We start from the raw sequence: 288,358 nt of genomic DNA, 5'->3' as shown, positions 1-288,358 counted from the left end.
TATCTAACTTGTTAGTAAACAAATAAATCAATAACCTATCCCACATGTTTACATTCTCTCCTAAAACTTGCAATGCTCGCAAATTCTTAGTGAAGCTATCATAAAATGATCTCAAACTTACATGACTTTCTTTTTGTATAACAGGATATTCAAATAATTCTTTTATATGACTATGGATTAATAAACTCGTTTGATCATACCTATCTTTTAACAAATCCCAGGCTATTATATAATTATTCTCGGAAACTGAAATTGATTCTATAAGCCCTAATGCTTCATCACTCAAACATGATCGTAAATAATTTTTGAATATTAGACAATGTACTTACTGTTATCGTCAACTAAGGCTTTAAATGAATCTCTGAACTCTATCCATTGTCGAAAACTGTCACTGAATTTTGGCAATTTTATCGCGGGCAAATCGACAGCTCTTGAGCGATTTTGTTGAATCGGAGCATCGCATAAATTATAACCTAAAGAGACTGCACTATTGCTAGTATAAAATTTATCCAGTTTTGACTTCATATTACTTATTAGTGAAAAGTATAATTTTTCGAAGCTTTCTCTCTCGTCCTCGTGCTCTTGTAATTCAGATTCCGCCGTCTCAGTTAATTCTATTGCTTCTTGCTTAATATTAAATTCTGCGTATAAACCTTCGACTTTGTCTAACCTTACTTCTAATTCTTTGGCGGTTCTATCGTATAAATTCGCCGAAAGATTCTCGAAAAACTTACTCTGCTTAGACAGTTGACCTTTTAATATGCCCCTTTCTTTTATTAATCTGTTAATTTCGGAATTCATCTTAGTACTAGTTCAACCCAAATAAAACTCAATTCGAAATATATGAAATGTATGGTAACAGTAAATTAAATGGAAATTATAAGGAAAAACTCACCTTTGTTGAGGTTAACTTACACGTGTTTTTAATCGCTTGCACTGGTTTTTCTCACTATTCGTCTCGTTGGACCAAAAAATGTTGGGGTAAATCGCTTGTTTGATAAATCGCTTGCGTAAAACCGATACACTAGTAGACTTTATTTTTATTAAAAGAAACTTACAAAAATCTCATTACACACATTATTTTTTACGCTCAAAATTAAATCTGTTTCTAACTTCAATGTCTTCTTCTTTTTTCATCTGCTGTCACTTCTCAACTAAAGGTGTGGACAACTGCACCCACTCTCCCCGCAACTGCACTTATGTTTTAATTCTTCGTAACAATATATATATATATATATATATATATATATATATATATATATATATATATATATACATCGGTTTAGAAGTTGTCCGATACCTAAACACCATCTCTTCCTATCTTCGCAGTCGTTTGTTGTTAAATTTCTTTCGCTCATGGACTTGTTTACGCCGTGTTGCCATTCTAATCTGGGTCTTCCTCTTTTCCGTCGACCTATCGGTTGCCATTCTATTACTTTTTTGGGGAGTCTTGATGCTGGCATCCGTTGAACATGCCCATACCACCTTAATTGTTTCTTCTCTATATCTTGAGTTATATTTCCTTCTATTCCCATACGTTGTTTTATTACATCATTTCTGATTCGGTCTCGTCTGGAAATACCTAAAGATCTTCTCATTGCATCCATCTCTACTGCTTCTATTCACTTTTTGTTCTTTTTACTAATTCTCCATGTTTCAGTGCCATAAAGAAGAGTAGTTTTAATCATGGTCTCATATATATTAAATTTCCTTCCTTTCGTTATCTCTTTACTCCACAGTATACCATTGAGACATCCTAAGACTTTCTTTGCTTGAGTGATTCGTTTTTCTATTTCCCGTGTATCAGTTCTTGTATTGTCAAAGGCAACACCCAAGTAGCCATAGCTCTGACAGCAGGAAATATGTTGTCCATTTTCGAGGTCTATGTTATCTGACTCGTTTCCAATACAAAGATATTTGGTTTTTGTTGTATTGACATTCATTCCCCAGTCGTTATATTCTTCTATCAGTTTTCTTAGCATGTACTGCATGTCTTCCCCGTCGGTCGCTAGCACTACCTGGTCATCAGCAAACTGGAGTGTATATATACATTCATTGCTAAGCTCTATACCCATCCTATGTACCTTTCTTTTCCATCTTTCCAATGCCGCTGCAACATATATCTTGAATAAGGTTGGTGAGATACAGCATCCCTGTCGCAAGCCTTTTGTAACCAGGAATTCTTCCGTTAGATATTTTCCTGTTTTTATCTGTGCCTTAGAGTCTCTATATAGTTCTTGTACAGCATTTATCAATGTGTGGTTGATGTTAGATCTTTTCAACGTTGTCCACAGTTTTGTTAAGGGGATGTTGTCATATGCTTTTTGCAGGTCTACAAAAGTAATATGAGTTTCTAGATTCTTAGCCGATCTTTTTTCTATTATTTGTTTAAGACAAAATACGTTATCGGTGCATGATCTTCCTGCACGGAACCCGCTTTGTTCTTCCTCTTCATTGTGCTTATATTCTTCCTCGATCATATTTCTCAAAATTCGTCCATACAGTCTGCTCAGGGTGCTGGTTACCGATATGCCTCTATTATTATTACAATTCCTTTTGTCCCCCTTTTTGTGTATTGAGGACATGTATGCCGTTCTCCATTGTTCTGATACTGGGTGTCCATTTAGACACTGATTGATCACTTAAGTTAATATTTCAAATAGTTTATGAGTTCCATTCTTAAGCATTTCAGCATAGATTCCCTAAGGTCCAGCGGATTTACCATTCTTTAGGGTCATTACAGCCTTCCTTACTGTTTCGATGTCTACCCTCGCTTCCTCTCCTTGTATATGTACTGACTGTGTTGGGGAGTTCGCTAGGTATTCTTGTCTTGTCTCTGTCAGCAAGCTTTCATAGTGATCTTTCCATTGTCTTGGTTTTATGGTGTGTATGTGTGCTTTGTCTTTTCCTGTATTTTTTACTGATTGTATAAAATTCCATACCTCTGTACATTGCTTCCCTCCGATGTATGTATTGATTTCTTGACATTTCTGATCCCATGTTTTATTCTTTTCTTGTTTTATCATTTTTCGTAGTTGTCTATCGGCTTCTTTGTAATCTTGATGGTCTTCAGTATTTTTTGTATTTAGCCATTTTAGATGCTGTTCTTTTTTCTGTTTTACCATATATTCGATTTCTTCGTTCCACCATATTTTGTTACTAATACTAGCAATAATATTCTCGTAAATATCTGAAAATGTTTGTCTCTCTATTTCTCGTAGTTTTTCATCCAGTCGTCGTTGGTATAGCTGTTTAGTACTATCATTTATAAAACTATTGAAGTTGTACTTCGGAGTATCTACTGTCTGCAAGTCTTGCTTGTCTTCTAGGTTTTGGTCTCCGTGTATTATCTTAAGTGGGAACAAAATTTTCGCTCTTACTAAGTAGTGATCGGATCCACATGTTATTCCTCGGAGAACTCTTACATCATTCCACTGCAATACAGATTTTTGTTTACTAATAATATAATCGATGACTGATTTTAGATTGCGTGTTTGTTGAATCCAGGTATATCTATGTATGTCCTTATGTTTGTAGAATCCATTGCTAATTTTTAACTCATAGCTCTCACATAAGTGTATAAGTCTAATGCCATTATCATTAGTTGCCATTTCTCCAAAAGGTCCTACTACTCTACTGTTTTTCTGATATCCCGTTCTACTATTGAAGTCCCCAAGCATAATTATTTCTCTGTTTTTTCCTATGTTGTTAAGTATTTCCTCGATTTTTTGAAAGAAATCTTCTTTCACGTTGATTGTTGCATCGTCAGAGGGGGCATAAGCGGCTATCATGGTAATCTTGTGCCCATATATGTCTATATTTACTCTTAGGATATTCTCATCAATTGTTTCCCAGTCTGTGATATTATTCTTAAGTTTTTTCCTTATTAGTATTGATACTCCCCTAGCGGCTCTTTTATCTTTCGGGACTCCAGTGAATATATGTATATAATTTCCTACCATATCAGTGCCAGTTCCTTTTTTTTTGTTTCAGTTAGTGCTATAATATCCATTTTCATTTGTTCTAGATCAGGCACAATGATATCAATCTTTTGTTTTATCCCCTGTATATTCCATGTACCAATATTCATAATCCGTTTTCTTAGCTTTGGTCGTTTCCTTGAAAACCCATCTAAAGTTCCGAGGCTTTGTTTAGGCTTTTTGGTATGTTGAAATTTTGACAAGTATTGGAGAACCAGTCCAATGCCACAACCCCCAACCTGGAAGACCGGGTAATTTGTGATCAAGGTTTTCTTCCTCTAGCCTTTGACGATCCAACGACTATAACTACAAGGCAGCAGCTTGATTCTATACAAACCCTAAAATCAAAGGTTGCCACTTCCGCCCTCCATGCCGTAGTGAAGATATTCTTCCCCGCCACGAATGCCGTTGTGGACTTCATCCGTAACCCTGGACAAGGGACCCTAAACAGGTACTAGTTTCCCGGGCCAGGAAACACCTGGAATCTGCGGAAGGCAGGGATTGATTCATTTTCCCTGATAGGACTATCCAATGGACTATATATATATATATATATATATATATATATATATATATATATATATATATATATATATATATATATATATATATATATATATATATATATATATATATATATATATATAAAATAATATGCAAGAAGCAATATTGAGCCACATTAATTAGTTTCTGTTGTACCAAAAAATGTTTTTGAATTCAAAACTAAAATATATCAAAAAATTATTGTTTCTCCAATATTCGAATTCTCAGACTCCATCCTCTCTTCCCATTTAGAAATTAGTTTCAAATTCGCATTTTTCCTTTTAGCCGATTTTAAGAAAAGCCTATGTGGGTCCTGAGTTATCAAAAACATTTAAACAAGAACAGTAAATTAACGTTTGAGATGGAGGTAGCAAATATAATAAATTGGATAAGATAAAACAGTAGATGGTAAACATATGTAATACGTAATCGGATTTTCAAAAATATAATCAGGTCGGTCAATTATCTAGAGCGTCTTAAATTATTTTTGGCAGTATAAGTAGGGTTTTCAGGTAAATCTTTTTTTATTATATAATAAAAATATATATAATATATAATAAAAAAAGATTTACCTGAAAACCCTACTTATACTGCCAAAAATAATTTAAGACGCTCTAGATAATTGACCGACCTGATTATATTTTTGAAAATCCGATTACGTATTACATATGTTTATTATCCAGATTTAGCTATACGGCTTTCACTACCTTCAAGGGGAAAATTCACTCATCTCAGATACCTACATATCAAAAGAATTGAACTCTGGTGAGGCTCTGGTTACTTGGTATGCTGGAGTATCTTCCAAAAATGTTCGCATACATCTGGACGTTGAGAGTAGTACAGCTTTCTGCATGGTCTTATAGCCATGTTCATTTAGAACCAGCTTCTCTATGTTTTTTAGGAGGTTCTTCGGAAGTAGTAGAAAAAATAATAGGTATCGTCTGGGTATTTTTCATTCTCCATCGTCTCGTTATTTGTATTTCCAGATCTCTGTACTTGACGATATTCTCGTTATATTTAACACGCAAACTATTGTTGTTAGATATCGGCACTATCGTCAGATCTGCCACATCAACAGCGTAAGACTGGCTAGTACGCATCCAGATCTGCACATTTCTCACCTCTTAGCCTTCTAATTGGTCCCTGACGTTATCCTATTTTCTAATTGGTAAGTTAGTGGTCACGCCCACTTTTCACACTCACCAAGGTTACGAAAATGGGATAAACGGTGCACTTTTTCAGAAGGCCTGTTCGGTTTCGAGTCTGATCTAGATAAGACCTCTGGTTGGGGAATACCCACTTATGTTAAATCACTAGTTCTTTATATTCGAAACCTTGGAAGAGAATTAGACTTCTCTTCCGCTTCTCATCGTTCCAGCTTGGTATTTTTCTAATATTCTTTTAGAATATTATTTTTGGTACTATTTATTTTATTGTTTTCAGGAATATTTCCATTTTAGAGTGTTATATTTTTCTGACCATTTATATTTACCTATTTTACCATTAGCTGTGTTTACTTTGATGCTATTTTGTTGATGCTATTTGTATTGATATTTTACTGCATTTTAACTTCGACTTTTTAATATTTACTTTGCATATTTTATGTGTTCAATATTTCTGTCGCAACCTTGTCGCTCCAGAACAGTTTATTTGCTACTGATCTCCAGCGTACACTATTTTAACCTTATTTTCTGTTACGGCCATTTTACCTTCATTTATATCATAACCTTACCTTATACCTGTGATTATATATATATATATATATATATATATATATATATATATATATATATATATATATATATATATATATACATCTAGCGGTTAATGTAAGCTCCGTTCTAAAACGGTATTATACTAACTCCAGGCGAATATACACCGTGTATATTATTATCTGGGTAGCGCTTTATGTGGACTCCGACCAACACGTCGGATTAAGTGGACTCCGTAATAGGTTAAAACACTTTTGGGATCCGTATACATTTCTTTGCGTATACAACTAAACTCCTCCGATGTTGCCAATAATTTGATTAGTCGTAGATTTTTAAATTTTACAGCAGGTACGTTTTGGATCTTCAAATTTATTTAAATATCAATTAATTTAGTCATCGAGAAATTTCACAAATACGTACTTGGTTATTGTAGTTAAATATTTTATGGTGGTAATTTATATTACTTGCTTTAATTATAGATAAACTGAAATTAGTGTCTATTATAAACTTTGAAAAGGCAAGGGTCCATTTTTATGTACTAGTATGTTTTTTAATGCATTGGCACTGAAACATTTATTATATTATAAATGTACGTTCCGATGTTTCGATTGCTACAGTTTATGACGAATAAAATATTTGTTTCATGAAGTGGTAAAATTTGAATTATAACAATTTATAAATCATTCTTAAAATTCCAATTTTTTACTGTCTAATTTCAGTATTTCGATTTTTAAATGTAGGGAATTCAATATCCTATATACTATATTTTAGATACACATAAACACATAGATACACTTATGGCAGATACTAAAAGAAGAAATATTTCGGTACCTTAGTGTAACTTGATTCTCGGCAACATATCTATTACAATTACATATAATATGTTCGGTCTTATTGTTTTAAATGCTTTGTGCTTGTACAAGCTATCATTATTTCAACTTTAAATAATTGTGCTTTTGTATCTTTCACTGTCAGGCATATCAAAATTTAATATTTAATTTAGAAGTAGATGTATATATAATATTCTTTTTTTTTGTCATTTGGTTTAAATATAGATCACTTATATTCTTCTTGCTTATTTATTTTTATTCGTAATACTTATTAACGTACTTAATAACGTACCCGTTTTTCAAAAAGCAACAACGGGTACAAAAGATATCGAATATCAGGGGTGGTATTTGTCAATCTAAATGCAACTTACGACATATTAAATTAGAGCACATTTCTCCAAAACTGTATGACATCGCCTTAGATAAAAACATCACGTGTTTTATCCGCGTATATCTACAGAACAGAAAATTTTTCGTATCATTCAATGGTAAGATGAAGAACGCAGATGAATGGTCTCGCTTGGGGTAGCGTAATGGCACCTACACTGTATTACATTTACACAAATGATTAACTGATACCAGTAGATACTAGGACTTTCATGTAGACGATACATTGCACAACCAAAACTTTTGTTGCTGAAGTGAAAAAAAATCTAAATGATGCCTTAAATATAATAAAAATAAACTACGAATTAATTTTAAGCCAAACCCCGAAAAATCTTAGGAGCGCTCCTTTAATTTGTCTAAGACAGGCGCTTTCACAAAACTGAATATCTAATCTAATATAAATCTAATATAATCTATAATCAAATAAAAATACTTTTAAAAAATTTATTAAAAATCCTTTGTAAAAGGTATATATTTTTAAAAACCCAAACGGGCTGTTTTAGACAAAACGTTTTCGGAATCCATTATTCCATCATCAGTGTCTAGGAGTACATGAATGTAGCCACTAAATACATGGGTAAAAACCCGTTAACAAAAATTTAGTTACATTTGTTTTACATTATATTATATAAATTACTAGGATGTTAAAGTTACCATGTTACCTAATCCAACGGTAACTTTAACATCCTAGTAATTTATATAATATAATGTAAAACAAATGTAACTAAATTTTTGTTAACGGGTTTTTACCCATGTATTTAGTGGCTACATTCATGTACTCCTAGACACTGATGATGGAATAATGGATTCCGAAAACGTTTTGTCTAAAACAGCCCGTTTGGGGTTTTTAAAAATATATACCTTTTACAAAGGATTTTTAATAAATTTTTTATTATATGGTATACAGCCAAATACAGGAACGTAGATTCCTTGTGGAAATAAAAATACCTTTTTTTTTAAACGCATCTACCACGCAGAGGCATTAGCGTATTTAGATTAATGTTACACTTGATACAAATAGTGTATATACAGTGATGAGTGCCTTACCACCCGGCAAAATAGCGGAAAGGATAGAAGACAGATTAAGTTGTGAGATAGTACGAGATAAGGCTAGTTATTGACGTGGCTATTTCACTTCAGTCATAATTATACGGATGACCTCGAAAATATTTTATTTTAATAATTTCTGATGTTAGAATAAATGATTGAATAAATTAAGATATATTATAGTAAAAAACATTAATTATTAGCGATTTTAAATTATAAATCTTTAAGTTTATTTAATAATAAAAATATTTTAACTGAAATATTTGATGAAACTAAAGCTAGGTATGTTCAATCCAAAACAATGATTGTGTGTAGAATTGGCGTAATAGGTAGAGACGGGGTCTACTAACAAGAAGATTGGAGGTTCAATTCACACCAAGGATAAAATTTTTGTTTTATTCAATCAAAAAATAATAGAAAATATGATACATATTGGGTAAAAAGTTTTCGAAAAACTCATTATTTACAGTTTATTCTTATTCCAATGTTAAAAAATAGTAATACAAAATAATTCAAATTCAATTTCAGTTTTACAGTCTTCAGTTGTGATTGCAAAATAATCCGGTTAAGACTGTTTAACGCCAAATCCATCACTAAATTCTCAGTGTTAATATTAATTCCTCTGTACAGGTAATGATTTTTAAAACAATTAACAACATTGTAATGGATGCGCGCGAACAGCTGCCTGCTTTACAGCTAACCAAATCATCAAGCCATCAAAAATAATATCATACTGAGAAGTGTTTTTGCACGGTAAACAGAAACTTTTTATTAAAAAAACAATTCGTGAAAATGGTTTTAATGGTCGAGGAAAAAGTGCAAATTGTTGTCTGGCATGTGAATGGATTATCAGACAACATGATTAGACAACAATTTGTAAATATGTTTCCAAATAGGCCGGCTCCAGCACGATCAACAATTCAGTCTATTATACGTAATTTTTTTACTTATGGATCAGTGTTCGCTCCAAGAGGAGTTCGTAGACGAAAGGAGGTAAATCCAGCTTTGGAACTAAGGAACACTTTGATTTGTGCAAGTATTGAGCAAAATCCTACCCATCAACATCTCGTCTCGGAGAACAATATGGAATTTCAAGATTTAGAGTAGGTAAAATTTTGAAAAGACATGGATACCGTCCCTATAAACTTCATAAATCCAACGAACAATTCCCTGGGGATCAATATAGACGTTTAGAATTTTGTCAAACTGCAATGGAAATGTCACATCAAGATGAACATTTTTTAGAGAACGTTTTGTTCACCGATGAATGTACGTTTTCATTGCAGGGCCGTCACAATTCAATGAATGCTCGGTATTGGTCTCGAGGAAATCCTGGTCAGATTTATGTCGCTCGTACCCAGCGTCCTCGAAAAGTAAATGTTTGGGGAGGCATAATAGGGAATCATGTCATTGGTCCATTTTTTATAGACGGTATGTTGACTGGGCGGAAATACTTGGAACTTCTGCAAAATCAAATTGTCCCAGCCCTTCGTAATTTACCAATACCTTTCAATTCCATATGGTTTCAACACGATGGTTGTCCCGCACATAATTCTCGCATCGTCAGTGAATATCTCAGTGCGACCTTTCCTAATCGATTGATTAGTGGCCACGGAGATATTTTTTGGCCTGCAAGATCACCTGATCTTGCACCTTGTGATTTTTTTATGTGGGGATATATCAAGTCCAAGCTATATGGAATTAAAGACGATAGGCCTAATTCTCTCCAAGAATTAAGAGAAAAGATCTCTGATTCAATGAGAGGTATTAGTCCAGAAACATTAACTAATGTTAGACGAAACTTTTATAATAGATTGGGTTATTGTTCTGCTGCTAATGGAGGCTTATTCGAACATTTATTGTAAATACATTTCACTGGAATAATTTTTTTTATTTTTATAGAATTTCTACCTATTTAAATATTTTTGGAAGTACATTTATTTAGAACGTTCTTTTATGTTTGAAGAATTATTACTTTATTTTCGATAGTACGACATTGTTTTTTTAATAAGATTTTCATGTTTTACTATAAACACTTCTAATAAAAACTGAAATAAATGTCTAGTGATTTAAAGCAAAACGATATAATATCTGCATAATTTCAAATTTTTAAAAAAGTAAAACCTTCTTGTGGGATTTGAACCCTGAGCGCCTGCATGAGAACATCGTGACTTGAACTCTGATCTATCAAACTTTTATATTTCTTTAGTGACAGTTTGGGTTATTGTTCTGCTGCTAATGAAGACTTATTTGAACATATTGTAAATACGTTTATTTACCATTTTTTTTTAATTTTGTAGAATTTTTACTTAAGCAAAACGATCTCTGCATAATTTCAAATTATTAAAAAAAAAAAAAAAAAAAAAAAAAAAGAAAACCACATGTGGGTTTTGAACTCTAAACGTCTGCGACGTCTGTGTCGAGTTCTTACCACTAATCCACGAAGGGTACAGGTTACTCCGTGACAAGAGTGTAATAAATCGTCACATCATAGTAGAAATTATTCTAATTATTCTTGATTAATAATTTAAAACTTTAGATTAAATAATTACTATTAATTAAATTATTCTATTCACATTTTTGCTTTATTGTGGTCAATCAGTTTTTACTTTATGTGAAATTAAAAAATGGAAATACGTCACACATACGTCACACATAATAATTATGACCGAGGTGATTTAGCTCGAAGCTAACGTCTAAAGGTGTGAGACTATCGATTTATAATGCTAATTATAGGTTTCTACCGATTATTTCCCACCTCTACTATTTTCATCTCTTTTTATTTCACAACGTATTATATTTTCTATCTTTTGCGTTATTTTGCCGGTTCTTAAGGCACTCATCACTGTATATTAGTTTACAATTAATAATAATAATATGTATGTGTATTACAAGGTATGTTTTAAATCTTATGAAGAAGTTGACAGTCTTTAAGATAAGAAATTATTCTTTGGGTATCTGTATTTTCTTGTAGGGCAGTTGGGTATGCTATATTTGAGTCGTTCACTGTTATATTTAGGACACTGTATTAAAAAATGTTTTACCGTTAGAACATGGTTGCACACTTCACAAACTGGTTTATTTTTGCGCTGTAGTAAATAGCCATGAGTAAGTCGTGTCTGGCCAATACGGAGACGGGTGTCATCAGGTGCCACCAATCACGCACCTCGATGTGCATCGCCCTTCCTTCCGGAACTTATAATTAAATTTAATTGGTTGAGAAATGAAAAAGTTTCATATAAAAGTTAATTTATCTTTAAATATGGGACATTTTCGGATCTCAAGTCAGTATGGTTTTACCCGTCTAGGGTAGCTCCCTAGAGCACTTTGCTCGAAGGGCTCTGCGAATTTTCTAAGACTCTGAAGCTGAGTTTTTTTCTTCTTAGAAAACCTGTGTTTTATTTCTACAAAAGTAAATAAACCATAAAGGCATTGTCTTTTTCAAGACAATGCCACAATAAGGGCGTACCGGTTAACTACGCAATATTGCAACATATTGCGCAATAGTTTGAGACATTAATAAACATGGAAACTTGCACTGAGATGCTATCGACTTTTCATACGTTTATTAATTACACCGGAGACGACACGGGTAAGCATCACATGCTCTCTTCTGTCTTTTACTTTTGGTTTCCAAAGATATGGATGTTTGTTAACTTCGTATAGCCTTAATGGAGTGTTGTTCCAAGTTTGTTGCCATTTTTGAATTATTTTTTGTTTTAAGTATGGTTTTAAATCGTTTTGTACCATTATGTTACTTTCTTCGGACATCAGGTTAGTTGGTGCGTTTTTAGCTAGTTTATCTACAACTTCGTTACCTTCAATTCTGACATGAGAAGGCACCCATAAAAAATGAACTTGGATGTTCTTATTTGAAATGTTTTTAAGTTCTTATTTAATAAGAAGTAGAAGGGGGTTGTCTTTTTAGAATTGCGAATAATTCAGCCGAAAAGATGGTTGTAATTGACGACAATTTGAAACTAACTGAGATAGGTTTGTTAGACTGATGTCGATAGCCGGAATAGATATTGTCCGTGGCGCAGGGTTGCGGATTGAGGAGGTATCATAAGTTTTTGGAAATTGAAAATTTAATTTGGATAAGTATGAGCGTATACGAAAGAAAAAAGGATGATCAATTTGATGTGTTTGAAAATTTATTTGTAAATCGATCAGCAAAAACGTTATGCAGAACTGGATTATTTCGGTTTCATGACACCGCTGCTGCATATGTTAGGCTTATTGGAAAATATGAATTTTACTACAACGAAATATAAACAATTTATGAAAATTTAATGATTTGAAGGAAAAAAATGTCAAATTAGGCTAGAGCAATAACTGAAACAAAAGAATCAAGTGGGAATAATGTCGAATTAGTTTGAAAAATTATAATACCAACATAAAAACAAAAATAAAAGAGGCTCTTTAAAAAAGAAAAATAGACACACTTTATTAAAAGAGGTAAAAGTAAAATGCTAAGAAAAAAAATGCTTATATAAATCGAAGACCTAAAAGTCCGCCGGAGGGTTTGAAACAGATGTGAAAGAGGGCAAAAACCAAATCAAAGAATTGATTGAGATTAAGTACATCCCTAGAGAAGAATGAATAACATATCTCAGATAAATAAACGGAACAACAGAAACTGAGTATACACTTGTAACTCCAGAAATATCATTAAATTAATTAACGCAAATCGTACGAACTGAAATACAAGAATCCATCACACATTTAAAAAATAGAAACCCCACGAAAAAAATACAGTATGTAGCAAAATACTGGGGTGTGTAGGAGGAGAGCGGTATAAGAAGAGTGGTCTATATATAGGGGATAAAATAGATAACAATTAAGTAAAGAAGTATGAAAAAAAAAATATTGAACGGAATGTGGCTAGGCTAGCAATGTAGGCAAGAGAATGACCACTAGAAACTCAAGGATGGATACGACCAATTTGCATGCCTTTTAAAGACAGTAAATCAGGAAAATATGTATGATGGATAGAAAAGAAGATAAGAAAAATGAATAGATATAATGAAAATTAACAAAGAAAACAAATTGAGGGCGCCAGAAGATTGATAATACTCTAAAAAGAGTAACAGTCACTCTTCCAGGTATCGTATACTGCTAATATTAATTAAAGTTGACTTAATAAACAAAAATGCTGTAAATGTAAAAAGGTAAGGAAATATTAATAAAAAAATTATATGCAAAACAAATTCAAGTTTATTAAATATAACTTCTTAGATTCTGACAATCTCTAAGTTACCAAAAAGTATATGAAAATTTCACAATATAATATTTAAAAAAAAATGTTGAAAACAACTATAATAAAAAGTGGAAAATTACACAGAATAACTCTGATATAGAGTGTACAACCTACATCTAGGTTAAAACAACCTTAAACAAAATAATGCTAACGTTGGAAGAACGTATAGCCAAGTAAATATATCAAACTTACCTACAATATGACCAACAATATTGTTAAACAACTCTAAATTCACATACAAACAAAATAATATATATAAATGGGAACAAGCCAAGTTAAACAATTGAAACGGTCTATTATCCTGAAGGGATAATAACCGGAGTTAATAACACAAGATGAAATATAAAAAAAATTAGTTAAGTAAACAAATAATGAAATAATTAAAGTTAATAATGAAATAAATGGTTAATACAAAAAAACAATGGAAGATAATCTCTGGGTAGAATTTGAGCTCAAACTTACCGATATCTTACACCAAGGGGAGTTATATTAATTAATATATATATATATATATATATATATTGTTATGATGTGTTGTTTGTTTGAATGATGAGCAATGAGTATTTTTAATAATATAGGGTTTTTATCGCGGTTCTCAAAGAATTAGCTTGTAAGTACTTTTTTAAATTACTTATCTTTATTATAACTATTATGAAACACACACATATATATCTAACTTAGCCAATGTAAATTTAAAATAAACTATCTTTAAATTGATATTCTTATAAAACTAATTAAATTCTATAGACAATGTAAAATTTAAACAAACTATCTTCAAAATTGAAATTGTTATGACACTAACTAAATTATATTAACAAAATTTTGTACCTTTCTTTCACTGAATGCCTAAATGAACTGTTTTCCACTATATAGATTCTAATCACCACTGAATGTCTTCGTACTTCAGTTATCCTTGTTTTTTGTGAAATTACTTTTTCCAATTATCAGCTTCTACCAATTTAAGATATAGTTTTCTTCACCAGCATTTATACACCTCCAGCAAACACCATTTATATTTATTCTTCTTTTCAATATACCAATATCCAATTATTATAAGTTGATTTATACTAATCTCCAATCATAATATAATTTTAATTCCTTCCAATGTCCATCCAATATTCTTCTAATATACTTTTATAATCTTCAATAATTATTTGTGTATAATTATAACTGTGCATTAAATATATGCATAATTTTTAATCTTCATTTAACTCACTATATTAAACAATTGGACTATCTCCAACTAACTTTCATATTTCTTATTAAACTGCTTGACTGACTTACTAAAACTGTGAACAATTGACTTCACTAACTAATCTACTAACTTTCATAATAAACTGCTTGACTTCTGACTAAAAACTCTGAACAATTCACTTCACTAACTAATTGTGTCTATCTTCTACTAACTTTCATAATAAACTGGCCTGACTTCTGACTAAAAACTTCTAAAAACTGCCATCTTGAATCCAAATCACGGGTATTTATATCTTTTGGATATTCTAGAACCATCTCGTAAGATATCATGTTCTATTTAGTTCTATTTAATACATGTCTGAATTTTCTGGAACAAACCATTTCGCAAACATGGCCATCTCCGGTGCTCCAGAGAATTCCATTCTTTTCTATTAATAATTTTGTTGACATTTAGGCTTTTCAGATCAGAATAAACATTCAAATTAGTAACTAACACTCTAATTTAATAAAATACACATTTCAAACAATATAACCCCACTTATATTCGTAAAATTCTTAAAATGACACTTAGGAATGGAGGGTATAGTGTGTTGCCTAGTCACATGGCTCACTTAAAAATATCTACAAAATCATAACTACTAAAATACAACTTTTTACAATTATTATATGCTAATTTCTTAAAATGCCCTCACATAAATATATTTTTATAAAATTCTCTAGTATATAACTTATTTAAAATAATCAAATACTTTTTTATATCTAATATTATGTAGTATATAACTTATAAATTATTTTCTATAAACCCTAATCGTCACAATACCCCAAAAATAATATTTAAAATAAATAATTTACTTATTATTTTTTTAAATATTAATTTTCTCATACCTTATTAAATTTAATAAATCAAAATTTTTTTTAATTTAAAATGTGTTAAATACATCCCTGTTCGCTGTCTATATCAAAGCAGAGAACAACGGATCACAGTTCGGCTATTCTATGGTCAAACTGTCATGTCAAATGGAACAATGGATGCTATACCAGAGAATAAAATATAACCTTAATTAAAAATATAATGGATATTGTGTTCTGTTTATTTATAGACAAAATCTAGGAATTATTTCCATTCAAAATAACTTTCATCAATATAAATTGGTAAGTTTTTCCACTTTATTATATTAGAAAGACATTTTTATAGCAATTATAGTATCAATTTTGTGTCTAACCCCAAATTATGATTTTTAGGGTACAAATTAATTTCCATATATACAAATTTCAACAAGTATGATGTCAAATTGATTCAAAATAATGAAATCTACCATCTACCATTTAACAAATCAAGTCTATTGAATAAAATGGATATATCAGTAAGTTATTAGTATTAAGTTTATAACCTAGATATATCACTACTTTTTGAAAAATTGTACATTTTTCTTGATTTATTTTAAGTCCAACTTTATCTAATCTATTTATTATAATTTTTAGGTGTTTCTCATGATCTTCAGCCGTTTTAGAAAAAATTAATATATCATCAATGTAGTGAATTACAAAATGTTCATATTGATCCAAAATATCATGAAGACATCTACATAGAGCACTGCAAGATGATTGAAGTCCAAATGGTACTACTTTGAATTGATATACTACTCCATCTATCTGAAATCCTGTATACTGTCTACTTTTTCTTTCTAGAGGTATTAACCAAAAGCTATGCTGTAAATCAATTTTAGTGAAAAATGACATTCCTGTAATTCTTCCTAATATTCCATCTATACTCATTGGTGCTTCAAATTGCTTTTCAGTAATCTTGTTAATATTCCTTGCATCCAAACATAACCTGATTTCACCTGATCTTTTTCGTACTACTACTATGGGGTTAATAAAACGTGTGTCTGCCTTCTCAATGATCCCATCTTCTAACATATTATTAATTGTTTTGTTTACTTCTTCTCTGTATTTATATGGTATTGGGTATGATTTTGTTTTAAAATCTTTTTCTTCTTTAACTTTTATACTATGGATATAATTTTGTGCAATTCTATTTTCTTTATTGACAAGTCCCTTGTGTTGCTGCAATATGGAAATGACTATTGATTTATATTCTTCAGGGCAATTTAAAACTTTCATCATATCTTCTTCTTTACAAATCACATTATTCTTCAATATGTACTCATTATTCCTTGCTTCCAATTTTACGCACTCCGCCTCGTAGGCATCCATCTGCTTAAAATTTCCATTCCTTAAATATTCACTACCATTATTCTTTACATTCTTTTGGGACATTTCCCTATCATCAAAATACATTTCTTCTTCATAAACATCATTATTTTCTTTTAATAATATCCTATCAACTCTTATTCCTTCTTCCACCTCATCTTTCTGCATAAATTTAATTATTTGCCCTTCCAAAGTTACCATTTTTTTTTCAAAATCTATCTTTACTTTCTTCTTTTCCAATTCATCATTTCCCATTAATATATCAACACATAAATCCTTGACAATAAATCCTTGCATATTAATTTCTTTATTAAGAATATTAATTTTAAAATTGGCTAGTTTATCAATTTCACCCAACTTCTTATTATTTGCACCAACAATTTTAATTTTTGGAATCTTTATTATATCTGATAATTTTAATGTATTAAAAATAAAATTCTCCGAGACTAAAGTACTTTCTGAACCAGTATCTATCATAATCTTAATCATTTTATTTTTGGCCAAAGCATTTATATAAATTAAATTAATAGATTCAATAATTTTATCTTCATCTAAAGAAATAAATTCAGAAGGTTTTTCATAATAGCAATGGCCTAACTTGTAATTCAGAAAGTTTACTGCACAAAATTTTGATTATTAGAATTATCAGATTGTATCTGACCACTTGGATCTGATGTCCTATGTCTTTCCCTACTATGACTTCTACTCACATTTTCTTGCCTTGTACTATTTCGTTCCCTGTCTTCGCAGCTTCTATTCCTTCGAACACAATTTACCTGTCTGTTATAGTTAGGTCGCTCTGTATTTCTTCTATTGTTAAAATCTTGTCTATTATTATTAGTACTGTTATTAAAATGTTGTCTATTATAACTAGTATTGTTATTACAATTTTGTCTAATTTGATTACTGTTATTATTATTAAAATTTTGTAAATTATTACCATACCTAGTATTATTGTTATATGATTGTCTATATTGTTGATTATCATTTTTATTATATTGAAAGTTATTGTTGTTTTTTCTGTTGTTATTATTACTTGTCATATTGCCTCTTTGTATTCTTTGAATAAAATTAATAAAACTATCTATTGTTTGAATATTTTGTACAGTTACGGTTTGCACAACATCAGCATCAAAATGTCTAGATACATTTAAGACTGTTTCATCCTCTCTAAGTGGTGGTTCTAAATATTTTGCAACTGTTATCAATTTCAATGCATAATCTACCATATTTGATTTTAAATTTTGATTATACTTTCCAAAATATAGAATTTCTCTAAACTTGGCTTGCTCTAATTCACCCCAATAATAATTTAAAAATTTATTTTCAAATGTTTGAAAATTATCTAAATCATTCTCAATACTAGCAAACCAAGTTGCTGCATTGTCATTTAATGTCATTCTAATATAATCTTTAATATCATTAATATTATTCATAAATCTTAATTTATGTTTTAAACTATTTATGTATACTCTAGGATGCAAATTTTTTATATTACCAGAGAATTTAATCCCAGTCTCATTTGTTAAATTTAAGTAAGGTCTCCCTATGTCTCTCATTTGTGAAATATCATCTATTCTCTGTTCCACATTTCTTATTTGATTACAATTTATTTGGATATTTTGTTGTATATCGTCTAATTTTTCTTCTGTGTTTCTCCTGTCTTCGTTAATTTTTACTTCTAAGTTACATTTCTGTAACTCTATTTTCTGTTCTATATCTATCTTATTATCTTGAATAATCCTCTTTACTTCTGTCCTCTCATTGTCTATCCTTTTCTTGTAGTCATTCCGTATACTTTTTATTTCATTTGCTACTTTTTTCTCTGCAGCTTCAAGTTTTTTATCCATTTGTTTTACAATTTTATTATTATTATCTTCTATTTTCTTTTCTAATTTTCTATAATTCTCTTCCAATTTCTGTTCCATTTTTTTCATGTCTTCTTTGACTTCTTTTGAATTCTCTTCCAATTTTTTTATGTCTTCTTTGATTTCTTTTGAATTCTCTTCCATTTTTTTCGTATTCTCTTCCATTTTCTGTTCCATTTTTTTCATGTCTTCTTTGATTTCTTTTGAATTCTCTTCCATTGTCTTGTTCATCTGCATCATTAATGACATCAAAGCTGCCATATTGACATTTTCCTCTCTTTCTGGATTCATTTCTGCAGTATCTTGTGGAACTTGAACTAAACTCTCCTCTTGTATAGGTTGTGTTTCTACTTCCACATCTTCTTCATTCTTTTTGCTTCTTGTACCTTTCTTTCCTTGAGACATTTTGAGACTTTACTTGTTCAAATATAATTAAAAATAAAATCTATATTTTTTTTTTTACTGATAATTAATTTAATTATATGAGAGCACTTATCTTCCCAAACTAATTCTTTTAAATAGAGAGCCACCGCGTTGGGTGCCAAATTGTTATGATGTGTTATTTGTTTGAATGATGAGCAATGAGTATTTTTAATAATATAGGGTTTTTATCGCGGTTCTCAAAGAATTAGCTTGTAAGTACTTTTTTAAATTATCTTTATTATAACTATTATGAAACACACACATATATATCTAACTTAGCCAATGTAAATTTAAAATAAACTATCTTTAAATTGATATTCTTATAAAACTAATTAAATTCTATAGACAATGTAAAATTTAAACAAACTATCTTCAAAATTGAAATTGTTATGACACTAACTAAATTATATTAACAAAATTTTGTACCTTTCTTTCACTGAATGCCTAAATGAACTGTTTTCCACTATATAGATTCTAATCACCACTGAATGTCTTCGAACTTCAGTTATCCTTGTTTTTTGTGAAATTACTTTTTCCAATTATCAGCTTCTACCAATTTAAGATATAGTTTTCTTCACCAGCATTTATACACCTCCAGCAAACACCATTTATATTTATTCTTCTTTTCAATATACCAATATCCAATTATTATAAGTTGATTTATACTAATCTCCAATCATAATATAATTTTAATTCCTTCCAATGTCCATCCAATATTCTTCTAATATACTTTTATAATCTTCAATAATTATTTGTGTATAATTATAACTGTGCATTAAATATATGCATAATTTTTAATCTTCATTTAACTCACTATATTAAACAATTGGACTATCTCCAACTAACTTTCATATTTCTTATTAAACTGCTTGACTGACTTACTAAAACTGTGAACAATTGACTTCACTAACTAATCTACTAACTTTCATAATAAACTGCTTGACTTCTGACTAAAAACTCTGAACAATTCACTTCACTAACTAATTGTGTCTATCTTCTACTAACTTTCATAATAAACTGGCCTGACTTCTGACTAAAAACTTCTAAAAACTGCCATCTTGAATCCAAATCACGGGTATTTATATCTTTTGGATATTCTAGAACCATCTCGTAAGATATCATGTTCTATTTAGTTCTATTTAATACATGTCTGAATTTTCTGGAACAAACCATTTCGCAAACATGGCCATCTCCGGTGCTCCAGAGAATTCCATTCTTTTCTATTAATAATTTTGTTGACATTTAGGCTTTTCAGATCAGAATAAACATTCAAATTAGTAACTAACACTCTAATTTAATAAAATACACATTTCAAACAATATAACCCCACTTATATTCGTAAAATTCTTAAAATGACACTTAGGAATGGAGGGTATAGTGTGTTGCCTAGTCACATGGCTCACTTAAAAATATCTACAAAATCATAACTACTAAAATACAACTTTTTACAATTATTATATGCTAATTTCTTAAAATGCCCTCACATAAATATATTTTTATAAAATTCTCTAGTATATAACTTATTTAAAATAATCAAATACTTTTTTATATCTAATATTATGTAGTATATAACTTATAAATTATTTTCTATAAACCCTAATCGTCACAATACCCCAAAAATAATATTTAAAATAAATAATTTACTTATTATTTTTTTAAATATTAATTTTCTCATACCTTATTAAATTTAATAAATCAAAATTTTTTTTTTATTTAAAATGTGTTAAATACATCCCTGTTCGCTGTCTATATCAAAGCAGAGAACAACGGATCACAGTTCGGCTATTCTATGGTCAAACTGTCATGTCAAATGGAACAATGGATGCTATACCAGAGAATAAAATATAACCTTAATTAAAAATATAATGGATATTGTGTTCTGTTTATTTATAGACAAAATCTAGGAATTATTTCCATTCAAAATAACTTTCATCAATATAAATTGGTAAGTTTTTCCACTTTATTATATTAGAAAGACATTTTTATAGCAATTATAGTATCAATTTTGTGTCTAACCCCAAATTATGATTTTTAGGGTACAAATTAATTTCCATATATACAAATTTCAACAAGTATGATGTCAAATTGATTCAAAATAATGAAATCTACCATCTACCATTTAACAAATCAAGTCTATTGAATAAAATGGATATATCAGTAAGTTATTAGTATTAAGTTTATAACCTAGATATATCACTACTTTTTGAAAAATTGTACATTTTTCTTGATTTATTTTAAGTCCAACTTTATCTAATCTATTTATTATAATTTTTAGGTGTTTCTCATGATCTTCAGCCGTTTTAGAAAAAATTAATATATCATCAATGTAGTGAATTACAAAATGTTCATATTGATCCAAAATATCATGAAGACATCTACATAGAGCACTGCAAGATGATTGAAGGCCAAATGGTACTACTTTGAATTGATATACTACTCCATCTATCTGAAATCCTGTATACTGTCTACTTTTTCTTTCTAGAGGTATTAACCAAAAGCTATGCTGTAAATGAATTTTAGTGAAAAATGACATTCCTGTAATTCTTCCTAATATTCCATCTATACTCATTGGTGCTTCAAATTGCTTTTCAGTAATCTTGTTAATATTCCTTGCATCCAAACATAACCTGATTTCACCTGATCTTTTTCGTACTACTACTATGGGGTTAATAAAACGTGTGTCTGCCTTCTCAATGATCCCATCTTCTAACATATTATTAATTGTTTTGTTTACTTCTTCTCTGTATTTATATGGTATTGGGTATGATTTTGTTTTAAAATCTTTTTCTTCTTTAACTTTTATACTATGGATATAATTTTGTGCAATTCTATTTTCTTTATTGACAAGTCCCTTGTGTTGCTGCAATATGGAAATGACTATTGATTTATATTCTTCAGGGCAATTTAAAACTTTCATCATATCTTCTTCTTTACAAATCACATTATTCTTCAATATGTACTCATTATTCCTTGCTTCCAATTTTACGCACTCCGCCTCGTAGGCATCCATCTGCTTAAAATTTCCATTCCTTAAATATTCACTACCATTATTCTTTACATTCTTTTGGGACATTTCCCTATCATCAAAATACATTTCTTCTTCATAAACATCATTATTTTCTTTTAATAATATCCTATCAACTCTTATTCCTTCTTCCACCTCATCTTTCTGCATAAATTTAATTATTTGCCCTTCCAAAGTTACCATTTTTTTTTCAAAATCTATCTTTACTTTCTTCTTTTCCAATTCATCATTTCCCATTAATATATCAACACATAAATCCTTGACAATAAATCCTTGCATATTAATTTCTTTATTAAGAATATTAATTTTAAAATTGGCTAGTTTATCAATTTCACCCAACTTCTTATTATTTGCACCAACAATTTTAATTTTTGGAATCCTTATTATATCTGATAATTTTAATGTATTAAAAATAAAATTCTCCGAGACTAAAGTACTTTCTGAACCAGTATCTATCATAATCTTAATCATTTTATTTTTGGCCAAAGCATTTATATAAATTAAATTAATAGATTCAATAATTTTATCTTCATCTAAAGAAATAAATTCAGAAGGTTTTTCATAATAGCAATGGCCTAACTTGTAATTCAGAAAGTTTACTGCACAAAATTTTGATTATTAGAATTATCAGATTGTATCTGACCACTTGGATCTGATGTCCTATGTCTTTCCCTACTATGACTTCTACTCACATTTTCTTGCCTTGTACTATTTCGTTCCCTGTCTTCGCAGCTTCTATTCCTTCGAACACAATTTACCTGTCTGTTATAGTTAGGTCGCTCTGTATTTCTTCTATTGTTAAAATCTTGTCTATTATTATTAGTACTGTTATTAAAATGTTGTCTATTATAACTAGTATTGTTATTACAATTTTGTCTAATTTGATTACTGTTATTATTATTAAAATTTTGTAAATTATTACCATACCTAGTATTATTGTTATATGATTGTCTATATTGTTGATTATCATTTTTATTATATTGAAAGTTATTGTTGTTTTTTCTGTTGTTATTATTACTTGTCATATTGCCTCTTTGTATTCTTTGAATAAAATTAATAAAACTATCTATTGTTTGAATATTTTGTACAGTTACGGTTTGCACAACATCAGCATCAAAATGTCTAGATACATTTAAGACTGTTTCATCCTCTCTAAGTGGTGGTTCTAAATATTTTGCAACTGTTATCAATTTCAATGCATAATCTACCATATTTGATTTTAAATTTTGATTATACTTTCCAAAATATAGAATTTCTCTAAACTTGGCTTGCTCTAATTCACCCCAATAATAATTTAAAAATTTATTTTCAAATGTTTGAAAATTATCTAAATCATTCTCAATACTAGCAAACCAAGTTGCTGCATTGTCATTTAATGTCATTCTAATATAATCTTTAATATCATTAATATTATTCATAAATCTTAATTTATGTTTTAAACTATTTATGTATACTCTAGGATGCAAATTTTTTATATTACCAGAGAATTTAATCCCAGTCTCATTTGTTAAATTTAAGTAAGGTCTCCCTATGTCTCTCATTTGTGAAATATCATCTATTCTCTGTTCCACATTTCTTATTTGATTACAATTTATTTGGATATTTTGTTGTATATCGTCTAATTTTTCTTCTGTGTTTCTCCTGTCTTCGTTAATTTTTACTTCTAAGTTACATTTCTGTAACTCTATTTTCTGTTCTATATCTATCTTATTATCTTGAATAATCCTCTTTACTTCTGTCCTCTCATTGTCTATCCTTTTCTTGTAGTCATTCCGTATACTTTTTATTTCATTTGCTACTTTTTTCTCTGCAGCTTCAAGTTTTTTATCCATTTGTTTTACAATTTTATTATTATTATCTTCTATTTTCTTTTCTAATTTTCTATAATTCTCTTCCAATTTCTGTTCCATTTTTTTCATGTCTTCTTTGACTTCTTTTGAATTCTCTTCCAATTTTTTTATGTCTTCTTTGATTTCTTTTGAATTCTCTTCCATTTTTTTCGTATTCTCTTCCATTTTCTGTTCCATTTTTTTCATGTCTTCTTTGATTTCTTTTGAATTCTCTTCCATTGTCTTGTTCATCTGCATCATTAATGACATCAAAGCTGCCATATTGACATTTTCCTCTCTTTCTGGATTCATTTCTGCAGTATCTTGTGGAACTTGAACTAAACTCTCCTCTTGTATAGGTTGTGTTTCTACTTCCACATCTTCTTCATTCTTTTTGCTTCTTGTACCTTTCTTTCCTTGAGACATTTTGAGACTTTACTTGTTCAAATATAATTAAAAATAAAATCTATAATTTTTTTTTTACTGATAATTAATTTAATTATATGAGAGCACTTATCTTCCAAAAATAATTCTTTTAAATAGAGAGCCACCGCGTTGGGTGCCAAATTGTTATGATGTGTTGTTTGTTTGAATGATGAGCAATGAGTATTTTTAATAATATAGGGTTTTTATCGCGGTTCTCAAAGAATTAGCTTGTAAGTACTTTTTTAAATTATCTTTATTATAACTATTATGAAACACACACATATATATCTAACTTAGCCAATGTAAATTTAAAATAAACCATCTTTAAATTGATATTCTTATAAAACTAATTAAATTCTATAGACAATGTAAAATTTAAACAAACTATCTTCAAAATTGAAATTGTTATGACACTAACTAAATTATATTAACAAAATTTTGTACCTTTCTTTCACTGAATGCCTAAATGAACTGTTTTCCACTATATAGATTCTAATCACCACTGAATGTCTTCGTACTTCAGTTATCCTTGTTTTTTGTGAAATTACTTTTTCCAATTATCAGCTTCTACCAATTTAAGATATAGTTTTCTTCACCAGCATTTATACACCTCCAGCAAACACCATTTATATTTATTCTTCTTTTCAATATACCAATATCCAATTATTATAAGTTGATTTATACTAATCTCCAATCATAATATAATTTTAATTCCTTCCAATGTCCATCCAATATTCTTCTAATATACTTTTATAATCTTCAATAATTATTTGTGTATAATTATAACTGTGCATTAAATATATGCATAATTTTTAATCTTCATTTAACTCACTATATTAAACAATTGGACTATCTCCAACTAACTTTCATATTTCTTATTAAACTGCTTGACTGACTTACTAAAACTGTGAACAATTGACTTCACTAACTAATCTACTAACTTTCATAATAAACTGCTTGACTTCTGACTAAAAACTCTGAACAATTCACTTCACTAACTAATTGTGTCTATCTTCTACTAACTTTCATAATAAACTGGCCTGACTTCTGACTAAAAACTTCTAAAAACTGCCATCTTGAATCCAAATTACGGGTATTTATATCTTTTGGATATTCTAGAACCATCTCGTAAGATATCATGTTCTATTTAGTTCTATTTAATACATGTCTGAATTTTCTGGAACAAACCATTTCGCAAACATGGCCATCTCCGGTGCTCCAGAGAATTCCATTCTTTTCTATTAATAATTTTGTTGACATTTAGGCTTTTCAGATCAGAATAAACATTCAAATTAGTAACTAACACTCTAATTTAATAAAATACACATTTCAAACAATATAACCCCACTTATATTCGTAAAATTCTTAAAATGACACTTAGGAATGGAGGGTATAGTGTGTTGCCTAGTCACATGGCTCACTTAAAAATATCTACAAAATCATAACTACTAAAATACAACTTTTTACAATTATTATATGCTAATTTCTTAAAATGCCCTCACATAAATATATTTTTATAAAATTCTCTAGTATATAACTTATTTAAAATAATCAAATACTTTTTTATATCTAATATTATGTAGTAGGTATATAACTTATAAATTATTTTCTATAAACCCTAATCGTCACAATATATATATATATATATATATATATATATATATATATATATATATATATATATAATGTTATAAAACAAAACCTATAACTGGTGAAACAAGATATATATATATAGTTCTGAAGTAAAAACCAACTGTCCTCCTAGGTGAAACAGTTGTCTGGAAGGATACTCCCGAATGGCTTCGGTGTCCCAGCGAAGTCCTCCTTGAGGTCCGAAACTAGCACGGAGCTGCTGCTAATTGGCTCAGTTCCGATGATGACTGTCCTGCCCTACCTCTAGGTGCAGGCTAGAGAAAAAAAATGAGGGTGGAGTAGACAATACCCCCTGGCTTGTCCCAATGACCCTGATTCTAATAGAGTTGAAGTGGTACTCTCCCTCGGATGTTCTGAGGGAAATTTATAATTCCATGGTAGGTGGCTGAAAACAATTCCCCGGTACTTCTAATCTCAACATTGATAAAAAGAAATCAAAGAAGAAGTGAGGAAAGTTTCTTTCAGCATAAGAAACCGGAGCAAAAAGATAATTATAGTAGATAAAAAAAACCCATCCAATCGGATGTAGCGTGACCTTGCTTCACATAGAGTAAAAATATAATGGCCTTGAACAAAATACTATAATAAAATATGAAATAATAAATCTGAATAATAGGATATGGATAAAATACTCTAATGTTCATTAAAATATCTGTGGAAATTGTAATAGATGTTAGAGATTTACGAAAAATTCAAAATTTTAATCAGATTCATGCCAGAATGATTGTAAGCGGCCATACTATGCTTGAATTCGTGACCCAAAGTCATTCTGAATACCTTAAGGATGTGGAAGGTGAGAACAAAAGTTAGTTTTTATAATATAAAAAAAATTATTATTTACCAGATAGCTACTTAATTCCGTGCTAGAAATCTCACTTCAACTCCCCGAGTTTCCGAAAACACCGTCAATTAAATTGTTATGGCTATACTTAGAATATTTAACTTCTTGAAGCGAAGGAAATTCTATGCATTAATTTGATTTTCTTTCGCTAACTGCCACCTGTGTACCACTTCAAACTCCCGATCAAAAGTGAATTGTAATTCCTAGTTTGTTAACCAAGTTAACCTAAAGCCAGTTTCCACTCCCCCTAATCTCCTGTCATCTCTCTGGTTCGCAATGGTACCAAATTAGATCAGAGTGACAACTTAAATTATTAAAAATACACACTTAATGGGCAAATGAACACTTAAAGTTAGGCAAACCATACTACATCTCTGAAATTATTTTAATATAAATTGTTTATTATTTTAATATAAATTGTAATAAAAGTAACGACTGTTACATTCCCCTACTAGTCGGGAAAAAAAAAATTTAATAAAATTTTTTTTTTTTTTCCTAAAATTAAAAGTATCAATAACTAAGTGTACTGGCCTAACATTCCACGTTGATCTGCAAGTTTACACAAAAAAGTAACCACGAACTAAAGATCACGGAAAAAAAAAAAGAATGGTCATGGCGCCAGACACCACAAACTCAGATGACTCAAAGTCGAATCAAAATCTCAATCGACAATATGCTTAAAAGCCAAATATTAACTAAATATACCAACTAAATTCTTGCTGACAAATAAATGTCGAATTGGGCACTAAATCCAAAATTGAACTATCCATGGACATCAGATCTATAAGACTAAGTATATCCAAGGACGAACAACCAGGCAAATGTATGAGCCAATTCAAACAATATCTCACCCGGAGATATACTAAACTAAGATCAAAGAAATCATAAACTAAATAGGTTAAAAACTGAACACTTAATCCAAAATTGAACTAACAATGGACACCAGATTCATAGTAATATATCCAGAGAAGAACAATCAGGAAGATTTATGGAGCAATTCTCACCAAACCAAATAACACAAATAGTAATCTAAATCGTAAACATACCAAAGTATATCAAAGACGTAATAACCAAAATAAATGTGAAATAGGACGCTTAATCCAAAGTCAGACTATCAATGGACACCAGATTCATAAAAGCATATCCAAAGAAGAACGACCAGGAAGATTTATGGACCCATTCACACCAATACTAAATCTCAAAACTAAATGAGGTCTACGTACACCCACATATGGTGATACGAACCTACATAACCAAATAAACCAAATAAGTGAGGAATCAGACACTGAATCCAAAATCGGACTATCGATGGACACCAGATTTATAAATATAGCATATCCAAAGAAGAACGATCAGGAAAGGACCAATTCTCACTAATGCTAATAACTAAATTAGCTCTTACCCTCATCCGGTAATATGAGCCAATACCAACTAAGTAATTACAATAAAGCAAAATTTCCTAAAGTGTGAAGCAGCATCGTCACACTTATTCAGACTAAGTAATGTAATATGTAACTGAACTAAACCAAAGATAAAGATAAATACCTAAAGTCTAAAATCTAAAATGGACTAAAGGAATTCAGAGGCTAAATAAATTTTGAGTGTGCTGGTATTCGCTAACTATAGCATGTGGCTACAACAGATGTATGAGAATAACCAGACACCGATAAAATCCCAATAGAAATCCTAAGAAAATATAAGTGGTGGACTTTTCCTATAATACCATTACTAACGAAAGAAAAAAAAATATATGTCGAGAACAAGCAACTAATTTTTGAACAAAACTGTAGATTTATAACAAGTTCTCGCAGCATGGAATTATCCGGGAATAGTCCTAAATCTAAACAGCAATTTATGCCTAAGGAAAGAAGTGGGAATACATTAGGAGGACAACTCATTTGTCTAAACTCTTAAATAATGAAAATGACTAACTTGACATGTGTAGGGATAGTTAAAGGAAAAAACATAACCTGAAGTAAGATAGCTAATATGAACTAATTAAACTTCCCTATCAAGTTGTGAAAAGGTAACTGGAATATTTGGACAATCACACAAGAATGGTTAGGACATGTCGCGAGCATTTCCTGACCAGAAATATTATGAGGCATAAACATCTGCCTACTCTGCAATAAACACATATAGTACGAACCTAATTGAGCAGCAGTGATCAGTTGCTGAGCAACAATCTCGAACCCACGTATTCACTAAAGCTGAGTATTGACAGATTCATTGACAAAAAATTCAGAAGAATAAATAAGAAGAAATAAGAAGGACACCGGTCATCCTTACCTACTTCAAAATTCCAAACTAATTCCAGAACCATCCTGTATATGGAATCAGGACATAAATTATTGTAGAGTATTTAAGATTTTCGTGACAAGTGAGAATAAAGCAGACCAAAGATAAAAAAAAAATCACAACATCTTTCCAAATTGGCAAATATTGAACAAATATCAAAACAAATACTAAGGAATCAAATATCAAAGATATAACACACAATATATGATCCAGTAGTGTAACAACATAGTTCCATAGTTCCTTATCAGTAATAGGATTAACTATAAGTATAAATCTAAATATGTAAATATATACTAAACAACCCTCGTATTATATGAGGTTAAAAGGAGTAATTCTCCTGGGAAGATTAGTACTTAAGAATATTAATTCATTATAAAGTGCATCATTTATAATACAAAAAAAAAATGGATAAGTCATACATACTAATTATCTAATAAGTTATAGAAGTCATTAACCAATGCCAAAAGATACAAAAAATAGCGGTCTACCTACGTTATCTGGTGATTAAGAAAATCTTAGACTAAAATGCGAAATATAATCAAAATAAGCTAAAGACAAACAGAGAAAGAGATTAGCTTAAACGAAAGTGTTAAGTTAGTCTTCTTCTGAGGATGAAGAACTAACCTCGTCGATGGTGTTATCAGGCAGTAAATCCTTTACATGAAATTGACCAATTCGTTTGTTAGACGAATTGTCCCTTAATTCATATACCAAAGGAGATATTACCCTTACAACCGTACACGGAATGTATTTCTGGCAAAATTTTGCCGAAATAGCATCACCTTTACTTGATTTTACAAAGTTTCTCTTTAAAACTCTATCGCCAACAAAGAATCGCAAATCTCTCTTCCTCAAATTGTATTGACTTTTGTTCCGGAGGTAAGAAGTTTTTAACTTCTTCCTGATATCAGCAAAAATTGGAGGTAGAGTCTGAAGGTCATCTAGACGATGAAGTCTCTCGGATATTTGAGGGAGATTTGCGGAATTTTCAGAAATTAACCCAAAATAGTCACCAGATAAAGCAATGTTTCTGCCAAAATTCAAGTATGATGGGGAGCACTGTGTCACTTCATGGACAGAAGTCCTTATGGCTTGAGCTATGGAGTGAATATATTGATCCCAAGCTCTGTGATCTGGGAAAGTGTATGATCTCAAGGCTGTGACAATACTTCGATTCACTCTCTCAGTATGGTTTGCTTGCGGATGGTACGCAGCATTATAAAAGATCTTCTGAACCTTGTATTTGGTTAGAAGGTCTTTAAAAGCCTTAGACACGAACTGTGGACCATTGTCACAGGAAACAATTTGAGGAACACCAAACAACAAAAAGACTTGTTCCTCCAAATATTTCACGATTGCTGGAGTTGTGGCCTGACGAAGAGGAAAAACTAAAGGAAATTTAGTGAAATAATCCACAACTACTAAACAATAGGTATTTCCTTTGTAGCTACGAGGATATGGTCCAATGAGATCCAACGAGATCATTTGCCAAGGAAAATTAATGTTCCTGAAGGAACCCATGAGTCCAGCTTGTGGTAAATTACTTGGTTTACAAGTAGCACAAACCATGCACTTAGCAATATGCTTTTTTACAGATTTGCGCAAGCCGGGCCAATAATATAACTCTGCAATACGGTGATACGTTTTATAAAAGCCAAAATGACCAGCAGTAACCTCATCGTGAAACATATGCAAAATGTTTTCCCGATTTGGCGTAGGTACGACTATTTTCCAGTCGGACATATTAGATAATGTCTCTACCGGACCTAAAATGTGTTTGTACAGCACATTGTTCTCTACCTTAAAATCAGGATACTTTTGTGGGTCTTGAGTAACCCTATCAATCATATTCTGATACCACGCGTCAGGAGTTAAAGAGGACAGATCTAAGACGTTAATGTCATGAACACGGGAAAGAGCATCTGCAACTACTACCCCGTTTGCCTTTCTATGGATAATCTTATAGGAATAAGCAGCCAGTTTACAGATCCATCGGGAAAGTCTCTGTGAAGGGTTTTTCATGCTATGAAGCCATACTAAAGAACTGTGGTCTGTAATGATAGTGAAATTTCGACCTTCCAAATAATAACGAAATGCTTCTAACCCATGGATAATAGCTAAGAGTTCTTTCTCCGTAGTGGAATAGTTCTTCTGTGCCTTATTCAACTTCTTGCTCGTATAAGCGATGGGGTGTTCAGAGCCATCTTTCAACTGAAATAACACGCCACCAGAAGCAGTATTAGAGCAATCAGTCATTAAATAAAAATGCTCATTAAAATTAGGTGACATCATGACTGGAGCGCTCGTTAAAGCATCTTTAACGCGCCTAAAAGCTTCATCTGCCTCAGGAGTCCAAGTAATAGTTTGTCCCTTTTTCCTGTTCTTCAGAAGATCAGTAAGAGGTGACAACAAGGTAGAGTAAGATGGTACAAACCGACGATAATAACCACACATTCCCAATATCCTACGGACTTGGGTTGTGGTCTTAGGTATAGGAAAATTCTTAATGGCAACAATTTTATCAGGATCAGTCCTTAGACCCTGATTATCAACAACATAACCCAAAAACTTAAGACTAGGACGGCAAAACTGACATTTATCTAAATTAATCGTTAGATTAGCTTCCTTAAAGCGTAAAAACAACTTATCTAAAATTTCCATATGAAGGGAAAAATCAGGAGTAAAATATCATCCAGATAATAGAAAACATAGGGCTCTAACTGAGGACCAATGACTAAATCCATCAGACGACACATTGTCTGGGGAGCAGAAACAAGACCAAAAGGCATAGTGACAAATTGAAATAGTCCTTTGCCACTGACGGCAAAAGCAGTATACTTCTTGCTCTCTTCACTCAATGGGATCTGTAAGAAGGCCTTAGACAAATCAATAGAAGAGATGTATTTGGCATTCTGAAGTTTGCTCAAAATCACATCTATTCTGGGGATAGGATAAGCATCCCGGTTAGTGGTAATACTGTTCAATTTCCGACCATCAAAGCAGATCCTAAAGGATCCATCCTTCTTTTTCGTTAACCATAGAGGGCTACAGTAAGACGAGGTAGAAGGTTCTATGATGTTTAACGAGAGCATCGAATCGACTCCTGTTTCTAAATCAGCCTGCCATGCTTGAGGTATGGGATACTGATAAAGTCTAAAAGGAGTGGGATTTCCCACCTCAATAGTGTGAGATATTAAAGACGTGCGACCTAGTTTGTCTTTGGAAGAAAGAGTAGTAAATTTAGAGATCATGTTCTCTAATTGCCTTTGTTCAGAACTAGATAGACTAGAAAAATCATGAATAGCACCCAGAGTAGCTAAATTAAATTTAGAAATTGAAAACGAAAAATCAGAACAACTTAACGTGCTATTGAAAGCATTGAAAAAGTCCATGCCTAAAATTATAGAATTCTGTACAGAAGGAATAACATAAAATGTGATTTCTCTACATATATTTGCAACAGTGATTTCAGTTTGAAGTTTGCCTGTAATAGACTGAACTGTACCATCTGCAGTAGATACCTGCAAAGATGAAATGGGCATAATGGAAGAAGTTGCATTTTTCAAAAGATGTAACGAATGTGCACCTATCAATGAAATATTAGAGCCACCATCTAACAACGCTAAGCATGCTTGTCCTAAAATCTTAATGGGTAAATAAGGTCTATTATCATTAACCTTCCTAACTAGTAAAGAATTTAAATCTAAATCTAAAGTATTTGATTGGGTATAAATATTATATGGTACAACCATAGACATATCATCATCATCAACAAACCTAGAAGTTGATACTGATAATGGAACTATTTCACTACTGTAATCATTAGAATTGTGTTTAACGCTACTGGGTAAAGAAGAATTGGTAGTTGACCATCTGTGATCACTTAAAACAGGCGGATTCAACGTTTCATGATTAGTAGCTAATTTCGGGACTGATTTTGTCCTGTGGTGTGCTTTGCTTTTTTGAAAGTTACCCCTTTCCCTTTCCGACTCGGAGATGGGTTTGGGTTGCTGGATGTGCTTGGACCAGCGGTCTCGTTTGAAGTTTGGGTTTGATTCCCTGATTGTATGGTGGACGGAGAAACGCTCAGGGGACGGACCTCCGACAATTCGTTTCCCGAACACTTAAAACAATTTCTCTTTAGAGTGTTTTCCCTACCACAACCATGGCAGAAAATACGAGTGGGAGGGATCGAACATTCAACAAACGAATGACCAGACTGACGACAATTCCAGCAGACGATAGAGCTTACAACTGACACATTACGTTCAGGGCCCTTATTTTGCCAAGAACGATGACTAAAAGAGTTTGGCTGAGAAGAAAATTTAGAAGAAGTTCGAGATGTGGATGAAGACTGAGAGGACCAGGATAACGTTTCCTCTAAACGTTTACACTTTACAGTAAGGTCATCAATAGTTTGGATGTCCATAAGAGCTAGCTGTTGATGATAAAAAGGTAACAGACATTTAAGAATAATTTTTATCTTAGCAGAATCTGATAAAGAAGTCTCCAAACGGCTACACATGCCCAAAATAGTGTTAATGAACATGGTGACAGATTCTCCAGGTTTCTGCTTATGGTTTTTGATTTGGTCCAATAGATCATCCTGGAATGAGTAAGGAAGAAAATCTGACTTCAACTTGTGTACCAGATCATACCAACAAAAAAAAGTACCTCTATTATTCATGAACCATGTAAAAGCTGTACCGGTGAACAGTTCAGCAGAAGCAGCAAACAAATCCTCTTCAGAGACACCTCTAGAAACACGAAGACATTCAACCCTTTCTATAAATGACATCACATCAGTGTGCTGTTTTTCACCAGAAAATGAAACACCCCATTTGTGTACTTGCACAGGTTTGGAGTATGCGAAGCTAGGAACTACATTGACTGGAGCATTAGGAGTAGATGTAACAATGTAATTAACTCTAGAATCAAGTTCATCCTCCAATGTAAGTATTCTCAGAGAAAAAGTCTTTTTAAAAGATTCCTGCTCTTTAGTAGTGCAATGTAACAAATGTACGCGGCCAGAAATGTGAGCTAAACGAGAAGTTAGTCGCGCATACAAGTTATCTTGTACAGTTCCCCTGAAATCTCCTATTCTCGTCGACAAATCATCTAAGGTTTCGGATATTCCTTTCTGTTGGTCATCGAAAGGGATGTGTGTAGCAGAAATCTGAGTAAAACTCCTATTGTCCTGTTTCTGCTTTAAATCTCCACGCAAAAGCTTGCGTTTGTCTTCAACCTTTGCCGACTCTGCAGGCGTTATACCCCTAACATTCAATTCGTAATCCAATTCGTTTACCAAAAGATGCTCAACTTTGAAAGCACACATGATGAGAGGAAAAATATGGACAAAGTGATACCAAGATCAGAAATATGAAATACTAATTATTAATTATACCTAAGTTGCAAAAAAAATGTGGACAAATTATTAGCAACACACCACCAAGATCAAAATAGCCAGCAAAAATAATATATATATATATATATATATATATATATATATATATATATATATTATTTATATATATATATATAATCAAATAAATACCTTAGTTATCTTACTAAAATACTCACAATAATTTCTAGTTATATGTAAATTATAATTATTCTAAACCAAATATTAATATATATGCAACAATTAATAGTACCTATAAGTATAATACTGTTGGCTGTAGGAATAAAAGTTTATATAATATACGATATAAGTATGTGTAGGTAAGTAAGTAAATATAAGTTCTCAATAAAAATACAAAATTCAACCTAGAATGTAAGTTGTACTACTATAACCTATCACTGAGGTCTCAAAATATTAATAACTAATAAATCTAATAAATAAAACTAATAAATCAATACAGCAGTATAAGTATACCTGTTTAGTATTAATAAAAAATTTAAAGATAGAATAAATCAGCAATAATATGAGTAAAAAAAAAAGGAAAAGCAAAAATACAAAAACTCAAGTAAGAAAAAAAAAGAAATCAGCTAAAAGCTACTGTCTTAAAACCAAAAACTTGGAAAAGGCACCGCGTTGGGACGCCGATGTAGCAAAATACTGGGGTGTGTAGGAGGAGAGCGGTATAAGAAGAGTGGTCTATATATAGGGGATAAAATAGATAACAATTAAGTAAAGAAGTATGAAAAAAAAATATTGAACGGAATGTGGCTAGGCTAGCAATGTAGGCAAGAGAATGACCACTAGAAACTCAAGGATGGATACGGCCAATTTGCATGCCTTTTAAAGACAGTAAATCAGGAAAATATGTATGATGGATAGAAAAGAAGATAAGAAAAATGAATAGATATAATGAAAATTAACAAAGAAAACAAATTGAGGGCGCCAGAAGAGGGATAATACTCTAAAAAGAGTAACAGTCACTCTTCCAGGTATCGTATACTGCTAATATTAATTAAAGTTGACTTAATAAACAAAAATGCTGTAAATGTAAAAAGGTAAGGAAATATTAATAAAAAAATTATATGCAAAACAAATTCAAGTTTATTAAATATAACTTCTTAGATTCTGACAATCTCTAAGTTACCAAAAAGTATATGAAAATTTCACAATATAATATTTAAAAAAAAATGTTGAAAACAACTATAATAAAAAGTGGAAAATTACACAGAATAACTCTGATATAGAGTGTACAACCTACATCTAGGTTAAAACAACCTTAAACAAAATAATGCTAACGTTGGAAGAACGTATAGCCAAGTAAATATATCAAACTTACCTACAATATGACCAATATTGTTAAACAACTCTAAATTCACATACAAACAAAATAATATATATAAATGGGAACAAGCCAAGTTAAACAATTGAAACGGTCTATTATCCTGAAGGGATAATAACCGGAGTTAATAACACAAGATGAAATATAAAAAAAATTAGTTAAGTAAACAAATAATGAAATAATTAAAGTTAATAATGAAATAAATGGTTAATACAAAAAAACAATGGAATTTGAGCTCAAACTTACCGATACCTTACACCAAGGGGAGTTATATTAATTAATATATATATATATATATATATATATATATATATATATATATATATATATATATATATATATATATATGTTATAAAACAAAACCTATAACTGGTGAAACAAGATATATATATAGTTCTGAAGTAAAAACCAACTGTCCTCCTAGGTGAAACAGTTGTCTGGAAGGATACTCCCGAATGGCTTCGGTGTCCCAGCGAAGTCCTCCTTGAGGTCCGAAATTAGCACGGAGCTGGTGCTAATTGGCTCAGTTCCGATGATGACTGTCCTGCCCTACCTCTAGGTGCAGGCTAGAGAAAAAAAATGAGGGTGGAGTAGACAATACCCCCTGGCTTGTCCCAATGACCCTGATTCTAATAGAGTTGAAGTGGTACTCTCTTTCGGATGTTCTGAGGGAAATTTATAATTCCATGGTAGGTGGCTGAAAACAATTCCCCGTTACTTCTAATCTCAACATTGATAAAAAGAAATCAAAGAAGAAGTGAGGAAAGTTTCTTTCAGCATAAGAAACCGGAGCAAAAAGATAATTATAGTAGATAAAAAAAACCCATCCAATCGGATGTAGCGTGACCTTGCTTCACATAGAGTAAAAATATAATGGCCTTGAACAAAATACTATATTAAAATATGAAATAATAAATCTGAATAATAGGATATGGATAAAATACTCTAATGTTCATTAAAATATCTGTGGAAATTGTAATAGATGTTAGAGATTTACGAAAAATTCAAAATTTTAATCAGATTCATGCCAGAATGATTGTAAGCGGCCATACTATGCTTGAATTCGTGACCCAAAGTCATTCTGAATACCTTAAGGATGTGGAAGGTGAGAACAAAAGTTAGTTTTTATAATATAAAAAAAATTATTATTTACCAGATAGCTACTTAATTCCGTGCTAGAAATCTCACTTCAACTCCCCGAGTTTCCGAAAACACCGTCAATTAAATTGTTATGGCTATACTTAGAATATTTAACTTCTTGAAGTGAAGGAAATTCTATGCATTAATTTGATTTTCTTTCGCTAACTGCCACCTGTGTACCACTTCAAACTCCCGATCAAAAGTGAATTGTAATTCCTAGTTTGTTAACCAAGTTAACCTAAAGCCAGTTTCCACTCCCCCTAATCTCCTGTCATCTCTCTGGTTCGCAATGGTACCAAATTAGATCAGAGTGACAACTTAAATTATTAAAAATACACACTTAATGGGCAAATGAACACTTAAAGTTAGGCAACCCATACTACATCTCTGAAATTATTTTAATATAAATTGTTTATTATTTTAATATAAATTGTAATAAAAGTAACGACTGTTACAAGTAGAGTATAACTACTTTTGTACTCTAGCATTATGGTAAGAAGTTAAAAATATAAATACCTACATAATTATATTACCGAAAAGTTAATAAAAACTTCTGTTCGTTAGCGGCAAGAGAAAGCGTACCTATATCAGAATGTATTATGAAAAATTTTGTTAATTATACAGTATGCAATATAATATGACAAGAATACTTTTATATCTTTCCTTATGGCATATTTTTAAAACAAAGCTTCTATACTGGCATTGTATTACTTTTTCTCTCTACAGTAAAATGCTGAGGTGAGCGTCACGGAACTAGCGCCACAAGATGGCGTCGTGAAGGGTAGCTTCATAGAATAGCGGCTCTTGGCATCGATTCACTACTCTTGATCAATTCGTTTTTAGTCATCATATATTTACTCTAAAAATAACTAACAAAATATAGACATTAAATGAGAAGTAAAAATTAAAAGAATAATATGTCACTAAAAGACTTGATTTGTAACGATTATCAAAATTTAACAAAAGTCATAAATGTCATCCGGTTAATAACAACATTAAATCGTCTGTCAATAAAAAATGTGAAGAGCAATTGGACAACACATAGTTTGGATTTAGAGGTGGATTGGGAACAAAAGAGGAATTGTGCGCAATGGTGGTACTATTACAAAAATGCAGAGATTATAATGAAAGCGTATTCTTATCTAATATAGATTTTCAAAAGTATTTGACACAGTTGAACCTGGTAAGCCCATACATGCATTAAAACACATAAACCTAGATACCAAGATATTAATTTAATAAAAAATCTACTTAAATCAAACAGAGGTCATGCGGGTGAAAGATGAGACAAATCAAGCAGAAATTCAAAAAGGAGTCAGCCAGAGATGTGTGTTGTGATGTGATATGTCACCACAATTATTTAATGTGTACTCCCAACTAATATTTTAGGAGACACTATGGGAAAGAAGTGAGGAATGGAGTGAGCATCATTAATAACAAAAAATTTGCATACTAAACCCCAATTATGGCAGAAAATATAGATGATTTACAAATTCTTATATAAATCATTAACAGATAAAGCAAAAAAATAGGACTAAACTAAACAGATAAAAGTCAATGTTTACAAATAAGAAATTGAGTATGGTTATTAGATTGAGATCGTCGAATGTTATGTATGGTCGCAACTGCTCTATGGGGTAGAAGCTTGGACCCTGAAAGCCAAATCTGTAAACAAATTAAAGGCATTCGAAATGTGGCTATATAGGCGTATTCTTAAAATTCCTTGGACTGTAAAAGTCTCAAACGAAAAAGCTTTAAGACGAATTGTCTATCTGGACATCGTATCTGGGCCATATAGTTCGAAACGATAAATACTCTCTTCTACGCGTCATCATGCAAGGCAGAGTAGAGGGAAGAAAAGTCTTGGGAAGAAAGACAAAATCTTTAAATCTGAAAAAGAATATCTAAAGTCAAATTTAACACGCTTTCATGCCTTGTAGTGAAATTTTGTTTCTTATTACAATACCGGATCCTGGAAAATTTTAAATACATTAAATTAAATCTCTCGTAAATTATAAAGTCTATTCTTAGATTAAAATAACAGACTTCTTTGTATTATGATATGTAGTATTGTGATAATGTATAGGTGTCAGTATTCTTTTAAAAGAGATTTATAGATTGGTATATAAATTTCACGGTCATGTTTCATACGGTTTTATCTTTCATACAAACATTAAAAACCTTAAAAAGTTTCATTTTACATACAATTAGCACGTTGGCTCTGAAAATGACCTATAAATATGCATTGTTAAAAATGATATAGATTTATCAATTTAAAATGTTCTTTGTCGTCTTGATTATTTATCTCAATTCGTTCCTAATTAAGCACATGTTGTCCACAAGGTACCTCTCTCATTTTTTAATTACTACTTTTTTTTACCTTTTTTCTTTTATTTCTTATCAAGATTTTGAAGCAGCTGTGCTCCATTAGTCCATTTTTGTTGCTTTTTGTCACTGTTTCTTTTTTTTTCTTTATTGTCATCATTACGTAGCGCTACAACACTGGGTGGGTCTTCGCTAACTACAACTTTTTTCCAAGTTGATCGATTTTCCAGGAATCTTCAATGAAATGTTAATTTTCTAAGATATGATTGGATGTTTTCTCTCCATTGTATACTGAGACACCCAAGTGGCATTCTTCTGTGCTAAGTTTCTTCCATACCAGTTTTACAAGTTTGACATCTTGGCGTCTATGCATGTGTCCGATCTACCTTAAGCGATTTATTTTCCTGAACAATATCGTTATAAGAGCTTTCTTTATTCAGTATATATTCTTATTCTATACGGATTTGTAGTGATACAATAATGAGGTTAAAAAATTTTAGAAGAATTATGCTCTGTATTTCTTTAGTGACATTATTATTAATCGTGATTATTGATCTAAGATATTTAAAGTATTCCATACTTTCGAAATTGAAGTTGTTGACTTTATTATTTTATCTAGATGTATTGAATTGCTCTCTTCTTTTGATTCGCTTGTATTTGGTTTTCATTTTGTTGATTTTAAGTGAAACATTTTTCGTACTCTCTTCACTTTGTTAATGTCGTTTGCGGACGGGAGAGAGTTTCTTATGAAATCAATATCATTAGCATATGCTAGGAGTGCTTTGTACCTTGGTCCATTAATGGATTGCATCTTAAATATGCGTTATTTCTATTTTAGTAAGCTGTTCATAAATTTTTTGAATATTTAAATCGAGAATCTGTATTTATTCGACTGTTTTATAACACAGTTTCTTGGCGCCTATTTTAATCTCTGTTTTTTTGGTACGGTTATCATTATTACAAAGATTTTGCGGGATATCGACATAGGGAACTCGGTGGTATGTCCTTAACGTTTCCATAACCAACGTTCGAATATTTGTCTTACTGTAAAGTCATGACGATTTTACTAGGAAATATAGTGCTATTTAATAATATTAAAGTTCAAGCAACAATTCCTATATGCCTTAACTTGGTACTGATATCTCTGCTCCCCGATCCCAGGTAGCAGTCTAGAAAACATTAAAACTGCTACACTCATCGTTTCCTATTATCCAACGATTAGCCAGTCCAAGACTATACGCCTTATTATAGTACTTCTTCTGCCCCTCATAAGTGAATCCCCCTCATCCATTGTATTTCTTATACTTTCATTTCAATCCCTTCCAATCAAGATTTTGAAGCAGCTTTGCTCCATTAGTCCATTTTTGTTGCTTTTTGTCACTGTTTCTCCTTTCTCTTTATCATCATCATTACGTAGCGCTATAACATTGGGTGAGTCTTCGCTAACTTTTCTCCAAGTTGGTCGATTTTCCACGAATCTGTAATCAAACGAAATGTTAATTTTTTGAGATATGATTGGAAGTTTTCTCTCCATTGCATACTGAGACGCCCAAGTGGCATTCTTCTGTGCTAACTTCCTTCCATACCAGTTTTACAAGTTTGACATCTTGACGTCTATGCATGTGTCCGATCTACCTTAAGCGATTTATTTTCCTGAACAATATCGGTATAAGAGCTTTCTTTATTCAGTATATGTTCTTATTCTATACGGATTGGTAAGCGATATGATAATGAGGTTAAAACATTTTTTTTATTATTTTTCTTTGATATATTCGTAGTTCTTTCCTATTTTGTCCATGATTCGCATCCATGTATTAAAATAGGTCTAAAGTTTGAATTATGCTCTGTGATTCTTTAGTGGCATTATTGAAGTTATACTTCTATACGCACGGTCGGCGTTGGAAATTTGCACGGGAGTGAATCTGTGAAATCATTACATATGTAAGATAATGAGTAAGAGAGAGACATAAGATATATTTTCTCTCTCTTCCTAGCTCGGGAATAAAAATGTTCCTTTTGTATATATATTTAATATTATAAATATATTATATTATATTATATAATGTTATATACTTATATAATATAATATATAATAATATTATTATTTATGTGATATGTTTTGTATTATTTATTAACTGTTCATAATTATTTTAGGCTTTTGCATTTCAAAATAATCACTGCATGACAGACAACTGTCAATTTTGAAATCCGTTAGTATCATGTCTAATTGGCAAATCTTTTACGTGTTTGGTTCATACGCTGGTGTACGTGAGTTCGAATTGCAATATGAATTTCCTATTTTTATTTTTGAAATATTTAAAAACCTCACGTTAATGTTATTAAATATATGTAATATACGCAAAAATGCTAAATTTTAAAATTAAATGAAAATTTACAACATAATCCGAGTTGTTGGTTTTTTATTTTTATCTTCGTAAAGTAAGTTATGTATATTGGCAGTTTTAAATACTTATGAATATTGCATTTTAATTTGTATTGTATTATTATATTGAATTATGTTGCAGTGTATTGTATTGTAATTTTTATATTAATAACAAAATAAACAATGCATTTTACTGCAGAGTATGCGTAAAAATTTTTTTTGCATTCAACTCCTTTTATACATATATGAAAATAAAAATATATATTTTCATTAAAATATTGATACAATCCTTCATTTACTATACTCCTATTACAGGTCAAATGTTTATATACAGCAAACGATGCACCATATACCTATATACCTAATTATTTTTCTCTTTCTGCTCTCTCTTACCTATAGTATTAAATATGTAATGATTGTGCAGATTGACTCCCATATAAATTTGTAACGGCGAACGCGTGTATAGAAGTATAACTTCTACCGGCAGTCCCACTGGACTGCCACACCCGTTTTTATTAACCACGATTATTTATCTAAGATATTTAAAGTGTTCCATATTTTCAAAATTGTAGTTGTTAACTTTAATATTTTATTGAGATTTATTGAATTGGTCTCTTTTGTTGATTCGCTTGTATTTGGTTTTCATTTCGTTGATTTTAAGTGAAACATTTTTTCGTGATGTCTTCACTTTATTGAAGTTTTTGGACGGGAGAGTTTCTTATTAGAGTTATGAGATATATATCATTAGCATATGCTAGGAGTGCTTTGTCCCTTGGGCCGTTAATGGAGTACTTCTTAAATAGGCGTTATTTCTATTTTAGTAAGCTGTTCATTAATTTTTTGACTATTTGAATTGAGAATCTGTATTTTATTCGACTGTTTTATAACACAGAGTTTCTTGGAGCATATTTTCATCTTTGGTTTCCCGTATCATTATTACAGGGATTTTGCTGGATATCGACATAGTGAATCCGGTGGTATGTACATGATGTTTTCATAACCAACGTTCAAACATTTTTCTTACTGTAAATTCATGATTAGTTTACTAGGGAATATATTGTTGTTTAATAATAATAAAGTTCAGACAATAATTCCTATATTCTCGATATATAACTCGGTAATGATAATTCTGCTCCCCGATACCAGGTAGCAGTCCCGAAAACATTAAAACTGCTACACTCATGCTTCTCATTATCCAACAATTAGCCAGTCCAGAACTATACGCATTATTATGGTACTGATATTGCTGCTGCTCCTCATAAGTGAATAGAATATGCAAGGAAGGTTTTGACAATTTAATAGGATTTTGTATGTTAGAATATTATTTCTCTGAGAAAGTGAAGAATATCTATTTGCTATCCGGATTTAATCCATAAATTAAATAATAGAATGCTATAAAATAATACTAGTAGCAGCAAAAAAAGCGGTCTAATAGTCACTAATGAGAAAATCAAATAAATGTTTTTTAACATACAAAAGAGAGGATCTAGATTAGGGCATAACGGAACAATAAAGCCATATAATTTTAAAAGATTGCAGCGTCTTAGATATCGTAGGTAACGTTGTTACATAAAAAATAAAAGGAAATATTCAGGTAGCTAACTGATGTATATGTATATATTATTACCCTCTTTTAAATCCAGAAGTCTAATTCGAATCCCTAAAATTAGGGTATATAAAATAGTGAGCAAACCAGTGCTAATATGTGGAGACGTGACGAGAACGTATTAATTAGACCAGGATTGCTAGAAAAGCCATCAGAGGTATTTTCCGACTTACAGAGGTCCGAGTACTAACCAATACCGAACAGAACTAATTCCAAGATTAAACACATAAATAAAGATAGCAACGTCGTACAAGAAACTAAATCTCAATGCTAAAGTTGCGCTGGCTTTATCCAAAGACTCTATAATAACTGCATTGCCAAGTTAAATTGGGAGAATGCCCCAAGAGAAAAAATGTCCTTAGGACTTCCACAAATGAAGGGGGAGGTAACATATGGTCAGATTTAGGAATAATGAGACTATCTACCGACCCATCATATTTATCAACACCTGCTATCCTACCTACAATCAATACTTATCTGTTGTGGACTATCAAATCAATTACATATAATCAAACGAACTAGGCTTAAAAAAATTATCCTAGAAAAGGCACTTCAGAAATATTGACATAAATTTTAAAAACGCCATTTACGTGGCTGTATTTTCAAAAAGGCAATAGAATCTTGTTGCGTTGACTTTTACAGCTGATTGCCACATAAATATCAATGTAAATATGATAATTGAAACATGAAACCCAAATATGATGATTTTGCCACAGCATATGAATATTGTCTCGTACTGTTATATAGCAATTTGTTGTCACATTTTAACCTGTTTATTTCCTTATTATCCATATATGAGTTGTAAACCGATATTACAAGCTCATTTACTTTTCACAAAGAGACTATATAAGTACAGTTATTACTAAACAAATCTGACTCGAAATATCATCTATAAGTAACAGTATGTAAAATTTAAATTTTTATGGAGTTCAAAGTAGAAACCTTCACGAAATTTGAAGTTACAATAAGACCACCGCAATCGAGCGTACTCTTACTCTGGATAAGGAATAATTATTTAATCGGTTAATTCTTCAATCACCCGTTCAATATGATGTTTGTCAAATCGGTCCTTTTTAGGACCAACTATTCTACTTATGTCTATAAATATTAAGGACATATCTACAGATACACACACTCTACTTTACTTAAGCTTATCAGACATATACGCTTAACACAAATGTGACGTATTTCTACTGCAGGAAGCAAATAGAGGGCCAAACCTAGGGTATTTGGTATTAAGCTAATCGCTGAAAATAAAGAAATAAACATAATAAATGCCGGCAAAGAAGCAAAGAAAAACTTAAAATAAGAGAGGACAAAACCAGTCAGCTGAGGAAACCTTTCAACGATGTTGAGTTTGGATCCACTATTCACGTATATTATGAACAATATTACGGCTCCTGACTGAGGATCTAAACACAAAACTAAGTATAAAATTTGGACTAAAAATACAACAGTGGCTAATATCCAAAGTCTGTAGACAAGCAAAGTAAAGACAAAGTTGTTGCCTTGCTTAATCCTGACAAAAACCCCAACGACCACAAAAGCTATCGGCCAATATATCTATTTATTTTTTCAGCTATACACAATACTTCTGCATATGATCCTTAATATAAACCGATAATAGAAGGAAAACTTAAATTTAAAGATAAAAGTGGCTATATATGACAGGGTAGATCATGTTCGTCACACATACTAAATCTTGCCCAACACACCGAAGACGGATATAAAAAAAATCAGACATGAGGAGTGGTATTTGTCAATCTAAATTCTGCTTACGACACCTTAAATTAAAGGACATTTCTCCAAAATCTATGTGATATCCCCTTAGGTAATAGAACAACAGAAGATTTTCCGTATCACTCAATGGTAAGAAAAGATGAAGATTGAGAACGTAGAAGAACGGTCTCCTTTTGGGTACCGTAATGGCACCTACACTGTATAACATTTACACAACCCATTCCAGTAAATACTAGGACTTTTATTATGTAGACGATACATCTATTGTTGCAGAACCACAAACTTTTGTTGCTGAAGTGGAGAAAAATCTAAATCATATCTTAAACACAATAAAAATAGATTATAAATCAATTTTAAGCCAAACCCTGGAAAAATTCAGGTGTGCTCCTTCAATGTCCCTAACAGAGACGCTTTCACAAATTTGAACATATACCTGAACTAATAGTGTCATAAAATCATTAAACACACTTTGTAATTTACAGAACTTTGTTTAAAACTAAATGGCAAACTAGAACCAGAAAAATAGTATTTTCTCCGCAAACTTGTCAGCTAAAAACGGGAAGCACATCCTTCCACTCTTAAAATGTAGACGCTTAAACTCTATGCTTCTGCTGCCAAATATAACTAGCTTTTATGGGTGACATCAATACATACTTGACACGTAGATTTAGCTATAAATTAGTCAGCCAAATTAAGCGGATATTAAGACTCTCATCCATACATAAGCTCTACAATATCGTAGTTATCAATCCACCTAATATCCGAAGATAAGTAGCTAGAGAACAAAAGAAACAAAGTCTAGATTCGTAACATTCACTCCACAAATAACAACCCATTTTATGACTAGAATCAAGGAAAAACTGGCTAGATCAACACATCTGCAAGATATACAAAAAAAATAAGCTGCTTCTCGCCATCTGAACCCTCAAAAGGAACTTCCTTATGGTAGTTATCTTCCTTAAATCTGTCAGGAAGATTCTTGCCTGCAAACAGCGGTTAACCTGTGTGAATCTGGGGTGATAAAAGATTCATTACACTTTCTTCGTTGACTTTGCCATTTAAATCGCTCTTTTCTGAAGGGACAAGGTTTATTTATTTGAACTCAACATGTAAAGTACAGTCAGTAAGCTATTACTTATAAAGATCATTGCAAATTTGACACTAGCTACACTTATATTGACTACATATTACCCCTAAATAGGAGATAAAACATTCAGAAGTATGTAATATGGGTGAAGTGGTATAATTCTTGTTAGATAAATTAAGCATTCTTCCCTTTTTTGTGCACTACTATCCATTTTTACACAAAAATATCTATTTAAGCAAATAAATATTTATTTTGAGATAACCTTCTATCCAGAATTATATGTAGTACACAGATAAAACCAGAAATAAAATAATAAAAATCTGTATACAAGATATCATAAAACATTGGACGAAATAAAAAAAGTTCTTATTTATCGAATTCTTAAATAAAACGTATGAAGACATACTCACGTTAACAAAATACATTAGGAAATTTCCGCATATGAAAAAAATCCAATTTGGTAACGAAATCCTTTTGTATCTATAAAGCTATTTTTAGAAAAGCACGTACCTACCAAAAACAGGTAGTTAATAGTATACATATCTGTTACACACTGTAATGCGTATGAACGATAACAAAAATAAGGAGTCCATATCAACCGTTCAGACTATACGCGAGAAGTATACAGCTTAATGGCAGAGTTGCCAAACTATCAGAGCTTACTTAAACCGATATACCTATGGTTCCAATATACAGTGAAAAAGATCTGAACGACCCCTATAAGATATACACGTGAACTATGCAATATACATTCATGATACAGGGGTACTTAAGGGCTCCACAAAATTTTTAAAAATTATGAAACTATACATATTGACGAATCGACAGAGCCAATATTATGGAATGGTCAAGTGAGCTCCGTATATCGGTGTCCAGTTGACCACTGAGCTCACTTGAACCTGAATTTTAACATGGGCGGAGTCCACTTTATGCCGTAGATGTAGATATATATATATATATATATATATATATATATATATATATATATATATATATATATATATATATATATATATATATTTGTGTGTGTATTTTTGATAACCATCTGTTATTCTTCTCTTACAGGACATTTATACATAAACACTTTCAATTTTACTTATTTATTATTTTATATCAACTTCGGTTATTTTCCATATTCTTTCCCCTCTGTTTTAGGTACCTCTCAGGTCTTCCCACGCGGCGTGTTTGAGGTTAATTTGCGCTTCTGCTTCGCCTTATCGGCCCAGCAACAAAGCACGCTCTCTAAAGCTTGACCAGTGAGTTGTTATACCATTCTATACGGTTACTAAAGACAGTCTCCGAGATAAGCTTATCTCGGAGACCGTTATTAGTAAGTTATTCAAACTTACGTAACTCGTATTGTGAGTGGACAACTCGGAACAAGCAAGAGGCGTGTGTCCAATTACACTCGCCTGGTCACACACGTCATCCAGTGAGGAACCCTCGATATACTCTCAGAGTGGGAGAATCCTTGGCGAACTGACCCCGACGTGCCGGTTTTTTAATAAATAAAGAAACTTGTCTTCGTGTTTCTTATTTTCTTTCTGTTCCTTTTGTCTCTTTGTTTTAGTGTACTATGGAGTCACAAAGGCTATTAAGATCATCCACCTTAGCGGATAGAGCAACTGACGGTGATCCACAACCTTCCGTAGATCCACCTCAGCGACAGCACATCGATTAGTGTTTGTCTCGTTAGTTTATTAACTAGTACGAGATCTGGTCTATTGTGTGCTACTGTTTGGTCTGTGAGCACAGGGCGGTCCCAATATAGCTTGAAGTTGTCTTTTCCAGCATGCTCTCTGGGACGTATTTGGGAAACGGTTTGCTTGGAGAAGTCATAGTTTGATAGGTATTCCTTACTGAAGGATTTTTAGTCAGTTTAGTTGCAGCAAATGTCTGGCAGCTCCCGGTAAGATGTTGGATGGTTTCTTGTGCTTGACATCCATATCGGCATTTCTCGTTTTGGACGTGAGGGTCTTTGACAATATATTTGAGGTAATTTTTTGTTGGTATAATCTGATCCTAAATAGCAAGTAATGAACCTTCTGTTTCAGGTAACATCTTTCCTGGTATCAGCCAAGAGTTCGACGCTATATTGTCGACATATTCTTGACTTCATTGGGATGTCGACCGTGCAAAGGTTTACCCATCCAGGTAAGCATTTTTTCATCCTTAGTAAAATGGTTTATGCGCATTTTTGGTTCCCACAGTTTGATCGGTGTTGTGTCATCTACTACGCAAATCGCCCGGTGTATAGTAGATGTCTCAGCCTGCATCTGAAAATAAGTTGTTAAATTGGAAATCTGTTTTTCTAATTGCTCACTTATATCCATAAGTCCTCGTCCTCCTAAATACCGCGATAATGTAGTTCTTTCTACTCCACTTCGAGGATGGTGTTTTTGTGCCTTCGTAATGTGTGTTCATACTTTTCGCTGAAGATTTTCTATCAGTTTTTGTCCACTTAACAATATCAAATGAATAGCTAAGCGCGGAACGTGCGTAGATGTTTAGTTCCTTAAACAAATTTTTACTGTTAAGGTGTGAAAACGAAGCAGCTGTTTTACTCTTCATATAAACTCCGTAGTTATCTCAATTTTCATTTGAACTGAACCATTTCTTTGATTACATTTAAGACACGGCACATGTCAAGACCAAAGTGTATACTAATATCATTAGAGAAGTTCTCTACAGTATTTAGCATCTGGTCCAGGTGGCTTTCAAGTGGAAGCCAATAGATTTAAACCATCCATATATAATAGATGACAAAGCTCTGCCACTACAGTAATGTTATTTTTGATGCTAAAACGGTGATGGAGGTTCATCGCCAGACAGAACCACAGATAACTCAACGAGTCTTCTTGAAATAGTCTCTGTTTGATTGCAATTGATTATTATCCAGATTTAGCCATACGGCTCACATGCACACTAAGGGAAAAATTCACTCATCCCAGATATCTACGGTATCAAAAGAATTGAGCTTTGGTGGGACTCTTTCCATGTTATTGAGCCCTAATTGACTTGCTACGTCGGAGTATCTCCTAAAAATTTTCATACGCATCTGGACATCGAGAAAAAGCACAGCTTTCTGCATGATCTTATGGTGTTCACAGGATATTATCGAGATTTAGCCATACGGTTCACATTCCCTCTAAGGGGAAAATTCACTCATCCCAGATACTTACGATATCAAAATTATTATTATTATTATTAGGTATTTTATTTTTTGTAATGTTTTGTAAGGCGTGGTAAACTGGACTATTGCCGTTACTAATTATTAAAATTTACTCAAACGTATATGTACATCAAACTATCTTAACAAAAGTTTCTCTTAAGGGGACTTATAGAAACTCTTCAAGAAAGACTTCTACTCCTAAAATTGTATTAAAAAATTCGACACAGAAACGAAGTTATAGCTGTATTTATGTGGATACGCACCTGAGCTAAAACTCGTTTTTTTACAACATCGCGCGTTCAGTTTCACCTTTGTTTTATATTATTGAAATTTATCGAAAATTATAATTGTTTTGGAAATCGGAAAAAAAGCCTGGTTCTGGTGGTCATTTAAAAGTCGGTCGAAATAAGGGGACGCATTGAAATAAGCATAACATGAAAAGAAAATTTAAAGGTAATCAGCTTACTGCAGAAAACAATTCTGAACTACTAAGTTCCTCGGCAAAATTGGATAAAATAAAAATTGGAATAAAAAGAAATAGTAACGAGTTGGTCTGAAAATATCGACAAATCTCGTATTGCTCAAGGCAATAGAAGGAACAGCGAGACATCAAAAGGGGGCAAAGTTATGAAAAGAAAAAAGGTTTGGCCGACCATTTACAGCTTTCACCGACAGTAAGTTCAACCAATACGCACCAGAAATCGCTGATTAGAGGTAAAAAAATAAAGATGGCTATTTTATTTCATAAAATTACAGTAAAAATATTTCAAACGCTTTTTCATTACATCACATATTTCAAAACTGGGAGCCGTTTTTTTTTTCAAAATCAACGATACAATTTCAGTAAACCAAATACTTTTTAATGCTTTATATATACGACTACTAGATAAACCTCTAAAAAGTTAAAAAAAACACCCTACCTGTTTATTACAGGGGTAAATTTACATAAAATCGCATATAAAGGCCTTAAAAATATAAGGTATATTTATTAGTTTTAAGTCTCAAGAATCCAATCCTGTTAGAATTAAAAAAAGTTGTTACAAAGGGTCTCCCAAATTAAAATGCATCTTTTAAAAGACGCCCTCTACAGTGGTGAAAAACAAATAAGTGCCAAAAAAAAAATTTTATTCCTCAAATCCTTCTTAACAATGAATAGAAAAAAAATTATGATCATAAATATAATAGTTTTTTGTTTAATATTTCAAAATTGTGTTTTATTCCAATTTAGAAAGTAAAAGTCCCCTTAATATTCATTTATTATAAATGTGTCTTCTCAGAATTAATCCAAGTCTTTTAAGATTTCTGCTACACTTTTAGCTTTCGTTTCTACAACAATAAATAAACAAAATGGTACCGCTAAGATACAAACTCCAGAAAAAATAAAAAAAGCTGGACCAATTCCTATTAGCAGTACCAAAGGTTCAAAATACTTGCCTATAATAAACCCAGCTGTCCAACAAATAGCTGCAGTGATCGAAGAAGCATACGACTTTACATTTGGTGGGAACGTTTCTCCCATAATAACCCAAGGTAACGGACCGTATCCAAAGTTATACATAAATATATAACCAATAAGGCAAATAATAGGTAAAAATGTTATTGACGAAACGTCGTAATGGTGAGAGTTTAATAAACAGTAAATACCTAAGAGAATTTCTGATAAAGCCATACCAGCTGCTGATATGAGTAATAATAATTTTCGACCCCAACGGTCCACTAAAAACGGAGTAAGAAAACTAGTAAGAAATTGCACAGATCCAATAACGATGGAGCAAATCTCTGGTCGTAAAGAACTGCCAGCTTGTTCAAATATAGATTGAGCATAAAAAAATACTGCGATTACTCCAGAAAATTGTTGAATCACTCCCAATGTAACAGTAATACCAAGAGCTTTTGTTAGTGGTTTAGATTTAAAGATATCTACTATTGAACCTTTTCCGTCTTCTTCAATTTTATTCTGAATCATATCAAGTTCTTGATTGATATCTACATTGTAACCTCTCACTTTTTGAAGACAGATCTTTGCTCCTCGTATATTATTTTTGCTTAGCAAATACAGTGGAGATTCTGGTGCAATAAGTGTAAATATGACCAAAAATATGATTGGAAATGTTCCTAAAATTATATTAAATGTCATCAGATTTACAAAGGGGCCTAAACAGTACGAAAAATATAATCCAAAACATAAATAGACATTCATCATTGAACCCAAAGTTCCTCTATTTGAACTATCAGCGATTTCTCCAGCGTACATTGGTATGACAGTATAAACGCCACCTAAAGCTATACCCAAAAAGAATCTAGCAACATAATATACAGCAACATGTTTACTAAATGCAAGAAGATAGTAGCATACTACAAATGGTATTCCGCTTATAATTAAAGTCTTCTTTCTTCCTATCTTATCTGCTAAAAATCCGAAAATAAAAGGTCCAAATATAGCGCCTAATGGAAAAAAAGACGATATCCATGACCTTTCTTCTAAAGACACTGGATGATCAAAAGGAGTTGTTATTTTATTTCCTAATCTATCTAGCACAGGAGAGGTCCATGTTAGGACGGTACCAGCTACAAAGCTGACGATGTTTGCTAAAAAGAAAAAAAATATTTATTTTATTTTTAATAAATTTCAAAATAGTTAATAAATTGCTAAAAAGAGATATATTTTGTAGACACATTAACAAATGATTAAATTAAAAAGAAAAGTATTTTAAAAGTGTAAAGCATTAATTCCTAGTTAAGCGCTTTCTTCAATACAATAACCTAATATTGTTCTGAAGCTATTTTCTTGTGGCATTTTAAAGTAATTACTATTTAATTGGGAATAAGCCACAATTAAAGGTTAAATTACGTTTATTCACGTTTTAATTTCCACTTCGGAAGTCGTTCTCAAAATACAAACATTAGTAAATTAAACAATTTAATTAAATTGCTCGGCAGAATGTAGTAGGATCTGGTTACCCATATAGAAAGAGGAATTAAAAGGAAAATACCGTTATTAGTAAGTCAGTAACATATAGAGCATACATCATTTATGTTTTTTAAATAACAAACATATAAAATCAGAATTTGGTGTTTATTGAAGATAAACTAAATGCACGACCAAATACTTACCATGTCGGGATAGTATTATGAGGTTTTTTTCCTGGTTTTTCCCTCATAATTTACTATGGAAACACTAACAGGAGAATTTTACTGTCATCATGGCATGTATTTGTCTTTTTAAAGACGAATTACATGCTATGACCTTTTCTGATGGATATTCTCAAGTTAAAGTTGATTTCATGTAATCGAATGAACTATCTTATAAGTAAAGTCGTCCCAGGAGCGCAACTCAACAATATTGGCAATATCATTTTAAAGTCGTCTACTTTAATATGTATAATGTATGTCTGAATTTTCAATATAAATGAGTCAGATAAAATTAAATTATTAGAAGAATTTTTCACTAAATAACAGAAAAACAAAAATTTGTTTAATTTACTAATGTTTGTATTTTAAGAACTATTTCCGAAGTGGAAATTGAAACGTCAATAAACGTAATTTAACCTTTAATTATGGCTTATTCCCATTTAAATAGTAATTAATAATTTAAAGTAAGTAATTTTTAAAAAATATTATTCTGAAGCTTTTTTCTTGTGATATCTTAATACAATTTACTGTTTTCATTGGGAAATAAGCCACAATTTTACTTTAAAATAAGTTTATTTTGACGTTTCTATTTCCACTTCGGAAATCATTCTCAAAATACAAAACATTAATAAATTAAAAAAAAATTATTTTTTTTTATCTGATTCATTCATATTGACAATTTGGACATATATTATAAATTTTAAAGTAGATGACGGTCAAATGATACTGTCCATATTTTTGAGTTGCGTTCCTGGGACGACTTTATTGGAAGATAGTTCATTCGATTAGATGAAATCAACTTTAACCTAAGAATACCGTCAGAAAAATAATAGCGTTTGGGACGACTTTATTGGAAGATAGTTCATTCGATTAGATGAAATCAACTTTAATCTAAGAATACCGTCAGAAAAATAATAGCATTTGATTTGCCTTTAAAATACAACCACAAGCAATGATGACAGTAAAATTCTCCTGTTAGTGATTCTATATTAAATCAAGAGGAAAAAACCAGGAAAAACCCTCATAATACTATCCCGACATGCTAAATATTTGATCTTGCTCAATTAAATATAAGCTTGCTCACCTATTTTAACCGTTTAAAAAGTTAATAATAATCCAATACTTCAAACAACTAAAAGAAGTGACAGTGGTATTTCTAGGAAGTTTGATAGTGTGGACGAAGACATAATTCACCGTAAAGTGTACGCTATGTATAATAAAGAAAAATTGGTGCCGATATTATGACAATATTTTTAAAAAATTCAATACATATGACATTAGAATTAAGTGCGGAAGAGCAAGTATGTGGAAGTTTTAGTCGCATAGGATTTAAGGTTTAAGAAAATTAACAAAATAGAGGTAATTATGGAATTCTATCGTCTAGGCATATAGCAAACGGAATATTTAACGAAAATAAAACAGTATCGGAGGGAAAATAAATCAATTATTTATACAGATGAGGCATGGTTTGATACACACGACTCTCCATCAAGAGGTTGGTTTGACAACAACGAACACTCTGCAACAAAAACTACTTCCAATAGTTCCAATAAAGAAAAACGCGTAACGTTATTCCATGCCGGATTAGTAGACGAATGGGTTCCAAACACTGTCTTAATCTGCCAAAAATATTAGTGGATCTTGCATCGATTATCACCAAAACACAACCGCGAATGTATTTGAAGACTGATTTTAAAATAAATTAATATCAAATGTATCACCAAACACTGTAATTGTTATGGAAAATGCGTCTTATCATATTAGACAATTTAATAAAGCTCCTTGTGCCAATGATACTAAAATTACTATTCAAATTTAATAATAATAATTCAATAATGATATTGATTTTGAAGAAACATATAGGAAAAATGGTTTATTGCCCATTTTAAAGACATTATTTATAAAAAAGGATATGTATGTGATAAGTATGCATAAAGTATGAGTCATACAATTTGAAGACTGCCACAATATGGTTAAAAATGGTTATAATGCACAAAATGCACAAAAATTATTGTGCATTTGTACAATGTTAAAAATGGTTAAAATGGGTTTCATTGTATTTTTAATCCTATATAACACATGTGGCACCAATCAAAGTTTGGCATTAAGAGAAAATATGGTACACCCATCGAGTTAGAATCTATAGAGAGGGCATCACGTGACTAAAAACGACCTCGCTTCGGCCATATTGTGTTGCCACTTTTGACAGATCGTATATGTTTATTTACGTTGGTTGTTTTTCGAATATTTTTAGTTTTATAATACTTTTATAGAAACTGTAATAGTATATTGTGATAGTGCATAATAATGGTTTCTTGTTCTCAACGTAGTTGCAGTAGCAGAAGCGGTATTAATAAAAAATCTTCAGGAATATCGTTCCACAGGTTAGTATACAAACATGTAAACAAAGGAATGGCCCGTACTTCAGAGAATAAATTAATAGTATTTGACTATTAATTTATCTTTATGTATAATATATCGTGTTTTTAGTGTTTACCGAGGGATAAATAAATCATAGTTTATTAAAAATGTATTGCACTTTTTTAGATTATGATTAAATCTTCTGAATAACTAGTCATATTTTTATAGTAGTTTTAATATTATTGAGTCCGGCCATGATCCCACCGCCATATTGGTTTCACAGTTAGCCACGCCTACCTACGCCGTTTTTAGTACATACGTTAATATGCTCATAGCTTCTCCATAGATTCTAACTCGATGGGTACACCTTTAGGCGCTTCAAATTTAACATATTAATAGTGAAGTTAAGTTAGTGATAATAATATTATCAGCTGGCAAAATGCAATTGCACATATAGAAAAAATTCTAGATAATTTTCAAATGATTGTAATTAATTTAGCAGATGATACTGATAGTGACACTGACCTGAGACATTAACATTTTTGATTAGCTGAATTATAATTTTGTAAATAATATTTATTAAATATTTCATATGCTTTTATTTCTTTCATTTTGCCTAACTATTTTATAAAAATTGGTACCTAATGATTTTATAACTCTAATTTTCTATGTAATCCGGGATATTTCGTATAAAATTAGTACGGTCCTTGGGCTTAGCACGTCCCTTTTAAAAGTTCCTCTTAAACCTCCGCTATGTTTACTACTTAGTTTACCGCTTACCAAAATTATACATAAGTCAAGGTACCTACTACATTTGTTAATGTACCTTACCTACTAAATTCACGCCTAGTAAAGCCTAACTAAAATTTAGTATGATATATAAGTTTTAATAGTAATTATAGATAGGTACAGTCCATCTTATTTAAATACCGTTGCACGTCATTATCATTGACAGAGATCCAAGTTGACATAGTTGTCAAAGTATAAAAAAATCCTGAATCCATTTTAAATCAAATAGGTCACAATTATTGCAAAAGTGGATTATACAACAAAACAAATTAATATTTAATGTAAATAAATAGAAACTAAACAAAAGTTAAAAAATAATCTTGTTAAAAACAATTTGAGCAGCTTGTATGCATCGAATAAAGATGTAAAATGGAATACTTAAACAAAACAACACTTTTTTCGTTACTTATTAATTTCTTGCCAACACCGCAACTGTCAAATAAGTGTTACCAATTTATGCCAAAATATCACCTTCGTTCGATTACAGTTACAGTGTGTTCCAAACAAATGTTCTTCATAAAAACGCTTTATAAAAATTAAACGAAACAAATTATTGTGCATTTCTTTAAGTTACCGTTAATAGAAATCTTTAAATATTATTTCTACGCGTATATAATAAAATATGTATAGTGGCTGTAATGCCAGTGTACTCGACAAAGTAATTCAAAAAAGGAACACACCTACCGCCTAAATATTTCGTGTTGGTATCATGTAACATCACGAACTATGACGCGGATGACTTATGGGCGTGCATGATTTGGACGCTAAATTTAAAATTCGACACTGAAAAATAAAATTATCTGTTTCTGTATACATGATTTGGACGCTGGGTGTAATTGAAATGTAAATGGAAAGTCAGGTAATAAAATTCTAGAGATTAAGCTTCATAAGGTTTATTTGTCACTTTGAAATAAATACGACATACATTTTACGAAATGGAATCGATCGATACAGTTAAGGTCGATTCAAACACATCAGTCCCGTCACAGTCCCGGCACCGAACCGGTCCCGTCTGGTCACAGAACTATTCGTTTGTCTATTCGCACACACCCGAAATGCATCAGTCTTCGGCGACCAATCTGTTGAAAAGATGAAAAGTTTCTCGGATGAAGAATTAACAAATATTATTATTTCCTGCCAAATATTATTTTTAAAATTATTGTCCATGTATTTTGCATGCGACAAATCATATAAAACATTATATTTTCTCAAACATTCTATTAATTGTTCGTCAATAATTTTATTTTGTTCACTTGTACCGCCCGTCATGTTCCCGGCAAAACCAAAAATTCGTCGTTGAGATTATAAAATCGGCCGGGCGATAGACGTGTCGAAACCTGACTGCTGGGAAACTGTTCGTCAACTGATGAATGTAAATGCCGGCGACATATTTCTAATAAAGAATATTTTGTATGACGATTGTTCGGTTCGGCGCCGGGACTGTGACGAGACGTGACTGATGTGTTTGAATCGACCTTTAGTTTGATACTCATGTATCCTATTTCTAACGAACATAATTTTTTTTTCTACTCTTTGGATCTTTAAGTCTATTACTTTCACTATTACAGACACTATTAATTTTAATGAAAGTTTCAGTTTGAAAATTTTTTAAAACATCAATAAAATGGAAAATATTTGGATGAGCATGGTAAAAATTATCATTAAAACGCGAGTGAAACGATTCACAAGCATTAGTTGTTAATTGTAAACTCTCACTCATCGCAGCCCTTTGAGCAAAATTTTACCACGATTACTTACTAACGTTGAAATTTCCATGTTCACTTTTCACTATTCTCTGACAAACTAATAACTAGTAACTAAGTAAATTTCAATGACCATCATTAAACCCTAATTATATCTAATATCTGGTACCTGCGATAATCCTTCTGGCAGCGTCCAAAACAAGGGTACTTTTAAGACCCTCAGGTACTTCAGCGTCGAAAACATGCCCGCCCGTATATATAGGTAAGTTTTGATGGTAATCTTCTTCCGCTCACTGATAAGTTTACACTCCTTAATAAGCTGTGGCTGTTTTCTGCAGAACTTTGATTTATTTATGTGCTATGTTGCCCTTCTAAAAAGTTAAGTGCAATTCTGTTCTATATTTAAAAAATTCAAGATTTCGGTTCTGAGTGACTGTTTAAACAGTTTTTTTTTTCAAAAGTAAAATAATCTATGTATCTACATATTAGTATTATAGGATTTTTGTATATATTTAGATAAAATTACATAATCGGTATTGTTTTGTATTTGTACAGTTCGATTTGTCTGTTTTGTTATTATGTTTAACTGACATTAAAACATTTTATTATTACTGACATTAAAAGGTTATCAAGTTAAGAAGTGATATTTACAGTTACGATTTTATTAAATTCGAAATCTTCAAATTCCAACAAAACCTAAATTATATTAAACAAGAGAATAATACCTAGAATTAACTTTGAAACCAGATTCCTACAACCAACTTCTTTTTCTTGACGCCAACAAAAAAAAACTACAATAATTAAGTCAACAGTATTTGTTTTACATATTACGTTAACCATAAACATGTTCCATTAAAAAATCAGGAAGTGGAACTCATGACCAAAAAAATAAAAAAAAAACAAACTTAACTAAGGAAATTAATTACGTAATTTTTTGAGATTTGTGTGTGCCACCATAACTTTTGACTTCTGTTTCCATATGTTTGATTATAGTGAAATTAACTTTGTTGTATTTTCATCACAATATTTGCTTACAATGCCAGAACATAGATAATTATACATTAGATAGTACTAATTCGAGTAATTATTTTTTTTTGTCATTTTTGTTTTATTCTAATAAGCAACACCCAGTATATAAAATGGATTTCAATCATCAAGATTCGGCAGGGGTAGACAACCAAAAGACTGTAAGGATTCTCCGGTCGTTAACCTGCGAAAACAAAGGTTCCTGGTTTCCTGGAAAACAAAACAAAAAATCACTACCTGGAATATTAAAACAATTTATGAAGCCGGAAAGATACACAACGTCGTACAAAAAATTCAAAGCATCTCCATCAAAATATTGGGAACAAGTGAAACCACATGGCCAGACTCGGGTGAATAATAGATTTCAACTATCAAAATATACTATTCGGGAAATAATGATCCAAACCATCTGGTGGAGAGGGTAAACTTTATTACCAAACTTTCCACATTTAAGAGAGGCTAGTTGAACACCTAATTGCTTCAAAATATTTATTAAGGACCACTGAAGCAATAAAACAATTAAAATGTATTTTTCCTTCAATTTATTTATAGTGAACTTAAGAGCTAATTCAACATTGATAATTATCGCAATTCTGATAATACTAATAAGAGTTATACAAATATCATTAGCTTTACAGTGCTGGGAGGCAGTAACAGAGATACATAGAATTGAGAGAAAAAAACTGATATACGTTTAACACAAAACACCGGGTTTACAAGCGCATTTATCACTTACGCACCACGCACTTTTCGGGATCGACAACACACCTCAGCCCGTCTTTACTTGCCGAGAGGCAAATTAGCACTGAGACTAGTGAGACTGACCTAAGTTATATAACGCGGGAAGGAGGAAGGTTTATGATGTAGGGAATCAGTCGCACACACGTTTCCACGATAGCTGACGATATGAGCGTACAATTTGATAAAATAACTATACTACGATTACAATAATATACAGGTTGTTTTTACAACATACTGCCCCCCGTTGAAGCACTAGCTTTAACATTATAAAAAGCATTAAAAGGAAAAGAGTACATAAAAAAACAATATGAGTACCTAATAGTATACAAATTCATACAAACAACATATGAGTAAAAGTACTAAACCTAATAACATTAACATAATCCTTCACTAGGAAGGGGACACAATGTTGTTATAGTGCGTTTGAAAATCCGATCCTTAGTTTTAACAGATGCAATTCTCACTCGGACATCTTTACCCGGAAAGACTTCCATCACTCGTGCCAATGACCAGTAGAGAGGAGGGAGATTGTCTTCTTTAACTAGTACAAGGTCATTGGGTTGTAAATTTTTGAATGGGAGAAACCATTTTGGACGATTTTGAAGTCGATTCAGATAATTAGTCGACCACCTTTTCCAAAAAAAGTTGCTGGAGCTTAGAGAGATTTGCCAGATGCTAAGTGTATTTTCCGGGATATATGTATACTCCTGGTCGGGTAGCGAGGTGAGAGACCTTCCAATTAGGAAGTGACCAGGGGTAAGATATGTGAAATCGGAGGGATCAATAGAGAGAGCACAAATGGGCCGAGAATTAAGTACGGCTTCAATTTGGGTAAGCACGGTACTGAATTCCTCGAATGTAATTTTGAGATTGGCCAATAATCTATAGATATGATGTTTAGCGCTCTCTCAGAGTCCTCCACGATGAGGAGATCGAGGTGGTATTGTTTTCCACCGATTTTGAGAGAAGGCTAAAAATTTCTGAATAAAAGAGTTAGTTTCCTTATTTTTCAAGAAATTATAGAGTTCGAATAACTGATTTTTAGCCCCAAGAAAGTTTGTCGCATTATCAGAGAATATAGTCTGAGGGAGACCTCTTCGACTGATAAAGCGCTTGAGAGTAAACAGAAACGCTTCTGTTGTAAGCCCACTGACTAATTCTATATGAACCACACGTGTGGACATACAGACAAACAGAGCTATGCATGACTTCATCGAGGGACTTTTACGAAGTTTAGAGGCCTTTATTAGAAAGGGACCACCAAAATCCAAACCTACATGAGCAAAAACTTGAGCAGAGCATAAGCGTTCTTTAGGTAAATCAGACATGATTTAAGAAACATATTCGTTGATGAATGCTTTATATTGAGAGTATACATTTTCGTGTTTTAAGAGTTTATTTTCTAAACTAATAAACCTTTTCCTAGCCATATTGTAAGAATTGCCCAGCATTTTATGTGCTGTTTTAGAAATGAGAGGAAGCTTTACCTGAAACCGACCAGAAGGTAGAATTTGAGTTGTTCCAGTGAATATTTGTTCAGCCAGATCCTCAGAGGAGGAGATTTTAACAGAGAGGGTCACTTCTTCGATTTTGAAGAATTGTCGAATTATATTATAGAGCTTATCCTCAGATGTGGACTGGACAAATAAAGAGACATTTGACTGTGTAGGGGACAACTGTGAGCGATAAATTCCTTTGTAAAGTGCGTAAGGAGGTAAAGAACCAAACATAATGTACCCTAAGGGTGTGTTCTGGAGAACAGGGAGTCCTTTACCTAAACGTATTAAACCATCCGATAACAACTCGCTATATATGTCACTGGCAAGAAGAAGATCTATATTTCCAGGGAGAGAGTAGGTGGGATCTGCGATAGTGACCGTAGAGGGGATATTAAATTTACTTCTGTTTATGGATACCTGAGGGAGTCTACAAGTTATGTTGTCTAAAATAGCACAGGAGATTTTGAAACCATTACCATTTCTTTTGTATGGAAAAATTTCTAGATCGACCATTTGGTTCGAGTATGAACTATGTTCAGAGATAGTAGACATTTGTAACCTTTTGCTGTAAGGAGAGAGATTTAATTTTTGAACCAAATTTTTAAAGATAAATGACGACTGAGATCCACTATATAAAATACATATAGCGTGTATGGGTACGCCATGCTTTGAATAAATAGTGACTCGAGCGGTTGCCAGCAGAACATCCTGCTTTATTGACAGAGCAGAGAGAGGAGTCATCACATTTGAGACCTGAGAGGTTTGAGATTCAGAGATAGAGACATAATTACTTGGACCGGCTTCACCATCAGACCAAGTGTTTTGTACATTGCGAGAGGTTGCGTGATTTTGTCGTTGAAAAGATCTACTAGAAGAAGAGCTATTTTCATGGTCATTGTGCAAGAGTGTATGATGCCTTTTCTTGTATATACCACATAAACGTTGAGACGAACAATTTTGAGAAAAGTGTTTAGTTCCTAAACAGTTGCGACATGGTTTGTTTTCATTAACAAATTTATACTTATCCTGTAAGAGAAGATTAGTAAATTTTGTGCATGCATAAATAGTGTGTGTAGCATTATTACAAAATACGCATGTTTTGGAGTACGAGTTATTTTTATTATTTGCTGAAGAGAAGAGAACCGTTTGAGAGTGAGTTTTAATAACTTTTTTATCGTTATTATCTGAGGAGTTTGACTTTTCCATGTCGCACTTTTTTTCTAAAAAATCAAAGAATTGATTTAGCGTGGGAATATCTTTTGACCCTAACTCGTATTCGAAAGACCGGTGAGTGGTAAAGTCCACTTTTGTAAAAATATTTCTATTAATAAGAGATCCCAATGCTCGATGGGTACATTCATATTTTTTAGCGCGAGTAAGGTCTGTTTTGCGGTGACCAAAAATTCGCGTAATGCCTTTGCATTAGTTTTGACTAAAGATAGAACTTTCAAAAGGACGCTGTATATGCAAACTAATTAGGCGCGATTTGTTTTCGTAACGATTTCGAAGAGTCTCTAACGCGATTTGGAAGTTTTCTTCTAAGGCCCATATTTATAGTCGGTACTCAAGTATTGGTCGATGCTTGAGGTCGACCTTGAGTCGTTTTTGTGTTTTATAAACGGATCTCGAGCACGAAATCGAGCTTGAGTACACAAAAATGACAGCTCGTGCTCAAGCATCGGATCGACCTGCCTTGAGCACGGGTTCCTAACCTAACTTGTCTGTTTATATTTATATTTTTTTCCAATTCGCTTCAATACAATATATTTTTTTTTTGTTTTTTGAGATTATGGATATTTTTGTTCAACATCCAGGATTAAGTCATGGCAGCTTAATATTTGATCAAAGTTGATTAAGAGTTAGAAAGGAAAAATGACAAATTCCAGAATTATTAATAGGTGAATTATTATGAATAGTGAATATGCATGCAGCACAGGCACTATCTACTTACTCCAGCATTAAAGCAAGGTATTTATTGATAATGGGCTAAACAAAAAATAGGTATATGATAGATATATCTTTTTAGGTAATGATCAACAAAATAGATATAATAGTGCACATGTAAGAAATGTTGCCAAAAGGCTATTTAGAACCTGGAAAATATGGTTTCCCTGTCTGCAATGAAGCCTACAAATCAAATTAAATACATATCTTGCAATAATAAGTGCTACAGCAGTACTCTGTAATATGTGTTTACAGGAAAATAATTATAAATGGTGATGATGATTTTCTAGAAAATACTGATGTGCCAGAAAATAGAAATGTTAATGATGTGGAACAAGGTTTAAATTTTAGGAGACATTTTATTCAACAATGCTATGCATGAGAATGTGAATATATTATTGAATACCCATGTTAAATATATTCTTTTTTATTTTATATGTCGAAATGTATTTTTTATATTTTAATTTAAAATAAATGAGGGTTATACTATACTCAGACAACTTAAGCAAGTATATCTTTATTGAGTTCGAGTTGTCTCTCTCCTTTTAAATAAGTGTTTATTCCTTTCACAAAACCTTTCCTTATCAAATATAAAATTAATTACATGTTTAAAATATTAGTATTCTTTATTTAAAAATATATTTATAAACCTTCACGATAAGTAAATTTGAAAGTAACAATTTATAAAACTAAAAAATGGAATAATATCAGGCTTGTTAAATATAAAATAATATAATAATCGCTTTACAACCACCATTAAAAACAAAATCACCAAAAAAAAAAAAATAACCAAAACTAGTATTTACATTTACAATTTTTAACAGTTTTCAATATAATACATTAAGTACAAAATACTACATACTAGTACTAGTATTTACATTTAGAATTTTTAACAGTTTTTAATATAATACATTAAGTACAAAATAAGAATAGTTATTATATAAATGATTGTTTTAAAAATCCATAACTATAGATTAGGTATTATTAAACTTTGGAATAATTCAAACCTTTTTTTGGCGAATGTTTTTTATTTGCAATTATAATAGCTACTACTCCATTAGTAGTAGTGTTTGTTATTACTGTTACATATTGCCATAAGTATATTTAAGATTACTTACCATTTGAAGCACATTGACATATTCTATAGGAACAACAGGTGTCATATTACAAGTATTACTTGAAATTCTTATTATATGTACAGGTAAGATTTCTCAAAATTATCATACATAACAACTCTTTATTTTGAACTGGAAAAGCAATGGATGGAGTCAGATAATTCTCATGTTACAGTAATTAAACTTATATGTCCTTCTATCTGGTGGGCCTCCTTTTGTTCTACAATTATCTAAGTATGAAAATAAAGTAAATTTACCTCTTCCAAATACTTCTGTGTTGTCCCAAGGACAGACGATGCTTACATATATGTCGGGAACAGCAACTTTTACAAACTCCATACCTACATCAGGCTTTGGCTTTTTTAAAGGGCCATCACCTATAGCCAGCACGCTGTTGTTTCTCTGCATTTTCTACTATAAAAATTTTGCTTGAATAAATAAAAATATTTTACCTCTGTTTCAATTTGTTTTACAATTTTCGTAGCTGTTCTGAAGTCCTTAATATATCTACCTCAGGCTGGCAGTTATATAATACGCTGTATTGTACTCCCAACCCTTCTTTTTTCATTAAGGAAGCACCGTTTGTCCTTTTATTCTCTACAGTATTATTTTCCTTTACCAGCTGGATTAAAAACACCTTTCCTTTTGTTGAATACACTGCATATTTAGTACAATGTCCGCTCATCTAAAAATCGACATAATTGAAATTTATTCCCTCGAATGCATATTTTTTTATAATATATTACATACCTTAAAATGATTTATTAAAAATTAATTTTTTTAATACACAACATGCCTCTTCTTCAATGAAACTAAATTTGGCGCTAAAAATATTTAAATAAAGTTTGGTGACAATGATAATAATTGACAGAATCTTCTTTTTATTGGATGCCATCTATCAAATTTACTTAAAATCCCTAATTTTCGTGCTTGAGATCAATATTGTACGAGAATACCCGAAGTATCGTTTATAGAACACAACAAATACTGAGCATGACTTTGACGTAAGTTCGACTTGGCGGAGCACGTGCTCAAGCACGAGCTTGAGTACTGACTATAAATACGGGGCTTAAACTTGGTTGTTTTCTACCAACTGGAGGGGTTGGTTGCGTAGAAAGGATTTGAGATAAACAAAACGCTGGACGTTGTTGAGTTCCTGGTTATTGATAATTAAAGTCTCGAAGAGCTGATAGAATGCACTCCATTCTGAGAAGCATCCTGAGAAAGTTTGAGTTTTAATTTCGGGAAGAGTCACTTTAGCACTAGCTAAACGTGGAGAAGTGGAACTGGACTGGTGTGAAAGAGGTTGGAGCATCTCCATTCTATGTTGAAGACCTGCTAAAGTTGAGAAGTATTTTTCTTCAATTTCTTCCCTATCGCGATCTTCAGTGTTTGCTTCGTCCAGTTCCTCAATCTGATCCATGAGGAACTGGATCATATTTGGCGTAGCAATTCGTTAGTTCAGTACGACGGAGGTGGAACTGCAAGGGATCCGTTTCTTGTTTAGAGTTATCCCTTAACCAATTAGAGATACGAGAGATTTTTGATTTCAGCGGTTTGCGTTGTTTCTTTAATTGATCCATTGCGGATAGAGAGGTATCGTAAGCTTTGCGAGATATTTAGCTATCAGAGATACACGAGAAATAAAAAATTTAAGTCTAAAACACAGCTTAGTCCACCCCGAATAATAAATAAGAGTATCATATAATATATGTATCATATAAACTCGTCCCGTATACCAATAATATGCGTTCGAACTTTTGAAGGTCCCTGTACGCGTGATTCTAAAAATATATCTTGGAACGAACTCACCAAATAGAAATGAATCGTAAAAAATCCATAGCACATCACATGTTTCTTGTCAGCAATTTCACTTGATGTCGCGATATCGATTATGTCTAAGAGTGTTGAGATAAGCGATTAACACTTGCGTGGTCACGTAATGTTCCATGTACCGTGAGATTGTTTATCTTATACAAGGTTTTATTTTGTGAAGAGCACTTAGTAATGTGTTTATTTTAATTATTACGGGAAGAGAATTAAATAAGAGAAAATTAATTTGATTTATGAAGATAAATCAGAACAGGAATTGCGATATTACAATATTCGGATCGAAGAGACCAAAAATGGTGGAGAGGGTAAACTTTATTACCAAACTTTCCACATTTAAGAGAGGCTAGTTGAACACCTAATTGCTTCAAAATATTTATTAAGGACCACTGAAGCAATAAAACAATTGAAATGTATTTTTCCTTTGATTTATTTATAGTGAACTTAAGAGCTAATTAAACATTGATAATTATCGACATTCTGATAATACTAAAAAGAGTTATACAAATATCATTAGCTTTACAGTGCTGGGAGGCAGTAACAGACATACATAGAATTGAGAGAAACAAACTGATATACGTTTCACACAAAACACCGGGTTTACAAGCGCATTTATCACTTACGCAGTCCGTCTTTACTTGCCGAGAGGCAAATTAGCACTGAGACTAGTGAGACTGACCTAAGTTATATAACGCGGGAAGAAGGGAGGTTTATGATGTAGGGAATCAGTCGCACACACGTTAACACGATAGCTGACGATATGAGCGTACAATTTGATAAAATAACTATACTACGATTACAATATTATACAGGTTGTTTTTACAACATCATCGAAATGGAGTAGCAATAAAATTGTTGTTGATAAGAACTTATGTTAGTCAGTGACCTCTTTCATTCCTATCTCCGATAGAGTAGTTATGATTACTCTAACAATGATCTAACTAAAGTTAAATATATTCCAAGTATATGCTCCGACTTCCGACAAGACACGACGAAATAGAACAGTTAGGTATATAAAGACGTACAACAAACCCTGCATAATACAAAGCCTGTAGATATCACGATTATTATGGGTGATTTTAACTCAAAAGTAGAAAAAGAAGAAGTATTGTAGGGAAATATGGATTGGGTTTAGGAAATAACAGATTGGTGGAGTTTTGCCAAGAGAACTATTTAATAGTTACAAATACTTACTTTAAATGACCTAATCGTAGACATGTCACCTGGAAATCGCCTGCAGATAATGATAGTGATAGCAAAGTTATTAGAAACCAGATATATTATGTTTTAATAAAAAAAGGTTTCGGAACATAAAAAAGGTTTTGAAACTCCATTAAATCAGCAAAAAATACCCTGGAGTAGATACAGCCACACCACAGTCCGGTTGTTGTAATATTCGATCTCCGATTAGAAAAACTAACTACACGTTGCAATTAGAATCAAACACAACGTCCATTTTTAAAAGATTCATTTATAAGAGATAGGCTGTCTAAAGAAATTAACGAGGAAACAAAGAAAAATATTATAGATCCAAGAAGATGAATGATGAGATACTGCAACTGATGGAGAAGAGAAGATTATACAAAAGCGTAGACATCGAAAAGTATAAATGCATATATAGTGTAATTATAAAGAAAATAAGAAAAACCAAAAAAAATAGTACTCAAGCAACTGTGAGAAAATAGAAGTACTATTGGAAAGGCATGATGACAAACCACAATAAAAAACAAACAACAAGAAAATAGAAAGATAAAAACAATACATACAGGAATTATTCAAAGAAGAAAGGCAAACAGGAAACATGATACTATGCAACAGTAGATAAACTGGGCCCAGTATAACAACAGAAGAAGTCATGCATGCAGTAAAATTGGCAAAAGAAAAAAAGCTACAGGTCCTGACGAGGTACCAGCAGAAATTATTAAATTAATCGCAGAAGATCAAATAGAAACACCTTCTTAAAGATGCGACAGATACTCAACACCCGTAATCTTGATTTGTCCCTACGATACCGCATGATAAAGTGTTATGTATATAATGTACTATTACACGGCGTGGAAGCTTGGACGTTAACTGTCAGCTCGTTACGACGTTAAGAGAGCTTTGAGATGTGGGTATTTCGTCGTATGCTGAAAAGTCCATGGACCGACCGCGTTAGAAATGAAGAAGTTTTTAGGCGTATGAATAGAGAACGTGAACTCACAGAGATTGTCAAGAAGCGTAAACCGTCTTATCTTGGACACATATTTAGACACGGCAGGTATAACTTCCTTCAGCTTATTATAGAAGGGAAAATAGAAGGCCGACGCGGCCCGGGTAGACGACAAATGACCTGGCTGCGCAACATCAAAGATTGGACAGGATTAGACTTTCAAAGTTTAATAAGGAAAGCCCAAAATAGGGAAGACTTTTCAGAGGTCATCGCCAACCTTCGCTAAGAAGACGGCACCTAAAGAAGAAGAAGAAGATCAAATAGAGATACTAAAAAACTACAACGTCATATATGATACAGGCGTCATTCGAAAAGAATGGCAAATCGACGTTTGTAATTTTACCGAAAAAAGTTATCGCTAGAGAATGCTGTGACCACCGAACCATTAGCTTAATGATCCACACTCTAAAGATATTCTTGAAAATTATACATCAAAGGATTTTCAGAAAACTGAAGCAAGATATTAGTAACACTCGGTTTTGCTTCAGAAATGCAATGAATACAAGAGAGGCCTTGTTTGCCCTTAATTATTTTCGCAAAGATGTATGGATGTTAATCAACCTCTTTATATCTGTTTCCTTGATTACAACAAGGCATTTGACAAAGTCCTACTTAATCGCCTCCTACAGTTACTTCAAGATAAAAATCTGGATATGAAAGATATTAGAATAATATCAAATCTTTACTTTAATCAAGTTACATCTGTACAAGTTGGGAACAAACTACCAGAAGAAATAAAAATATATCGAGGGGTAAGGCAGCGATGCATGCTTTCTCCGCTGCTCTTTAACCTATATTCAGAAAAGATGGTTCAGAAAGCACTAAAGGAAACATCAAATGGAATTAAAGTTAACCTATAAATAACAGCAGATGCGATGATATGATACGTTAGTAATCGCAGAGTCGGTTGAAGAATTGTAGGTTCTGATAAATAAGATTGTAAATAGTAGCGAAGAGGCCGGACTTATCTAAATATCAAAAAGACGAAATTAATGACCATTGCAAGCACATAACAACAAAAAACGTTATTTATTAGGGACGAACTCGGTTAAAAGGTGAACAGATATACATACTTAGAAACAATCGTAACCGAAAACAATGATTATAAACAGGAGATCAAATCACGTATAGAAAAAGTCCGATGAACATTCAATAATATGAGAAAAGTACTTTGTAGCAATGATCTGAGTCTGCAATTTAGAGTTCGAATACTGAGGTTGTATGTATTTTATGTGTTATTATCTGGAATGGAGGCTTGGACGCAAAAATATGATCTCCAGATTTTATTTATATCTTAATTATATTATTAATTATTCTATTTGTGTATCTCAAATCTCGAAAGAACCAAAAGTTGAAAGTACAGAAAATAATATTGAGAAACCTTATATAAATATACCTACATGTTAATTTAGTCAACAAATATTATTATCATAAAATATTATGGCTAATTTAGTATCATCAAAAATATCCATTTAATTACACTTCTCGAAGCGTAGTAGAATGTAAATTATAAGTCGTCCTTACTTCTACAGGTAACAGAGTCGGCCTAACTCATTGTTATCATTGGTATATAACGAAAATTCTACTAAGGAATAATCAATTAGGGATTCTAGAGTGGAAGTATTAAAAACGTAGTGAAACTATTGTAGCGATTTATATAAAAATAACAAAAATCCAGCAGAAAATCTATGGCCCTCCGACTAGCCTAGGGAACCTGCCGCCTTGCTACAATACAATACAATACCAAGAAAAATGCTGCAGCCACTAGGAGACATTTTATCTGTGTCGCTGTTTAGAATTATATAAACTGTCCATCTGATTGGTGTACCGCAATTTCTATTCCACTACCCATAAAAGGAGCCACTAGAGAGTTCAAGTGAAAGGAGCGCGGTGGAGTGACTCCTGTTTTTACTCGAGTTAATACACCTCGTTCTAATGAATTGTTACACCCGAACGTAATTCTTAGGGGTGAACATGTCTCACAGGCTGAGTTTAATTAAATTGCTTGCTGCTTGCATCAAGTGAAAGAGTGAGAATACGGTAACGTTATTTTAGCAATAGAACATGCGCAGTATGAAAATTGAATAACGTAAATAATTTTAACGTTTACGGGCTCCGTTACCGTATGTCGAATAGCAGGTTCTGTTTTTCCAACCGAAAATACGGTTTGGCTTATTCAGTCTCTAAGCTATCAAAATTGAACACAGAATGTACATTTTGTATGTTATCATTTAAAATATGATTTAGTATTAAATCTTCTATAACTTCGTCATTTGCTTTAACTAATATTGCTTGTTCTTAAATGTCTTCCATATTTCTGTAGAAAAAAATTGAAACCCAAAATATACAAAACCAGACAAAATATATACCTTGGGTGAAAGAAAACAAAAAAAAAGTAATTATTTTACTGTCACATACGACATTTGACTGACAGCTGCCAACTTTTTTGATAACATTTTTGATAACTCTAAAATTACATATCCCTTAAAACTTACACCGTAAAAAAATAGCGTTTACGTGTCAAAATAACGGAAGGATAAAATTTTACTTGATAGCTCTCTACTATTAGATGTGAAAAGTACCGTAAACTGTCACTAATAACACATGCCAGAAAAATATTGTTACATATCAAAATCAAATTAAAAACTTACCTACAACATCAAATACGGCTGAATAAAGCGGGGTTTGTAAAGGGAAAAGATACACGTGAGTAATACTGAACCTGAGACAATTCATTGAAAAGTCTAGAGAATTTCAAGTACCTATAATATGCTTTGTTTACTACCAGAAAGCATTCGATTGTATCTTCTTGTAGTGCCTATCCGTCAGTGGCGGATCCAGAAATTTTTTTGGGGAGGGTCATGAGTCTTGAAGGTGATTTTGATATAGGATTTAGATGATTTTTGCACCTTTCAGTGGCTGAATTTTTGTCGGGGGGGGGGGGGGGTTAATAGGTCCTGAGGGTGATTTTCATATAGGATTTTGATTTTTGCACCTGTACGATTGATAAGATCTGGACACCACTACAGTTGTATCCAGAAGTGAATATATCAAATAAATTGTGAAAATGACTACGATTTATGATCCCACAGTTACGAATTTAAGAAGACATCTCGAGGATAGAGAATTAGCTTCTACCGGAAAAAAGGCTGAGTTATCCCAACGACTAAAGAACGCTTTGGAGGAAGAGGGTTTAAACCCGGAAACTTATATTTGAAGATGCTGTCATCTCGTCGATTTCGAAATTAGAAAACAAAGTTTCTGGTGACATCGCATCATTAGAGAACAAAGTTTCTGACGATATTTCGAAGGTTTCTTCTGATGTAGCCAAAGTTTCTGGTGACATCGCATCATTAGAAGACAAAGTTTCTAACGAGATTTCTTCTCTGGAAAGCAAAGTTTCTGCTAACATCTCCTTTGGAAATCTCTAAAGTCACTTCTGAGATATCTGCCCTCGACGATAGAATATCGTCGTTAAAAGACCAAGTTGCTGCCGATATGTTGGCATTCGAACAAAAGATATGGAAAGAGATGGAAAGGAAGATGGAGGAAACAGGGATAGCAGAGAGAGGAAACAATCCAATTACAGTAGAGACAAAAGAAGAAGAGACGAAATGTAAGTTGGAAACACGGCCGAAATTTGAAGGAAGCGGAGGTTCTGTCCATGTTAAAGTCCCAACTTTCGACGGACAATCATCATGGAACAACTACATGAAACAGTTCGAATCAGCCGCGAAGAGCGAATTGTTGGTCTGAAAAAGAAAAGGCTGTAAACCTGACCATCGCTCTTCGAGGAGATGCCTTAGATGTGCTTCAGACCATAGCCGTAGAGGAGACGAATGATTTCGAACAGCTGAAGAAGAGGTTAAATATGCCATTTGGCCAAGAACATTTGGAGCATGTATATAAGACGCAGCTTAAAAATCGAAGACAGAAGAAAGATGAGGCTCTTCAAGAATATGAGGTAGATATTGCCAGATTAGTACGATATGCTTATCCAACAGCTCCCGAAGACATGATGGAACAATTGGCCGTTCAAACATTTATTAATGGTCTTCGTGATCATGAAATGCAGAGAACACTGCGATTAGCTCGTCACAAGACGCTGGTTGATGTCTTATCTGCCGCCCTCGAATACGAGTCAGCTACGCAGGCCTCTGGCGGGTACAGTAAAGTTAGGACTGTAAAAGAAGAAGGAGATGAAGATAAACTTGACCAGCTCGTTAATATGATTAAAAGTGCGACATACAAGAAAACGAAGACCATAAGATGCTGGAATTAAATAAAAACCTAAAAAACCATAAAATGGCAAAATAGGACACGTACGAAGTTTATGTAAGCACCCTAGGTACGACGCAAATCAAGAAACTCACTATCAGGAAAACTAGAACGGATCGGCCTTAGGGGGTGTAACGATAAGATCACTTTATCGTTACTGAGAAATTTAAAATAACTTAATTCTGCCTGTAAGGTATGCAACCAACTATACATGTAATCGTATTATCAATTGTTTATCAATTGGTCAAACTGCTTACCTGCCGCTTCCGCTTAGCTTGGAACTGACGGAAGCCGACGATTTTAAAAGTGCAAGAACTCACTTTATATCTAACCTTCGAACGGGTCAGAAGAGTGATCCTTCTGGTGAATTTAAGTTAAAGAAGGCGTTTTTTTTTTAAAATTAGAAGTTTTGGGAAAAGAAGATTTTGGTTTAATTGTTGAAATATTGTTGCGTTGGGTGAGTTTCATTTTAATTAATCGAAATCACCCACTCAAGAAAGGAAAAACACTCACCAACCAAAGCACAACAAACAAAAAACCAAAGCAAGCAAAAAAGTAACTGTCAACCTCACTGCGGTTAACTCGAGCTGTTTGCTTGACCTTAGATTATCTCCACCAGTCGTAAGTCATAATTTTAGTAATGAACATAATCAGCACAGGGAAACAGTTCCATTTTCTACACCAGTTTGTAAATTTGTTGGCAATGATAATATGTCTAAGTTAGTACCATTTTATAATTTGGATGGCCAATATAATATTTTAGATTTTGATATTAATTCTTTATTAGTCAGAAAACATAATGATAACCGACCTTATCTTGAAATTGAGATATTAGGACATTCTTGTTTGGCTCTATTAGATAGTGGCTCTAACATTTCCTTAATAGGTTGCTATTCATTACAATTGTTAGAAAACACTAATATTAATATTATACCTATTTCTTCTCTGCAAGTCTCTACTGCAGATGGTACCATTCAGTCGATTACAGGTAAATTTGAAACTGAAATTTTAGTTGCAAATATTCGCAAAACTATTACCTTTTATATTATACCTTCCGTACAAAATTCTATAATTCTTGGCATGGATTTTTTAAATGCATTTAATAGCACATTAAATTGTTCGGACTTTTCGTTCTCTATTTCTTCCTTTAATTTATCAACTGTAAGTGTTATTCGTGAATTTTCTAGTTTGTCTGGAATGGAACAAAAACAGTTAGAGGATATTATCTCTAAATTTTCATCTATTTCGTCTAAAGATAAATTAGGCCGTACACATTTAATGTCTCATACTATTGAAGTGAAAACTTCAACTCCTTTCAGACAGTATCAATATCCCATACCTCAAGCATGGCAAGCAGATTTAGGTAAAGAAATCGATTCAATGCTCTCCTTAAACATTATCGAACCTTCTACCTCTTCATATTGTAGTCCTCTGTGGCTTACAAAGAAGAAGGATGGATCATTCAGAATTTGTTTTGATGGTCGTAAATTAAACAGTATCACATCGAATAGGGACGCTTATCCTATCCCTCGAATAGATGTTATATTAAGCAAACTCCAGAATGCGAAATACATCTCTTCCATTGAATTATCCAAGGCCTTCTTACTAATTCCTTTGAGTGAAGAGAGTAAGAAATATACTGCTTTCGCTGTTAGTGGTAAAGGATTATTTCAATTTGTCACGATGCCTTTTGGTCTAGTTTCAGCTCCTCAGACGATGTGTCGTTTAATGGACTTAGTTATTGGTCCACAACTTGAACCATTTGTATTTTATTATTTAGATGATATTTTAGTTGTTACTCCTGATTTTACTTCGCATATTAAAATATTAGAGAAGTTATTTTCACGCCTTAAAGAGGCTAATCTCACTGTCAATTTGGATAAATGTAATTTTTGTCGTCCTAATCTCAAATTCCTGGGATATGTTGTTGATAGTCAAGGTTTGAGGACAGATCCTGACAAGGTAACCGCTATCAAGGACTTCCCCATACCTAAAACAACTACTCAGTTACGTAGGATCTTGGGTATGTGTGGGTACTATCGAAGGTTTGTACGTTCTTATTCCACTTTATTATCACCTCTTACTGACCTCCTTAAGAATAGGAAAAAGGGTCAGACTATTACCTGGAATCCTGAGGCTGATGATGCTTTTCATCGTATTAAAGAAGCTCTTACCAGTGCTCCTGTCATGACTTCTCCTGATTTCAGTAAACACTTTTACCTTATGACAGATTGTTCTAATACTGCTTCAGGTGGTGTCCTCTTTCAGATGAAAGATGGTTCTGAGCACCCCATAGCGTACACTAGTAAGAAGCTCAATAAGGCCCAGAAAAATTACTCCACTACTGAGCGGGAACTCCTTGCTATAATTCATGGCTTAGAGGCCTTCAGGTATTATTTAGAAGGTCGTAAGTGTACTTTTATCACTGACCATAGTTCGTTGTTGTGGATGCATTCTATGCGTAACCCATCCTAACGGTTGTCCCGCTGGATTTGTAAGTTATCAGCGTTTGACTATAACATTGTCCACCGTAAGGCAAATGGTGTTGTAGTAGCTGATGCTTTGTCTCGAACATTTGATGTCAATCTTCTTGACATATCCACTTTAGTTCCGGATGCGTGGTACCATAAAATGTTGGAGAATGTTACTCAGAATCCTGGTCAGTACCCTGATTTTAAAGTAGAACATAATATCCTTTATAAACATGTTGTTAGTCCAATTGAAGCCTTGACTAATATGTCGGATTGGAAAATTGTCGTCCCAACCGCAAATAGGGATGAAATTCTTCGTACTTTTCATGATAATGTGTCATCTGGTCACTTTGGTTCCTTTAAAACATTTAGTAGGATAGCGGAGCTATATTATTGGCCTGGTATGCGCAACTGTATTTAGAAATATATTTCTAGATGCAAAGTTTGCGCTACATGCAAGCCAAGTAATAAACCACAAGCTGGATTAATGGGTTCTTTTAGGAACATTGACTTCCCATGGCAGATGGTATCTATAGATTTGATTGGACCATACCCTCGTAGTTATAAGGGCAATACCTATTGTTTGGTGGTCGTGGATTACTTCACTAAATTTCCATTCGTTTTTCCTCTTCGTAATGCCACCGTTCCTGCCATTGTGAAATATTTGGAGGAGCAAGTCTTTTTGTTATTTGGTGTTCCCCAAATTGTCTCTTGTGACAATGGTCCTCAATTTGTAGCTAAGGCTTTTAAAGACCTTCTAACTAAATACAAAGTTCAGAAGATCTTTTATAACGCTACGTACCATTCGCAAGCTAATCATAGTGAGCGTGTAAACCGCAGTATTGTTACAGCCCTAAGATCATATACATACCAAGACCACAGAGCTTGGGATCAATATATTCACTCCATAGCTCAAGCCATAAGAACTTCTGTCCATGAAGTTACGCAGTGTTTCCCAGCTTATTTAAATTTTGGTCGAAATGTTGCCTTATCTGGTGATTATTTTGGTTTAGTTTCAGGCAATTCCACAAATCTACCTCAAATATCAGATAAACTTCATCGTTTAGATGATCTACAGACTCTACCTCTAATATTTGCAGACATCAGGAAGAAATTAAAAACTTCTTACCTTAAGTCACAGGGTCAGTATAACTTGAGGAAAAGAGATTTGCTATTCTTTGTTGGTGATCGGCTATTAAAACGTAATTTTGTTAAGTCTAGTAAAGGTGATGCTGTTTCTGCCAAATTTTGTCAAAAATACGTGCCATGTATTGTCAGTAAAGTAATATCTCCTTTAATATATGAATTGAAAGATAGTTTGTCCAACAAACGTCTTGGTCGATTTCATATAAAGGACTTATTACTAGATAATACTGTCAATGACTTAGACTCTTTATCGTCAGAAGAAGATTACCCTGACAGGACTGATTAGGTTAATTCCTCTTTCTAAATTTTGGTAATACTTGATTTGTTAATAAATAGGTAAATGATTGGATTTTGATTTTAGTCACCAGATAGACAATATGGTTTATCTATTATATAATAGTTTTAGCTTCCCATACTAAATTTAGCTTTGTTGTTATTAGTTATAATATTGAAGTAGGTATAGCAAATTTTTTTTGGTAAATCAAACTGGTATAGAACTGTCAACTCTTCGTACCTTATTATGTTTATATGTGTCATTGCTGTATATTGGTATACATAAATACATGTATATGTTTAGATTTGGTTTATTTGATCCTGAGGTTGTTTTTGGTAGTTCCTACAGGAAAATTATTAAAATACTTAGTAATATTTTTTGATACATTAGTTACCATTTGGTCTAAAGAAGTTATCGCGTCATTTGTTTTAGATAATACAATTTTAGTATACAGTGTGATTCCTAAGTTAGACTTCATTCGTTAAAAATTCAATGAAGTTAGTTGAGATAAAAGTTACGCCGAATTATTATGTAACCTTTTGTTATTTTTTTTTGTATCTAACATTTCTTATGAAATTGGTTTGCCTCGCATGGCTATGCAAATACGTGGGTTCGAAACTTGTGCTACTATTAATAGTGCGCACCTGATAGGAAGCAGATTTCATGGCTCACAATTGCCTAGTTATATATATCAGACCTTAATTAATTTAAATGCTGAATCTCTATGATAGAATGTTAAATCATCATCATCATTATTGAAGGATGTACTAAACATTCTAGTATTACAATTCAGAAATATTATTCTGTTGAAACATAGTCTTAATTTTATTCTCACTTCTATTATACATTTATTGTCTACCCTTTTTAGCTTTATTATCTAGTTGTGCTGATACAAATGGTAACCTCTTAGATCTCAGCCTTATTAGAATCTATCTTTTGTATTCAACAATTGAATATTATGTTTAGCATCAGCTTTCCTGGGAACTCATTTTGTTTTTATATGTAATTATTAGTCAGGATCAATGTTCTGTTATATAGATACAAGTAACTAGTGAACATACCCTAATCTGCAGTTTCTTAAGAAATTGACTTCCTTGTTCTCTAGTACTTCTTTGATTGAATATTTATAAGAGTTATCTATTTATGATGTCTTGAGGTATTGTATGAGCAATGATTTCGTGATATTTGGTTGGCTTTTTCTGGCTATTCTTATAAATCTGTTGTAGTTACAGCTATAGTTAGAGAATTCCAGAATTAGTTAACTCCATTTCGTTATGTCAGTTCTTTAATTTGGTACACTTTCTTCCTGATGTATTACTCTTATATGTGAAACTCAACTGTTCATCTATTAGTTCATATATTACTAATATTTGTGTTGGAATACCTTACTCCAATAAGTTTGTCATTCTGGTGTAGATCTTATCTTGAATCCGATGCATAACAGATGATGAGCTTAATTTGGGTTGTAATCCATCGTAGGTTGTGGAACTTGATATTGATACAATGTGGTCTGGAATTTGGTAACCTTCAATGACACGAAAGGGAGTCCTAGGAAGATGATTTGGGATTCTTCCGGATGTTCGGCCTAGTCAGGTTGAGTCGTTAGTAGATTCTTGATTATGTTGTATACTGACTAAGTATCCATTATTATACCTATCTACTCATGAATGGAATCAGATCAATTCACATATGCTGCAGACACTTAGTCTGTTATTCCGTTCCAATGGTTCAGTTTCATGGTACCAAATATTTAGCATCTATGGAGTATAATAATTATTAGGTTGTGGTGATGACCCATGAATTTGCCTGATTGTTTCACATTGGATATGCCAATATAAATCTGTTGTCCATTGTCGGATCAATTTAGGATAAAATGCATGCTATGATCATTTTTTCTCAGTAACTCTTATATCTAGTGTGGTTTTATATTACGGTCCATATTTTGGTTTATTGCGAATTGGTTACGAAATCTACTGATTGCTTCACCTTGGATATGCTCTAAAATAAATCTGTTGTCCATGGTTGGATCAATTTTGTATCGTTCATCCCATTCGTCATTATTTTAAAGATTTATATTTTTATTAGTTATTCAGTATAAGGTTTTAATAAACCTACTATAACTTGTGGGCATGAGTGCCTATGTCATATTTAGTATATTGTATATTAGAACTACCCCTCTTGCATGACTCATAATCTTTGGTTAAGTATAATCGGTCGAGTTAAATGCAAATGTGTGGAAGTTATTTGGTATATTCGGTTATATATTAGCAAGTTTTGTAAGCATATTATATGATTGGTATAGTGTTCTTGTTGACAATAATTTGGGGTTTATTTAAATCTACTTAATCAACTTAAACACAATTTTGGTTTTTAGAATGTCAGTCACGGATGGAAGATTCTGTGCATTTAATATGTTAGCTAGTGTGGTGTCCTGGATACGCTATATTATTGGCTATTTGGTTCACGTCTGTGATGGATCCCACAGTGTATGATTGGTTATTGATTTGTCTTAAATATCTATAGTTACACAAAAAAAAATTGTTCTTAGGTCAATTTTTTTTCTCCAAGTAAAGGGGGAATGTAACAATAAGATTAGTTTATCGTTACTGAGAAATTTAAAATAACTTAATTCTGCCTGTAAGGTATGCAACCAACTATACATGTAATCGTATTATCAATTGTTTATCAATTGGTCAAACTTCTTACCTGCTGCTTCCGCTTAGCTTGGAACTGACGGAAGCCGACGATTTTAAAAGTGTAAGAACTCACTTTATATCGAACCTTCGAACGGGTCAGAAGAGTGATCCTTCAACGACCAACGCCACGAGGTTCAAGTTATCAGAAAAAATTTTAAGTTATTCAGAGGTAAATTTAAGTTAAAGAAGGCGTTTTTTTTTTAAATATCAGAAGTTTTGGGAAAAGAAGATTTTGGTTTAATTGTTGAAATATTGTTGCGTTGGGTGAGTTTCATTTTAATTAAAGTACATCATTATTTTTTTTAACCATTATTAGTTTCATATTAATATCATTTATTCAATAATTTTACCTTAATTATATCAGTCAAATCACGTTCAGAATTCTTTCTGTTAGAAATTCTCCTAAGTACACGTTCTCATCAATATCCAAGCAATTCGGTAATGTAAGGAGATCCTTCATTACTATTTGCCTATAATATATTCGTGATAAGTTAAATTTTAGTTCTTCAGTGAAATATTCATAGTAAAATCCCAACATTTTTTTTATAAATACATAGTTTTCGATTAATTTTCCAAGGTCACAAAAAGTGTACGAAACCTTCACTAATTATCATCATTCGTACTAGTTTTCCTTGTCCTAACCGCCTTTTTGTTTATCAACTCTGAATAAAGCTAATGAGAGCTTCTTTGATTTTATTTTAGTCGCTGGAGGAAGAAGGAATATAAAGTCAATACAATAAAGATTATTTTGGATTTGGGGTAATGGCTTTCAGTTTAGTTTAGTTTGGAGTTTTTTTTTGTTTTTCCCGGGTATTGGAGTAGCGGTTCAGTTTGGTGCTAGAACAGTGGGCTTACAGCTTTCACCCGAACGAGTCCCAGCGGCGTAAGGCGTCCGGAAGAAGAACCTTTTCGGCTTGAGAGTAGTCAGGTTCTTTTTTTTTATTGTTTTTGTACTATTTTAAAAATAAGTTACTTAAATATTGTTTAAACTTTTAGTGAGTGAACGAACCAAAACTTAATAATAATTCTAGTCAATTTTCATAATTCATATTTGCGTATCATTATCTATATAACATTCAATTTTTTCTTAACATCATTTGCCTTTTTTTTTGTCATTAAATATTTTAAATATATATATATATATATATATATATATATATATATATATATATATATATATATATATATATATATATATATATATATATATATGTATTAGTCATAACAGGGTAGGGGTGGATTTTAATACACTTTGTAAGGTCATTTGTGCACAAAGGTCCATTTTATATTTTTACAGCCCTACTGGTAACGTCACTGATTCATCTTGGATCTGTTCCTTTCTGAACAGACCAATTGAAATATATCTACAGGTTATCTGATTGGAATCAACTTAGAAATTGTCAAACTGATACATTGTGTTAAATATAGGGAGGGGTAATAATTGTTTGAATATATAAATAGGTTGGTTGTCAGTAAATTTTTTTTTAATTAATGAATAAAACTTCATAATAAAAGTTCATACTTTTCTAGCACATTAGGGGGTGTAAATATATTGTAAAAAAAAAGGGATCAATAGGTTTTTGTATGATAGGGTATTTAAGTTAAATTTTACAGGTTTTTCTATTTTATTATTATTAAATTGGGTTATAAGTAATAATCTGTTTTATTAAACAACCTTCTTTTTTTTTAATAAGGTTATATCTAGTTACAGAAAACATAGTTATCAGCAGCAATAAAGTCACTAGGTGAAGTGTTTGTTAGACTAAGAGTCTAGTAAACATCTTCCCTAGCGCCCAAATCATTCTTCTCTCCTATATTCCTGTTGTCAGTACTTACTCTTAGTTCGTTTTGGTTATTCTTATATTGCCTTAGTTATTATACATCTGTTCTATTCTTTACTGTTTTCTCAGAGCATGCAAATAGGCCTAACCCTACCTTGAGTATCAACTGGCCAGTCTCAAGCATACCCAGCTAGCCGAACTGCATTCAGTTTCAACTTTTATTTTAATTTAGTTTCAAACTTATCTTCACACTACTCTACAGATCTTATAACATCAGTGACATTGTCCCAAGGGATCTGCCTACTATATTTGTTACAGCAGCGCCCAAAGTGGTGCAATATAAATTTGTTACAGGGGCAGCTTCGACCCGGAACTTTTCCAAAGACCCTCTCATACTAATAGCTTCTTTGAAATGTCGTGAAGATAGTGTATATGTAGATGGAGAAATAAATGGTAAAAGGCATACGTTGTTAGTGGATAACGGAGCGACCAGAACCATTATACGCCCGATAGTTATATGTCACCTCGGGGAAACAAATAAGGGTCTAACCACCTTCTGTTGTCTCCGGGTGCTCTGTAGAGGGCTTCGAATATACTGTCGAGAGCTCCCCTACTTAAGTCCATTTTCGGGTTATGGACTTGGAAAATATTTATGTTCGGTGTCTTGCCTTGAAAAAGGCAGGATATTTCTTACATGACAATTTCTTCGTCGAAATAAAACACCAAGTTAAGTTGAAACAATTCTCAGTCACAGAGTATGGTAAATAAATGCAGGAAGCAGAGCCCCGAGAGCACTAAGCTCTCGGAGAGCCCGTGAGGGACTGACTTGGCTGACCTGAAAATCGCCAATATTTATATGCGCTGTTCGAGCGATAAATAGGGATTTCCAGGTCAAGAGCCAATGGGAAAATTCGAGGCGGGGCGATGCGCATCGAAATGCGTACTAGTCCACAGACTATCGCATTCGATAACATATAAACAGCTGTAAGAAACTGTTACCAACGAGGTTGCGACTTCCGGCCGCTACAGGTGAAAATGCCAACATTCATGGAGAAATCCAGGTACAATTGGGAATTGGAGCAGAAAATTTCGTCCATACTGTTATAGTTGCTGACATCGAAGAGGATGTTATATTAGGAATGGACGTAATGAATATTCTTGAATTCCAATTGGATTTTAAGAATAAGGTAATAAGGTAAGGTAATAATAAATAAGTTGGCAACGAGGAGGTATTTCTTCATCCAATGATGACAACATTGTGCAAGCAGCCATTAAAGAAGATACAGTCGTGCCTGCGAGAAGCGAAACGATCATAGTAGCGCAACTACAGGGAATTGTGGATGAAGGGACACTTGTTATGATGGAGCCTTATAACCATGACGACGAGGAATCCATAATCCATCAGGCGACAACATCTGATAATTCCAACGACAAATTCGACCAAATGGTTGCAGTTACTGGACAGTCTCTAAATCAGATGGAGAAAAGGAAATTAAGAGAATTTCTTAGGCAGTATCGCGATATTTTCGTACCGAAAGGAGGAAAGGCGGGAAGCACTACCGTTGTTAAGCATAAAATTGATACTGGTAATGCTAATCCAATTCGTCAAACAGCTCGACGATTATCACATGCGAAAAGAGAGAAAGCTGAAACAATTGTTCAGGAAATGAAGAAAGACGTGGTGATAGAACCTTCTACGAGTTTATGGGTCTCTCCGGTGGTTCTGGTTAAAAAGAAAGACGGAACGACGAGGTTCTGTGTGGATTACTGTTTGCTGAACAACGTTACCAAGAAAGATCCTCTGCCTCGGATCGACGATACATTGGACACATTGGCTGAAAGTAAATTGTTTTGTACTTTGGATTTGAAGTCTGGATACTGGCAGGTAGAAATAGACCCAGTAGATAAAGAGAAGACAGCCTTCACCACAGCATCTGGATTGTGGCAATTCAACGTTATGCCATTTGGACTCTGTAATGCCCCTGCAATATTTGAGAGGCGTATGGAAAATGTGTAGAGAGGGTTATCTCTTGGAAAACATGCCTGGTTTATCTAGATGACATAATCGTCTTGGAGGAGACCTTTGAAGATCATCTGAAGAATTTAGAAAACGTTTTTAATCGACTTAAAACTGCCCAATTGATGTTAAATCCCAAGAAGTGTCAGCTATTTTAAGATAAAGTCAATTATCTTTGTCATATAGTCAGTAAAGAAGGAGTAGCCGTGGATAAGGAAAAAATCGATTCCATTAAAGAATGGCCAGAACCAACGGACAAACATCAAGTAAGAAGTTTTCTTGGACTATACCGGAGGTTTAATAATAAGTTTGCAGATATCGCTAAGCCATTAACGCGACTTACAGAGGAAGCAAGATATTACCGCTGGGATACAGACTGTCAAAATGCCTTTGAGACCTTAAATAAGCATTTAACCACAACACCAATTTTAGGATATCCACTGCCAGAAGGAGAGTACATCTTAGATACAGATACAAGTAATGTGGGAATTGGAGGAGTGTTATCTCAGATTCAAGGAGGACAGGAAAGAGTCATTGGATACTTTAGTAAAGTTCTCTTACAACCTAAGCGGAATTATTGCGTCACGAGAAGAGAACTTCTAGCAGTAGTGAAATCAGTAGAGGACTTTTATCGATACCTCTACGAAAGGAAGTTTTTAATCCGAACCGACCATGCCCCCCTTAAGTGGTTGATGCAGTTTAAGAATCCAGAGAGTCAGATAGCCAGATGAACCGAACGACTCCAAGAATACGATTTCAAGATTAAGCACCGAGCCGGAGTTAGCCACAGAAACGCTGATTCTCTTTCCAGAAGGCCATGCCCAGCAGAGTGTTCCCACTGCAACAAAACGGAATCCAAGGAAGCAGCAGTGCTAAGAACTACTAAGTGATACTAAGATAAGGGAAGAACAAGAGAGATACAGTTATACAAAAAATTCGAAAATGGAAAGAGGAAAACCGTCGACCACCTTGGCAAGAAATATCAAACCTATGCTCAGTAGTTAAGACGTATTGGGCCCAGTGGGACTTATTTATCATGGAAGATAGCTTACTCAAACGAGTACTGGAAAATGATGACGGTTCAGAGAAGAGAAGACAGTTGATGATCCCAAAGAGCAGAATAGCCGAAGTACTTCGTCAGTTACACGACAGTCCATCAGGAGGGCATTTCGGTGTAAAGAAAACCATTCAGCGAATTTGAGAATGGTTTTATTGGATGAACAGTTCCGACGACGTAGAGGAGTGGTGTAAGAAATGTACTATTTTTGCTACGAGTAACAGGCCTCATCGAAAAAGGAGAGCTCCTATAAGACAATATAATGTTGGAAGCCCGTTTGAAAGAATAGCTTTGGACGTCGACGGGCCATTTCCAGAAAGTAAAAATGGAGGCAAGTACATGTTGGTAGTAATGGATTACTTCACTGAGTGGGTCGAGATTTACGCACTTCCAGATCAGAAGGCCGCCACCGTTGCAGATAAGTTGATCCAAGAATATATTAGCCGATTTAGAGTGCCTTTGGAAATCCATAGTGACCAAGGAAGGAACTTCGAAAGCGATCTATTCCAAGGAATATTTGATGGACTAGGCATGAATAAAAGAAGAACTACCGCGTATCATCCGCAATCCGACGGTATGGTTGAACGAATAAATAGGACAGTTGGCAAGTATTTGACAAAGATGGTGTCCGATCATCAGCGAGACTGGGACCAATATCTTCCGTTCTTCACAATGGCCTACAGATCTGCTGTTAACGAATCAACAGGCCAGACACCAGCCAGACTCCTATTCGGACGCGAGATGCGACTACCTTGTGATTCGTTGGTTCGTTCCCACCTTCAGATCGCTAGCGACCGAATGAAATAACGGTACGATACACAAGCCGAAAAGGGTTGCTTTAGGAAGAACGACAAAGTCTGGCTCTATAATCCCAATAAGCGAAAAGGTTGTTCTCCAAAGTTGCTGCAGTTTTGGGAAGCTCCATACCTCATTATGGAGAAGATCAACGATGTCATCTACCGAATAAGCAAGATTCCAAGGGGAAAGCCGATGATAGTACATCATAACCGGCTGGCGTCTTTCGAAGGTGACCATGACGTAGATGACAAAGTGGAAGTAAACCAAGTGCAAAATCTGTCTGACCTCACGTTTGAGGAATTCATGGGTGCCTAGGGAGGTACTGGTAAAGCAAGACATGGTGTTACCACTGAAGAAAAGCAAGATCTACTCGCGCTTCCCGATGACTACTCACTGGACCTTACCATCCCGACCAGTATCAAAGACGCATGGGTTAGCATCCGTTTGTCGAAGGAAGTTCGGTCGGGTTGCAGAACTTCATGCCAAGTGCCAGCTCCCGGGAAAGTCTTGAAACTCCAAGATGCATCACGTTACCTTATCTACCTGGTAACAAAAGACACTGCCCGTGACCAACCTACCTACCGAGATGTATGGGAAACCTTACTTTAATTAAGAGAGCACGTACTAGAGTCCGACATGCAAAAGTTAGCCATGCCAAAGTTAAAGTGCCGCCAATTAGATTGGAGGGTTATCCGAAGTATGGTGGAGAAGATCTTTAAAGACACCGAAGTCCAGGTGTTAGTCTGTTGCAATCCACGTAGTTGTTGGTGCGGAGAGAAAACCGTCCCTTGTCATTTTTATACAACTGGAAGTTGAAAAAGAGGGTCCAGTTGCCGATACCAGCATACCGTTCCAATTCCAGTCGCGAGAAGTTTCCAGGAGTAACCATCTTTTAAGAGGGGGGCAATGTTACGATAAATATTATGACGCATAAAACTGTAAATATATTATTTCTAATTCTATTCTATTCTAGTAATTTCGCCGCTCAGCTGAAAGACCGGTTTGCCAACCTAAATTTTTGAGAGGGTCGCTGTCCGAATTCGAAGGGATTCTCGAATAACTGTATTTTATATTTAAGGAGGGAATTTTGTTGGAAACAGTTAGTCTAAAAATAATATCGCGCCGAGTTTCGAATTGTAACGCGTATTGGAATAAATGTAAATAAATTATACAATTATTAGTGTGAAATAAATTAGTTATATTGTACAAATAAAGACTTTAAATAAACTTGTAAGTGTTATAAATGTAGAACCTTTAACAATAAATAAAAGACAATAAATTAGATTAATAAAAATACTACAATATATATATATATATATATATATATATATATATATATATATATATATATATATATATATATATATATATGTATATATAATATATAATATATATATATATATATATATATATATATATATATATATATATATATCAGACAAGTATATTTTAAGCAACGTTGATTCGCGTTTTAGCATTTTTCTGCTTAATTTACCAGAGTTTACTTAGCAGGAGATTGTTGATCTTTTTTTTTTAGGTTTGTTTTAATATCTTGCCAAATATTACGATAAAATATACTACATTAAGCAATTATTTATAAATAAATTCAGGGCATAATTCAGTCTAAATACAACAATACTACAATTTTTCTATTCTTACTCGTGATTTTCATTACAATATATGTAGTTTTATTGGTATTTAAAATTGTTTATAATTAGAGAGATACTTAGCTGTAGAGAAAAGGTTATAACCTTGGAAAAAGTATTTAAAATAATACAAATATCAACGCACGTATTATCTATATATAGGAATTTTATAGCTTTATATTGAAATGTTTGATAAGAAATTGTATAATTTCAACATAAACAGTATTTTTTGACTATTAATATTATGTAACTATAATCAATAACTTATGACGTCTGTTGTATGTCGTCCAAATGGTAAAATGTAATATTTGCTTAGATATATCTTAGTAGATGTGTAATGATTAAGACTGTTAGAGGGTTTTCAGACGAGGATACTGTATGCGAGATACTGTATGCGAGATACAGAATTTGTGATGGCTGCTGTATCGGATTCACGGGCATGCTCGTCAGTATGAAAATAGTAGCAGTGCAGTGCGGTTATATTTTTGGATTATGGATGTAAAAGAGTGTGTTATGCTGTGGTACATATTAAATAAAAAGAAAAAGAAACTGAAAAGACGACGTAATTTGTGGGTTCATCCTATTGTAGAATTAAGAGAAACCAAGGGAACGTATAGTTTGCTGTATCAAGATTTATTGCAAGATCCATCAAAGTTTTTTAACTATTTTCGAATGTCTGTGAAGTCGTTTGAAGAACTTTATAAAATTTTGGAAATTCAATTGAGTAAAAAAGACACAACTATGCGTAGAAATATTTCATCAAAAGAACGGCTTTCTATGACTTTAAATTAATTAATTTAGCAAACTTTTAAAACTAAACTGTATACGTATGAAATAAAATACTTATATATTTATAATAAACACATGTTTATTTCTTACCATATTCATTTTGCTGTACTGCAGTCATGGCCTCAAAATTTTCGCTTAGAATTTTCGACCCAGCACTGCTGCTTTTTATTTCTATTGCAGTAATCTGGCGACGCTGTATCCCATAGACAGGGATTTGATTATACCAAACAAATAAATTTGTCATTATCAAATACAGCACGCTCCATTATTTAACTATATTCAGAAAACACCTTTCTTTCGTTGCTCATTCACAATTATTCGACAGAAAATCGCGCGTCTATGGAATGTGGTGCAAAAGTATGCGTGTCTGAAAGCGTCATTTAATATAATGGTTCTTCTGTATCTGGCATACGCATTCAGTCGTCGGCGACAGGAAGGTTCGAGATACTGCACGGGACACGCGCGTCCCGTGTGAAAAGCTCCAATTGAGTCTATGTAATATCTGCGTCTCGGATACGCGTATCTCGGATACAGTATCCTCGTCTGAAAGGGGGCTTAAGACTCTTCCAAAGATCGAGACTTCTGTAGCGCGTAGTTTGTTTTAGTAGTTGATCATCATCCACAACTTTTCACACCAGTTTTACCTGAGCCTTTATCTTCTTTTGTTGGTATAAAAATGACCAAAGAAGATTAATATCCTTGTAAATGAGAAACTGAGAGGCTGATTTTGGAAGCATAAGCGAATATTTGTAAAACTAAGTTTGTGGGGCCTAGAAAGGCAATATTTAAGAATAAAATACATAAGACAAAACAGGAGTTTATGACCAATTAATCTCATGTTTATGATCATTATTATCATCATCATTCTGGCTTTACAACAGTACGTGGGCCCTAGCCTCCTCAAGAATTTCTCTCCATCGCCTATCCATCCCTATCCATCGCCTTTCTCCGCCAAGCACGTATTCCCATATATCTCATGTCTTCATCGATGTTATCAAGGAACCTTGTTCTAGGTCTTTCTTTTCTTCTCTACCCAATGGGTCTATCAAGGAGCGTTTTTCTAGCTGGGTCATTTTGTTCCATCTGCATTACATGCCCTACTCACCTCAGACGTTCTATCTTAATATGTTTCAGGATATCAGTTTCCTGGTATATTCTATAAAGTTCAAAGTTGTATCGTCTTCTCCATACTTCATTGTTATTCACTGCTCCATAAATTCGCCTTAGTACTTTTCTTTCGAAACATTCTAACATGTGATCATTATTTTTTGTAAGAGTCCAGGTCTCTGAACCATATGTTAGTACTGGGCGTATTATTGTTTTGTAGAGTTTTATTTTTGTATTTCTCGATATAATTGTGGATTTAAGGAGGAGATTGAGCCCAAAATAGCATCTGTTGGCCGTGCAAATTCTGCGGTTTAATGAATCTATCATCCTATAGATAAAAAAAAGAGAGACAAAGGTTTTAAAAAATCTTCTCTTACAATCTGCAAGATTACATAAATCTATGCTTGGAATAAAGAAGTTTAATCTCCTAGCGGAATAAAGATAATTACATTTCCATCACCCCTGACCAAAGGAAGAAGTATAAACTAGATAATTTTCGGATTAGCATATATTTCACATGATGATTCCGAAAAACCCCCACCAAGGAACTGCTAGTGAAAGACTGCAGAAAAAATGGACTACAATTAATCATCGTCTGTGATGCGAATAAGCACCATCTAAATGATAGGATCATTACTACAACTTGTGATGTAACATCAATTAGACATAATAAACGTAGGAAACAAACCAACTTTCGTGATTTCACAACGAAATGAGGTAATTCATATAACAGTAGCTACGACTAACTTGGCTAGAACTGAAAAAAAAATTGCATGTCTCACACGTGAAAGTTCTTTCAAATGGCCCTCAAATAAGCAGTTACTCTTTCCAAAAGGTTAGGTGAATACACTCTCAGAATGGTGACTAGAGTCTGAAACAACTGTTAAGAGTTCACTTTCCTAAGTCTAAAACAAAACTGACACAACTAGCCACATGGTAGTAGACTAAACTGAATTCGTACTGAAGACTCTATAAAACTACTCAATAGGGATATTAGTGATTGTGTAATTGTTAAAAGTCCGATACATCAGGGACAGTATGCATATCGAGCAGAAAATGACACAGTATATCTTTAAAGTTATTTACCCTGGTGCTAGAAAATGTCTTCAAATCATTATTGTGGAAATTAGAGGCATATATCGTCCTAATAAGTGGCATTTTAAATTAAGAAACGTGTTAAAACAACTAAATGTCGCTTCGGAATATGTTAGCCTGTCAAGGATAAAAGTGATGAATAACGACGATGAACACATATACATAGACAACACAAAATTAAAAAACATAGAAAAATGTGTACATTTAGAACACACAAAATAGGGGATGCCAAATGAATTGTTAGAATATGGGGGGCGGCGATGACGGATCAACTGACAACATTTAATTACATTTAATTAGATTGTAAGATACAATACCAGAAGAATGAAGGATAAGCGAACTAACTTATTATTAAAAATGGGTGATGAAAAACAAACAGAAAACTACAGAGGCCTTAATTTGATAATACTACACTGAAACACATAACCAACATTACGCACGAAAGGAGTACGACCGTCTAAATTTAAAATACACAATGTAAGTGAGATTAAAATATCACTGTAAATGAGGATATCGGTCAAGGAGAAAAAAAAATTAAAAAACTATTTCAATCTTTTAATAGAAAACGTTTTGTGCAGTATTTCTGTACTTCTTCAGTTCTAATGATTGTAAAGCCATATAAAGATGTCAAACAATGTCAAATGCATAGGTTTAGGTCTTTTTTAGGTTTAGGAAAATACACTTAATAACTACAATAAAATTACAGTAAAAAACATATTCAGCGTTTTTTTAATTTTATACAAACTTTAAAAAGTCACAAAAATGTCACAGTATGTTAACAAGAAAACAATACAATATATATATATATATATATATATATATATATATATATATATATATATATATATATATATATTGTGACGATTGGGGTTTATAGAAAATAATTTATAAGTTATATACTACATAATATTAGATATAAAAAAGTATTTGATTATTTTAAGAACTTATATACTAGAGAATTTAATAAAAATATATTTATGTGAGGGCATTTTTAATAAATTAGCATATAATAATTGTAAAAAGTTGTATTTTAGTAATTGTAATGTGGTAGATATGTTTAAGTGAGCCATGTGCATAGGCAACCAAAAATACTCTCGGAGTGATTGACAGATAGAAATTAATCATAATTGGGAATATAAAGTGGGGTTATAATAATATATTGTTTGAAATGTGTATTTTATTAAATTAGAATGTTAAGTTACTAATTTAATTATATATTCTGATCTGAAAAGCCTAAATGTCAACAAAATTATCAATGGAACATTAACGAATTCTCCAGAGTGCAAAATTTGACCATTGTTTACGGTTGAACATTCTGGAATAATGATTATGGCGGTGGATCGAACAAATATTTTTTTCGAGAACATCTATATAGAAGTTAATAGAACGAATGGAACATGATCTCTTACCAGATGGTTCTGGAATATCAAAAAGGATATAAATACCCGTGATTTGGATTCAAGATGAAGTTTTTAGTCAGAAGTCAGGCCAGTTTATTATGAAAGTTAGTTAGTGAAGTCAATTGTTCACAGTTTTAGTAAGTCAGTCAAGCAGTTTTATAAGAAATATGAAAGTTAGTTGGAGATAGTCCAATTGTTTAATATAGTGAGTTAAAAGAAGATTAAAAATTATGCATATATTTAATGCACATTTATAATTATACACAAATAATTATTGAAGATAAAAAAAGGTATATTGGAAGAAATTAAATTATATTATGGTTGGAGATTAGTATAAATCAACTTATAATAATTGGATATTGGTATATTGAAAAGAAGAATAAATATAAATGCTGTTTGCTGGTTTGGTTGGTGGTGTATAAATGCTGGTGAAGAAAACTATATCTTAAATTGGTAGAAGCTGATAATTGGAAAAAGTAATTTCACAAAAAACAAGGATAACTGAAGTACGAAGACATTCAGTGGTGATTAGAATCTATATAGTGGAAAACAGTTCATTTAGGCATTCAGTGAAAGAAAGGTACAAAATTTTGTTAATATAATTTAGTTAGTGTCATAACAATTTCAATTTTGAAGATAGTTTGTTTAAATTTTACATTGTCTATAGAATTTAATTAGTTTTATAAGAATATCAATTTAAAGATAGTTTATTTTAAATTTACATTGGCTAGGTTAGATATATATGTGTGTTTCATAATAGTTATAATAAAGATAATTTAAAAAAGTACTTACAAACTAATTCTTTGAGAACCGCGATAAAAACCCTATATATTATATTATTAATAATACTCATTGCTCATCATTCAAACAAAAAACACATCATAACAATATATATATATATATATATATATATATATATATATATATATATATATACAGGGTGGTCCTTAAGTAATTGTACAAACAGAAACCGTAGATTCTGCACTTTAAAATATTACGATTTAAGCCAACTTGCTTTAATAAAATGTTGATATTAAGAAAGACACAGGGTGTTAAAGTGGAAATTTAAAATTTTATTTTTCGCTATAACGTTTACGTTTGTAAATATTTTTGAACAAAAATTTACAATTGGATGCTTTTGAGTAGAATAAATTAAAATTTTATACATACTTTAATGTAACTGATAGAGGGCGCCACATATGCCACATGTGTGGCATAAATTTGCGCTTAACTTTTTTGTTCTTGAAAGATAGCTCTATATGTGTTAAAGATATTAAAGATACATTATTTTTACAAAGAAAAAGTATACTTGTTAGTAATCTCAAAATTCAACCGTTTTCGAGATAATCGAATTTTATAAGTCAGCTGCATAATAATTCTTAGTTTGGTATTTGTGCGGTAAAGCACTAAATACCTCTAGATAAGCATCATTCATAGTTTATTCTTATTAAAACAACTTAAAAATGATAATGTAACATCACAAAATGATTTGTTATACATTTTCTTCTTTAGGTGCCGTGTCCGTATTCAGACGTTGGCCGTCATCATGTTTACAATTTCCCTTTTCTATCGCTTCTTAAGTTTTTATACTGGCGTTGTATTACTTTTCCTCTATTGTAAAATGCTGAAAACCCAAAATATGTGGTTTATGCAAAATGGTACATCACCACATTCGAGGAGGCAGTTAGAACATACTTAAATACAACTTTTCTGAACGTTGGATTGGTCGTGGTAGTCATATTCCTTGGCAATGTGGTGAAATATTGATATAATTATTTAATTCATAAAAAATACGAAAAGAATATTTATTATTCATTACGTAAATTGTTTACCCATTTTTATTGGGACAAATAATAGAAACTAGAGCACAGGTATTGAATAACACATATGTGTCTTGTTTCATAATACTTTTGCTACAAATCTAGCCTAAAGACTCAGCATTGTTACAAAAACATCATCGTTGGCCTAATGATCGATATTTTTATAAATATAGTAAACACACGGGCAATTTAGTTTAGCATAATATTAGTTCGTTAGTAAATAATAATAGTCCATTTGTTCGAGATGTAATTATAGTTACTCGTAAGCTGTAACATAATCATATAAATAAGTAATGTCATCGATAGGTTATTCCGTGTGTATATAAGTAACCAATGGACGAGATACATCACAGTTTAATACATTATTTAACCTCTGCGACAAATAAGATGTAGTTCCATAATATACCATAAGATTTGGATATGTATCCAAAAGAATATATTCATACATTATACATTATAGCCACCAAGTAGCCCAGAACTTAATCCGATTGATTTGGGTGTATGGGGCGTATTAAAACAACGTGTCTAAGAATCCCATAAATATTCGCAACCAACTATGGGAAGAAATAAATACTGCAGCAGTTTCTTTAGAACCAATGATGCTATTTAATATGAGAGGATCTTTTATGGAATATATCGACAAATGAATTAAATAAAATGGTGGACATATCGAACACTTACTTTGACAAAAAGTTATGTTATTTAGTTTAACCATTTCTTAATTTGGTTTGTAAACAAAATGTTTTGATTATGACTTTAATTTAACATAAAACGTAAAATGTTTGATGTAAAATTCTATTATTCTGTTATTTTGTCAAATCAGATTATTAATTATCCCACTGATATATTTATTTTATTTAATATTTCGTTAACTATTAACTTTAGTTTAAGGTATTTTATACCAAAATTCAGAAGTATTAATGTTTTTGTCTATTTTTCCTTCGTTGCCTGTAGTAATTGCTTTAAATCAGAATTATGCAGCTGATTTGTAAAATGCGATTATCTCGAAAACTGTTGAGTTTTGAAGTTATTAACAAGTATACCTTTTTTTTGTTAAAATAATGTATCTTTAATATTTTTTGTCCCAAATATAGGTAACTTAAAGAGCAAAAAAGTTAAGTGCAAATTTATGCCACATATGTGGCGTATGTGGCGCCCTCTGTCAGTTACATTAAAGTGTGCATCAAATTATAATTTCTCATATATAAAAGTACCCAGTTGTAAATTTTTATACATAAATGTTTACAAACATGAAAGTTATAGCGAAAAATAAAATTTTAAATTTGCACTTTAACACCCTGTATCTTTCTTAATATCAACATTTTATTAGAGCAATTTGGCTTAAATCGTAATATTTTAAAGTGTAGAATCTACTATTTCTTTTTGTACAATTACTTAAGGACCACCCTGTATATATATACAAATATGTAGTTTTCCGGGTTTGACTCCGCGTTGAATAATTTTGATAAAAACCATTATTTTGACGACGTTTCGGTAAGGTCGCACTTTCCATTGTTAAGTCACGTAGTAGCGCTTCTCGCTGATGCTTGAAAACTAACACATATAACTCCCGCGGAAATTTCAAGTGTAACATGTATATGTATATATATACATATATATATATATATATATATATATATATATATATATATATATATATATATATATATATATTTATATGTATATATATATATATCTATATATATATATATATATATATATATATATATATATATATATATATATATATATATATATATATATACAAACAACACAGTTTATTAGGGCTGCAGTCAGTAGGTTTGGCCGGGATGTTATAGAAACACTCTTTTGACTTTTGGTCGAGCTTTCGGAATTCTTTTATTCCTTCTTCAAGACATAGTCGTTGAGATTATTTTTCTAAAGCTACGACACTCAACATTAAAAACACACATATAAAATATAACATTTAAAATAATGGACAATATACATTTTAAAATTTAGTTGGAAAGTTAAAATTTTGTTAGTGACATCTTTTATGGTGTGTTTTGACTGTCAAACCTACTAACTGCAGCCCTAATAAACTGTGTTGTTGTTTGTTTATATCGACAGTCAATAATATCCAGTATTTTTTGTATATATAATATATATATATATATATATATATATATATATATATATATATATATATATTATAGAAGACAAAACAAGCTACAGACAGTGGTTCCAACCACAAAATATTACAACTATTAAGCTGCACAGTAGGGCAATCATGAATAAAAGACAAAAATTAGTTCTAAAACGCCCAGAAAATTTTAGAGAAGCATTATACAAAAGTTAATCTACCAATTACTCCCTAATACTGTCAAAATAAAACACTAACGTGGGATGATCACTAAATACATCAACACACTAAAGAAAAAATTGATAGGAAAAATATTGGATGCCTAAAGAGACTATCAAAATGAAATATAGATAGGCACCATAAATACAACTATAAAACACTTGTGCATATGGGACAAAAATAATTATATTAAAACATATGTGCAACTAAAAGAACATGTTGACCGCCAAGTATCTAGAGAACTTTGATTAAAAGTCAAATATCTAGCGACAGAATTCAAGCCGCAGACACAGATCATCAAAGAAAATAGTGGAAGTATCATAACAAACCCAAAATATATTGCAGCGATATTGAAAAAATATTACGAAATACACATACTCTAACAACGAACCAGACAATAAGACAGAGAAAAGAAGTTATGAAAAAGAACCACAAATACTAAAACAGAAATTGGTATAGTAAAAAGCTAAAATGAAGAAAAGTATAAGGAGAAAATGGAATAACAGCTTACAAACAAAGAAATGATAGAGGTAGAGATTGAAATAATGATTAGAATCTGCATTGAAATCTGACATACAAGAAATTGGCCAATAACTGTGGTAAGCTCACTTTTATTCCCATATATATAAATAAAGTTCACCGACAGATTGTAACAATTACCGTACAGTAGCATTAATATCCCATGCGAGCAAAGTATTTCTCACCATAACCAATAAAAGACTAAAATCAATTCTCTTGCCCCAGATTCCCCAAGATGAAAGGATAAAAGGAACATATTAAACATAATATTGAGAGGATAGAGGGAATGGGGAGAAGTATACTGTCTAATCTCTGGGGTGATGAAGAAGAAGGAGCAGGAGGGCAGAAGAGGAAATTGAACCAGGGATCTGAAATCTTTTTTCTTTTTTCTCGAGAGCCAAGAACCGGTTAGTATCAAAATTAGTTTATGGCCTCACAGAAATATTTTCGTTTTTTAATACATAGATGGATTTTAGTTTTGTATCATGATTACTTGAATTTGGTTCACTGCTACTCTAAAAAGCTGGTTAGACGAGCAATTAAACCACTCTTTGAGACTGTGCATCCATAAAATTCGTCGTCTTTCAACGCTACGCTTTCATAAAATCTTTTCCTATATGATATTTTGCAGAAGTTGGTATTTGTTTCCCTCATCACGAGGCCAAGGTATTGCAGTTTTCGAATCTGTATTTTATTATTCAGTTCTGGCTCTTTTGAAAGTCTTCGCAACACATTTTCATTCGTGACTATGTCTACGTAAGATATTCTCAGGATTTTTCTGTAAAACCACATCTCAAAAACTTCCATATTCTGATCATTACTTTAGTCAGAGTTTCTATACCGTATAATTGTAAAAATATGGAAGAATACTGACATTAAAAAAACACAAAATTATGCTTTGTTCGAGGATTAATATTTCCTATTACCACCTACTCTTCAGAAAAATGGGCCATCAAAGAAGCCGATTCGAAGCGTATAATGGCATTTGAAATGTGAGTTTACCGTAGAACGTTGCATATATAATTGACCGCAAATCGCATAAATAATTCAATAATAGAAGAACTGAATATAAAAACTAGACTCGCCACATGTATCAACCAAAATATAATAAGAAATTTTGGACATATAATTAGAAAAGGATAAGACATGCATGGAACGATAGTTGAAGTTAACGGACAAAACATTCAGAGGAAGATGTCAATAAAAAAACACAAAATTATGCTTTGTTCGAGGATTAATATTTCCTATTACTACCTACGCTTCAGAAAAATGGGCTATCAAAGAAGCCGATTCGAAGCGTATAATGGCATTTGAAATGTGGGTTTACCGTAGAACATTGCGTATACAATTGACCGCAAATCGCAGAAACAATTCAATAATAGAAGAACTGATTATAAAAACTAGACTCGCCACAAGTATCAACCAAAATATAATAAGAAATTTTGGACATATAATTAGAAAAGGAGAAAGCATGCATGGAACGATAGTTGAAGTTAACGTAACGGACAAAACATTCAGAGGAAGATGTCCCTCACGATGGTCGGACCAAATAAAAGACATAACCGGTTACTCATTCTCCGAAGCAAAAAACAACACGCACAGGAGAGAGATAATTGGATAGAACTAGCCCAAGAAATAATATTGAGGACATTATCTGTATATAAACAACCCTTACATTGACAATATTAATGACATAAGTATTATGCACTGAGCTGTATGATTTCTGAAACGGCTGAATTTCCAATAAGCGTCATTTAACTGTAAAATATATCTGTGACTGAGGTGAGTAAGCACATGCCACATCGGCTCTAAGCACTTTAGTCTACTATGCTACTTATGCAACTCATCTCTGACACCATTGCCCAGATATAATATTTATGCAAGAAACTAACCTTAGTCCAAACAAAAATTACAATCCTAAGCAGTTCAATTGTTTTAGAAATGACAGAATAAGCAATTGTAATTATTCTTTTGGTGGGGTTGCCACTTTGGTCAAAAAACCTATCTTCTGTAGCAAGCCTATTTCCTGTAAACACCACACTTGAAACAGTAGTAATTAAACTTGTAGTACCTTCAACTCTCTACATCTGTAATATTTATTTACCATCGAGTGCAGTATTTACTTTTGATGACATAAATAGTCTTATCGAACAAATACCATCTCCTCGTATTATAGTCGGTGATTTTAATGGTCACAATAACATATGGGAGTCAGTACGTACAAATAGTAGAGGTAAATTACTGGAAAAATTAATGTCTAAGTTACACTTTAACTTACTTAATGATGGAACTCCTACATGTTTTAACATGCAGACGGGAGATTCATCTGCAATTGACTTAAGTTTTTGCGATCCAGTTTTGTCTCCTCAGCTCTTGTGGAAAGTCCTACCATATACATATAGTAGCGATCATCATCCCATTATTATCCGCAATTTTACTAGACAACAATCTACTCACGAGTTTTTACCCAAATGGAAAACTGAATCAGCAAACTGGACAGAATTTAAATACTTCATCGATAAATCTATGGAAAACTTTATTGCAAAAAATAACATCAATGATACTCTAGAAGACTTCAATATCATCATTATACAGAGTGCAAAACAGTTTATAGGTAAAACAAAATCGCCAAAAAATCTTACACCCGTACCATGGTGGAATCCTGACTGCAGTGAAGCGATTAGGGCAAGTAATAAAGCTTTTAATAGGTATAAAAAACATAAAAATCTAGAGAATAAGATTGCATATAAAAGACTTAAGTCTAAAACTCAACTAATTAATTAAACAAGCAAAAAAATCCAGTTGGATGAAATATGTTTCTAATATAAACAGCTCCACGTCAATAAGTGAAGTTTGGAAAAAAATTCGCAAAATTTCCGGTTTTCAACAGCCACCCACAGTATCGAGCCTAAAAGTAAATAATCAAATAACTACATCACCAAAAGAAATTGCCAACACATTGGCACAAAATTATACAAAAATATCTTCTAATGAAAACTATGACCCTGTTTTTCTTGAAAACAAAATACAATCCGAAAATTATAGCACACTTTCATATTAAATTACCAATAATCCTCTAAATCTTCCTTTAACGCTTCATAAATTGAATGATTCACTTCTGGTCCAGGACTAGTATCCTTTGAAGGATACTAGTCCTGGACCAGATGATATACCATCTATTTTTTTAAAACAACTTCCTAATTCAGCCATAAAAGTTATGCTACAGATATTTAATTTCATATGGCAGCAACACCAGTACCTCACAATTTGGATTAAGGCTATTGTTCTCCCATTTCTTAAACCTCAATGTCCCTGTCTAGACCCTGAATCTTAGAGACCCATAAGTTTGACGTGCTCCATGGGAAAATTACTAGAAAAAATTATCAATACAAGGCTCACCTGGACACTTGAAAGTTCAAATCTACTAACGAAGGAGCAAAATGGTTTTAGACAAAAGCGATATTCAGGAAGCACTAGCGATGCGACAACACTGTATAGCAATATTTTTCGATATAAAGAAAGCATTCAACACGTGCTGGAGATAAAATATTTTAAAAAAGCTGCACTCATGGAATATCAGGGGAAACTCTCTAGAATTTATTAAGAACTTTTTACGACAAAGAGCATTTCAAGTCAGAGTTCAAAGTTCATATTCCGAAGAACATATTGAGAAAAACAGAACCCCTCAATGTTCTGTAATTACCCCGACATTATTCCTAATCGCCATAAATGATATAATTAAAAATTTACAAAAACCTTTGAAAGCTCGTCTTTACGCAGACGAATTGGTGGTTTATATCAAGGGCAAAGATTCTTCACTTATGTCGAAACACTTACAAAATTTTTCTTTAACAACTGGAAGAATGGTCCTGCCACACAGGATTTAGATTTTCCGTATCTAAAACAGTGGGAATGGTATTCACTAATAAACACGCTTTCAGTAAACCAATATTAAAGTTTTTTAATTCAGAGCTCATGTTTAAAACAGACATAAAATTCATGGGAATGTAGTTGGACAAAAAACTATCCTGGAAAAAACACATAGATCAACTTGTCGCATCGTGCAATAAAAGATTAAATATATTAAGAACTTTATCTAACCAGGATTGGGGCTCTAATTACGATACATTAATAATTAGTCTATATAAAGCATTAATTAGATCTAAAATAGATTTTGGCTCCATTGCGTATATTTCTCCATTCGACACAACACTAAAACCATTAGATAGTATACACAATACCGCATTAAAAATTGCTCTGGGAGCATTTAGAACAATACCGGTAGAAAGTTTATATAGTGAAACTCGAGAACCATCTTTACTACACCGTAGCATTTATTTAACCTTAACACATGCAACTTCTATAGCATCTAATCGAAATAGACCTATTTTTGATAATACATTCAATAATAAACATACACTTCAAAATAGATCTAATTCACACAAACCTTTCTATGAGAGAATTCGATTCTATCTAAGATATTTAAACCTAGATTTTCCAGATATATTTCAAATAAATTTGGACCATCCTCCACCTTGGTGTACCAATATCCCCGAAATAAATTATAATCTTACTGAATTTAATAAGCATTCTACAAATCCGGCTGTTATTAAAGATAACCTCAATTTAATCATAAACAAACATGGAGAAAATTGCTACAGGATATTTACAGATGCAACCAAATGCAACACAGGAGTTGATGCTGCATATGTAACGCCTAACAATCAATTTCAATTCAGACTGCCCAAATATTTCAGCATCTTCTCTGATGAATTTAATGCAATAATCAAAGCTCTTGAACATATCAACAATCTTAAAATACCTAATTGCTTGATTCTAAGTGATTCCCTTGGTGTTTTACAAACCTTAAACCATATGTATCCTAAAAGCCCCCTAGAAAAAATGGTAAAATCTGAACTAAAGCAAAAGCTGAAGAAAATTGCAGACGCATTACCTTCATATGGATCCCATCTCATATTGGTATTGATGGAAACGAAGCTGCAAACCAGTGCGCGAGTAAAGTGTCGGAAAGTGTCGAAACAGATGTAACGGACTGTCGAAATCCCGCGGGTGATATAAAAACGTCTATAAAAAATTTAATTAAGTGGAATCAAGAATGAAATTATTCACAGACAACACTACGGAAAATTAAAGACAATGTTTATCCATGGCTACCTAGAACTCGAAACCGAAAACTGCACACCATCATTACTCATCTACGTTTAGGCCACACAAGATATACGCATTCGTACCTTTTTACCAGAGATAATCCCCCTAAATGTGACATTTGTGACGAAACAAACAGTGTTAAACATTTTTTAATTGACTGTCCACTTTTTGTAAATGAATGCAACAGGTTCAATATTCCAAACAATTTTCAGTATTCCAAACTGATTTGGGAAAATATTTAAAATGTATAGGATTATATTATAAAATTTAAACTGCATATTAGAATTGTACACCTACACTGTATTCCCACTAATCACCTTATGGTGTATGCGGTAAACTTTTTCAATAAAAAAAAATTTCAGGTAATTTTTTACACATTATATTGTTATATTCCTTATATTAATTATAATTGTTTGTATTTCTATAATTTACAATATTGATTTTTATTCTATTTTTCGTACAAATATGATATACAATATTAATCAAATCTGCGTTACTGCTTTGATAAAATAAGTCGTTTTTTTCATCACCTGTTTTATTAAATTTTGCAATGTTTATTGAACTTTACGTTTTTTATTTTTTTTACATACATTGGTTTAAAAGTTAAAATTTGGTTAATTCATTCGACTTCACAGTCAGCTCTGAACTTGTTTGTTGCAGGTTGTTTGTCTTCACTTATTAAATCAGTCTCTATCACTATTTTCACAATCACTGTCGTCGTCAAACGTAACTGTACCGAGGTTGCAGCATATTTTCTCCTTTACTTCTTCCTCACTATAATTTATGCACAAGTTCGTACAATTCAAACCACGTTTTCTGCACCCACATCTAGTAGTTTTGCAAACTGTGGTGCATTTGCAAGTAATGTGATTTAATGTCTCTTCGGGAGTTAAATTATCTAGAGTATAAATTAGTTCAAAACCAGTGGCACTTCGTCTCCAACCATAGGCACAAGCATCTAACTTACTACCTAACCACCAGTGGCGAATCCAAGGGGAGGGTCATGGGGGTCATGATCACCCCCAAAACAAAATTAAATATCAATCAAATAATCCTAAAACAATAATTTAAAACCCATCAAACCTATAAGCAGGAAGTCAAGAGTTGAAATGATTCAAACTCATTTATTCAAGGGCTAAGACAATTCTAAATACCGTAATACCTCGACTAAGACTTCCACGAATTAAGAGTTACGCGATTTTCAAATTTTGTCAATTCGTCATTTGAGTGCCAGAGAATCGTTCGACTATCGATGAGATATAATTATTATACCGCCCACACATTATTGCTCATTCAATGTACATGACATTACTTTTCGCACGAAATCAGCACATTTTTATTTTGCATTAGGTATTTCTTATCTTCAGTTTTGTGTACGAATTGGTTATTTGTAATTTGAATAACTGTGTGTTAATGACTGTGTGCTACATTTTATAATTTATCTATAATAAATATCAAAGTGAATATTATTGTTGCATTAGCTCTGTCTGATATGTTAGTAAATACAAATAAAGGAATTAGGGGCTGCTGTCCAAGGTATTTGTGAAACTCGTTGGGTTGAAAGGCATGAAGGTCATCTTCAGATCCAGGGCGAATCAATCATCAAAATATACAACGCTTTTGAAACAATTTCTACGCGAAAGGACAGTAAAATGTCAGCTGATGCATTTTCATTAATGCAAACTGTTAGGAGCCTAGAATTTCTCATTTCAGTAGTTTGTCTTAGTGATGTTTTAGGTAGAACTGTATCACTTATTCGTCTTCTTCAGTCACCAAAATTAGATTTGAAGTAGGCTATTGAGGCCATAGAGGACACTAAATATCTTCAAAATAAAAGATCAAATGCTGAATCTGTTTTTAGCAAACTTTATTATGAAGTAAACAAAATAGCTGAACAACTAGACATGAATTGAAGATGCCTCGTATAGTTTCTCGTCAAAACCAATCTCCTAACTCTTGCGAAGAATATTTCCGAATATCTATTTATTTACCCCTTTTAGACAATATCTTAACTGATTTAGAAGAACGAATTTCACCGAAAGTTATGAATCTATTTAGTATTCGAGTTGTTTTACCTAAAACTTATAACACACCAGAAGATAAAGTTGCATTAAAAAAAATTGTTGATACCTTCTAAGATATTATTGGACCAACTACTTACTGCATATCCCACAGTAGAACAAGAGTTTTCACTGTGGATTCAAAAGTGGAAAAGAGTCGTGCAAAATAATGGAAAACTTCCTGATTGTATTTTAGAAGTATTAGAAAACGGCGATATTCATTAGTATCCAAATATCAGAATATTTCTGCAAATATTAATTACACTGCCAGTCAGTGCAGCAATAGCAGAGCATTCTACGTTTAGGCGTCTAAAGACTTGGCTTAGAAATGGAACTTCTGAAGAAAGTTTAACTGGTTTAGCACTCATCAATGTGCATCTTAAAATTTCTCTAGATGTTGATGCAATCAAAGAGCAATTTGCTAAATCGGATAGGCGAAAAGAATATATTTTATAAAATTATATAATATTTACTTATCTTATTCTTATAGCATTTTTATTCACTGAACTTTTATTTACCGCTCATTACCGGCTGTTATTGACAATTGGTGAGAAAAATTTCAATACCAAGTAAAAAAATATTTCACTCACTTATGCCTAATATGCCTAATTATAGAAATAACTATTCTTAAATTATATTATGTTTTTTGTTGAATAAATTAATTTAAATAAAATGCTGTTTACACTCCTTCTTAAGGTTCCTTCTTCATAATGGAAGGGTGGCTATCACTACAGCAAATTGCTCTCTATCTTGAGCTGTTCTCAGTATCAAATGTGTGTCCATGCCTGTCCAGTCTCTTACATTCTTCAGCCAGGAGCATTTTCTTCTTCCTAGACCTCTTTTTCCTTCTACTTTCCCTTCCATTATGAGTCGTAGAAAGTTATATTTTTCTCATCTGTAAATATGTCCTAGATCACTCGTTTTTCTGTTGTTTACAATATTTAAGAATTCTCTCAGTCTTCATTATTCTCAGCACCTCGTTGTTGGCAACGTGCTCTGTCCACGAAATCTTCAGCATCCTTCGAAAAACACACATTTCAAAGGCTTCTATACGCCTCATACTTGTAATTCCGAGAGTCCACATTTTCACTCCGTATAGCAATAAGGAATAAATGAATGTTTTTACAAATTGATATCGGATATCCAACGATCAGATAGAGTTTATTAGGAATGATTAATACATTCATTAATGTTTACACTTACATGAAGTTATTGCATTTAAATTACTTAACACTGGTTTATACTTATTTATACTTGGTTTGTCCTTGATTTTGTAACCATAGGGTAGGTGGGTTTAAATTATTTTTTTTCTGGTTTAAGTTTAAGACTCTTTAATGTTGTACCCTTTTTTGCATCCGTAGGGTATTTGGGTTTTAATAACTTCTTATTGGTTTAATATATCGATTAAAATAATTATTGAGAAAATGGTTCCCTTACATGAGGCACAAATCATATCTATCGTAAAGGTGCAAAAATATACCAGACCAGATATACTAGATCAGATGACCCCAAAACAAATTTCTGGGGATCAGCCACTGAAGGGTGCAAAAATCTAAATAAATCCTGTATCAAAATCACCCTCAAGACCCATGACCCCCCTGACAAAAATTTCTGGATCCGCCACTGCTAACCACATTTGTAATTAATAGTAAAGTAAACCCGAAGAACATGCTATTTGGCTGCACCTTCAGTTGGTGGCAGAATTTCTAGTTTAAAAAATAATTTACCGATATTTCTGCTGAATTGTAAGTATCTTAAATCATTTGAAGAAAGTGTTTCGTTGTGTTTTTTTTATAATTATTTATTATAATTAATTATTCATTCAATAGTTTTAAATATTACTTAAAATTTTCAATCAAAAAGTAATTAAATACGTTTAGTTAAAACATTTTTGTTCAAAATACACAAAATATTTTACTCAAAGAAGTGTAAGTATATTGCTTTCTAAAGCCACTACACTGAGACTAACGAAATTTTGGAGCGTGGAGCCAGGTGGAGCTGAAACAGTTTCCCCTCCACTTTCCTATGTCGATCTTTCGAAAGTACCTTCGTTTCGAAAGGCTGTAAGTTTCTAAAAATTGGATTAATTTTATAGATATAAGTTTTAATATAAAGTTTAGATTTTCATTCAAAATTTGTGAAAATTTTACTTCTTAATGTTGTAATAACAATGGAGATATGATTTTTTTTTTTAAATAGTCGCTAACTTCGTTCCTATTGGTCATAGAAGGGTTTTTTTAAATGTGAGTTTTTTTAGCAGCTATCCAATGGTTGTACGTACAAGTATGTAGCTTGAAAAATATATATGTTATTACAATTGTTTATAAGTAAAAAATATATCCCTTTTTCAAACGTTTATTTTGTAAATAATTTCGATGAAAACGCAATATGCATTTAACTTTTGAGATAGTTTAAGTCTTAAAGAATCCTATGAAATTTACTAAATGTGTCTAGCATCATTCATAGCGCAAGTTCAATAGTTTAAATAATTAGCCTCAGGGATAAATAAATTAAATAACTTTTAAACTATTTGACCGATCGGGGGGAAATTTAGCAAAAATTTAAAAGACGGTAATTCCTCGATGAAAAAAATTAATAAAATTTATAAATTAGTGCAAAAAAAACTTGCTTTTTTGAAAATATCTCCGATATTGAATATATATTGAATATTATTTATCAATTTTAATTGAAAAAACGGGAAAATAAAGATATTCTTGATATAAAAAAAATGATATAAATATTGTTTATTTAAAATATAAGGAAAAAAACTTATAGACAAAAAATCAAATTGTGACCATAAATGATTGTGTAAAAAAAACGCAAGGTAAAAATACGAGTACCTTTTCATATATTCGTCATCTAGTAACCCCCACCTATGTCTTAAAAGCTTCAGATATCTGCGAAATATTTTTCGACCTTTTTTTTAACCAGACTGGGCTAATCTGCTAAACTACGAAATCAATGGTACTAGGTACAATAGTTGAAGTTCAGCGTCACAGTAAGAGGCCAGAAGAAAGTTAAACGGAATAAATTGACCTAATCCTATTAAAAGGGAAACAACACGACGCAACGTTTTAAAAATATAGTATTAATTATTTTTAATGTTGGTGATTTAACTGCATCTACGGTAAATGATTCGTAATACATCGGTTTGTCTTGTCAATCAAGACAAATTATTATGCTGCTGTTGTGATTGATGAATGACCGACATTACTGTTGTAGAATAAGGTGTGATGTTACTTGCGAATTCCAGTTAATTGGGATATATTTCATCTATTCGTCATCTAGTAACCCCTACAGTCTTAAAAGCTTCAGATATCTGCGAAAATTTCTATTTTTTTTCCCGTAATGTTTTTTACTAAGTTTTTATAATAACTTTTTAATACATGTATTTTTATCACATGTTCTTTTGCTGTGCTAATTTTGTTAAATTGCAAACTATACCTAGTTTCAATTAATTATTTTATACAACGTTAACTCTGAATGTCCAGTTTCGTAAGTTTTTTCATATTTTTAACATCATTGACTGCTACATGTCTTTGTAAGGGAACACACTTTTGTTGTAACTTCTCTATGGATGTTTGGTTTCATATTGTTCTTTTTAGATGAACTGATGATGCTTTCTGAAACGTCTTCAATAAATAAATGAAGTAGCCACCTTCTTTGTCTTTTATTTCTCTACTTTGACCGAAAAACCCACCACTCTTCGAGTGTACCTTAGTTTATATATATATATATATATATATATATATATATATATATATATATATATATATATATATATATATATATATATATATATAATATGTTTTAGCAGTAAGTTCTTCTAGTTTTTAAGTTTATTTTGCGATGAATCCCTTTCAAATTTCCGTTCTCTAGTTTACATTGATTCTTGTGATAAAAATTTTGCGGTTTTTTAGTTTTTTATTTATTGTTTCCTACTGTTACTAATTGCAATTGGTAAATAATTCCTCATACATCTAATATTACGTTTAGGACCATATTTTATAGAAATCTTACTTCATCCATATTCCATATTTTTATACACACCTGTCACTTATCTTCTAGATATTTAAACACACATATATGTATAAATTTAAATCACAGAATGAATGTTAAAAAGCGGGCTAAAAAGAGAAAATTTGCTAATAATATTTATCAAAGAAATGTTCCGAGTTAACTTAATTAACTTAGGTAAGTTAAAAATTCAGCCTTTGATGTTTATTTACCGATCCCGTCCACTGAGCTAGTAAAGAAATCTATATTATATTCAGCAAAAAAGCTATCCGAAAAGCTTTCCGAAGACATCCTGTTTCGTTCAGCCATTGAATTATTTGAAGGTAATGCTGCTATTTGGTATAGGAGTGTTAGAGATAAAATTAGTAGTTGCGATGAGTTGGTAGCCCTACTCAAATCTGCTTTTTTGCACCCAGATTATAATGATAATCTCTTAGATGAAATTAAAAGTAGAAAGCAAAAAAGAAATAAATCCATAACCATTTATTTAGCAGTGATGGAAAACCTTTTTAAACGTTTGGAAACATACCCTAGTGAAGCCCAAAAGGTGAAAATAATGAGAAAAAATATTTTAGTGGACTACATTCCACTGATAGCCCTACAAGATTTTGCTACAGTAGAAATGTTAGTAGCAACTATAAAACGTTTAGAGCAGAATGTCTTGCCCTTGTTGCAGACTACTAAAAGTCTTGCAGGTATTGCAATTGATGATTCAGAAAAGCCCAAAGAACAAGTTCATGGAGTGAATAATCAAAATAAGCAAGATAGAAGTGGAGTAGGTAACAAACAGGACAGAGAAAATTCTTCTAGGAGACCCAACCCCAAATATAAGTATGAGAATAATAGACCCAGTCCACCAGAAAATACTGAAATAAGAAATCAGTCCTTTTCGTCCCCACCCCCAATGATGCAATCTTTTTCGTCCCCACCTCCATTAATGCAGTCTCCCCGTTATCAAGCTCCCAGAAATCCGAAAAAGATTATTTGTTTTAATTGTAATAGACCAGGTCATATTTCCCGTAACTGTAGAAGCAAGTCAGTATCTTGTTATCGTCGTGGTTATAAAGGTGTGACCATATCTTCTTGTCCTAAGTGTTGTATTTCAAATAGATCTAAGACCAATAGACCTTACAGGCCATCGTTAAACCCAATTTTTGAAAAGAAAGATTTTGATAGTCGTCCTCATGTTAGTATTTCCATTTTCTCTAGAAATTTTGTAGTTCTTTTTGACAGTGGTTGCTCTACATCCGTTGTAGGTGCCGCTGGAGTTGAATTTCTAAATTCTCAAGAAATTAAATATAATCCCATATCTACTAAGCATGTCCGCTTAGCAGATGGTTCCAATAAATCAGTTGTTGGTACCATTGATCTTCCAGTAGAGGCTGATGGTGTGTGTCATATGGTAAAAATTTTTGTTGTACCTTCTGTCCCTTACAGTTTCATTTTGGGAAATGATTTTATGCGTCAATTCTCACTGTTATTAAACTTTGAGGATAGGACATGGCATTCTACCCGAAGGAAAAATAAAACAGAAACTACCCAAGAGATTAATTATTTAGAGGTTGATGTAGATAGAATAGACCCTTGGTTTAATAATTTGAGATCAAAGATTCTTCACAGTGGAAGGTGGAGAATGATTTTGTTTAGAAGTTTGCCCCTACCAACAATTCTATTAAGACTAATGAAGTAGAGTGAAAAATTCTTGTGCCCAAACCACAAAGGTTTGAAGTTATGAAGTATTGTCATGAGCCACCTACGTGTGCTCGCTTTGGATTTTCCAAAACTTTGTCCCGTATTCAAGAAAGATATTATTGGCCCCAAATGCGTGTTGATGTGCTTAAGTTTGTCAGGTCATGTAAAGTTTGTGGTGCTCAGAAGACACCAAATTATGCTACATTAGGTAAAATGGGTAAGCAGAGAGAGGCCAAGTTTCCTTGGCAAATAGTTGCTATAGATCTGATAGGTCCCTTTGTTCTTTAAAAGAAAGGTTATAAGTGGTTATTAGTAGTTGCTGATTGGTTTAGTAAATATACGTTAGTCCAACCTTTGAGAAAGGCCACGGCTAAGAATATTGTTGAGTTTTTGGAAAATGATATTTTTCTAATGTTTGGTGTTCCTCAATATGTGATTTGTGATAATGCCTCAAATCTGAACAATCCTCTCTTAATTGAGCTCTGTAATAGGTATAACGTTCAGAAAGTATGGTTTAGCCCAGTGTAATTTTGTGGAGAGGAACAATAGATTGGGACAAGAATTTAGCAAAGATCAAACAAGCTATTAACACTGCAAAGCATGAAGTGACTGGATATACTCCAGCTATTATGGTGTTGATCATAAGGATCAACAAAATCAAGATATAGAGATAATTCCAGGTGACCGTAACATGTATGCTTCAGAAGTCAAAGGTTTAGATAAAGCTTTTGAAAAGGTTAAGGCTAATCTTCGAAAAGGATATGAACGTAACGCTAGAAGTTACAACTTACGTAGAAGAGAAGTCCAATTTCAAGTGGGTGATAGAGTTTGGAAAAGAAACAAGGTTTTGTCTTGTGCTGTCAACAAGTTTATGTCCAAACTAGCACCAAAGTATATTAAAGCAACTATCAAAGAAAAATTGTCACCAGTGGTTTATCGTTTGTCAGATTTAAATGATTCTGATCTTGGTAAGTGGCATATTAAAGATTTAAAGCCTTTTGTGTCAGATGAGGACAATATGTCATCCTTAACTAATTAGTTCATCCTATCCCCTGTCTTTGATTTTAAGTTTGTATGTTGATTTGATTTCACCCCTTTGGAATATTGTTTCACTTTTGATAATTTTAGTACAGGTAACCTATTTTGATTGGAGACACATGTGAGAATCACATTTTGTCGTATTTAGGTATATAGATTTAGGGTCTATATCCTAATTTTTTTTGTGGAACCGTTGCCGAATTCCCTGTCTCGCTAGGCGTATAGTAGAGATTAGTAGACGCCTACCTACTGAATAGAGCATTTCTTTATTTTTGTGTACCACATTTGGTTTAGGCAACGAGGTGACATGGCTATGCCTGTCCGACCAATCACTTGTGTTAATGCTATGAATGTCAGCGAGTTTCACTGCAGGGCATAAGGTTAGCTTCCCCTAAGGCATAGAAACTCGTGTCACCTACAGTTCATAGTAGAGTCATAAATTTCAGTCTACTCGACTTTAAAGAGTCTGGCGATCGATGGCACGCTAGCCCATTCTTTATAACTAATTTTGTTGTTGTTGTTTAATCCCATGCTAGCCATCACCTTAAAGATATTATTGAGAAGTTTCGACTCAGTTAAGAGGTCATCTTCTGATTTTGTTTCTGTTGTTTTGCCTTAATCAAAAACTAAATAAGATTATCCGAGTTTTTTCTTTTAAGAAGGGGCATTGTAGCGTTTTAAATTTTTCTTTTAGCTACGAGGTATTAATATGTTAAAAATTTCTAAAGACTCCCCTGTTTGTTTGTTTGCAACGAAGTTAAAATTCCCCATTTCGTACATATTATTTCTAACTATAATATTTTTCAAGATTTTTTTGTCGCTGAACAACGATTTGTTTACATTCAAATCCCCCAAACCTCTGAATACATTGTGAGGTAGAAAAATCAATATAATACGTGTTAATTTTTCATATTGGGAAGTAGTTTGTTTGAGGGTCGCTTAGTAAAATAGTTGAGGCCTGTTTTAAAAACAAGAAATTTAAGTTATGGAAGTTAGAAGATTTGTGTAGTATACCAGAACACGGTACAATTTTAAAACAGTACATAGGGTGTGCCACCAGCTTCGTTTGTCGTCTGTTTGCCCCAACCTCGTTCCAGTCCAGGATTCCAGGCTATATCGTCTTCCTTCTTTCCCGTTCAGAGTTTTGTCCTTTGCAGCTCCAATCCCAGAGATAGTAGCAAGTTTTTTCTTTGAAGTTAAGTGAAACAAGTGAAATTAAGGTAACAATTAACATTTTAAATTTTAAAGTAAAGACAGACAACTTTTTTTGATAATTATTAATAATTGCTTTTATTAAAATTTAAAAGGATTTGTAATATTTAATAAATTATAAATTTTATGGTTTAACTTGGCTGTCATTTTAATTGTTTTTTTTTATTTAATGTTAACATATGACAGCTGGCTTTATTATTTTCGATATTTATTTGTTTTAAAAAAAGGTTAATCTCTGTGCGGTAACATTTGTAAGTTTTTATAGTATCTCCAACCCCTTTGTAAACGGACACATGTAAGTTTTTTTATTCTGTATTTGGTAACTATTTATATAGCATATTTTTTGTGCCATTTATATGTTTGATAACTGTTTGTTAGAGACATATATAAATGTTTAATTTATTGCTCCAACCATTTTGTTTATTTTAGTTTAGAAAAATCTCCTAACCTTTTTTTTGTGTGTTTACTTTTTAGGAAGGAAGAGCCCTTTTCTTCTTTCCTCCAGCAAGTTTAGGATCCTTCAAAGCGGCGCCCTTATTCTAAATTGCTAGAAGCCTTTCCTTGTTGTTTTATTTGCACAGTTGCCCAGGAGATTTGAGTAAGTACCCCTTTATTTCATTCATTGTGTAGATACCCCAATCTGACCCATTTATTTCAACTTATCCACGACCCCAGCTCTCCAGCAACCCCCTGAGTGCCGTTCGCATACGTAACGATTCTGTTGCTTGTCCTATTTTGCCCTCATAGTTTCTGTCCTCAATTTTCTACCCCCATGATCTTACCCCGAGGTAGGCAAAATATATTTCGTTACAATGTTTATATTTATGAAATTTATTAAAAAGATAACTATTTCCAAAATAGCTTTTGGGCCATCAACATTTGTATGGTGTGTAGTAAAATTAATTACCGCATATCAAAATTTATTTATTTATTTACAACATATAATATATTGATCAAATGAACAAATAATAAATTCACAAAATAGTGTGGCTCAATTTTCAAGAAACAATGAAATTCAATTCGAAACATTATTTTGAAACTTGAGATGTTAATATTGAATAATACTGAGTTTTATTCGCAACTCAACGACAGTAAATTATTATTATCATTTCAGTAGACTTTGATATTTTTAATTTTTAATTTTAATATTAAATTAACGCACAAACTTAATAATTATATATATATATATATATATATATATATATATATATATATATATATATATATATATATATGCAGTATATATATATATATATATATATATATATATATATATATATATATATAATTAATATATATATATATATATATATATATATATATATATATATAGAGTTTATTTATAACAAAAAAATGTGTTACAATATAAATTTACATATTTTATACGATATATAAATAAACCCTGTTTCTCACAGAATTTGTGTGTCACATGGACTACAACTTGTACGTGAGGGATGAATTTTTTTTAACATATTCGCACAAATTACAATTATAAAATTTTTATAGTAGTATCAGTTGTTGTTGACAACTGTTGATCAACTGTTGACAAATTATAATTAGAAAAACATAAAATTTAACAATATAACATTTATTTGAAATTTAAGCTCATTAATAGCTGTTTATTAATTAATGCAATTTATATCTATTACCATGGATCCATTTTTTAATTTTTTATAGTTGTGTATTATTTTGATGGTAGATGGTAAGCAATTAAACATTTTTGTTCCCAAAAAATCAATTTAACGTTGGCCAATGGTCTTTCCTTTTTTTGGTATTAATATCGTTCAATTCCTATTTCTAGTTTGTTATGTATGGTGGGTACAATTCAGAAATTATTTCTCACTGTGTAAAAATAATAATGATTTGTAGGATTACAACTTGTTTAAATCCATGAAATGACTGTCTGTACATAATTGGTCCACTGAAGATCTTATACCCCTTCTATATATTATTCTAATTATCAAATTTTCACACACACACACACACATGTGATCAACCCTGCATCTAAAGAACATGTGTATACCATTAAAAAGTGGGATTCCCATGTCCGAAAATAAAACCGGTCACACTTCGCTATTGAAGTGGTACCTATCTGACCCCCAGGCTTTTCCTCCACCCCTCCTCTACGTGTGACTTACGTGAGGAGGCTTATGATCTGAAAGTTACTTTGGGTGCCCTGGGTAATGGGACACCCTCTGTTGTTATTGACTGTGGTTGAGCCACCTAACTGTAGGGGTAGCACACATGTCGGCTTTTCTCCCTATTTACTTTACTGACTCTATAGAAGTTACTCTAACTTGACATCGGGACTGGTGTCCCTAAAAACAAAAAGTGTGTGTTTCGAACAGAGAGCCACCAGCCTGGGCTAAATGACTCTCTGTCCGAAAAAGAGTGTGTGCTCGTACACTCAGCAGCTGAATTGGCAAAATAAATTTTGTTCTCCTCGCCGGCTGAGCACCCGAGTAGGGTCCGGCCACCGAGCCCATGTATGTCGCACATGACATCGATGCTCGGAATTCGCGATAGGATCAGCATAGTCTGCCCGAGGGGCCTATGCCTGAAGGCTGGTATAAAAGGCCTGATGGGCCTGCTTTTTCCATTTTTTCGTTGTTCTCCTTCTCAATTTCTTTAATTCTTTTTGCTTCCTCCTCCTCGGATTCCGAATCGGAGTGATTTCCTCTGTGTCCTAATCTCCATGTTTCATCACGTTGTCGGTTATAATACTGATAACGGTTTGATCGGTATTATTGGTTATGTCAATTAGGTTATTAGAATTAGCGACCTAGGGGGTGGATGACGGGATGTCGTCTTCTGCTTCTTGTTCCGGCACCTGCTCGTCGGTGCTTGCGGGGAAGGGAATTTCACCCATAGATGCCTTACGGCCGTGAACAGTAATTGTTCGAGAAATTTTGGTATCTTTACTGGGACGACTCTGTTTTTTTACCACCGAGCTGGCCGCTGCCAGATCGGATTCTGGGTGCCGTCCCAGGGACCTACGCGGTTGTTTACTCCCTGATTTCTCAGGGAGGGATCCACTTGCAGTTTCTTTAACCACAGGATCAGGGAAATTTCCCAAGTTTTTCACCTCAAATGAGTGCTCGTATTTTGTGGCCACTCGGTTTTCCTCATTTATCAGCGTTTCATAGTCTCTTAAAATTATACGCAAATCATTTTCTTTGCCTTCTCCACATATCAATTTTTTGTCTCTCCCATCAAATTTTTTGCACATATTCACCGTGTACTCCGTGTCTTCTTCAAACACCACTGTCTCCATTGTGTCCTCTTCATTTTCCTTTGTTTTTTTTTTGTTGGGCTCGTCTCTTCTTTTGAGAAATCCCAAGTTTTGCTTTCATTTCTTGTCAAAATTTTTCCACCTTCTTCTCCTGAGCTCGTCTCATCTTTTGAGGAATCCCAGGTTTTTTTTTCTTTGATCTTTTTCAGACCTTTTCCCCTCTTTCTTCCTTTTCCTTTCTTCGTCGCCAGGTTCATTTCCACCGTTTGTTCTTTCTCTGATTCGTCCGTAATTTGTTTCTCTTGTTCCTTATCCTGTTCTTCTTTTTCCTTTGTTATTTTCATCGTATTGGTTTTGAAGTCGATCACTACATGTTTTTCCGTTAATTCGTCAACGCCTACAATCATGTCATGTGACATATTCGGCATTATTACACATTGAAGTGCATACATATTTTTTTTCAATCGTACCATTACTCGTATACCTTCATTTATTGTTGCCAATGTCCGTTTATTTGCGCCCACTAAATTCACCCTAGGTATTTTATAAATTAGACTTGTTAAATTTACTTCTTCGATTAATTTTCTGTTGACCAGTGTTATTTCAGAGCATGTGTCTATCATAATTTTAATTGGTTTCTCATTTATAAATCCATCCACAAATTTTAAATTAACTCCATTTCTCTTTTCATTATTTCCTGCCAGTTTAATAAATTCCTTGGGGTGACAAAAAATTCCTGTTTGTTTCTTCGTTTTTAGTGAGCACCTTCTTGAAAACACGCCTGTTGTTCTTCTGTGTTTTCTCTCCCGTCATCTTCTCTCTCATGTTCATTTTCTTCTCTTTGCATATTATTTATTTCTCTTCTGTTCTCTTTTGGTCTATCATTCCCGTATCGGTTACCGCGAGATTCCTGTTCATTCCGTGGGTTATTGTATCTGTTTCCTTGGTATGGGCGGTTATTTCTACTCTTTCTTTCTTCATTTTCCCGATCCCTGTTTTCATTCCATCTCTGGGTTCTGGGTTCATAATTCTCTCTTCCGTTCGGTCTATTTTCATATCCCCGTCTAGGTATGAATTCTCGTCTTGTATAATCTCTTCTAAAATTTTGACCTCTATCTCTATATTTTTGGTTTTCTCTTTGTCTATAATTTTTTTGCGGTCTTCTTTCTCTTCTTTCATGCCTACGTGATTCTCTCATTTGCAAAAATTGACATAAGCTGTCAATGTCCTTGTAATTTTGGAGATTTATGTGGTCTTCCAAGGTATCTTCAAAATGTCGCGATATCAACTCTACCAATTGTTCTGATGAATAATTATATTGCAAATGTTTTGCATTATTATAGAGTTGTAATGCGTACATCTTTTCTGATACGCCCATCCTCTCATGGTATTTTCCATTTTGTAACTCTTTATTTACTTGTAGTTGCTGGATTTTTTCCCAGAAATAATTTAAGAATCTTCTCTCAAAATCTTGCCAATTGTCCAATTCTTCTTCCTTGCTGACAAACCAAAGATTTGCCTCTTCTTTAAGATGGTTTCTGATGGTTTCCTTTGCTGTTGCAAACGGTCCTATGTATTTGACTTTTTCCTTTAGGTTATTTATAAAAGGTACTGGGTGTATTTTCCTTATATCCCCGCCAAATCGTACTTTTACGTCTTCTGTGTTATGTACGATGACTTCCTTTCTTTCTACTCCTCTTATCTCCATCTCTGCAATTTGTTTAAATCTCCTTTCCGTTTCTTTCCGGTCTTCTTGTAGCGCATTTTCAAATTTTATTTCTAATTCCTCCAAATTATCTTTAATTCTCATTTCTTGTTCTTTCATATTATTTTTAATTTCATTAATCTCTTCTATTTGTTGTATCAGTTCTTTCTTTATCCCCTCAACACATCTTTTAATTTCCTGTTCATAGTTTTCCAGACGCTGCTCTATATTGCTCATTGTTTGTTTTGTTTCCCGTTGGTTTTCTTCCATTGTTTGTTTTGTTTCATCCATTATGTGTTTTGTTTCCAGTTGATTTTTATCCATTTTTTGTGACGATTCTTGTATTTGTTGTGTCTGTATTTGCATCATAGCTAATAATTTTTCTAACATCCCTGTTTCTTTTCTTTCCTCCATTATTGTAGCATTTTCTTCATTATCCGATCCTTCATCAATAATTGTTTCCTCGTCTATCTTATCCTCTTTCCTTTCTTGCGTTTTGCTTTGACTCCTTGTGGTCGACATGTTCGTTAGATTATTTATCCCCGCCAAATATGAAACTTTGAAATTTGTGCAATAATATCCCCGCCAAATATAAAATTCTACTGGTCTGTTGCAACAAACGGGACTTTTCCTGTTCAAATGTAATAACTCTTGAGTACGAGTATCAAATTTCAATATCCCACAAATAAATCAAATGGTAAAATATCAAATGTCAAAATCAATCAAATAATTCAAGTATGGTAAAATTATCAAATGTAAATATCACACAAATAAATCAATTATGGTAACCTATAAATTGTCAATATCACGAATAAATCAATTATGGTAAATTGTATCTTAAAAAAAATATATAAATCTTTATGTCCTCAATTTTTACATAATATTTCACTTTATCCCCGGCATATAAACTTTCAAATATCTGCTCGTCTACTCCTATCCTTTCAAATTTGCCAACTAGAAATATTTTTCAAAGCTTTACACGTTGGGGGCCATTTTGTTATGCTATTTAAATTGTATTATATTGCTTATTTAGGAAAAATCCTGTCTATATTTATTAAATGATCTAATCTCCAATTAATCACAATAAATCAGCATTAATTAATTACAATCTCAGGCTATTTAAATTGTACTATTTACCTTTGATCGTGGATTCAAAATATTTTCCAATTGGCTTCCTAATCGGGATAGGTAATATGACCTGAATAAAATACATAGAATTTCAACTGAACTATATGTGAGATGTCCTTTATTTTAATGAAATTTTATATAACAATCAATCCTGTAATATTTGCAATATACTAACTTTAAATATATGAGAAGTTGTTTTCTATCATGGACCCAAATGTTATTTTACATTGATTTTTAATATGTGTTATAACTAAGCTCTTTTTATAATTCTTTTTTTTAAGTGATCGCAAAATTAACTGTCTCTATTATTTATTCAATTTATTTAATTAATAAATGAAAATCACACTCCGGCTCTAATGAAAATTGACTGACCTTTCCTTCTCTGCCGTTGCAATTCTATGGCCACGCCACAACAAAAAAATCCTTTCTCTGCTTCTTTTTTTATTCTAACTAAATCTATCTGCTTTACAAATATTTCTTACTAATAGCTACAAACGATACCTGTTTCTCAATTCAATGTCTTTTGTTAATAAACTTTTACCGATATAATCTTTCCGGGAGAAAAACCACCGCAAATCCCGGTCTATTGTTTCAACACTTTCTATATACACTTTTATTCCGGGTAAATCCATTCCACAATAACCGACTTATTTAAATTTCTTATCGATAATATTTGAAAGTCTTGTCTCTGAGGCCTAATGAACAATTCTTCGAACAACTTAAAATACATATTTTGTCTTATACAGGATGTTTGAAAATTTATATGCCCGTGTCTTTATGAAATATCAATAATTTTAATTTTTATTTAAGTAATAAAATTTGTATATCGGTTTTTTATTGCTTATGGACATTCAAAAGTACAACAATATATATATATATATATATATATATATATATATATATATATATATATATATATATATATATATATATATATATATATATATATATATATATATATATATATATAATGTGCTTTACGAAGTCAATATATAGCAACAAGATTTTGCAGTTGCGAAATTAAAAGATTAGATGCTTTTTGCAAGCATCAAGATGCGATTGCGCACTTTTTTATAACTCTTAATTTTTACTTTTCCATCACCAACTCCTATTTTAATAGTCATATTAGTAGTTTAATCATTTTAACCCTGGTCAAAAACAGATCAATTAGTGGTCACTTCTAATCCAGTAATCACCACATAGTAGGCATAAGAACAAAGCTGGTCCCTGTCTTTCTCACACAATAAGTCTACTCTCACTCTGAAAACTCTACACAGTTTTCGGCCATTATTATTATTTGTGCATCGGACGTAGTAGCAACGTTTACAATTATTATTTTACCTTCTCAGTGTAATTCTCAGTAAATTTATTAATAATATGCTGGGCCGAGCTTATTCAGCGTGTCTTTCCAGGCATAGCTCGCCAGTTCAAAAACCATAATTGCACACAAGTAATATTGGCGGCAAAAAATACAGATGTCGATGATCTAAATGAGACAATAATTTTGAATTTTCTTTCAGGAAAGATGTTCTCGTTTAAGGTTGATCTTCACACTCGATTAATTTGTTTCTAATCCTAGAGATGGCTCTACTGCGGCATACTACTGTGGTAATTTTTTTAACTTAATCGTAGATTTCTACATGACGAATCTGTAATATTTTCAAACCCTAACATAAATTGCAGTTTTCTATCATTATATCAATTAGCTGAGTTGCCAAGTTGTGTAAACAGTAATTTTATCAAATACCTACGCTATAACTTATAATACTAGTAGACCAAGTAAGCAAAGATATCTTTAACACCATCTTTATGTATAGTACTTTACTGCTCTGCTATGTCAGTCGGAATATAATAATTATCTAAACAATTTTATCGAGAAAGAAATTATGTAGGTACTTGCGGCTATATCTGTGAATATCATATTACCATTAAATTGGTACATCATATTATATTACATATTTGTTGATAGTTAAAAATTAAATGATCTGGTATTATGTAATATTTATACGATCTCAGTCTTTATGGATTAATATATTTTACTATGTCTTCCTCTTCGTTTATATTTCTTTTTCTTATTTCATGCTTCATTACTCTTTTATATTCTCCTTGTTCTGGCTTTATTGGTCTGTTTATTCTTATAATTTTTCTTTTAATAATACTTACTTTTTCTTCATATTTTTTCGTAAGACACATTACTTCCGCTCTGTACGCTATCATCGGTCTAATTGCTGCTCTATATATTTTTGTCTTTGTTTTTTTTACTGTTTTTTTTTATTTTTAAGTAGTGTATATTTCCAAAATACCCCGTTCTTCTCCCGCCTTCTGTGCGTGGTAGTCGTATGTTGGATGTATGATTTGGAGTGGTTAATACGTCTTTAGTTATCACGGTTCTATTTGGTCTATTTAGTTCTTCTGTCTCCGTATTCGACGATTTTATAACGCCAAATGAGTATTATGTAAATGGTGGTATTGCGTATGTGATTATTGCTTTTACTGTGTGCTTGGAATTAAGTTTATACGGCCATTTTATACAAAATATTCGCATATATATTTTTATTTCTTAATCAAAAAGGATGTATTACGGAATATGTTCATTTTGCTTTATGATATTCTCGGAGCACTATATTATTTAAAATAAAAAAAGGGCCATATATTGGGATACAACTCTTTTGCATTTTTTATGAGAGTAAAATGTTATTATAAAGTAAAATGCAGTTTTTTTCATTTACTTGTATATTGTCTTTATTGTGATCTTGTTTTAATATAATTTAGAAGTTTGAATATCATATTACACAACGTGTTTATTTCCAATTTTAAGTGAGAGTGTACCGCCTACCGCATTTTTTTGACCTTTATTTGGACATTGTCTGAATATGTGTACTCCGCAAATTAGTTCAGAATAGAAATAGCAAGCAATTTTATTTGAATTTTACAATGAATCATTTACTTGAATTTACAGTCCGTAAACAAAAAAACCTTTTTGATTCGCTTTCCGTATCAGTTATTTTTAATGGGACTGATTGTATTTTTATTTTAACTTTGTTTAGGCCTCTTAATACCATAGTAAAAAGTAATCACATTTTTATCTCGAAAAAAAAATATAACGATCACATCACAGCTACAGAGGGAAATTAATTACATTTACTTTTAAGTAAAGTGCATACTCAAATTTTAATTGTAATTAATTTGTTCCCAGCTCTGGTATCTAATAAAAAGTATGTATTGTACCAAAGTATCGTTATATTATACCCGTTGACAGTACAAGCAAAAATTTTAACAACGCATACATTTGCCTTTAGGTACTGAACGTAAGAGATTATGCAAAATATTCTTTATGAATACCCTAGATATTTCTGAGAAAACCATCAGAACTGTTGTAAAAAAGAACAACAACTGTACTGTCAAAGGCATTAAGGTTGATCTGCACCCCCAAAAGACAAACTAAAAATTCAAAAAATTTGAAAAAATTTGAGAAGGTATATGTAATGACTAGAAATATTTTGACAACTTTTAAGCAAACTTCATGTTTTCGTTTTTGAAAAAACTTAAAAAAAAACTACTTTTTTCCAAGTATAAAGCGGGAAAACCAAACATAGGATTTTGTTAATTTTTTTACAGCATCAAGATATAATTATGAGAAATACATATGAATTTTTTGAAAATTTTTGAATTTACAGTTTTGTCCCAATAGGAAAAAATATTATGTTTCGGCTTATAATAAAGTTACCGGTAAGAAACCGAGAATTTTTTTAATAACAACATATATAAAACTGTAAAAGTGGAAAATATTTGCAATAAAACGTTAAATATTTTTTCCTAAATATATGAAAAATCTCGTTAAACAAGAATTATGTCTTGAACTGCCGCCTTCAAATTGTAATATAGGGAGATGGCTCCATCTGAAACAATGGTAGTCTTTATCATCGATAGATAGCATTACGTTCGGCTTCGAAACGCTTCAAACGAAACGTCATACTAACAGGGTTGCCATATCAATTACTTTGTACAACACTTTGGCAGATTATAACAAAATTGAATATAAATGTTATCGGTTTGAATTTTGAACCGGTCATGCTGAAACTTACAGAGTTACACAATAGTAGATACTGCAATTTTTATTTTGAAAATACGATATTATAACATTTACACCCTCTAAGTAATATATCTATAAAAAACCTATTTAGTTTTACAAAACTATTTAGGCTTTTTTAGTTAATTATTTTAGTATTTATAAACAATAGTGCTCCTTGTATAACCAGTGGCGTACTCACAATTTTTCTGAGGGTTGGGTTTTGAAATTTTTTTAAGCTACCTCCATTGTGAGTCCCTAAAATTTGGGCTTTAGTTTAATTTAAAGTACTAAAGATAGCAGTGCCAAAGATTCAGGTATTTATTATCCTGCCTACCAACTAAAACCACCCTCTCTTACTTGTGTGCATTTGACTGTCGCACGTATCGTACTCCGAAAGGGGTGTTAAGGCACGCACCGTACTCCGAAAGAGGTGGGGAGGTCACTGTAAGACTGACGACACTCACTTTTTGGAACACTCCCTTCTCTTATCTAAATCTTATCTATTGTTCTGAAGCTATTTTCTTGTGGCATTTTAAAGTAATTACTATTTTAATGGGAATAAGCCATAATTGAAGGTTAAAATAAGTTTATTAACGTTTGAAATTAATCCAACTTGTAAATACAATACATTTTGGAGACGGCTATCGCCGTATTCCCGTTCTTCTCCGCCAATCCTGTCGGTTTAAGGCATGCTCCTCCTCCAAACCTTTTGATTCCATCGCTCTTCTAATTCCTTCATTCCATGAGCGTCAAGTTCTATCTCTTTTTCTTCTTCCAGGGGGCTTCAATTTGTGAAGTTTTTGGGACCAACGTTTGTCAGGCATTCTCAATAGGTGTCCAAACCATTTTTAACCTTATCTTTCTATTCTGTCAATGACCGTTTCTGTAGCATTCATCTTATTTCTTATATATTCGTTGGTCTTCCTTTCCTGCCTTGATGTTCTAGCACTTCTTCTCAAATAATCCATTTCAACTGATAACAATCTTCTGTTTAGGTCTGCATTAATTGTCCATACTTCAGAGCCATAACAAAGAACTGATTCAACCATGGTTTCCCCTATTCTTTTTTTGTTCCATTTGGAAATGTTGCGATCCCACCATAAGGAGTTCAGACATTATAAAATTTTACGTCCCTGATAAATTCGGTGTTTAATTTCGGTTTGTCCCAAGCCGTTCTTAGCAATGAGTACACTTAAATATTTAAATTTTTCCACTTGTTTGATTTCCACGTCCTCATCGATCAACACTTCGAACCTTGCATCTGAATTGATAACTAAATATTCTGTTTTCTTCATGCTGACTTGTAACTCCCATTTTACATATTCTCCGTATAGACGCTTCATCATAAATTGTAGATCATAAGAAACTTGAGCTAGGACGACTAGTAACAATGTCGGAATATTTGCAGTATAGGCATTTATCTGTATCTGTCTTTCTGAATCTGTGAAGATACGCCCTAAAACAGACAATCTAACCAGTCTCCTTAGGCTCGAAATCAGCATCTTAGTCCACTGGGCAACATCTGCCTTGTTGTTCTCCTCTTCTTGCCATATTTCCATTGATCTTTCCCTTTCTTCTTTTTTTATAGCTGTTGTCAAATGCTCTCTTTTCTCATAGAGATGTGTCTTTTCTACTGCTAGCACATGCAGAGAAACACAACCCGTGATAGTCCACAATGTCTACCACCTGTCTACTTTTGTCATAACCCTAATATTGGGTATCTATATCTAAATATAACAAAAAATATTATTAATTATCGCGTATTTATACAATAATTATTATGTTCTACATATTTAACGTGGTAATTTAATTATTCAATTAGCGTTTTGGATTTTTTGTAGTGTGTGTGAAAGACAAGTTACATTTTCGTACTATTCTTTATATATTTTTTACTTTATATGCCCTGGGGAAGGGGGGTGTAACCCCCAAAACCCCTCTGGGTACGCCACAGTGCATAACGTATTAGTGGTAATTTTTATATTAGTATTAGAATTAGTTTTAGTATACAGACAATATGCCTTTTAAAAAGAATAGTAGGAGAGGATTACATTTAGTTAAACGGTAAGTAAATCTATTAATATTTTGTTTATTCCTTACCGACCGTCTAATAGTTGATCTACCACGTAAAACCAAAATCTTGAAAATTTAAAACTTGATATTTTGTATATTTTGTATTGTGTTGTATGTATTGTATATTAAAATATACTCGCTATATATCGCTACTTCAATACAAAAGAGCTACAAACCGGTAATTGTAAAATTAAGTACATTTACTTTCGAAATATAATAAACACTAGAGACCTCGCCCTGTGGACAAGGTATTACAGCCTGTAAGTCATATACTGCAACTATAAATATCTCTAACTTTTTGTTTGTCTTTTTCTTTTTCTGATCTTGAAAGAATTTTCTCTTTCATCTGGTTTTTGTTTCGCTTGTAAACTGGGTTTATCGTCAGCATTATTAGAGAATGTACATTCTTCACACTGGTCTTTCTTGGGCTGACAGGAGATATTAAAGTCTATCACAAAAATGTGATCATGCATTTGCTGTGGAATATATTGTTAATCCTCAGTAAACATTTATTAAGATAATTTCGGTGTAAAGCAGCAATAGTAAGACCGCCTTCTATATATTCGCGTTTAGAACGAGATCTACAATAATGGCTCTCGATTCTCGGAATGGAGTTAATATGATCCCTGACGTCGTCGTAGAGATGGATTAATCTGGTGATGATTATTGTGTATTCCTCTAAGATCTTCATCCTGAATGCCTTTGACAGTACAGTTGTTGTTCTTTTTCACAACAGTTCTGATAGTTTTCTCGGAAATATCTAGGGTATTCATAAAGAATATTTTGCATACTTTCTTACGTTCAGTACCTAAAGGCAAATGTATGCGTTGTTAAAATTTTTGCGTGTACTGTCAACGCGTATAATATAACGATGCTTTGGTACAATATAGACTTTTTATTAGATATAAGAGCTGGGAATAAAATAATTACAATTAACCCTGCGGTGCAGGTGCAGTTATGTGTAAACTCCAAGTAGCCTGTTCACACAGACTGCTACTGCGTCCGGAGGCAACCGTGACAAAAGCCTAGAGGAGTCAACCTCAATAAAAGATCCCCATTATCACGGTGGAGGGCATCGTGCTAAAGATATGAGAGATGTGAGGGTTAGAGCATCATAAACGATCCCTTCGAGATACCTGGCGACCTCCCGAAGTAATCCAGCCTTAACGCGGTAAGGGCGCACTGCCGCGTCGGACGAATAGCACTTCCCGACTCGTGGGAATTCATATGAGTCCAAATCAATCAAAAAATGTGAAGATGAAAGACGAAGACGACACAATGCAAACGAATAAGGACAACCCTACAGATAAAAACGTGAATGGGAAAGAACAGACGCAAGACGGCAAAGTAGACGAAGAAGAGCAGAGAAAATTTGAATTGGAACTATTGAATTGGCATAGCAAGCAGCCAAAAATGAACATGTCGGGTGCCCAAAAACCCTCAACACTGGTAGGGGAAGAGATTCTTGGAGAAACAAATAGGGAAGAAGAAGAAAAAGAGGAGGAAGACAAAGGAGATGAAGGTTCCTCCGCAGGAATAGTAGAGAATGCGAAGGCAGAATCCGAAAGAAAAAAAGAAAGCCAAGGGAAAGCAGGATGGCAGGACATAGAAGAGAGCATCCTGGCAACTTTTCTGTTCGATGAGGAGGAGAGAATTGAAATGCAACAAGTAAAAAAAAGGAAGGGGGATAGTTTGGAGATTAACGAGAAATTTAAAAAGGAGAAATTAGAGGAGAGTAAGAAATTCCTCGAAGAAACTGACAAAGAAAGGGTCCAGAGGAAGATAAGGGAGATGCTCGATATCCTGAATATGGATGGATCCATAAAAGAAGAAAGGATTAGAATGAAGAAGCTATTGGGGGAAATAAACACGATCCAAAATAAAACCAGCCAAATCCAAGTGTTACAAGAGGAGGAAGAGGAGGAAAAATGCGAGCAATGTCAATTAAAGATAGAACAGGAAAGGCAGAGGAAGGAAACAGAAAAAATAATTGGGGTCCTAAACAAAGGAGGAGACTCGAACGCCTTTAGCCAAATCTATAAAAAGAAATGGGAAGAAAGGGTCTTTAAAAAAACGAAGTGGGATGAACAGGGGGGCCTACAAGAAACCGTAGAAAAAAAGGAATGTCTAATAATAACGAAAAAAGAAGTAAAAGAGGGGGGTATAGAAAGTTTAATAAGAACTTATAGGGAAGAAGTCTTTGAACTCATAGAGGGATGCAAAGAGGGGAGCATAGAGTACATCGAGAATGCTAAGAGAAGCTCTATGGCTAGGCAAAAAAACCAGTGGTACACATACGTCACAAAAATAAAAAGACACGGGATGTATGAGATAGCCGAGAAGGTCATCAAGCAGATAAAATAAAGGAAGAAACAACCAGAAACGGTGAAAGTAATCGTCAACAACGAGATCAACAAAGACGACGTGCGGAAGTTACTCGAATTCGTGGGTCGGGGGGAAAATATTACTTGGGAAATTATAGTAAGAGGAAAGGAAATGGATAAAGGGGTGAGAAATGAACAAGAGGAAGCCCTCCTAATTAAAACGGGAGAAGAGCACTAGAAAACGCTGCAAAGTTGGCCACCGTGAAGAGAAAAGAAAATAAAAAATCCCCCTACTGGTGGACGGATGAGATAGAAGGTCTACGGGAGAGATGCCTCAGAGCTCGAAGGAATTACACGAGAAGCCAGGGCAACCTCGAGCTTAAAGAAATATATAAAGATCTAAAGAGAACCCTAAATAAAAAAATAAGAGAGGAAAAAAAGAAAAGTGGCAGACCCTGATAAAAGCATTGGAAGAGGATATATGGGGCATATATACGCATATAAAATTACCATGAAGACGTTGAAAGTCATGGCCCTATATAAACTCGACGAGGATCAGCGGATGAAATCAGCTGAACTCCTCTTCCCCACCAAAGAAATCCAAAATCTTATACAAATCTTTCCAACAATGGTAGAGGAGTTCACAGAAGAAGAAATACGAACCGCTGGTCAGGAAATGAAGACGGGGAAAGCTCCCGGCCCCGACGGGCTGCCACCAGAGGCAATTAAAATTGTAGCAACTGAGAAACCAGGTTTGATTAGAAGAATATGTAACGACCTACTGCAGAAACAAGAGTTTCCCAGGGACTTAAAGAAAGCGCACCTAGTTCTACTCCTAAAGCTTGGGAAACCCCCTGATTCAGCATCCTCTTATCGGCCAATATGCTTCCTGGACTGCCTTGGTAAGTTGAAAGACTTATCAAGAAGAGGCTGGAAGGCGTGTTGGAAGATATGGGAGTGTTATCAAATCAACAGTATGGGTTTCGTAAAGGTAGATCGACAATCGATGCCGCGACCTGGATAAGGGACGCGGCAAAAACAAGCAAGAAAAGATGGGTGGTCCTTGTTTTGTTGGACATAAAAAATGCATTTAATTCAGCAAATTGGGGCCTTATAGTAGACAAAATCGTCGAATGGGGCCCAGAATATATGTCCAATATAATAAAGGACTACCTATCTGACAAAACCGTATGCATATCGAAAAAAAGAAGAAAGAGATGACCGCGGGAGTACCCAGGGGTCAGTCCTGGGACCTTTACTATGGAATATATTATATAACGGGGTACTAGAAGTAAACAAGGAGAGTGGAGTGAGAGAGATTGCATACGCGGACGATCTAGCTTTACTAGTCGAAGACGATACGAATTGGGAAATAATAGCAAAAGTAAATAGAGCAATACGAAAGACCGCGGCCTGGATAGAAAGAAATGACCTAAAGCTAGCAGTAGAGAAGACGGAAGCCATAATCTTGAGGGGACCGAGAAAAAGAAATGATATTTTATTTGAATACAAAGGCTCCGCAATAAGACCCCAGAAGACAGTGAAATACTTAGGTATAATATTTGACGACAAGATTACATTCGGACAACACGTACAACAAGCATGTCGGAAGGCAGAAAAAAAGACCTTCACACTAAATAAACTGATGCCAAATATAGGGGGTCCGGTCCCAGAAAAGGACAGTGATTCTGCAATCAATCCTGTCCATAGTGTTGTACGAGGCCCCAGTGTGGCACGAGGTACTTCGAATGACAAAGTACAAAGACATGCTTCTTAGGGCTCAGAGAAAACCTCTGATCAGGTTGTGCAGCGCGTATAGAACCGTATCAACCATAGCCTTACAGGTGGTGGCTGGCTCTGTACCGGTGCATATTCTGGCCAGAGAAAGAGTCCGAATGTACCGAAGGGGCAATGGGGCAATAGGTTCAGGACCACAGGAAAGGACGAGAAGTCTACAGACGTGGCAGAGAGAATGGACAGCCGAAGTCGGAAAGGCGGCGTGGACGAGATCCCTGATTCCGAATGTGGTGAGGTGGTTTGAATGCCGGCATCGGCGCGTCAACTACTACTTCACACAGTTCTTGACGGGACATGGATCGTTTAGGAAATTTACCCACCATATAGGGAAGACCGCGGACGATCTATGTCCCGAGTGTGGAGCGGTGGATGACGCGCAGCATGTTGTGTTCAAGTGCCCTGCATATCATGCAGGGCGTACCGAGCTACAGCTGGGTCTTGGATCCCCTCTAGGCGAGCCTCACGAGTTAATCGATAAAGCTGTCGATAGCAAGAGAGACTTTGACCTGGTCATTGCTTTTGTTACCAAGACAATCAAACACAAAGAGGAAAAAGAGAGGCGTCTGCAAGCGGGATGACCGATCGCCACTATTTATTTTTTAACGTGTTTGTGTCATGTAAGGCAGTCAGCGGGGGACGACCCTTTACATCCAAACTACGTTGACTGCCCTTATTTTATTTTATTTATTCTGTTTTATCTATTTATTTATTTATTTACCAATTTTATTTATACAACATTTTACCGTTTTTACTCTAATTTTATTTAACTGTGGTGAATGTCTTAAGAGAACTTCACCATTCAGCAAGGGAAGGACTTTTACATCCGACTCAGACTGAGTGCCTCTTGTGTTTCTTGTTTTGTTTCTGTTTTGATTTATGTTTTCCTTGTTCTACCCGTGTCCGTCCTGGGGCAGTTAGCAGGGGAGGACCTTTTACATCCAACCTATGCCGACTGCCTCCGTGTTTTAAATCTTGAGTTTTAAATGAATGTGTGTATTGAATGAATGAATTGATGAAAATAAGAATGTTTGGCGTTGCTCGTAATTACCAACTGGTTCTGTCTCGCTAGTTCCATCATGGAGGGAGGGCAGCCCGGTCGCCCGACCCGCGAATGACTTGCGCCAGACGGTCACTTCACCGACCAGTCTGCCACGAGGCTTTTGCGGTGGGGGGAGGATAGGTGGCCGTCAAACCAATGGAATGCACGCGAAAAGTGCCAGAGGGAATTAGGAGTAGGTCGGCGGGTCAGAGATACAGGCTAAGTGCGGTTCCAGACCCCTTCGGCTGGAGGAAGAGGGGGTGAGTTTAGTCGTCGACAGGCGGCCTTGCCACGCGGTGAAGCGTGCCGGACTGAATCCGACACACCTGGGAAACCTTCGGTCTTTTTGAAGATTCTTACCTTTCAAAAAAAAAACCTTGCGGTGCACGGGTTGGGTCTGTCAAGCCCATTCAGTTCTTCTAATATCTCTATTCGGTCAGCGAGTCTAAGTACGGTCCTGACAGTCTAGATACCTTTCGTCGGCATAGCTAGCTATAATCCCTCAGTTACGAATGTGCATTGAAGCAATAGTGTCGATGATATATCTGTTTTCGTTCTCTCAGACCCAACCCGTTCCTTAATGTAAGTTTTTTTTTTATGAAAGTACAAAACAAAATTTGCAGTGTATTGTTTTAAGAGCTTAGCAAAACAATGTATTCTTACGAGAGAGAGGCAAAACATTTGCAACGTCTCTACGAGGAAGTTGCAACCGACGAGGAATAAAATTATGAAGATTCAGATTCTGATGAGTCTATAGTTGGCAACTTAGAACATGAAGATGCTAATCATAACTCATTGGATTTATCAGACACCGAATTAAACGTACAAGAATGTATTCCACAAGGTAAGTCAAACCAACATTTGCTTATTATTTAAGTTCCATATTAACATATCAGAACTGGAATAAATATTTAAAAATATTTATACACACCATGACAGATAACTCACACCGACAATTATTTCAAAGAAAGTTGGTAATTTTGTTATACATTTTGATTACAAATGTACATATTTAATTTAATTTAATTACCAGATAATCACTTAAGTTTGTTCTGTAACTTTGACTAAGCTGAGTTAGTTATCGTAGAAGATGTATTACAATTATTTATATTGTTACATTGAACTCTAATTATTTAAAGTTTGTTAAAGTATGCCAATATTAACACATCAAATAACTTTGATATCTAAATTTAAAATTAAAAAAATTTCCAGACATTTATTAATATCAGCTTATTTCATAAAACTAGATAACTTAACTTACAGCCTAACTCACACCATTTAAAATAGAAGAAGAACTGTCACACGTTAACCTACATTTGTCAAGTTTACCTCTAAAATCTGATATATAACACATAAAAAACTCATTGTCTCCAAGTAAGAGATGTAGTTCTTTTAAAATCCTCCCTTTTTAAATTTAATGTCTGTTTTGTCCCCCCGTTTTTAAGTGTTTTCTGTGTGTCTTAAAGTGTCTCAATTTTAATTTTTAACTTTATATATTGGACTTTACAACAATTTGCCACATATTGTAACATAACTTTATCAAAGAAATTTGATAATTACAAGCTGATATAATTGCACACCCACACAATTTGTACATCTATTCTTATTCATTGTCTCACAACTGTCACCTTCCAAAACAAAAATAAAAATCTCAATAAATAACACACATTTCATAAATATATCTCCAGAATAAATATAAATAACTTTAAAGAACTTAATGGTATAGAACATTACTTTCATCAAACAAACAATTACATTTACCTATCTCTACTTCATTGGATAAAATCTGTCTCCTCAAGAACTTCCCCGTTTACTGTTAAACAATTACAATAGTTGACTTGAGTTCTCCAATCAACAATACAAGATAGTTTGAACCATGATCTTTCAACCATCAATTAATAGAGTACCGGCATGTAAGTAATGTTTTATTTATTTGTTTATTTATTATTTCACTACAGTTTATTAGACTATTTTACCAATTTGTGGGTCTTACCTTGTCTGCTTAAGCATTTTATTCGTATTTAAAAACCACAGACATGTAATATTGGCATAATTACTGTAATTTATATAATTTATATCACCTATCTTTGTTTTACCTTTATTAGACAACACCCTAATATGGGTTTATTATTTTCAGCATTAATTTAACTTTGTATCGTGACCTGAAGATGCTTTGCATATTGTAGAAAGCGAAACCGGTCGTCTGATAGTTAAATTAAATTGATTGTGAGTAAGTCTAATTTATTATTTCTTTTACCTTTTGAAATGGACTCACACAAGCAACACATTCATGATTCAAACCAACACCTTTATTACAATACCAAAGATGCAATGAAATGGAATAAGATATGCGGATCACGAAATGTTAAAACTAGACGAGAAAATATCATAACAAAACTTCCTGGAGTTATTCGTAAAGCGAAAGGTTGCAAAACTGAAAAAGAATGCTGGGAACTATTTTTAATGACAAAATTATAAAACATATTGTTGAATGTACTAATGTATATATCGAGCGTGTGTCCGTGAGATATAAAGACAGTTCAGATGCGAAGCTAACAAATATATGTGAACTAAAAGCTCTGATTGGTGGGCTTTACTTAGCTGGAGTTTACCGTGGAGGTAGAACTTCAATTTTTGAGTTTTGGGAAAGAAATGGTACGGGCATTGACATATTTCCGGAAACGATGGCTCTTCGCATATTTCGATTTCTTATGAAGTGCTTACGCCTAGATGATATTCGTACAAGGGACGAACGGATACAAGTAGACAAACTTGCAGCTGTTAGAGTCGTATTCGAGGATGTAGTTGAAAATTTTCAAAAATATTATACCATTGGCCAATATGTCACTATCGATGAGATGCTTTTAGGCTTTAGAGGTCGCTGTAGTTTTAGAATGTACCTTCCAAAAAAACCGGCCCGATACGGTCTAAAGGTATTTTCCTTGGTGGATTGTGGCACGTTCTATTCTTATCAATTAGAAATATATGCCGGTACACAACCACCAGCTCTATATTCTATCAGTTCTGCAGTCAACGATGTGGTTGAGCGGCTTTGCAAGCCAATCTCCAGACCCAACCGGAATGTCACAATGGACAATTGCTTTACATCAATTGAACTCGCACAAAACTTACTGACAAATCATTAAAATCAAATCCCATTAAAAATAACTGATACGGAAAGCGAATCAAAAAGGATTTTTTGTTTACGGACTGTAAATTCAAGTAAATGATTCATTGTAAAATTCAAGTAAAATTGCTTGCTATTTCTATTATGAACTAATTTGATGAAGAGGAAGACATAGTAAAATGTATTAATCCATAAAGACTGAGATAGTATAAATATTACATAATACCAGATCATTTAATTTTTAACTATCAACAAAAATGTAATATAATATGATGTACCAATTTAATGGTAATATGATATTCACAGATAGCCGCAGTAATTTCTTTGTCGATAAAATTGTTTAGATGATTATTATATTCCGACTGACACAGCAGAGCAGTAAAGTATTATACATAAAGATGGTGTTAAAGATATCTTTGCTTACTTGGTCTACTAGTATTATAAGTTATAGCGTAGATATTTGATAAAATTACTGTTTACACAGCTTGGCAACTCAGCCAATTGATATAATGATAGAAAACTGCAATTTATGTTAGAGTTTGAAAATATTACAGACTCATCATGTAGAAATCTACGATTAAGTTAAAAAAATTACCACAGTAGTATGCCGCAGTAGACCCATCTCTAGGATCAGAAACAAATTAATCGAGGGTAAAGATCAACCTTAAGGATGAAGATCTTGGAGGAAGACGCAATAATCATCACCAGATTAATCCATCTCTACGACGACGTCAGGGATCATATTAACTCCATTCCGAGAATCGAGAGCCATTATTGTAGGTTTGGAGGAGGAGCATGCCTTAAACCGGCAGGATTGGCGGAGAAGAACGGGAATACGACGATAGCCGTCTCCAAAATGTATTGTATTTACAAGTTGGATTAATGTCAAACGTCAATAAACTTATTTTAACCTTCAATTGTGGCTTATTCCCATTAAAATAGTAATTACTTTAAAATGCCACAAGAAAATAGCTTCAGAACAATAGATAAGATTTAGATAAGAGAAGGGAGTGTCCAAAAAGTGAGTGTCGTCAGTCTTACAGTGACCTCCCCACCTCTTTCGGAGTACAGTGCGTGCCTCCACACCCCTTTCAGAGTACGATACGTGCGACAGTCAAATGCACACAAGTAAGAGAGAGTGGTTTTAGTTGGTAGGTAGGATAATAAATACCTGAATCTTTAGCACTGCTATCTTTAGTACTTTAGTACACAATGGAGGTAGCATAAACAAATTTCAAAACTCAACCTTCAGAAAAATTGTGAGTACGCCACTGGTTATGCAAGGAGCACTATTGTTTATAAATACTAAAATAATTAACCAAAAAACGCCTAAATAGGTTTTTTTAAACTAAATAGGTTTTTTATAGATATATTAATTATAGAGTGTAAATTTTATTGTATCGTACTTTCAAAATAAAAGTTGCAGTATCTACTATTCTGTAACGCTGTAAGTTTCAGCATGACCGGTTCAAAATTCAAACCGATAACATTTATATTAAATTTTGTTATAATCTGCCAAAGTGTTGTACAAAGTAATTGATATGGCAACCCTGTTAGTATGACGTTTCGCTTGAAGCGTTTCGAACCCTAACGTAATGCTATATCGATGATAAATACTACCATTGTTTCTACTACATTGCAATTTGAAGGCGGCAGTTCAAGACATAATTTTAGTTAAACGAGATTTTTCATATGTTTAGAAAAAAATATTTAACGTTTTATTGCAAATATTTTCCACTTTTACAGTTTTATATATGTTGTTATTAAAAAAAATTTCGGTTTCTTACCGGTAACTTTATTATAAACCGAAACATATTATTTTTTCCTATTGGGACAAAACTGTAAATTCAAAAATTTTCAAAAAATTCATAAGTACTTCTCATAATTATATCTTGATGCTGTAAAAAAAAATAACAAAATCCTATGTTTGGTTTTCCCGCTTTGTACTTGGAAAAAAGTAGTTTTTTTGAGTTTTTTTTCAAAAACGAAAACATAAAGTTTGCTTAAAAGTTGTCATAATACTTCAAGTCATCACATATACCTTCTCAAATTTTTTAAAATTTTTTGAATTTGGAGTTTGTCTTTTGGGGGGTGCAGATCAACCTTAAATCAGCTTCTACAGAGTTTTGAAATTCACTGGAATTGAATGGACTCCCACCTAACAATGTATAATTAAAAGTAGGATCAGTTATTCTACATCTAGTTTAGCTAGTCATTATGCTGCGTAACATTAATCAGCTTCGACTGTGCATTGAAACGAGACTGTCTGTAAAAAGGCTTAATAAATAATGTGATTGAAAAATCATCAATGAAAAATACAAAGGATAGGATGTCTTGACCTTGCATATACCGATGATTCCAACGAATATACTATTTGATTTTAAACGTTTACAATTTCCCGTGATTTTGCAATATATATAAATGGGTATATATATACAGGGTGGTCTTTAAGTAATTGTACAAACGAAAACCGTAAAGAAGAAGATCTTTTCGAAATTGAATAATTTCATCATCAGTTTAATAAAAAGTTGTTAAAAACATTGTATGGCCACATAAAAGCATTGGAAGGACATCCGTATTAAAAAACAATCCTTATGGTATTTATAAAGGTAAATGCAATAGACTGTTAACTTTTTGATTAATAAAAACTGAAAATGGGGGCATCTTACATGACCCCCTGTAGCTGGTGAGGTTTTATCGACTTACAATACCTCTGATCTGTGCTGGAGTCTAGGGCTAACTCAGTTAGCCCCCAGTCCATGGAATTCTCAACATTCTCCGGTATATCCAAAGTTCAAGCTTCTTGAAGCTTCTTAACTATTTGTGCTTTTAACGTCCATATTTCTACTCCGTACAAAAGTTGAGACCAGAAGTAACATTTAACAAACCTCAGTCTTAGCGCAGTATTCAGATTTTTATCACACAACAATTGCTTGAATTTTAAGAACGCTACCCTTGCCATTTCTATTCGTATCCTGATCTCTTGGTCTGGATCTAATTCTTTGTTGATGTAAGCTCCCAGATATTTATATTTTTACTCCCGTATCATTATTAGAAGGATTTTGCTGAATGTCGACATAGGGAACCCGATGGTATGTACATGATGTTTCCATAACCAACGTTCGAAAATTTGTCTTACTGTAAAGTCATGACGATTTTACTAGGAAATATAGTGCTGCTTAATAATAATAAAGTTCATGCAACAATTCCTATATGCATTAACTTGGTACTGATATTTCTGCTCCCCGATAACAGGTAGCAGTCCCGAAAACATTAAAACTGCTACACCCATGCTTCCAATTATCCAACGATTAGCCAGTCCAGTTTGCTGCTGTCCTTCGTAAGTAAATACAATATGCAAGGAAGGTTTTGGCAATTTAATAGGATTTTGTACGTTAGAATATTATTTATCCGAGAAAGCGAAAAATATCTATTTGCTATCCGGATTTAATCCATAGATTAAATATTAGAATGCTATAAAATAATGCTATTAGCAGCAAAGAAAACGGTCTGATAGTACGTAATGACAAAACTAAATAAATTTTCTTTAACATACAAGAGAGAGGATGTAGTAGGGCATAACGTAACAATAAACCCATATAATTTTGAAAGATTGCAGCATTTTAGGTATCGTAGATAACATTATCACATAACTGATGTATATATAACCCACGTAACACTTTAAATCCAGAAATCTAATACAAATCCCTAAAATCAGGATATATAAAACAGTGATTAAACCAGTGCTATTGACTGAAAATGTGACGAGAACGCTGACAAAACAATGTAAGTAAAACTTAGTTATTAATTAGATCAGGATTACTAGAAAAGTCATCAGAATTATTTTCCAACTTACAAAGGTCCGAATACTAACCAATACCGAACCGGAACTAATGCCAAGGTCTAACAGATATATAAAGATAGCAACGTCATACAAGAAACTAAATCTCAACGCCAAAGTTACGTTACGGCTAAATCCAAAGGCTCTCTAATAACTGCATTGCCAAGTTAAACTGGGAGAATGCTCCGAGAGAAAAAATGCTTTTAGGGCGTCCACGAATCAACGGAGGAGGTAACATATGGTCAGATTTAGGAATAATGAGACTACCTACTGACTCATCATATTTAGCAACACATGCCTGTACAACCACCTGCTATCCAACCTACAATCAATACTTATCTATTGGGAACTATCAAATCCATTATATGTAGTCAAACGAACTAGGCTTAAAAAAAGTTATCTCAGGAAAGGCACTTCAGAAATATTGACATAATATTTTTAAAACGTTATTTGCGTGGCTAAGTTTTTAATAGGAATGAGGAGACAAAAAGCAGAAAAGCCAATAGAACCTTGTTGCGTTCTGACTATACTATGACGTTGACCTTTACAATATATACAATACTTGAGACAACTGTTTGTCTCAAGTTGGTCATTCAGAATTACGTCTGTATTTTTTAATTTGCTAATTTCCATAGATTCCAATTTCCATATTACCTAAAGGTACCTTAAGGCCTTTATTTTAAATATACTTTTTTAGTAAAGAAAATACGTAAATAGAACCTGGAATATATATGTAATCTTTGATCTCTGGAATAAATCCATCTCCTGAACAACGGCGCCGATATATTTAGTTACAATTTTGTACACTTATTTTAACCGTTTATGTCCTTATTATCCATATATGAGTTGTGACTGATATTACAAACTCATTTACTTTTCACAAAAAGACTCTATATTAACTATAGTTATTACTATACAAAACCTATTCGAAATATCGTCGAAAAGTAACAGTACGTAAAATTTAAATTTTTAATGAAAAGTTAAAGATAAGCCATTGCTTATGGGGTTCAAAAGAGAAGCCTTTACGAAAATTTGAGTACAAATAAGACCACCGTAATCAGGCGTACCCTGGGTAATGAATAATTAATTAATCGGCTAATTAGAATCACCCGTTCAATATGATTTTCGTCAAATCGGTCCTTTTTAGGACCAATTATTCTAATTATGTCTATAAGTATTAAGGGCATATCTAGAGATAAAGACACTTTACTTTACTTAACCTTATCAGGCATATGCGCTTAGCACAAATGTAACGTAATTTTAGTGCAGAAAATACATAGAGGGTAAAACCTAGGGTATTTGATATTAAGCTGATCGCTGAAAATCGCATAATAAATGTGAAAGTGCTATCTTTGCCGGCAAAGAAGCAAAGAAAAACTAAAAATGAGAGAGGACAAAACCAGTCAGCTGAAGGAACCTTTCAACGATGTTGAGCTTGGATCCACTATCTACGTATATAAAGAACAATAGTATGGTACTGACTAAAGATCTGAGCACAAAGCTTATTATAAAATTTGGACCAAAAATACAACAATTACTGATATCCACAGTCTGCGGACAAACAAAGTACAAAGAAAGTTGTTGCCATGCTTAAACCTGGCAAAAACTCCAGTAGTTTGTATCACACTTAGTCATTCACATAACTTTGTTTAAAACTAAAAGGCACACTGAGGACCAGAAATAATATTCTCCGCAAACTTGTCAGCTAAAAATGAGAAGCACATCCTTCCACTCTTAAAACGTAAACGCTTGCATTCTATGCTTCTGCTGTCGAATATACCTGGCCAGTATGAATGACACCAACACATACCTAAAACGTAGATTTAGCTATAAATTAGTCATCCAAATTCAGCGGATATTAAGACTCACATCCATACATAAACTCTACAATATCGTAGCTACCAAGACACCTAATATCCGAAGATAAGTAACTAAAGAACGAAAGAAACAAAATCTAGATTCGCAACATGCACTCCACCATATAATACCAGCCCATTTTATGACTAAAATCGAGAAAAAAACTGGTCAGATCAACACATCTGCAAGATATACCAAAAAAATAAGCTCCTCCTCACCATCTGAACCATCGAGAGGACTCTTGCCTGCAAACACCGGTTAACTTGTGTGAATGTGGGGTGGTAGAAGATTCTTCACACCTTCTTAGTTGACTTTGCCATTTAAATCGCTCTTTTCTGAAGGGACAAGGTTTAATTAGCTAAACTGAACATGTAAAGTAGAGTCAGTAAGCTATTGCTTATAAAGATCATTGCAAATTTGACACTAACTCCACTTATATTGATTATATATTACCCCCAAAATTACCTTACCATTAAGAAGTATGTAATATCGGTAAAGTGGTATATTCTTTCTAGATAAATTAAGCATTCTTCCTTTTTTTGCGGACTACTACCCATTTTTACACAAAAATATCTATTTTAGCACTTAAATATTTATTTCAAGATAACCTATCCAGAATTATATGTAGTACACAAATAAAACCAGAAATAAAATAATAGAGAAGCTACAAGATATCGTAAAACAATAGATGGATGAAATAAAACAAGTTCATATTAATAGGATTCTTAAATAAAACGTATAAAGACATACTAACGTTAACAAAATGCATTAGGAAATTTCCGCATATGAAAAAAAAAACATCCAACTTGGTAATGAAATCCTTTTGTATCTATAAAGCTGTTTTTAGAAAAGCACGTACCTACCAAAAACAGGTAATTGGTAGTATACATATCTATTACATACTGTAATGCATATGAATGATAACGGAAATAAGAAATCCGTATGAACCGTTTAGGGTAGACACTTTTCTACGATCCTGGTAGAAAATAGGTCTACTTCAGGGAAGCATCCCTGCCCACGCGAGCCATGCTTTGCTCTCAATTCCTTACTGAGAGAAATCATGTCCCATTCCTTTATCCTTCCAAAATCTAGTTACCTACTTCCTATCCCTCCCTGGTGAAGGGCAGCAGCGATCATCAGTACCAGTTCAAGGCGTAAAGGAAATGATCCTGGACCGGCTTGAAACTGGATTACCACAAGCATGACTGGAGCAGTTTAAATGGTTGTAGTACTGCAATGGGGAAGGCAACGGGAAAACCACCCCATTATATTTTCCACAATTCTAAATGGCAGACGATAAAAAGAAAATGGCCCTCAGTCCGGGGCACCCCTTAAATGGGGTACGAAGAATCCCCCCGTCAACTACCCAAGAAAGTGCACAGAGAATACAAATATACGGCCGAATAGTACGCATTGCCACCTGGAACGTACGCAGCTTATTTATGTCCAGGAAACTGGCAAACACTGGAGCCGAGATGGTAAGACTGAAAATAGACATCTTGGGGATGAGTGAAGTAAGATGGCCTGGATCAGGAATACAAAAAACAAAACATGGATACATATACTATTCAGGTGGAACTGTTATATTAGTGTCGAACAAAATTGCTCAATCAGTCATAGACTTCATCCCTCTAAATGATAGAGTAGCAATGTTGAAATTACAAACAACTCACAGAAAACTAAATATTATTCAGGTCTATGCTCCAACAAGTGACAAGTCAGACGAAGAAATCGAAAAATTTTATAACAACATAGATGAAATAATGAGACTGACAAAAAGAGGTGAGATAACGATGATCATGGGTGACTTTAACGCTAAAATTGGTCGTGGTGCTGAAAGAGACCACATAGGAGCATACGGTCTAGGTACCAGAAATAATAGAGGAGATAGACTTGTACAATTTTGCGTAGAAAACAATCTGTTAATTGCCAATACCTTCTTCAAACAACATCCTAGAAGGCTATACAGATGGAAATCACCTGCAGACAGAAAAGACAGAATTGTTAGAAATCAAATTGACTTCATTTTGCTTAATAACACCTTTAAGAAGTACATACAATCTACGAAAACATACCCTGGAGCTGATATACATAGCGATCACAATCCAGTTATAATGGATTTTAGATTAAAAAGATTTCTCAAAGTCAAAAAGAAAACAGTGGCAAGAAAAATAGACATCTCACAACTGAAGAACCCTGAACAGAAAAAAGAAATAAGTATCAAGCTTGAGGAAGAAATAAAAACTATCGAAAACTTGGTACAGACAGACATTGAAGTAACATGGACTGCTCTAAAAGCAAAAATAACAAAGATACAAGAAGAAGACATCGGGTTCATAAAACACAACAAAAAACAAGAATGGATAACGCAAGAGATCATGGATCTCATGGACGTAAGACGAAAACATAAAACAAGCCCAATAGAATACAAGCGAATCAACAAAATCATTAGAAAAAAGTGCAGGGAGGCGAAAGAAAACTGGATGTCAACAAAATGCCTAGAAATCGAACAACTTCAGGAAAAATACGACACCTTGAATATTCATAAAAAAGTAAAAGAAATGACAGGTAGACACAAAAAGAGACAAGCAACAATATTAAAAAATGATAATAACGAAATAATTATGGGTACAGAAGACAAACTAGAGAGATGGAAATAATACATACAAACTCTTTTTGACGACGATAGACCTTGTTCTCCACCATCCACAGATAATCGAATAAATGAAAAAGGCCCAGAAATAACCAAAGAAGAAGTGATTCATGCAGTAAAATCTCAGAAAGATGGAAAAGCCACCGGTCCAGACAATATCAATGTCGAAATACTTAAACTAATTGCAGATAACGAAAGAAAAGCCTAGATTTAATAACAGCACTATTCAATAAGATATATGACACAGGTAAAATACCAACAGACTGGCTAAAATCAACATTCGAAGCATTACCAAAAAAATCGAATTCCTCACAGTGCGATGATTATCGAATATTAAGCTTGATGTCTCATGTCCTTAAAACTTTTCTCAGAATTATCCATACGCGAATTTACAAGAAGTGCGAGTTCCAGATGAGCGACACTCAGTTCGGATTTCGAAACGGATTGGGAACACGAGAGGCTCTTTTTGCTTTAAATGTGTTAACGCAACGATGCAGAGACATGAATGTAGATGTATATGCATGTTTTATTGACTATCGAAAAGCATTTGACTGCGTTAACCATCAAAAGATGATCGAAATTCTGAGAACAACTGGAGTTGACGAACAAGACTTGCGAATTATCTCAGAACTATACTGGCACCAAACGGCAACAATTGTAATAGAGCACACAACATCCGAAGACATACAAATCCGACGAGGAGTGAGACAGGGTTGCGTCTTATCACCGCTACTCTTTAATTTGTATTTGGAGTCTATATTCAGAGAAGCATTAGACGAGGTCCAAGGCGGAAATAAAGATTAACGGAATCAGCATAGACAACATCAGATATGCTGATGATACCGTCTTAATAGCAAGCAACGCACAAGAACTACAAAATATAATAAATGCGGTAGTTCACCACAGCGAAATGTTCGGTTTACATCTAAACGTTTCCAAAACTAAAACTTTAGTTTTTTCAAAGACACCAATAAACGTACAGGTGTATGCCAAGGGTCAAATAATAGAACAGGTAAATTCCATAAAATATTTGGGAACAAATATCAATAGTCAGTGTAATCCAAAAAAAGAAATCCTATCAAGAATCGAACAAGCAAGGAAAACATTCATGAGCATTAAAACATTTTTTACAAGATCGAACCTTAGTCTACAGCTTAGAATCCGAATGATCAGATGTTACGTTTTTTCTGTCATACTGTATGGCTGTAAAAGTTGGACAATGGACTCCGAAATGGAAAAAAGAATAGATGCCTTTGAGATGTATATATATATATATATATATATATATATATATATATATATATATATATATATATATATATATATATATATATATATATATACAGACGAATGTTGAGTATTCCATGGGTACAAAGAGTTACTAATGTTGAGGTACTTCGTCGCATGTGTAAACAAAAAGAATTACTAAGAATAATCAAAGAGAGGAAAATGCAATACTTGGGTCATGTGCTGAGAGGCGAAAGATATGAATTACTTTAAGCTATACTGGAAGGAAAAGTACAGGGCAAAAGATCAGTAGGAAGACGCCAGAACTCGTGGCTGAAAGACCTGAGGAGATGGTTCGACCGCTCATCCGCAGAGATCTTTCGCGCAGTAGTTTCCAAAACTACAATTGCCATTTGGATCGCCAACCTTCGAAAGGAGACGGCGCAATGAAAAGAAGAATGAACCGTTTAGAATATACGCTGAAAATATACGACTTAATCGCATAGTTGCCAAACTATCAAAGCTTACTTAAACCCATATACTTATGGTTCCAATATACAGTGAAAAAGATCTGAACGACCCCTATAATATATACACGTGAACTAAGCGATATACATTCATGATACAGGGGTACTTATGGGCTCTACAAAATTTTTAAAAATTATGAAACTATACATGTTAACGAATCGACAGAGCCAATATTATGGAATGGTCAAGTGAGCTCCGAATATCGGTGTCCACTTGACCACGGAGCTCACTTGAACCTTAATTTTAACATGGGCGGAGTCCACTTTATGCCGTAGATATATATATATATATATATATATATATATATATATATATATATATATATATATATATATATATATATATATATATATATATATATAGATCTAGCGGTTAATGGGGGCTCCGTACTAAAACGGTATTATACTAACTCCAGGCGAATATACATCGTGTATATTATTATCTGGGTAGCGCTTTATGTGGACTCCGACCAACACGTCGGATTAAGTGGACTCCGTAATAGGTTAAAACACTTTTGGGATCCGTATACATTTCTTTGCGTATACAACTAAACTCCTCCGATGTTGCCAATAATTTGATTAGTCGTAGATTTTTAAATTTTACAGCAGGTACGTTTTGGAACTTCAAATTTATTTAAATATAAATCAATTTAGTCATCGAGAAATTTCACAAATAGGTACTCGGTTAATGTAGTTAAATATTTTATGGTGGTTATTTATATTACTTGCTTTAATTATTTTCACACTTAAAAAAGTATTTATTATAAGCTTGGAAATGGCTAGTTTTCGTTTTATTTATTATTATTTTTTGTTAAAATGAATATGCACTTAAACATTTAGTCTCTAAATGTACTAACATCGAGTAGAGTAGTCGTGTAACAGTTTAAGAAAGTAGAAGCCCTTCGGTAGGATTATAATAAACTACATAAAATTAAAAGAAACTCTGTAAACAGGAGATCTTTGTAATTTTTCAATTCCTGCAATTTATGACGTGCAATATTTGTTTCATAAAGTAGTTAAATTTAAACTATAATAATTTATGGGAAGCGTTTAAAGAAGTAATCGCTAACCTTAATTAGAATACGGCACAATAAGAAGATGAAACTTACTGTATTTTTACTTATTATATTCACAAAAAGAATATCCAAAGTAAAATTTAACACGTTTTTATGGAGTTGTAGTGAAATTTGACTTCTTATTACGATACCGGATCCTGTAAAATTTTAAATACATTAAATCTCCCGTAAATTATTAAACTTATTCTTAGAATAAAATAACAAACTTCTTAGTAATTAGGTACAATATACCGTTCACAATTATGTGATAATGTGTAGGTGTCAAGATTGCACGGTCATGTGCCATAAGGTTTCATCTTTCATATAAACATCGATAGTTTTTAACTTTGGGTGTATTTGATTCCACCGTGCTGTAACCGATCCGACTTGAAAAGTGTTATTTTACATAAAATTAGCACGTTGGCCCTAATAATGACCTATAAATATACATTGTTAAAAATTGTACACATTTATCAATTTAAAACATTCTTTGTCATCTTCTGATCTTCATCTCCATTCGTTCCTAATTAAGCACATGTTATCCACAGGATACCTCTCTCATTTTTAAATCATTACTCTTTTTGCCTTTTGCCATGGATTTCTTTATTTTGTTTATTCATATCGTTTTTACTCATAACAAATATTGGGTAGATTATTGTATCATTAAACTTTCTCCTTATATGTCCGTATCATATAAGTTGTCTAGTTATTTTAGCGTATATAATGTCGTATGTTAATTCCATTTTGTTTAACAATAAAACAGTAAAACTTCTACAAAATTATTTCTATCTTATCACTACAGCTGTTTCGGAGAGTGCCTTTCTCAAGTCTCAAGTTTCTCGAATCCATCAATCATCCATTGTATTTCTTATATTTTCATTTAAATCCTCTCCAATCAAAGATTTTGAAGTAGCTTTGCTCCATAGTCCATTTTTGTTGCTTTTTGTCACTGTTTCTCCTTTCTCTTTATCATTATCAATACGTAGCGCTACAACACTGGGTAGGTCTTCGCTGACTACAACTTATCTCCAAGTTGATCGATTTTCCACGAATCTGCAATCAAATGAAATGTTCATTTTTTGAGATATGATTGGATGTTTTCTCTCCATTGTATACTGACATGCCCAAGTGGCATTCTTCTGTGCTAACTTCCTTCCACACCAGTTCTACAAGTTTGACATTTTGGCGTCTATGCACGTGTCCGATATACCTTAAGGGATTTATTTTCCTGAACAATATCGTTATGCGAGATTTCTTTATTCAGTATGTTTTCTTATTGTATACGGATTTGTAGCGATATGATAATGAGTTCTGAAGCTATTTTCTCGTGGCATTTTAAAGTAATTACTATTTAAATGGGAATAAGCCACAATTAAAGCTTAAAGTTAGTTTATTGACGTTTCAATTTCCACTTCGGAAATCGTTCTCAAAATACAAACATTAGTGAGAATGATTTCCGAAGTGGAAATTGAAACGTCAATAAACTAACTTTAACTTCTAATTGTGGCTTATTCCCATTTAAATAGTAGTTATGATAATGGGGTTAAATAAAAATTTCTGATTATTTTCTTTTCAAATATTCGGAGTGCTTCCTTATTTGTTTTAGTCATTCTCCATGACTCACATCCATGTATTAAAATAGGTCTGAAGTTTGAATTATGCTCTGTATTTCTTTAGTGGCATTATTACTAACCGTGATTAGTGATCTAAGATATTTAAAGTGTTCCATACTTTCGAAATTGTAGTTGTTGACTTTAATGTTTTTTCTAAATTGATTGAATTGATTGATTGGTTTTCTGTTGATTCGCTTGTATTTGGTTTTCATTTCGTTGATTTTAAGTCAAACATTTTTTGTGCTCTCTTCACTTTATTGAAGTTTGTGGACGGAAGAGTTTCTCATTAGAGTTATGAGTTCTATATCATTAGCATATGCTAGGAGTGCTTTGTACCTTGGCCCGTTAATGGATTACATCTTAAATAGGCGTTATTTCTATTTTAGTAAGCTGTTCATTAATTTTTTGATTATTGGAATCGAGAATCTGTATTTTATTCGACTGTTTTATAACACAAAGTTTCTTGGAGCATATTTTCATCTTTGGTTTCCAGTATCATTATTACAAGGATTTTGCTGGATATGGACATAGTGAACCCGGTGGTATGTACATGATGTTTTCATAACCAACGTTCAAAAATTTTTCTTACTGTAAATTTTTGATTATTTTACTAGGAAATATAGTGTTGTTTAATAATAATAAAGTTCAAGCAACAATTCCTATATGCATTAACTCGGTAATGATAATTCTGCTCCCCGATACCAGGTAGCAGTCCCGAAAACATTAAAACTGCTACACTCATGCTTCTCATTATCCAACAATTAGCCAGTCCAGAACTATACGCCTTATGATAGTACTGATATTGCTGCTGCTCCTCATAAGTGCATAGAATATGCAAGGAAGGTTTTGACAATTTAATAGGATTTTGTGTGTTAGAATATTATTTCTCCGAGAAAGTGAAGAATATCTATTTGCTATCCGGATTTAATCCATAAATTAAATAATAGAATGCTCTAAAATAATGCTAGTAGCAGCAAAAAAAAGCGGTCTAATAGTCATCATCATCATCATCAATCAGCCCTGAGTTGTGCATTGTTGAACATAGGCCTCCTCTAGACTTTTCCATCTGCTTCTGTTCTGCGCCTCTGGTATCCAATTGGTCACGATTCTTTTGAGGTCGTTGGTCCATCGCTTTGGGGGTCTTCCTCGGCTTCGCTTTTCAGCCCGTGGTCTCCACTCAAGCAATTTTTTTGTCCAACTGTTGTCTTTCATTCTTGCAACATGTCCTGTCCATCTCCTTTTTTGTTTTTTGTAATATGTTCGATAATGTCTTCCACTCCGGTTCTTCTACGAACTTCCTCGTTTCTTATTCTATTGCTTAAGTTTATTCCAAGCATTTATCTCTCCATCTTTCCTTGTGTTGTGTCCTTCTCAATTTTTCGGTTGATGTTTTTGTGAGAGTTAAGGTTTCTGCTCCGTATGTGAGGACTGGTAGAACGCACTGGTTAAAAGCTTTTCTTTTTAAATGGATCGGTATATTTGTTTTAAATACGTCTCTCATTTTTCCGAATGCAGCCCAACCCAGACTTATTCTTTTGAGTAGCTCGCATGTTTGGTTTCGCGTTAACCTTATTTTTTGACCCAAATACACATATTTTTCTACAAGTTCTATGGGCGACTTTTTGATTTCTATGAGCTCATTGGGGACGATATTGGTCATCACATTTGTTTTTCCATAGTTTATTTTTAAACCGACTTTCTGGGTTACTTGCTGTAGTTGTTGTAGCATAACTCTGGCTTCTCCTAAGTTGTCTGTTATGAGAACAATATCATCGGCATATCTGAGATGATTGAATATCTTTCCATCGATTCTAATACCCTTTGATTCCCACTCTAGCCTTTTAAATGCGTACTCCATAACTGTTATAAATAGTTTTGGCGACAAGGTATCTCCCTGCCGCACCCTTCTGCCAATTTTTATCTTCTCAGTGCAATGGAGGTTAACGGTTGTTGTCGCATTTGTCGCATGTCGTATATATTTCGAATAATATTTGCATACCTTTGATATATTCTGCATTCTGATAGTGCTTTTAAGATAGCAACTGTTTCGACTGTGTCAAATGCTTTGTGGAAGTCGACAAAGATAAGAGCAAGGGGTCTGTTATATTCGATAGACTTTTCAACTAGAGTTTTAAGGCATTGCAAATGGTCGTTTGTTCCGTGTCCCGCTCGAAATCCTGCCTGTTCTTCTGATTGATAGAAATCGAGTTTTGCTTCTAATCTGTTTGTCAGTATTCGAGTAAAGAGCTTGTATAGGTAGTTAAGCAAACTAATTGGCCTATAGTTTTCGAGATCTGCTTTATCCCCTTTTTTGTGGAGGATTATTGTAACCGAATTTTTCCATTTACTTGGAATGTTTTCACTATGCAGACATAGATTAAAAAGTGTTTGGATTCGGGACATCAAAAGTGGACCTCCTAGTTTAATTGTTTCAATGACTACACCATCTTCCCCCGGACCTCTATTATTTTTTATATTTTTGAGGGCATGTTGAATTTCCTCTCGTGATATATCTGGTATATCCTCCGATCCTACATTATGTACCTTTTGTATTGGTTGTTCGATGAGCTCTGGAATAAGTTGACTTTTATATAATGTTTCATAGAAACTTTCCACTATATGTAATATGCTTGGTCTATCTGAGAGAATATTTCCATTTTTGTCTTTAAGTTGGAAGATTTCTTTTTTGCATTTTCTATTTTTCTCCTCAATGCTCTCATGCTTTTGTTGTCTTCTATAGTTTTTATAATTTTCTCGTTGTTGTATTATCTAATATCCCGTCTGATGGCTTTAGAGATTTCTTTATTTATGTTGTTTATATCTTGTGGAATGTTGGCAACAGCGCGTTGTGCGAAATAAAAGTGTTAAACATTTTTACCAGTGTTTATTCCGATTTTTGAGGTAATAGTGAGAAATAAAATCCAAACTATACGTGAAAAATTGTATGAGGACATAAACTCTCTGCAGTGCAAAGAAAATTGGCAAAAAGTGACCTGTAAGTAAGTTTTAAAACATTTTATTGTATTCAAAACAAAACGACATTTAGAAATTCCAGTTCTTTTAATAACAGATAAGAAGACAAGTCTTGATCAAATTGAATGCGACGTTGCCGGTTATCCAAAAAGTTTCAAAAATCCAAGAAAGGAAATCCGCTAATTAATAATATTAACTAAATAAACAAAATTTAGAAGAAATAAAATATTTAATAAATTTAAATTTCATACTCAATTATTGCTTGAGAAGTTCTAGAGCTTCTGACGGGTTGACCGGAGAACTAGAACTTACCGCTTGCTATAATATAGAGTAAAAAATACATAAAAAAGAAATAAAAATGGATAGCGATGATGACTACACCTCAGAAGACAATAAAAAAAGAAGTCGAAAGGAAGATGATGAAGATATTTTCAACAAGAGCAAGAAACTTACCAGAACACCAACCAAACAACAGAAAGATGAAAACAAAATAGATCAGCTTTTAAAAATGATGCAAAATTTAACAGATCAAACAAAACATCTAACAACGGAGGTAAAAGGAATAAAAGAAGAACAACGAGAATATAGAAATGACCTCAGAGAATTAAAAAAAGAAATAAATGAATTCAAACAAAGTAACCAACAACTAAAAAAGGAAAATGATGAAATGAAGCAGGAACTAAAGATAGTGAAAATGAAGGTAGAACAGCTCGAGAAAGAGAGAAAGGCTAACAATGTTATTGTCCAGGGTCTACCGATGGATACAAATAACCCAAATGTAGTCAACGAGATTATGGCAAATTTCGTGGAAAAAGAATTAGGCATTAAAGTAGAAATAGAAGATGCTTATAAAATAGGCGACAAAACATGTCTTGTAAAACTAAAAAACAGAAATGAAAAAATTAAAATCATGAAGAACAAAAACAAACTAAGGGCATCAAAGCCAGAAATATACATCAATAACGATCTAACGCAAGAAGAGATGAAGATCCAACAAGAAATACGGAAAATTGCAAAATTTCAACAAGAAAAAGGTATGAACACCAGAGTAGGTTATCAAAAATTAAATATTGACGGGGCTATATGGAAATGGAACAAAGAGAAGAATGAACTGGAAAAGGCAAACCAAGACACGCCAAAAAACCGATAAAACAACAAATATCGTACACACAACAAAAAACGGAAACGAAAATGACAAAGGAAAAGGACATGAATAGATTAGATAAGATAAAACAGACGAGCAGGAAAAAATATAATAGAAAAATGAAAAAACGCGATGAACTAAAAATAAGTACGTGGAACATCAGAACAATGCTTGAACCAGGAAAAATGCAGGAGATTGTCTCAGAACTAGAAAGATACCAAATTGATATTGCAGTGATTCAAGAAATTAGATGGGCAGGTCAAGGAGAAATAAATAAAAAAAACTACACACTACAGTATTCGGGACATGGAAAACAAGGTCAATATGGAGTTGCTTTCATAATTATGGGAAAAATAAAAAATAACATTATGCAATTTAAACCAATAAATGAACGTATGGCTTACCTGAGAATTAACGCCAAACCATTTAATATATCAATCATAAACGTATATGCTCCAACTGAAAGTGCTGCTGCGGAGGAAAAAGACAAAATGTATGAGGAACTTGAACGAGAAATGGAGAATTTACCTAGAGAAGACACAATACTGGTAATGGGAGATTTTAACGCCCAAGTAGGTAAGGAAGACTACATTAACCAAGTAGCAGGTAAACACACATTACACGAAAAAACAAATGACAATGGTCAAAGATTATGTAACCTAGCAGCTAGTACCAATATGATTATCATTAGTACAAATTTCGAACATCCTAAATACCATAAAGTAACATGGATTTCCCCAGACCAAAAAACATGGTCCCAAATAGACCATATTCTGATTACAAGAAGGAAACAAACATCGGTTACGGACGTGAGAACTTACAGAGGTGCGCATGCAGACACAGATCATTTTATGGTGACTGCAAAGGTAAAACAAAAAGTCAAAAGAACTCTAAAAAACACGACAATGAAAGACAAATGGTACGTAGAAAAACTGAATGCTCCAGACATAAGGATTAAGTATGCTGATGACATGAACAAAAAACTAAAGGAACAGTGTAAATATACAAAGGATATAGAAACAGAATGGAGAAATTTAAAAAAATGTATAAATGAAACAGCGGATGTACACATAGGAATAAAAAGAAACAAAAAAAAACAAGAATGGTATAATGAAGAATGCCATAACATGCTAAAAAAGAAGATAGAAATTAGACAAATGTGGATAAGAACAAATAGACAGGATTATAGGGAAGAATACAATAGAATAAGGAATGAATGTAAGAAAAAAATAAGGAAAATTAAACGTGCCTGGTTAGATGATAAGATAAAAGAAATAGAAAAAGAAAGTAAGAACAGAAACACAAAAGCATTTTATAAGAAAATTAGCGAGCAAAACAAAACTTTTAAAGGAAAGATAAAAGGCATAAAAGATAAAAATGGAAAAGTATCAGAAAATGATGAAGAGTATAAAGAAATTTGGACTCACTATTTTAAAGAATTATTAACAGAGCAAGAAGATCAAGACCTAAATGAAAACGTAGAAGAAGAGACAATGATGTTAGGAAACCAGCTAGAAAGACCAACAAAAGAGGAAGTTGAGGAAATTATAAATAGCAGCCGTAATGGTAAATCTTCAGGATCAGACGGGATCAATATGGAACTTATAAAATATGGTGGTGAAGAATTAAAAGAAAAACTGTACAATTTAATAAAAGACATATGGGACGAAGAAAAAATGCCGGAAGAATGGAACAAAGGACAAATTATCACGATTCATAAAAAAGGAGACCAACAAATGTGTAATAACTACAGAGGACTGACGCTATTAAACACAGCATATAAAATTATGTCGACCTTAATACATCGAAGACTGACCAACGCTATGACGAATATCATAGGACACTATCAATGCGGATTTATTAAGGGAAAGTCTACAACAGATGCCATACATACAGTTAAACAAATTATGGAAAAAGCTCATGGATATAAAATAGAAATTGAACTGCTTTTTATAGATTTTCAGCAAGCATTTGATACAATAAAAAGATCAAAATTAATGGTAGCTCTGAAAGAAATGGGAATACAAAACAAATTAAGACGATTAATAAAAATGACAATGAGTAGAACTGTAGTGAGTATAAAAACTCAAGTAGGAGACACAGAAGAATTTGTCATAAATAAAGGGGTTAGACAAGGAGATTCGTTATCAGCAACCCTGTTTAATCTTGCCCTGGAATACATCGTCAGGAAAATAAACAAAGGTACCCTTAGAACTAGAGAAGGACAAATAATAGCATACGCTGACGATATTGTGCTAATAACAAAAAATAGAAAAACAATGGAAAAAATGTTAAATGAAATGGTAACAGAAGGAAAAGTAATGGGATTAAAAATAAACCAAGAAAAAACAAAAATAATGAGATTTGATAAAAACTTCGAAAACAAAAAGGTTAGACTAGGCGAATACATTTTTGAAGAAGTCGAAAAATTTAAGTACTTGGGAATATTAATAACAAACAATGGAGAAAGAGAAACAGAAATCAAAGAAAGGATTATTACAGCAAATAAGACCTTCCATGCAAATAAGAAATTACTAAAAAATAAACTATTGAGTAAGAAATCGAAAATGAAGGTATACAAAACAATAATTCGACCGACGATGATGTATGCAGCCGAAACCCTCAGCATGACAAAAAAACAAGAGGAAAACCTTAGAATACAAGAAAGAAAAATACTAAGAGCAATACTGGGACCAATAAAAATAAATGAAAATGAATTTAGACAAAGAACGAACCTTGAGCTACTGGAAGAAATTAAGGAAGATATAGTGTGTAAAATAAAACAACAAAGAGCAAAATGGCTAGGACACGTATGGAGATCAGGATCAACTACGACGATATTCTCAATATTGGAATGGACACCAGCTGGCAAAAGAAGACGTGGAAGACCAAGATCTACATGGTTACAAGAAGTTGTAAATGATCTCAACAAGGCGGGCATACGACAGTGGAAAGGAAAAACCAGAGATAGGACACAATGGAGAAAAATAACTGAGAAAATTAAATAAGGAACATGAGGACTGATCTACCTCAAAACATAGATCTAGAGAGCGTAAGCGGCGTAACCCCTAAAGGGGTGTTTAGCCACATATATATATATATATATATATATATATATATATATATATATATATATATATATATATATATATATATATATCTTGTGAGTCAACATTTCCTTCACTTCTCAGTATTCTACGAGCTTCCATTTTTTGTTTCGTTTCATTACTATTTTTTTGTTCTTTTCCATGTTTAGGGCCAAATTTTTCCTGAGCTTGTGTTAATGTATCTACTATTTCTTCGTTTAGGTTATTTATGTCTTCTCTTGTTGTATTTCTGAGTAAGTTACTGGTGATATATTTTTCAAACTCAAGTTCATTCGTTGGGCTCATCCAAGGTTTGAATTTTTACTTTTTATCATCTTTAGTCTTTCTTGCTTAATATTGACTTCTACAGTTGCTCGGACCATTCTATGATCGCTTGCAACCGAAAATTGATTTAAGACTGTAACATCTTTGACTATATGTTTTTTGTCAGTGATGATGAAGTCGATCTCATTTTTTGTCTTACCATAGGGGCTCTTCCAAGTCCATCTTCTATGGATCTTCTTATAGAAGAAGCTATTCATTAAATATAGATTGTTTTCTTATAGGAAATTTAAGAGTATTTCGCCCCTTTCGTTTCTACCTGGTGTGCCAAAATTTCCGAGGGCATTTTCAGCTGGGTCAGTGCTTATTCCTATTTTGTCATTAAAGTCGCCACATATTACCGTAAAATGTTCTTGGTCTTCTGAAACAGCTGTGTACAAGTCATCATAGAACTGTTCTATTTCTTCGTCAGCGTGACTCGATGTTGGTGCATAGACTTGAATGATCTTTATGGAGTAACGGGTGTTTAGTTGTAATTTTGCAAGTATAACTCTTGTGGAAACTGCTTTTACTGATATGATATTCTCAGTTAGTTTTTTATTAATAAAGAGCCCAATGCCTCCATTCCCATAGTTTTCTCCGACATGATAGAAAATGTGACCGGATTTTAAAGTGGTTAGGCTTTCTTCTTTCCTTCTGACCTCAGCGACTCCAACAATGTCCCAATTGATTTTATCAAGTTCAGATTCCATTTCTATGAATTTTTCTTCTGATAGCAAGGTTCTTGCATTGAAAGTTGCAATTTTTAGAGATATATATCTGTTAGATGGTTTTCTAAAATATGTCAGAATTTTGCCCCCCCAGAATCCGTGGACTGACTGATAGTCTGACTGATAGTCTGACTGATGGTCTAATAGTCACTAATGAGAAAACCAAATAAATGTTCTTTAACATACAAAAGAGAGGATCGAGAGTAGGGCATAACGGAACAATAAAGCCATATAATTTTGAAAGATTGCAGCGTCTTAGATGCCGTAGGTAATGTTGTTACATAAAAAATAAAAGGGAATATTTAGGTAGCTAACTGATGTTTATGTATATATAACCCTCTTTATTAGACCAGGATTGCTAGAAAAGCCATCAGAGGTATTTTCCGACTTACAGAGGTCCGAGTACTAACCAATACCGAACAGAGCTAATTCCAAGATCAAACACATATATAAAGATAGCAACGTCGTACAAGAAACTAAATCTTAGTGCTAAAGTTGCGCTGGCTTTATCCAAAGACTCTATAATAACTGCATTGCCAAGTTAAATTGGGAGGATGCCCCAAGAGAAAAAATGCCTTTAAGACTTCCACAAATGAAGGAGGAGGTAACATATGGTCAGATTTAGGAATAATGAGACCTACAATCAATACTTATCTGTTGTGGAATATCAAATCAATTACATGTAATTAAACGAACTGGGCTTAAAAAAAATATCCAAGGAAAGGCACTTCAGAAATATTGACATAAATTTTAAAAACGTCATTTACCTGGCTGTATTTTCAATAGGAAAGGGAAGACAAAAAGAAGAAAAGGCAATAGAATCTTGTTCCGTTCTGACTATACGATGACGATGATCTTTATATAACATATAAGGAGAAAGAGAGAATAATGTTTATGTTTAATTTAGAACTCTCAGGTTTTCTCCCTTTTGAATTGGGTATGTATATGTATTACCATAGAAAATAAAAGCAAGAGAACTATAATTATAAAACGAAAAGATTACGAAATGAAAAGATTATATAAATCCCTTATATTTACACAGACTGTTTTACAAAAGGTGAACAAATGAGCATAAACGGACAGCTGTTTTACAAACTTAATATTATTAGACGCATTTAGGATCAATTTCACTCAAAATATGATATGCTAAAATACGATACGACACGAAAAAGGCAATGACTTTTACAGCTGATTGCCACATAAATATCAATGTATTGTAGTTGTTGACTTTAATGTTTGTTCTAAATTTATTAAATTGGTCTCTTCTGTTGATTCGCTTGTATTCGGTTTTCATTTCGTTGATTTTAAGTGAAACATTTTTCGTGCACTTTGTTAAAGATGTTTGCGGACCGGAGAGAGTTTCTTATGAGATCCATATCATTAGCATATGCCAGGAGTGCTTTGTACCTTGGCCCGTTAATGGATTACATCTTAAATATGCGTTATTTCTATTTTACTAAGCTGTTTATTGATTTTTTGACTATTTGAATCAAGAATCTGTAGTTTATTCGACTGTTGAATAAAACAGACTTTCTTGGTGCATATTTTTATCTCTGGATTTTTGTTTGCCGTCTCCTTATTACAACGATTTTGCTGGATATCGACATAGGGAACCTGGTGGTATGTACATGATGTTTCCATAACCAACGTTCGAAAATTTGTCTTACTGTAAAGTCATGATGATTTTACTAGAAAATATAGTGTTGTTTAATAATAATAAAGTTCCAGCAACGATTACTATATGCATTAACTTGGTACTAATATCTCTGCTCTCCGCTAACAGATGTAAGTCCCGAAAACATTAAAACTCATGCTTCCCATTTTCCAACTATTAGCCAGTCCAGTACTATACGCCTTATTATGGTACTGATATTGCTGGTGCCCCTCATGAGTAAATAGAATATGCAAGGAAGGTTTTGGCAATTTAATAGGATTTTGTGTGTTAGAATATTATTTTTCCGAGAAAGTGAAGAATATCAATTTGCTATCCGGATTTAATCCATAAATTATTAGAATACTATAAAATAATGATATTAGCATAAAAAAAACGGTCTAATTGTCAGTAATAAAGCATATAAATGTTCTTTAACATACAAAAGAGGTGACGTAGAGTAGGGCATAACGTAACAATAGACCCATATAATTTTAAAGGATTGCAACATTTTAGATATCGTAGATAACGTTGTAACATAAGAAATAAAAGGGAATATTCAGGTAGCTAACTGATGTATATATAACTCTTATAATACTTTTAAATTCAGAGGTCTAATACGACTTTCTTAAATCAGAATATATAAAACAGTGATTAAACCAGTGCTAATGTGTGGATATGTGGCCAGAACGCTAACAAAACAATGTACGTAAAACTCAGGTATTAATTAGATCAGGATCGCTAGAAAAGCCATCAGAAGTATTTTCCGACTTACAAAGGTCCGCGTACTAACCAATACCGAACGGAACTAATGCCAAGGCCAAACACATATATAAAGACAACAACGTCGTGTAAGAAGCTAAATCTCAATGCTAAAGTTGCGCTGGCTATATCCAAAGGCTCTATAATAACTACATTGCCAAGTTAAATTGGGAGGATGACCCAAGAGAAAAAATGCCTTTAGGACTTCCACACATGAAGGGGGAAGGTAACATGAGGTCAGATTTAGGAATAATGAGACTATCTACCGACCCATCATATTTATCAACACATGCCTGTTCAACTACCTGCTATCCTACCTATAGTCAATACTCATCTGTTGGGGACTATCAAATCAATTACATGTAATCAAACAAACCAGGCTTAAAAAAAGTTATCTCAGGAAAGGCACTTTTAAAACGTTATTTACGTGACTTATTAAAATTTAAATTTTTAATGAAAAGTAAAAGATTAGCCATCTGTTATGGGGTTCAGAGAAGAACCTTCACGATGTTAATTTTTTGAGATATGATTGGATGTTTTCTCTTCATTGCATACTGAGACGCCCAAGTGGTATTCTTCTGTGCTAACTTCCTTCCATAACAGTTTTACAAGTTTGACATCTTGGCGTCTATGCATGTGTACGATCTACCTTAAGCAATTTATTTGCCTAAACAATATCGTTATAAGAGCTTTCTTTATTAAGTATGTGTTCTTCTTCTATACGGATTTGTAGCGATATGATAATGAGGTTAAAACAATTTTCCTATTATTTTCCTTTCAAATATTCGTAGTTCTTCCTTATCCGTTTTAGTCATTGTCCATGATTAGCATCTATGTATTAAAATAGGTAAAAAGTTTAAATTATGATCTGTATTTCTTTAGTGGCATTATTATTAACCGTGATTATTTATCTTAGATATTTAAAGTGTTCCATATTTACGAAATTGTAGTTGTTAACTTTAATATTTTATCAAGATCTATTTAATTGGTCTCTTCTGTTGATTCGCTTGTATTTCTTCTTAGCTTGACGAATTCTTCTTTTTTCATTCTGTGAACTACTAGTGGGTTCTTTTTACGGAATTTTTTCATCACGTTTAGGTAATCATCAACGGTATATAAACGTTGTTGAAATTTTAGGGCATTTTCAAAATCTTCAAAATCACTACCATTGGGTAAAAGCTATGACTAGGAAAGAAATAGCGTAATGTAATTTTTTCAATGGTAGGATGAGTTTCCAAAATCATTTTTAGAATCAACTATTTTAATGCTGCGGTTTTGGCCGTCACAAGAGTCTGACCACAAAATTACATGTTTTGCAGAAGTAACATTTTCTTCAATGTGTTTCTTAAGACCAATGCCTACGTCCTGGGCTCCCCGACCAGCTTCACCTTCTATCCAAATATAACAATGACCTTTTTTATCCTTGGCGCTATGGATACCAAGGTTGTAAATACATAATTGACGCTTATAATATACAATATTTATTAGAATTCTCGAAAGGGGAAGAGTTTTTCTTTAAATCAAAACAAAAGGTTTCCACTTCTGGTTGATCGTTGCTTATCTTCATGTCTAGCTTTCTTTCTTCTAAGTGCACATTTTTTCTTTTTTTAACGCTTAATTGTTCGTTATCTGCGCAATTTTTAATTTCTAATTCGAAACAATCACATCTACTACAAGTATCTTTTTTCAACTTTTTTCTTTGAAGATTAAATCGTGTTAAAAACATTTTTTTGTAAAACGAAAATTTAACAAGGTCATTGTCTGCTTCTTCAATATACAATTCATACATTTTACTTAATGTTATGTCTTTTGTTAAGTATTCTCTTTCTGTGTTAGCTCTTCTGTAATGTGAGTATTATAGAAAAATTTAAGCAATAACTGCCACTACTTCTTAACCTAAACGCCTCAACAAGTTGCCAACGTCACCATTGTTAACCACGTTTATGTACATATGTTGCCAAATATTCGATTTACAATCATTAAAACGCTCGCAAGAGGCGCTTGGTCCAAAACTAATACACAAAAATTAGTCGCTTGCTCTAGTTATGTAAAATTCAAAATCCAAAATAAAAAGAAAGGTACTTAATCTTTTTAAATATATCTGGTTATCCGTTACTAACAGGTTAATGGGATTTATTACGTAGATAGTTTATGCCTTTTTCTATCTTCTTCTTTAAGTTCCATCTTCTATCGAAGGTTGGAAATCATCATGGCTATACGGACTCTGTTGACTGCCGCTCTATAAAGTTCTACACTACTGCATTCAAACCATTCATTTAAGTTTTTAAGCCAGAATATTCTTCGTCTTCCCACGTAAAATTCTTCTGTAACACCAAAATTCAAAGGCGGCCAACTTATTCAGATGGACTTGTTTTAGTGTTCACGCTTCCAAGCCATAAAGAAAAGTAGGGAACACGTAATATCGAAGCATTCTCAGGCTCTAACTTTATATCCCGAAAACAAAGAAACTTTTAAAGTTTAAAAAATAATGCACGTGCTATTTCAATGCGTGTCCTAATTTCTTTTGTTTGGTCTACATCTGATGTTATCCTGTTGTTCCTCTTTTCCACCAGAAAGCGCCATAATCCACAATTTAAGAAATTGGGACTGGGTCTAGTGATGCATAACGCCGTTCATATAGCAATTTGTTGTCACATGTTTATAGTTTTTCAAAAAATGAACTCCGATTTAAAGATTAAAACGTAAAACAAAATATAAAAACCTATTGAACCTTATTCAGAAAATTTCAGAAAAGAATAACTTTTGTGAAAGATTGTGGGACACAGTCATATTTTAAGATAAAAACTTCAATTCAGAGAGTGGACATTCTTAATAAATGTATAATCTAATATGGAAGCATGTTTATGTTTTACAGACTTAGAAAGCACTGAGCACACAAGTATTTATTTTTTTATGTACTAGGTCGTAAAATAAGTATACTCAAAACAAATAAATATTATCTACCAAGTATTCTACTCCACTTTAATATCAATGCATCAGATATATTATAAAGATTTCGTCGTAGTTGTAAATTAATAGGAGATAAAGCCAAATGTAGAGCATATAGTGAAATCTGAATATCTTAGAATAACTATATCGAGCGGGAACATTATTGATGAGCAAAAGGGAGACCCATCGCTGAGAAAGTGACAAAGCAATTGGCAAAAGCAAAGGGTACTTTGTACTAAGGTACCCATACTCTAAAGCATAAGCAGGTCTTTTCGTACTCTTTTAGTAAGTGATAGATTCGACCGTTACTTGATGGAAATTCATTTTATCTAACAATTAAACAGGTATGCGTTTACACGTCATATTTTGTAACTGAATAAGTTGAGGAGGGGATAACTGTTTGTCTCAAGTTGGTCATTCAGAATTATGTCTGTATTTTTTAATTTGCTAATTTCCATAGATTCTAATATTCATGGAATCTACAGATAGCTTAAGGCCTTTATTATAAATACACTTTTTTAGTAATAAAAATATATAAATAGAACCTAGAATACGCCTGTAAAAGTATGTAACCATCTTTGATAAGATGGATAAACCCATCTCCTGAACAATGGTGCCGATATATGTAGGTAAAATTTTCTACACCTATTTTAACCTGTTTATTTCCTCATTATCAATATATATGAGTTGTAACCGATACCACAAACTCATTTACTTATAGAGACTATATATTGACTATAGTTATTACTATACAAATCTGACTCGAAATATCGTCTTAAAATAACAGTAACAGCAAAGTGAAAGATTAGTCATTTTTTATGAAGTTTAAAGTAGAAGCGTTCACGAAAATTGAAGTACTAATAAGACTACCGCAATCGGGCGTACCCTGGGTAATGAATAATTAAGTAATCGTTAATTCTTAAATCACCCGTTCAATATGTTTTTTGTTAAATCGGTGCTTTTTAGGACCAACTATTCTAATTATGTGTATAAATATTAAGAGTATATCTAGAGATAAAGACACTCCACTTTACATAAAAACTTATAATGAGAGAAAACAAAACCAGTCAGCTGAGAGAACCTTTTAACGATGTTGAGCTTGGATCCGCTATCCACGTATATAATGAACAATATTACGGCTCCTGGCTGAGGATCTGAGCACAAAACTATAAAATTTAAACTAAAAATACAACAATGGCTAATATCCAAAGTCTTTAGACAAGCAAAGCAAAGACAAAGTTGTTGCCTTGCTTAAACCTGGCAAAAACTCCAACGACCACAAAAGCTATCGGCCAATATATCTATTTATTTTGTCAGCTATACAGAATACTTCTGTACATGATCCTTAATATAAACCGATAATAGAAGAAAAACTCAAATTAAAAGACAAAAGTGGCTATATATGACAGGTTAGATCATATATGTCACAAATACTAAATCTTGCCCAACACAGCGAAGATAAGTACGAAAAATATCAGGTATGAGGAGTGGTATTTGTTAATCTAAATGCCGTTTATAAATAGTTATTTAAATAACTTATAAAATATTTAGTTATAAATTAGTCAGCCAAATTCAGGGAATATTAAGACTCACATCCATACATAAGCTCTACAATATCGTAGCTATCAATCCACCTAATATCCGAAGATAAGTAGCTACAGAGCAAAAAAAACAAAGTCCAGATTCGTGACATCCACTCCACGAATACCAGCCTATTTTATGACTAGAATCAAGGAAAAACTGGCTATATCAACACATCTGCAAGATATACAAACAAAAATAAGCTGCTCCTCTCCATCTGATCCCTCGAACGGAACTTCCTTATGGTAGTTATCTTCCTTAAATCTGCCAGGAGGACTCTTGCCTGCAAACACCGGTTAACTTATGTGCATGTGGGGTGGTACAAGACTTATCACACTTTCTTAGTTAACTTTACCGTTCAAATCGCTCTTTTTGAAGGGACAAGGTTTATTTATGTGAACTGAACATGTAAAGTACAGTCAGTAAGCTATTACTTATAAAGATTATTGCTAATTTGACACTAACTCCACTTATATTGATTACATATTACTCCTAAATACGAGATAAAACATTCAGAAATATGTAATATTGGTGAAGTGGTATAATTCATGTTAGAAAAATTAATCATTCTTCCCTTTTTTGTGCACTACTACCCATTTTAACAAAAAAATATCTATTTTAGCACTTAAATATTTATTTTGAGATAACCTTCTATCCAGAATTAAAAAATAGAATAATAAGAAATAGAATCCAGAAAAAAATAAAATAATAAAATAGAAGAAATAAAATAATAAAAAAGCTGTATATAAGATATGATGAAACAATAAAAGAAGTTCTTATTAACCGGATTCTTAAATAAAACGTATAAAGACATACTCACGTTAACAAAATACATTAGGAAATTTTCGCATATGAAAAAACACATCCAACTTGGTAATGAAATCCTTTTGTATCTATAAATCTATTTTTAGAAAAGCACGTACCTACCAAAAACAGGTATTTGGTAGTACACATATCTGTTACATACTGTAATGCGTATGAATGATAACAAAAGTAAGGAGTCTATATGAACCGTTTAGAATATACGCTGGAAATAAACGGCTTAATCCCATAGTTGCCAAACTATCAGAGCTTACTTAAACCGATATACGTATGGTTCCAATATACACGGAACAAGATCTGAACGACCCCTATAATATATACACGTGAACTAAGCGATATACATTCATGATACAGGGGTACTTAGGGGCTCCACAAAATTTTTAAAAATTGTGAAACTATACATGTTGACGAATTGACAGAGCCAATATTATGGAATGGTCAAGTGAGCTCCGTATATCGGTGGCCACTTGACCACGGAGCTCACTTGAACCTGAATTTTAACATGGGCGGAGTCCACTTTATGCCGTAGATATATATATATATATATATATATATATATATATATATATATATATATATATATATATATATATATACATATATATATATATATATATATATATATATATATATATATTATGTATATATATATATATATATATATATATATATATATATATTCTCCCAGCGTATGAAGTGAGCCACATATCAAAAGAAACTGCGGTTGAAGTGAGGTCCTGTACAAAGTGAGGTCCAGTATATGGACCTCACTTGGTCAATCAATGTAAGACTTTTTCGTAGACATGTACTGATGGCAAAAACTGTTTTTTTACAAAAAAAAGTGGGACCTCATTTTGTATGGTCCACATCAATTTTTAGTTCAGAGATTTTCCGCATAGAGGCGCTGACTTTGGCGTATATTTTCTAACCATGTATATTCTATGCCCTGTTGAATAACATACGATACACATAGTGAGGACCATACAGCTGGCAACATCTGTTCAACCTATTTTAAAACAGTGGACCGTCGAATAAATTCAAATAGTACAAAAATGTATAATACTTTAATCCTTTTTGAGAGCGTAGGCGCAAAATTTCGGTCGAATTATTTTTAACCGCATTTATTTTTTTCGAATCGTGAGAAAACTAATAAGTAGATATTTTAAAAAAATTTAAACTCAGAATAAAAGACTACAGTATTGCCGAGGGCAGAAAGTCCCTTATAATAAACAAAAAGTTTCTTTTGAATGATATATTTAAAATAAAAAATCAGACTAAAATTTTTTTCACCTCTGTGACTTATTAAAATAAATATTATAGAAGTTCTCAGGGACTTTCGATCATAGATAATACAGTAATATTTCATTCTGCGTTTAAATTTTTCAAAAATATTTAATAGTTTCCTCAGGATTCGAAAAAAATGAACGCATTTAAAAACATTTCGAGCGAAATTTTGCGCCTGTGTTCTCAGAAAGGCTTAAAATAATATACATTCTTGTAATCAGTATTTCAAAAGCTTTTAAATAAGGTGTCACATGATGTACTTTCCTATTTAGAAAATCAAAGTTATGGCTGTCACCTGAAATTTTCTTTTATAGAAACCTTTACAAAATTTGCAAGGTAAATAGGATGATATTGTTGCTGGTTCTAGTTCTCCCAATAAAGGTTTTCGCACAGGGACAACACGATCATTGGTACAACTTTTTAGAAAATTTCCCTTGCTTCTGAGTTTATTAAAAAGTATTTTTCTTTTTTTATTACCAACTGAACATGACAAAATTTCTTGAACTTCAATCTCGGCTTCATGATGTCTGGTAATATGTCGAGAAAATTTAAGAACTTCTGTATCGCAAAAAAATCAATAGTCTTTTTTATTACATAATCTTTTTTCTTTTGATCTCATTACCTAAAAAAATGGTAAAAACAGAAAATGTTTTTGATAAATAATAAACATTAAGCATTTCAGAAACTTTAAAATATTTATGCAAAAAGTTAATTGTATTGTACAGGGTGAGTCAAATTAGATGCAAAGTATGGGGATCTCGTAAACGGTAAAACATAGGGAGAAGGGTAAACTGGGGCAAAGTTGCGTAATCAAAAGCGCAATAATTTGACACTAAAAAATCAAGGATATCTTAAGCCGTTTTGAAAAAATTCGCAAAAAACCAAAATTTTGCAATTCGGTTTTTATTTATTTTTGGAGTTATTAACAGACTAAGAACAAAACACTTTTTCATTGTCGCTTCTAATGCTCTATTAAACCGTTATAAAAATTTTTATATTCGACGTTTCGTCTTTTTGGAACCATCATCAACTTCATTTTTTCCCTTAGTACTAAATTCAGTTTTCTGCAGATTTGATATTATCTTTTTATTAGAAATTCAACGATATATAAAACTTTATTGATAGAAAACGTTTCGATGCCATAACACTTTATGGCTATAAGGACTTTATAGTAGACCTTATTTAGTGAAAAAAAGTTTATATAAACATAGGTTGTATAATGCTTTTTTTCTGAGATACAGGGTCATAAAGTATAAATATTTTTTTAGTTTTTTGCATATATCTCAAAAATGGTATCTACAATTGACCAATTTTACAATTAATAAATATAAGGTTGAATGCTCGAATAAATGAACTTTGATCAGATAAAAGGCATATATCGAGCACAGTTTAATTAAATCTTGCCCAAGTACTTTCGATCCCTAGATCATCTTCAGGGGCATTTCGTCAATTGTGGCCTATCCGGCAAAAACAGGATGTCATAAACATATTATGTTTATGACATCCTGTTTTTGCCGGATAGGCCACAATTGACGAAATGACCCTGAAGATGATCTAGGGATCGAAAGTACTTGGGCAAGATTTAATTAAACTGTGCTCGATATATGCCTTTTATCTGATCAAAGTAAATTTTACAATTATTAAAACGGCATCCAAACTTGTCTAAAATACAAATAAACTCATCTTATTATCAATCAGTGGTGTACATTGGGGTTACTAGTTGCACAATTTTAAATAGAACTTCTACGCCACTGCATATTTGGCAACATTTCTAAATTTTATTAAATTCTCAATCAATTTTACATAAAAAATGCCTGTTGTAAACATGTCGTATCTCTTTTAGTTTTTGAGAAAAACAGCAGTTAATCGTTCTTTGCAGATATTTTTTTAAATGTAAAAATTTATCTTTTTTAATATTTGCTGTTGGTAAAAGTTCATAGTAAAAATAATATTAAAAATATTAAATTTTGTACAAAATGTTATTATTCATCAATAAGAATATTATGATTTTTACTATTAACTTCTATGAACAGCCAATATTAAAAACGATAAATTTTAGCATTAAAAAAAACACTGCAAAGAATGATTAACTGCTGTTTTTCTCAAAAACTAAAAAGATACGATATTTAAACAACAGGAACTTTTCATGGAGATTTATAGAAATGTTGCCAAATATGCAGTGGCCTAGGAGTTCTATTTAAAATAGTGCAACTATTAACCTCAGTGCACGTCACTGATTGATAATGTTATGAGTTTATTTATGTTTTCGATAAGTTTGAATGGCCCTTTAATAACTGTAAAATTAGAAGTCAATTGTAAATACTATTTTTGAGATATTTGCGAACAACTAAAAAATGATTTAGATGTTATCACCCCGTATCTCAGAAACAAAGCATTATACGACCTTTGTTTATATGAAATTTTTTTCACTAAATGAGGTCTAGTGTAAAATCATACTTCAAAAAAACAGACTCACCCTGTGTATTATTTTTCCATTTAATTTCACTGAAGATGGTTTTATGAAGTCGAAACGTTGTCTAACAATAAAGTTGATGATGGGTTCAAAAAGACGAAAGGTCGAATATAAAATTTTTTATAACGGTTTAATAGAGCATTAAAAGCGACAATGAAAAAGTGTACAAAAGCAAATGCAGACAACCCCTATTCCCTATTTAAAAATAAGAGGAGAGGGAAGTGGAACGGTGGGGTTTCGTTATTTCCTTAAAATATAATAATACTGCCAAATATCGAAGTGGACTGTTTTCCTTGGCCCACATTGTAACACATAATATTGCAATATAAATTTCGCATTCCTGAACTATCACTGTATCCTCCATTTTGATTATTATTTTTCTCAACTAATGCCATTTTCAAAATTCTTGATTTCCTATCCATCTTTAATGTAAATTATTGAAAAATATAAAACTATTTCTTTGAGCTAGTCTCCGACAAGTCTACCGTGATTTGATGCTTAGGTACTAAAATATAAAATTAACAAACAGTACGAGCAAGAACAAAGCGAAATCCTCCTTATAACTACAAGTTATACTGAAACATCTAAACAATAATTATTACTGTGTTATACAGAAAAAGGCGGTAGAAACCACTAATCTCATATTTATCGACAACACTGTAGGGTCCTCACTTGATGAGCTGTAAGGAAATATACACGTAAAGTTGTCCTCTCTTTGTGTGCATAACTAAAAAATATATACAGTCTCACTTTAACAGCTGCATATAATGGCCTCACTTGGGTGGCAATATACTTGAACAATACGGGACACATACACGTAATTTTTTTTGTGTATATTGCTCATTTTTTAATTGCTATTTACTTGTCAAGGTCACTATGAAGAGTTGAATCGATTATGTCTACGTTTTCTACCGGTCCTCACTAAGTGCGTGTATTGTCAGGACCTCACTTTGATATCTGTGCATAATTATATATTTATATTTATATTTATATATATATATATATATATATATATATATATATATATATATATATATATATATATATATATTTATGTAGATTCCGACCAACACATAGGATTAAATGGACTCCGTAATAGGTTAAAACACTTTTGGGATCCGTATGTACTTTTTCGCGTACAAAACTAAACTCCTACGATGTTGCGAATAATTTTATTAGTCGTAGATTTTTAAATTTTACAGCAGGTACGTCTTGGAACTTGAGATTTATTTAAATATCAATCAATTTAGTCATCCCGAAATTTCACAAATACTTGGTTAATGTAGTTAAATATTTTATGGTGGTAATTTATATTACTTGCTTTAATTATTTTTAAACTTAAGTTAGTGTCTGTTATAAGCTTGGAAAAGGCAAGTGTCCATTTTTATTTATTATTTTTTTTTAATGCATTGACACTGAAAAATTTATTATATAAATGTACGTTCCGATGTTTCGATTGCTACGTTTTATGATGTACAATATTTGTTTCATAAAGTAGTAAAATCTAAATTATAATAATTTATAAATCAATCTTAAAATTATAATTTTTTACTGTCTAATTTCTATATATCGATTTTTAAATGTAGGGAATTCAATATCTTACTATAATACTTTAGATACACATATATTATACATTGATACACTTGTAACAGATACTAAAATAATAAGGAGGCATAACACCTAATTTCGCTTTTAACTATAAATGTATCGTATAACGTAACGTAGCAATCAGTAGTGAGTCATTACTCAGATAAAATATTTCGGTAACTTTATGGTAATTTGATTCTAGCCAACATATCTATTACAATTATTACATATAATATGTTCGGTCTTATTGTTTTAAAAAATACTTTGTCGCTTGTACAAGCTATTTTTGTTTTCTTTAATCATCAATCTGGCTAATTAATAAAATAAACTGCTGTCATATTTAAACTTTATTTCCTCCGATTATATTAGATTACTACAAAAGTACAAATTCAAATACTATCTCTTAACATTAAAATCCTATCTATCAATCTATCATCTGTCAGTTCTCTTCTTATTAGAAAGAGGACAGAAAGGAGGTTTTTAGCGATTCACAATAGCTATCATTATTTTCAACTTTAAAATATTTATTTTGTTTTTGTATCTTTCGTTGTCAGGCATACGAGTAATTTATTTTTAATTTAGAAGTAAATGTATATATAATATTCTTTTTTCTGTGACTTATTTTAAATATGTTTCACTTCATTACGATATTATTCTTCTTGCTTATTTATTTTTATTCGTAATACTTATAACGTACGTAATAACGTACCCTTTGTTGCAAAAAAAGCAACAACGGGTACTAAAGATATCAGGTATCAGGGGTGGTATTTGTCAATCTAAATTCCGCCTACGACACATAAAATTACAGGACATTTCTCCAAAAACTATATGACAAACTGTAAACATCGTTTTATCCGCGTATATCTACAGAACAGAAGATTTTTCGTATCATTCAATGGTAATATGGAGAACGCAGACAAACGGTCTCGCTTGGGGTAGCGTAATGGCACCTACACTGTATTATATTTACACAAATGATCAACAGATACCAGTAAATACTAGGATTTTCATGTAGACGATACATTGCACAACCAAAAAATTTTGTTGCTGCAGTGGAAAAAAATCTAATAGATGCCTTAAATATAATAAAAATAAACTACGATTTAATTTTAAGCCTAACCCCGAAAATCTTGGTAGCGCTCCTTCAATTTTCACAACACAGGCGCTTTCACAAATCTGAAGATCCAATAGTGTGATGAAATCTTTGAACTCTGAATTTCCTATAAATACCTTGTAGATAGTTTATATCGCACGTTGTCAATCACAGAATCTTGTTTAAAACTAAAAGGCAAACTAAGGGCCAGAAATAGTATGCTCCGCAAGCTTGTCAGCTAAAAATGGGGCGCACATCCTTTCACCCTTAAAACATAAATGCTTGCACTCTTCTTCTTGCTTAACTGTCTTTTTCCTTTTATTCCGATATACTCTGTACGAGTACTAGAAACCAATTCGTTAAGGATTTTTGCTTAGTTGAGGAGATATGTTGTGGAATGCAATTTTTAGATTCCCCATGTCTCTAATAACATCTTTATCAACGTTTGTTTTTCCTTGCAATTCTTAGAAGGCACAGATTAAAGCAAAATACTGAATTTGGTTTCAAAAATTAGTTTACGTTTTTTAACCAAGTTTGACATTTTGGCGTCTATGCATGTGTCCGATCTACCTTAAGCGATTTATTTTCCTGAACAATATATTTATAAGAGCTTTCTTTATTTAGTATGTGTTCTTATTCTATACGGATTTGTAGCAATATGATAATGAGGTTAAAAAAGTTTTCTTATTATTTTTCTTTCAAATATTCGGAGTCTTCCTTATTTGTTTTAGTCATTGTCCATGATCCGCATTCATGTATTAAAATAGGTCTGAAGTGAATTATGCTTTGTATTTCTTTAGTGACATTATTATTAACCGTGAGTATTAATGTAAGATATTTAAAGTGTTTCATACTTTCGAAATTATAGTTGTTGACTTTAAGATTTTATCTAGATCTATTGAATTGCTTTCTTCTGTTGATTCGCTTGTGTTTGGTTTTTATTTTGTTGATTTTAAGTGAAACATTTTTCGTGCTCTCTTCACTTTGTTGAAGATGTCGTTTGCGGACGGGAGAGAGTTTCTTATAAGATCAATATCATTAGCAGATGTTAGGACTGCTTTGTACCTTGAGCCATTAATGGATTGCATTTTAAATAGAAGTTATTTCTATTTTAGTAAGCTGTTCATTAAATTTTTGAATATTTAAATCGATAATCTGTATTTTATTCAATTTTAAGTTTCATGTTATTCAGTTTTAATAACAGTTGCCAACGCCTCCCATTCAAATGAAAAAATTTTACCTAAAAGTAAATGGAATATTAAAAAAGCAAACTGGAAACTGTATACAGATGTTGTAGACTCTCTCTTTGAGAATAATATGGAATTTGAAAACACTGGCGAAAAGTATTGCTTTCTTATTAATAGCATAAATGAGGCTGCAGAAAAGGCAATACCTGCTTTTAAACCTTTCACTAGCAAAAATCATCTTCCGCCTCCTTGGTGGGATAATGAATGTAGTAATGTTGTGAATAACAGAAGATAAGCTATTAAATTATATAAGAAATCTCCTACAATGGCCAATTACATACAATGCCAAAAACTTGTATCAGAAGCCAAAATATTTCTAAAAAATAAAGCCAAAAAGAGCTGTATTGATTGGTGCTAAAAGTTGAATAAAAATATACCATCAGCAAGCTTATGGAATCAAGCTAGAAAATTAAACAGAAAACCAATTTCTTCTATAAAATGTTTTGACGATTCCTTAGAAGAACAATTTTTCGATCAAATTGCTCCACCGTCTGTAAAAAATTGCAAAACTTTTGACTATTCTTTCAATAAGCAATATCATTTTTTGTTAGAATCTTTTAATACATTAGAATTGGAATTTGCCTTAAAAAATCGAAATAGTACTAGTCTAGGTTTAGATAATATTAAATATCCAATGTTACTATATCTTCCCAAAAGTGCCAAAATTTTACTATTGGAAATATTTAATGATATAATCATGAATAATTCAGTAATAGCTCAATTTCAAGATGTAATCATTATCCCCATACTCAAACAAGGGAAAGATCCTAATTCCGTTCACTCATATAGACCTATCTCACTTATGTCTTGTGTACTGAAAACTTTGGAACAAATGATTAAACATAGATTGGAATAGTGGTTGGATAAAAAGAAGTTACTTCCAGATTTGCAGTTTGGGTACAGAAAGGGCTATGGTACCATAGATGCACTTGCCACATTGGTAACGGACATTCAGAACTCCTTCTCAAGTAATATTTATTTACCGACAATAGTATTAGATATAGAAGGAGCATATGATAGTGTTTGTCTCGATATTTTAATGGAAAAATTAATAAAAAATTTTCGTATACCACCACAATTGGTAAACACTATTCTTAACTTTTATTCGTGCAGAAAAATTTACCTGAGAACAAACAATAATAAACTTATAGGTCCTCGTTATAATAAACAGGGACTACCGCAGGGATCAGTTTTAAACCCTCTATTGTTTAATATCTATACTGCAGATTTGCATAACATTTCCATTAAAAATCTCAGCTTTAAAATAATACAGTATGCTGATGACTTTCTTATGTATTCCTCTACCAAAAAATACGATAACTGCATTCAAACTTTAGAAAAAATACATGATAGATCCAAAAATTGGTTCAAACACAATGGGTTTGAAATTGCATCAAGTAAATCAAGTATTACTATTTTCACTCGACACAATATCCCAAAACTAAATCAGATAAAATTGAATGGGTATGATTTTAATTTCAGTTCTTCAATTAAATATTTGAGAATGATTCTCGATCGCAAGTTAACTTGGAAACTTCACGTTGAGTTTATGTTGGATAGATGTAAGAAGGGTCTAAATTTCATCAAATCAATTACAAAAACATGGTGGGGTGCAGATGTGGAAACTTCTTTGCTTTTCTTCCGATCTTATATTAGATCAATTATCGATTATGGATGCATATTATATGGTTCAGCAAGTAAACATATTCTGAAAACAATAGATGTGTTTCAAAACGCAGCATTGCGTATTTGTTTGGGTGCCATGAAATCGACGCCTATTAATGCTCTACATGTGGAAGCTCTAGAAAATCCCTTGGGCTATAGAAGAGAATACCTTAGTCAAAAGTTTGTTATTAATATACAAAATCGAAACACTACAAATATCAGAAAACTGAACGAAGAAGATTTAACTAATCGATATTGGAGACTTAAGAACTCACCTCCACTTTGTGAGGCTTTTAGAAGCCTGACAAATTTTGTTTATGACTTCAAATCAGAGGATAATCTTCACATCAAACATTTTTATTCATGCTTGCAACCCATTACTGTAATACAACCGAATTACCATGTAAATTCTTCTGTTAGCTCGAATATTTTGAGGTCCTGTTTATCTAGTCTGTCAGACACTTTAGTTATTTATACGGATGCCTCAAAGTCTATGTTTGGTACTGGGTGTGCTTTCTACATTCCATCAACTAATACAGAAAAACTTTGTCGACTAAATCCTAGTTTTTCAATCTTTAGTGCTGAAGCTGTAGCAATATACGAAGCATTAAGATACTTTAAAAACACTCAGAATACATCTGTTAGAATAGTATCTGACTCATTGTCTGTTATGTTAGCCATTGAAACTTTAAGTTTTCCTAGTAACAACTCAAATATATATATATGTCTTTCAAATTAAAAAACTTGTTTATGACCTTCATAAAAACCGAAGAGTTGTTCATTTTTTGTGGGTTAAAGCACATATAGGTCTTAAATACAACGAACATGTTGACCTATTAGCTAAAAAGGCCATTGATACCGGAACGCAAGCTGATCACTAAATCTGTAGACAAGACGCCTTAACAATAATTAAAAATAATATCAATAGTAAATGGAAACAATCTTGGCATATATATAGTACGCAGTCTTCCTCGCAATATGCTTCTATACAGCCTTTAATCCCAAGTGATTATTGGTTTAAAAATTATTCCGTTCCACGAAGGTATATAACATCTATAATTAGAATAAAATTTGGACACGCCTGCTATCCTAGTCATCTGTCCAAACTAAAAATTGTAAATTCAAATTTATGTCCAGACTGTCAAAAAGAAGGTGATCTAGATCACATTTTCTTCGAATGTAAAAAATACACAAAACAAACTGAAGATTTAATAAAAAATTTAGTCAACATCAAAATTTTTCCTCCGTACAATATGTGCTATCTGCTATCTCTAAATATAAGAGCTGTAAATGAATGTTTGATGAAATTTATTTGCAAAAGTAAGCTTAATATTTAACTGTAATTAGAATCTTAACCTCTGTTTTACCCCATTTGTTATTACCTTTTATCCGTGATCCAATCTAGTTTGTCTTAAAAGCAATGTCTTGATGGGTCCCTAGACGAGAAACGAGTGTCCATGTTTTATCTCTATCCCATCCTTAATAATAATTTTAATGCTTAAAATTTGTAATGCTACTTAAGTTTGAAATTTATATTAGCTTTTTATTCTTTCTGGGTAGAAAATTTTCATGTTGTGACTGGCTGTATGGCACTTGCCTATGCCATTAAAACAAAAAAAAATAAATAAAACTGGTATTGACTGAAAATGTGACGAGAACGCTGACAAAACAATCTAAGTAAAACTTAGGTATTAATTAGATCAGGATTACTAGAAAAGCCATCAGAATTATTTTCCAACTTACAAAGGGGTTCGAATACTAATCAAAACTGAACCAGAACTAAAGCTGAGGTCTAACAGATATATAAAGATAGCAACGTCATACAAGAGACTAAATCTCAACGCCAAAGTTACGCTGGCTATATCCAAAGGCTTTCTAATAACTGCATTGCCAAGTTAAACTGGGAGAATGCCCCGAGAGAAAAAATGCCTTAGGACGTCCACGAATCAACAGGGGAGGTAACATATGGTCAGATTTAGGAATAATGGGACTACCTACCGACCTATCATATTTATCAACACATGCCTGTACAACCAACTGCTATCCAACCTACAATCAATACTTATCTGTTGGGAACTATCAACTCCATTACATGTAGTCAAACGAACTAGGCTTAAAAAAAGTAATCTTAGGAAAGGCACTTCAGAAATAATGACATATATATTTAAAACGTTATTTACGTGGCTACGTTTTCAATAGGAATGAGGAGACAAAAATCAGAAAAGCCAATAGAACCTTGTTGCGGTCTGACTATACTATGACGATGACCTTTACAATATAAACAATACTTGAGACAACTGTTTGTCTCAATTTGGTCATTCAGAATTATGTCTGTATTTTTTAATTTGCTAATTTCCATAGATTCTAATTTCCATAGAATCTAAAGATATCTTAAGGCCTCTATTTTAAATATACTTTTTTAGTAATGAAAATACGTAAATAGAACCTGGGATATACATGTAACCTTTAATCTCTGGGATAAATCCATCTCCTGAACAATGGCGCCGATATATTTAGTTAAAATTCTGTGCACTTATTTTAACCGTTTATGTCCTTATCATTCATATATGAGTTGTGACCGATATTACAAACTCATTTACTTTTCACAAAGAGACTCCATATTAACTATAGTTATTACTATACAAATCTGATTCGAAATATCGTCGAAAAGTAACAGTATGTAAAATTATTTTTAATGACAAGTTAATTAGCCATTTCTTATGGGGTTCAAAAGAGAAGCCTTTACAAAAATTTGAGTACAAATAAGACCACCGTAATCAGTTGTACCCTGGGAAATGAATAATGCATTAATCGGCTAATCAGAATCACCCGTTCAATATGATTTTTGTCAAATCGGTCCTTTTTAGGATCAATTATTCTAATTATGTCAATAAATATTAAGGACATATCTAGAGATAAAGACACTTTACTTTACTTAACCTTATCAGACATATGCGCTTAGCACAAATGTGACGTATTTCTAGTGCAGAAAATACATAGAGGGCAAAAAATAGTGTATTTGGTATTAAGCTGATCGCTGAAAATCACATAATAAATGTGAAAGTGCTATCTCTGCCGGCAAAGAAGCAAAGAAAAACTTAAAATGAGAGAGGACAAAACCAGTCAGCTAAAGGAACCTTTTAACGATGTTGAGCTTGGATCCACTATCTACGTATATAATAAAGAATAGTACGGCACTGACTGAAGATCTGAGCTCAAAGCTTATTATAAAATTTGGACCAAAAATACAACAGTTACTGATATCCAAAGTCTGTAGACAAACAAAGCAAAGACAAAGTTGTTGCCTTGCTTAAACCTGGCAAAAATTCTAACGACCACAAAAGCTATCGGTCAATATATTTATTTTGTCAGCTTTACAAAATACTTCTCAAGAGGTAAAACAGAAGAAAAACTCAAATTAAAAGACAAAAAGTGCTATAGACAGGGAAGATCATGTACGTCACAAATACTAAATCTTGCCCAACACAGCAAAGATGGGTACGAAAGATATCAGGTATGAGGAGTGGTATTTGTCAATCTAAGCAGCAATTTGCAGCTTACGACACCTTAAATAAGAGGGCATTTTTTCAAAATCTATATGATATCTGCTTAGGTAATAAACTTATTTGTTTTACTAGCGTATGCCTACACAACAGAAGATTTTTGGTATTTCTCAATGGTAAGAATAGCAGATGGAGAACGCAGAAGAACGGTCTTCTTTGGGGTAGCGTAATGGCACCTACTCTGTATAACATGTACACAAACCATCAACCCATACCAGTAAATACTAGGACTTTTATTATGTATACGACACATCTATTATTGCACAACCAAAAACTTTTGTTGCTGAAGTGGAGAAAAATCTACATCATGCGTTAAACGCAATAAAAATAGACTATAAATCATTTTTAAGCCAAACCCCGGAAAAACTCAGGTGTGCTACTTTAATGTCCCCAACACAGACGTTTTCACAAATCTGAACATCCAATAGTGTCATGAAATCCTTATACTCTGGACTTGCTGTAAATACCTTGAAGATAGTTTGTATTACACTTAGTCATTCACAGAACTTTGTTTAAAACTAAAAGGCACACTGAGGACCAGAAGTAATATTCTGCGCAAACTTGTCAGCTAAAAATGAGAAGCACATTCTTCCACCCTTAAAACGTAAACGCTTGCATTCTATGCTTCTTGCCAGTATGTAACCAGAATGCAACTTGCAACAGCCAGAATGTAACTTGCCAGTATGAATGACACCAACACATACTTAACACGTAGATTTAGCTATAAATTAGTCATCCAAATTCAGCGGATATTAAGACTCACATCCATACATAAGCTCTACAATAGCTCGTAGCTGTTCGTAGCTACCAAGACACCTAATATCCGAAGATAAGTAGCTAAAGAACGAAAGAAACAAAATCTAGATTCGCAACATGTACTCCACGAATACAAGTCCATTTTATGACTAAAATCGAGAAAAAACTGACCAGATCAACACATGTACAAGATATACCAAAAAAAAATAAGCTAATCCTCGCCATCTGAACCCTCGGGAGGAGTCTTGCCTACAAACACCGGTTAACTTGTGTGAATGTGGGGTGGTAAAAGATTCTTCACACATTCTTAGTTGACTTTGCTATTTAAATTGCTCTTTTCTGAAGGGACAAGGTTTAATTATTTAAACTAAACATGTAATGTACAGTCACTAAGCTATTGCTTATAAATATCATTGCAAATTTGACACTAACTCCACTTATATTGATTACATATTACCCCTAAATTACCTTACCATTCAGAAGTATGTAATATTGGTAAAGTAATATATTCTGGCTAGATAAATTAAACATTCTTCCATTTTTTGCGGACTACTATCCATTTTTACACAAAAATATCTATTTTAGCACTTAATATTTATTTTAATATCTATACCTATCCAGAATTACATGTAGTATACAAACAAAACCAGAAATAAAATAATAAAGAAGCTACAAGATATTGTAAAACAATAGATGAATGAAATAAAACAAGTTCATATTAATCGGATTCTTAAATAAAACGTATAAAGACATACTAACGTTAACAAAATGCATTAGGAAATTTCCGCATATGAAAAAAACATCCAACTTGGTAACGAAATCCTTTTGTATCTATAAAGCTATTTTTAGAAAAGCACGTACCTACCAAAAATAGGTATTTGGTAGTATACATATCTATTACATACTGTAATGCGTATGAATGATAACAAAAATAAGGACTAAGGAGTCCGTATGAACCGTTTAGAATATACGCTGAAAATATACGGCTTAATCGCATAGTGGCCAAACTATCAGAGCTTACTTAAACCGATATACTTATGGTTCCAATATACAGTGAAAAAGATCTGAACGACCCCTATAATATATACACGTGAACTAAGCGATATACATTTATGATACAGGGGTACTTATGGACCCTACAAAATTTTTAAAAATTATGAAACTATACATGTTAACGAATCGACACAGCCAATATTATGGAATGGTCAAGTGAGCTCCGTATATCGGTGTCCACTTCACCACGGAGCTCACTTGAACCTTAATTTTAACATGGGCGGAGTTTACTTTATGCCGTAGATATATATATATATATATATATATATATATATATATATATATATATATATATATATATATATATATATATATATATATATATATATCTACGGCATAAAGTGGACTCCGCCCATGTTAAAATTCAGGTTCAAGTGAGCTCCGTGGTCAAGTGGCGACCGATATACGGAGCTCACTTGACCATTCCATAATATTGGCTCTGTCGATTCGTCAACATGTATAGTTTCACAATTTTTAAAAATTTTGTGGAGCCCCTAAATACCCCTGTATCATGAATGTATATCGCTTAGTTTACGTGTATATATTATAGGGGTCGTTCAGATCTTGTTCCGTGTATATTGGAACCATACGTATATCGGTTTAAGTAAGCTCTGATAGTTTGGCAACTATGGTATTAAGCCGTTTATTTCCAGCGTATATTCTAAACGGTTCATATAGACTTCTTACTTTTGTTATCATTCATACGCATTACAGTATGTAACAGATATGTGTACTACCAAATACCTGTTTTTGGTAGGTACGTGCTTTTCTAAAAATAGATTTATAGATACAAAAGGATTTCATTACCAAGTTGGATGTGTTTTTTCATATGCGAAAATTTCCTAATGTATTTTGTTAACGTGAGTATGTCTTTATACGTTTTATTTAAGAATCCGGTTAATAAGAACTTCTTTTATTTCATCCATTGTTTCATGATATCTTATATACAGCTTTTTTATTATTTTATTTCTTCTATTTTATTATTTTATATTTTTCTGGATTCTATTTCTTATTATTCTATTTTTTAATTTTGGATAGAAGGTTATCTCAAAATAAATATTTAAGTGCTAAAATACGAGTAGATATTTTTTTGTTAAAATGGGTAGTAGTGCACAAAAAAGGGAAGAATGATTAATTTTTCTAACATGAATTATACCACTTCACCAATATTACATATTTCTGAATGTTTTATCTCGTATTGAGGGGTAATATGGGGGTAATATGTATTCAATATAAGTGGAGTTAGTGTCAAATTTGCAATGATCTTTATAAGTAATAGCTTACTGACTGTACTTTACGTGTTCAGTTCACATAAATAAACCTTGTCCCTTCAAAAAGAGCGATTTGAACGGTAAAGTTAACTAAGAAAGTGTGATAAGTCTTGTACCACCCCACATGCACACAAGTTAACCGGTGTTTGCAGGCAAGAGTCCTCCTGGCAGATTTAAGGAAGATAACTACCATAAGGAAGTTCCGTTCGAGGGATCAGATGGCGAGGAGCAGCTTATTTTTGTTTGTATATCGGGACGAATCTGGACTTTGTTTTTTTTGCTCTCTAGCTACTTATCTTCGGATATTAGGTGGATTGATAGCTACAATATTGTAGAGCTTATGTATGGATGTGAGTCTTAATATTCCCTGAATTTGGCTGACTAATTTATAACTAAATATTTTATAAGTTATTTAAATAACTATTTATAAGCGGCATTTAGATTAACAAATACCACTCCTCATACCTGATATTTTTCGTACTTCTCTTCGCTGTGTTGGGCAAGATTTAGTATTTGTGACATATAGGATCTAACCTGTCATATATAGCCACTTTTGTCTTTTAATTTGAGTTTTTCTTCTATTATCGGTTTATATTAAGGATCATGTACAGAAGTATTCTGTATAGCTGACAAAATAAATAGATATATTGGCCGATAGCTTTTGTGGTCGTTGAATTTTTTGCCAGGTTTAAGCAAGGCAAACAACTTTGTCTTTGCTTTGCTTGTCTAAAGACTTTGGATATTAGCCATTGTTGTATTTTTAGTTCAAATTTTATAGTTAGTTTTGTGCTCAGATCCTCAGCCAGGAGCCGTATATTGTTCATTATATACGTGGATAGCGGATCCAAGCTCAACATCGTTGAAAGGTTCTCTCAGCTGACTGGTTTTGTTTTCTCTCATTATAAGTTTTTCTTTGCTTCTTTGCCTGCATTTAATATGTAATTTTCAGCGATTAGCTTAATACCAAATACCATAGGATTGGCCATCTATGTGCTTCCTGCATTTTGTTAAGCGCATATGTAAAGTGGAGTGTCTTTATCTCTAGATATACTCTTAATATTTTTACACATAATTAGAATAGTTGGTCCTAAAAAGGACCGATTTGACAAAAAACATATTGAACGGGTGATTTAAGAATTAACGATTACTTAATTATTCATTACCCAGGGTACGCCCGATTGCGGTGGTCTTATTAGTACTTCAATTTTCGTGAACGCTTCTACTTTAAACTTCATAAAAAATGACTAATCTTTCACTTTTCTGTTACTGTTATTTTAAGACGATCTTTCGAGTCAGATTTGTATAGTAATAACTATAGTCAATATATAGTCTCTATAAGTAAATGAGTTTGTGGTATCGGTTACAACTCATATATATTGATATTGAGGAAAATAAACAGGTTAAAATAGGTGTAGAAAATTTTACCTACATATATCGGCACCATTGTTCAGGAGATGGGTTTATCCCAGAGATCAAAGGTTACATACTTTTACAGGCGTATTCTAGGTTCTATTTGTATATTTTTATTACTAAAAAAGTGTATTTATAATAAAGGCCTTAAGATATCTGTAGATTCCATGAATATTAGAATCTATGGAAATTAGCAACTTAAAAAATACAGACATAATTCTGAATGACCAACTTGAGACAAACAGTTATCCCCTCCTCAACTTATTCAGTTACAAAATATGACGTGTAAACGCATACCTGTTTAATTGTTAGATAAAATGAATTTCCATCAAGTAACGGTCGAATCTATCACTTACTAAAAGAGTACGAAAAGACCTGCTTATGCTTTAGAGTATGGGTACTTTAGTACAAAGTACCCTTTGCTTTTGCCAATTGCTTTGTCACTTTCTCAGCGATGGGTCTCCCTTTTGCTCATCAATAATGTTCCCGCTCGATATAGTTATTCTAAGATATTCAGATTTCACTATATGCTCTACATTTGGTTTTATCTCCTATTAATTTACAACTACGACGAAATCTTTATAATATATCTGATGCATTGATAATAAAGTGGAGTAGAATACTTGGTAGATAATATTTATTTGTTTTGAGTATACTTATTTTACGACCTAGTACATAAAAAAATTAATACTTGTGTGCTCAGTGCTTTCTAAGTCTGTAAAACATAAATATGCTTCCATATTAGATTATACATTTATTAAGAATGTCCACTCTCTGAATTGAAGTTTTTATCTTAAAATATGACTGTGTCCCACAATCTTTCACAAAAGTTATTCTTTTCTGAAATTTTCTGAATAAGGTTCAGTAGGTTTTTATATTTTGTTTTACGTTTTAATCTTTAAATCGGAGTTCATTTTTTGAAAAACTATAAACATGTGACAACAAATTGCTATATGAACGGCGTTATGCATCACTAGACCCAGCCCCATTTCCTTAAATTGTGGATTATGGCGCTTTCTGGTGGAAAAGAGGAACAACAGGATAACATCAGATGTAGACCAAACAAAAGAAATTAGGACACGCATTGAAATAGCACGTGCATTATTTTTTAAACTTAAAAAGTTTCTTTGTTTTCGGGATATAAAGTTAGAGCCTGAGAATGCTTCGATGTTACGTGTTCTCTACTTTTCTTTATGGCTTGGAAGCGTGAACACTAAAACAAGTCCATCTGAATAAGTTGGCCGCCTTTGAAATTTGGTGTTACAGAAGAATCCTACGAATATCATGGATTCAAAGAATGTCAAACGTGGAAGTAACTAGAATGATAGGAAATGGAGCGGAAATATTATTCATTGAAATAGCACGTGCATTATTTTTTAAACTTAAAAAGTTTCTTTGTTTTCGGGATATAAAGTTAGAGCCTGAGAATGCTTCGATGTTACGTGTTCTCTACTTTTCTTTATGGCTTGGAAGCGTGAACACTAAAACAAGTCCATCTGAATAAGTTGGCCGCCTTTGAAATTTGGTGTTACAGAAGAATCCTACGAATATCATGGATTCAAAGAATGTCAAACGTGGAAGTAACTAGAATGATAGGAAATGGAGCGGAAATATTATTAACTATCAAAAGCCGAAAACTTGAGTAATTAGGACATGTGATGAGAGGGCAAAAATACGCATTATTACAACTTATTATGCAAGGCAAAATCCGAGGAAAGCGAAATGTGGGAAGACAAAGAATAGTCTGGCTTAAAAACTTAAGGGAATGGTTTGAATGCAGTAGTGTAGAACTTTATAGAGCGGCAGTCAACAGAGTCCGTATAGCCATGATGATTTCCAACCTTCGATAGAAGATGGAACTTAAAGAAGAAGATAGAAAAAAGCATAAACTATCTTTTTAGTAACCTTTACCTAGTAATGGATAACCAGATATATTTAAAAAGATTAAGTACCTTTCTTTTTATTTTGGATTTTGAATTTTGCATAATTAGAGCAAGCGACTAATTTTTGTGTATTAGTTTTGGACCAAGCGCCTCTTGCGAGCATTTTAATGATTGTAAATCGAATATTTGGCAACATATGTACATAAACGTGGTTAACAATGGTGACGTTGGCAACTTGTTGAGGCGTTTAGGTTAAGAAGTAGTTTCAGTTATTGCTTAAATTTTTCTATAATAGTCACATTACAGAAGAGCTAACACAGAAAGAGAATACTTAACAAAAGACATAACATTAAGTAAAATGTATGAATTGTATATTAAAGAAGCAGACAATGACCTTGTTAAATTTTCGTTTTACAAAAAAATGTTTTTAACACGATTTAATCTTCAAAGAAAAAAGTTGAAAAAAGATACTTGTAGTAGATGTGATTGTTTCGAATTAGAAATTAAAAATTGCGCAGATAACGAACAATTAAGCATTAAAAAAAGAAAAAATGTGCACTTAGAAGAAAGAAAGATAGACATGAAGATAAGCAACGATCAACCAGAAGTGGAAACCTTTTCTTTTGATTTAAAGAAAAACTCTTCCCCTTTCGAGAATTCTAATAAATATTGTATATTATAAGCGTCAATTATGTATTTACAACCTTGGTATCCATAGCGCCAAGGATAAAAAAGTCATTGTTATATTTGGATAGAAGGTGAAGCTGGTCGGGGAGCCCAGGACGTAGGCATTTGTCTTAAGAAACACATTGAAGAAAATGTTACTTCTGCAAAACATGTAATTTTGTGGTCAGACTCTTGTGGCGGCCAAAACCGCAGCATTAAAATAGTTTTGATTCTGAAAATGATTTTGGAAACTCATCCTACCATTGAAAAAATTACATTACGCTATTACTTTCCTAGTCATAGCTTTTACCCAATGGTAGTGATTTTGGAGATTTTGAAAATGCCCTAAAATTTCAACAACGTTTATATACCGTTGATGATTACCTAAACGTGATGAAAAAATTCCGTAAAAAGAACCCACTAGTAGTTCACAGAATGAAAAAAGAAGAATTCGTCAATCTAAGAAGAAATACAAGCGAATCAACAGAAGAGACCAATTTAATAGATCTTGATAAAATATTAAAGTTAACAACTACAATTTCGTAAATATGGAACACTTTAAATATCTTAGATAAATAATCACGGTTAATAATAATGCCACTAAAGAAATACAGATCATAATTTAAACTTTTTACCTATTTTAATACATAGATGCTAATCATGGACAATGACTAAAACGGATAAGGAAGAACTACGAATATTTGAAAGGAAAATAATAGGAAAATTGTTTTAACCTCATTATCATATCGCTACAAATCCGTATAGAAGAAGAACACATACTGAATAAAGAAAGCTCTTATAACGATATTGTTTAGGAAAATAAATTGCTTAAGGTAGATGCAAAACATCCAAATCATATCTCAAAAAATTAACATCGTGAAGGTTCTTCTCTGAACCCCATAACAAATGGCTAATCTTTTACTTTTCATTAAAAATTTAAATTTTAATAAGTCACGTAAATAACGTTTTAAAAGTGCCTTTCCTGAGATAACTTTTTTTAAGCCTGGTTTGTTTGATTACATGTAATTGATTTGATAGTCCCCAACAGATGAGTATTGACTATAGGTAGGATAGCAGGTAGTTGAACAGGCATATGTTGATAAATATGATGGGTCGGTAGATAGTCTCATTATTCCTAAATCTGACCTCATGTTACCTTCCCCCTTCATTTGTGGAAGTCCTAAAGGAATTTTTTCTCTTGGGGCATCCTCCCAATTTAACTTGGCAATGTAGTTATTATAGAGCCTTTGGATATAGCCAGCGCAACTTTAGCATTGAGATTTAGCTTCTTACACGACGTTGTTGTCTTTATATATGTGTTTGGCCTTGGCATTAGTTCCGTTTGGTATTGGTTAGTACGCGGACCTTTGTAAGTCGGAAAATACTTCTGATGGCTTTTCTAGCAATCCTGATCTAATTAATACCTGAGTTTTACGTACATTGTTTTGTTAGCGTTCTGGCCACATATCCACACATTAGCACTGGTTTAATCACTGTTTTATATATCCTGATTTAAGAAAGTCGTATTAGACCTCTGAATTTAAAAGTAATAAGAGTTATATATACATCAGTTAGCTACCTGAATAGTCCCTTTTATTTCTTATGTTACAACGTTATCTACGATATCTAAAATGTTGCAATCCTTTAAAATTATATGGGTCTATTGTTACGTTGTTTTCGGGACTGCTACCTGGTATCGGGGAGCAGAATTATCATTACCGAGTTAATGCATATAGGAATTGTTGCTTGAACTTTATTATTATTAAACACTATATTTTCTAGTAAAATCATCATGACTTTACAGTAAGACAAATTTTCGAACGTTGCTTATGGAAACATCATGTACATACCACCAGGTTCCCTATGTCGAAATCCAGCAAAATCGTTGTAATAAGAAGACGGCAAACAAAAATCCAGAGATAAAAATATGCACCAAGAAAGTCTGTTTTATTCAACAGTCGAATAAACTACAGATTCTTGATTCAAATAGTTAAAAAATAAATAAACAGCTTAGTAAAATAGAAATAACGCCTATTTAAGATGTAATCCATTAACGGGCCAAGGTACAAAGCACTCCCGGCATATGCTAATGATATGGATCTCATAAGAAACTCTCTCCGGTCCGCAAACATCTTTAACAAAGTGCACGAAAAATGTTTCACTTAAAATCAACGAAATGAAAACCGAATACAAGCGAATCAACAGAAGAGACCAATTTAATAAATTTAGAAGAAACATTTGAGTCAACAACTACAATTTCGAAAGTATGGAACACTTTAAATTTGCTGTGGCAAAAATCATCATACTTGGGTTACATTGATATATTTATGTGGCAATCAGCTGTAAAAGTCATTGCCTTTTTCCTGTCGGATCATATTTTAGCATATCATATTTTGAGTGAAATTGATCCTAAATGCGTCTAATAATATTAAGTTTGTAAAACAGCTGTCCTTCACCTTTTGTAAAACAGTCTGTGTAAATATAAGGGATTTATATAATCTTTTCATTTCGTAATCTTTTCGTTTTATAATTATAGTTCTCTTGCTTTTATTTTCTATGGTAATACATATACATACCCAATTCAAAAGGGAGAAAACCAGCGACTTCTAAATTAAACATAAACATTATTCTCTCTTTCTCCCTATATGTTATATAAAGATCATCGTCATCGTATAGTCAGAACGGAACAAGATTCTATTGCCTTTTCTTCTTTTTGTCTTCTCTTTCCTATTGAAAATACAGCCAGGTAAATGACGTTTTTAAAATTTATGTCAATATTTCTGAAGTGCCTTTCCTTCGATAATTTTTTTAAGCCTAGTTCGTTTGATTACATTTAATTGATTTGATATTCCACAACAGATAAGTATTGATTGTAGGTAGGATAGCAGGTGTTGATAAATATAATGGGTCGGTAGATAGTATCATTATTCCTAAATCTGACCATATGTTACCTCCTCCTTCATTTGTGGAAGTCTTAAAGGCATTTTTTCTCTTGGGGTATCCTCCCAATTTAACTTGGCAATGCAGTTATTATAGAGTCTTTGGATAAAGCCAGCGCAACTTTAGCACTGAGATTTAGTTTCTTGTACGACGTTGCTATCTTTACATATGTGTTTGACCTTGGAATTAGCTCTGTTCGGTATTGGTTAGTACTCGGACCTCTGTAAGTCGGAAAATACCTCTGATGGCTTTTCTAGCAATCCTGGTCTAATTAATACGTTCTCGTCACGTATCCACACATTAGCACTGGTTTGATCACTATTTTATACATCCTGATTTTAGAGATTCGAATTAGACTTCTGGATTTAAAAGAGGATTATATATACATAAACATCAGTTAGCTACCTAAATATTCCCTTTTATTTTTTATGTAACAACATTACCTACGGCATCTAAGACGCTGAAATCTTTCAAAATTATATGGCTTTATTGTTCCGTTATGCCCTACTTTCGATCCTCTCTTTTGTATGTTAAAGAACATTTATTTGATTTTCTCATTAGTGACTATTAGACTATCAGTCAGACTATCAGTCAGACTATCAGTCAGTCCCACGGATTCTGGGGGGGCAAAATTCTGACATATTTTAGAAAACCATCTAACAGATATATATCTCTAAAAATTGCAACTTTCAATGCAAGAACCCTGCTATCAGAAGAAAAATTCATAGAAATGGAATCTGAACTTAATAAAATCAATTGGGACATTGTTGGAGTCGCTGAGGTTAGGTTCAACATGCCCTCAAAAATATGAAAAATAATAGAGCTCCATGGGAAGATGGTGTAGTCATTGAGACAATTAAACTAGGAGGTCCACTTTTGATGTCCCGAATCCAAACACTTTTTAATCTATGTCTGCATAGTGAAAACATTCCAAGTAAATGGAAAAATTCGGTTACAATCCTCCTCCACAAAAAAGGGGATAAATCAGATCTCGAAAACTATAGGCCAATTAGTTTGCTTAACTACCTATACAAGCTCTTTACTCGAATACTGACAAGCAGATTACAAGCAAAACTCGATTTCTATCAATCAGAAGAACATGCAGGATTTCGAGCAGGACACGGAACAAACGACCATTTGCAATGCCTTAAAACTCTAGTTGAAAAATCTATCGAATATAACAAACCCCTTGCTCTTATCTTTGTCGACTTTCACAAAGCATTTGACACAGTCGAAACAGTTGCTATCTTAAAAGCACTATCAGAATGCAGAATAGATCACAGGTATGCAAATATTATTCGAAATATATACGAAAATGCGACAACAACCGTTAACCTCCATTGCACTGAGAAGATAAAAATTGGCAGAGGGGTGCAGCAGGGAGATACCTTGTCGCCAAAACTATTTATAACAGTTATGGAGTACGCATTTAAAAGGCTAGAGTTTGAATCAAAGGGTATTAGAATCGATGGAACGATATTCAATCATCTCAGATATGCCGATGATATTGTTCTCATAACAGACAACTTAGGAGAAGCCAGAGTTATGCTACAACAACTACAGCAAGTAACCCAGAAAGTCGGTTTAAAAATAAACTATGGAAAAACAAAAATGATGACCAATCTCGTCCCCAATGAGCTAATAGAAATCGAAAAGTAGCCCATAGAACTTGTGGAAAAATATGTGTATTTGGGTCACGAAATAAGGTTAACGCGAGATAACCAAACATGCGAGCTAGTCAGAAGAATAAGTCTGGGTTGGGTTGCATTCGGAAAAATGAGAGACGTATTTAAAACAAATATACCGATCCATTTAAAAAGAAAAGCTTTTAACCAGTGCGTTCTACCAGTCCTCACATACGGAGCAGAAACCTTAACTCTCACAAAAACATCAGCCGAAAAATTGAGAAGGACACAACGAAAGATGGAGAGATCAATGCTTGGAATAAACTTAAGCAATAGAATAAGAAACGGGACAGTTCGTAGACGAACCGGAGTGGAAGACATTATCGAACATATTACAAAAAAAAATGGAGATGGGCAGGACATGTTGCAAGAATGAAAGACAACAGTTGGACAAAAAAATTGCTTGAGTGGAGACCACGGGCTGACAAGCGAAGCCGAGGAAGACCCCCAAAGCGATGGACCGACGACCTCAAAAGAATCGTGACCAATTGGATAGCAGAGGCGCAGAACAGAAGCAGATGAAAAAGTCTAGAGGAGGCCTATGTTCAACAATGGACAACTCAGGGCTGATTGATGATGATGATGATGACTATTAGACCGCTTTTTTTGCTGCTACTAGCATTATTTTAGAGCATTCTATTATTTAATTTATGGATTAAATCCGGATAGCAAATAGATATTCTTCACTTTCTCGGAGAAATAATATTCTAACACACAAAATCCTATTAAATTGTCAAAACCTTCCTTGCATATTCTATTCACTTATGAGGAGCAGCAACAATATCAGTGTCATAATAAGGCTTATAGTTCTGGACTGGCTAATTGTTGGATAATGAGAAGCATGAGTGTAGCAGTTTTAATGTTTTCGGGACTGCTACCTGGTATCGGGGAGCAGAATTATCATTACCGAGTTAATGCATATAGGAATTGTTGCTTGAACTTTATTATTATTAAACAACACTATATTTCCTAGTAAAATAATCATAAATTTACAGTAAGAAAAATTTTTGAACGTTGGTTATGAAAACATCATGTACATACCACCGGGTTCACTATGTCCATATTCAGCAAAATCCTTGTAATAATGATACTGGAAACCAAAGATGAAAATATGTTCCAAGAAACTCTGTGTTATAAAACAGTCGAATAAAATACAGATTCTCGATTCCAATAATCAAAAAATTAATGAACAGCTTACTAAAATAGAAATAATGCCTATTTAAGATGTAATCCATTAACGGCCCAAGGGACAAAGCACTCCTAGCATATGCTAATGATATAGAACTCATAACTCTAATGAGAAACTCTTCCGTCCACAAACTTCAATAAAGTGAAGAGAGCACAAAAAATGTTTGACTTAAAATCAACGAAATGAAAACCAAATACAAGCGAATCAACAGAAAACCAATCAACCAATTCAATAAATTTAGAAAAAACATTAAAGTCAACAACTATAATTTCGAAAGTATGGAACACTTTAAATATCTTATATCACTAATCACGGTTACCTAATAATAATGCCACTAAAGAAATACAGAGCATAATTCAAACTTCAGACCTATTTTAATACATGGATGTGAGTCATGGAGAATGACTAAAACAAATAAGGAAGCACTCCGAATATTTGAAAGGAAAATAATGAGAAATTTTTATTTAACTCCATTATCATAACTACTATTTAAATGGGAATAAGCAACAATTAGAGGTTAAAGTTAGTTTATTGACGTTTCAATTTCCACTTCGGAAATCATTCTCACTAATGTGTGTATTTTGAGAACGATTTCCGAAGTGGAAATTGAAACGTCAATAAACTAACTTTAAGCTTTAATTGTGGCTTATTCCCATTTAAATAGTAATTACTTTAAAATGCCACAAAAAAATAGCTTAAGAACTCATTATCATATCGCTACAAATCCGTATAGAATAAGAAAACATACTGAATAAAGAAAGCTCGCATAAAGATATTGTTCAGGAAAATAAATCCCTTAAGGTATATCGGACACGTGCATAGACGCCAAGATGTCAAACTTGTAGAACTGGTGTGGAAGGAAGTTAGCACAGAAGAATGCCACTTGGGCATGTCAGTATACAATGGAGAGAAAACATCCAATCATATCTCAAAAAATGAACATTTCATTTGATTGCAGATTCGTGGAAAATCGATCAACTTGGAGATAAGTTGTAATCAGCGAAGACCTACCCAGTGTTGTAGCGCTACGTATTGATAATGATAAAGAGAAAGGAGAAACAGTGACAAAAAGTATCAAAAATGGACTATGGAGCAAAGCTGCTTCAAAATCTTTGATTGGAGAGGATTTAAATGAAAGTATAAGAAATACAATGGATGATTGATGGATTCGAGAAACTTGAGACTTGAGAAAGGCACTCTCCCAAACAGCTGTAGTGATAAGATAGAAATAATTTTGTAGAAGTTTTGCTGTTTTATTGTTAAACAAAATGGAATTAACATACGTCATTATATACGCTAAAATATCTAGACAACTTATATGATACGGACATATAAGGAGAAAGTTTAATGATACAATAATCTACCCAATATTTGTTATGAGTAAAAACGATATGAATAAACAAAATAAAGAAAACCATGGCAAAAGGCAAAAAGAGTAATGATTTAAAAATGAGAGAGGTATCCTGTGGATAACATGTGCTTAATTAGGAACGAATGGAGATGAAGATCAGAAGACGACAAAGAACGTTTTAAATTGATAAACGTATACAATTTTTAACAATGTATATTTATAGGTCATTATTAGGGCCAACGTTCTAATTTTATGTAAAATAACACTTTTCAAGTTGGATCGGTTACAGCACGGTGGAATCAAATACAACCAAAGTTAAAAACTATCGATGTTTATATGAAAGATGAAACCTTATGGCACATGACCGTGCAATCTTGACACCTACACATTATCACATAATTGTGAACGGTATATTGTACCGAATTACTAAGAAGTTTGTTATTTTATTCTAAGAATAAGTTTAATAATTTACGGGAGATTTAATGTATTTAAAATTTTACAGGATCCGGTATCGTAATAAGAAGTCAAATTTCACTACAACTACATTAAAACTTGTTAAATTCTACGTTGGATATTCTTTTTGTGAATATAATAAGTAAAAATACAGTAAGTTTCATCTTCTTATTGTGCCGTATTCTAATTAAGGTTAGCGATTACTTCTTTAAACGCTTCCCATAAATTATTATAGTTTAAATTTAACTATTTTATGAAACAAATATTGCACGTCATAAATTTCAGGAATTGAAAAATTACAAAGACAAAATTACAATTTTATGTAGTTTATTATAATCCTACCGAAGGGCTTCTACTTTCTTAAACTGTTCACGACTACTCTACTCGATGTTAGTACATTTAGAGAAAGGAGAAACAGTGACAAAAAGTATCAAAAATGGACTATGGAGCAAAGCTGCTTCAAAATCTTTGATTGGAGAGGATTTAAATGAAAGTATAAGAAATACAATGGATGATTGATGGATTCGAGAAACTTGAGACTTGAGAAAGGCACTCTCCCAAACAGCTGTAGTGATAAGATAGAAATAATTTTGTAGAAGTTTTGCTGTTTTATTGTTAAACAAAATGGAATTAACATACGTCATTATATACGCTAAAATATCTAGACAACTTATATGATACGGACATATAAGGAGAAAGTTTAATGATACAATAATCTACCCAATATTTGTTATGAGTAAAAACGATATGAATAAACAAAATAAAGAAAACCATGGCAAAAGGCAAAAAGAGTAATGATTTAAAAATGAGAGAGGTATCCTGTGGATAACATGTGCTTAATTAGGAACGAATGGAGATGAAGATCAGAAGACGACAAAGAACGTTTTAAATTGATAAACGTATACAATTTTTAACAATGTATATTTATAGGTCATTATTAGGGCCAACGTTCTAATTTTATGTAAAATAACACTTTTCAAGTTGGATCGGTTACAGCACGGTGGAATCAAATACAACCAAAGTTAAAAACTATCGATGTTTATATGAAAGATGAAACCTTATGGCACATGACCGTGCAATCTTGACACCTACACATTATCACATAATTGTGAACGGTATATTGTACCGAATTACTAAGAAGTTTGTTATTTTATTCTAAGAATAAGTTTAATAATTTACGGGAGATTTAATGTATTTAAAATTTTACAGGATCCGGTATCGTAATAAGAAGTCAAATTTCACTACAACTACATTAAAACTTGTTAAATTCTACGTTGGATATTCTTTTTGTGAATATAATAAGTAAAAATACAGTAAGTTTCATCTTCTTATTGTGCCGTATTCTAATTAAGGTTAGCGATTACTTCTTTAAACGCTTCCCATAAATTATTATAGTTTAAATTTAACTATTTTATGAAACAAATATTGCACGTCATAAATTTCAGGAATTGAAAAATTACAAAGACAAAATTACAATTTTATGTAGTTTATTATAATCCTACCGAAGGGCTTCTACTTTCTTAAACTGTTCACGACTACTCTACTCGATGTTAGTACATTTAGAGACTAAATGTTTAAGTGCATATACATTTTAACAAAAAATAATAATAAATAAAACGAAAACTAGCCATTTCCAAGTTTATAATAAATACTTTTTTAAGTTTGAAAATAATTAAAGCAAGTAATATAAATAACCACCATAAAATATTTAACTACATTAACCAAGTACCTATTTGTGAAATTTCTCGATGACTAAATTGATTGATATTAAAATAAATTTGAAGTTCCAAAACGTACCTGCTGAAAAATTTAAAAATCTACGACTAATCAAATTATTGGCAACATCGGAGGAGTTTAGTTGTGTACGCAAAGAAATGTTTACGGATCCCAAAAGTGTTTTAACCTATTACGGAGTCCACTTAATCCGACGTGTTGGTCGGAGTCCACATAAAGCGCTACCCAGATAATAATATACACGATGTATATTCGCCTGGAGTTAGTATAATACCGTTTTAGTACGGAGCCCCCATTAACCGCTAGATCTATATATATATATATATATATATATATATATATATATATATATATATATATATATATATATATATATATATATATATATATTTATATTTATATATATATATATATATATATATACATATATATATATATATATATATATATATATATATATATATATATATATATATATATATATATATATATATATATATATATATATATATATATATATATGCAGGGTGTTTGGTAGGTCGATGGAAATTTTTTAAGGGATAATAGGGGACGCCATTTGCAAAATTTTTTGCTAATAATGTATCGCTCAAACTGTTAAGGTTTCCGAAATAAAGTTAAATTTGTCAATATTCGAAAATAAAGCTGCTCATCCATTTTATTTTTAAAAATAATTATCCAAGCGAGAGACTTCCCTGACATACAAAATACCTTACGTATTACTTGCTCAGATTGCAAAAACCCTTCGTTGAATATCAATGCATTGTTAAAGTAACCTTCATTAATGAAACGGGTAAGAAAGGTAAAACATAACAACGATACATCATGCTTTTTGTAACATTTATTATGCCTTATTAAGTATGTACATAAACTTCAGAAAACAGTCATTGTTGTTCAAAATGAGAACCACCTGTTGCCCTGCGTCGTATTTCTGATGTGGTTAGCGGAAGAAATCTTTCCAATCGCATTATTTCACAAAAGTTATTGCAGAATTAAAAAACCATCTTGTGCTTTGGCGGAGCATGTAATCGATAAAGACCATTATGGATTTTGATAACATTAAAATTTTATGTAGTGAAAGTAATAAATTTAAAATGACTTTTTTGGAAATGGTTTGTATTAGCAAAATTGATAATAATTTAAACAAAAGATCAAAAATTCAAAATCTAAGCAAAATTTATAATTATATTATTTCTTTATAATTTATGTATAAAATTTATGTAAAATATCACATTTTGATTTAATTTTCCATATATCTGTTACATTTTTTCAGACATCTGTCAATGGTGAATAAATCTTCTTCTTTTTTGTTACTAAACAAAAAAGAGTTTTTAAACAAAATTTTATTTTTTGCAATATAATTGTCATAAATAAAAATTTTAAGTTGGAATTTATGACATTGAAGCTTATTTGTAATTGGTCGCTATTTTAACTTATTTATAAATTCTTGTTTTTGTGTTAAGAAAATGTTTTCAAAATTATATTCAAATTTCAAAAAAGCATTTATTAGATTAGGACATTTTTGTATTAATTCTTTTTGAGATGTATTAGCAGCAATTTTTATTTACCAAACTAATTTTATTTGGTAAGTTAACAAAAATTTTTTCTTTCTAGTTCAACTTTGTAAGATATTTTGTCTTTTTTAGCAGCTCTTGATAATAATTGTAAAAACAATTGAAAGCTCGAGATAATAAATAGTTAACCAATAGCCTCTTTTATTGACTCCAACCCATCCAAAACATTATATATTTTTGCCAAACGAGTCACAAATACTTCTTTATATATATATATATATATATATATATATATATATATATATATATATATATACATATATATGTGTATATATAAATATATATATATATATATATATATATATATATATATATATATATATATATATATATATATATATTATATTTATATATATATATATATATATATATATATATATATATATATATTAAAATGATATTGGACGTAGGAGGAGGAAAAATAGTGTTTAAAAAATTAATTTATATGTTATATCCTAGATAATATTAGATATTAAAAGTATTCGGTTATTTTAAGAAGTTATATACTAGAAAATTTTATAAAAATTTTTATGTGAGGGCATTTTTAAGAAATTAGCATGTAATAAGTGTAAAAAAAGTTTTATTTTAGTAATTATAATGTTGTAGATATATTTAAGTGAGCCATGTAAGTGACGTTTAAATAATAATTACGAATATAAAGTGGGGTTATAATAATATGTTGTTTAAAATGTGTAGTTTATTAAATTAGAGTGTTAAGTTACTGATTTAAGTGTATATTCTGATCTGAAAAGCCTAAATGTCAACAAAATTCTCCATAGAAAAGAAAGGAATTCTCTAGAATACAGAATTTAACCTTTGTTCACGGAAGAACTTTCTCGAATATGATTATGTCTGTGGATCGAACATATACTTTTTCCAGAACATTCATATAGGTAGGGAATAGAACAAATCGAACAGGATTTCTTACCAGATGGTTCTGGAAGATTAAAAAGGTATAAATACTAGGTGATTTGGATTCAAGATGGCCAGTTTTAGTATGAAAGTTAGTTAGAGTCAGTCAATCAGTTACAGTTCAGTAAGTTCAAGATAGTCAGAAGGTCCAATTGTTCAATATAGTGAGTTAAATGAAGATTAAGAAACAGTATAAAGAAAATATTATTGAAGATTAAAAATTATGTTATGTATAAATGGTGATTGGATAATGGAAGAAGTATTAATTGAATATTAAAATTATATAATATATTTGGTGATTGGATATTGGTATATTAAAAAGAAGAATAAATATAAATATATAATATATTTGGTGATTGGATATTGGTATATTGAAAAGAAGAATAAATATAAATGCTGTTTGTTGGTTTGCTTGGTGGTTTATAAATGCTTAAGAAAAAATATATTTTAAATTGGTGGAAGCTGATAATTGGAAAAAGTAATTTCACAAAAACAAGGATAACCGAATCACGAAGACATTGAGTGGTGATTAGAATCTATATAGTGGAAAACAGTTCATTTAGGCATTCAGTGACAGAAAGGTACAAAATTTTGTTAATATAATTTAGTTAGTGTCATAACAATTTCAATTTTGAAGATAGTTTGTTTAAATTTTACATTGTCTATAGAATTTAATTAGTTTCATAAGAATTTCAATTTAAAGATAGTTTATTTTAAATGTACATTGGCTAGGTTAGATATATATGTGTGTTTCATAATAGATATAATAAAGATAATTTAAAAAAGTACTTACAAACTAATTCTTTTTGAACCGCGATAAAAACCCTATATATTATATTATTAAAAATACTCATTGCTCATCATTCACAAATAATACATCATAACAATATATATATATATATATATATATATATATATATATATATATATATATATATATATATATATATATATATATGTTATTTAAAAACACTCATTGCTCATAAAACTATTCACAAACAAAACATCATAACAATATATATATATATATATATATATATATATATATATATATATATATATATATATATATATATATATATATATATATATATATAATATATATATATAATATATATATATATATATATATATATATATATATATATATATATATATATATATATAATATATATATATATATATATAATATATATATATATACATATATATATAATATATATATATATATATATATATATATATATATATATATATATATATATAAAATGGTGGTATTCTTAACTGTTGATTTAAATATCAAGTGTTGATTCTTGAGGATGCAGTCAGCCTAATTGGCCCACAAGATAAAGAAAACTCTTTGACTTACTGTCAAGCTTTCGAATTTATTTTATATAATTCTTTTTCAAAACATCTGTGAACAAATCCATATAAACATTATCTAGTTATAATTATTAATTGTCTTACTTATTAGATTAGTCGTGAGATTACAGTTTATGTTGTACTTTATTAAATATATATATATATATATATATATATATATATATATATATATATATATATTTCTCTTGGAAAGAGCTTAAGTTACTAGGTGAGTATTAATACATATGGATACTGGCCTTTAAGTAAAACTCTTTAGGGTTTGTTAAGCTTTCGAGTTTATTTAACTTTTTATCCATATATTGAAGGAACAAGGGAACACTCAGTATGTTAAGTGGCTAAGAATTGTATTCATTATCTTATTACCTACTTTACATTTTTCGAGTAATTATACTGTAAATTTTAATAAATAGCTCAAAATTTTACATATTAATTAAAAAAGAATTTTTCCAATTCCAGTTTCCAATTCCATTTTCCAGTTTTTTTCGTTTTTTTTTAATTTTCTTAAAAAATTTGCCATTGTAATATATTTCTACAGGATAAGGAAGTAGAGGTTTCAACGAACACAAGGTATATCGCTTTTTTTAAAAAGCACTTATTTTGAGGCGAGAAATTTCGATTGAAAATTAGGGTGCTTTTTCGATATTAAATCAAAATAAGGAAAAAAATAAATATTTTAATTAAAAAAACACAGTTGGGGACATGAAAAGGTAAGTTTTTATTAAATGTTGCGAAAAAAAATTGTGGAAGATAAAAATAAAAAATCACAAACTCGGTTATCTGAATTTTTCACATAAAATTTGAGGTTATATAAAAAAAGTGTAAAAAGCTCTAGATCTGTATTTTATCTACTACTTTGGCATTTACCTTTTTCCCTAGGAATATTTCATAGTTTTGACAAAAATCGTAATAACTCATTTTTACCTTTAAAAATTCACCCTTCTACTTCTCGACCTCAGATCACACTTAAATTATTTTTCCTTTTATTTTTGTTATATTATTTTCCATCCTGTTGGATATTCAATGGGTTCCATTCTATTACTGTTTTTTTTTTGTCTCGAAAATTATCGGCTTGGCCCAAAGGCTTATCCATCTATTTAGGTAGGTACTTAGGTACAGTAAGAATAGGTAATTTATTTTACAAACTTTTAAGTTATCATTATTCAAATTTTATGAAAAGGTATTTGTGGAAAATATATGTGTTAAATGTTAAAAAAAAATGTTGTATATGTGTTAAATGTTGTTAAAAAAAATGAACTATGTTTAGATGAGACTTAACTGCTATTGTGTGGCTAAGTTTGAATATTGTTGTTAAAATAATATATAAGTAACAAGTGTTTCTCCTTTGCACTCCAATTACTCCACGCTTGTTTCTTGGAATTTTATTAATTAAAGTTTGAACGTATTTTTGCATAAAATTAAACAAAATATGAACAGAGTTCTATTCTATTGTGTTGCAACGTAAACAACCTTCTTTTGATTTGGATAATTTTTTTCTGACGCGACTGGTTACATATGTACTCTATCGGATTTAACTCCGGGCTATATAGTTGCCCGTCCAAAAATTAAATATAATCTGAATATCCAGCATAACCACTATATAACAAAATTTCTGGGTTTTTGCAGGTACCTTTATCAGGGACAGAGGAATGCTGTTAATCAAGATAAATCTAGTACCTAAAGTACCTACCTAGAGGAGAAGTAATTTATGCACAGTGATTCAAATACTCGTATTTACTTTATGTTAGGCTCATTATGTTATCGGTTTTTCAGCTCTATGCATTTTCTAATATTGTTGAAGTTTAATATCTATATACTGTAGTTTTCCAAAAACAGACATGTAACGTTCCAGTTTTATAAGACTAGCATCCCGTTTTTTTTTTGTATAAATACATATACATAATTACAGGACCAATGCACTCTTTGTTAACACAGCATCTCCAGAATTGAAAAAATATTACAAAATTATTTCCCTCGTGGTGTACGAAATAGGGAAAAATTTTTGCCAACAACCTTTATACTCAGATAGCATGCAACTTGGGGCAAGTTTGCATGCTACCTGAGCACTAGGTATAAGCCAAAAATTATTTTTTTCCATTCAAATATATAAAAGTTGTAGATTTTTATTTATGCCTTTTAGAGAAAAAAAGTGAAAAATGTGTTTTTGCATTTTTCTTTAAAATTTTGAAGTTATGTAAAAAAATAGATATAAAAGTTGTAGATTTTTTATTTTCTACACTTTTCTTTTCTACACATTTAACTTTTGAATTTAACATTTTTCTTTCATACCATAAGTTACTACGTTATACATAAAAATTTTTTTTCGCCCCTAAAATCCACCACCAATATTACTTCCCCGGGACCCAGATGGTGGAAAATTGAACAATTAACGTCATATTTACTATTGTTTTAGATCCTCCATAATATCTTGATGGTTCATTTTTTCGTTTCAAAACCGGACCGAAACTGGTCTAATAAGTTTATAACAATTTCACTTTTTTAGTTCAGTGCCGAAAGACAACGTAAAGGCAAAGAAGCCCTAGCTACGATTTTAGATTAAATTAAGTGACGTGTATATATAGTACCTAAATAATAAATAGTTATTAATAAAAATTGTATTTTAATTATTATTTACATGTTGTATTCATGAATAAGTCACGTGACAATTTACATATATTCTTCTCTTCACTATCTACATTTACGGTTATAGATACGGATAAACACCCTTACAAAATTATGGAGAAAAATTATCAGATTGTCAATGTATTTTCTGTAATAAAACTGTAGCTACTATGTCAAACAAATCTTATGTAAGTTTGTTATATCAACTTTGTATATTCTTTATAAAAACAAACTTCAAGAAAGTTTGTCGCATTGTAAAAAGCAAGTTTGATTTAAACTTGCTGTAAATGTGTACAGTTGGCATGGCAAACTTGAAGTAAACCTTCTTTTTTGACATATCAAACATGTTGCAAATCTAAATCAAGTTTATACTGTTATCTGAGTAGTGCGTCGTTGGTTAAATTCTTGATAAGTAGTTGATGTCAAAGTATTCTTAAATCTTCATTGGTATTTTAAACTTTTAACTTCTTCTGTTCAAGCAACAAAGCTTTGTGTTATGTTTGTATATCAAAACAGTAGCGCACCTAGAATTTGCCTCTGGGGGGGGGGGGGTTTGGTTGGTCACCGAAATTTTTTTTATGATGTTACCTCCATTTTAAGTCCTTAAAATGTGTGAGTAACAGTGTCGGGATAGGGTCCTGGGGGGGTAACTCCCAAACCCCCCTGGGTGCGCCACTGTGTCAAAATGTATGGAGAGGTGTCCGCAGTAGAGCATTGTACAAATCATCGTACATTACATATGTCCATGTGATTACTTGCGTTTTATAATGTTGAATGTAGGGTACGTACAAATCAATAACCTTTAACCATTAATCTTTAAATTAAAAGTCTTTATTTGCATTTCATTTGTTATGCAAATAAAAACCGTATCGCACCACAAAGTAAAAAGTAAAAAGAATTACGAAAAACTGGGCACAAAAACAGAGTTTCAAACGCAATCTTGACATGTACGACTACAAAAATATATATCCAATTTAATTATGAATTGGAAATATTTAGGACCAGCAATAAACTATCTAGACCTGCTGATTCATAAAGATAAAAAAAGTACATAATCAGATGTCCAAATATTTATATATATCAAATTTATAGCCCTTGTTATACATAACATTGAATCAAAAACAAAAATGGAGGTTTCAATAACTAGAAGATAAAAACAATTTAAATAAAACAAAACCTTGAACACTATAATTATAATCTCAAATAAATGATTTTCGCGTTTCTCTTATGTACGTCAATACTATGTATATATATTTACTCACTGACATTAGATGTGTTACACCTAGAACTAGAAGGAATAAATTCTTAAACTTAATTTTTTGGCAACAGAATGACAACATTTAAAACATGCTATGATAACAATATCAATGTTTTATCTTTTCTACTTTTTGTAAAAATAGAGTTTTACCTTTAAATTTTTTTGTGAAGATACCGATTTGTAAAAACCGGTTTGTATAGAAATTTTTAGTTATTATTCCTTAGTCTAATTGTATTCAGTGTAAGAAAATGCCTCGAGTTCGAAGACATCAAAATTACCACCATGTAAGCGATTTTGACAGGGGCAGAATTATTGCGTATAGAGATATATACATTGTAGGTTTGTCGTATCGCGAAATAGGCCGTCGCGTTAATTGTACGGCAATGACGGTTATGCGTGTCTGTCGTGTGTGAACAAACGAAGGTAGAGGAACACGAAGAAGACCTACTGGTCAACCGAGGCGCACAACCGAGCATCAAGATAGGCGCTTTAGATTACTTGTTTTGCGAGACCGTTTTGCTACTACGCGTCAAATTGCTGACCAATGGTTTGGAGTAGTAGGTAGACCTGTTAGTATGCGTACACTATATCGTCGCATTCGAGCCTTTGGACTGGTTTCATTCCGCCCACGACTAGTGGTTCCTTTGACTGGGGATCACTGTCATCAACGTTTGAATTGGTGCTGAGAACGGCAGCATTGGGTGACAGAATGGCGTAATGTAGCATTCAGCGATGAATAAAGATTCTGTTTAGGAATGCATGATGGTCGTAGGATGGTAAGACGCCACCGTGGAGAGCGACGAGATATCGGGTTTGCTGTTGAGAGACATGTACACAGGACAGTTGGTGTAATAGTTTGGGGGGCTATTGCCTATGGTAGCCGATCACCACTTGTGTTTATTCGAGGCAATATGATAGCTGCAGGTTATGTTGATGACATTTTACGAACCACTTTACTGCCTTATCTTGACGGCCGTCGAGACGTCCTTTTTCAGCAAGACAACGCGCGTCCCCATATTGCTCGTCAAACTATGGACTTTCTCCAAGAAGCTGGCGTTAATGTTTTGCCGTGGCCACCCCGTGCTCCGGATTTAAATCCTATCGAACATGTATGGGATATGATGGGAAGGAGACTGTCTACTTTGCACCATCCTCTACAGACTCTGGCACAGTTAATACATGAAGTTCAAGTTGTTTGGAACGAGGTGCCACAAGCAGACATCGATCATCTCATTTTGTCAATGCCTAGACGTATACAGGAGTGTATTCAGCTACGGGGTCGCCAAACGCATTATTAATTTTTTTTGATTACTTGTTAATAAAAATTCTTGAAAACGTTATCGTTGCATTCTTGATATAAATCTACCATGTTGCCAAAAAATTAAGTTCAAGAAATTATTCCTTCTGGGTGTAACACTTCTAATGTCACTGAGTATATATATATATATATATATATATATATATATATTATGCATATATATATTATGCATATATATATTATGCATATATAGATATAATGTTTTATTTTTTATGATCTGGATTAAAAAATACATACAACCCTTAATTTTCACTGTTCTATCACCAACTATATTTCTTTTTAATAGCCATATTAGTATCACAGAGTAAGGTGAAGTATGTTAAGTAATTAAATTTTGAACAGGGCACAGTGAAATACAGAGTCTTAATTGCAGATATTTCCGACGAGTTCGTATCGGGGATGAATTTACTAAGAAAAGTTGGAACAGTATTTAATATCAAAAATGGAGTTCTCGAGATCAATGGTGCAGAGTTGCCATTTCATGAAGACAAAGAAGACGTTATCAGTTTACTAACTACTTGTGATTTATTACCCGGTAATAGTGAGAAAATTCTGATGACTAGACTTGATGGTCACTGCCGAGAGGGGAGTTTAAGGATGGTCGAAGATATGGACAATGCCGAGTTCCTAACGGCAAAAGCTTTGGAGAGAATTCAACATGTCGTTTCTGTAAGAGTTATGAATTTAAAGCGAACTTCTATTAAGATAAGTAGAAGAACTTGGATCGAACAGTGTGTTCCCGTGGCTTGGATGTGTTCTACCAATACCAACGATAAATCATCGACATCTAAGTATCCAAAAGGAGCTTGCTGAGATGGTGATTAAAACGTGCCAAGATCTTGATGATGAACGAACAAAAAAAGTTAAGTCTATTTGAATAGAATTTCAAGATATTTTTGCCCTTGATAAGAAGGATAAGGGCAAAACAAGCAATTAACATTAACATTAAGATGGCAAACCTATGTAAACATCCAAGGGATAGAGATAGAATACGTAGATAAATATGCATACCTGTGTCAAAATGTCAAGGTAAGCAAAGAAAATTAGACTACCGAAATAAGCAGACGTGTAAAAATGGGACGGGCAGCATTCGGAAAGCTCTCATACGTATTTAAAAATAAAAACATACTTCAAAGACTGCGAACCAAAGTGTTTAATTCCTGTATTCTACCTGTACTTACATATAGAGCTTAAACCTGGACATTCACTAAAATAAACATGGAGAAGATCAGAAAAACTCAGAGAGCTATGGAACGACAGATGCTGGGTATCTCACTCAAAGACCATAAAACCAATGAAGACATTCGTAATAGAACAAAGGTAAAAGATGCTGTCGAACAGGCAGCTAAACTGAAATGGAAATAGACTGGACATAACGGACGTCTTAAGGATGGCCGATGGAATAAAAAAATCGGGAATTGCCGGCCATATGAAGCCAAAATACCAAGAGGAAGACCGCAAATGCGCTGAAGCGACGATATTTAAAGAACTGCAGGACTAATGTGGAAACGTTTTACAAACAACAGAGATGCTCAGCCAATCAGACAATAATCTAGACGACTTCCATTTGCGAAAAGAGATGAAGCCGAAGACATCATCAAACATGAACAAACAAGTGGTAATTGAACCATAAAACAGTCCGTGGACATCACCAGTAGTTCTAGTAAAGAAGAAAGATGGTTCAACGCGTTTTGTATTAACTACCACCAGCTCAATGCGGTAACTAAGAAATATAGTTATCCTTTACTCAGAATAGAAGATACATTGGATATTCTCTCCGGTTCTCGTTGGTTCTCCACACTTGATTAAAAAGTGGATATTGGCAAGTAGACATGGGGCCAGCGGATCGGGAAAAACCGCATCCTCGAAAGGATCAGAACTTCGGCAGCTCACGGTTATGCCTTTTGGTTTATCTAATACCCCTGCCACATTCGAAAGATTAATGGAGGCAGTTTTAAGAGCTCTAACATGGAAAACATGCCTGATTTATTTGAATGATGTAATTGTGGTTGGAAGATCCTTCGAAGAACATGCCAATAATCTGACAGAAGTCTTTCAATGATTGCGGGCAGCGAATTTGAAGTTAAGTTTTATTAAGATTTCACCCCGTGATTTACCCCGATTGAACCACTGTCATTAATGACCAATCCTAGCCTTAACAACTACAAGACGCCCAAGCAGATGATCCATATACAAAAAGAGTATTGGATTGGATGCGTCGAAGTGAAAGACCTTCTTGGTAAGACATTAGTGCAAGTAGTCCAGAAGTCAAATCCTTTTGAAGTAAATGGAATTGCCTAGTACTAAAGATGATCTTCTGTATCGAACCTTTGAGAACGATGATGGTACAAGATCTAAGCTTCAGTTGATTGTACCTAAAAGTAAAGTGTCGGAATTATTGCGTCAGTCGCATAACGGTGCATCAGGTGGACACTTTGCTATGACGAAGACTCTGCAAAAGATTCGAGAACGGTTCTATTGGGTGAACTTTAAAAATGATGTAAGAAGATGGTGCCGGAAATGTGAACTGTGTGCAACCAGTAATGATCCAGTAGGTAAAAAGAGGGCACCCATGAAGCAGTACAATGTTGGTAGTCCAATGGAAAGAGTAGCAATCGACATTGCAAGTTCATTTCCAAATACGAATGATGGAAATAAATATATCCTGGTAGTGTCGTCTCGGGGGGGGGGGGGGGATAACATGAAGGTAAAACCGTCTCCCACCGTACGCTCTGCTCTAGGATATTTCGTGAATCTGATATCTGCGAAATACCCTAGGCACTTATCCCTTTTACAAGTTGGGACGTTGAATCGTTCCCAAAGGATAATGGTTAAAATAAAACTATTTTTTTAGAAGGCGAAGACAAAGCCTCAGAGTCTAAGGTAGGTGGAGCAGAGCCCCGCTAGTCGGCTCCCTAGAGTTTAGCGCTCTAGGGTCTAGGTCTTTAGAGACCGAGGTAGACTGTTCTATGGTTTGGAAATCAACTAATATTTATACATAATATTTTACAAGATTCCAAACCAAAAAGACCAATAATAAAATAGGAAAAGGAAGGAAGGCGGGGCGATGCGCGCCAAGAGTGCTCATTGATCACTCTGACCGAGAACTTGGCGACAGTAGCCATGGATTATTTTACGAAATGGGCTGAGGCCTATACGATACCAAATCCTTGGGCCGATTTGGTGTTCCCTTGGAGATCCACTCCGACCAAGGGCGAAACTTTGGATCAAACCTTTTCCAAAACGTTTGTGAATTGATAGGTGTCAATAAGACCAGAACGATACCCCTGTATCCTCAATCAGATGAAATGATCGAGGGGATGAATCGAACGATGGGTAAACACATGTCCAAAGTTGTATCCGAACATCAACGAGATTGGGATCGATGGCCTACCGCTTGGCCGTGAATGAAACTACAGGCCAAACTCCAACCTGCCTGATGTTAGGTCGCGAAGTTCGTTTGCCTTGCGACCTAGAGTTTGGCTGCAGACCTTCCGAAAAACATGTTGCAGGAGAATATATAGACCACCTAAAGTTAAGAATGAACAACATTCATGAACTTGCCCGACAACATCCAGTTAGCCAGTGACAGAATGAAACATCAATATGATTCTTGATGCAAGAATGAAAGCTATGAAGTAGGTGATCTTGTTTGGCTTTATAATCCACAACGTCATCGAGGCTTGTCTCTTAAACTGAAAAGACAATGGTAATGTCCGTATAAAATTAAAAAGAGAATAAATGACGTAATATACCGAATTAAGAAGTTGCCGAAAGGTACACCAAAAGTAGTTCACATAAATCGTCTTGCACCTTATGCTGGTTCAAATTATATAGAAGAAGCACGAGACCATCAACATGAGATTAAAGATGAGCGGCGACCAAGCTTTAATGAACTTGTGTCAAATTACGCATTAAGAGAAAGAGTGTTAGATTCGGCGTGACCACAGAAGTTCAGCAGGATCTTTAGTGTTCCACATAACGTCTCTCTAGTTCACTGTGTTGCCAAAAACCTTGACTTGACTAAAGGAATATCGTCCGTATTCTATAAGAAGTTCGGTAGTTTAAACGAGTTAAAAAATAAGCAGCCTAAAGTTGGAAGAGTACTGAGATTAGAAGATGGTCCTCGATCTTTGTTGTATATGGTGATCGGGAAGTCGTATGCAGACAAGGGATTGATAGAATATATACATTAGAGAAATGCTGCAGTCACTAGATGACAAAGGATTACATATTATCCACTCTATGTTGTGTTTGGAATTCGGAAAAATGACCACCTGATTGGTGTACTGAATTTATACTCCACTACACAAATAAGGAGCTACTATGATATAGTGCTAGTTAGAAATAGTGAAAGCGATGAAATAATAGAGACAAGCTCTTGAGGAAAAAGGTTTAAAACTTAGTAGAAAAAAAACAGAGTATTTGGAATGTTCATTTAAAGATGGAGTTAGTACAAATAGACTGATATCTTTGGATGGTGAAATGATTGTGAAAAGTAATAGTTTAAAGTACCTAGGATCGGTGTTACAGTTGAAAGATGGGCAGAATGATGGGCAGTTAAAAGAAAGAGAAACAACGAATGCATGTGGCGGAAATAATAATGCTTAGATGGATAAGTGAAGTGAAAAAAAGGATACAATTAGAAATGAGTATATTAGGGGAAGTCTAGGGGTGGCACCAATTGTTGCCAAGATGAGAGAGCATAGGTTAAGATGGTTTGGTCATAATCAACGTCGAAACGTTAACCACTCAATACGGAGAATTGCTGATTTGCGGGTTCATGGAAGGAGTAGTAGAAGAAGACCAAAATCGCACCCCTTTAAATGAGGATTTAAATATTTGGAGATTCATTTACTATATGAAATAATAAAACCTCTTTAACGTTGTAGTTCATTTCTAAAGTACATACTCAAGAGCCTAACATGTCGGTAAAGGGGATTGATATTGATATGACCCAAGATAAAAACTTGTGGAGAAATCTAATTAGGCAAGCCGACCCCGCATAGGGATAAAAGCAAAGAGAATTATGATGATGATGAAAAAAGGAGCTACTATTAGATGAGAAAACTACCGTACTTACATTGTGACTAATAACACATACCAGTAAAATCTTGTAAAATCTGTTAATCATCAGAAACAAATTAAAAACGTGAAAAGGTATACGTGAGCCAATCCTGAACCAAGACAAGTTATTGAAAAGTCGACAGAATTTTAAGTACCCATAATAATATGCTTCTTTGACTACCAGAAGACATTCGATTGTGTAATATGAATAAATCGTTCAGTTTGTACCAGTCCAATACGATAACAGTACAAGTAGATTAGAAGTTCTCAAGCCAATTCAGAGTAGAAAGAGAGAGAGAGCTTAGACAAGGATTCGTTTTGTCAACTGACTTATTCAATATTAATGGTGAACATGAGGATGGTTTTAGCAGGATGGGTCGATCAAGTAACGTTGGCTGGTATAAATATCTTAAACTTAAGATTTGCTTATGACACTACACTTAGAGCAGCAAATAAGCAAGCAATGCTAGATCTTCTGCGAAGAGTTGAGTTGGAAAGCATTAAAGTTGGTCTTAAAATTAATAGAGACAAGACAAAATATTGCTGATAGATAGATTTAACACTATTTAGCTGAGTAATCACTTGCAGGAATACTAGATAGTAGATAGCTTCAACTATCTCGGATCTAGGATAGCTAACGATAACAACTGCGAAGCAGAAGTTCGGAGACGCATTGGTGGTGCAAAAGATGCTATGAGTCGCTAAACCAAAGTTTAAAAATATAGATATATCTGCCAAAAATCAAGAGAAGATTGGTGAATCCACATGTATTCTCAATAATTCTATACGGGGCACAAACTTGGACTCTTCGCACACAAGGACACCAAAAAATGTATGCCTTTGAGATATGGTGTTCGAAAAGAATGCTTTGCGTACCTTGAAAAAGTCATCGAACAAACGTTTCCATTCTTAACTAAATTGACATTAAAAAAAGACTGTCCACAACATTTTTTCAGCGAATTCTACAGTTCTTAGGTCATGTGATTCGCAGAGCTGACGATAATTTGGAGAGATTAAATGTTTCTGGAACCGTTCCCGGAAGAAGACCGAAAGGATGGTCGCCAACTAGACGGTCCGACCAAAATCAGAATTCTGTGGGCCATACGTTCTGCGAAACCGTTAAAGTAGACGAAGATAGAGACCAATGGAAAAATTTGTTAGGAGTATTGGAGGAAATCACGATCCTCAGTAATGTGGAATCGAGAAGAAAGAGATACAATAAATTAATACCTTTTTGAGATTTGGTATTTCGTCCATTTTGTATACAAAGGGAATAGTTATATTTTTTAAAGTTTCATTTTAAAAAATACAGTGTTTGGTACGTAAACATGTTTTTCGATAACGCGTAGATACCTATATTATTTGAGAGGTGATAGACTCAATTCAATTTAAGTAAAGTTTTATGTCATTTTCTACAACTATTAACACGTTTATTTTACACGTACATTTCACTTTCATTCATAAAAAAAAACAAAAAAAACATCAATAATGTATTTTTGTACACAATAAATAAATTAACTAGCAACTGAGTACATATCTGGTGAAATTAAAATGTAAATATATATATATATATATATATATATATATATATATATATATATGTATAAATATATGACATATATATATATATATTTAAATATATATATATATATATATATATATATATATATATATATATATATATATATATATTAATATATATATATATATATATATATATATATATGTATAAATATATGACATATATATATATATATATATATATATATATATATATATATATATATATATATATATATATATATATATATATATATATATATATATATATATAAGGCAACGGACAATAAAACCTAAAATGAAGTGAATACGGAATACTTTAATGGGAAAAATAAAAATTAAATATTTAAATACATTTTACTTTTTGAAATACTCAATTTAAGTTCCAATTAAAACAAATAAAAATTAAAAAAATAACTTACCGGTCAATACAACAACATAGGCAAAATTTAAGGATTTTGGCTTCATGTTCATCTAGTTCATTGCCCTACTATGACTAGGCAAAACTTACAAAACGATTATATAGATCGTAGAATTTCTTGTATTAAAATAAATCTAGTTTGACCTTAGTCAGTCAACTTCACACAAGTTTTCCAACGGGTTACGTTCAGTTATATCACCTCCTTGACTTTATTTTTAAAACTGTTCAAATCAAGTAGGCGGCAGATAGTAATATAACCGCAGATATATTTTAATCTAAAACAAATCAGGAAATGTTAATTTTCTCGCCAAAGAATTGTACAACCAAATAGTTATCAATGAATTTATTGAATAAATATATATATATATATATATATATATATATATACATATATATATATATATATATATATATATATATATATATATATATATATATATATATATATATATATATATATATATATATATATATACCTACTTTCAGTTACTAGTATTTGTATCAAATACTGACATGTTATAATGTATAGGTTAACAACCGAGACCACGCGCTTATAGTTCTGGTTGTAGATTGCGTTTAATAAACGCCGTTTATGGACTTAAACGCACGTGGCCAGGAGCGGTTTCTGTCGAAAATAAAACATGTATTTGTATTATAAACACAAACAAGACTCTGCAACATCTGATATTTTTATTTTGGCCGTGATAGCAGCACGGGCACACTGCCGACATTTTTAACTTGTATCTTCATATTGGCCTTTATGAGATGTTTGGATGTTTCTAAAAATAAAAAAGTAGCTGCATCGTTTATTGCTATACTCACTATGAGCAGATGCTCTTTGAGCGGCCAGTTTTAAAAAATGGAAAGATTTTATAGGAGCATTTGGAGAGGATAAAATCAATAACAATGGAAAACTATTATTTGAATTATGTTTGGACAACATGATGATCGCGAATACACATTTCCAACATAAAAAATACATAATATCACAAGAATCATATCAAGTCATATCAAGAAACGAACAATCAATTATTGACTATAGGTACTATAGTGAAAAAAACAGAGAAGCTGGATACAGGTGATAAGGGTAAGAAAAAGCTGTAAAATAGGCAGTTGCCACTACCTACTGGAAACTACATTTAACAGTAAAGGAATAAAAATAAAAAGCATAGAAGACAAGAATAAAAATTACAAGAAAATAATTTAAATACATAAACTAAGGAAAGAAACAACAAAAATCAGATATAAGAAGAAGATAAAGAAAGAAATGGATAGACAAGCAGAAAGGACAGAAATAGTAGAAGAAGAATGGAAAAAATTGAGAAATGCTATGATAGCTATAAATGCAACTAGTATGTAGTAATCACAAGAAATAATAGGAAAGAGAAACGGACACCATGGTGGAATAAGGAGCTAAAAGTCGTAATAAACAAAAAGAAGAAATTATTGAAAGACAAAAACAAGTCAAAACGCAACAAAAATATAAAAGATACAATATCCAAAGTTACAGAAATAATCAAAACCGAGAAAAAAAACTCTGGGACAAGTTCGGAGAAAAAATGGAAGAAAACAGTAAAGAAAATGTAAAATTGTTTTATAGAACACTGAAGAACCTACGAAGCAACAAAACAATTTTTTTATTGTCTCCACTTTAGGTACAATATGTTCTTAGCATAGAAGCAATAAGTAAAATTGTTTGGCAAATATTGTTAAGGACATTTTTCTCCAGCGAGAACATACCTTTAATATTAGTTTACTATACTACTATTGAACATATTATTACTATCTAACTAAATCTATTACTCAAGTCTATTGGTTTGAATCGTTTTAAGCGACGCACTTCACATGCGGTATCGTGTAACTTACGCACTAGCACTTACCATGATCACTGGCTTTATGTTTGTGTTTATCACTGTAACGTGTTATTTCTGTTTTCACGGATGAAATTTTTTAAGTCACTCTTGATCAGATGATTGGGCACATACCACGGAGCTTCTACTTCTAAAGTCTTTGCAGAATTTCAATTTTTGAGATACTAGCAGCACCCCAGAGTTCTATTCCGTATGTTCATGCCAGTTTTAGGATTGATTTGTGGATTAGGAGCTTTTTTTATATTTTTAGTCTGGATTTTATGCCAATCAGCAGGTACATTTGATGCAGATTTAATCCCAATTGTTTATGTTTAGTAAAGATATAATATTCTTCACGACACACATTGATCTAAATGCATACCGAGGTACTTTACATCATTGGTTTGTTGAAGCTGTAGCAAGCAAGCAAGCAAGCAATTTAATTAAACCCAGCCTGTGAGACATGTTTACCCTGTGAAGAATTACGTTCGGGTATAACAATTCATTGGAACTAGGTGTATTAACTCGAGTAAAAATAGGAGTCACTCCACCTCGCTCCAATGCTCCAGACCATCCCTTTCCCCCCTATAGCACTCTGATGCGCGATAGGGGCACAGATATCAGCCAAATGCTCTTCATGTGGGAGTTCTGGGTAATAGAACTCCAACATGGTTTAGTAACTGAATTTAAAACTCAAGACAGCGCATTGTCGCTATAATCCTGTTATTTTACTGTGGCTTATCCGCGAACTAAAATTGCTTACTTGGGCCTCAAGTCTCCGCTCTGAGCTAGGCTCAGTTCGGCGACTTGGTGCTCAAGGGGTTGGGCCCTAGGTGCCCGGATTTTTAATGGTTTTTGTTATTTTTTTTTGTAGCTTGCGCCGGTTTTTGTTACTAGTTTTTTGATTTTTTTGTTGGCCGAAGCCGTTTTTTGTGTGTTTTTTGGATTTGTTTTGTAGGATGCCTGAAACATAAAATCAGAATTAGTGCATATTAGTATAATAATTATCTACTAAAAATTAACTGGGTCCACGCTGTACGTTGCGATTTTCCACGAGTTTTTTGAGCTACGAACTATCTTCTTGGTTCGTCGTTTTTGTTGTTTTTTGTAGTGTTTTCTCTCTGGTGTTTTGTTTTCTCTCTGATGTATTTACTGATTTTCTCTCTAGTACGTTTGGTTTTATTCTACTATTTGTTGTTTGGGTCTCTTCTGCTTCTATCTGTGGAAAGCGTCGTACCTCATGATCTCTCGCAATATGTGACTAGCATGGTTCTTTATCTGCGCGAACTTTGTCCTTGCCTTTTTCTTTATTATATTAGTCACTCTAATTTGTTGTAATTCTATGAAGAGGAATCTTTCTGCAACGTATCTCGGTACATTGACTACTTCTCTTAGGCTGCTGTTATGTGCCGCTTGTATTTTTGTTTTTGTTGTGTTTCATATGTGTCTCCATGCGATACATGCATATGTTAGTATAGGAAGAATTATACTATTTATTAATCTTATTTTGGTTTTTATTCTGAGTTTGCTTTTTCTTCCTGCTAGGCCTCTTATTCATGCTCTTGCCATGTTGGCTTTTTGTATTGTAGCGTCTACGTTTTTACTAAACGTTAAACCTTTGTCCATGATTACTCCGAGGTATTTTGCTTCGCTTTTCCACTCGATGGGATTGTCTTGCACAGTCACCTATTCTTCTGGTTATTGGTGCCTCTTTTTGAAAAGTACAGCCTGTGTCTTTTCGGAATTTATAGGGATTTTCAATTTTAAACTCTTCCATACATTCATTCATACACTCATACATTCTTCTACGTCATCTAGCGCTGTTTGTAAGTTGTTTACCGCTAATGAAATCGTAAGCTTCCACGGCCAGAGTCAGAATTATAGTTTATTCGTCTTCCGGGTTTGGACCGTGTCATTTGTGAGTGACCCAAAAGTGGGTTCATCTCAGATGAACCCACTTTTGGGTCACTCACAAATGACACGGTCCAAACCCGGAAGACGAATAAACTATAATGTTTACCGCTATGTCTACATTTCTGTATTTGGCCGCTATCGCTGTGCGTCGGCATAGATGCTTAGTAATGTATCTGGTATTCTAGGTATATCTGCTGTGTATATCGTGTACAGTAGAGGTGACAGTACCGCTTCCTGTGGCACTCCAGCCTCCGGGTTCCCGAGTTCAGATAGGACTTGTTCTATTCGAACTCTGAAACTACGATTGCTCAAGTACGAAGAGATTAGTCTTATCATTACTCCACTGTAGCCGTATCTTCCCATTTTGTAGATTAGTCCTTTATGCCAGACTTTGTCGAAAACTTTGCTTACATCTAGGAAGGCAGCTCCTGTGTATTGTTTATCATTAAATCCAGCTGCTATGTACTCTGTTAATCTGAGTACTTGTAGCTCACCGGAGTGTTCTGATCTACAACCGAATTCGGCTTCGAGTATTATATCTAGTCTGTCTGTTTCAGCTTGGAGTCTGCTGAGATTATTCTCTCTACAATCTTGCTGATTGCTGGTAGCAAGCGCTTATTGGCCTGTAGTTTTGCGGGAATGTGCTGTTTTTTCCGGGCTTTGGTAATATTATGACATGGGCCTCTTTCCATCTGTTTGGGAATTTCTTGAATCTTAGCATCGCATTGATTATATTTGTTAAATATACTATGGCTCTCGCTGGTAAGTATTTTAGAGCCCTGTTCGTTATTTTATCTGGACCAGGTGCCTGTTCGGCGAGCTGTTTTTAATTAGCTTGTTTAACTCGATTTTCGGGTCTTTCTCTTTGTCTTTCGACTTCTTCTATGAAGTCCTCGTCTGGGTGGTAATTTAACGTACACTCTCTCGAGAGAGAGTACTCCTCATTACCTCTGCTTTTTCCACTGTAGTGTAGACTATTCCGTTTTCTCCATGTAATGGAGGGATTGGCTTTCTGTTATTTCTCAGTGTTCTCTGAAGCCTCCAAATATTTTGCATATTTGCTCCTTGTTGCTCCATATCTCTTATATGGTTTTCCCAGCTTTCACTACGGTGTTGTTGTAGTGCTGTTTTGACCTCTCTGTTTAACCTATTTGCTCTATTTTTGTCCGCCTGGTCCCTTGTCCTTCTTGCTGTCTGCTTTGCTCTGTTCTTTTCCCTTATCAAATCTTTTATTTCTTGCGGTATATTCTTAAATCTTTCCGTGTGCATTTCTACTTCCTCTTCTGTAGTGCTGTTACTGAGTGCTTGTTGGATGATGTTTTCCAACTCTAGGACTCTGTCTTCTATTTCTCGTGGGTTGTCTATCACTGGAAATATATTTATTTCAGTACTCATGAGTCTTTTGAAGTTCGTCCGCTTTGTTTTCTTTTTAACTCTTTTGATTGTACTTTCCTCTTCCCACGTTCCTAGTTCTAATGGAATGAGGTTGTGGTCCATTGTGCCTTCGTTTAATGTTTGTAATTCTGTTGGTAGTTCTAGGTTTCTTGCTACTACAATGTCTATGTGTGTAGGAAGTCCGTTTTCTGGGTAGTGTGTTGGGTCTGTAGGGCCCATTCCCATAACGTCGTCATTGTTTTCTAAGTATGTGTTTAGTAGTCTTTCATTTCTGTTCATAGCTCTGTCGTTCCAGTTTGGGGATCTTGCATTTAGATCTCCTATTATAATTGAGGGTTCGTCGTTTAAGAACGTATTTAGGTCATCTTCGATCAGTAGATCTTGTGGTCTTACGTAGGCAGAGGTAATTCTGACTTCTCCTTGCCTCACTTGTATTCTTACTGTTGTTGCTTGCATAGTATTTAGTTGTAGTGTTAGAATTCTGATATGACCTATTCCTTTTTTCACTAATATCGCTGTGCCACCTGATCTTGCTGTGTTATTGTTCCTGTATATGTCGTAGCCCAAAAACTTGATGTTGTTCGTGAGCTTTGTTTCCTATATTTCCACGACATCCATTTCAAATCTATTGACCAGTTCGTCCAGTATATTCTGGTTGGTCGTTATGCCTCCTGGGTTCCAGGAGCCTTTCCTCAAGTATCCCTTATTTGCTTGCACTAGTTCAGTGCTAGCTTTATGTCTGCGATCGCCTCGTGGACAATTCTAGTGACTAGTTCCTTAACTGAGTTCACTAGTCCTTCTTGCTGTTGTTTCGAGATCAAGATGGTGTTCTTGGTATTTTGCGCTTTCACTGCCTGTGCGTAAGAAGGTCCGCTTGATGTTTGTTGCGGCCTTTTTTGCGGGGCTTGTTGTCTTTGTGGTTGTTTTCTTCCCCAGGTTGGATATCTGGGGCATCCTCTGAAGTTTGCACATTTTGAATTCTGTTCTCGGGGCATTTGGCAATTTCTTGTGGAGTGATTTTCTCCGCATCGTACGCATCGAGGTGTCTTAAAGCATGCTCTCTGTGCGTGGTGGTACCCCTGGCAGTTGAAACACTGCGTGGGCCCAGTTGCTTTTCTGAGGTCCTCGATGTGGACCTTAATATGTATCAGATTAGTGATGCGCCTTGCTTTTTCCACGTCCTCTTTCTCCAGTATCAGCACAAACATTGGTAGATTTCTTTTGTCTCTCTTTCTGGAAATCATGTTCTTTATCGATTCACATTCAATATCATACTCTTCTTTGAGAGTATTGAACATTTCTGTAACGTCTGTGTTTGGAGGTAGTCCTCTTAAAACCATTCTTGGTTTTATGTCTTCCTCTAGTGGGAAGGCAATCCACTGTATAGGTGTTTTTTGACTATACTCCTTTATGATTTTCACCATAGACCTGTAATCTTCAGGACTTTTCGCTTGTATTGAGGTTTCTCGTCCGCTTCTCGATAGTCTATTCGACGTTATCACCTTCTTTTTCTGAGCAATGTCTAGTATTGCTCCTGTCTGGCTGACGCTCTGTAATTTAATTACAGGCGGCTTTGGTATCCACGTTGGTTTATCTTGTTTCGTGGTGGGTTCTCCGTCGGTTTCCATTGCTTGTGCTTGACATGGAGTCGGAGGGCGTGGTGTAGCGCGCGCATCTCTTCTCTCATGACTCTCTGGTGCTTTTGCACTAGGGGTCGCTAGTGGAGGGAAGTCTTCCTCCATGGCCTTCTTCTTGCTGTTTTTGGGTTCTTCTTCTTGTGTTCTCTTTTTTGTCTTCTCTGTGGTCGTTTTTGACTTCGGGATTGTTCACGTAGACTTTTATGTGGTTGTTTTTGTCTTTGGGATTGTTCCCGTAGACTTTTCAGATTTTGACGCCTTTTTGGCCTGGGTTTCCCAGGTATCTTCTTTAGTGCTCTTTTTTGGGGCCGTTTCTGTTGCCTTCTTAGGTTTTGTGTTTTCTTTTCCATTGCTAAGTTCTTGGAACTTTAAGTCAATGTGGCCAATTATTGTTCTTTGCGAGGCTACTATCGTATCCTGCAGTTCTTCTATTTTTTGTTTTAGTGCTGTTATTTCGGCATCATGTTCTTTCAATAGCGACTTCATCTTTGCCAGTTTGGACTTTTCGTCCTCACTGCTTCTTTGTCTCATCCTTTTTTTTATGGCTCGTTTATCGAGGGGTACGTCGTCGTCCGTGGTGTACATTTCTTTTTAGCGGTTTCCCTCCGCGCGGTCTTTTGTCCCCTTTTTCTTAGTCATGTGGCGTTTGAAGTCCCTTTGGTCTATGTTCTCGGTGAGGAGATCTTCGAAGATCTCGTAATTCGTGTCTTGGCCTTCTAGGAGGGCATCATAGATGTTATAGTTGAGTTTATAGCGTGAACTATAACCATTGGGGCTTGGAGTGGCCTTTTGGATAGGTGGGGATCATGAGCGATCCATTTTCGCGTGGAGGCGGAAGTCCTAACCTTTGGAGGAAAGCTTATTTTTTGAACGTCTGACCCGTTGTCAGCACGGCTTCTGGGTGCCACCCAGTACCTTTGCTCGGAAGTTCACGCTCTAGGCAGAACTAGAGTGAGATCCGCTTAAATTTCTCACCTCCCTGACCTTGGTGTCCGCCAGGTGTAATTTCTAAAATATTACACCTCACAGTGTCCCAATCGTAGCACAGGGAGTATCCCGACCGGCTAAGCCCGTTTACTTTTTCACTTCTATGCCTCGATTTTGACCTCTGTGAAGATTCGATTAATACAAATCTCCCCGGTTCAGCTTTGTCTCGGCATAGGCTTTTGCCTTTAGTCGCCTCGGCCGCTGCTTACGTTTTTCTCCGACTGATAAGTCCGGCTTCGACTCAACGCTGCAGCTTCTCGACGGTCTTCAGGTGTCGCTTCTACTCCACGTCCGTACTGTTCAGCGGCTGACGCTGAACTGAACTGTTGAAGCTGTATATCATTCATTGTGACCGTTGTCAGATATCCCTTTTCATTGTGAAGTTTACATGTTTAGATTTGGCTTCATTTGTTTTCATTTTCCATTTGTTCAGCCAAAGTTCGATCTTATTTATAGTATTTTTCATATAAAAATGCGTGTACGTCACAATTTATATAAGGTGACGTCACTTTATATTACTTTATATTACTTTATATTTAAACGTCACTTTATACTTAAAATTTCCAGAACGTTAACGTTAGAGTTCAAATTTTCTTAACAGCTAATAATACGAAACCCATACGGAACTGCTCGATCTTTCATAGGCGTCAACATGGTATAATAATCAGAAAAATGTAATCATCATTATATCAGGAATTTTAGAATTATATTGATTAAATAACCAAAAACATTCGTTATTATTAATAATACAAATTTTATTAAATAACTCTTTAAGTCTAATATTCCACAAAATAATAATTTTAATTAGATATATTAGATAATTGTACGCAACTAGTACGAAAATACTTCAAATTGTTTGACAGTTCAGCGTAAGATAAAATTGTTTAAAGTGTTGCCGCTTTTTTAGAGTAAGAATTTTGTTTATGTTTTGATTTCTTACACAATTTGATCATAATATATTATATATTAATAAATTGTATTTATGAATACATATCAAATTTAGATTAATAGCGTTAAAAACTAATTATTGTTGTGTATTTTGATTGTGCTATGCCAAAACAACTAAATAGTCTGTAGAAAGCTAATAGACTTTCATATAAGATAGATTATTTTGAACAAGAAATAATGGCGGGACGTTTTTATTAATGCTCTAAAAGTGGTAAGTTTAAAATTTAGGATATATAATTTTGTATTAAAATGTTTTCTTATGTATTTAAGTGTGTTGCAGTAATCTTAAAACTAAGTGTATTTACTGTTAATTTAATAGTTTGACAAATAGTTGACATTTTAAAAATTCCTCACTTACTAACTATTCTGATGTTTTGGCAACGCTGTGGGGTTCTGACGTCGTAAATCTTGAATGAAGTGCACGCATTTTTATATGAAAAATACTATATACAATGTTATAGGTATTTCGTATCAGTGTCTACATTTTAATATGATGCTAATATTACAAAATCATCTGTGATCTGTGAATGTAACTACCTACTGTCGTTGAGTGTATTTCTGGTAAATCGATTGTGTATATTAGGTAAAGCACAGGTCCAAGAACACTGCCTTGGTTACAACTGATTAAATTCGGTACGTCGTTGTATTCCTCTTGGTGCCTATCTAGAAAGTATATGTTAATTAGATAAGATTTCAGCACACCATAGAATCTATGCGGTAGATGCTTTTTGATTTTATAGAATAGGCCAGCGTGCCAGACCTTACCATTAGAATGACTTATATACAGAAAGGTTGCGGAACAGTATCGTCTATTTTCTAGATCGTTGTCGATTTGTTTTACAATCCTGTGTACCAAAAATAGAAGTTTTTCTTTTTATTGAATCAGTAGTGCTTTTTCCATCTCTATAAAACTTAAGTATACTTCTTTATTTTTCTTTAAGCCTTTCTGTATTACTTGTTGCATAGTGAATATTTGGTCTTGTGTGTTATGTCCTTTTCTGAATCTGTTTTGTACGTTCTCTAATTTATGTTCAATTTCCATTCTGATTTTTCTTTCTCATTATCATTGCGTAAAATTTTGCTGCTACATATAATAGCCTCTATAGTTCTGACAGTCTCTTGTATTTCCCTTCTTGCGCACTGGTACAATTATTGCATTTGACCATTTTCTACTCTAGGTAATATTTTTTTCCATATTAGATTTAGGATATATAATAATCTTTTTTTGCTTTTTCTCCTATAATATTTCAACATTTCTGGACTAACTTCATCGCTCTCATGAGCTTTCTCAGTCTTTATCATTCCTACTGCTTGCTCTGGTTCTTCTTCCTATATAGCTTCTGTTTCCTAACTGTTTTCCTCTGCTCCGTCGATTACATTGTTTTTATTTCATTATATTTCACATTATATGCTTGTCATCGTTTAATTCTTCCGTTTTTGGTCATTATTTGTACATTTATTGACGCATCTTTCCATTGTACTCTGTGTTCATTGTGACACAAACTTTTAAGCACATACAAATAATGCAGAAACATACATAATAGTAAGAGTTTTGAAGTTTCATAAAACATAAAATCATAAACAAATAAAACATAACCATCGTAATGGGAGATTTAAGGATATAATTTGCCTTTCCTCCAAAATAGGAAAAGGCGAAGTCAGTGACATTGATGGTGAGTATTGTAACGAAATTATTTTGCCTACTACAGGGTAAGATTATATGGAGTAGAAAATTGGGGACAGAAATTATTGGGGGTGGAGATAAAGCAAGCAAAATAAACGATACTGTGCGGACGGCACTCAGGGGTTAACTGGAGAGCTGGGGTCGTGGATAAGTGAATGACAATGGGGTCGGATTGGGGCAACTAAAAAATGAAACAAAGGGGTACTTACATAAATCTCTTTGACAACTGGGCCAATAAGACAACAAGGAAGGGCTTCTAGCAATTTTAAAATAAGGACGCCGCTTCGAAGGATCCTAGTCTTGCTGGAGGAAAAAAAAGCTCTTCCTTCCTAAAAAAGTAAGCACAAAAAGGAGATTTTTCTAAAATAAAGACAAACAAAATGATCAAAGGAATGAAATAAACATTTATTTTTGTCTCAAACAAACAGTTACAAAAATACAGATGGCACAAAAAACTATACTATATTAATAGTTGCAAAATACAAAATTTCAAAAAAAAAAAACTTACATGTCCTATCTGCATACAATGGGGATTGCTACAAAATCTTTCAAAATTGAAAAAAAAATACGAAAATATCGTAACGATTAACCTTTTCTACAAACAAACAAAAATATGTCACAACAAATCAAATTAAAGCTAGCTGTCATATGTCAACATTTACAGCATAACCACGCCTTGATTTACAATATATAATACATATTACCTTATTTAAATTGTTATGAAAGCAATTATTGTTATTTAAAAAAAAGTCTATTTTACTATGAAAATTAAACACAAAATGTTATCTTTAATTCACATAAAATTTAGCACTGAAACTTCTGAGGATTAAACGGGAATTTACTGGAACCTCTGTTATACTAAAGGACTGCTTCAAACTGGACTGGAAAGACGACCAGAGACAAAATAAAAATGAGGTCGAAAGTTTTGAACACAAACTTTGGGCTGGGCTTCTTAAAAAACAGGACACAATGGCAACATGTGGTTAACTTTTGGAATTATTGCAGGCAACACAAATCCCTTAGGTACAAAAAAAATTGGAAATAGTGATCGCTCTTTTCTTAAATGACATATTACATAGAGTATATTACACTATTTACGACAATTTTTTGCCGGTAAATTTACTGATACACTCCTACGTCTGCCCACCCCAGTTAAATATTTCAACCTGACTTCCTCTCAAAAACCTCCACGCAGATACCGGCTTACCTCTCCTCTCGCGTCCCCTCATAGCCGTATACCCCACCGAACTGGCTAAAATTCGTTAGACTTCGAATCGTGAAATTAACCTTGTATTTATTTCCGGCGTTAATGCGTCTTAGAGAAAAGAACACATGACTTTACAAATCTTTATGTATACAATTAAATGCAATATATCGTACATTTAAACTTCCGTTGCAAACAGATAAATACACACATTCCATCTCGACAGATGCGTCTTTAGAAATTTTTAAACTAAAAAATTTATTATGCAAATTTTTTAACCAAAAAAATTTATTATGCTACAGTGCCCCTTCTTAAAAGAAAAAACTCGGATAATTTTATTTAGTTTTTAATAAAAGCAAAACAACAGAAACAAAATCAGAAGATGACCTCTTAAATGGGTCGAGACTTCTTAATAATGTATTTTAGATGATGGCTAGCGTGGGATTAAACAACAAAAACAACATTAGATATAAAGAATGGGCTAGCGTGCCATCGATCGCCAGTCTCTTTAAAGTCGAGTAGACTGAAATTTTTTACTCTACTTGAACTGTAGGTGACATGAGTTTCTATGCCTTAGGGGAAGCTAACCTTATGCCCTGCAGTGAAACTCGCTGACATTCACAGCAGTAACACACGTGATTTGTTGGACAGGCATAGCCATGTCACCTCGTTACCTGAACCAAATGTGGTATACAAAAACAAAGAAATGCTCTACTCAGTAAGTAGGCGTCTACTAATCTCTACTATATGCCTAGCGAGACAGGGAAATCGGCAACGGTTCTACAAAACAAATTAGGATATAGACCCTAAATCTGATTCTGACAAAATGTGATTCTCACATGTGTCTCCAATCAAAATAGGTAACCTGTACTAAAATTATCAAAAGTGAAACAATATTCCAAAGGGATGAAATCAAATCAACCTACAAACTCGAAAACAAAGACATGGGATAGGATAAACTTAAGGATGACATATTGTCCTCATCTGACACAAAAGGCTTTAAATCTTTAACATGCCACTTACCAAGATCAGAATCATTTAATTCTGACAAACGATAAACCACTGGTGATAATTGATGATTTTCCATGATGGTTGCTTCAATATACTTCGGTGCTAGTTTGAACATAAACTTGTTGACAGCACAAGACAAAACCTTATTTCTTTTCCAAACTCTATCACCCACTTGAAATTGGACTTCTCTTCTACGTAAGTTGTAACTTCTAGCGTTACGTTCATATCCTTTTCGAAGATTAGCCTTAACCTTTTTTAAAACTTTATCTAGACCTTTAACTTCTGAGGCATACATGTTACGGTCACCTGGAATTATCTCAATATCTTGATTCTGTTGATCCTTGTGATCAACACCATAATAGTTTCCCACTTAAAGGACTTAAAACACTTAAAGGAACATGACGGCCATAATTCAGGAAAGCAGGAGTATATCCAGTCACTTCATGCTTTGCTGTGTTAATAGCTTGTCTGATCTTTGCTAAATTCTTGTCCCAATCTACGTGGTCTTTCACATAATATGTACGTATTGCTGTACCAATGGTTCTATTGTTCCTCTCTACAAAATTACACTGTGGTGCATATACTAGGCTAAACCATACTTTCTGAACGTTATACCTATTACAGAACTCAATTAAGAGAGGATTGTTCAGATTTGAGGCATTATCACAAATCACATAATAAGGAACACCAAACATCAGGAAAACATAATTTTCCAAAAACTCAACAATATTCTTAGCCGTGGCCTTTCTTAAAGGTTGGACTAACGTATATTTACTAAACCAATCAGCAACTACTAATAACCATGTATAACCTTTCTTTGAACGAACAAAGGGACCTATCAGATCTATAGCAACTATCTGCCAAGGAAACTTGGCCTCTCTGCTTACCCATTTTACCTAATGTGGTGTCTTCTGAGCACCACAAACTTTACATAACCTGACAAACTTAAGCACATCAACACGCATCTGGGGCCAATAATATCTTTCTTGAATACGGGACAAAGTTTTGTAAAATCAAAAGTGAGCACACGTAGGTGGCTCATGACAAGACTGCATAACTGCAAACCTTTGTGGTTTGGGCACAAGAATTTTCCACTCTACATCATTAGTCTTAAAAGAATTAGTGGTAGGGACAAACTTATAAACAAAATCATTCTCCACCTTCCACGTGGAAAATCAAGGGGGGATCGGAGTATCTTGGATCTCAAATTATCGAATCAAGGGTCTATTCTATCTACATCAACCTGTAAATAACAAATCTCTTGGGTTGTTTTGACTGGATCATAGGTGTGAGCTCGAGATAAAGCATCAGAGACTAAATGGGATTTTCCTTTTCTATGAATTAAATCAAAAGTATGCTGTCTTAGGCGCATGGCCCATCTGGCTAATTTACCAGTAGGATTGGACAATTTATTCAACCAAAGAAGTAAAGGATGGTCAGTAATGACCGAAAACTTGACTTCCTATATGTAACCTCAAAATTTCTCGATAGCGAAGATCACAGCAAGACATTCTCTCTGTAACTGAATAATTTCTTTCAGCTCTGGGAAGAGATCTACTAACATATGCCAACCAAGACCGGTGTCAGATGCATCACATTGCACAACAAAAGAAAGATCAACATTGGGCTGGGCTAAAATTGGGGCAGAAATTAGAAGTTCTTTAATTTTTAAAAAAGCTTATTTAGCTTCACTTGTCCATACTACAGGCTGTTTCTTTCTGCAATGACCTTTAAGAAGATAATTTATAGTGGAGGCTAAACTGGTAAATTCTTTAATAAAACGACGGTACCAAGAACACATACCGATAAATCTTTTAATTTCAGTGTAATTGGTTCCTTTTAACCTTGCTTGCTCATATGTGTCTATCTTTAGGCCGTACATAACTATGTTATTTATTCGTCGGTGTTTTTCCATAACTTCCATGTTTTTTGTTATTTCTCTGAGTTCCTCCTTGATCTCTATATTTTCTTATTTTAGTTCTGAATTTTCTTTTCTCAGCTCTCTGTTTTCCATTATGAGCTTTTCTATCGTTTCCTTGCATTCTTGTTGATTTCTTTTTATTTCCTTAATATCATCGGTGAGGTGGCTCACCATTATTAGTAATTGATCAATTTTTGTTGCCTCATTTTTTTTCTCTGGAGTTTTTGTTGGTGTTCTCGAAAACTTCTTGCTCTTTCTGAAAATGTTATCTTCTTCCTCGCTGTCTTTATATCTGTCCTTCCTTTTTGCCCCTCCTTCTGAAAGTGTATCATCACTGTCTAAATTTTTCATATATTTTTCCATTTTCCGGCGCCAAACACTGTCTTCCACCTCAACAGTTCAGAGAAGACAGCGTTTACCGTATTTATTTTATGTTTATTAACCGTTGTTATTTTTCTGTGTCTACCCCGAAAGTCTACTCACAACGGCAACGTCGCAATTTCAAAGGTCAGAGTTTCGTTTCTATGCTTTGATGTTAATTAGGCTTATCAATTACAGCGATCTTACTTTTTATAGGGCCTTGGTGTTTTCGGATGTAATTTCACCGATTTTAAAGTTTTTTCTTAGCACTCTCCTTCACTTAATGTCTTATATTGTTCACTGGATATTTTCAATAATTTATTTCCCGTTACAACTCTAGGAAATTGAGTTTATTGCAGACGACAAATAAAATATTTGTTTACGTTTTGGTTACCGTGTTGCCAATATATATATATATAAATTGTTATGATGTATTGTTTGTGAATGATGAGCAATGAGTATTTTTAATAATATAATATATAGGGTTTTTATCGCGGTTCTCAAAGAATTAGTTTGTAAGTACTTTTTAAATTATCTTTATTATATCTATTATGAAACACACATATACATCTAACCTAGCCAATGTAAATTTAAAATAAACTATCTTTAAATTGAAATTCTTATGAAACTAATTAAATTCTATAGACAATGTAAAAGTTAAACAAACTATCTTCAAAATTGAAATTGTTATGACACTAACTAAATTATATTAACAAAATTTTGTACCTTTCTTTCACTGAATACCTAAATGAACTGTTTTCCACTATATAGATTTTAATCACCACTCAATATCTTCGTTCTCAGCTTCGGTTATCCTTGTTTTTGTGAAATTACTTTCTCCAATTATCAGCTTCCACCAATTTAAAATATTTTTCTTCACCAACATTTATAAACCACCAAGCAATCCAGCAAACAGCATTTATATTTATTCTTCTTTTCAATATACCAATATCTAATCACCAAATATATTATATATTTATATTAATTCTTCTTTTCAATATACCAATATCCAATCACCATATAATTATCATAAGTTGATTTATACTAATCTCCAATCATAATATAATTTTTAATTTCTTCCAATATCCAACCAATATTCTTCTAATATACTTTCCAATATTATCAAATTTTAATACTAAATCACCGATTATTACATACTTATACTTTCTTCATAATTCTGACTAAACTGTAACTGATCTGACTTCTTCTTACTAACTGAATGGCTTCTCTAACTAACTTTCATACTAAAACTGGCCATCTTGAATCCAAATCACCGAGTATTTATACCTTTTCAATCTTCCAGAACCATATGGTAAGAAATCCTGTTCGATTTGTTCTATTCCCTACCTATATGACTGTTCTGGAAAAAGTATATGTTCGATCCACAGACATAATCATATTCGAGAAAGTTCTTCCGTGAACAAAGGTTAAATTCTGTATTCTGGAGAATTCTTTAATTTTCTATTGATAATTTTGTCGACATTTAGGCTTTTCGGATCAGAATATACACTTAAATCAGTAACTAACACTCTAATTTAATAAACTACACATTTTAAACAACATATCATTATAACCCCCCTTTATATTCATAATTATTACTTAAACGTTACTTCATAGTATCTATATCTGGTTGCCTACGCACATGGCTCACTTAAATATATTTACAATATTATAATTATATAAAAAAAAACTTCCCACACCTATTACATGCTAATTTCTGAAAAATCTCCTCACATAAATAATTTTTATTAAATTCTCTAGTATATATCATCATCATTTTGGCTTTACAACCCTGTGTGGGTCCTAGCCTTTTTTATCCAGTCGTCCCTATCCATCGCCTTCCTCCGCCAAGCACGTATTTCCATATTTCTCATGTCTTCATCGATGTTATCTAGGAATCTTGTTCTGGGTCTTCCTCTTCTTCTTTGACCAATAGGTCTATCAAGGAGCGTTTTTCTAGCTGGGTCGGTTTGCTCCATCCGCATTACATGGCCTACCCACCTCAGACGTCCTATCTTTATGTGTTTTACGATATCTGGTTCCTGGTATATCCTATAGAGTTCGAAGTTGTATCGTCTTCTCCAGACACCGTTTTCATTTACCGCTCCATAGATGCGCCTTAGTATTTTTCTTTCGAAACATCCTAACATGCTTTCATTGCTTTTTGTTAAAGTCCAGGTTTCTGAACCATGTGTTAGGACTGGGCGTATTATTGTTTTGTAGAGTTTTACTTTTGTATTTCTTGATATAACTGTAGATTTAAAAAGGAGATTAAGCCCAAAATAGCATCTATTAGCCGTGCAAATTCTGCGGTTTATCTCTGCGGTAGTGTCATTTTCAGTATTGACGAGCGTTCCCAGGTATACAAATTCGTTAACTGCTTCGATGACGTCATTTTCTATAACAAGTGGCCGTAGTGTTTGTGGTTGCGTACCTATTTTCATGTATTTTGTTTTATTGGTGTTTATTATTAAACCCATTTTTGTAGCCTCTTCCTTTAATGCTACGTACGCATCTCGTGCTGCGTTTTCCGTTCTCCCAACAATATTGATATCATCAGCATATGCTAAAATTTGCACAGATTTGTTATATATTGAACCGGTAGTTGTGATTTGTGACGTACGTATTACTTTTTCCAGAGCTAGATTGAATAGTATACAGGAGAGTGGGTCTCCCTGACGTAGCCCGTTATTTGTTTTAAAAGATTTCCCCTGGATTTCCCCTGGATTCGTACTTTGCATTCAACTTTTTCAAGGGTTAGTTTGGTTAAACTTACCAACTGATTTGGTACTCCTAGGTCTATCATTGCTCTAAACAATTCTCTTCTATTTACAGAGTCGTAGGCTGCCTTGTAGTCTATAAATATGTGGTGCGTGTCTACACCGTATTCCAGTGTTTTCTCTAGAATTTGTCTTAGGGTTGAAATCTGATGAATTGTTGATTTACCACCTCTGAAACCAGCCTGGTATTGTCCTATTATTCGCTCTGCATATGGTGCCATACGATGGCATAGTATATTGGAGAATATTTTATACGCTGCATTTAGGAGCGTAATTCCTCGATGGTTAGAGCATTCAAAGATATCTCCCTTTTTGTGTATGGTGCAAAGTATTCCAATATTCCAATCATTGGGAAGGGACTTCTGTATCCATATTTCTTTTATAAGCTGCTGTAGCGCTATTATGATATCGTGGCCACCTTCTTTATATAATTCCGCTGGGAGATTATCTGTTCCGGGTGATTTGTTTCTGGCTAGTTTGTTTACAGCGTCTTTAACTTCCAGGATCGTTGGTGGATCCTCCTCCCTCTCGTCTGCTCCGCTTACCTCGCAGCTTTCGTCTTCCGGGTTTTCTTCTTCCTCTATATTAAGTATCTGGTTAAAATATTCCGTCCATCGGTTTAGTACGTCTGTTCTTGTTGTTAAGAGATCGCCATTTAAACTTCTACATTGATTTGTGTTTGCCTTAAATTCTTTTCTGTTGATGTTAACTTTCTTATAGAATGTTCTGAATTCTTTCTCTCTGTTGAGGTTTTCTATATTTTGAAGTTCCTTTTTTAAGTGGTTTCGTTTCTTCATTCTGTGTATTTTCTTTTCTTCTCTTCTCTTTGTCTGGTAATTCTCTATACTTGTTCTAGTTCATCGGGTAAGCATTTTTGCATAGGCTTCATTTTTTCTCTAGTATATAACTTCTTAAAATAACCAAATACTTTTTATATCTAATATTATCTAGTATATAATTTATAAATTATTTTCTTTAAACACCAATCATCTCAATATATATATATATATATATATATATATATATACCTATCTTATGGCAAAGACGGAGCTCTATTATGAAAAATATCATACCTATTTTACAGAATTAAGTTAATGTTTGGATATACAGAATTAAAAATATTATAGGGAAGTGTTTGTAACATAACCATTAATACGAGTACTATAAAAAAACTTCTTAAAAAGTCGAAATAAAAAAACAGAAATGGTTGTAACGCAACTGTATTGTTATTAAGTAAAAAAAATTAACAGTAACTTTTTAAAGTATAGAAAAAATAATAATTAAAAACTAAACAAATGCAGGCTACTGCCGCTAATTATCAGTAATCTGAATTGTGTCTTTATGCACTAGAGTCTGCAAAAGATGGTGATACCTCGCTGGAACCCACTTTAGCAGCTTTTAAAGATCATTGAATTTTTTAATACTTATCAGATTTAAGGTATATCTCAAATAAACCAGAGAATTTTCTATAGATTGATTATTTCTTCTACCTTTAACTTCGGTTAAAGTCTACACCCTAAAATTTCAAATCAAAGTCTGTTTTAAATTACATAATACCATGATTTTCTTGTCTGAATTGCATACAGACTGTTTGTGAAATTAAAAATTTTTCGTTATTCTCAGTATTCTTTTTATTTCGAAACGGTGAATCGCAAGAATTGTACAGTTTATTAGAGTCTTTAAAATTAGAAGTTGTCATTTTATACACTTAGAAATCTTTGTTTTTTCCGGAAATTCTAACCAACTGTAACCAATCCCATGGATTAATAATTTGAAAATTAGAACATTTTTTAGACTCTCGTTCTATAACTGAGAGTATATTGTCTACCTCCATGTGCTTATACCCTCGCGAAAGGAAGTTGTGAGTGATTTCTTTTACATGTAGTCGAAAGTAGATAAAAGTAGCACATAATTATTTGTAGGTTTCGGTTTTTGGATGGGCAATTATCGGTCCAAATAATAACCGAAGTTGTGATTTGAGGTAATGAATGAATGTATTGGACCAAGCACGAGGCATTTCGGTCCCACCTCGGCCAGCAATTGATTTATCCCACATTAGACAGTTCGCCTGTTTTTCCGTTGAATCATAAATTGTATAATTAAAACAACAGAGTTTTAGACTGTAAACACTTTGAGAATTAGTTAGCTTTGGGCAAGGAAGACATTTTTGTAAATCTATCATTAAAACTTTTTGTCCAGGGTTATTGATGGACATCTCCTTGCCTATCTGTTTCAAGTTGTACCGTCTATCGGCCTGTAACAAATGAGCATTATACTGTCATGTTTCTCGCTTAGCTTGAGACTTTCACTGTCTTAGATTTATTAGAAGTTCATCACATTTATCACAAGTATCTTTTGCAAGAACAGCAAATGATAAATTAAATTCTGTAATAAAAATATGATTGAAAAGCCATTCTTTGCCTACTTTGTCCGAAGGAATGTTTTTCAAATCACATTCTTTCTTAAACATCCTAAACATTGTAGAAATATTTAAGTAGCTTCCTAGATAATAAATGTTCGTTGTCTTTCTTAGACTATAATGTGATTCTTCACGTGGATAGGCTCACGAATCCTATCGTTTACATCATTCTTTACTTTATTTATAGATGGCTGCTTTCCTCTTTTGTCACATTCTATAACTCTACTTGTTTGCATTTTTTAAGTGCACAACAAAAGATTGAGAAATATTTAGAGTACACAAAAAGAACTTAACTTACTGTCGACTTGAAACCTCTTTCTTTCAATAGTAAAAAATATTTCCATGGTGTTTTCCAGCTCGAGCATCTGTTCGTTCTCTTTTTCTTTTGATACACGTTTTTTTAAGACAAGAACAAAATTGTTGGTGAATTTGTACTCTCTGAGGACCTAAGATGTTTTCATTACATTTTAAACGGCAGTTTCTACAAGGTTCTCGCACGTTGCTTTCCTTTATAGTCTTTTAAGTCTTGGAAGATTTATATTGTTGGCCTGCCATCCTCTTCTTTTTTCGTTCGTTTCGTTTCCACATAGTTTCGTTTCTTAAACGTTCCTTTTCTTTGCTTTGATGATCGGCTGTCATGAACTCTTTTTCATTTTAATCTTTAATCTTATTTTTGATTTAAAAATCATTGTCAGTACTCAAGTTAATGTTAGAAACAAATAAACTTTCCGAATATTCAAATCGATTTTCCTCGTCTTGGTCTATGGTACTTATAGACGGATTGAGTTCCAGTGGTGGTTGCTTAATCTCGATAATAAGCACACTGCTACTTAAAGAAGGGATGCCTTTAGGTAGATCTAAAACAACAACAGAATCATTTAGCTGAATTTCAGTTGTATCCTCCTGCAGGTTAACAAAGTTAAAAGATATATCTAACAAAGACGGTGATGTACTCCTTACAGCCATAGCCTCGTCCGAATTCTGCTTCTCAAGATAGTCTAGAACAATAAAAATAAAGATGTACAAGTGAAAAAGAGAAATACATTGGCAAGAGCTTTGAGATTTATTTCTTTTACTTTTCTAAGATAATAATATCAGTTGTTATAAATGACTGCGTATCTTATATAACAAGAAAAAAAAATTCAGATTTTTTATATTTTAAATTTGTTAGGTATATCTTTTCTATTAAATGGCGTACGAATGTTAAAGATTATCACAGTAAATGTGAAACATTTAAAATGTAGTTAAACTTATTATTTACCATAAGAAATACTTACATTTACTAGAAATATTTTCCACTAATGAGGATCCATTATTCACGCTTTCTTTACTGTTCAGCGCAAGCTAAAGAATTCTGCACGACTTACACAAAAAAATGTGACAGCAGTGTTTAAAAGCGACAACATGCGCTTTAATATACTGCAAACAGCGAACTGTATTGTACTATGTAATTTACATCTCGACAATCATATATTTGCCAAATTTTAAAAGATTGTGCACTTAATGCTTTGCCTGAATTGCATTATGTGTTTTACCCTGTAAAATGTATACACCATTTTGGATCTAATAAATTTGAAATGTAGAAGATACTGTTTTGCTCTAAGCGCAATATGGACTTAATACTGTTCATAAAAAGTTATTTTGGCTAATTTCAGTCGAAACAGCCTATAATAATGTAACCTCGGAAACCTTTTTTGCAAGACGACTATGTCATCTAGATAAACCAGGCATGTTTTCCAAGATAACCCTCTCAACACATTTTCCATAAGCCTCTCAAATGTCTCAGGGGCATTACAGAGTCCAAATGGCATAACGTTAAATTACCATAATCCAGATCCTGTGGTGAAGGCTGTCTTCTCTTTATCTATTGGGTCCATTTCTACCTGCCAGTATCCAGACTTCAAATCCAAAGTAGAAAACAATTTACTTCCAGCCAATGTGTCCAATGTATCGTCGATCCGAGGCAGAGGATAACTATCTTTCTTGGTAACGTTGTTCAGCAAACGGTAATCCACACAGAACCTCGTCGTTCCGTCTTTCTTCTTAACCAAAACCACCGGAGAGGCCCATGGACTCGTAGAAGGTTCTATCACCCCGTCTTTCTTTATTTCCTGAACAATTGTTTTAGCTTCCTCTCTTTTCGCCTGTGGTAATCGTCGAGCTGTTTCACGAATTGGATTAGCATTACCAGTCTCAATTTTATGCTTAACAACAGTAGTTCTTCCCGTCTTTTCTCCTTTCGGTACGAAAATATCACGATACTGCCGAAAAAATCACTTTAATTTCCTTTTCTCCATCTGATTTAGAGACTGTCCAGTAACTGCAACCATTTGGTCGTTGGAATTATCAGATGTTGTCGCCTGACGGATTATGGATGTCACAGGTATACAAGTTCCTACTTTTGTCTCTTTCTTGATGGTCACTTCGTAGTCATTTACATTGATAAGTCTCACAGGAATTTCTTTAGCCGAAGTCCAATTCATTTCCAATGACCAATTCCTTTTCAATTATGATTCCACGGCCAACCTCGTCGTCATGGTTCCAAGGCTCCATCATAACAGGTGTCCCTTCGTCCACAATTCCCTGTAGCCGCGCTACTATGATCGTTTCGTTTCTCTCAGGCACGACTGTATCTTCTGTAATGGCTGCTTGCACAGTGTTGTCATCATGTGGATGAAGAAATCCCCCTCGTTGCCAAATTTGATTACCTTATTCTTAAAATCCAATTGGAATCCATATTCATTACGTCCATTCCTAATATAACATCCTCTTCGATGTCAGCCACTATAACAGTATGGACGAACTTTTCTGCTCCAATTCCCAATTGTACCTGGATTTCTCCATGAATGTTAGCATTTTCACCTGTAGCGGTCGGAAGTCGCAACCTCGTTGGTAACAGTTTCTTACGGCTGTTTATAACTGTCCTGGTCGCTCCGGTATCCACCAACAACGTATGCCTTTTACCATTTATTTCTCCATCTACATATACACTATCTTCACGACATTTCAAAGAAGCTATTAGTATGAGAGGGTCTTTGGAAAAGTTCCGTATGGGTTTCGTATTATTAGCTGTGTTAGGAAAATTTAAACTCTAACTTTGACGTTCTGGAAATTTTAAATATAAATGACGTCAATTTATATAAATTGTGACATGCATGCATTTTTATATGAAAAATGCTATAAAAAAGATCGACCTTTGGCTGAACAAATGGAAAGTGAAAACAAATGAAGCCAAATCTAAAGACGTAAACTTCACAATGAAAAGGGATATCTGACAACGGTCACAATGAATGAGATACAGCTGCAACAAACCAATGACGTAATGTACCTCGGTATGCATTTAGATCGACGTATGACGTGGAGAATATTATATCTTTACAAAACATAAACAATTGGGATTAAATCTGCATCAAATGTACCTGCTGATTGGCATAAAATCCAGACTAAAAATATAAAAAAACTCCTAATCCACAAATCAATCCTAAAACCGGCATGAACATACGGAATAGAACTCTGGGGTGCTGCTAGTATCTCAAAAATTGAAATCCTCCAAAGACTTAAGAAATACAAGCTCCGTGGTATGTGGCCAATCATCTGATCAAGAGTGACTTAAAAAATTTCATCCGTGAAAACAAAAATAACACGTTACGGTAATAAACACAAACATAAAGCCAGTGATCATGGTAAGTGCTAGTGCGTAAGTTACGCGATACTGCATGTGAAGTGCGTCGCTTAAAACGATTCAAACCAATGGACTTGAGTAATAGATTTAGTTAGAAAGTATTAGATAGTAGTAATAATCATTATATTGGGTATTTTAGATTTATATTGATTAAATAACCAAAAACATTCGTTATTATTAATAATATAAATTTTAATAAATAACTCTTTAAGTCTAATATTCCACAAAATAATAATTTTATTTAAATACATTAGACAATTGTACGCAACTGGTACGAAAATACTTCAAATTTTTTGACAGTTTAACGTGTGGTAAAATTGTTTAAAGTGTTGCCGCTTTTTTAGAGTAAATTTACAAATCATGTTTAGTTTAGTTTGACCACAGAATAAATAACAATCTCAGATTGCCCACTCTCAGATGCCGCCTTTGAAGTTTGTCAGCACACGATCTCTATATTTTGAACGGAAACACAAACTCGAATTGAGAAATTTGTGACAAGCTACGACAGAACTGTAATTTAAATTTTTAGAGATTAATAATTTAGTACATTTGAAATAATTTAATCTATTCTTCAACTAAAAGTACGAATAAAATAGTGCATATTATGTCTATAGTGTCATAATAAATAAATTAAATACCCGTAAATAAATTAAACCGGGTTAATTTTTCTATGCACACCAGATAAAATGTCACTGAACAGCACTGGTTCCGTTTAAAACATGGCTGATTCCGTCTGCGTGAACGAGATGCGCGTACTTATTTTTTCAAGCAGAGTGGGCATTCTGACTGTTGTGGCTTGACCTTGAGCTACCTGCGTGAGACGTCTAGTTATAAGTGGTCTGTGGTTATAATTAAAATAACCGTAAAAATAATTTTTATAAATTATTATTTACTTTCGTTAAAAATATAATTTTACATTTGTATCTAACGGTATTTTAACTTTTTCGTTGCAAATCAGCAGTTTATAATACTGGTAAATATGACGTTGTTAATGGTATTAGTGATACCCAAAATATATTCAATACATTTGGTCATATTTGTTTTATTTAACTTATTTCAATTGATTGGACATCTGAACTCCTTGTGTTCATTTTAGTCAATTCCAGAAAATCGGCAGTATAAATAAAAATCTAATAATAAAACCCATGAAAAACATTTTAAAGTTTACATATAGTATTTTTCATATAAAAATGCGTGCACTTCACAATTTATATAAAGTGACGTCACTTATATTTAAAATTTCCAGAACGTCAACCTTAGAGTTCAAATTTTTCTAACACAGCTAATAATACGAAACCCATACGGAACTACTCGATCTTTCATAGGCATCAACATGGTATAATAATCAGAAAAATGTAATCATCATTATATTGGGAATTTTAGAATTATATTGATTAAATAACCAAAAACATTTGTTATTATTACTAATATAAATTTTATGAAACAACTCTTTAAGTCTAATATTTCACAAAATAATAATTTTAATTAAATATATTAGACAATTGTACGAAACTGATATGGGAATACTTCAAATTTTTTGACAGTTCAGCGTGTGGAAAAATTATTTAAAGTGTTACCGCTTTTTTAGAGTAAGATTTTTGTTTATGTTTTGATTTCTTACACAATTTGATCATAATATATTATATATTAATAAATTGTATTTATAAATACATATTATTAACTTTAGATTAATAGCTTTAAAAACTAATTATTGTTGTGTATTGTAATTGTGCTATGCCAAAACAGCTAAATAGTCTGTAGAAAGCTAATAAGCTTTCATATAACATAGATTATTTTTAACAAGAAATAATGGCGGGACGTTTTTATTATTAATGCTCTAAAAGTGGTAAGTTTCAAATTTAGAATATATAATTTTGTATTAAAATGTTTTCCTATGTATTTTAGTGTGTTGCAGTAATCGCAAAACTAAGTGTATTTAATGTTAATATAATAGTTTGACAAATAGTTGACATGTTTAAAATTCCTCACTTACTAACTATTTTGATGTTTTGGCAACGCTGTGGGGTTCTGACGTCGTAAATCTTGAATGAAGTGCACGCATTTTTATATGAAAAATACTATACGTCACTCGTACTTGACAATGCGGGGTAACTTTAATATAGTGTTTTTCATATAAAAATGCGTGCACGTCATTCAGAACCCCACAGCGTTGCCAAAACATAATAATAGTTAGTAAGTGAGGAATTTTAAAAATGTCAACTATTTGTCAAACTATTATATTAACAGTAAATACACTTAGTTTTACGATTACTGCAACACACTAAAATACATAAGAAAACATCTTAATACAAAATTATATATTCTAAATTTGAAACTTACCACTTTTAGAGCATTAATAATAAAACTTCCCGCCATTATTTCTTGTTCAAAATAATCTATGTTATATGAAAGATTATTAGCTTTCTACAGACTATTTTGTTGTTTTGGCATAACACAATCACAATACACAACAATAATTAGTTTTTAAAGCTATTAATCTAAATTTAATATGTATTTATAAATACAATTTATTAATATACAATATATTATGATCAAATTGTGTAAGAAATCAAAACCTAAACAAAATTCTTACTCTAAAAAAGCGTTAACACTTTAAACAATTTTACCACACGCTGAACTGTCAAAAAATTTGAAGTATTTTCGTACCAGTTGCGTACAATTAATTAATATATTTAATTAAAATTATTATTTTGTGGAATATTAGACTTAAAGAGTTATTTCATATCAATATAATTCTAAAATTCCCAATTTAATGAGGATAACATTTTTCTGATTATTATACCATGTTAACACCTATGAAAGATCGAGCAGTTCCGTATGGGTTTTGTATTATTAGCTGTGTTAGGAAAATTTAAACTCTAACGTTGACGTTCTGGAAATTTAAAATTTAAGTGACGTCACTTTATATAATGTTACGATAAATAATGACGCATAATATGACTCAAAATTGTAAACATGTTTTTCTAAGTAAGTATTTTTCTAGTAGGCAATATCCAAGGGACCCCTACGCTAAAACTAGTTCCATGGCGTTCGAGATCATTCAGCAAGGGTCGCCGACCGAATTCTAGTAAGTTTGCCGCTCAGCTGAAAGACCAGTCCGAATGACTTTGTCTATTCGAAGGGAATCGCCGGAATTCTCGATTAACGGCATTTTATATTTAAAGAGGGAATGTTGTTGAAAACAGTTAGTCTGAAAATAACATCGCGTTGAGTTTTTAAAATGTAACGCGCGTACTAAATGTAAATCAATTATATAATTATTAGTGTGAAATAATTTAGTTATATTGTACAAATAAAGACTTTAAACTTGTAAGTGTTATAAATGTAAAACTTCTGATAATAAATAAAGACAATAAATTAGATTAATAAAAATACAACAGTAGTGTCAGAAAAGTGGAATATATAAAATAAATTGTGAAAATGACTACGATTTATGAGCTCATAGTTATGAATTTAAGAAGACATCTGGATAGAGAATTAGCTTCTATTGGAAAAAAGGCTGAGATAGTCCAACGACTAAAGAACGCTTTGGAGGAAGGGGTTTTGATCCGGAAACTTATATATTTGAAGATGCTGTCATCTCGTCGATTTCGAAATTAGAGAACAAAGTTTCTGACGATATTTCGAAAGTTTCTTCTGATGTGGCCAAAGTTTCTGGTGATGTGACCAAAGTTTCTGTTGACATCGCATCATTAGAGAACAAAGTCTCCGGCGACAACGCTTCTTTAGAAGACAAAGTTCCTAACGAGATTTCTTCTCTAGAAAGCAAAGTTTCTGCTAACATCTCTTCGGAAATCTTTAAAGTCACTTCTGAGATGTCTGCCCTCGACGATAGAATGTCTTCGTTAAAAGACCAAGTTGCTGCCGATATGTTGGCTTTCGAAGAAAAGATAGTGAAATAGATGGAAAGGAAGATGGAGGAAACAGGGACAGCAGAGAGAGGAAACAATCCAATTACAGTTAAGACAAAAGAAGACGAGACGAAATGTAAGTTGGAAATACGGCCGAAATTTGAAGGAAGTGGAGGTTCTGTTCATGTGAAAGTCCCAACTTTCGGTGGAAAATGGTCAAGGAACAACTACATGAAACAGTTCGAATCAGCTGCAAAAGAGAGTGGATGGTCTGAAAAAGAAAAGGCTGTAAATCTGACTAAAGACGTTAAATATGCGATATGGCCACGAACATTTGGAGCATGTAAGTAGATAAGATACGTTTTTTCTGGCGCAAGCCCTAAAATCGGGGCCCCTAAAATCGCAACCCCCGGTCGTAACTGCCAAACGGCTTAACGTAGGATGACGTACGAGGGCTAGTTGGAAAGAGGATGAAAAATTGGGTTGAACGCAGTATGTGCCGTGCGCATCGAAGCATGCCGAAAGAGTTACACGTCATATCTTCGTTTCTATTGGTCCGATCGTGACGTACGAGGGCTCGTTGGAACGGAAATGAGACGGGAAATACGTTGAGATAAAAAACAAAGATCACGGCATTGCCAAATGGGCGCTAGAACGTATCTTCGTTGGTATTGGTCCGATCGTGACGTACGAGGGCTGATTGAAACGGGGAGGAGACGGGGGTACGTTGAGATAAAAAACAAAGATGGCGGCATTGCCAAATGGGCGCTAGAACGTATCTTCGTTTCTATTAGTCCGTTCGTGACGTACGAGGGCTCGTTGGAACGGGGAGGAGACGGGGAGTACGTTGAGACAAAAAACACAGATGGCGGCATTGCCAAATGGGCACTATAACGTATCATATTTTTTACGTCTGGGGTATCAAAAATTGAAAGCGGTGGTGGCTTCTGTCAACGTTCAATATGAACATTCTTCTTCTTGTCCGTATAGTACCTAAAAGAACGTGACCTTCGACACAGAACGTGACAGTTATGTGACAGTCGACGCAGAACGCGACATTCGACGCAGGATGTGACATTTGACGTGAAATGACGTGAATCACGCGACATTCGACGCAGGACGTGACATTCGACACAGCACGTGAAAGGACGTCACATTCGACGCAGAGACATTCAGAGGCACACAGAGCCATCTGTGATACGTAGACAGAAGTACGCAGAGCCATTCAGAGGCACACAGAGCCATCTGTGACACGTAGACAGAGATACGCAGAGACGTGACATTTGACGTGAAATGTCACGTAAAATGAGGTGAATGATGTGACATTCGACACAGAACGTGACAATTATGTGATAGTCGACGCAGAACGCGACATTCAACTTAGGATGTGACATTTGACGTGAAATGTCACGTGAAATGACGTGAATCACACGACATTCGACACAGAACGTGACATTCGACACAAGACGTGAAATGTCACGTGAAATGACGTGAATGACGTGACATTCGACGCAGAGACATTCAGAGGCACACAGAGGCATCTGTGACACGTAGACAGAAGTACGCAGAGCCATTCAGAGGCACACAGAGCCATCTGTGACATGTAGACAGAGATACGCAGAGACGTGATATTTGACATGCAAAGAGACCTTATAACTAACAGTAATTATTATTGTAAAAGGTATTGTTCACCTATATTACGTTTAATGTCATACGATCATTATTTATGCCTGAAAACATCATAAAACGAAATAGCGTCAAATTCCCAATATTTGAGTTCATTAAAACATCATATATGTATAAAATTATTAATCACAGACTTGGAATTATATATAGTGTTACGAACATGCTTTCGGCATGGCCTAGGTAGCGGTTACATTGCATCTCTAAAACTGTTCGAGAACCTTCGCGATGTATCGAGTGCGAGAGAGAATAACCGGTCACGTAGGTGAATTAGAAGTGGGACTACGCCAGAATATTCTCGGACATAATACTTTTGGTATATATATGTAACAATGTTAGAAGTAGAGTTTAGTTAATAAGAGAGTACCGAACTGTAAACTTATAAATAAATATATTTAAATAAATTCGAACCCCTCGTTTTATTTAATGTCGTTACAGTTGGTGTCAGGTGTACGGTAACAAAAAATTAATTCAGCAGTGACTTTTGAAAAAGACTTTTGAACTTTTGAAAAGTACTGTTCGTCTGGAACATCCGCGTATATCGGTAGTGATCTTTGTACGAAAGAACATTTAAAAAGTACGTGTGTGCCTGACCAAAGATGCTGCGAGTACAACTTTCAGTAAATCAGTTGCGTGAGCAACTGGAAGAACGTGATGAAGACTGCAGCGGGTCCAAAAAGATACTCCAAGAACGACTGAAGACTGTTCTCAACAAGAATGGAGAAGACCCAGAGACATTCCAGTTCCAATCAGCAGAAGAAGGAGTTTTAATGAAAATAAAAAATGTCTCGCAAATGATAGAAGAATCTTCTAAAAAAAATAATGATAAATTCGAGAATGTTTCCAAAAGATTCGATGAAACGTCTCAAATGATAGAAGAAACAGTTTTAACTAAAATAAATGAGAAATTTAAAAATGTCTCACAAATAATTGAAGAATCTTCTAAAAAAAATTATGAAAGATTCGATGAAACTTTTCGAATTATTAAAGAAACAGCTAGACAAAACGACGAGAAATTCAAAAATATGTCTAGAAGATTCGACAAAGTATGTAATCAAAACAATGACAAATTTGAAGAATTCTCAAGAACATTTGATAAGATACAGAAAAATGTAAACGACAAGATAGAAGACGTAGAAAAGAAGATCAAACAATTAGAGACGATGATAACCAATACAAAAGTGCTACCACCAGTTAGTACAGTAGCCTTAGATCCGGTAGTGAAAGAGTAATCACCGAGAGACGAAACGACACATAATATGAGATTCAAATTGCCACCATTTGATGGAAAGTCCTCTTGGTTCATATACCTTAGACAATTTGAAGCAATTGCGACAGCCAATCATTGGACAGAACAAGAAAAGGCTGTTTCCTTGACTGTTACTTTACGAGGTGATGCTGCAGATATCCTAAGATCGATTCCTAAGGGTCAAGAAAAATATTACCAGACCTTGTTCACTCGACTAGACAAACGTTACGGAGATGCCCATCTACAACAAGTCTACAAGGCGCAACTAAGAAGTAGAATTCAACGAGCAAGTCAAAATTTGCAAGAGTTTGAAGCAGAGGTAGCTCGCATAGTGCGGTTGGCTTATCCGGAGGTACCAGACAACATTTTGGAAGAAATTGCTGTAGACACCTTCGTCAATGGGTTAAGAGAGTGAATTACAGAAAGCTTTACGACTAGCAAGACCGAAAGTTCAAGATGAAGCGCTCGCTATTGCCTTGGAACATGAAACAGCTAGTGAAACATCATGGAGCCATCGAATAATAACCATTGAAGAAGGCGGCGAACCAAACGATGAACGTCTGGAAGAAATGGTACGAAAAGTAGTTCGTAACACGATGCCGAAGAGACGCGAGCCCAGATGTTGGAACTGTGGTGACGTAGGTCACATTCGCCGTAATTGCAAGAAAATGATGCAACAGTTGGAAAACTACAACGGGTCGACACCAAGGGGCAACTGCCGACCTCGAGAAACACAGCCCCCATAGTAACTGTGAACATTACGTCCTCAGGTGGAATTCATAGCTTGTACATAGAGGGTCGTATCAATAATCAATGTAGATCGTTTTTGGTAGATACAGGTGCAACGAGAACTATTGCACGGCGAGAAGTAGTACGAGGCCATCTTAAATTATCGCCTGCAACAGTTTAGCTTAGAACAGCAACTGGTGAGATAATTAATACATATGGCGAGATCTATGCTGATAGAATTTCAAGATGTTTTTGCCTTGGATAAGAGGGATAATGGCAAAACAAGCATAGTAAAGCATAAAATGAATACCGGAGACGCTCAGCTAATCAGACAACAGCCTAGACGACTTCCATTTGCGAAAAGAGATGAAGCTGAAGACATCATCAAAGATATGAACAAACAAGCGGTAATTGAACCATCAAACAGTCCATGGACATCACCAGTAGTGCTAGTAAAGAAGAAAGATGGTTCAACACGTTTTTGTATTGACTACTGACAGCTCAATGCAGTAACTAAAAAAGATAGTTATCCCTTGCCCAGAATAGACCATACTTTGGATACACTTTCTGGTTCTCGTTGGTTCTCCACACTCGATCTGAAAAGTGGATATTGGCAAGTAGACATGGAGCCAGCCGATCGTGAAAAAACCGCACTCTCGATAGGATCAGGGCTTTGGCAGTTCACAGTTATGCCCTTTGGTTTATGTAATGCCTCAGCCACATTTGAAAGATTATTGGAGGCAGTTTTAAGATGTCTAACATGGAAAACATGCCTGGTTTATTTGGATGATGTAATTGTAGTTGGAAGATCCTTCGATGAACATGCCAATAATCTAACAGAAGTCTTTCAACGATTGCGGGCAGCAAATTTGAAGTTGAGTCCGAAGAAATGTCACTTGTTTCGACGAGAAGTGAAGTACTTGGGACATATTGTAGCAAGTAATGGTGTAACAGCTGATCCTGAAAAACTTGAAGCAATTAAGGATTGGCCAGTAGCAAGAGATAAACACGAAATTAGAAGTTTTCTTGGTCGGTACATATTACCGACGTTTTGTCAAAGGATTTGCCAACATCTCCAAGCCATTAACAAAGTTGACAGAAGAAAGCAAAGAATATACATGGAGCGAAGAGTGCCAAAGAGCTTTCGAACACTTACAAATGGCTCTGATCAGCTCACCGATTTTAAGCTACCCTAGACAGGCAGGAAAATTTGTGGTATACACCGATGCAAGCAACAGTGCAATAGGAGCTGTTCTTTCCCAAATGCAAGATGGGCAGGAGAAAGTCATCGCTTACTTTAGCAAAGTCTTGTCGAAACCAGACAGAAACTATTGCGTTACTAGGTGAGAATTGCTAGGCATAGTGAAGGCTTGTGAGCATTTCCATTAATACTTGTATGGCAGAAATTTTCTTCTTCGCACGGATCACGCTGCTCTAAAATGGCTGCTACAATTCCGTAATTCAGATGGCCAGATGGCAAGATGGTTAGAACGATTACAAGAATATGATTACGAGATCGAACACAGGGCTGGCAGAATTCATTCAAATGCTGATGCCCTTTCGAGACGGCCGTGCAGTGCAAATTTTAATCACTGTCTCAAATTAGAAGAACGACTTTGCCCCGTGAGACGAACCACCGTCATTAATGATCAATGGCAGCCTCAACAGCTTCAAGAAGCTCAAGCAGATGATCCATGTATAAAAAGAGTATTGGATTGGATACGTCGAAGTGAAAGACGTTCTTGGCAAGACATTAGTGCATGTAGTCCAGAAGTCAAGTGTTACTGGAGCCAATGGAATTGCCTAGTGCTAAAAGATGATCTTCTGTATAGAACCTTTGAGAACGATGATGGTACAGAATCTAAGCTTCAGTTGATTGTACCTAAAAGTAAAGTGTCAGAAGTACTGCGTCAATTGCATGACGGTGCATCAGGTGGACAATTTGGTATCACGAAGACTCTGCAAAAGATTCGAGAACGGTTCTATTGGGTGAACTGTAAAGATGATGTAAGAAGATGGTGCCGGAAATGTGAACTGTGTGCAACCAGTAATGGTCCAGTTGGTAAAAAGAGGGCACATATAAGACAGTACAATGTTGGTAGTCCTATGGAAAGAGTAGCAATCGACATTGCAGGTTCACTTTCAGAGACGAATGATGGAAATAAATATATCCTGGTGGCTATGGATTATTTTACGAAATAGACTGAGGCCTACGCGATACCAAATCAAGAAGCTGCTACCGTTGCAGAGGTACTTGTTAAAGAATTCTTCAGCCGATTTGGTGTTCCTTTGGAGATCCACTCCGACCAAGGGCGAAACTTCGAGTCAACCCTTTTCCAAAACGTTTGTAAATTGATTGGTGTCAATAAGACCAGAACGATACCCCTGCATCTTCAATCAGATGGAATGGTCGAGAGAATGAACCGAACAATGGGTAAACACCTGTCCAAAGTTGTATCAGAACATCAAAGAGATTGGGACCAGCACATTCATTTATTCCTAATGGCCTACCACTCGGCCGTGAATGAAACTACAGGCCAGACTCCAACCTGACTGATGTTAGGTCGTGAAGTTCGTTTGCCCTGCGACCTAGAGTTTGGCTGCAAAACTTCCGAAGAACATGTTGCAAGCGAAGATTATGTCGACCGCCTGAACTTAAGAATGAACAACATTCATGAACTTGCCCGACAACACATCCAGTTAGCCAGTGACAGAATGAAAGATCAATATGATTCTCGATGCAAGAATGAAAGCTATGAAGTAGGTGATCTTGTTTGGCTTTATAATCCACAACGTCGTCGTGGCTTGTCTCCCAAACTGCAAAGACAATGGGAGGGACTGTATGAAATTAAAAAGAGAATAAATGACGTAATATACCGAATTAAGAAGTTGCCGAAAGGTAAACTAAAAGTAGTTCACATAAATCGTCTTGCACCATATGCTGGCCCAAATGAAACACAAGAAGTACGAACCCTTCAACATGAGATCAAAGATGACCGGCGACCAAGCTTTAATGAATTTATGTCAAATTACGCAGAGAGAAAGAATGCTAGATTCGGCGTGACCACAGAAGTTCAGCAGGATCTTTTTAGTGTTCCGCATAACGTCTCTCTAGCCCACTGTGTTGCCCAAGATCTTGAGATGACTATAGGAATCTCATCCGTATTTTATAAGAAATTCGGTCGTTTGGACGAGTTAAAAAACCAGCAGCCTAAAGTTGGAAGAGTACTGAGATAAGAAGATGGTTCTCGATCTTTGCTATATATGGTGACCAGGAAGTCGTATACAGACAGGGCAAGCTACGAGGATATATGGCATCCTCTAACTAATTTGAAGAAAATTGTGTGCAATTACGACATCAAGAATTTGGCCTTACAGAAGATAGGCCATGCACTAGTTAATCTGGACTGGAAGATTGTCAGAAGCATGCTTGAAGTGATCTTCCGAGAAACCGGCGTACGAATTACTGTGTGTTGCATTAACCCGATGAGATCGTATCCTTCAAAGTCAGTAGACTGTTATTTCTTTCTAAAGGGTTTATGCAGAGCTGGAGAGTCCTGTAGATTCCGCCATCCTGTGCCTACATATAGAATTGCTGATCGGGATGGTCAGATTTAAGAGGGGAGCAGTGTTACGAACATGCTTTCGGCATGGCCCAGGTAACGGTTGCATTGCATCTCTAAAACTGTTCCAGAGCCTTCGCGATGTATCGAGTGCGCGAGAGAATAACCGGTCACGTAGGAGAATTAGAATTGGAACTACGCCAGAATATTCTCGAACATAATACTTTTCGTATATATATGTAACAATGTTAGAAGTAGAGTTTAGTTAATAAGAGAGTACCGAACTGTTAACTTATAAATAAATATATTTATATAAATTCGAACCGCTCGTTTTATTTAATCTCGTTACAATAGAAATATAATAAATAAACAATGTTAAACTACTGCGTTTGTTAGCAATACCGGAAGTAGCCTCATGATAACGCGGTCCCTGCATAGTTTAAAACACGTAAGCATGTGATAACAAAATTTATTTTTTATTTGAAACAGCGTAAATAAAGCCGCAGTTACTACATTTTGTAAAATGTATGGCGATAGCGGTAACCACATTTACTGCACTACTACCAGAACTGCTTTATCGTATAACGTGAATTATTTGAAGAAAAACAAAAATATAAATGTGGTCATTGAAATTTCTAGACCACGCGTCGCTTATCTTTGAAACGGATCTATCGATGTAACCGTATGCGCATTAGGTTGACGCAACTTGGGCTCGCGTGGGGCGATGTGCGGTTCGGGTCTGTAAAAAAGCCGACCAGCACATTCATTGTCACAGTTCGCATCTCAAACTCATCATAGCAACTTTGCAGTATTCAGTGTTTAGTACGTTGTGCAGTGACTTATATATTTGATAAAGGTAAGCGTTTTTTTTTTTCTTTTTATATTTTTATGTATTAATTATGTCCTTTGTATCAATGTATTTTATAAGAATTTTACATCTCTGTTCGTATTTTTATAAAAAAATGTATACGTTGTGTATTTATTATGTCATTCTTGTTATTTCATGGATATTATCTTGTATAATAAGTGCTTCTATTCGTATTTTCGATTTCATGCAGTATAGTATTCTTCTCTTTTCATATTTTTTCGATTTCATGTAGCATCTAAGATGATTCATGGCTTTTCTCTCCTTCTGATCATTTAATATATCATATTATTCACGTTTAAATGAAACAGAGGAAAACTATAGTTTATCATATTGTTGCAGATGGATCTAGCAAAAATTAATGCATCATCTTTGGTTACAGAACGCAAACCAATAAAAAAATTGGTAGATTTGCCAATTGGGACACCCTTACCAATTCACTTAGGAAAAGTGGTAAACACAAAATTTGGGGAAGCAGTCCTACTGGATTTAGGTACTGAAGTCGTGTTCCTGCCTCATAGGGTGACCAAAGTATACCAAGCAGCAATAACAGACCTCAACAGCGGAAACTATTCACTAATCTTCGAAGAGAAAGTGGACGTAGGAAAAAACCAGCCTCTGGCATCTTTTAAAATAGTAGAAAACTAGATTAGAGAGGTGAGTGATTTTTTCTTATTTTTCTTTTGTGTGAGTAGCCATGCATAAACAAGTAATTAAATAGTCTGATGATGTGCTCCACATTATTAAAAAGCTTAGTAAAATAATTTTTGATAAATTTACTGAAAGGGATCATAAAGTTTGGACAAGATGGTTAAATAGGCAAATTTGGAGATGTAATAAAGTAATTAAAAACAATAAACTATCCATTGGAACAGTTAGAAAATTGCAAACTAACCTATGTTAGTTTGCAATTTTCTATTTTAAATTTCAATAATAAGTACGTTGGGTTGGGGCTTAGTTCAAAATTACGCAATATAGTTAAATGGGAAAATGTCATTTCGTGTTTTGCTAGTCGAATTAAAAGCGAGAGTGGTTTAAACAGTTTATTTAGGGACTCATCTTGTTCTCTTTGACCTAATTTCAATGCCAAATATTTTTTGCGAATTGATCTAGCCAATTCGGCGACTTTCTTCTTGCGAAGGACAATGGCAACCGTATCATCTGACATTTTGTTGACGACTAAACATATACCTTACAGTTTTATATATTTATCAAATCCTTTGCGATATCGGCCATTATTGGGAGCAAAATCTTTCATAAGTACCATACCTATCTCGCCAACATTCAGAACAACTTTTTTTAAGTTCATCAAATGAAAATACGTGTGTGATACGTGTTCATCAAATATATGTTTCAAATTTATCTGGTCTTGCTTGAATAGTACAATCATGTTACAATTGTCTCTTATTAGCTGCTTCGGTATTTTTGAATATGTTTGGCATAAGTAAGCGGCATCTGTAGCAAAATACTGGGGTGTGTAGGAGGAGAGCGGTATAAGAAGAGTGGTCTATATATATGGGATAAAATTGATAGAAGTAAAATAGATAACAATTAAGTAAAGAAGTAATAAAAAATATTGAACGGAATGTGGCTAGGCTAGCAATGTAGGCAAGAGAATGACCACTAGAAACTCAAGGATGGATACGGCCAATTTGCATGCCTTTTAAAGACAGTAAATCAGGAAAATATGTATGATGGATAGAAAAGAAGATATGAAAAATAAATAGATTTAATGAAAATTAACAAAGAAAACAAATTGAGGGCGCCAGAAGAGGGATACTACTCTAAAAAGAGTAACAGTCGCTCTTCCAGGTATCGTATACTGCTAATATTAATTAAAGTTTATGTAATAAACAAAAATGCTGTAAATGTAAAAAGGTAAGGAAATATTAATAAAAAAATTATATGCAAAAACAAATTCAAGTTTATTAAATATAACTTCTTAGATTTTGACAATCTCTAAGTTACCAAAAGGTATATGAAAATTTCACAATATAATATTTTAAAAAAAGAATGTTGAAAACAACTATAATAAAAAGTTGAAAACTACACAGAATAACTCTGATATAGAGTGTACAACCTACATCTAGGTTAAAAACAACCTTAAACAAAATAATGCTAACGTTGGAAGAACGTATAGCCAAGTAAATATATCATACTAACCTACAATATGACCAACAATATTGTTAAACAACTCTAAATTCAAATATAACCAAAATAATACATAAATGGGAACAAGCCAAGTTAAACAATTGAAACGGTCTATTATCCTGAAGGGATAATAACCAGAGTTAATAACGCAAGATGAAATATAAAAAAAATTAGTTAAGTAAACAAATAATGAAATAATTAAAGTTAATAATGAAATAAATGGTTAATACAAAAAAAAACAATGGAAGATAATCTCTGGGTAGAATTTGAGCTCAAACTTACCGATACCTTACACCAAGGGGAGTTATATTAATTAATATATATATATATATATATATATATATATATATATATATATATATATATATATTTATATATATATATATATATATATATATATATATATGTTATAAAAAAACTATAACTGGTGAAACAAGATATATATATAGTTCTGAATCAAAAACCAACTGTCCTCCTAGGTGAAACAGTTGTCTGGAAGGATACTCCCGAATGGCTTCGGTGTCCCAGCGAAGTCCTCCTTGAGGTCCGAAATTAGCACGGAGCTGGTGCTAATTGGCTCAGTTCCGATGATTACGGTCCTGCCCTACCTCTAGGTGCAGGCTAGAGAAAAAATGAGGGAGGAGTAGACAATACCCCCTGGCTTGTCCCAATGACCCTGATTCTTATTAGAGTTGAAGTGGTACTCTCCCTCGGATGTTCTGAGGGAAGTTTATAATTCCATGGGAGGTGGCTGAAAACAATTCCCCGCTACTTCTAATCTCAACATTGATAAAAAGAAATCAAAGAAGAAGTGAGGAAAGTTTCTTTCAGCATAAGAAACCGGAGCAAAAAGATAATTATAGTAGATAAAAAAACCCATCCAATCGGATGTAGCGTGACCTTGCTTCACATAGAGTAAAAATATAATGGGCTTGAACAAAATACTATATTAAAATATGAAATAATAAATCTGAATAATAGGATATGGATAAAATACTCTAATGTTCATTAAAATATCTGTGGAAATTGTAATAGATGTTAGAGATTTACGGAAAATTCAGAATTTTAATCAGATTCATGCCGGAATGATTGTAAGCGGCCATACTATACTTGAATTCGTGACCCAAGGTCATTCTGAATACCTTAAGGATGTGGGATGTGGGAACAAAAAGTTAGTTTTTATAATATAAAAAAAATTATTATTTACCAGATAGCTAATCAATTCCGTGCTAGAAATTTCACTTCAGCTTCCCGAGTTTCCGAAAACACCGTCAATTAAATTGTTATGGTTATACTTAGAATATTTAACTTCTTAAAGTGAAGGAAATTCTTTGCATTAATTGGATTTTCTTTCGCTACCTACCACCTTTGTACCACTTCAAACTCTCGATCAAAAGTGAATTGTAATTCACAGTTTGTTAACCAAGTAAACTAAGAGCCAGTTTCCACTCCCCCTAATCTCCTGTCATCTCTTTGGTTTGCAAGGGTACCAAATTAGATTAGAGTGACAACTTAAATTATTAAAAATACACACTTAATGGGCAAATGAACACTTAAAGTTAGGCAACCCATACTACATCTCTGAAATTATTTTAATATAAATTGTTTATTATTTTAATATAAATTGTAATAAAAGTAACGACTGTTACATTCCCCTACTAGTCGGGAAAAAAAATTTTAATCAAAAATTTTTTTTTCCTAAAATTAAAGTATTAATAACTAAGTGTACTGGCCTAACATTCCACGTTGATCCGCAAGTTTACACAAAAAAAATAACCACGATCTAAAGATCACGGGAAAAAAAAAGAATGGTCATGGCGCCAGACACCACAAACTCAGATGACTCAAAGTCGAATCAAAATCTCAATCGACAATATGCTTAAAAGCCAAATATTAACTAAATATACCAACTAAATTCTTGCTGACAAATAAATGTCGAATTGGGCACTAAATCCAAAATTGAACTATCCATGGACATCAGATCTATAAGACTAAGTATATCCAAGGACGAACAACCAGGCAAATGTATGAGCCAATTCAACCAATATCTCACCCGCAGATATACTAAACTAAGATCAAAGAAATCATAAACTAAATAGGTTAAGAACTGAACACTTAATCCAAAATTGAACTAACAATGGACACCAGATTCATAGTAATATATCCAGAGAAGAACAATCAGGAAGATTTATGGAGCAATTTTTACCAAACCAAATAACACAAATAGTAATCTAAATCGTAAACATACCAAAGTATATCAAAGACGTAATAACCAAAATAAATGTGAAATAGGACGCTTAATCCAAAGTCAGACTATCAATGGACACCAGATTCATAAAAGCATATCCAAAGAAGAACGACCAGGAAGATTTATGGACCCATTGACTCCAATACTAAATCTCAAAACTAAATGAGGTCTACGTACACCCACATATGGTGATACGAACCTACATAACCAAATAAACCAAATAAGTGAGGAATCAGACACTGAATCCAAAATCGGACTATCGATGGACACCAGATTTATAAATAGAGCATATCCAAAGAAGAACGATCAGGAGAGGACCAATTCTCACTAATGCTAATAACTAAATTAGCTCTTACCCTCATCCGGTAATATGAGCCAATACCAACTAAGTTATTACAATAAAGTAAAATTTCCCAAAGTGTGAAGCAGCATTGTCACACTTATTCAGACTAAGTAATGTAATATGTAACTGAACTAAACCAAAGATAAAGATAAATACCTAAAGTCTAAAATCTAAAATGGACTAAAGGAATTCAGAGGCTAAATAAATTTTGAGTGTGCTGGTATTCACTAACTATAGCATGTGGCTACAACAGATGTATGAGAATAACCAGACACCAATAATATCCCAATAGAAATACTAAGAAAATATAAGTGGTGGACTTTTCCTATAATACCATTACTAACGAAAGAAAAAAAATATGTCGAGAACAAGCAACCAATTTTGAACAAAACTGTAGATTTATAACAAGTTCTCGCAGCATGGAATTATCCGGGAATAGTCCTAAATCTAAACAGCAATTTATGCCTAAGGAAAGAAGTGGGATTACACTAAGAGAACAACTCATTTGTCTAAACTCTTAAATAATGAAAATGACTAACTTGACATGTGTAGGGATAGTTAAAGAAAAAAAAAACATAACCTGAAGTAAGATAACTAATATGAACTAATTAAACTTCCCTATCAAGTTGTGAAAAGGTAACTGGAATATTTGGACAATCACACAAGAATGGTTAGGACATGTCGCGAGCATTTCCTGACCAGAAATATTATGAGGCATAAACATCTGCCTACTCTGCAATAAACACATATAGTACGAACCTAATTGAGCAGCAGTGATCAGTTGCTGAGCAACAATCTCGAACCCACGTATTCACTAAAGCTGAGTATTGACAGATTCATTAACAGAAAATTCAAAAGAATAAACAAGAAGAAATAAGAAGGACACCGGTCATCCTTACCTACTTTAAAATTCCAAACTAATTCCAGAACCATCCTGTATATGGAATCAGGACATAAATTATTGTAGAGTATTTAAGATTTTCGTGACAAGTGAGAATAAAGCAGACCAAAGATAAAAAAAAATCACAACATCTTTCCAAATTGGCACATATTGAACAAATATATCAAAACAAATACTAAGGAATCAAATATCAAAGATATAACACACAATATATGATCAAGTAGTGTAACAACATAGTTCCATAGTTCCTTATCAGTAATAGGATTAACTATAAGTATAAATCTAAATATGTAAATATATACTAAACAACCCTCGTATCATAAGAGGTTAAAAGGAGTAATTCTCCTGGGAAAATTAGTACTTAAGAATATTAATTCATTATAAAGTGCATCATTTATAATACAAAAAAAATGTAAGTCATACATACTAATTATCTAGTAAGTTATAGAAGTCATTAACCAATGCCAAAAGATACAAAAAATAGCGGTGTACCTACGTTATCTGGTGATTAAGAAAATCTTAGACTAAAATGCAAAATATAATCAAAATAAGCTAAAGACAAACAGAGAAAGAGATTAGCTTAAACGAAAGTGTTAAGTTAGTCTTCTTCTGAGGATGAAGAACTAACCTCGTCGATGGTGTTATCAGGCAGTAAATCCTTTACATGAAATTGACCAATTCGTTTGTTGGACGAATTGTCCCTTAATTCATATACCAAAGGAGATATTACCCTTACAACCGTACAAGGAATGTATTTCTGGCAAAATTTTGCCGAAATAGCATCACCTTCACTTGATTTTACAAAGTTTCTCTTTAAAACTCTATCGCCAACAAAGAATCGCAAATCTCTCTTCCTCAAATTGTATTGACTTTTGTTCCGGAGGTAAGAAGTTTTTAACTTCTTCTTGATATCAGCAAAAATTAGAGGTAGAGTCTGAAGGTCATCTAGACGATGAAGTCTCTCGGATATTTGAGGGAGATTTGCGGAATTTTCAGAAATTAACCCAAAATAGTCACCAGATAAAGCAATGTTTCTGCCAAAATTCAAGTATGATGGGGAGCACTGTGTCACTTCATGGACAGAAGTCCTTATGGCTTGAGCTATGGAGTGAATATATTGATCCCAAGCTCTGTGATCTGGGAAAGTGTATGATCTCAAGGCTGTGACAATACTTCGATTCACTCTCTCAGTATGGTTTGCTTGCGGATGGTACGCAGCATTATAAAAGATCTTCTGAACCTTGTATTTGGTTAGAAGGTCTTTAAAAGCCTTAGACACGAACTGTGGACCATTGTCACAGGAAACAATTTGGGGAACACCAAACAACAAAAAGACTTGTTCCTCCAAATATTTCACGATTGCTGGAGTTGTGGCCTGACGAAGAGGAAAAACTAAATGAAATTTAGTGAAATAATCCACAACTACTAAACAATAGGTATTTCCTTTGTAGCTACGAGGATATGGTCCAATGAGATCCAACGAGATCATTTGCCAAGGAAAATCAATGTTCCTGAAGGAACCCATGAGTCCAGCTTGTGGTAAATTACTTGGTTTACAAGTAGCACAAACCATGCACTTAGCAATATGCTTTTTTACAGATTTGCGCAAGCCGGGCCAATAATATAACTCTGCAATACGGTGATACGTTTTATAAAAGCCAAAATGACCCGCAATAACCTCATCGTGAAACATATGCAAAATGTTTTCCCGATTTGGCGTAGGTACGACTATTTTCCAGTCGGACATATTAGATAATGTCTCTACCGGACCTAAAATGTGTTTGTACAGCACATTGTTCTCTACCTTAAAATCAGGATACTTTTGTGGGTCTTGAGTAACCCTATCAATCATATTCTGATACCACGCGTCAGGAGTTAAAGAGGACAGATCTAAGACGTTAATGTCATGGACACGGGAAAGAGCATCTGCAACTACTACCCCGTTTGCCTTTCTATGGATAATCTTATAGGAATAGGCAGCCAGTTTACAGATCCATCGGGAAAGTCTCTGTGAAGGGTTTTTCATGCTATGAAGCCATACTAAAGAACTGTGGTCTGTAATGATAGTGAAATTACGACCTTCCAAATAATAACGAAATGCTTCTAACCCATGGATAATAGCTAAGAGTTCTTTCTCCGTAGTGGAATAGTTCTTCTGTGCCTTATTCAACTTCTTGCTTGTATAAGCGATGGGGTGTTCAGAGCCATCTTTCAACTGAAATAACACGCCGCCAGAAGCAGTATTAGAGCAATCAGTCATTAAATAAAAATGCTCATTAAAATTAGATGACATCATGACTGGAGCGCTCGTTAAAGCATCTTTAACGCGCCTAAAAGCTTCATCTGCCTCAGGAGTCCAAGTAATAGTTTGTCCCTTTTTCCTGTTCTTCAGAAGAGCAGTAAGAGGTGACAACAAGGTAGAGTAAGATGGTACAAACCGACGATAATAACCACACATTCCCAATGTCCTACGGACTTGGGTTGTGGTCTTAGGTATAGGAAAATTCTTAATGGCAACAATTTTATCAGGATCAGTCCTTAGACCCTGATACAACATAACCCAAAAACTTAAGACTAGGACGGCAAAACTGACACTTATCTAAATTAATCGTTAGATTAGCTTCCTTAAGGCGTAAAAACAACTTATCTAAAATTTCCATATGAAGGGAAAAATCAGGAGTAACAACTAAAATATCATCCAGATAATAGAAAACATAGGGCTCTAACTGAGGACCAATGACTAAATCCATCAGACGACACATTGTCTGGGGAGCAGAAACAAGACCAAAAGGCATAGTGACAAATTGAAATAGTCCTTTGCCACTGACGGCAAAAGCAGTATACTTCTTGCTCTCTTCACTCAATGGGATCTGTAAGAAGGCCTTAGACAAATCAATAAAAGAGATGTATTTGGCATTCTGAAGTTTGCTCAAAATCACATCTATTCTGGGGATAGGATAAGCATCCCGGTTAGTGGTAATACTGTTCAATTTCCGACCATCAAAGCAGATCCTAAAGGATCCATCCTTCTTTTTCGTTAACCATAGAGGGCTACAGTAAGACGAGGTAGAAGGTTCTATGATGTTTAACGAGAGCATCGAATCGACTTCTGTTTCTAAATCAGCCTGCCATGCTTGAGGTATGGGATACTGATAAAGTCTAAAAGGAGTGGGATTTCCCACCTCAATAGTGTGAGATATTAAAGACGTACGACCTAGTTTGTCTTTGGAAGAAAGAGTAGTAAATTTAGAGGTCATGTTCTCTAATTGCCTTTGTTCAGAACTAGATAGACTAGAAAAATCATGAATAGCACTCAAAGTAGCTAAATTAAATTCAGAAATTGAAAACGAAAAATCAGAACAACTTAACGTGCTATTGAAAGCATTGAAAAAGTCCATGCCTAAAATTATAGAATTCTGTACAGAAGGAATAACATAAAATGTGATTTCTCTACATATATTTGCAACAGTGATTTCAGTTTGAAGTTTGCCTGTAATAGACTGAACTGTACCATCTGCAGTAGATACCTGCAAAGATGAAATGGGCATAATGGAAGAAGTTGCATTTTTCAATAGATGTAACGAATGTGCACCTATCAATGAAATATTAGAGCCACTATCTAACAACGCTAAGCATGCTTGTCCTAAAATCTTAATGGGTAAATAAGGTCTATTATCATTAACCTTCCTAACTAGTAAAGAATTTAAATCTAAATCTAAAGTATTTGATTGGTTATAAATATTATATGGTACAACCATAGACATATCATCATCATCAACAAACCTAGAAGTTGATACTGATAATGGAACTATTTCACTACTGTAATCATTAGAATTGTGTTTAACGCTACTGGGTAAAGAAGAATTGGTAGTTGACCATCTGTGATCACTTAAAACAGGCGGATTCAACGTTTCATGATTAGTAGTTAAGTTCGGGACTGATTTTGTCCTGTGGTGTGCTTTGCTTTTTTTGAAAGTTACCCTTTTCCCTTTCCGACTCGGAGATGGGTTTGGGTTGCTGGATGTGCTTGGACCAGCGGTCTCGTTTGAAGTTTGGGTTTGATTCCCTGATTGTATGGTGGACGGAGAAACGCTCAGGGGACGGACCTTCGACAATTCGTTTCCCGAACACTTAAAACAATTTCTCTTTAGAGTGTTTTCCCTACCACAACCATGGCAGAAAATACGAGTGCGAGGGATCGAACATTCAACAAACGAATGACCAGACTGACGACAATTCCAGCAGACGATAGAACTTACAACTGACACATTACGTTCAGGGCCCTTATTTTGCCAAGAACGATGACTAAAAGAGTTTGGCTGAGAAGAAAATTTAGAAGAAGGTCGAGATGTGGATGAAGACTGAGAGGACCAGGATAACGTTTCCTCTAAACGTTTACACTTTACAGTAAGGTCATCAATAGTTTGAATGTCCATAAGAGCTAGCTGTTGATGATAAAAAGGTAACAGACATTTAAGAATAATTTTTATCTTAGCAGAATCTGATAAAGAAGTCTCCAAACGGCTACACATGCCCAAAATAGTGTTAATGAACATGGTGACAGATTCTCCAGGTTTCTGCTTATGGTTTTTGATTTGGTCCTATAGATCATCCTGGAATGAGTAAGGAAGAAAATCTGACTTCAACTTGTGTACCAGATCATACCAACAAGAAAAACTACCTCTATTATTCATGAACCATGTAAAAGCTGTACCGGTGAACAGTTCAGCAGAAGCAGCAAACAAATCCTCTTTAGAGACACCTCTAGAAACACGAAGACATTCAACCCTTTCTATAAATGACATCACATCAGTGTGCTGTTTTTCACCAGAAAATGAAACACCCCATTTGTGTACTTGCACAGGTTTGGAGTATGCGAAGCTAGGAACTACATTGACTGGAGCATTAGGAGTAGATGTAACAATGTAATTAACTCTAGAATCAAGTTCACCCTCCAATGTAAGTATTCTCAGAGAAACAGTCTTTTTAAAAGATTCCTGCTCTTCAGTAGTGCAATGTAACAAATGTACGCGGCCAGAAATGTGAGCTAAACGAGAAGTTAGTCGCGCATACAAGTTATCTTGTACAGTTCCCCTGAAATCTCCTATTCTCGTCGACAAATCATCTTGTAGCAGTCACAACTGCTAACATATAATTAATTAATATAATTTATTATTAAAATCCTAAAACCCCTCAGAATCCTGTTTATGAAACGTTTATGGGCAATAGACGATACGATGCGCGAGTGTAATTAACTAAGGTGGTCGAGAGTCGCTCGGCTAAAGGCAGTTTTGGTCAACAACTCACACTGAGAGGTTTATTTCTCCAAGCCTTTACCGGCACTTTTCGTCTTAAAATCGGGTAGAAAATCTGGGATTGGATTTAATATTTTCCCCGAACATCAAGGGAGAAATTGGAACAAATGATAAAGAATCTTGATTGAAACCGAACTTGAATCGATTTGAACCGACTTCCAAATCTGTAGAAATGAATATTTAAGACCCGGCTTCCAAATCTACCGAAATAATTATTTAAAACCCAGGTGAGCAATTAAATCAGTTAGTTTTATAGGCCTATCATTTTATTGATATTTTGATTGTCTTTTGAAATATTAAAAGTGTAAAATCAGAGTTTTCTCATATGTATCATGTGGCCTTGAGCCTAGATCGGACACCTAATTAGTTTTTTTTTGTTTTTTTTTGTATACCTACTCGGTATAAAAACTTTCATGCCTAATTTACTAGATATTCTTTAAATGCGCAGACGCAATAAATAGACAGGATGACAGTCAGCTGATGAAATAAAATGTTTGTTTATTGTGGTAATTCGATGTAAGAGTATGTGTTGACAGTCATCTTTGGGTGCCTTGATGTTTCTCTAAATGTTATTTTTTGTAGATTTCACCCGATTAGGATAACGTTTAATATTAGAAGTAGTTTAACCAAACACCTACTTCAACCCATTGGTAACCAGGAACCGATTGTCTCCAGAACCACAGCGTTCTTCGTCATTCGTTTTTTTTTTTCGGAGCCTCAAGGACCGTCAGAGTCTTAAGGGGACCTAACCAGGACAGCTGTAGTGTTGTGACAGACATTAACAACAAGTTTCTCAGGGTTAAGGTTTTTCTTGTAATTTACAACTTTGTATATGCATATACCAAGGTTAGTACTTATTACAGTTTTTGTAACATCTATAAAAAGTTAGGTAAATAGTTATTAATTAATTAAATTAGATTCATTGTTAGGGAAGGGGTTCATGATTTTTGTATAGCGGTTTTTAAAAGGGAAGGGAAGAAATTTATGTATCAGGGTTTTTAAAAATTATATATATATATATATATCTTTCCGAGTCTGTTGGCCATACTCATCACACTTGATCACTTTAGATATCTCCCAGCATCTATTTGTAAGCATAACACTTACACATAGATCTGGTGTTTAGCTGCTCCGACACATATTAGTCGTATATTTGTTAGGTAAGGTAGTTTCTTTTGCATAACCGTCACGGTTTTTTTTTAGTATTTATATTCCCTACCTTACCTATCTAGGATTTAACTTTCGTAACTAACCTTAGTGTTAAGATTTCGCTTCTCCCATGGACTTAGATTATATATTTACTAATACACCTTTTTGTTTGGCCCAGTAGTGGGGGTCCTTCATTTTGTCGTGGCTTTTTGGTCCTCGCATACCGTAGCCCCACTACTGTAATTATATTTTCTATATATAGATATAGGTGAGTTTTGTTAGTTGTTAATATTATAAATATATTTGTTACAAGTAGTTTTGCTTTTATTTCAGTTCCTGCTTACAGTTATAATATAGCAGAACAAGGTCAATAGTGTCTTTTCGGTTTTTAAACATTACTACAGGGTATTAAATCAATAGTACTTTATTCCTTGTTGTTCATAACTTCATTTATTTTTTTCGTTAATTTCCTTCAGAAATTAGCTGGCGCCCATTTCAGTATTTTCCTAGGCATCTCCGTATATTCTCTTATCTTACCCCTTTTATAGTTCCAGATTTTCTGGTGCATTATTATATTGTATTCTTTTGGATAAAAGATCTCTTTTCCCCTTATCTCAAAGCCAAATTCTAGTGTAGTGAGGCTAGCCCGAATTCGTGCTTGAGGTTTTGTGTCTCTGTGTTCTTTTGAGCTAAGCCATTCTTTTTATTATAACTTCTTTGCTAGTTCTTCTTTAATTTATCATCTCCTCCATATACCACCCCCTAAATTTTATTTAGGTTTCAATTGGCGCTTTTGCGTTTGCAATTTGGTTAGGTTTCAATTGGCGCTTTTGCGTTTGCAATTTGAATAGGTTTCAATCTAAGGTTTCGGATATTCCTTTCTGTTGGTCATCGAAAGGGATGTGTGTAGCAGAAATCTGAGTAAAACTCCTATTGTCCTGTTTCTGCTTTAAATCTCCACGCAAAAGCTTGCGTTTGTCTTCAACCTTTGCCGACTCTGCAGGCGTTATACCCCTAACATTCAATTCGTAATCCAATTCGTTTACCAAAAGATGCTCAACTTTGAAAGCACACATGATGAGAGGAAAAATATGGACAAAGTGATACCAAGATCAGAAATATAAAATATTAATTATTAATTATCCCTAAGTTGTAAAAAAAATGTGGACAAATTATTAGCAACACACCACCAAGATCGAAATAGCCAGCAAAAATAATATATATATATATAATTAAATAAATACCTTAGTTATCTTACTAAAATACTCAAAATAATTTCTAGTTATATGTAAATTATAACTATTCTAAACCAAATATTAATATATATGCAACAATTAATAGTACCTATAAGTATAATACTGTTGGCTGTAGGAATAAAAGTTTATATAATATACGATATAAGTATGTGTAGGTAAGTAAGTAAATATAAGTTCTCAATAAAAATACAAAATTCAACCTAGAATGTAAGTTGTACTACTATAACCCATCACTGACGTCTCAAAATATTAATAACTAATAAATCTAATAAATAAACTAATAAATCAATACAGCAGTATAACTATACCTGTTTAGTATTAATAAAAAATTTAAAGATAGAATTAATCAGCAATAATATGAGTAAAAAAAAGAAAAAGCAAAAATACAAAAACTCAAGTAAGAAAAAAAAGAAATCAGCTATAAGCTACTGTCTGAAAACCAAAAACTTGGAAAAGGCACCGCGTTGGGACGCCGATGTAGCAAAATACTGGGGTGTGTAGGAGGAGAGCGGTATAAGAAGAGTGGTCTATATATATGGGATAAAATTGATAGAAGTAAAATAGATAACAATTAAGTAAAGAAGTAATAAAAAATATTGAACGGAATGTGGCTAGGCTAGCAATGTAGGCAAGAGAATGACCACTAGAAACTCAAGGATGGATACGGCCAATTTGCATGCCTTTTAAAGACAGTAAATCAGGAAAATATGTATGATGGATCGCAAAGAAGATATGAAAAATAAATAGATACAATGAAAATTAACAAAGAAAACAAATTGAGGGCGCCAGAAGAGGGATACTACTCTAAAAAGAGTAACGGTCACTCTTCCAGGTATCGTATACTGCTAATATTAATTAAAGTTGATGTAATAAACAAAAATGCTGTAAATGTAAAAAGGTAAGGAAATATTAATAAAAAAATTATATGCAAAAACAAATTCAAGTTTATTAAATATAACTTCTTAGATTTTGACAATCTCTAAGTTACCAAAAGGTATATGAAAATTTCACAATATAATATTTTAAAAAAAGAATGTTGAAAACAACTATAATAAAAAGTTGAAAACTACACAGAATAACTCTGATATAGAGTGTACAACCTACATCTAGGTTAAAAACAACCTTAAACAAGATAATGCTAACGTTGGAAGAACGTATAGCCAAGTAAATATATCATACTAACCTACAATATGACCAACAATATTGTTAAACAACTCTAAATTCAAATATAACCAAAATAATACATAAATGGGAACAAGCCAAGTTAAACAATTGAAACGGTCTATTATCCTGAAGGGATAATAACCAGAGTTAATAACGCAAGATGAAATATAAAAAAAATTAGTTAAGTAAACAAATAATGAAATAATTAAGTTAATAATGAAATAAATGGTTAATACAAAAAAAAAACAATGGAAGATAATCTCTGGGTAGAATTTGAGCTCAAACTTACCGATACCTTACACCAAGGGGAGTTATATTAATTAATATATATATATATATATATATATATATATATATATATATATGTTATAAAAAACTATAACTGGTGAAACAAGATATATATATATATAGTTCTGAATCAAAAACCAACTGTCCTCCTAGGTGAAACAGTTGTCTGGAAGGATACTCCCGAATGGCTTCGGTGTCCCAGCGAAGTCCTCCTTGAGGTCCGAAATTAGCACGGAGCTGGTGCTAATTGGCTCAGTTCCGATGATTACGGTCCTGCCCTACCTCTAGGTGCAGGCTAGAGAAAAAATGAGGGTGGAGTAGACAATACCCCCTGGCTTGTCCCAATGACCCTGATTCTTATTAGAGTTGAAGTGGTACTCTCCCTCGGATGTTCTGAGGGAAGTTTATAATTCCATGGGAGGTGGCTGAAAACAATTCCCCGTTACTTCTAATCTCAACATTGATAAAAAGAAATCAAAGAAGAAGTGAGGAAAGTTTCTTTCAGCATAAGAAACCGGAGCAAAAAGATAATTATAGTAGATAAAAAAACCCATCCAATCGGATGTAGCGTGACCTTGCTTCACATAGAGTAAAAATATAATGGCCTTGAACAAAATACTATATTAAAATATGAAATAATAAATCTGAATAATAGGATATGGATAAAATACTCTAATGTTCATTAAAATATCTGTGGAAATTGTAATAGATGTTAGAGATTTACGGAAAATTCAGAATTTTAATCAGATTCATGCCGGAATGATTGTAAGCGGCCATACTATACTTGAATTCGTGACCCAAGGTCATTCTGAATACCTTAAGGATGTGGGATGTGGGAACAAAAAGTTAGTTTTTATAATATAAAAAAAATTATTATTTACCAGATAGCTAATCAATTCCGTGCTAAAAATTTCACTTCAGCTTCCCGAGTTTCCGAAAATACCGTCAATTAAATTGTTATGGTTATACTTAGAATATTTAACTTCTTGAAATGAAGGAAATTCTATGCATTAATTGGATTTTCTTTCGCTAACTACCACCTTTGTACCACTTCAAACTCTCGATCAAAAGTGAATTGTAATTCACAGTTTGTTAACCAAGTTAACTAAGAGCCAGTTTCCACTCCCCCTAATCTCCTGTCATCTCTTTGGTTCGCAAGGGTACCAAATTAGATCAGAGTGACAACTTAAATTATTAAAAATACACACTTAATGGGCAAATGAACACTTAAAGTTAGGCAACCCATACTACATCTCTGAAATTATTTTAATATAAATTGTTTATTATTTTAATATAAATGGTAATAAAAGTAACGACTGTTATACATCGATATCTTTATGTCTGCACATGGAATAATACTCGCGAATCTTTTGTTGACCATCACACGCAACATCGTCAAATAAAAACACAGAGTGAGGTTTGGCTTCGCTGGGACTAATAATTTCTTCATTGTCTTTAAATGGGTAATATCCTACACCTTTAACTTGAGCTATTACATCTTGCAGTAGTTGCTATTTCGGTTGAAAGAGGGATTTCGAATAAACATAGACATTTTTGAACTTGGCGCCATTCGAATTGAATGGAAGAGATAGCATGACATTCGTTTTTCCGTACCCACTTGGACCGCAAATAAAGGCTCTGAATGAATTCGGTAACAATTTACCATGTTTACTGTTGGTTATTTTCTGGACAATGTCCAGATTATCAATTGGTAGCATCTGTTCTTGCTGAACGATCTTTATCGTGTGGCTACCAGTCCAATGTTGGTCGTCTAAGGAGAAGGTCTGGTGAACTCTCTAATTAATAAACTGCCAATTAAACTACATATTCCTGGTTATCAGTATTGTGGACCTGGAACAAAACTAAAAAACGTCTTGCACCTGAAGATCCAGGAATTAATCCATTAGACGCAGCTTGCAGACGACACGATATCGCTTATTCGCAGCATTCGTCTCTTGAAGAACGTCACAAGGCCGATAAAGAATTGGAAAATAGAGCTTGAGAGCGCTTCAAGTCGAAAGACGCTAGCTTTGGTGAAAAAAGTGCTGCTTTACTTGTAACCGGCGGAATGAAAACGAAAAGAAAGTTGGGAATGGGATGCTCTCGTCGTCGTGGAAGGCGAGGACGTTACTCTTTTAATCGAGATGTTGTCTCAAAAATTGCAAAGTCCATGAAGAGAGGAGCATCGTTAACAGATACTGCTTTGACGGCTGTACGAATAGCAAAATCCATAATCAAAAGACTTGGTGGTCGTAAAGAAGTTGATGTTCCACGAGTGCTACCACTAAAATCCGGAGGTTTTCTACCCCTTATACCTCTATTTGCGGGTCTTTCCGCTTTGGGGGCTTTAGCAGGTGGTAAGGCCGGAGTGGCGAAGACTGTAGTCGACGCAAAAAATGCCCAAAAGAAATTGGAGGAGGATATACGCCATATTAAGGCAATGGGACACAACGGTTCGGGTCTGTACCTACGTAAAACACCGAGAGGTGGATTCGGCTTGTATTTGAAAAAAACTTCCAATAAAGCTACCCAATCGTCCGCTATATGATGTGGAGATTGCATATTATGCGAAAATACTAAAAATACCACATTTTCGAGAAGTTTTCATGAATGACGCTCTGCCGAGAGGCGGTCCTCGAAAACGAGAATGCACAGTAGTCAACTTGGATGTGTCCACACATAACGGAACACATTGGGTAGCATAGAGAAACATAAACAACAGCGTAGAATATTTTGATCCATTTGGTAATTTGAAGCCGACCAAAGAACTTGTTAAATATCTAGGTACACATACCAAAATTTCCTATAATAACCATCAGTATCAAATCATTTGTGGGCATTTATGCCTAAAGTTTTTATATAATGGATAAAGGCATGAAACTGCTTATGGCTCATATGTTTCTCAAAAAATGTTGTGAAGAATTTGGTGAAGAAGAACTAAAATTAATACCGCTAGATTATACTATACGAACTGTAAGACCTTCAGAATTGTTAAAAATATGGCATAAATTGCCTGGAGAATATCGAGGAGAATTTAACCTGCATATACTACTTCCCTGCTTCGTACATTACAACAGACCCGATTGGAGGACCCACTGGGATGGACCACCACAACAAACGTGACAAGAATTCAGCTGTTCCCACCTTATTTGGCAATGTCGATATCCAAAGTATCAGATTATCCTTAAATGGAGAATATTGGCCGAACGAGACAATGCAGTTGGATTTTAGCAAAACTGACTATAATGAGGCCTATTTCAATTACACTGCATTCTATCCTAGCTACATACATTCCCAACAAAAGCGTCCTCTGCTCGATTTCTCAGCTTTCAAGAATCACGCATTGTTCGTCATCGATTGTTCGAAACAAGAAGAAAGCATGAAAGCATCCACTGTTGACGTAAAACTCGATATTGAAGCGAATAATGGTTTTCCCGAAAATACCAAAGTGTACTGCATTATAATTCGCGATTGCGTAATGGAGTACTTCCCTTTCACCGAAATTGTAAAAAGTCTAAATTAGATACATAAAGTGTAAGTAGTACAAGAACCGTCATCATGAGAGTAGCATTCGTAGACATTCAGGGATTCGTTGTGGACGGGTGGTTTGTTCCTACAGAACTCACCATTGAAATTGGCATGAAACGAAGCCATTACGTATTTCTGCAACGGAAACCATTCAATGCGCTAAGTAACGAGGATAAGAGGACTGTATCATACGTAGAGAAAAACCTGCTTGGAATTCGGTACACTGATGGAGAAGTTGAACTATCCAAAATAAATGAAATACTAGAAACCAAGTTTACATATTTGAGATCTATCAAATTCTCTATTTTTAATATAGGATTGATGTTCACTTATTCTAACATTTAATGGCCTTGATGTTTCACCTAAATAAAACTAATCGCATTCACAAGGTATTTTATAAATGCAATTCCTTGTCCTTTCTTGTTCATTGTTAGGTTTGGTTTTGGACAAAAAAATATAGATAGAGCCAAAATTACTTGTTCTAACGAAAATTCGTTCTTGGAGGAAAAACATTTGTTAACATCTGTTTTATTAAAAAATGATTATCCTTTATCGTTTATAAATAAGGAATTTTCAACAATCGATCGAATAGAACAAAATAACTTAGAACGAGATCCTACAGCATATACAAGGAATAATACGAGGAAAATAACAATACCATCATAAAAGGATTATCGGAAAAGTTTAAAAGGATAGGAAATAAATTCAACATTTCAACAACATAGAAACCAAGTTGTTGTATGCAGCTGACTGTATCTACGTTCGAGGGGAACAAAAAGCAGAATATTTTGATAGAAAACGCTACGTTTTTGGAGTTTTTCCCCTTATTATTGATGTTTGCAAATTTGATGGTACGCCTCGTGCTACTGGAAACGTTCGTCCTACTCCAAACCTATACCATGCCACTTGATTATTTTTATGCACCGGAAGAACTGTGGATCGTCTACGTCACTGGTTTACCTATACCATAATACCATTCTAATTTTTATATGTATAAATAAATATATTAGAGATTAAACGCTTGTTTTATTTAAAATATCTTTATTATCGAGTCTTATATTACATGAAGATTCAAATTTTCTCTTAACAATTTCAAAAATAATTTTTAAAATTAAGATAAATACAGATGCTAATATTACACATGACATTGCAAAGACATTGTCTATTTCACTTTTCATATGCTCGCTGGTGTTGTTGTTGCTATTGGCACCCATGGCGTAGGTTGAATACGTCTTAATGGATGGTGGCAGTTTTCTAAAGGCGTAAATCCAGGTGTCTTGCTGCTGCTGCTGCTGTAGATTAAACTCTTCCAATTTCCACATTTTGTTGTTGTTGTCAAAATGCAGGCTACCTAATTGTCTTTTAATTTGTTTTATATCCTCATATGATTTAATGTCTTTATTTAACTGATCAAGTTTTCTTTGAAATTCCATTCTATGTATGTACTCGATGTGATTCATATTACTACTGAATATGTCCTATGTAGAATGTCACGTTTTATGTCAAACGACGTCTTGCATTGACTGATACATAAATGTCACATTCTGCGTCAAATGTTGCGTCATTTCACATGACATTTCGCGTTCTGCGTCGAATGTCACATAACTGTCACGTCCTGCGTTGAATGTCACGTCATTTCACGTTCTGTGTCGAATGTCACATAACTGTCACGTCCTACGTCGAATATCACGTCCTGCGTCGAATGTCACGTCATTTCACGTGACATTTTACGTTCGGCGTCGAATGTCACGTCATTGCACGTTCTGCGTCAACTGTCACGTAACTGTCACGTCCTGCGTCGAATGTCACGTGACATTTCACGTTCTGCGTCGACTGTCACGTTCTCTTAGGCACTGTACGGAAAAGAAGAAGAAGAAGAATGTTCATACTGAACGTTTATATAAGCCAAACATGTGTCTGTGTCACCAACGCTTTCATCTGACACCCCATACGTCAAAATCAGACCAATCCATCCATCCAATGGCGCTACAGCCCAAATCGGGCCTTGGCCTCCTTCAACAGGCTTCTCCAACCATCTCTATTTACCGCTGTTCTTTTCCATGAACGCGTTCCCAGGCAGTTCCTGGCATCCTCATCGACTTCATCTTCCCATCTCTTTTTAGGTCTTCCAACAGGTCTCTTTCCCTGCATTCTTGCATTTAATAATTTTCTGGGGATTCTGGGGGAAAATCAGACCAATAGCAACGAAGATATGACGTAATGCCCTTTCGGCATGCTCCGATGCGCACGGCACATACTGTGTTCAATCCCACTTTTTCATCCCCTTTCCAACGAGCCCTCGTACGTCATCCTACGTTAAGCTGTTTGTCAGTTACGACCGGGGATTGCGATTTTAGGGGCTACAATTTTAGGGGTTGCGCCAGAAGTAACGTATCTTATCTACTCATGTATATCAGTCGCAGCATAAAAATCGAAGACAGAAGAAAAATGAGGCTCTTCAAGAATATGAGGTAGATATTGCCAGATTAGTAAGATATGCTTATCCAACAGCTCTCGAAGACATGATGGAAAAATTGGCCGTTCAAACATTTATTGATGGTCTTCGTGATCATGAAATGCAGAGAACACTGCGATTAGCTCGTCACAAGAAGCTGGTTGATGTCTTATCTGCCGCCTTCGAATACGAGTCAACTATGCAGGCCTCTGGCGGGTACAGTAAAGTTAGGATTGTAAAAGAGGAAGGAGATGAAGATAAACTTGACCAGCTCGTTAATATGATTAAGAATATGACATACAAGAAAACGAAGACCATAAGAGGCTGGAATTGTGGCAAAATAGGACACGTACGAAGTTCATATAAGCATCCTAGGTACGACGCAAATCAAGAAACTTACCATCAGGAAAACTAGAACGGAGAAATAAATGGTAAAAGGCATACGTTGTTGGTGGATACCAGAGCAACCAGGACCATTATACGCCTGACAGTTATAGTTGCTGACATCGAAGAGGATGTTATATTAGGAATGGACGTAATGAATATGGATTCCAATTGGATTTTAAGAATAAGGTAATCAAATTTGGCAACAAGGAGGTATTTCTTCATCCACATAATGACAACACTGTGCAAGCAGCCATTAAAGAAGATACAGTCGTGCCTGCGAGAAGCGAAATGATCATAGTAGCGCAGCTACAGGGAATTGTGGACGAAGGGACACCTATTATGATGGAGCCTTGGAACCATGACGACGAGGTTGGCCGTGGAATCATAATTGGAAAGGAATTGTTGACTTCGGTTAAAGAAATTCCTGTGAGACTTATCATTGTCAATGACTACCCAGTGACCATCAAGAAAGAGACAAAAGTTGGAACTTGTGTACCTGTGACATCCATAATCCGTCAGGCGACAACATCTGATAATTCCATCAACAAATTCGACCAAATGGTTGCAGTTACTGGACAATCTCTTAATCAGATGGAGAAAAGGAAATTAAGGGGATTTTTTCGACCTTCTCGTCTATTCGAAGGGAATCGCCGGAATTCTCGATTAACGGCATTTTATATTTGAAGAGGGAATTTTGTTGAAAACAGTTAGTCTGAAAATAATATCGCGTCGAGTTTTTAAAATGTAATGCGTGTATTAAATGTATATAAATTATATAATTATTAGTGTGAAATAAATTAGTTATATTGTACAAATAAATAATTTAAACTTGTAAGTGTTATAAATGTAGAACTTCTGATAATAAATAAAGACAATAAATTAGATTAATAAAAATACAACAATAAATTGTGACGTGCACGCATTTTTATATGAAAAATACTATAATTTAGTACTTTACTAAATGTCTTACATATCACGGCGTTTATCATATCTCGAATTATGGAAACGCCTGAAAGGTTATGTAATTAATATAGTAATTAACAAATAAACATTTAATGAAGATGTTGTTATTTTAATTTATAATACGAGAAATGAGCTCTTTAATAATGCTTGTATAATGCTTGTGTACTTTGAACCATTATAATTCTGCAATGCGGTATTTAAAAATATTGCTGTATTCCATGAAGAGCTGGGTAGTATAAGTTAACACACGGAGTAAAAATCTAACGTTAAGTTTTAAATATAGATTAAAATTATACCGTTAAAATTTTACTATAAATTAAAAATTGTTATAATGTTATAATTTTACTCCTGACTAAAAATTTAACGTTACACTGGTCAAATTCCACTCGTTGAAGTCTACATTTGTGACCCTCCCGAAAAAATCAAATTATAAGGCGTGCCGTGAATATCGCCTTTTAAGTTTAATAAGCCTTAACAAAATTAGAAAAAAGTATAGGTAAAACACAGTTTGGCTTTAAATGCGGTTTTGGAACGCAAGAGCTCCCATTTGCAAGGTAAGTTGTTGCGGATGTCTCTTTTCTTTTCATAAGACGAGAGTCAAGATTCTAAAGTGACTGACTATGAAAGACTGAGATTTTTCAATTTTTGTCGAAGCAGGTACTCATTCGGTGTTGAAGTAAATTGTAGATAAAAATTGTGCAAAATAATTAATTAAAAATTTAACTTCCTGCTATGTATGTAGTTGGGTGTATAATAATGAGAGATTGAGTAGCCCTTGGTATTAACAGAGAGAACGATCACAAATCGTCCAGAGGTAAGGTTTTTTTTGCGAAGAGTGTTTTGTATTAAAAGAATCTGTAGATATAGGCAATGGTGCGTAATAATTTAAAGAATAATGAGAGAAGCGGTTATTGAAGAATTCATCGTCTGTTGTGATTTTTGTGTGTGTGGTCATAAAAGATGACAATTTTTCTTCGTGTAACGATACTTGAGTACAATTAAAGTGTAACTGACAGTATTATCAGTATGAATGATGAGAAAATATAAAACATCGATCTAAGCCTTATTTAAGGTGTCGGTCGGCGACTTCGTGTATTTTTATTTTTGAAATTAGTTTGTTGTCAAACAGATTGCGGCGTAACAATTTATGTTGTTTCTAGAGAGCGAATTATCTTTGAAAATGAGTTGTAAATGGGGAGAGGAATATATTTAGCGCGATCCAGGGAATGCATTGGTCAATAAATTGTAGGTATATATTCTTCGAAAAAGAAGGATTAGTTATTAAACCTTTTTAAGTAATTTGAAACGCCTTTTGCAGTAGGGAATGAGTTACTAAGCTTGAGATACTTGGATGGTGCTTTTGAGGTAAATTGAGGGCATTGAGATTCGAGCGTGTGGAGTGAGCGTCCTGGGTTTGAACAAATAGTGACATATGTTCTTTAGAATGAGCCTTGCTTGAAATATTACCGGCGATTACCCATTCAAAGATTGTGTTTAAAATAGTGGGGAGATTAGGTCCCAATTTTTTAAGACTGGGTTGGATGATATTATAGTAAGAGTTTGCTCCTATCAAAATTTCAATATTTGATTTTTCATAAAAATATTTGTCAGTGAGAGTGATATCTTGGGGTATGTTAAGTGTATGTTTGATGTCGTATTGTGGTAGCTAAAAAGTTATTTTTGAAATATCTTCACAATTCAAGTTAAAATTACATTTAAAAACACGTGAATAAAGCATAATCTTCTCTATTGATTTTGAAATGAGAGAGCCTTGTGAAATACTACAAATTTGTAATTCATTGTGATAAGTTTCGGCATTAATTTTATTCGACTGATCTTAAGTTATAAATGAAGTTTGGCTTCCGGGATCAAGTACTGGTTTAGCATGAGCAGTGCCTAAAAGAATATAAATTTAACAACAACTCTCAACTCCAAGCAATCTTCCTATCTAAATTCCAAATTAATCTACTTAATGCATAGGTCCCTAATGCAAATACCATATCTAAACAAAAATGGATAAAACTGATCCAGGAAACCAACAAACCAGTAATAATAATGGGAGACCTGAACGCCAATCATGAAGCTTGGGGTAGCCCCTGTAATAATTTCAATGGGAGAAACATCTTCCAAACATTAGATGAGTTGGAACTAGTTTTTTTAAATGATGGTTCATATACCAGAATAGCACCACTACCAACAAGATCATCAGCGGTGGACCTAACAATAACATCTAAGGATATTGCTACCAGGTCATCATGGCAAATATTTCCTGACTTAGGATTTAGTGATCATCTACCCACAATCTGCAAAATTGGTGTCCAAAACATTACCATCCACATGCCACCAAGGAATAAGAGAAACTTCAAAATAGCTAATTGGGACCAATATACCTCAGTATTAGAGTCATCATTTACATCGTTTCCAGGTGAGAACTACAGATCATTTGCAGATTTAATAAATGAATTTGTCAAATCCCATTGTACAAATCAAATGTCAATAAACAGTATCACATCCCATAGTGGGACGAATCTTACGCTGAAGTCATTAAAGACAGAATTAAGGCAACAAAGCAATTCCAATCAACACTCAACTTACAAAATTATTTAATAGTAAAAAACTAATGTGCTATAGCTAGAAGATTCCTTAATGAAAAAAGGAAGAATAATTTTAGGAAATTTGCAGAAGGCCTTAATAGAAACTCGCCAATCATGACAATATGGGATAAAGTTAGGAAAATAGCTGGATATGGTAATAGCCCAATTAACTCCCTTCCTGATCCTAATATGGCACAAGAGATACTAAATTCCTTTTCTCCCCCAGTATACATTTACATCAACAAAGTATACAAACTAGCAATACAAGTTCCCCTTTTACTTTTTAAGAAAAACAAATTCATATAATCAATTCTAAAAAGGAATCTTCTACGGGACTTGACTTAATTTCATACTCTATTATTAAAAATCTACCTCATTCACAATCATTACTATTGTTACGAATTTTTAACAAATGCTTAAGTACAGGAACCATCCCGATTGAATAGAAACAGTCATTAATAATTCCAATCCCAAAACCTATGAAAGATAAACTCACTGCAACTAACTATATACCTATTGCCCTTACCTCTTGTGTAGGTAAAGTTTTAGAATCAATGATTAAAAATAGGTTGGAATGGCTTATAAAAAATAAGGGAATCATCGCAGCTAGATTTTAGAAGGGGTAAAGGATGTTTAGAATGTCTATCCTTTTTGACATCCGAAATCCAAAAATCATTTAGTAATAATGAATGTACAATAGGAATATTCTTGGATATCCATTCAGCATATTTTTTTTTATTAACATTTAAGATTTTTACAATCTGTTTTACAGTGAAAACAATAAATAAAATTTTTTGTCTTTACATGACAGAGAGATGTAAGGTCCAGTGACCAAATCATCACGACACAAATTGGCTTGTTTACCCGTAGGATGCGCACATACACTGATACGCGAGCACTAAAAGCGGCACTGATCACAATGGCTGGGTGCTGTTGAAGGCGTAACTCCCACTACTGTAGGCTCTGTCAGGATAGGTGAGGTAGGTCCAAGGGGTCATGTCGCTTCAATCTCTTCGCTTGTTGGTTGTTGAAGATTGTGTGCCAGGGTATTAGGATGCACCCGCAACCTGTTTTGATATTGTTCAGAAGATTTTTTGCACTCTTCAGAGACTGTTAGTACCTGAAGATCTCTATGTATTGCATCATTCTGGATATACCAAGGTGCATTAGCGATTGTTCTCAGAGTTTTGGATTGGAATCTTTGTATTATCATAATATTAGATTTGCTAGCTGAACCCCAGAGCTGTGAGCCATATGTCCAAATGGGTTTTAATATTGTATTGTATATCAGCAGCTTGTTGTCAATCGATAGGTGAGAGTTTTTTCCCAACATCCATTAAAGTTTTCTGTATAAAATTCCCAATTGAAGCCTTTTCGTCCATATATGTTTGGTCCAAGTTAGACGTTTGTCAAGGTGAATATCTAAGTATTTTACGTCATGCTTTTGGGGCAAAGGATGTCCATTGAGGTTAACTTGTGGACATGTACCTCTTCTTAGAGTGAATGTAATTTGTGTGGATTTTGAGGGGTTTACTCTAATTCTCCAGAGTTGAAGCCATTCATTTGTTTTGTTCAGATGTAGTTGCAGTCTCTCTGATACTATTATTGGGTTGCTATGAGAGGCCAAGAAAGCAGTATCATCTGCGAATGTTGCAAGCGTTAGGTTATTGCTTATTGGCAAGTCAGCCGTATGTATCAGGTACAGAATCGGTCCGAGCACACTACCCTGAGGTACACCAGATAGGATGGGGTAGAGTTTTGTATAGGCTTCACTATATTTTACCAAATATCTTCTTTCTGTAAGGTATGATTGAAGCAGTTTAAAGTAAGGGTAAGATAAATTTTTCTTTAATTTGTACAGAAGTCCTGTATGCCACACCTTGTCAAAAGCTTGAGGTCTAAAAAGGCTGCAGTACACTATTGCTTGTTCTCGAGACTACTTCTTATTGTTGTGTATAGTCTGTGAACTTGTTCGATTGTACCATGTTGGTTACGAAAACCGAATTGATGGTCAGGTATGAGGCACTTTTCGTCCAATATTGGTTTGATTTTTCGTAGCAGAAGTTTTTCGAAGACCTTAGAGATGACTGGGAGTAGACTAATCGGTCGGTATGAGTTGACATCTTTTGGATCTTTACCAGGTTTTTGAATGAGTATAATATGTGCCACTTTCCATTGCAGAGGGAAGTAATGCAGACTAAGCATAGCATTGAAGATCATAGTGATTATTCTGTAACAGGCATTGGTTAGTTCCTGGAGGATCTTACCCGTTATGAGGTCGAATCCCGGAGCCTTATTGGGTTGTATCTCATTCTTTATTATCTGTTTTACTTCTTTAATATTAAACTTGGTGATTGGTAGTTCCATTTGATATGGAGCCTCAAGAAAAGAATTCAATGGTTCTTCTTGTTCTAATGGCACTACTCTGTTAAATGGACTAAATACTGTAGAAAGATGTTCAGCGAATGTCTCAGATTTTTCTGTGTCTGTTCTTGCCCATTTACCTTTGACATTTTTTAGAGGAGGTATGGCGTCTTGTGGACCTTTTACCTTTCTCGTCGCCTTCCATAGAGAATAATTGGTGTCTTTGGACGGAGTCAAATTTTCTAAGTAAGTTTGGATCCCCCTGTTTTTCTATTCTTTTAATAGATTTTTAAGTCTTCTGGTAATTCTGTTTAATATTTGTTTGTCAGTAGGAGCGTGTGTGTTTTGCCACTTTTTCCTAAGTATTCTTTTCTCATCGATCAGGTTTTTTGCACTTTGCGAACAGTTTATGCTTTCCTTCCATGTTGTTTGTTCGGGAGTAGAAATCCAACCTGCCTTTTGTATGGAGGTAGTAAGTTGTTGTACCGCATCATCAATTTGTAATTCTGTTTTAAATGGCAAGTTCGTTGGTATATAAGAGACAACATATAGAGTGGGTAGATAAAATTAAATACTTAGGAATGGTTTTACAGAACAACCTTAAATGGAAGGCACACATTAACCAGCTGGAAGTCAAAATAGGTAAAGCACTGAATGTAATGCGTGCCTTGTGTGGAACGTGGTGTGACAGTGACACAAAAATATTAAAACTGATCCATAAAGCACTTATCCATATAGTCATTTGAACTATGGGGGTCAATTCCTATCTACATGCCCTAAATATATATTAAAGAAACTAGATCAGATGCACTATCAAAGTATTCGGATTATTACAGGATGCATGAAGTCAACTCCAATCCAAGCGTTGTTATCAGAGTCTGGAGAACTGCCATTAAAATACAGAAGAGAATGGCTCGCAACAAAATTTTTGCTAAAAAACCTAAGCGATAAAAACAACCTTGTCATTCAATCAATCGTTGAATTAGAAGCACTTTGTAATATGTTGACAATAAATACTGGAGAAATAAGGAAAAACCCATATTAATAGTAACTATTAGAAAAATCCAACCTTATTTGCAGAATCTATATTGCAGCAAACTTCTTCCTTGCCATGAATATGAACTGGAACTACAACTTCAACCATTAGGAATTCTGAATGAAAACATTACAAAAAATAAATTCAATCTCATGAATTTTGTGAACTTAGTTAAAAAATTCCATTCATACAAAATACAAAAAATTCTTTACAGATGTGTGGGGTATTAACAAACAAATGTACTATTACAAATTAATAGTACTTAATGAACAGAACTATTCCTTCGGTAACTCTGGCGAGATATAATGGACCTTTACTCATTGGTGCAAATAATTATTAAAATTTAAATGGTTGCAATAAACAATCAAAGACAATTTATAGGTTTAGGTAAAACTAGGTAAAAACTTACCGCTGGGTCTAATTACCAGGGTTTGCACTACAAAACAACGAACGAAATCAATTCAATATGCGTGCATGGGTTCACGTGCCGAGTTGCGTCTTTTCTTTTCAACGACTCGTGCTCTTCTCTCGTAAAGGGAAACATTCCACGAGCCCGATGGCGGTACTTATAGGGATCGTAGGAATACAGGGAGGACAAATGTATTGATTAATTTATACAACCATATTTAAATTTAAACAAGATGGCTCAACAGACACAATGGGAAATGCGGGATTTGATGTTTTTCCCCAGATATAAACTATTGATTTTCATCTAAACTGCCCAATCATACCCAAATATGTACAGCAGAGATAACCGCGATTAATCATGCAGTCCAAATTATACAGGAACAAAATATCACAGAAGCCATTATCTTTTCTGACTCCAAAAGTGCACTACAAAAAATAAAAAAAACAAGGTTTTCTAAAGACACAGAACATATATCGTATTTAACGAAAAGAGGAATTATCCTAGCAAGGAACAATAATATCAAAATTTTACTAGCATGCATCCCAGGACACACTGGTATTAATGGAAACTACAAGGCTGACCAACTTGCCAATATAGGTCGTTCCCTGAATATTACCATGAATATCAAGCTACAGTTTTCAAATTTTAGCTACTTAAAAAGAGAGATTTGGTCTAACTGTAATCTAACTGTAACAAGTAATTCATTATATGCCAAAATTAATAAACGAATCCACACACTACCATGGTTCAATAAATTAGCATATATCAGTAGGAGACATTTAACTACAATCATCCGTATGAGAACGAGTCGTTGCTCATCCCCTCTTTATCTATTTAGAATTGGAGCCAAAGATGATCCTTATTGCGAATGTGGCCAAGTGGGAGGCTTAAACCATATTTTATCATAGTGTCGCTTAAATCAAAACTCACACTTCGACTTGTATGCCGAATTAGCTAAAACTAAACTTCCCACTCTCATAAATATTTGTACAATCCTCACAAATATTAATGAAAATGCAATAAACACCTTATGCAACTTTATTTCTACCTTCAATATTAAATTATAAACTATGATATTCCTTCTTTCAATCCTGGGTGCTTCTACTTTATCCGTCGGTAGCATTTCTGGTGTGTGCAAAGCTTGGAGGCTACCCCCGAGCGAGAAAAGTTTATACCTGTGTTGTGTTGTCTTACTAATATTTTAGCATGTGAAGAAAAAAACACAGCACATGTAATAATGCAGAATAACCTAAAACAAACAAAGGAAGATTATAAGTGTAGGTAGACACTGATTGCTGAAGCAAGACAAAAAGTGTATACCCTCGAAGTAAACTGGGTAAATTGTCTAGGACATAGCCCAAAAAAAGAATAAGAAGAAGAAGAAAGTAATAGTGAAGCTAGTGTTTATTTTTACTCGGGATCGGACGAATGGCTACCATCGGACTCAGAAAATACAGGTAAGTCACAATATATTTACGTATACTGATGAAAAGTGTAACATAACCACAAAATTGGTATTTAAACTTTAGTCCTAAAGTTAGCAGTTAGTACACGCATTGTTTTTGGGCAAAATTGTCGTAATCTGTATTTACTTTTTATGTAGACATAAAATTACGTCTGAAAGATGTTGTCGGTTGTCGCTAACAATGTTTTTTTATTTCAGAAACTGATGTCGAGAACAGTGTACCTAATACATCTATAATAGAAGACACACTGGAGGTACAACAAGAACATGAAAAACCACCTCGAACTCGAAATAGGCAGATGAAGGGTAGTGTATTACCATTACAATATTAGATGGTATAGAATTACAATAGATGATATAGAATTTCCGGTGGATACCAATGTCAAATACTTAGGAATCACATTAGACAAAAAATTAACCTGGAAACTTCATATTGAACAAATAGATACAAAATTCAATAAAGGACTAAACTTCTTAAAATCCATTATGCGTACTTGGTGAGGTGCAGAACCTCAAACAGCTCTAACCTTCCATAAAGCTTACATAAGACCAATCATTGATTATGGTTGCACACTTTATGGAACAGCCAATAAAACAAATCTACATAAGCTGGATATTATACAAAACAAATCACTCAGAATATGTCTGGGAGCAATGAAATCTACACCAGTTGAACCGTTAAGAGCTAAAGCAATCGAACCTCCATTAGAACTGAGAAGATCATTTTTAGCTGAAAAAATTATTATTAACTCACTTAAGAAAAACTCACCATTGATTAGCAGCATATATAAGTTAAACGAATACGACCTAACTAAGCCTTTTTGGATTTATAAAAACTCTCCTCCTATTTGTGATGGATTAAGAAACTTGACCTTAAAACCACAAACAAAGGTAGGGACCGACTACTTTGATCACTTTGTTTCCTGTGATGTGAATATACCCCTTTATTCGGAGTTACCATCATTTAATAGTATAGTCACAAATCAAATTTTAGAGGAACATCCAAACTACGTCACTATATACACTGATGGATCAAAAAACACCGATGGTACAGGTTGAGCTTTCGTAATACCTAAACGTGTACAGAAAAAATATAAGGTAAACAAAAACATCTATTTACACAGCTGAGGCAATAGCAATTCTAAAAGCACTAGAATATGTTCATCGGGAAGAGGATCAGAATGCTATAATCTTTTCCGATTCACTTTCCGTTCTTAAAATTTTAAAATCAAACTCAAACACAACCAATGACATTATTTTTAGCATCCAAGCAATACTTAAACATTTACAAGATCAAAATAAATATATAAAATCTTCTGGGTCAAAGCACACGCAGAAATAACAAACAATGAAATTGCAGATCAAATTGCCAAAGAAAGCATAGTAATGGGGGAACAAATAAATTACGAATTAACCACAGACAAACAAATAATCATAGCAAAAACAGAGAATGATGAAGAAATGGTCCTATTTATGGCAAGAGTACAGCTTTACAAATCCAACACGTTACACCAGACTTGGAACCAAATTAAGGAGAAAACCTTGGCACAATGAATACGATTACAGTCGAAAAAGTTTAACTACCATCAGCAGAATGAAGTTTGGTCACGCATGTTATGCAGCACATTTATTTAAAATAAAAATACTTGAGAGTAATCTTTGCGAAGCCTGAAATAAAATCGGTGACCTGGACCACATCTTTTTTGATTGTTTAAAATATAGAGCTCAATCTAATAAGCTTTTCAGAAGACTTTTAAAATTAAACATATAGTATACTGAATCTTCTTGCTTTAGATAGAAAAGAAATTTACGATTGTTTGCTGTCTTTCGTCAGAACAACGAATATAAAAATATAACCACCACTTTTGTTGATACCTGACGTCTTTCCTTAATGTATGTATACCTATGTGTCCGAGGCCTACCTTTTATCATTTATAAAAATGCCCTGATCGGCCCCTGGACGAGAAGAGTGAAATCTCTGTGTAATCCTTGTATTGTATCTGTTTTTAAAAATTTGTGTCTGGCTATGTGGTTATTTACCCTAAAGCCAAAAAAAAACAAAGCATTCCCCAACAAAGACGTCCCAAAGATCAATCACGTTCTGCAAAGTCGGTTAGTAATCAATATTACACACAAGCACAAGGGCAAACCATCAATGTCTGTAAAAAGTTCTTTCTTCAGACATTTAAGATATCTGATGGCCACATGTCGAGAGCTATTAAAAAATTGCAAAATGGAAACGAACCTGGATCTGAATGCAGAGGTCGTCGCGCTTCTTTCAAAAAAATTCCTATCGAACGCATGAACATAGTTCGAGAACACATCAATAGCTTCACAGCATATCAGTCACATTACACGAGAGCTAAAAATCCCAACCGAAAATATTTATCATCACAACTTAATGTTACTCTTAATGTATAATTTGTACAATGAATCCTGTGACGACAGAAATATCATTCCTGTTTTTATCGACATTTATCGCAGGACGTTTAACAATGAGTTTAATCTTCATTTCTATGTACCACATACAGACACTTGAAGTAAATGTGATAGCTATAAAATCAGAAAAGTTTATGGTGAGCGATCATTCCTACCTACCCAACGATGCAGACTTTGGATCAATAGAAACTTACTCCAGAGGAAAGGCAATTTATGTCCCAAACGCTTGGTATTCTATCATAATGAAGTCACGAAGACATAAATCGTTCCACTTTACACAGATGGTTAGCGAAGATTTTAAAAGTACTTGCAATCTCAAAAAAGCAATCACACAAAGAAAAGTGAATTGCGATAATGAGCCAGTATCGTGGTTAATAATACAGTGGCTTAGGTGCAAGCGAGATGAACGCTTTAAGTTATTTTATAAAGAAACGCTAAATGAAGAATCGGACTTTTTCAGCATCAACATTCTGCCAGGCGCACAAAAAGGAAGGCCGAGGTTATTGAAAAACATTCTACAAGACCGACTTTATAACAGTCCTCGACCAGTGACTATTATGAAAAAACGGGATATGTCTGACTTGTTGCCATTTATCCCACCTGTGCATCCTGTGCATCATAGTTATTTCAATAATCTTATTACATCTGATTCTCTTGGACGCGTTGATGATTCAGGACCACTCACAGATGACGAGTTTCCAGTGAGTGACGAACCTGGGGCATAAAACCTGCAATGTTGTTTGTACACGATGTTGATTTGATTTTCTGTATCTTTCTCTGTCCAATAAACTTTTGATGAAATAGTGGTGTAAGTCATTTCAACCCTTGTTCTATGTCTCCCCTGTATAAATTAGTTCAATATACCTCCATCAAGAGTTTCACATACGCATTGCTGACAAAGGTAAGGGATAATTAATACGATTTGTTTGTCGTGGATGTAATGATAGTGATTTTAGTAAAAGCTTCTGTTTCTCAAAATAAAGGTAAACTGACATACACCACTGTTATTTTAACCGCCTCATATATAACTAGTAATTCTACCCGTCGCATGCGACGAAATGTTCAATCAATGGTAATCTGCAGTCACTCGTTAAATATGCGATATGTTTTTTTGCCATATCCTGTATAAATACATATATGATATATATATATATATATATATATATATATATATATATATATATATATATATATATATATATGTATATATATATATATATATATATATATATATATATATATATATATATACAGTGATGAGTGTCTTACCACCCGGCTTTTAAACGTAAGAGATAGAAAACACAGTTACCTTGTGAAATAAAAAGAGATAAAACTCGTACAGGTGGGAGGAAATAATCGGTCGAAACCTATAATTTACATTACATTACATTACCACCATCGATAGTCTCACACCTTTAGACGTTAGCTTCGAGCTAAATCACCTTGGTCATAATTATTATGTGTAACGTCGTTTGTGTGACGTTTTTCTATTTTTAATTTGGCATTAAGTAAACACTGATTGACCACAATAAAGCAAAAATGTGAATAAAATAATTTAATTAATAGTGATTATTTAATCTAAAGTTTTAAATTATTAACCAAGAATAATTTCTACTATGATTTGAGGAGTTTTATACACTTTTGTCACAGAATAATTATGAATCCTTCGTGGCTTAGTGGTAAGAATTCGGCACTGCGACACAGACGTCGCAGACGATTAGAGTTCAAAACCCACATTGTGGTTTTCTTTTTTTTTTAATAATTTGAAATTATGCAGAGAAAGTAAAAATTCTTCAAAATTAAAAGAACGTTTAAAGAATGTTTAAATAAGTAAAAATTCTACAAAAATAAACTGTACAGAGGACAGAGAACTGTAAATCTACCTGTACAGAGGAATTGATATTAACACTGAGATTCACCGGATTATTTTGCATTCACAACTGAAGACTGTAAAATTGGAATTGAATTTGAATTATTTTTTATTTCTATTTTATAACATTGGAATAAGAATAAATTGTATATAATAAGTTTTTTGAAAACTTGTTACCTTATATGTATCATATTTTTTGATTAAGTAAAACAAAAATTTTATCCTTAATGTGAATTGAACCCCAATCTTCTTGTCAATAGACCACGTCTCTTACTATTACACCAATTCTACATATAATAATTGTTTTCTGACAGAACATACTTACCTTTAGTTTAGTTAAATATTTCAGTTGAGTTATTTTTATTATTAAATAAACTTAAAGATTTATAATTTAAAATCGCTACTAATTAATGTTTTTTACTATAATATATCTTAATTTATTTAATCATTTATTCTAACATCAAAAATTATTAAAATAAAATATTTTCGAGGTCATTCGTATAATTATGACAACTAAAATAGCCACGTCTAAAAATTAGCTTTATCTCGTACTATCTCACAACTTAATCTGTCTTCTATCCTTTCCGCTATTTTGCCGGGTGGTAAGACACTCATCACTATATATATATATATATATATATATATATATATATATATATATATATATATATATATATATATATATATATATATATATATATATATATATATATATATATATATATATAGAGAGAGAGAGAGAGAGAGAGAGAGAAAAGGAGTACGACCGTCAATCCAATATAAATTAAGGTACACTCGAAGAGTGGTGGGTTTTTTGGTCAAAGAGGAGAAAAAAAGACAAAGAAGGTGGCTACTTCATCTATTTAGTGAAGACGTTTCGCTTTCTAATCAGAAAGCATCATCAGTTCATCTAAAAAGAACAATATGTAAAACCAAACATCCATAGAAAAGTTATTATAAGTGTGTTAAACCTTAAAAAGATATGTAGCAATTGGAACTAAATACAGTTTACAAATTAACTCAGTTTATTTAGCCTACAGCTTAAAGCTTTAATTAGGTTTAATTTATATTTGAAAGGATGACAAGAATGGTAGTTGAGAAACCTATTAGAGGCCATTGGTTTCCTATACCAACTTGTGGTTAAGGTGTTATCTCCCATTCTAATGACACGCATGTCTCAGAATTGAATACTGTTTGTGATGGGGTCCTCAAGTTTAACAGTGAACTGTAAGTGAGGATCGAACTCGTTGAACAAAGACAAGGTGGCCTGTATCTTGTCTGGGGGTAAGGCTAATAATAAGTCATCAACATACCGCTTAATAAAAGGGATTTGGAAATCTAAAAGACCCAAACGGTCAGATACTAAATCATCCAATACAAAATTAACTGGGATGGGAGAGATTGAGGAACCCATAGGTGTCCCAAAAATTTGAAGATAATATTTGTCATCAAAGACCAAAAAATTAGTGTCAAAATACTCATTGGAACAGTTCTGCAAATACATCCCAGGATACAGGACAGTTAGGTTGGATAGAGTTTCAATGATTTCTTAAGGAGGTAGTGACACTAGAAAAAGGTAAATTAGTGAAAAGAGATACTACATCAAAACTCACTAAAATATAACCTTGTGGAAGTTGAAAGTTATTAATAAATTCACTAAAGTGAAAAGAATCAACAATATTAAAGTTGTTATTATAATTATATGATTTTGATAATATATCAGTTAAACATTTTTAAATATTAATATAGACAATAAAATCTGGGAGCATATCCATCATAATTATATAAAAATTTTGCGAGTGGTTGATCTATGATTTTTAAATTTTTTAAGTGAGTAATGAATTTATTTATTTTATTAGTCAATTTAGAGCAAGGGTTGGTAGAGAGAGGTTGATAGTATCTATAATCATCTAACAACGATTGACTAAAACTGAAATATTGATCTCTATCCGTGAGGACAGTGGCATTCCCTTTATCACTAGTAAGAACGAGAAGATTAGGGTGGGTTTTTAAAAACGTTACCGTCTGCCTGTAAATCTTATCTAACTCAGATATGGGTTGTCTAGGGCGATTAGAAAAATTTAACAGAATATTGTTAGAAAAAGACCTAAGAGATAGAAGGTCGGAATTGTCAGCATGTGACAAAATATTTTCAACATCTGCTAAGATTCTACTAACAGAGTAATCTCTGAAAGTTGGCTGTAAGCTAAATTTAGAACCCAAGGATAACAACTTGAGAATGTCCTGAGGAATCTCAGTATTGGATAAATTCTTAATCCACTTAGGATTAAATGGAATTTTTTTAAATTGGGGAGTGTCTAAGTTATTAAGTTTCTTACGGAGGTGTGTCATGGATTTATGATATGCAAAATTAAATTTCTTATATAAAGATAACTCAAACGTGTCCAACAAATTGTCAGGAAGGTGCATATCAAGGAAAGCAGTGACAATATTGATTTGAGAAATAATAAACTTAATATCAGTGTGAACCTTAGATATATGGAAATTAAGTAACCGTGCCCTCACCTGTCTGTTTAAAGCTTGGCTTCTGCAATATAGTGTGTCATTAGTGGAACCGGATGTTGATGAAAGTATGTTGGAGGTGGTGTCTATGATAAATCTTGGTATCTTCTTAGTTCTCCTACACTCCAGAAGGAAGCTTCTTCTTGCTTCTGCTGTTGCTAGTTTCTCGACCATCAATCCAATATAAATTAAGGTACACTCAAAGAGTGGTGGGTTTTTCGGTCAAAGTAGAGAAAAAAATACAAAGAAGGTGTGTCCAATATCAAATCTTTAGAATTCATATCCGAAATTGGACAGTATAATTTTATCACCCAGTAGACCGAATGAATTTATTTGTTATTAAATACACACACGTAGTTAATTAGGTTACATACACATTTGGTCAATTATCAATAATATAATTTGGACATCAGTCAAAAGTGCTGACAAAAGTTAAACAATTTACATAAATTAGATACACATATCACGCGAGGTCCGCGAATATATTGACCCAATTAAAACTTATATAAAACTAAGATCTCTTGCCTAGAGAAGCATTCAATCAATATTCACTCAACAAACTTGATAGTCTTCAACGATCAACTTCATCAATCTCTACTCAAAGTAATCCCGGGTCAACACCCATAGTATACGTCTCATCAATAAACTCTGCTACTATTATTTGGTGTTTCCATTACAACTGAATGAACGTCTTCACTGAGCCAACGAAGGGGAATTTGTTCATGGTCCTATCGAGAAACAGAATACTTCAAGGAAGTTTGAGAGAGCCTATACAGTCCACGCCAGCAACACCCTCAGTAGCAGAGAGAGACCACTAGACCCGGGAGAACGAGAGTAGTACCAAAGCCGAGAGCCATACTAGAGCCGAGAGCAGTACCAAAGCCGAGATCCATACTAGAGCCGAGAGCAGTACCAAAGCCGAGAGCCATACTAGAGCCGAGAGCAGTACCAAAGCCGAGAGCCATACTAGAGCCGAGAGCAGTACCAAAGCCGAGAGCCATACTAGAGCCGAGAGCAGTACCAAAGCCGAGAGCCATATTAGAGCCGAGAGCAGTACCAAAGCCGAGAGCCATACTAGAGCCGCAGAGCAGCCAAAGGACAGGACCGATTGCAGAACCCACCAGAAGCGAGGGATCCTCAACGTCTAAGAACACAAAAAACCGTAAGTTTTTGAATAATTACAAAATCTTCCAACTTTTACAATCTTACAATTTAACAAGTTTTTTTTTTATTACAATTTAACAATTTAGAACAACAATCTCCACTCTATCAATCGTATAATAATGTACTTTAGAATGTATACCATTTCAATAATACAGAGAATTGATAAAACAAAAATAAACGTCATTCACAGCTAAAATTTACTAAACAGTAATTTTGTATGACAATTTGAAAAAAGAAACGTTCATACATATAGCTTGCTTTTAATTTCAATTAAATACTTTATTTCGAAAAATTAAAATAATCACGTAGCAAATAATTTCATTTATTTTGATAACAATATATACATATCATTATAACAGTGTGTTGATTACATCTCGACCTACCTCAGTACAAAGAATAGCACAGCAGGCAAGGTCAAACTCATATTTCGCTAAATTGCACATTCCGATAAAAAAGAAAGTGTAATAGTACAGGTATATTTAATAAATAACGTACATTTCGTATTGTCCAATATATTTACCGCTTAATGTAAAAATTTATAAAAATAATCATGGAAAGTGTATACGTTAAGCAAGCGGAAATAGGAGCAGAAATAGCGAAACTCGTTTCAAATACAAAAAAGGATTCCCAATCTCGGAGAAATCAACAATACATCCGGGATAGATAGGAAAAATTAGAAGAATATTGGGCAAAATTTTTGAATAACCACGAAAAGCTGCTAGAAGGGTGTATAGCGAAAGAAAAATATTTTGAAACAAAATACTATGATCAGGTATTTAAGACATACATTGAGGGGAAAACCCTGTTGGAAGAATATGGAAGGGTGCTGAAAAGAGGAAAAGCACCGAAAGTAGAAGAGATACAGATAAGAAAACAAAGAATCGAGGAATTATTACGGCCAGAAAATGAACAAGACTTGCAGGAGGATGAAGAATTGCAGTCAGAGTTAAGAGAATACATGGAAAAGGTGAATACACTAATGATTGAAGCAGCAGTAAATGAGGAACTAGACGCTACAGATAATGGAGAAGTAGAGAGAATAAATCATCTAGAGAGGAAAGTCAGGGAAGTTTTGAAGAAAATAACGCCAGGAATGCAACGGCCAGAAAGCACACAGAGGAGGGACGGTGTGACATTACCGCAGATAAAAATTCCTGTGGATGAAGGCAGATATGAAACGTGGAGAACTTTCCACGATTTGTTTACTAAAGTAATACATGAAAACGACCAGTTATCAAACGCAGAAAAAATGCAGTACCTAAAAACTCAAGTAAGAGGGGAAGTCAACAGAATGATACAACACTTAAACATATCCGAGGCCAACTACGAAGTGGCCTGGAACGTGCTAAAAGATAGGTATGAGAACCCAAGGATAATATTGTTTAAATTAATAGACAGGATGCTACTAGCGCAGGAAGTAAAGGAATCTTCTGCTAGAGCATTGAAATCACTACATGACACCTTCCACGAAAGTCTGGAAGCCATGGGAGGGTTAGGAACAGACACGGAAGCGTGGAGCCCATTGATATCCCGAATTATCATAACGAAATGGAACAATGAAACTAGGAGGCTGCACGAAAACCTCATTGGAGACAGTAGAAAGATACCGACGTACAAATCGACACAAACATTCTTACAGCGAAGATTTCAGACACTGGAACTGCTGGAGTCAGAAAAAAGACAAGTGAAGCAAGGAGGATCTCTTAGGAAACCAAGAACACGTTGCGTGATATGCAACGGAGATCACAGAGTACCGAACTGCAGAGAATTTCAGGAACTCAATGTAAGAGACCGGAACAGGATGATAAAAGAAAAAGGATTGTGTACAAACTGCCTAGCACATAAAAAAGAAAAACAATGTTATTCACAATATAGGTGCAGACACTGTGGCGGAGACCACCACCATATGTTGCATTATGAAAAAGGAAACACAAGCAACAAAAGAAACTCCAATGAAACGAAAGGAGAACAAACACAAGAAAGAAATGGAAGAGATTCGAACAATAGAAGAAACGGGTACCAAGCTGATAGGTACAGAGGAGGAAATAATAATCCATACAACGCCAGAGAACAAAATAACGGAAGGCGAGAAAATACACAAGATACCAATGGGCATAGGAATAGCAACGACCAACAAAGAGGGCAGAATTCAGTAAACTGTGCAAGCCATAAGGAAGGTGAAGCATTACTAGCGACAGCTATGGTACGCATAAGAGATGCGAAAGGAGATTCACACATAATGAGAGCACTAATCGACCAAGGATCACAATGCGCATTTATAACGGAACAAGCTGCGACGACGCTAGGAACAACAAGGAAGCCCATACAGGCGACCATATCGAAAGTGACTTCGAGATGGAAATAGAAGCACTAGTACTACCGAAGATAACAAGGAATTTACCGGAACAGGATATTCTACCGGACTATAACGAGAAAAATGCAATACTGGCAGATTCAAGATATTACAAGGTAGGGAAGATAGACTTACTACTAGGAGTAAAAGAATACAGTTACATATTGACAGAAGGGATGCACAGAATAAGTAATGGACTCCTGAGTCAAAACACTAAGAACAAGAATGTGAAGAACTGTATCGACAGACTGTAAAAAGGAATGAAGAAGGGAGATACGAAGTAAAAATTCTGTTTAGGGAAGACGTCGCAAAGTTAGGAGAATCTAAACAGCAAGCATTCGCCAGATTGATGCAACTAGAAAGGAAGTTTGCAAAAGACAAACAGTTAGAAGCGAATTAAAGATAATTTATGGATATTATGAAAACCAAGGTCATATGGTAATAGTAGAAAACCAGGGAGATGGGTACTACTTACCTCATCATCCAGTGAGAAAAGAGGACAGTACTACAACGAAAATAAGAGCCGTGTTTGATGCATCAAGCAAAAGCTCATCGTCGGTAAGCCTGAATGATATTATGCACACAGGGCCGAAATTACAACAAGATTTGACAAATATACTATTACGATGAAGATCCAATAAGACAGCATACTCAGCGGATCTGGAAAAAATGTTTAGACAAATCAGAATGGCAGAAGAAGACCAAAAATATCAAAAAATTTTGTGGAGAAAGGACACAAAGGACCCCATACAAGAGTATAACTTAACGACGGTGACATACGGCACGGCCGCAGCACCCTTTTTAGCGTTAAGAACAATACAACAATTACAAGAAGACGAAGGAGCGAGGTTCCCGTTGGCATCGAAAATTGTAAAAGAAAACATGTATGTAGACGATATACTAGGAGGAGCTGAGACCGTGCAGGAAGCAGAAACAGCCCAAAAGGAATTAATACAACTGTTCAGAAAAGGAGGTTTCATTCTTAGAAAATGGTTGAGCAACGAAGAAAAAATAATGGAGAACGTACCGGAGGATATGAGGAACGTAGACTCCAAGGCATTCAAACAAGAAGAAGTACGGAAAACGTTAGGAATACACTGGTCCCCTAAAGAGGATATAATCACATTCAAAATAGGGATAACAACGGCAAAGAAAATAACGAAAAGACACGTACTGTCAGAAGTAGCAAAACTATACGACCCACTGGGATGGATAGCACCTGTAGTAATTCAGGCGAAAATGTTCATACAGGAATTATGGGAGCAAAAGACCAGTTGGGATATAGAATTAACTAGCAAACAACAAAGCAGGTGGAATACATACCAGGCGCAATTAGTAAATCTGGAGAAAATAACATTGCCCAGGTGGAACAACTTAAGCAAGATAAACAGAGTAGAACTACATGGATTTGCAGATGCGTCTATGAAAGGATATGGAGCGGTAATCTACTCAAGGGTATTAGGCCCAGAAATCAAAACGAATCTAATGATAGCAAAATCGAAAGTCGCACCATTGAAAGGGAAAACGACGTTACCGAGGCTCGAGCTGTGTGCCGCGGTACTACTAGCAAATTTAATGAAGAAAACCCTACAAGCATTGAACAGGGAAAACATTGAGGTATATGCATGGTCGGACTAAACGATAACCCTGGTTTGGATAAGGGGATCATTAAAAAGGTGGAAAATGTTCGTCGCCAACAGAGTAGAGGAAATAAGAGGCGTTATAGGACCGAAAAATTGGCATAAGGTAGATACAAAGGAAAATCCAGCGGACATCCTCTCACGTGGAAGTACCGCATCAGAATTATTAGAAGCAGAGCTATGGTGGAAGGGACCAACTTGGCTGACTAGTAACAAAACTTTAACGCAGGAATCAGAAGAAATACCAGAGACAAATGAGGAGGAAGTCAAAACGAAAATAACGGTGCACACGACAACGATAAAGGAGGACATATGCGAGAGATTCTCGAATTTAGAAAGAATGAAAAGAGTACTTTCATACTGTAGGAGATTTGCAGACAAATGCAGAAAAAAGGAGGACAATGGACAAAGTCAGCTTACAGTCCAAGAATTAGAGAAAACGCTATTAAAGGTGATAAAGCACACACAGCACGCCTACTTCAAACAAGAAATAAATAAGCTGGAGAAAAAACAGCAATTAGACAAGAAAAATAAATTAGCGTCATTGGTACCATTCCTGGATAGACAAGGAATTCTAAGAGTCACCGGAAGACTGAGACACACGAATCTAAAGTACGGAGAAAAACATCCGATAATTTTGCCAAAGGATAGTGCATTAACAAAGTTACTTATAGCAGATAGTCACGCAAGAAATCTACATAGCGAATTACAACAAACACTACAGTACATAAAAAGGAAATACTGGATAATCAACGGCAGAAGAACCGTGAAAGATCATCTAGCAAAATGTTTAAGGTGCAGGAGGTATAAAAGCCAAGCAGCACAACAATTAATGGGAGATCTACCGAAAGACAGGGTGAACCCGAGTCATCCCTTTACTAACACAGGGATAGATTATGCCGGGGCAATAAAAATAAGTACCACGAGAGGCAGAGGACAGAGGAGCTATAAGGGCTACATCTCAGTATTTGTGTGTCTGTCAACGAAGGCAGTACACCTTGAGGTAGTAAGCGATATGTCTACGGATGCATTCATTGCGGCGTTCAAGAGATTTACGGCACGCAGAGGACAGTGCAACAACGTATACAGCGATAACGGAACCACATTCGTAGGAACAGCAAATTTGTTGAAAAAAGAAAATCAAAAAATAGATGACGAGATAAAACAAGGATTACTGGCACTAGGTACCCAGTGGCATGTCATACCTGCATATGCACCACATTTCAGAGGATTATGGGAGAGCGCAGTGCGAATAATGAAATATCACTTGAAAAGAATCATCAGGGAAACAGTTCTAACATATGAAGAATTGAGTACGGTGCTGGCACAAATAGAAGCATGTATGAACTCGAGACCATTATGTGGGTCATCATAAGACCCTGAAGGGAAAATAGCCCTAACACCAGCTCACTTCCTTATAGGGAGAGAAATTATATCACCAAATCGGAAAGAAGAGCTTACGACTTATTTGAAGATGCCGACGAGGTGGAGATTATTGGAGAAAATAAAAAGAGACTTCTGGAAAATTTGGAAACAGGAATACCTGCACCAATTACAACAGAGAAATAGATGGCATAAGGCGCACCCTAACATAAAAGAAGAAGAAATAGTTATAATTAAAGAAGAGGATACACCTCCAGGCAGATGGCCATTAGCGAGGGTAACAGAAACACACCCTGGAGCGGAGGGATTAACCAGAGTAGTAACAGTGAGAAAGGCAAACGGGAAACTGACTAAAAGACCCATACATAAGCTAATACGACTGGAAGAAGAGAAACAGGAAAAGCCGAAGAAGGCAGCAGCACTAAGATGGAAGAAAATACTAGTAGCTATAATGTTTTTAACGATGTTAAAACCCATAAAGGCAGAACCGTATAAAATATATAATCCGGTACCAGGATTTTTCACAGAAGACCTTGGAGAGGTCGTCATAGACCGGGGAACATTTCGAATAAAGGTGTTACTCGAAAAAGGAAGAATTCGAACAGAGCACCAACTAATAGGAAATATGATACAAGGCGTACGAGAACTGTGTCAGGAGATAAAAATCGTGAATTGTAAGGATATAATAGGGAAGTTAGAGGAAGGACAAAGAAAGGCGGAGTCAGTAAGCGAGGGGTTGACAGTAGAAATAAAAGGAAGGGAAAGAAGAGGAATATTAGAAACAATATTAACCTCAGTATTTGGAGTCAATGACGAAGCCTACAGTAACATTGAAGCATTAGATAATAACCAAAAGGAACTAATAAAGGGATCACAGCACCAGGCGAAGATAATGTTAGAAACAGTAACATCAATCAATCACACAGAGAACAGGATAAACGAGCAAATGAACAAGTTTAACAAAGCACTAATCACAGGTCTACAAGAAATATCTAAAGGACTTAACGAAGTAGAAGACAAAGCACAAAGACTAGAAACCGAATATAGCACGTTACGAATACAAACGATAGCATTACAAGTTATGGACTTCATAAACGAATATACTCAATTTTATGAGGGAATATTAAACCTTCACTATAACCACGGACACTTCATTGATATAGTGAAACCGGGTGAAATAACCAAATAACGACAACCCATTATAGAAACAGAAGTCAGTCATGACGACAGATATATAACAGTCATCGGCTACTTCATAGTGACAGGGAAAAATAAGTACAGCATGCTCAAAGTCACGGCCATACCACTTAACGTTGAGGGGTAGGTGTTGCGCACATTTGTCGCCCCAAGGAATCTACTGGTCGTAGATTATAACACACTGCACTACTTCGAATTGACTGCGGAAGATAGAGAAAGGTGCTTACTGTTGACAAAGGCGCAGATAGCGTGCTCACCAACGGCTATAAGAAACATGGATACCCAACCAAAGAAGAAATTTATGAGCGATCTAAGAATAGCACATGTCCACTGGTAGCCAGGACAATACAGACAGCTCAATGGAGTAAGATGGGTACTCCCAACCTCTGGCTAGTTATCACGCCAGTCACGATACACATATCCATTATTTGCGATGGAAATCGGAGCGAAAGAGTACTGGAACGAGTCACATTCCTGAAGCTTTCACCCAAATGTATCGCCCAAACGAAAAATATTATATTACTCCCCACTAGCAGTGGGGTGGACAGAGCAGTGACGAGTTACCTGAAGTCGCCAATCACTCCCGTGGCCCAATTGGTGGCGAGGACACCCCGCATGTTTAACACGCCTATAAACACCTACCTTGACATACCAGGAGGAGAGCTACGTCATGTGTTACTTGAGGAGGAGAGTCTGGAATAAGAAATGACGCATACGCAGTGGCGATCGATTCACGAATCTAATTGGCATTATTTTGTGGCCACTGGGACCATTACTATAATGGTAATAATTAGGATACTCACGTTATGGAAGTACCGTCCTGTTGCACGACTATGTCGTTCAGGGAATCCACAAACTCCTACTAACGAACAGGAAGTACCTGTATTAGTGAGTAATCGGCACAACAATGTACCGTCGACTTCCCAAGCCGACATCCCTCTCTCCACATTTTCATCAAATTGCACTAATTTTAATCTAAAGATAGAGTCGGACATTGATAGCTAGGGTATGGTTGGAAGATTATTGATTATTCTTAAACTATTTATAATTTATCATTATCATGTTTGAATTTTACTATGTTATATAATACTTATATGTAAACTTTGAGTATTGACACTTGGGCCAGATTGCCCGATTCCGCAGTATGTCCAATATCAAATCTTCAGAATTCATATCCGAAATTGGACAGTATAATTTTATCACCCAGTAGACCGAATGAATTTATTTGTTATTAAATACACACACGTAGTTAATTAGGTTACATACACATTTGGTCAATTATCAATAATATAATTTGGACATCAGTCAAAAGTGCTGACAAAAGTTAAACAATTTACATAAATTAGATACACATATCACGCGAGGTCCGCGAATATATTGACCCAATTAAAACTTATATAAAAATAAGATCTCTTGACTAGAGAAGCATTCAATCAACACTTGATTGTCTATTCTATTCACAACAACACTTGATAGTCTATTCTATTCACTCAACAAACTTGATAGTCTTCAACGATCAACTTCATCAGTCTCTACTCAAAGTAATCCCGGGTCAACACCCATAGTATACGTCTCATCAATAAACTCTGCTACTATTATTTGGTGTTTCCATTACAACTGAACGAACATCTTCACTGAGCCAACGAAGGGGAATTTGTTCAAGGTGGCTACTTCATCTATTTATTGAAGACGTTTCGCTTTCTAATCAGAAAGCATCTTCAGTTCATCTAAAAAGAACAATATAAAAAACCAAACATCCATAGAAAAGTTATTATAAGTGTGTTACCTTAAAAAGATATGTAGCAGTCAATGATATTAAATATGTAAAGAAGCTTATGACAATGGACATTATAAGATTAATGTAGATTATAAGATTATAAGATTATGTAACACCGACATCCCTCTCTCCACATTTTCATCAAATTGCACTAATTTTAATCTAAAGATAGAGTCGGACATTGATAGCTAGGGTATGGTTGGAAGATTATTGATTATTCTTAAACTATTTATAATTTATCATTATCATGTTTGAATTTTACTATGTTATATAATACTTATATGTAAACTTTGAGTATTGACACTTGGGCCAGATTGCCCGATTCCGCAGTATGTCCAATATCAAATCTTCAGAATTCATATCCGAAATTGGACAGTATAATTTTATCACCCAGTAGACCGAATGAATTTATTTGTTATTAAATACACACACGTAGTTAATTAGGTTACATACACATTTGGTCAATTATCAATAATATAATTTGGACATCAGTCAAAAGTGCTGACAAAAGTTAAACAATTTACATAAATTAGATACACATATCACGCGAGGTCCGCGAATATATTGACCCAATTAAAACTTATATAAAAATAAGATCTCTTGACTAGAGAAGCATTCAATCAACACTTGATTGTCTATTCTATTCACAACAACACTTGATAGTCTATTCTATTCACTCAACAAACTTGATAGTCTTCAACGATCAACTTCATCAGTCTCTACTCAAAGTAATCCCGGGTCAACACCCATAGTATACGTCTCATCAATAAACTCTGCTACTATTATTTGGTGTTTCCATTACAACTGAACGAACATCTTCACTGAGCCAACGAAGGGGAATTTGTTCAAGGTGGCTACTTCATCTATTTATTGAAGACGTTTCGCTTTCTAATCAGAAAGCATCTTCAGTTCATCTAAAAAGAACAATATAAAAAACCAAACATCCATAGAAAAGTTATTATAAGTGTGTTACCTTAAAAAGATATGTAGCAGTCAATGATATTAAATATGTAAAGAAGCTTATGACAATGGACATTATAAGA

General features: G+C 33.4%; 1 protein-coding gene across 1 annotated transcript; it reads right to left on the bottom strand.

Annotated features, from left to right (window-relative positions):
* Positions 1–50,831: 50,831 nt before the first annotated feature.
* Positions 50,832–205,834, bottom strand: LOC140439749 (facilitated trehalose transporter Tret1-2 homolog). Its single transcript, XM_072529879.1, has 3 exons — positions 205,681–205,834; positions 205,202–205,475; positions 50,832–52,312 (listed from the first exon to the last, which is right to left on the bottom strand). The coding sequence occupies exons 2-3, from the start codon at positions 205,251–205,253 to the stop codon at positions 51,003–51,005; spliced, it is 1,362 nt and encodes a 453-aa protein (XP_072385980.1). The 5' UTR covers positions 205,254–205,475; positions 205,681–205,834; the 3' UTR covers positions 50,832–51,002.
* Between the last annotated feature and the right edge of the window lie 82,524 nt (positions 205,835–288,358).

This window comes from Diabrotica undecimpunctata, chromosome 4 (genome assembly GCF_040954645.1).
Source record: "Diabrotica undecimpunctata isolate CICGRU chromosome 4, icDiaUnde3, whole genome shotgun sequence".
Lineage (NCBI taxonomy): Eukaryota > Metazoa > Arthropoda > Insecta > Coleoptera > Chrysomelidae > Diabrotica > Diabrotica undecimpunctata.
This window is presented reverse-complemented; position numbering and strand designations above follow the sequence as displayed.

Coding starts and splice junctions, on each gene's coding strand:
- LOC140439749 (XM_072529879.1), bottom strand. CDS start 205,253: ATGAACATGAAGCCAAAATCCTTAAATTTTGCCTATGTTGTTGTATTG. Junction 52,313..205,201: donor CTATGTTGTTGTATTGACCG/GTAAGTTATTTT, acceptor TTTTCTTTTTAG/CAAACATCGTCAGCTTTGTA.